The sequence below is a fragment of the Pleurodeles waltl genome, unplaced genomic scaffold, assembly GCF_031143425.1.
Source record: "Pleurodeles waltl isolate 20211129_DDA unplaced genomic scaffold, aPleWal1.hap1.20221129 scaffold_39, whole genome shotgun sequence".
In the NCBI taxonomy this organism is placed as follows: domain Eukaryota; kingdom Metazoa; phylum Chordata; class Amphibia; order Caudata; family Salamandridae; genus Pleurodeles; species Pleurodeles waltl.
In genome coordinates, this window is record NW_027150097.1 from 906,575 (window position 1) to 1,193,290 (window position 286,716).

Below are 286,716 nucleotides of genomic sequence, written 5' to 3' on the forward strand. Positions count from 1 at the left end.
ACAACTGTAGGATGCACAGTGTGGACCTGACTCCACTTGGCCTTCACACCGGATAACTTACAAGGAGAGAGAAACTTACGGAAATGTACGGTGTGAAAGAACGACTTTACCAAAGTGTTAATGTATGAAATTGCCCTTTGCTTTTTTTTTGTGAGTTGCAAATGGTAACCTTTGACTAAAGCAAGTACCCAAAAATAAACAGTTTTCAGCTGGACTCATATAACTTGCATTTGCAGTGGAAGATCTGCCTGGAGCAGTATATGAGTGTGAAAAGGTCTCTAGTTTTGTCATGAAATACCAGAGACTTCGGCGCTCTCTAACAGACACCTTCGACATCACATCCTGATGCTGAACAGTATTAGTACATAAATGAATAAAAAACTGGCTGACGTGTACATGCACATGTGTGCATATGTACCACGGTGCTATAGTCTGATGACATATATGTGCCAGTCTGTGGGGTCAAAGGGCAGAAAGAAGTTACTGGGCCACAGTTGTATCAATGAGGACTGTGTACTTCCTGTGCCCTGGGGCATTCGTACTCTGGTCCCTCAAACTAGGGTGGAAGCCCCCCTTTAGTACATGACTCTCAGAATAACAAGTCAGAAAAGACATTAGTGTAACTGGGTACTCACACTTGTGAAAGGCACAAGTGCAAGTAGTGAACTGCAACCTGACCTCACAGCATACACTTTAGACATCCTTTGTAAACACACACACATATTTTCAGTCTAACTTGTTTACATTTTACATCAATAAATATGGTAATATTTGTACTTGAAATGTTTAATTTGACTACCTTTGGCGCATATTCCTAGTACCTTATATTTTAACTTTTCTCCATTCGGGTGTATACAATTGGTATAATGTCAGAAAGGGAGAAGACGACCGAGAATGCCTAAGAATGTGCGCTTACATGCTTTTAAGAACATATGTCTGGTGTTGTGACAAAACAGCAGTGACCACTTCAGCTCAGCACTTGCTTCTTCCTCTGCTGTCCCAAAATATTGTGGAATTACTAGTCTCTGAGCCTCTGACAAGGCTGCTGACATCCAATTGATGATTTGTAGCCTTGTGGGCTGTGAGTGCTTTGGCTGTGCTGCCCCCTGGCAGTCACTCTGTGAAGATGCAGGTACCTGGGAACAACCCAGACTACTTCTGAGCTGTTTCTTCTCTGTGTGAACCAATCCAGTGTCAGGACTGGAGTCGGTGCTGTTAGTAGATAGAGAAGGAGTATAACTCGAGCCCCAGGAGGGCAGCCTGGAGCCTGTGACAGGTGCAGGGGAGTGTCGTCAAGGAAGCAGCTGGAAGATAACTGGAGAGGGGTCTGTGGGGCCATCAGTCTGGTGAGGAAACCCAGGAGTGTCCTACGGGAGGGGCGTGGCTTTGTCTGGCTCAAGGGGAGGGGTTAGTAATAGTGAATGCAGGGACTGCTGCTGTCCTCCGTGTCCTGGGCTCTGTGTATGTGTAGAAGCTCTAAGGTTGTAAATAATGAGACCTGACAGGTTGTGGCAGAAATGATGACTTCTGGTCATTCCTTCTCTTTTGTCAGAAGTGAGGTGTCTGTTACCCCAATTGATTGTGTACTACTGAGAAGAACAATATAACTCTCAGTGTACGGAATGCAGTGTGACCTTGGGAGACACCTCACATACACTAACCTGTATAAAAAGTTCACAGTTCCCATATGGTCTAGCGGTTAGGATTCCTGGTTTTCACCCAGGCGGCCTGGGTTCGACTCTCGGTATGGGAAATCCTTATTTTTTTTTTTCACTACTCAGACATTTTAATCTTTCTCAGTTTTTTTCTATAAACCTAAATGCACCTAAAGTCTTAATAAATGTCACTTGCTTTGTCTTCTGCTTCCATCTAATGCCGTCAGAGGTTTTCACCGACCCCCAAATCTACTGCCCTCTCTCCCCAGCCCTTGACCTGTACATTAATACTATGAAGGTTTATTCCTTGTTTTTCTTTTATTGCACAACAAAAAGTACAGATTATATAAAGAGACCGGGGCACAGAGAAGAAGGCAGCAATTGACTGTGGTCCCACCATGGGAAATTCGCATTTTATTACCTGCCCCGTCCATACTGTGGGTTCATCATTTGTTTTATGACATGATTCCCCTGCTGTGTTGTTTCTAGTATAAGACTTGAGTACTTTATGTGTTTTATATCATCTGTGATATTGCAGCTGTTGTTTGCAGTGTCCACATTTTGCAACCAGTGTGCTTTGTACCCTCACTGCTGCTCTCTCAGAGAGGGTAGGCTGAACACTACCGGTAGTATCAGACACAAGAGATGCCTCCTGTACCTGGAATAAAACTCTGCTTCTTTGTAAGAAATACAGGGGTGAAGATCTGCTGCATTCACAGTGACCCACTGACCCTTTTACAAAGGTTCCCAGCCGTGCAAAGACTCTTGGTGGTTAGTTAAGGGGCCATGCTAAATGGAGATTTCGAAGCATCAGACGAGACGTTTTCTTTGTTTCTGCATCAGCAAAAGTATATTTCTGTTTTTATGTTATTACTTGTGAAATACACATTTTAGTTGTGCTGTTGGATTTGTCATGTTTGATTTACAGTGTGAACGAATTCAAGCGATAGACAGTAGGTGGCGACTGACACTGCTTCAGGACTCCTAGGGTTGAGGATCGTGGACGTTGGTTCCATCGTGTAATGATTAGCACTCTGGACTCTGAATCCAGCAATCTGAGTTCCAATATCGGTAGGACCTGGAATGATTGTAATAATACTTTTGTTTTAATTTATTGCAGGTCTTGAGCAGGAAACCATTTGTACCTCTGACATAACCCGTCTCTTCCTCTTTTCATTCCCCTCGTGGTTTCTGCGGTTTGGGGGCATCTATACATTATTCTATAGGCGTTGCTGGGGACACTTGATGCTACACACAGGTGTTGTCTACGTCCTGTGTCTGTGTGGACACCTCTCTACTCTGGCTACACAACTGTAAGATGCACAGTGTGGACCTGACTCCACTTGGCCTTCACACCGGATAACTTACAAGGAGAGAGAAACTTACGGAAATGTACGGTGTGAAAGAACGACTTTACCAAAGTGTTAATGTATGAAATTGCCCTTTGCTTTTTTTTTGTGAGTTGCAAATGGTAACCTTTGACTAAAGCAAGTACCCAAAAATAAACAGTTTTCAGCTGGACTCATATAACTTGCATTTGCAGTGGAAGATCTGCCTGGAGCAGTATATGAGTGTGAAAAGGTCTCTAGTTTTGTCTTGAAATACCAGAGACTTCGGCGCTCTCCACCAGTCTCCTTCGACATCACATCCTGATGCTGAACAGTATTAGCACATAAATGAATAAAAAACTGGCTGACGTGTACATGCACATGTGTGCATATGTACCACGGTGCTATAGTCTGATGACATATATGTGCCAGTCTGTGGGGTCAAAGGGCAGTCAGAAGTTACTGGGCCACAGTTGTATCAATGAGGACTGTGTACTTCCTGTGCCCTGGGCATTCGTACTCTGGTCCCTCAAACTAGGGTGGAAGCCCCCCTTTAGCACATGACTCTCAGAATAACAAGTCAAAGCAGACATTAGTGTAACTGGGTACTCACACTTGTGAAAGGCACAAGTGCAAGTAGTGAACTGCAACCTGACCTCACAGCATACACTTTAGACATCCTTTGTAAACACACACACATATTTTCGGTGTAACTTGTTTACATTTTACATCAATAAATATGGTAATATTTGTACTTGAAATGTTTAATTTGCCTACCTTTGGCGCATATTCCTAGTACCTTATATTTTAACTTTTCTCCATTCGGGTGTATACAATTGGTATAATGTCAGAAAGGGAGAAGACGACCGAGAATGCCTAAGAATGTGCGCTTACATGCTTTTAAGAACATATGTCTGGTGTTGTGACAAAACAGCAGTGACCACTTCAGCTCAGCACTTGCTTCTTCCTCTGCTGAACCCAAAATATTGTGGAATTACTAGTCTCTGTGCCTCTGACATGGCTGCTGACATCCAATTGATGATTTATAGCCTTGTGGGCTGTGAGTGCTTTGGCTGTGCTGCCCCCTGGCAGTCACTCTGTGAAGATGCAGGTACCTGGGAACAACCCAGACTACTTCTGAGCTGTTTCTTCTCTGTGTGAACCAATCCAGTGTCAGGACTGGAGTCGGTGCTGTTAGTAGATAGAGAAGGAGTATAACTCGAGCCCCAGGAGGGCAGCCTGGAGCCTGTGACAGGTGCAGGGGAGTGTCGTCAAGGAAGCAGCTGGAAGATAACTGGAGAGGGGGCTGTGGGGCCATCAGTCTGGTGAGGAAACCCAGGAGTGTCCTACGGGAGGGGCGTGGCTTTGTCTGGCTCAAGGGGAGGGGTCAGTAATAGTGAATGCAGGGACTGCTGCTGTGCTCCGTGTCCTGGGCTCTGTGTATGTGTAGAAGCTCTAAGGTTGTAAATAATGAGACCTGACAGGTTGTGGCAGAAATGATGACTTCTGTCCTTTCCTTCTCTTTTGTCAGAAGTGAGGTGTCTGTTACCCCAATTGATTGTGTACTACTGAGAAGAAGAATATAACTCTCAGTGTACGGAATGCAGTGTGACCTTGGGAGACACCTCACATACACTAAGCTTTATAAAAGTTCACAGTTCCCATATGGTCTAGCGGTTAGGATTCCTGGTTTTCACCCAGGCGGCCCGGGTTCGACTCCTGGTATGGGAAATCCATATTTTTTTTTTCACTACTCAGACATTTTAATCTTTCTCAGTTTTTTTCTATAAACCTAAATGCACCTAAAGTCTTAATAAATGTCACTTGCTTTGTCTTCTGCTTCCATCTAATGCCGTCAGAGGTTTACACCGACCCCCAAATCTACAGCCCTCTCTCCCCAGCCCTTGACCTGTACTTTAATACTATGAAGGGTTATTCCTTGTTTTTCTATTATTGCACAACAAAAAGTACAGATTATATAAAGAGACCGGGGCACAGAGAAGAAGGCAGCAATTGACTCTGGTCTCACCATGGGAAATTCGCATTTTATTACCTGCCCCATCCATACTGTGGGTTCATCATTTGTTTTATGACATGATTCCCCTGCTGTGTTGTTTCTAGTATAAGACTTGAGTACTTTATGTGTTTTATATCATCTGTGATATTGCAGCTGTTGTTTGCAGTGTCCACATTTTGCAACCAGTGTGCTTTGTACCCTCACTGCTGCTCTCTCAGAGAGGGTAGGCTGAACACTACCGGTAGTATCAGACACCAGAGATGCCTCCTGTACCTGGAATAAAACTCTGCTTCTTTGTAAGAAAAACAGGGGTGAAGAGCTGCTGCATTCACAGTGACCCACTGACCCTTTTACGAAGGTTCCCAGCCGTGCAAAGACTCTTGGTGGTTAGTTAAGGGGCCATGCTAAATGGAGATTTCAAAGCATCAGACGAGACGTTTTCTTTGTTTCTGCATCAGCAAAAGTATATTTCTGTTTTTATGTTATTACTTGTGAAATACACATTTTAGTTGTGCTGTTGGATTTGTCATGTTTGATTTACAGTGTGAACGAATTCAAGCGATAGACAGTAGGTGGCGACTGACACTGCTTCAGGACTCCTAGGGTTGAGGATCGTGGACGTTGGTTCCATCGTGTAATGATTAGCACTCTGGACTCTGAATCCAGCAATCTGAGTTCCAATATCGGTAGGACCTGGAATGTTTGTAATAATACTTTTGTTTTAATTTATTGCAGGTCTTGAGCAGGAAACCATTTGTATCTCTGACATAACCCGTCTCTTCCTCTTTTCATTCCCCTCGTGGTTTCTGCGGTTTGGGGGCATCTATACATTATTCTGTAGGCGTTGCTGGGGACACTTGATGCTACACACAGGTGTTGTCTACGTCCTGTGTCTGTGTGGACACCTCTCTACTCTGGCTACACAACTGTAAGATGCACAGTGTGGACCTGACTCCACTTGGCCTTCACACCGGATAACTTACAAGGAGAGAGAAACTTACGGAAATGTACGGTGTGAAAGAACGACTTTACCAAAGTGTTAATGTATGAAATTGCCCTTTGCTTTTTTTTTGTGAGTTGCAAATGGTAACCTTTGACTAAAGCAAGTACTCAATAATAAACAGTTTTCAGCTGGACTCATATAACTTGCATTTGCAGTGGAAGATCTGCCTGGAGCAGTATATGAGTGTGAAAAGGTCTCTAGTTTTGTCTTGAAATACCAGAGACTTCGGCGCTCTCCACCAGTCTCCTTCGACATCACATCCTGATGCTGAACAGTATTAGCACATAAATGAATAAAAAACTGGCTGACGTGTACATGCACATGTGTGCATATGTACCACGGTGCTATAGTCTGATGACATATATGTGCCAGTCTGTTGTGTCAAAGGGCAGTCAGAAGTTACTGGGCCACAGTTGTATCAATGAGGACTGTGTACTTCCTGTGCCCTGGGGCATTCGTACTCTGGTCCCTCAAACTAGGGTGGAAGCCCCCCTTTAGCACATGACTCTCAGAATAACAAGTCAGAGCAGACATTAGTGTAACTGGGTACTCACACTTGTGAAAGGCACAAGTGCAAGTAGTGAACTGCAACCTGACCTCACAGCATACACTTTAGACATCCTTTGTAAACACACACACATATTTTCAGTCTAACTTGTTTACATTTTACATCAATAAATATGGTAATATTTGTACTTGAAATGTTTAATTTGCCTACCTTTGGCGCATATTCCTAGTACCTTATATTTTAACTTTTCTCCATTCGGGTGTATACAATTGGTATAATGTCAGAAAGGGAGAAGACGACCGAGAATGCCTAAGAATGTGCGCTTACATGCTTTTAAGAACATATGTCTGGTGTTGTGACAAAACAGCAGTGACCACTTCAGCTCAGCACTTGCTTCTTCCTCTGCTGTCCCAAAATATTGTGGAATTACTAGTCTCTGCGCCTCTGACAAGGCTGCTGATATCCAATTGATGATTTGTAGCCTTGTGGGCTGTGAGTGCTTTGGCTGTGCTGCCCCCTGGCAGTCACTCTGTGAAGATGCAGGTACCTGGGAACAACCCAGACTACTTCTGAGCTGTTTCTTCTCTGTGTGAACCAATCCAGTGTCAGGACTGGAGTCGGTGCTGTTAGTAGATAGAGAAGGAGTATAACTCGAGCCCCAGGAGGGCAGCCTGGAGCCTGTGACAGGTGCAGGGGAGTGTCGTCAAGGAAGCAGCTGGAAGAAAACTGGAGAGGGGTCTGTGGGGCCATCAGTCTGGTGAGGAAACCCAGGAGTGTCCTACGGGAGGGGCGTGGCTTTGTCTGGCTCAAGGGGAGGGGTTAGTAATAGTGAATGCAGGGACTGCTGCTGTGCTCCGTGTCCTGGGCTCTGTGTATGTGTAGAAGCTCTAAGGTTGTAAATAATGAGACCTGACAGGTTGTGGCAGAAATGATGACTTCTGTCCTTTCCTTCTCTTTTGTCAGAAGTGAGGTGTCTGTTACCCCAATTGATTGTGTACTACTGAGAAGAAGAATATAACTCTCAGTGTACGGAATGCAGTGTGACCTTGGGAGACACCTCACATAAACTAAGCTTTATAAAAGTTCACAGTTCCCATATGGTCTAGCGGTTAGGATTCCTGGTTTTCACCCAGGCGGCCCGGGTTCGACTCCCGGTATGGGAAATCCATATTTTTTTTGTTCACTACTCAGACATTTTAATCTTTCTCAGTTTTTTTCTATAAACCTAAATGCACCTAAAGTCTTAATAAATGTCACTTGCTTTGTCTTCTGCTTCCATCTAATGCCGTCAGAGGTTTACACCGACCCCCAAATCTACTGCCCTCTCTCCCCAGCCCTTGACCTGTACATTAATACTATGAAGGGTTATTCCTTGTTTTTCTTTTATTGCACAACAAAAAGTACAGATTATATAAAGAGACCGGGGCACAGAGAAGAAGGCAGCAATTGACTGTGGTGCCACGATGGGAAATTCGCATTTTATTACCTGCCCCGTCCATACTGTGGGTTCATCATTTGTTTTATGACATGATTCCCCTGCTGTGTTGTTTCTAGTATAAGACTTGAGTACTTTATGTGTTTTATATCATCTGTGATATTGCAGCTGTTGCTTACAGTGTCCACATTTTGCAACCAGTGTGCTTTGTACCCTCACTGCTGCTCTCTCAGAGAGGGTAGGCTGAACACTACCGGTAGTATCAGACACCAGAGATGCCTCCTGTACCTGGAATAAAACTCTGCTTCTTTGTAAGAAATACAGTGGTGAAGATCTGCTGCATTCACAGTGACCCACTGACCCTTTTACAAAGGTTCCCAGCCGTGCAAAGACTCTTGGTGGTTAGTTAAGGGGCCATGCTAAATGGAGATTTCGAAGCATCAGACGAGACGTTTTCTTTGTTTCTGCATCAGCAAAAGTATATTTCTGTTTTTATGTTATTACTTGTGAAATACACATTTTAGTTGTGCTCTTGGATTTGTCATGTTTGATTTACAGTGTGAACGAATTCAAGCGATAGACAGTAGGTGGCGACTGACACTGCTTCAGGACTCCTAGGGTTGAGGATCGTGGACGTTGGTTCCATTGTGTAATGATTAGCACTCTGGACTCTGAATCCAGCAATCTGAGTTCCAATATCGGTAGGACCTGGAATGTTTGTAATAATACTTTTGTTTTAATTTATTGCAGGTCTTGAGCAGGAAACCATTTGTATCTCTGACATAACCCGTCTCTACCTCTTTTCATTCCCCTTGTGGTTTCTGCGGTTTGGGGGCATCTATACATTATTCTATAGGCGTTGCTGGGGACACTTGATGCTACACACAGGTGTTGTCTATGTCCTGTGTCTGTGTGGACACCTCTCTACTCTGGCTACACAACTGTAGGATGCACAGTGTGGACCTGACTCCACTTGGCCTTCACACCGGATAACTTACAAGGAGAGAGAAACTTACGGAAATGTACGGTGTGAAAGAACGACTTTACCAAAGTGTTAATGTATGAAATTGCCCTTTGCTTTTTTTTTGTGAGTTGCAAATGGTAACCTTTGACTAAAGCAAGTACCCAAAAATAAACAGTTTTCAGCTGGACTCATATAACTTGCATTTGCAGTGGAAGATCTGCCTGGAGCAGTATATGAGTGTGAAAAGGTCTCTAGTTTTGTCTTGAAATACCAGAGACTTCGGCGCTCTCTAACAGTCTCCTTCGACATCACATCCTGATGCTGAACAGTATTAGTACATAAATGAATAAAAAACTGGCTGACGTGTACATGCACATGTGTGCATATGTACCACGGTGCTATAGTCTGATGACATATATGTGCCAGTCTGTGGGGTCAAAGGGCAGTCAGAATTTACTGGGCCACAGTTGTATCAATGAGGACTGTGTACTTCCTGTGCCCTGGGGCATTCGTACTCTGGTCCCTCAAACTAGGGTGGAAGCCCCCCTTTAGCACATGACTCTCAGAATAACAAGTCAGAGCAGACATTAGTGTAACTGGGTACTCACACTTGTGAAAGGCACAAGTGCAAGTAGTGAACTGCAACCTGACCTCACAGCATACACTTTAGACATCCTTTGTAAACACACACACATATTTTCAGTCTAACTTGTTTACATTTTACATCAATAAATATGGTAATATTTGTACTTGAAATGTTTAATTTGCCTACCTTTGGCGCATATTCCTAGTACCTTATATTTTAACTTTTCTCCATTCGGGTGTATACAATTGGTATAATGTCAGAAAGGAAGAAGACGACCGAGAATTCCTAAGAATGTGTGCTTACATGCTTTTAAGAACATATGTCTGGTGTTGTGACAAAACAGCAGTGACCACTTCAGCTCAGCACTTGCTTCTTTCTCTGCTGTCCCAAAATATTGTGGAATTACTAGTCTCTGCGCCTCTGACAAGGCTGCTGACATCCAATTGATGATTTGGAGCCTTGTGGGCTGTGAGTGCTTTGGCTGTGCTGCCCCCTGGCAGTCACTCTGTGAAGATGCAGGTACCTGGGAACAACCCAGACTACTTCTGAGCTGTTTCTTCTCTGTGTGAACCAATCCAGTGTCAGGACTGGAGTCGGTGCTGTTAGTAGATAGAGAAGGAGTATAACTCGAGCCCCAGGAGGGCAGCCTGGAGCCTGTGACAGGTGCAGGGGAGTGTCGTCAAGGAAGCAGCTGGAAGATAACTGGAGAGGGGTCTGTGGGGCCATCAGTCTGGTGAGGAAACCCAGGAGTGTCCTACGGGATGGGGCGTGGCTTTGTCTGGCTCAAGGGGAGGGGTTAGTAATAGTGAATGCAGGGACTGCTGCTGTCCTCCGTGTCCTGGGCTCTGTGTATGTGTAGAAGCTCTAAGGTTATAAATAATGAGACCTGACAGGTTGTGGCAGAAATGATGACTTCTGGTCATTCCTTCTCTTTTGTCAGAAGTGAGGTGTCTGTTACCCCAATTGATTGTGTACTACTGAGAAGAAGAATATAACTCTCAGTGTACGGAATGCAGTGGACCTTGGGAGACACCTCACATACACTAAGCTGTATAAAAAGTTCACAGTTCCCATATGGTCTAGCGGTTAGGATTCCTGGTTTTCACCCAGGCAGCCTGGGTTTGACTCCCGGTATGGGAAATCCATATTTTTTTTTTTCACTACTCAGACATTTTAATATTTCTCAGTTTGTTTCTATAAACCTAAATGCACCTAAAGTCTTAATAAATGTCACTTGCTTTGTCTTCTGCTTCCATCTAATGCCGTCAGAGGTTTACACCGACCCCCAAATCTACTGCCCTCTCTCCCCAGCCCTTGACCTGTACATTCATACTATGAAGGGTTATTCCTTGTTTTTCTTTTATTGCACAACAAAAAGTACAGATTATATAAAGAGACCGGGGCACAGAGAAGAAGGCAGCAATTGACTGTGGTGCCACCATGGGAAATTCGCATTTTATTACCTGCCCCGTCCATACTGTGGGTTCATCATTTGTTTTATGACATGATTCCCCTGCTGTGTTGTTTCTAGTATAAGACTTGAGTACTTTATGTGTTTTATATCATCTGTGATATTGCAGCTGTTGTTTGCAGTGTCCACATTTTGCAACCAGTGTGCTTTGTACCCTCACTGCTGCTCTCTCAGAGAGGGTAGGCTGAACACTACCGGTAGTATCAGACACAAGAGATGCCTCCTGTACCTGGAATAAAACTCTGCTTCTTTGTAAGAAATACAGGGGTGAAGATCTGCTGCATTCACAGTGACCCACTGACCCTTTTACAAAGGTTCCCAGCCGTGCAAAGACTCTTGGTGGTTAGTTAAGGGGCCATGCTAAATGGAGATTTCGAAGCATCAGACGAGACGTTTTCTTTGTTTCTGCATCAGCAAAAGTATATTTCTGTTTTTATGTTATTACTTGTGAAATACACATTTTAGTTGTGCTGTTGGATTTGTCATGTTTGATTTACAGTGTGAACGAATTCAAGCGATAGACAGTAGGTGGCGACTGACACTGCTTCAGGACTCCTAGGGTTGAGGATCGTGGACGTTGGTTCCATCGTGTAATGATTAGCACTCTGGACTCTGAATCCAGCAATCTGAGTTCCAATATCGGTAGGACCTGGAATGTTTGTAATAATACTTTTGTTTTAATTTATTGCAGGTCTTGAGCAGGAAACCATTTGTATCTCTGACATAACCCGTCTCTTCCTCTTTTCATTCCCCTCGTGGTTTCTGCGGTTTGGGGGCATCTATACATTATTCTATAGGCGTTGCTGGGGACACTTGATGCTACACACAGGTGTTGTCTACGTCCTGTGTCTGTGTGGACACCTCTCTACTCTGGCTACACAACTGTAAGATGCACAGTGTGGACCTGACTCCACTTGGCCTTCACACCGGATAACTTACAAGGAGAGAGAAACTTACAGAAATGTACGGTGTGAAAGAACGACTTTACCAAAGTGTTAATGTATGAAATTGCCCTTTGCTTTTTTTTTGTGAGTTGCAAATGGTAACCTTTGACTAAAGCAAGTACCCAAAAATAAACAGTTTTCAGCTGGACTCATATAACTTGCATTTGCAGTGGAAGATCTGCCTGGAGCAGTATATGAGTGTGAAAAGGTCTCTAGTTTTGTCTTGAAATACCAGAGACTTCGGCGCTCTCTAACAGTCTCCTTCGACATCACATCCTGATGCTGAACAGTATTAGTACATAAATGAATAAAAAACTGGCTGACGTGTACATGCACATGTGTGCATATGTACCACGGTGCTATAGTCTGATGACATATATGTGCCAGTCTGTGGGGTCAAAGGGCAGTCAGAAGTTACTGGGCCACAGTTGTATCAATGAGGACTGTGTACTTCCTGTGCCCTGGGGCATTCGTACTCTGGTCCCTCAAACTAGGGTGGAAGCCCCCCTTTAGTACATGACTCTCAGAATAACAAGTCAGAGAAGACATTAGTGTAACTGGGTACTCACACTTGTGAAAGGCACAAGTGCAAGTAGTGAACTGCAACCTGACCTCACAGCATACACTTTAGACATCCTTTGTAAACACACACACATATTTTCAGTCTAACTTGTTTACATTTTACATCAATAAATATGGTAATATTTGTACTTGAAATGTTTAATTTGCCTACCTTTGGCGCATATTCCTAGTACCTTATATTTTAACTTTTCTCCATTCGGGTGTATACAATTGGTATAATGTCAGAAAGGGAGAAGACGACCGAGAATGCCTAAGAATGTGCGCTTACATGCTTTTAAGAACATATGTCTGGTGTTGTGACAAAAGAGCAGTGACCACTTCAGCTCAGCACTTGCTTCTTCCTCTGCTGTCCCAAAATATTGTGGAATTACTAGTCTCTGTGCCTCTGACAAGGCTGCTGACATCCAATTGATGATTTGTAGCCTTGTGGGCTGTGAGTGCTTTGGCTGTGCTGCCCCCTGGCAGTCACTCTGTGAAGATGCAGGTACCTGGGAACAAGCCAGACTACTTCTGAGCTGTTTCTTCTCTGTGTGAACCAATCCAGTGTCAGGACTGGAGTCGGTGCTGTTAGTAGATAGAGAAGGAGTATAACTCGAGCCCCAGGAGGGCAGCCTGGAGCCTGTGACAGGTGCAGGGGAGTGTTGTCAAGGAAGCAGCTGGAAGATAACTGGAGAGCTGTCTGTGGGGCCATCAGTCTGGTGAGGAAACCCAGGAGTGTCCTACGGGAGGGGCGTGGCTTTGTCTGGCTCAAGGGGAGGGGTTAGTAATAGTGAATGCAGGGACTGCTGCTGTCCTCTGTGTCCTGGGCTCTGTGTATGTGTAGAAGCTCTAAGGTTGTAAATAATGAGACCTGACAGGTTGTAGCAGAAATGATGACTTCTGGTCATTCTTTCTCTTTTGTCAGAAGTGAGGTGTCTGTTACCCCAATTGATTGTGTACTACTGAGAAGAACAATATAACTCTCAGTGTACGGAATGCAGTGTGACCTTGGGAGACACCTCACATACACTAAGCTGTCAAAAAAGTTCACAGTTCCTATATGGTCTTGCGGTTAGGATTCCTGGTTTTCACCCAGGTGGCCTGGGTTCGACTCCCGGTATGGGAAATCCATATTTTTTTTTTTCACTACTCAGACATTTTAATCTTTCTCAGTTTTTTTCTATAAACCTAAATGCACCTAAAGTCTTAATAAATGTCACTTGCTTTGTCTTCTGCTTCCATCTAATGCCGTCAGAGGTTTACACCGACCCCCAAATCTACTGCCCTCTCTCCCCAGCCCTTGACCTGTACATTAATACTATGAAGGGTTATTCCTTGTTTTTCTTTTATTGCACAACAAAAAGTACAGATTATATAAAGAGACCGGGGCACAGAGAAGAAGGCAGCAATTGACTGTGGTGCCACCATGGGAAATTCGCATTTTATTACCTGCCCCGTCCATACTGTGGGTTCATCATTTGTTTTATGACATGATTCCCCTGCTGTGTTGTTTCTAGTATAAGACTTGAGTACTTTATGTGTTTTATATCATCTGTGATATTGCAGCTGTTGTTTGCAGTGTCCACATTTTGCAACCAGTGTGCTTTGTACCCTCACTGCTGCTCTCTCAGAGAGGGTAGGCTGAACACTACCGGTAGTATCAGACACCAGAGATGCCTCCTGTACCTGGAATAAAACTCTGCTTCTTTGTAAGAAATACAGGGGTGAAGATCTGCTGCATTCACAGTGACCCACTGACCCTTTTACAAAGGTTCCCAGCCGTGCAAAGACTCTTGGTGGTTAGTTAAGGGGCCATGCTAAATGGAGATTTCGAAGCATCAGACGAGACGTTTTCTTTGTTTCTGCATCAGCAAAAGTATATTTCTGTTTTTATGTTATTACTTGTGAAATACACATTTTAGTTGTGCTGTTGGATTTGTCATGTTTGATTTACAGTGTGAACGAATTCAGGCGATAGACAGTAGGTGGCGACTGACACTGCTTCAGGACTCCTACGGTTGAGGATCGTGGACGTTGGTTCCATCGTGTAATGATTAGCACTCTGGACTCTGAATCCAGCAATCTGAGTTCCAATTTCGGTAGGACCTGGAATGTTTGTAATAATACTTTTGTTTTAATTTATTGCAGGTCTTGAGCAGGAAACCATTTGTATCTCTGACATAACCCGTCTCTTCCTCTTTTCATTCCCCTCGTGGTTTCTGCGGTTTGGGGGCATCTATACATTATTCTATAGGCGTTGCTGGGGACACTTGATGCTACACACAGGTGTTGTCTACGTCCTGTGTCTGTGTGGACACCTCTCTACTCTGGCTACACAACTGTAAGATGCACAGTGTGGACCTGACTCCACTTGGCCTTCACACCGGATAACTTACAAGGAGAGAGAAACTTACGGAAATGTACGGTGTGAAAGAACGACTTTACCAAAGTGTTAATGTATGAAATTGCCCTTTGCTTTTTTTTTGTGATTTGCAAATGGTAACCTTTGACTAAAGCAAGTACCCAAAAATAAACAGTTTTCAGCTGGACTCATATAACTTGCATTTGCAGTGGAAGATCTGCCTGGAGCAGTATATGAGTGTGAAAAGGTCTCTAGTTTTGTCTTGAAATACCAGAGACTTCAGCGCTCTCCACCAGTCTCCTTCGACATCACATCCTGATGCTGAACAGTATTAGCACATAAATGAATAAAAAACTGGCTGACGTGTACATGCACATGTGTGCATATGTACCACAGTGCTATAGTCTGATGACATATATGTGCCAGTCTGTGGGGTCAAAGGGCAGTCAGAAGTTACTGGGCCACAGTTGTATCAATGAGGACTGTGTACTTCCTGTGCCCTGGGGCATTCGTACTCTGGTCCCTCAAACTAGGGGGGAAGCCCCCCTTTAGCACATGACTCTCAGAATAACAAGTCAGAGCAGACATTAGTGTAACTGGGTACTCACACTTGTGAAAGGCACAAGTGCAAGTAGTGAACTGCAACCTGACCTCACAGCATACACTTTAGACATCCTTTGTAAACACACACACATATTTTCAGTCTAACTTGTTTACATTTTACATCAATAAATATGGTAATATTTGTACTTGAAATGTTTAATTTGCCTACCTTTGGCGCATATTCCTAGTACCTTATATTTTAATTTTTCTCCATTCGGGTGTATACAATTGGTATAATGTCAGAAAGGGAGAAGACGACCGAGAATGCCTAAGAATGTGCGCTTACATGCTTTTAAGAACATATGTCTGGTGTTGTGACAAAACAGCAGTGACCACTTCAGCTAAGCACTTGCTTCTTCCTCTGCTGTCCCAAAATACTGTGGAATTACTAGTATCTGCGCCTCTGACAAGGCTGCTGACATCCAATTGATGATTTGTAGCCTTGTGGGCTGTGAGTGCTTTGGCTGTGCTGCCCCCTGGCGGTCACTGTGTGAAGATGCAGGTACCTGGGAACAACCCAGACTACTTCTGAGCTGTTTCTTCTCTGTGTGAACCAATCCAGTGTCAGGACTGGAGTCGGTGCTGTTAGTAGATAGAGAAGGAGTATAACTCGAGCCCCAGGAGGGCAGCCTGGAGCCTGTGACAGGTGCAGGGGAGTGTCGTCAAGGAAGCAGCTGGAAGATAACTGGAGAGGGGTCTGTGGGGCCATCAGTCTGGTGAGGAAACCCAGGAGTGTCCTACGGGAGGGGCGTGGCTTTGTCTGGCTCAAGGGGAGGGGTTAGTAATAGTGAATGCAGGGACTGCTGCTGTCCTCCGTGTCCTGGGCTCTGTGTATGTGTAGAAGCTCTAAGGTTGTAAATAATGAGACCTGACAGGTTGTGGCAGAAATGATGACTTCTGGTCATTCCTTCTCTTTTGTCAGAAGTGAGGTGTCTGTTACCCCAATTGATTGTGTACTACTGAAAAGAACAATATAATTCTCAGTGTACGGAATGCAGTGTGACCTTGGGAGACACCTCACATACACTAAGCTGTAAAAAAAGTTCACAGTTCCCATATGGTCTAGCGGTTAGGATTCCTGGTTTTCACCCAGGCGGCCTGGGTTCGACTCCCGGTATGGGAAATCCATATTTTTTTTTTTCACTACTCAGACATTTTAATCTTTCTCAGTTTTTTTCTATAAACCTAAATGCACCTAAAGTCTTAATAAATGTCACTTGCTTTGTCTTCTGCTTCCATCTAATGCCGTCAGAGGTTTACACCGACCCCCAAATATACTGCCCTCTCTCCTCAGCCCTTGACCTGTACATTAATACTATGAAGGGTTATTCCTTGTTTTTCTTTTATTGCACAACAAAAAGTACAGATTATATAAAGAGACCGGGGCACAGAGAAGAAGGCAGCAATTGACTGTGGTGCCACCATGGGAAATTCACATTTTATTACCTGCCCCGTCCATACTGTGGGTTCATCATTTGTTTTATGACATGATTCCCCTGCTGTGTTGTTTCTAGTATAAGACTTGAGTACTTTATGTGTTTTATATCAACTGTGATATTGCAGCTGTTGTTTGCAGTGTCCACATTTTGCAACCAGTGTGCTTTGTACCCTCACTGCTGCTCTCTCAGAGGGGGTAGGCTGAACACTACCGGTAGTATCAGACACCAGAGATGCCTCCTGTACCTGGAATAAAACTCTGCTTCTTTGTAAGAAATACAGGGGTGAAGATCTGCTGCATTCACAGTGACCCACTGACCCTTTTACAAAGGTTCCCAGCCGTGCAAAGACTCTTGGTGGTTAGTTAAGGGGCCATGCTAAATGGAGATTTCGAAGCATCAGACGAGACGTTTTCTTTGTTTCTGCATCAGCAAAAGTATATTTCTGTTTTTATGTTATTACTTGTGAAATACACATTTTAGTTGTGCTGTTGGATTTGTCATGTTTGATTTACAGTGTGAACGAATTCAAGCGATAGACAGTAGGTGGCGACTGACACTGCTTCAGGACTCCTAGGGTTGAGGATCGTGGACGTTGGTTCCATCGTGTAATGATTAGCACTCTGGACTCTGAATCCAGCAATCTGAGTTCCAATATCGGTAGGACCTGGAATGTTTGTAATAATACTTTTGTTTTAATTTATTGCAGGTCTTGAGCAGGAAACCATTTGTATCTCTGACATAACCCGTCTCTTCCTCTTTTCATTCCCCTCGTGGTTTCTGCGGTTTGGGGGCATCTATACATTATTCTATAGGCGTTGCTGGGGACACTTGATGCTACACACAGGTGTTGTCTACGTCCTGTGTCTGTGTGGACACCTCTCTACTCTGGCTACACAACTGTAAGATGCACAGTGTGGACCTGACTCCACTTGGCCTTCACACCGGATAACTTACAAGGAGAGAGAAACTTACGGAAATGTACGGTGTGAAAGAACGACTTTACCAAACTGTTAATGTATGAAATTGCCCTTTGCTTTTTTTTTGTGAGTTGCAAATGGTAACCTTTGACTAAAGCAAGTACCCAAAAATAAACAGTTTTCAGCTGGACTCATATAACTTGCATTTGCAGTGGAAGATCTGCCTGGAGCAGTATATGAGTGTGAAAAGGTCTATAGTTTTGTCTTGAAATACCAGAGACTTCGGCGCTCTCCACCAGTCTCCTTCGATATCACATCCTGATGCTGAACAGTATTAGCACATAAATGAATAAAAAACTGGCTGACGTGTACATGCACATGTGTGCATATGTACCACGGTGCTATAGTCTGATGACATATATGTGCCAGTCTGTGGGGTCAAAGGGCAGTCAGAAGTTACTGGGCCACAGTTGTATCAATGAGGACTGTGTACTTCCTGTGCCCTGGGGCATTCGTACTCTGGTCCCTCAAACTAGGGTGGAAGCCCCCCTTTAGCACATGACTCTCAGAATAACAAGTCAGAGCAGACATTAGTGTTACTGGGTACTCACACTTGTGAAAGGCACAAGTGCAAGTAGTGAACTGCAACCTGACCTCACAGCATACACTTTAGACATCCTTTGTAAACACACACACATATTTTCAGTCTAACTTGTTTACATTTTACATCAATAAATATGGTAATATTTGTACTTGAAATGTTTAATTTGCCTACCTTTGGCGCATATTCCTAGTACCTTATATTTTAACTTTTCTCCATTCGGGTGTATACAATTGGTATAATGTCAGAAAGGGAGAAGACGACCAAGAATTCCTAAGAATGTGTGCTTACATGCTTTTAAGAACATATGTCTGGTGTTGTGACAAAACAGCAGTGACCACTTCAGCTCAGCACTTGCTTCTTCCTCTGCTGTCCCAAAATATTGTGGAATTACTAGTCTCTGCGCCTCTGACAAGGCTGCTGACATCCAATTGATGATTTGTAGCCTTGTGGGCTGTGAGTGCTTTGGCTGTGCTGCCCCCTGGCAGTCACTCTGTGAAGATGCAGGTACCTGGGAACAACCCAGACTACTTCTGAGCTGTTTCTTCTCTGTGTGAACCAATCCAGTGTCAGGACTGGAGTCGGTGCTGTTAGTAGATAGAGAAGGAGTATAACTCGAGCCCCAGGAGGGCAGCCTGGAGCCTGTGACAGGTGCAGGGGAGTGTCGTCAAGGAAGCAGCTGGAAGATAACTGGAGAGGGGTCTGTGGGGCCATCAGTCTGGTGAGGAAACCCAGGAGTGTCCTACGGGAGGGGCGTGGCTTTGTCTGGCTCAAGGGGAGTGGTTAGTAATAGTGAATGCAGGGACTGCTGCTGTCCTCCGTGTCCTGGGCTCTGTGTATGTGTAGAAGCTCTAAGGTTGTAAATAATGAGACCTGACAGGTTGTGGCAGAAATGATGACTTCTGGTCATTCCTTCTCTTTTGTCAGAAGTGAGGTGTCTGTTACCCCAATTGATTGTGTACTACTGAGAAGAACAATATAACTCTCAGTGTACGGAATGCAATGTCACCTTGGGAGACACCTCACATACACTAAGCTGTATAAAAAGTTCACAGTTCCCATATGGTCTAGCAGTTAGGATTCCTGGTTTTCACCCAGGCGGCCTGGGTTCAACTCCCGGTATGGGAAATCCATTTTTTTTTTTTTTCACTACTCAGACATTTTAATCTTTCTCAGTTTTTTTCTATAAACCTAAATGCACCTAAAGTCTTAATAAATGTCACTTGCTTTGTCTTCTGCTTCCATCTAATGCCGTCAGAGGTTTACACCGACCCCCAAATCTACAGCCCTCTCTCCCCAGCCCTTGACCTGTACATTAATACTATGAAGGGTTATTCCTTGTTTTTCTATTACTGCACAACAAAAAGTACAGATTATATAAAGAGACCAGGGCACAGAGAAGAAGGCAGCAATTGACTGTGGTCCCACCATGGGAAATTCGCATTTTATTACCTGCCCCGTACATACTGTGGGTTCATAATTTGTTTTATGACATGATTCCCCTGCTGTTTTGTTTCTAGTATAAGACTTGAGTACTTTATGTGTTTTATATCATCTGTGATATTGCAGCTGTTGTTTGCAGTGTCCACATTTTGCAACCAGTGTGCTTTGTACCCTCACTGCTGCTCTCTCAGAGAGGGTAGGCTGAACACTACCGGTAGTATCAGACACCAGAGATGCCTCCTGTACCAGGAATAAAACTCTGCTTCTTTGTAAGAAATACAGGGGTGAAGATCTGCTGCATTCACAGTGACCCACTGACCCTTTTACGAAGGTTCCCAGCCGTGCAAAGACTCTTGGTGGTTAGTTAAGGGGCCATGCTAAATGGAGATTTCAAAGCATCAGACGAGACGTTTTCTTTGTTTCTGCATCAGCAAAAGTATATTTCTGTTTTTATGTTATTACTTGTGAAATACACATTTTAGTTGTGCTGTTGGATTTGTCATGTTTGATTTACAGTGTGAACGAATTGAAGCGATAGACAGTAGGTGGCGACTGACACTGCTTCAGGACTCCTAGGGTTGAGGATCGTGGACGTTGGTTCCATCGTGTAATGATTAGCACTCTGGACTCTGAATCCAGCAATCTGAGTTCCAATTTCGGTAGGACCTGGAATGTTTGTAATAATACTTTTGTTTTAATTTATTGCAGGTCTTGAGCAGGAAACCATTTGTATCTCTGACATAACCCGTCTCTTCCTCTTTTCATTCCCCTCGTGGTTTCTGCGGTTTGGGGGCATCTATACATTATTCTATAGGCGTTGCTGGGGACACTTGATGCTACACACAGGTGTTGTCTACGTCCTGTGTCTGTGTGGACACCTCTCTACTCTGGCTACACAACTGTAAGATGCACAGTGTGGACCTGACTCCACTTGGCCTTCACACCGGATAACTTACAAGGAGAGAGAAACTTACGGAAATGTACGGTGTGAAAGAACGACTTTACCAAAGTGTTAATGTATGAAATTGCCCTTTGCTTTTTTTTTGTGATTTGCAAATGGTAACCTTTGACTAAAGCAAGTACCCAAAAATAAACAGTTTTCAGCTGGACTCATATAACTTGCATTTGCAGTGGAAGATCTGCCTGGAGCAGTATATGAGTGTGAAAAGGTCTCTAGTTTTGTCTTGAAATACCAGAGACTTCAGCGCTCTCCACCAGTCTCCTTCGACATCACATCCTGATGCTGAACAGTATTAGCACATAAATGAATAAATAACTGGCTGACGTGTACATGCACATGTGTGCATATGTACCACAGTGCTATAGTCTGATGACATATATGTGCCAGTCTGTGGGGTCAAAGGGCAGTCAGAAGTTACTGGGCCACAGTTGTATCAATGAGGACTGTGTACTTCCTGTGCCCTGGGGCATTCGTACTCTGGTCCCTCAAACTAGGGGGGAAGCCCCCCTTTAGCACATGACTCTCAGAATAACAAGTCAGAGCAGACATTAGTGTAACTGGGTACTCACACTTGTGAAAGGCACAAGTGCAAGTAGTGAACTGCAACCTGACCTCACAGCATACACTTTAGACATCCTTTGTAAACACACACACATATTTTCAGTCTAACTTGTTTACATTTTACATCAATAAATATGGTAATATTTGTACTTGAAATGTTTAATTTGCCTACCTTTGGCGCATATTCCTAGTACCTTATATTTTAATTTTTCTCCATTCGGGTGTATACAATTGGTATAATGTCAGAAAGGGAGAAGATGACCGAGAATGCCTAAGAATGTGCGCTTACATGCTTTTAAGAACATATGTCTGGTGTTGTGACAAAACAGCAGTGACCACTTCAGCTAAGCACTTGCTTCTTCCTCTGCTGTCCCAAAATACTGTGGAATTACTAGTATCTGCGCCTCTGACAAGGCTGCTGACATCCAATTGATGATTTGTAGCCTTGTGGGCTGTGAGTGCTTTGGCTGTGCTGCCCCCTGGCGGTCACTGTGTGAAGATGCAGGTACCTGGGAACAACCCAGACTACTTCTGAGCTGTTTCTTCTCTGTGTGAACCAATCCAGTGTCAGGACTGGAGTCGGTGCTGTTAGTAGATAGAGAAGGAGTATAACTCGAGCCCCAGGAGGGCAGCCTGGAGCCTGTGACAGGTGCAGGGGAGTGTCGTCAAGGAAGCAGCTGGAAGATAACTGGAGAGGGGTCTGTGGGGCCATCAGTCTGGTGAGGAAACCCAGGAGTGTCCTACGGGAGGGGCGTGGCTTTGTCTGGCTCAAGGGGAGGGGTTAGTAATAGTGAATGCAGGGACTGCTGCTGTCCTCCGTGTCCTGGGCTCTGTGTATGTGTAGAAGCTCTAAGGTTGTAAATAATGAGACCTGACAGGTTGTGGCAGAAATGATGACTTCTGGTCATTCCTTCTCTTTTGTCAGAAGTGAGGTGTCTGTTACCCCAATTGATTGTGTACTACTGAGAAGAACAATATAATTCTCAGTGTACGGAATGCAGTGTGACCTTGGGAGACACCTCACATACACTAAGCTGTAAAAAAAGTTCGCAGTTCCCATATGGTCTAGCGGTTAGGATTCCTGGTTTTCACCCAGGCGGCCTGGGTTCGACTCCCGGTATGGGAAATCCATATTTTTTTTTTTCACTACTCAGACATTTTTATCTTTCTCAGTTTTTTTCTATAAACCTAAATGCACCTAAAGTCTTAATAAATGTCACTTGCTTTGTCTTCTGCTTCCATCTAATGCCGTCAGAGGTTTACACCGACCCCCAAATCTACTGCCCTCTCTCCTCAGCCCTTGACCTGTACATTAATACTATGAAGGGTTATTCCTTGTTTTTCTTTTATTGCACAACAAAAAGTACAGATTATATAAAGAGACCGGGGCACAGAGAAGAAGGCAGCAATTGACTGTGGTGCCACCATGGGAAATTCGCATTTTATTACCTGCCCCGTCCATACTGTGGGTTCATCATTTGTTTTATGACATGATTCCCCTGCTGTGTTGTTTCTAGTATAAGACTTGAGTACTTTATGTGTTTTATATCATCTGTGATATTGCAGCTGTTGTTTGCAGTGTCCACATTTTGCAACCAGTGTGCTTTGTACCCTCACTGCTGCTCTCTCAGAGAGGGTAGGCTGAACACTACCGGTAGTATCAGACACCAGAGATGCCTCCTGTACCTGGAATAAAACTCTGCTTCTTTGTAAGAAATACAGGGGTGAAGATCTGCTGCATTCACAGTGACCCACTGACCCTTTTACAAAGGTTCCCAGCCGTGCAAAGACTCTTGGTGGTTAGTTAAGGGGCCATGCTAAATGGAGATTTCGAAGCATCAGACGAGACGTTTTCTTTGTTTCTGCATCAGCAAAAGTATATTTCTGTTTTTATGTTATTACTTGTGAAATACACATTTTAGTTGTGCTGTTGGATTTGTCATGTTTGATTTACAGTGTGAACGAATTCAAGCGATAGACAGTAGGTGGCGACTGACACTGCTTCAGGACTCCTAGGGTTGAGGATCGTGGACGTTGGTTCCATCGTGTAATGATTAGCACTCTGGACTCTGAATCCAGCAATCTGAGTTCCAATATCGGTAGGACCTGGAATGTTTGTAATAATACTTTTGTTTTAATTTATTGCAGGTCTTGAGCAGGAAACCATTTGTATCTCTGACATAACCCGTCTCTTCCTCTTTTCATTCCCCTCGTGGTTTCTGCGGTTTGGGGGCATCTATACATTATTCTATAGGCGTTGCTGGGGACACTTGATGCTACACACAGGTGTTGTCTACGTCCTGTGTCTGTGTGGACACCTCTCTACTCTGGCTACACAACTGTAAGATGCACAGTGTGGACCTGACTCCACTTGGCCTTCACACCGGATAACTTACAAGGAGAGAGAAACTTACGGAAATGTACGGTGTGAAAGAACGACTTTACCAAAGTGTTAATGTATGAAATTGCCCTTTGCTTTTTTTTTGTGAGTTGCAAATGGTAACCTTTGACTAAAGCAAGTACCCAAAAATAAACAGTTTTCAGCTGGACTCATATAACTTGCATTTGCAGTGGAAGATCTGCCTGGAGCAGTATATGAGTGTGAAAAGGTCTCTAGTTTTGTCTTGAAATACCAGAGACTTCGGCGCTCTCCACCAGTCTCCTTCGACATCACATCCTGATGCTGAACAGTATTAGCACATAAATGAATAAAAAACTGGCTGACGTGTACATGCACATGTGTGCATATGTACCACGGTGCTATAGTCTGATGACATATATGTGCCAGTCTGTGGGGTCAAAGGGCAGTCAGAAGTTACTGGGCCACAGTTGTATCAATGAGGACTGTGTACTTCCTGTGCCCTGGGGCATTCGTACTCTGGTCCCTCAAACTAGGGTGGAAGCCCCCCTTTAGCACATGACTCTCAGAATAACAAGTCAGAGCAGACATTAGTGTTACTGGGTACTCACACTTGTGAAAGGCACAAGTGCAAGTAGTGAACTGCAACCTGACCTCACAGCATACACTTTAGACATCCTTTGTAAACACACACACATATTTTCAGTCTAACTTGTTTACATTTTACATCAATAAATATGGTAATATTTGTACTTGAAATGTTTAATTTGCCTACCTTTGGCGCATATTCCTAGTACCTTATATTTTAACTTTTCTCCATTCGGGTGTATACAATTGGTATAATGTCAGAAAGGGAGAAGACGACCAAGAATTCCTAAGAATGTGTGCTTACATGCTTTTAAGAACATATGTCTGGTGTTGTGACAAAACAGCAGTGACCACTTCAGCTCAGCACTTGCTTCTTCCTCTGCTGTCCCAAAATATTGTGGAATTACTAGTCTCTGCGCCTCTGACAAGGCTGCTGACATCCAATTGATGATTTGTAGCCTTGTGGGCTGTGAGTGCTTTGGCTGTGCTGCCCCCTGGCAGTCACTCTGTGAAGATGCAGGTACCTGGGAACAACCCAGACTACTTCTGAGCTGTTTCTTCTCTGTGTGAACCAATCCAGTGTCAGGACTGGAGTCGGTGCTGTTAGTAGATAGAGAAGGAGTATAACTCGAGCCCCAGGAGGGCAGCCTGGAGCCTGTGACAGGTGCAGGGGAGTGTCGTCAAGGAAGCAGCTGGAAGATAACTGGAGAGGGGTCTGTGGGGCCATCAGTCTGGTGAGGAAACCCAGGAGTGTCCTACGGGAGGTGCGTGGCTTTGTCTGGCTCAAGGTGAGGGGTTAGTAATAGTGAATGCAGGGACTGCTGCTGTCCTCCGTGTCCTGGGCTCTGTGTATGTGTAGAAGCTCTAAGGTTGTAAATAATGAGACCTGACAGGTTGTGGCAGAAATGATGACTTCTGGTCATTCCTTCTCTTTTGTCAGAAGTGAGGTGTCTGTTACCCCAATTGAGTGTGTACTACTGAGAAGAACAATATAACTCTCAGTGTACGGAATGCAGTGTGACCTTGGGGGACACCTCACATACACTAAGCTGTAGAAAAAGTTCACAGTTCCCATATGGTCTAGCGGTTAGGATTCCTGGTTTTCACCCAGGGGGCCTGGGTTTGACTCCCGGTATGGGAAATCCATATTTGTTTTTTTCACTACTCAGACATTTTAATCTTTCTCAGTTTTTTTCTATAAACCTAAATGCACCTAAAGTCTTAATAAATGTCACTTGCTTTGTCTTCTGCTTCCATCTAATGCCGTCAGAGGTTTACACCGACCCCCAAATCTACTGCCCTCTCTCCCCAGCCCTTGACCTGTACATTAATACTATGAAGGGTTATTCCTTGTTTTTCTTTTCTTGCACAACAAAAAGTACAGATTATATAAAGAGAACGGGGCACAGAGAAGAAGGCAGCAATTGACTGTGGTGCCACCATGGGAAATTCACATTTTATTACCTGCCCGTCCATACTGTGGGTTCATCATTTGTTTTATGACATGATTCCCCTGCTGTGTTGTTTCTAGTATAAGACTTGAGTACTTTATGTGTTTTATATCATCTGTGATATTGCAGCTGTTGTTTGCAGTGTCCACATTTTGCAACCAGTGTGCTTTGTACCCTCACTGCTGCTCTCTCAGAGAGGGTAGGCTGAACACTACCGGTAGTATCAGACACCAGAGATGCCTCCTGTACCTGGAATAAAACTCTGCTTCTTTGTAAGAAATACAGGGGTGAAGATCTGCTGCATTCACAGTGACCCACTGACCCTTTTACAAAGGTTCCCAGCTGTGCAAAGACTCTTGGTGGTTAGTTAAGGGGCCATGCTAAATGGAGATTTCGAAGCATCAGACGAGACGTTTTCTTTGTTTCTGCATCAGCAAAAGTATATTTCTGTTTTTATGTTATTACTTGTGAAATACACATTTTAGTTGTGCTGTTGGATTTGTCATGTTTGATTTACAGTGTGAACGAATTCAGGCGATAGACAGTAGGTGGCGACTGACACTGCTTCAGGACTCCTAGGGTTGAGGATCGTGGACGTTGGTTCCATCGTGTAATGATTAGCACTCTGGACTCTGAATCCAGCAATCTGAGTTCCAATATCGGTAGGACCTGGAATGTTTGTAATAATACTTTTGTTTTAATTTATTGCAGGTCTTGAGCAGGAAACCATTTGTATCTCTGACATAACCCGTCTCTTCCTCTTTTCATTCCCCTCGTGGTTTCTGCGGTTTGGGGGCATCTATACATTATTCTATAGGCGTTGCTGGGGACACTTGATGCTACACACAGGTGTTGTCTACGTCCTGTGTCTGTGTGGACACCTCTCTACTCTGGCTACACAACTGTAAGATGCACAGTGTGGACCTGACTCCACTTGGCCTTCACACCGGATAACTTACAAGGAGAGAGAAACTTACGGAAATGTACGGTGTGAAAGAACGACTTTACCAAAGTGTTAATGTATGAAATTGCCCTTTGCTTTTTTTTTGTGAGTTGCAAATGGTAACCTTTGACTAAAGGAAGTACCCAAAAATAAACAGTTTTCAGCTGGACTCATGTAACTTGCATTTGCAGTGGAAGATCTGCCTGGAGCAGTATATGAGTGTGAAAAGGTCTCTAGTTTTGTCTTGAAATACCAGAGACTTCGGCGCTCTCCACCAGTCTCCTTCGACATCACATCCTGATGCTGAACAGTATTAGCACATAAATGAATAAAAAACTGGCTGACGTGTACATGCACATGTGTGCATATGTACCACGGTGCTATAGTCTGATGACATATATGTGCCAGTCTGTGGGGTCAAAGGGCAGTCAGAAGTTACTGGGCCACAGTTGTATCAATGAGGACTGTGTACTTCCTGTGCCCTAGGGCATTCGTACTCTGGTCCCTCAAACTAGGGTGGAAGCCCCCCTTTAGCACATGACTCTCAGATTAACAAGTCAGAGCAGACATTAGTGTTACTGGGTACTCACACTTGTGAAATGCACAAGTGCAAGTAGTGAACTGCAACCTGACCTCACAGCATACACTTTAGACATCCTTTGTAAACACACACACATATTTTCAGTCTAACTTGTTTACATTTTACATCAATAAATATGGTAATATTTGTACTTGAAATGTTTAATTTGCCTACCTTTGGCGCATATTCCTAGTACCTTATATTTTAACTTTTCTCCATTCGGGTGTATACAATTGGTATTATGTCAGAAAGGGAGAAGACGACCGAGAATGCCTAAGAATGTGCGCTTACATGCTTTTAAGAACATATGTCTGGTGTTGTGACAAAACAGCAGTTACCACTTCAGCTCAGCACTTGTTTCTTCCTCTGCTGTCCCAAAATATTGTGGAATTACTAGTCTCTGTGCCTCTGACAAGGCTGCTGACATCCAATTGATGATTTGTAGCCTTGTGGGCTGTGAGTGCTTTGGCTGTGCTGCCCCCTGGCAGTCACTCTGTGAAGATGCAGGTACCTGGGAACAAGCCAGACTACTTCTGAGCTGTTTCTTCTCTGTGTGAACCAATCCAGTGTCAGGACTGGAGTCGGTGCTGTTAGTAGATAGAGAAGGAGTATAACTCGAGCCCCAGGAGGGCAGCCTGGAGCCTGTGACAGGTGCAGGGGAGTGTCGTCAAGGAAGCAGCTGGAAGATAACTGGAGAGGGGTCTGTGGGGCCATCAGTCTGGTGAGGAAACCCAGGAGTGTCCTACGGGAGGGGCGTGGCTTTGTCTGGCTCAAGGGGAGGGGTTAGTAATAGTGAATGCAGGGACTGCTGCTGTCCTCCGTGTCCTGGGCTCTGTGTATGTGTAGAAGCTCTAAGGTTGTAAATAATGAGACCTGACAGGTTGTGGCAGAAATGATGACTTCTGGTCATTCCTTCTCTTTTGTCAGAAGTGAGGTGTCTGTTACCCCAATTGATTGTGTACTACTGAGAAGAACAATACAACTCTCAGTGTACGGAATGCACTGTGACCTTGGGGGACACCTCACATACACTAAGCTGTAGAAAAAGTTCACAGTTCCCATATGGTCTAGCGGTTAGGATTCCTGGTTTTCACCCAGGCGGCCTGGGTTCGACTCCCGGTATGGGAAATCCATATTTGTTTTTTTCACTACTCAGACATTTTAATCTTTCTCAGTTTTTTTCTATAAACCTAAATGCACCTAAAGTCTTAATAAATGTCACTTGCTTTGTCTTCTGCTTCCATCTAATGCCGTCAGAGGTTTACACCGACCCCCAAATCTACTGCCCTCTCTCCCCAGCCCTTGACCTGTACATTAATACTATGAAGGGTTATTCCTTGTTTTTCTTTTCTTGCACAACAAAAAGTACAGATTATATAAAGAGACCGGGGCACAGAGAAGAAGGCAGCAATTGACTGTGGTGCCACCATGGGAAATTCGCATTTTATTACCTGCCCGTCCATACTGTGGGTTCATCATTTGTTTTATGACATGATTCCCCTGCTGTGTTGTTTCTAGTATAAGACTTGAGTACTTTATGTGTTTTATATCATCTGTGATATTGCAGCTGTTGTTTGCAGTGTCCACATTTTGCAACCAGTGTGCTTTGTACCCTCACTGCTGCTCTCTCAGAGAGGGTAGGCTGAACACTACCGGTAGTATCAGACACCAGAGATGCCTCCTGTACCTGGAATAAAACTCTGCTTCTTTGTAAGAAATACAGGGGTGAAGATCTGCTGCATTCACAGTGACCCACTGACCCTTTTACAAAGGTTCCCAGCTGTGCAAAGACTCTTGGTGGTTAGTTAAGGGGCCATGCTAAATGGAGATTTCGAAGCATCAGACGAGACGTTTTCTTTGTTTCTGCATCAGCAAAAGTATATTTCTGTTTTTATGTTATTACTTGTGAAATACACATTTTAGTTGTGCTGTTGGATTTGTCATGTTTGATTTACAGTGTGAACGAATTCAGGCGATAGACAGTAGGTGGCGACTGACACTGCTTCAGGACTCCTAGGGTTGAGGATCGTGGACGTTGGTTCCATCGTGTAATGATTAGCACTCTGGACTCTGAATCCAGCAATCTGAGTTCCAATATCGGTAGGACCTGGAATGTTTGTAATAATACTTTTGTTTTAATTTATTGCAGGTCTTGAGCAGGAAACCATTTGTATCTCTGACATAACCCGTCTCTTCCTCTTTTCATTCCCCTCGTGGTTTCTGCGGTTTGGGGGCATCTATACATTATTCTATAGGCGTTGCTGGGGACACTTGATGCTACACACAGGTGTTGTCTACGTCCTGTGTCTGTGTGGACACCTCTCTACTCTGGCTACACAACTGTAAGATGCACAGTGTGGACCTGACTCCACTTGGCCTTCACACCGGATAACTTACAAGGAGAGAGAAACTTACGGAAATGTACGGTGTGAAAGAACGACTTTACCAAAGTGTTAATGTATGAAATTGCCCTTTGCTTTTTTTTTGTGAGTTGCAAATGGTAACCTTTGACTAAAGCAAGTACCCAAAAATAAACAGTTTTCAGCTGGACTCATGTAACTTGCATTTGCAGTGGAAGATCTGCCTGGAGCAGTATATGAGTGTGAAAAGGTCTCTAGTTTTGTCTTGAAATACCAGAGACTTCGGCGCTCTCCACCAGTCTCCTTCGACATCACATCCTGATGCTGAACAGTATTAGCACATAAATGAATAAAAAACTGGCTGACGTGTACATGCACATGTGTGCATATGTACCACGGTGCTATAGTCTGATGACATATATGTGCCAGTCTGTGGGGTCAAAGGGCAGTGAGAAGTTACTGGGCCACAGTTGTATCAATGAGGACTGTGTACTTCCTGTGCCCTAGGGCATTCGTACTCTGGTCCCTCAAACTAGGGTGGAAGCCCCCCTTTAGCACATGACTCTCAGATTAACAAGTCAGAGCAGACATTAGTGTTACTGGGTACTCACACTTGTGAAAGGCACAAGTGCAAGTAGTGAACTGCAACCTGACCTCACAGCATACACTTTAGACATCCTTTGTAAACACACACACATATTTTCAGTCTAACTTGTTTACATTTTACATCAATAAATATGGTAATATTTGTACTTGAAATGTTTAATTTGCCTACCTTTGGCGCATATTCCTAGTACCTTATATTTTAACTTTTCTCCATTCGGGTGCATACAATTGGTATTATGTCAGAAAGGGAGAAGACGACCGAGAATGCCTAAGAATGTGCGCTTACATGCTTTTAAGAACATATGTCTGGTGTTGTGACAAAACAGCAGTTACCACTTCAGCTCAGCACTTGTTTCTTCCTCTGCTGTCCCAAAATATTGTGGAATTACTAGTCTCTGTGCCTCTGACAAGGCTGCTGACATCCAATTGATGATTTGTAGCCTTGTGGGCTGTGAGTGCTTTGGCTGTGCTGCCCCCTGGCAGTCACTCTGTGAAGATGCAGGTACCTGGGAACAAGCCAGACTACTTCTGAGCTGTTTCTTCTCTGTGTGAACCAATCCAGTGTCAGGACTGGAGTCGGTGCTGTTAGTAGATAGAGAAGGAGTATAACTCGAGCCCCAGGAGGGCAGCCTGGAGCCTGTGACAGGTGCAGGGGAGTGTCGTCAAGGAAGCAGCTGGAAGATAACTGGAGAGGGGTCTGTGGGGCCATCAGTCTGGTGAGGAAACCCAGGAGTGTCCTACGGGAGGGGCGTGGCTTTGTCTGGCTCAAGGGGAGGGGTTAGTAATAGTGAATGCAGGGACTGCTGCTGTCCTCCGTGTCCTGGGCTCTGTGTATGTGTAGAAGCTCTAAGGTTCTAAATAATGAGACCTGACAGGTTGTGGCAGAAATGATGACTTCTGGTCATTCTTTCTCTTTTGTCAGAAGTGAGGTGTCTGCTACCCCAATTGATTGTGTACTACTGAGAAGAACAATATAACTCTCAGTGTACGGAATGCAGTGTGACCTTGGGAGACACCTCACATACACTAAGCTGTAGAAAAAGTTCACAGTTCCCATATGGTCTAGCGGTTTGGATTCCTGGTTTTCACCCAGGCGGCCTGGGTTTGACTCCCGGTATGGGAAATCCATATTTTTTTTTTTCACTACTCAGACATTTTAATCTTTCTCAGTTTTTTTCTATAAACCTAAATGCACCTAAAGTCTTAATAAATGTCACTTGCTTTGTCTTCTGCTTCCATCTAATGCCGTCAGAGGTTTACACCGACCCCCAAATCTACTGCCCTCTCTCCCCAGCCCTTGACCTGTACATTAATACTATGAAGGGTTATTCCTTGTTTTTCTTTTATTGCACAACAAAAAGTACAGATTATATAAAGAGACCGGGGCACAGAGAAGAAGGCAGCAATTGACTGTGGTGCCACCATGGGAAATTCGCATTTTATTACCTGCCCCGTCCATACTGTGGGTTCATCATTTGTTTTATGACATGATTCCCCTGCTGTGTTGTTTCTAGTATAAGACTTGAGTACTTTATGTGTTTTATATCATCTGTGATATTGCAGCTGTTGTTTGCAGTGTCCACATTTTGCAACCAGTGTGCTTTGTACCCTCACTGCTGCTCTCTCAGAGAGGGTAGGCTGAACACTACCGGTAGTATCAGACACCAGAGATGCCTCCTGTACCTGGAATAAAACTCTGCTTCTTTGTAAGAAATACAGGGGTGAAGATCTGCTGCATTCACAGTGACCCACTGACCCTTTTACAAAGGTTCCCAGCCGTACAAAGACTCTTGGTGGTTAGTTAAGGGGCCATGCTAAATGGAGATTTCGAAGCATCAGACGAGACGTTTTCTTTGTTTCTGCATCAGCAAAAGTATATTTCTGTTTTTATGTTATTACTTGTGAAATACACATTTTAGTTGTGCTGTTGGATTTGTCATGTTTGATTTACAGTGTGAACGAATTCAAGCGATAGACAGTAGGTGGCGACTGACACTGCTTCAGGACTCCTAGGGTTGAGGATCGTGGACGTTGGTTCCATCGTGTAATGATTAGCACTCTGGACTCTGAATCCAGCAATCTGAGTTCCAATATCGGTAGGACCTGGAATGTTTGTAATAATACTTTTGTTTTAATTTATTGCAGGTCTTGAGCAGGAAACCATTTGTATCTCTGACATAACCCGTCTCTTCCTCTTTTCATTCCCCTCGTGGTTTCTGCGGTTTGGGGGCATCTATACATTATTCTATACGCGTTGCTGGGGACACTTGATGCTACACACAGGTGTTGTCTACGTCCTGTGTCTGTGTGGACACCTCTCTACTCTGGCTACAGAATTGTAAGATGCACAGTGTGGACCTGACTCCACTTGGCCTTCACACCGGATAACTTACAAGGAGAGAGAAACTTACGGAAATGTACGGTGTGAAAGAACGACTTTACCAAAGTGTTAATGTATGAAATTGCCCTTTGCTTTTTTTTTGTGAGTTGCAAATGGTAACCTTTGACTAAAGCAAGTACCCAAAAATAAACAGTTTTCAGCTGGACTCATATAACTTGCATTTGCAGTGGAAGATCTGCCTGGAGCAGTATATGAGTGTGAAAAGGTCTCTAGTTTTGTCTTGAAATACCAGAGACTTCGGCGCTCTCTAACAGTCTCCTTCGACATCACATCCTGATGCTGAACAGTATTAGTACATAAATGAATAAAAAACTGGCTGACGTGTACATGCACATGTGTGCATATGTACCACGGTGCTATAGTCTGATGACATATATGTGCCAGTCTGTGGGGTCAAAGGGCAGTCAGAAGTTACTGGGCCACAGTTGTATCAATGAGGACTGTGTACTTCCTGTGCCCTGGGGCATTCGTACTCTGGTCCCTCAAACTAGGGTGGAAGCCCCCCTTTAGTACATGACTCTCAGAATAACAAGTCAGAGAAGACATTAGTGTAACTGGGTACTCACACTTGTGAAAGGCACAAGTGCAAGTAGTGAACTGCAACCTGACCTCACAGCATACACTTTAGACATCCTTTGTAAACACACACACATATTTTCAGTCTAACTTGTTTACATTTTACATCAATAAATATGGTAATATTTGTACTTGAAATGTTTAATTTGCCTACCTTTGGCGCATATTCCTAGTACCTTATATTTTAACTTTTCTCCATTCGGGTGTATACAATTGGTATAATGTCAGAAAGGGAGAAGACGACCGAGAATGCCTAAGAATGTGCGCTTACATGCTTTTAAGAACATATGTCTGGTGTTGTGACAAAACAGCAGTGACCACTTCAGCTCAGCACTTGCTTCTTCCTCTGCTGTCCCAAAATATTGTGGAATTACTAGTCTCTGTGCCTCTGACAAGGCTGCTGACATCCAATTGATGATTTGTAGCCTTGTGGGCTGTGAGTGCTTTGGCTGTGCTGCCCCCTGGCAGTCACTCTGTGAAGATGCAGGTACCTGGGAACAACCCAGACTACTTCTGAGCTGTTTCTTCTCTGTGTGAACCAATCCAGTGTCAGGACTGGAGTCGGTGCTGTTAGTAGATAGAGAAGGAGTATAACTCGAGCCCCAGGAGAGCAGCCTGGAGCCTGTGACAGGTGCAGGGGAGTGTCGTCAAGGAAGCAGCTGGAAGATAACTGGAGAGGGGTCTGTGGGGCCATCAGTCTGGTGAGGAAACCCAGGAGTGTCCTACGCGAGGGGCGTGGCTTTGTCTGGCTCAAGGGGAGGGGTTAGTAATAGTGAATGCAGGGACTGCTGCTGTCCTCCGTGTCCTGGGCTCTGTGTATGTGTAGAAGCTCTAAGGTTGTAAATAATGAGACCTGACAGGTTGTGGCAGAAATGATGACTTCTGGTCATTCTTTCTCTTTTGTCAGAAGTGAGGTGTCTGTTACCCCAATTGATTGTGTACTACTGAGAAGAACAATATAACTCTCAGTGTACGGAATGCAGTGTGACCTTGGGAGACACCTCACATACACTAAGCTGTAGAAAAATTTCACAGTTCCCATATGGTCTAGCGGTTAGGATTCCTGGTTTTCACCCAGGCGGCCTGGGTTCGACTCCCGGTATGGGAAATCCATATTTATTTTTTTCACTACTCAGACATTTTAATCTTTCTCAGTTTTTTTCTATAAACCTAAATGCACCTAAAGTCTTAATAAATGTCACTTGCTTTGTCTTCTGCTTCCATCTAATGCCGTCAGAGGTTTACACCGACCCCCAAATCTACTGACCTCTCTCCACAGCCCTTGACCTGTACATTAATACTATGAAGGGTTATTCCTTGTTTTTCTTTTATTGCACAACAAAAAGTACAGATTATATAAAGAGACCGGGGCACAGAGAAGAAGGCAGCAATTGACTGTGGTGCCACCATGGGAAATTCGCATTTTATTACCTGCCCCGTCCATACAGTGGGTTCATCATTTGTTTTATGACATGATTCCCCTGCTGTGTTGTTTCTAGTATAAGACTTGAGTACTTTATGTATTTTATATCATCTGTGATATTGCAGCTGTTGTTTGCAGTGTCCACATTTTGCAACCAGTGTGCTTTGTACCCTCACTGCTGCTCTCTCAGAGAGGGTAGGCTGAACACTACCGGTAGTATCAGACACCAGAGATGCCTCCTGTACCTGGAATAAAACTCTGCTTCTTTGTAAGAAATACAGGGGTGAAGATCTGCTGCATTCACAGTGACCCACTGACCCTTTTACAAAGGTTCCCAGCCGTACAAAGACTCTTGGTGGTTAGTTAAGGGGCCATGCTAAATGGAGATTTCGAAGCATCAGACGAGACGTTTTCTTTGTTTCTGCATCAGCAAAAGTATATTTCTGTTTTTATGTTATTACTTGTGAAATACACATTTTAGTTGTGCTGTTGGATTTGTCATGTTTGATTTACAGTGTGAACGAATTCAAGCGATAGACAGTAGGTGGCGACTGACACTGCTTCAGGACTCCTAGGGTTGAGGATCGTGGACGTTGGTTCCATCGTGTAATGATTAGCACTCTGGACTCTGAATCCAGCAATCTGAGTTCCAATATCGGTAGGACCTGGAATGTTTGTAATAATACTTTTGTTTTAATTTATTGCAGGTCTTGAGCAGGAAACCATTTGTATCTCTGACATAACCCGTCTCTTCCTCTTTTCATTCCCCTCATGGTTTCTGCGGTTTGGGGGCATCTATACATTATTCTATAGGCGTTGCTGGGGACACTTGATGCTACACACAGGTGTTGTCTACGTCCTGTGTCTGTGTGGACACCTCTCTACTCTGGCTACACAACTGTAAGATGCACAGTGTGGACCTGACTCCACTTGGCCTTCACACCGGATAACTTACAAGGAGAGAGAAACTTACGGAAATGTACGGTGTGAAAGAACGACTTTACCAAAGTGTTAATGTATGAAATTGCCCTTTGCTTTTTTTTTGTGAGTTGCAAATGGTAACCTTTGACTAAAGGAAGTACCCAAAAATAAACAGTTTTAGGCTGGACTCATATAACTTGCATTTGCAGTGGAAGATCTGCCTGGAGCAGTATATGAGTGTGAAAAGGTCTCTAGTTTTGTCTTGAAATACCAGAGACTTCGGCGCTCTCCACCAGTCTCCTTCGACATCACATCCTGATGCTGAACAGTATTAGCACATAAATGAATAAAAAACTGGCTGACGTGTACATGCACATGTGTGCATATGTACCACGGTGCTATAGTCTGATGACATATGTGTGCCAGTCTGTGGGGTCAAAGGGCAGTCAGAAGTTACTGGGCCACAGTTGTATCAATGAGGACTGTGTATTTCCTGTGCCCTGGGGCATTCGTACTCTGGTCCCTCAAACTAGGGTGGAAGCCCCCCTTTAGCACATGACTCTCAGATTAACAAGTCAGAGCAGACATTAGTGTTACTGGGTACTCACACTTGTGAAAGGCACAAGTGCAAATAGTGAACTGCAACCTGACCTCACAGCATACACTTTAGACATCCTTTGTAAACACACACACATATTTTCAGTCTAACTTGTTTACATTTTACATCAATAAATATGGTAATATTTGTACTTGAAATGTTTAATTTGCCTACCTTTGGCGCATATTCCTAGTACCTTATATTTTAACTTTTCTCCATTCGGGTGTATACAATTGGTATAATGTCAGAAAGGGAGAAGACGACCGAGAATGCCTAAGAATGTGCACTTACATGCTTTTAAGAACATATGTCTGGTGTTGTGACAAAACAGCAGTTACCACTTCAGCTCAGCACTTGCTTCTTCCTCTGCTGTCCCAAAATATTGTGGAATTACTAGTCTCTGTGCCTCTGACAAGGCTGCTGACATCCAATTGATGATTTGTAGCCTTGTGGGCTGTGAGTGCTTTGGCTGTGCTGCCCCCTGGCAGTCACTCTGTGAAGATGCAGGTACCTGGGAACAACCCAGACTACTTCTGAGCTGTTTCTTCTCTGTGTGAACCAATCCAGTGTCAGGACTGGAGTCGGTGCTGTTAGTAGATAGAGAAGGAGTATAACTCGAGCCCCAGGAGGGCAGCCTGGAGTCTGTGACTGGTGCAGGGGAGTGTCGTCAAGGAAGCAGCTGGAAGATAACTGGAGAGGGGTCTGTGGGGCCACCAGTCTGGTGAGGAAACCCAGGAGTGTCCTACGGGAGGGGCGTGGCTTTGTCTGGCTCAAGGGGAGGGTTTAGTAATAGTGAATGCAGGGACTGCTGCTGTCCTCCGTGTCCTGGGCTCTGTGTATGTGTAGAAGCTCTAAGGTTCTAAATAATGAGACCTGACAGGTTGTGGCAGAAATGATGACTTCTGGTCATTCTTTCTCTTTTGTCAGAAGTGAGGTGTCTGCTACCCCAATTGATTGTGTACTACTGAGAAGAACAATATAACTCTCAGTGTACGGAATGCAGTGTGACCTTGGGAGACACCTCACATACACTAAGCTGTAGAAAAAGTTCAAAGTTCCCATATGGTCTAGCGGTTTGGATTCCTGGTTTTCACCCAGGCGGCCTGGGTTTGACTCCCGGTATGGGAAATCCATATTTTTTTTTTTCACTACTCAGACATTTTAATCTTTCTCAGTTTTTTTCTATAAACCTAAATGCACCTAAAGTCTTAATAAATGTCACTTGCTTTGTCTTCTGCTTCCATCTAATGCCGTCAGAGGTTTACACCGACCCCCAAATCTACTGACCTCTCTCCACAGCCCTTGACCTGTACATTAATACTATGAAGGGTTATTCCTTGTTTTTCTTTTATTGCACAACAAAAAGTACAGATTATATAAAGAGACCGGGGCACAGAGAAGAAGGCAGCAATTGACTGTGGTGCCACCATGGGAAATTCGCATTTTATTACCTGCCCCGTCCATACTGTGGGTTCATCATTTGTTTTATGACATGATTCCCCTGCTGTGTTGTTTCTAGTATAAGACTTGAGTACTTTATGTATTTTATATCATCTGTGATATTGCAGCTGTTGTTTGCAGTGTCCACATTTTGCAACCAGTGTGCTTTGTACCCTCACTGCTGCTCTCTCAGAGAGGGTAGGCTGAACACTACCGGTAGTATCAGACACCAGAGATGCCTCCTGTACCTGGAATAAAACTCTGCTTCTTTGTAAGAAATACAGGGGTGAAGATCTGCTGCATTCACAGTGACCCACTGACCCTTTTACAAAGGTTCCCAGCCGTACAAAGACTCTTGGTGGTTAGTTAAGGGGCCATGCTAAATGGAGATTTCGAAGCATCAGACGAGACGTTTTCTTTGTTTCTGCATCAGCAAAAGTATATTTCTGTTTTTATGTTATTACTTGTGAAATACACATTTTAGTTGTGCTGTTGGATTTGTCATGTTTGATTTACAGTGTGAACGAATTCAAGCGATAGACAGTAGGTGGCGACTGACACTGCTTCAGGACTCCTAGGGTTGAGGATCGTGGACGTTGGTTCCATCGTGTAATGATTAGCACTCTGGACTCTGAATCCAGCAATCTGAGTTCCAATATCGGTAGGACCTGGAATGTTTGTAATAATACTTTTGTTTTAATTTATTGCAGGTCTTGAGCAGGAAACCATTTGTATCTCTGACATAACCCGTCTCTTCCTCTTTTCATTCCCCTCGTGGTTTCTGCGGTTTGGGGGCATCTATACATTATTCTATACGCGTTGCTGGGGACACTTGATGCTACACACAGGTGTTGTCTACGTCCTGTGTCTGTGTGGACACCTCTCTACTCTGGCTACACAACTGTAAGATGCACAGTGTGGACCTGACTCCACTTGGCCTTCACACCGGATAACTTACAAGGAGAGAGAAACTTACGGAAATGTACGGTGTGAAAGAACGACTTTACCAAAGTGTTAATGTATGAAATTGCCCTTTGCTTTTTTTTTGTGAGTTGCAAATGGTAACCTTTGACTAAAGCAAGTACCCAAAAATAAACAGTTTTCAGCTGGACTCATATAACTTGCATTTGCAGTGGAAGATCTGCCTGGAGCAGTATATGAGTGTGAAAAGGTCTCTAGTTTTGTCTTGAAATACCAGAGACTTCGGCGCTCTCCACCAGTCTCCTTCGACATCACATCCTGATGCTGAACAGTATTAGCACATAAATGAATAAAAAACTGGCTGACGTGTACATGCACATGTGTGCATATGTACCACGGTGCTATAGTCTGATGACATATATGTGCCAGTCTGTGGGGTCAAAGGGCAGTCAGAAGTTACTGGGCCACAGTTGTATCAATGAGGACTGTGTACTTCCTGTGCCCTGGGGCATTCGTACTCTGGTCCCTCAAACTAGGGTGGAAGCCCCCCTTTAGCACATGACTCTCAGATTAACAAGTCAGAGCAGACATTAGTGTTACTGGGTACTCACACTTGTGAAAGGCACAAGTGCAAATAGTGAACTGCAACCTGACCTCACAGCATACACTTTAGACATCCTTTGTAAACACACACACATATTTTCAGTCTAACTTGTTTACATTTTACATCAATAAATATGGTAATATTTGTACTTGAAATGTTTAATTTGCCTACCTTTGGCGCATATTCCTAGTACCTTATATTTTAACTTTTCTCCATTCGGGTGTATACAATTGGTATAATGTCAGAAAGGGAGAAGACGACCGAGAATGCCTAAGAATGTGCGCTTACATGCTTTTAAGAACATATGTCTGGTGTTGTGACAAAACAGCAGTTACCACTTCAGCTCAGCACTTGCTTCTTCCTCTGCTGTCCCAAAATATTGTGGAATTACTAGTCTCTGTGCCTCTGACAAGGCTGCTGACATCCAATTGATGATTTGTAGCCTTGTGGGCTGTGAGTGCTTGGGCTGTGCTGCCCCCTGGCAGTCACTCTGTGAAGATGCAGGTACCTGGGAACAACCCAGACTACTTCTGAGCTGTTTCTTCTCTGTGTGAACCAATCCAGTGTCAGGACTGGAGTCGGTGCTGTTAGTAGATAGAGAAGGAGTATAACTCGAGCCCCAGGAGGGCAGCCTGGAGTCTGTGACAGGTGCAGGGGAGTGTCGTCAAGGAAGCAGCTGGAAGATAACTGGAGAGGGGTCTGTGGGGCCATCAGTCTGGTGAGGAAACCCAGGAGTGTCCTACGGGAGGGGCGTGGCTTTGTCTGGCTCAAGGGGAGGGGTTAGTAATAGTGAATGCAGGGACTGCTGCTGTCCTCCGTGTCCTGGGCTCTGTGTATGTGTAGAAGCTCTAAGGTTCTAAATAATGAGACCTGACAGGTTGTGGCAGAAATGATGACTTCTGGTCATTCTTTCTCTTTTGTCAGAAGTGAGGTGTCTGCTACCCCAATTGATTGTGTACTACTGAGAAGAACAATATAACTCTCAGTGTACGGAATGCAGTGTGACCTTGGGAGACACCTCACATACACTAAGCTGTAGAAAAAGTTCACAGTTCCCTTATGGTCTAGCGGTTTGGATTCCTGGTTTTCACCCAGGCGGCCTGGGTTTGACTCCCGGTATGGGAAATCCATCTTTATTTTTTTCACTACTCAGACATTTTAATCTTTCTCAGTTTTTTTCTATAAACCTAAATGCACCTAAAGTCTTAATAAATGTCACTTGCTTTGTCTTCTGCTTCCATCTAATGCCGTCAGAGGTTTACACCGACCCCCAAATCTACTGCCCTCTCTCCCCAGCCCTTGACCTGTACATTAATACTATGAAGGGTTATTCCTTGTTTTTCTTTTATTGCACAACAAAAAGTACAGATTATATAAAGAGACCGGGGCACAGAGAAGAAGGCAGCAATTGACTGTGGTGCCAACATGGGAAATTCGCATTTTATTACCTGCCCCGTCCATACTGTGGGTTCATCATTTGTTTTATGACATGATTCCCCTGCTGTGTTGTTTCTAGTATAAGACTTGAGTACTTTATGTATTTTATATCATCTGTGATATTGCAGCTGTTGTTTGCAGTGTCCACATTTTGCAACCAGTGCTTTGTACCCTCACTGCTGCTCTCTCAGAGAGGGTAGGCTGAACACTACCGGTAGTATCAGACACCAGAGATGCCTCCTGTACCTGGAATAAAACTCTGCTTCTTTGTAAGAAATACAGGGGTGAAGATCTGCTGCATTCACAGTGACCCACTGACCCTTTTACAAAGGTTCCCAGCCGTGCAAAGACTCTTGGTGGTTAGTTAAGGGGCCATGCTAAATGGAGATTTCGAAGCATCAGACGAGACGTTTTCTTTGTTTCTGCATCAGCAAAAGTATATTTCTGTTTTTATGTTATTACTTGTGAAATACACATTTTAGTTGTGCTGTTGGATTTGTCATGTTTGATTTACAGTGTGAACGAATTCAAGCGATAGACAGTAGGTGGCGACTGACACTGCTTCAGGACTCCTAGGGTTGAGGATCGTGGACGTTGGTTCCATCGTGTAATGATTAGCACTCTGGACTCTGAATCCAGCAATCTGAGTTCCAATATCGGTAGGACCTGGAATGTTTGTAATAATACTTTTGTTTTAATTTATTGCAGGTCTTGAGCAGGAAACCATTTGTATCTCTGACATAACCCGTCTCTTCCTCTTTTCATTCCCCTCGTGGTTTCTGCGGTTTGGGGGCATCTATACATTATTCTATACGCGTTGCTGGGGACACTTGATGCTACACACAGGTGTTGTCTACGTCCTGTGTCTGTGTGGACACCTCTCTACTCTGGCTACACAACTGTAAGATGCACAGTGTGGACCTGACTCCACTTGGCCTTCACACCGGATAACTTACAAGGAGAGAGAAACTTACGGAAATGTACGGTGTGAAAGAACGACTTTACCAAAGTGTTAATGTATGAAATTGCCCTTTGCTTTTTTTTTGTGAGTTGCAAATGGTAACCTTTGACTAAAGCAAGTACCCAAAAATAAACAGTTTTCAGCTGGACTCATATAACTTGCATTTGCAGTGGAAGATCTGCCTGGAGCAGTATATGAGTGTGAAAAGGTCTCTAGTTTTGTCTTGAAATACCAGAGACTTCGGCGCTCTCTAACAGTCTCCTTCGACATCACATCCTGATGCTGAACAGTATTAGTACATAAATGAATAAAAAACTGGCTGACGTGTACATGCACATGTGTGCATATGTACCACGGTGCTATAGTCTGATGACATATATGTGCCAGTCTGTGGGGTCAAAGGGCAGTCAGAAGTTACTGGGCCACAGTTGTATCAATGAGGACTGTGTACTTCCTGTGCCCTGGGGCATTCGTACTCTGGTCCCTCAAACTAGGGTGGAAGCCCCCCTTTAGTACATGACTCTCAGAATAACAAGTCAGAGAAGACATTAGTGTAACTGGGTACTCACACTTGTGAAAGGCACAAGTGCAAGTAGTGAACTGCAACCTGACCTCACAGCATACACTTTAGACATCCTTTGTAAACACACACACATATTTTCAGTCTAACTTGTTTACATTTTACATCAATAAATATGGTAATATTTGTACTTGAAATGTTTAATTTGCCTACCTTTGGCGCATATTCCTAGTACCTTATATTTTAACTTTTCTCCATTCGGGTGTATACAATTGGTATAATGTCAGAAAGGGAGAAGACGACCGAGAATGCCTAAGAATGTGCGCTTACATGCTTTTAAGAACATATGTCTGGTGTTGTGACAAAACAGCAGTGACCACTTCAGCTCAGCACTTGCTTCTTCCTCTGCTGTCCCAAAATATTGTGGAATTACTAGTCTCTGTGCCTCTGACAAGGCTGCTGACATCCAATTGATGATTTGTAGCCTTGTGCGCTGTGAGTACTTTGGCTGTGCTGCCCCCTGGCAGTCACTCTGTGAAGATGCAGGTACCTGGGAACAACCCAGACTACTTCTGAGCTGTTTCTTCCCTGTGTGAACCAATCCAGTGTCAGGACTGGAGTCGTTGCTGTTAGTAGATAGAGAAGGAGTATAACTCGAGCCCCAGGAGAGCAGCCTGGAGCCTGTGACAGGTGCAGGGGAGTGTCGTCAAGGAAGCAGCTGGAAGATAACTGGAGAGGGGTCTGTGGGGCCATCAGTCTGGTGAGGAAACCCAGGAGTGTCCTACGGGAGGGGCGTGGCTTTGTCTGGCTCAAGGGGAGGGGTTAGTAATAGTGAATGCAGGGACTGCTGCTGTCCTCCGTGTCCTGGGCTCTGTGTATGTGTAGAAGCTCTAAGGTTCTAAATAATGAGACCTGACAGGTTGTGGCAGAAATGATGACTTCTGGTCATTCTTTCTCTTTTGTCAGAAGTGAGGTGTCTGTTACCCCAATTGATTGTGTACTACTGAGAAGAACAGTATAACTCTCAGTGTACGGAATGCAGTGTGACCTTGGGAGACACCTCACATACACTAAGCTGTAGAAAAATTTCACAGTTCCCATATGGTCTAGCGGTTAGGATTCCTGGTTTTCACCCAGGCGGCCTGGGTTCGACTCCCGGTATGGGAAATCCATATTTATTTTTTTCACTACTCAGACATTTTAATCTTTCTCAGTTTTTTTCTATAAACCTAAATGCACCTAAAGTCTTAATAAATGTCACTTGCTTTGTCTTCTGCTTCCATCTAATGCCGTCAGAGGTTTACAGCGACCCCCAAATCTACTGACCTCTCTCCACAGCCCTTGACCTGTACATTAATACTACAGTATGAAGGGTTATTCCTTGTTTTTCTTTTATTGCACAACAAAAAGTACAGATTATATAAAGAAACCGGGGCACAGAGAAGAAGGCAGCAATTGACTGTGGTGCCACCATGGGAAATTCGCATTTTATTACCTGCCCCGTCCATACTGTGGGTTCATCATTTGTTTTATGACATGATTCCCCTGCTGTGTTGTTTCTAGTATAAGACTTGAGTACTTTATGTGTTTTATATCATCTGTGATATTGCAGCTGTTGTTTGCAGTGTCCACATTTTGCAACCAGTGTGCTTTGTACCCTCACTGCTGCTCTCTCAGAGAGGGTAGGCTGGACACTACCGGTAGTATCAGACACCAGAGATGCCTCCTGTACCTGGAATAAAACTCTGCTTCTTTGTAAGAAATATAGGGGTGAAGATCTGCTGCATTCACAGTGACCCACTGACCCTTTTACAAAGGTTCCCAGCCGTGCAAAGATTCTTGGTGGTTAGTTAAGGGGTCATGCTAAATGGAGATTTCGAAGCATCAGACGAGACGTTTTCTTTGTTTCTGCATCAGCAAAAGTATATTTCTGTTTTTATGTTATTACTTGTGAAATACACATTTTAGTTGTGCTGTTGGATTTGTCATGTTTGATTTACAGTGTGAACGAATTCAAGCGATAGACAGTAGGTGGCGACTGACACTGCTTCAGGACTCCTAGGGTTGAGGATCGTGGACGTTGGTTCCATCGTGTAATGATTAGCACTCTGGACTCTGAATCCAGCAATCTGAGTTCCAATATCGGTAGGACCTGGAATGTTTGTAATAATACTTTTGTTTTAATTTATTGCAGGTCTTGAGCAGGAAACCATTTGTATCTCTGACATAACCCGTCTCTTCCTCTTTTCATTCCCCTCATGGTTTCTGCGGTTTGGGGGCATCTATACATTATTCTATAGGCGTTGCTGGGGACACTTGATGCTACACACAGGTGTTGTCTACGTCCTGTGTCTGTGTGGACACCTCTCTACTCTGGCTACACAACTGTAAGATGCACAGTGTGGACCTGACTCCACTTGGCCTTCACACCGGATAACTTACAAGGAGAGAGAAACTTACGGAAATGTACGGTGTGAAAGAACGACTTTACCAAAGTGTTAATGTATGAAATTGCCCTTTGCTTTTTTTTTGTGAGTTGCAAATGGTAACATTTGACTAAAGGAAGTACCCAAAAATAAACAGTTTTCAGCTGGACTCATATAACTTGCATTTGCAGTGGAAGATCTGCCTGGAGCAGTATATGAGTGTGAAAAGGTCTCTAGTTTTGTCTTGAAATACCAGAGACTTCGGCGCTCTCCACCAGTCTCCTTCGACATCACATCCTGATGCTGAACAGTATTAGCACATAAATGAATAAAAAACTGGCTGACGTGTACATGCACATGTGTGCATATGTACCACAGTGCTATAGTCTGATGACATATATGTGCCAGTCTGTGGGGTCAAAGGGCAGTCAGAAGTTACTGGGCCACAGTTGTATCAATGAGGACTGTGTACTTCCTGTACCCTGGGGCATTCGTACTCTGGTCCCTCAAACTAGGGTGGAAGCCCCCCTTTAGCACATGACTCTCAGATTAACAAGTCAGAGCAGACATTAGTGTTACTGGGTACTCACACTTGTGAAAGGCACAAGTGCAAATAGTGAACTGCAACCTGACCTCACAGCATACACTTTAGACATCCTTTGTAAACACACACACATATTTTCAGTCTAACTTGTTTACATTTTACATCAATAAATATGGTAATATTTGTACTTGAAATGTTTAATTTGCCTACCTTTGGCGCATATTCCTAGTACCTTATATTTTAACTTTTCTCCATTCGGGTGTATACAATTGGTATAATGTCAGAAAGGGAGAAGACGACCGAGAATGCCTAAGAATGTGCGCTTACATGCTTTTAAGAACATATGTCTGGTGTTGTGACAAAACAGCAGTTACCACTTCAGCTCAGCACTTGCTTCTTCCTCTGCTGTCCCAAAATATTTTGCTTAATTACTAGTCTCTGTGCCTCTGACAAGGCTGCTGACATCCAATTGATGATTTGTAGCCTTGTGGGCTGTGAGTGCTTTGGCTGTGCTGCCCCCTGGCAGTCACTCTGTGAAGATGCAGGTACCTGGGAACAACCCAGACTACTTCTGAGCTGTTTCTTCTCTGTGTGAACCAATCCAGTGTCAGGACTGGAGTCGGTGCTGTTAGTAGATAGAGAAGGAGTATAACTCGAGCCCCAGGAGGGCAGCCTGGAGTCTGTGACAGGTGCAGGGGAGTGTCGTCAAGGAAGCAGCTGGAAGATAACTGGAGAGGGGTCTGTGGGGCCATCAGTCTGGTGAGGAAACCCAGGAGTGTCCTACGGGAGGGGCGTGGCTTTGTCTGGCTCAAGGGGAGGGGTTAGTAATAGTGAATGCAGGGACTGCTGCTGTCCTCCGTGTCCTGGGCTCGGTGTATGTGTAGAAGCTCTAAGGTTCTAAATAATGAGACCTGACAGGTTGTGGCAGAAATGATGACTTCTGGTCATTCTTTCTCTTTTGTCAGAAGTGAGGTGTCTGCTACCCCAATTGATTGTGTACTACTGAGAAGAACAATATAACTCTCAGTGTACGGAATGCAGTGTGACCTTGGGAGACACCTCACATACACTAAGCTGTAGCAAAAGTTCACAGTTCCCATATGATCTAGCGGTTTGGATTCCTGGTTTTCACCCAGGCGGCCTGGGTTTGACTCCCGGTATGGGAAATCCATCTTTATTTTTTTCACTACTCAGACATTTTAATCTTTCTCAGTTTTTTTCTATAAACCTAAATGCACCTAAAATGCACATAAATGTCACTTGCTTTGTCTTCTGCTTCCATCTAATGCTGTCAGAGGTTTACACCGACCCCCAAATCTACTGCCCTCTCTCCCCAGCCCTTGACCTGTACATTAATACTATGAAGGGTTATTCCTTGTTTTTCTTTTATTGCACAACAAAAAGTACAGATTATATAAAGAGACCGGGGCACAGAGAAGAAGTCAGCAATTGACTGTGGTGCCACCATGGGAAATTCGCATTTTATTACCTGCCCCGTCCATACTGTGGGTTCATCATTTGTTTTATGACATGATTCCCCTGCTGTGTTGTTTCTAGTATAAGACTTGAGTACTTTATGTATTTTATATCATCTGTGATATTGCAGCTGTTGTTTGCAGTGTCCACATTTTGCAACCAGTGTGCTTTGTACCCTCACTGCTGCTCTCTCAGAGAGGGTAGGCTGAACACTACCGGTAGTATCAGACACCAGAGATGCCTCCTGTACCTGGAATAAAACTCTGCTTCTTTGTAAGAAATACAGGGGTGAAGATCTGCTGCATTCACAGTGACCCACTGACCCTTTTACAAAGGTTCCCAGCCGTACAAAGACTCTTGGTGGTTAGTTAAGGGGCCATGCTAAATGGAGATTTCGAAGCATCAGACGAGACGTTTTCTTTGTTTCTGCATCAGCAAAAGTATATTTCTGTTTTTATGTTATTACTTGTGAAATACACATTTTAGTTGTGCCGTTGGATTTGTCATGTTTGATTTACAGTGTGAACGAATTCAAGCGATAGACAGTAGGTGGCGACTGACACTGCTTCAGGACTCCTAGGGTTGAGGATCGTGGACGTTGGTTCCATCGTGTAATGATTAGCACTCTGGACTCTGAATCCAGCAATCTGAGTTCCAATATCGGTAGGACCTGGAATGTTTGTAATAATACTTTTGTTTTAATTTATTGCAGGTCTTGAGCAGGAAACCATTTGTATCTCTGACATAACCCGTCTCTTCCTCTTTTCATTCCCCTCGTGGTTTCTGCGGTTTGGGGGCATCTATACATTATTCTATACGCGTTGCTGGGGACACTTGATGCTACACACAGGTGTTGTCTACGTCCTGTGTCTGTGTGTACACCTCTCTACTCTGGCTACACAACTGTAAGATGCACAGTGTGGACCTGACTCCACTTGGCCTTCACACCGGATAACTTACAAGGAGAGAGAAACTTACGGAAATGTACGGTGTGAAAGAACGACTTTACCAAAGTGTTAATGTATGAAATTGCCCTTTGCTTTTTTTTTGTGAGTTGCAAATGGTAACCTTTGACTAAAGCAAGTACCCAAAAATAAACAGTTTTCAGCTGGACTCATATAACTTGCATTTGCAGTGGAAGATCTGCCTGGAGCAGTATATGAGTGTGAAAAGGTCTCTAGTTTTGTCTTGAAATACCAGAGACTTCGGCGCTCTCTAACAGTCTCCTTCGACATCACATCCTGATGCTGAACAGTATTAGTACATAAATGAATAAAAAACTGGCTGACGTGTACATGCACATGTGTGCATATGTACCACGGTGCTATAGTCTGATGACATATATGTGCCAGTCTGTGGGGTCAAAGGGCAGTCAGAAGTTACTGGGCCACAGTTGTATCAATGAGGACTGTGTACTTCCTGTGCCCTGGGGCATTCGTACTCTGGTCCCTCAAACTAGGGTGGAAGCCCCCCTTTAGTACATGACTCTCAGAATAACAAGTCAGAGAAGACATTAGTGTAACTGGGTACTCACACTTGTGAAAGGCACAAGTGCAAGTAGTGAACTGCAACCTGACCTCACAGCATACACTTTAGACATCCTTTGTAAACACACACACATATTTTCAGTCTAACTTGTTTACATTTTACATCAATAAATATGGTAATATTTGTACTTGAAATGTTTAATTTGACTACCTTTGGCGCATATTCCTAGTACCTTATATTTTAACTTTTCTCCATTCGGGTGTATACAATTGGTATAATGTCAGAAAGGGAGAAGACGACCGAGAATGCCTAAGAATGTGCGCTTACATGCTTTTAAGAACATATGTCTGGTGTTGTGACAAAACAGCAGTGACCACTTCAGCTCAGCACTTGCTTCTTCCTCTGCTGTCCCAAAATATTGTGGAATTACTAGTCTCTGTGCCTCTGACAAGGCTGCTGACATCCAATTGATGATTTGTAGCCTTGTGGGCTGTGAGTACTTTGGCTGTGCTGCCCCCTGGCAGTCACTCTGTGAAGATGCAGGTACCTGGGAACAACCCAGACTACTTCTGAGCTGTTTCTTCTCTGTGTGAACCAATCCAGTGTCAGGACTGGAGTCGTTGCTGTTAGTAGATAGAGAAAGAGTATAACTCGAGCCCCAGGAGGGCATCCTGGAGCCTGTGACAGGTGCAGGGGAGTGTCGTCAAGGAAGCAGCTGGAAGATAACTGGAGAGGGGTCTGTGGGGCCATCAGTCTGGTGAGGAAACCCAGGAGTGTCCTACGGGAGGGGCGTGGCTTTGTCTGGCTCAAGGGGAGGGGTTAGTAATAGTGAATGCAGGGACTGCTGCTGTCCTCCGTGTCCTGGGCTCTGTGTATGTGTAGAAGCTCTAAGGTTGTAAATAATGAGACCTGACAGGTTGTGGCAGAAATGATGACTTCTGGTCATTCTTTCTCTTTTGGCAGAAGTGAGGTGTCTGTTACCCCAATTGATTGTGTACTACTGAGAAGAACAATATAACTCTCAGTGTACGGAATGCAGTGTGACCTTGGGAGACACCTCACATACACTAAGCTGTAGAAAAATTTCACAGTTCACATATGGTCTAGCGGTTAGGATTCCTGGTTTTCACCCAGGCGGCCTGGGTTCGACTCCCGGTATGAGAAATCCATATTTATTTTTTTCACTACTCAGACATTTTAATCTTTCTCAGTTTTTTTCTATAAACCTAAATGCACCTAAAGTCTTAATAAATGTCACTTGCTTTGTCTTCTGCTTCCATCTAATGCCGTCAGAGGTTTACACCGACCCCCAAATCTACTGACCTCTCTCCACAGCCCTTGACCTGTACATTAATACTATGAAGGGTTATTCCTTGTTTTTCTTTTATTGCACAACAAAAAGTACAGATTATATAAAGAGACCGGGGCACAGAGAAGAAGGCAGCAATTGACTGTGTTGCCACCATGGGAAATTCGCATTTTATTACCTGCCCCGTCCATACTGTGGGTTCATCATTTGTTTTATGACATGATTCCCCTGCTGTGTTGTTTCTAGTATAAGACTTGAGTACTTTATGTGTTTTATATCATCTGTGATATTGCAGCTGTTGTTTGCAGTGTCCACATTTTGCAACCAGTGTGCTTTGTACCCTCACTGCTGCTCTCTCAGAGAGGGTAGGCTGGACACTACCGGTAGTATCAGACACCAGAGATGCCTCCTGTACCTGGAATAAAACTCTGCTTCTTTGTAAGAAATACAGGGGTGAAGTTCTGCTGCATTCACAGTGACCCACTGACCCTTTTACAAAGGTTCCCAGCCGTGCAAAGATTCTTGGTGGTTAGTTAAGGGGCCATGCTAAATGGAGATTTCGAAGCATCAGACGAGACGTTTTCTTTGTTTCTGCATCAGCAAAAGTATATTTCTGTTTTTATGTTATTACTTGTGAAATACACATTTTAGTTGTGCTGTTGGATTTGTCATGTTTGATTTACAGTGTGAACGAATTCAAGCGATAGACAGTAGGTGGCGACTGACACTGCTTCAGGACTCCTAGGGTTGAGGATCGTGGACGTTGGTTCCATCGTGTAATGATTAGCACTCTGGACTCTGAATCAAGCAATCTGAGTTCCAATATCGGTAGGACCTGGAATGTTTGTAATAATACTTTTGTTTTAATTTATTGCAGGTCTTGAGCAGGAAACCATTTGTATCTCTGACATAACCCGTCTCTTCCTCTTTTCATTCCCCTCGTGGTTTCTGCGGTTTGGGGGCATCTATACATTATTCTATACGCGTTGCTGGGGACACTTGATGCTACACACAGGTGTTGTCTACGTCCTGTGTCTGTGTGGACACCTCTCTACTCTGGCTACACAACTGTAAGATGCACAGTGTGGACCTGACTCCACTTGGCCTTCACACCGGATAACTTACAAGGAGAGAGAAACTTACGGAAATGTACGGTGTGAAAGAACGACTTTACCAAAGTGTTAATGTATGAAATTGCCCTTTGCTTTTTTTTTGTGAGTTGCAAATGGTAACCTTTGACTAAAGCAAGTACCCAAAAATAAACAGTTTTCAGCTGGACTCATATAACTTGCATTTGCAGTGGAAGATCTGCCTGGAGCAGTATATGAGTGTGAAAAGGTCTCTAGATTTGTCTTGAAATACCAGAGACTTCGGCGCTCTCTTACAGTCTCCTTCGACATCACATCCTGATGCTGAACAGTATTAGTACATAAATGAATAAAAAACTGGCTGACGTGTACATGCACATGTGTGCATATGTACCACGGTGCTATAGTCTGATGACATATATGTGCCAGTCTGTGGGGTCAAAGGGCAGTCAGAAGTTACTGGGCCACAGTTGTATCAATGAGGACTGTGTACTTCCTGTGCCCTGGGGCATTCATACTCTGGTCCCTCAAACTAGGGTGGAAGCCCCCCTTTAGTACATGACTCTCAGAATAACAAGTCAGAGAAGACATTAGTGTAACTGGGTACTCACACTTGTGAAAGGCACAAGTGCAAGTAGTGAACTGCAACCTGACCTCACAGCATACACTTTAGACATCCTTTGTAAACACACACACATATTTTCAGTCTAACTTGTTTACATTTTACATCAATAAATATGGTAATATTTGTACTTGAAATGTTTAATTTGCCTACCTTTGGCGCATATTCCTAGTACCTTATATTTTAACTTTTCTCCATTCGGGTGTATACAATTGGTATAATGTCAGAAAGGGAGAAGACGACCGAGAATGCCTAAGAATGTGCGCTTACATGCTTTTAAGAACATATGTCTGGTGTTGTGACAAAACAGCAGTGACCACTTCAGCTCAGCACTTGCTTCTTCCTCTGCTGTCCCAAAATATTGTGGAATTACTAGTCTCTGTGCCTCTGACAAGGCTGCTGACATCCAATTGATGATTTGTAGCCTTGTGGGCTGTGAGTACTTTGGCTGTGCTGCCCCCTGGCAGTCACTCTGTGAAGATGCAGGTACCTGGGAACAACCCAGACTACTTCTGAGCTGTTTCTTCTCTGTGTGAACCAATCCAGTGTCAGGACTGGAGTCGTTGCTGTTAGTAGATAGAGAAGGAGTATAACTCGAGCCCCAGGAGAGCAGCCTGGAGCCTGTGACAGGTGCAGGGGAGTGTCGTCAAGGAAGCAGCTGGAAGATAACTGGAGAGGGGTCTGTGGGGCCATCAGTCTGGTGAGGAAACCCAGGAGTGTCCTACGGGAGGGGCGTGGCTTTGTCTGGCTCAAGGGGAGGGGTTAGTAAAAGTGAATGCAGGGACTGCTGCTGTCCTCCGTGTCCTGGGCTCTGTGTATGTGTAGAAGCTCTAAGGTTCTAAATAATGAGACCTGACAGGTTGTGGCAGAAATGATGACTTCTGGTCATTCTTTCTCTTTTGTCAGAAGTGAGGTGTCTGTTACCCCAATTGATTGTGTACTACTGAGAAGAACAATATAACTCTCAGTGTACGGAATGCAGTGTGACCTTGGGAGACACCTCACATACACTAAGCTGTAGAAAAATTTCACAGTTCACATATGGTCTAGCTGTTAGGATTCCTGGTTTTCACCCAGGCGGCCTGGGTTCGACTCCCGGTATGGGAAATCCATATTTATTTTTTTCACTACTCAGACATTTTAATCTTTCTCAGTTTTTTTCTATAAACCTAAATGCACCTAAAGTCTTAATAAATGTCACTTGCTTTGTCTTCTGCTTCCATCTAATGCCGTCAGAGGTTTACACCGACCCCCAAAACTACTGACCTCTCTCCACAGCCCTTGACCTGTACATTAATACTATGAAGGGTTATTCCTTGTTTTTCTTTTATTGCACAACAAAAAGTACAGATTATATAAAGAGACCGGGGCACAGAGAAGAAGGCAGCAATTGACTGTGGTGCCACCATGGGAAATTCGCATTTTATTACCTGCCCCGTCCATACTGTGGGTTCATCATTTGTTTTATGACATGATTCCCCTGCTGTGTTGTTTCTAGTATAAGACTTGAGTACTTTATGTGTTTTATATCATCTGTGATATTGCAGCTGTTGTTTGCAGTGTCCACATTTTGCAACCAGTGTGCTTTGTACCCTCACTGCTGCTCTCTCAGAGAGGGTAGGCTGGACACTACCGGTAGTATCAGACACCAGAGATGCCTCCTGTACCTGGAATAAAACTCTGCTTCTTTGTAAGAAATACAGGGGTGAAGTTCTGCTGCATTCACAGTGACCCACTGACCCTTTTACAAAGGTTCCCAGCCGTGCAAAGATTCTTGGTGGTTAGTTAAGGGGCCATGCTAAATGGAGATTTCGAAGCATCAGACGAGACGTTTTCTTTGTTTCTGCATCAGCAAAAGTATATTTCTGTTTTTATGTTATTACTTGTGAAATACACATTTTAGTTGTGCTGTTGGATTTGTCATGTTTGATTTACAGTGTGAACGAATTCAAGCGATAGACAGTAGGTGGCGACTGACGCTGCTTCAGGACTCCTAGGGTTGAGGATCGTGGACGTTGGTTCCATCGTGTAATGATTAGCACTCTGGACTCTGAATCCAGCAATCTGAGTTCCAATATCGGTAGGACCTGGAATGTTTGTAATAATACTTTTGTTTTAATTTATTGCAGGTCTTGAGCAGGAAACCATTTGTATCTCTGACATAACCCGTCTCTTCCTCTTTTCATTCCCCTCGTGGTTTCTGCGGTTTGGGGGCATCTATACATTATTCTATAGGCGTTGCTGGGGACACTTGATGCTACACACAGGTGTTGTCTACGTCCTGTGTCTGTGTGGACACCTCTCTACTCTGGCTACACAACTGTAAGATGCACAGTGTGGACCTGACTCCACTTGGCCTTCACACCGGATAACTTACAAGGAGAGAGAAACTTACGGAAATGTACGGTGTGAAAGAACGACTTTACCAAAGTGTTAATGTATGAAATTGCCCTTTGCTTTTTTTTTGTGAGTTGCAAATGGTAACCTTTGACTAAAGGAAGTACCCAAAAATAAACAGTTTTCAGCTGGACTCATATAACTTGCATTTGCAGTGGAAGATCTGCCTGGAGCAGTATATGAGTGTGAAAAGGTCTCTAGTTTTGTCTTGAAATACCAGAGACTTCGGCGCTCTCCACCAGTCTCCTTCGACATCACATCCTGATGCTGAACAGTATTAGCACATAAATGAATAAAAAACTGGCTGACGTGTACATGCACATGTGTGCATATGTACCACGGTGCTATAGTCTGGTGACATATATGTGCCAGTCTGTGGGGTCAAAGGGCAGTCAGAAGTTACTGGGCCACAGTTGTATCAATGAGGACTGTGTACTTCCTGTGCCCTGGGGCATTCGTACTCTGGTCCCTCAAACTAGGGTGGAAGCCCCCCTTTAGCACATGACTCTCAGATTAACAAGTCAGAGCAGACATTAGTGTTACTGGGTACTCACACTTGTGAAAGGCACAAGTGCAAGTAGTGAACTGCAACCTGACCTCACAGCATACACTTTAGACATCCTTTGTAAACACACACACATATTTTCAGTCTAACTTGTTTACATTTTACATCAATAAATATGGTAATATTTGTACTTGAAATGTTTAATTTGCCTACCTTTGGCGCATATTCCTAGTACCTTATATTTTAACTTTTCTCCATTCGGGTGTATACAATTGGTATAATGTCAGAAAGGGAGAAGACGACCGAGAATGCCTAAGAATGTGCGCTTACATGCTTTTAAGAACATATGTCTGGTGTTGTGACAAAACAGCAGTTACCACTTCAGCTCAGCACTTGCTTCTTCCTCTGCTGTCCCAAAATATTGTGGAATTACTAGTCTCTGTGCCTCTGACAAGGCTGCTGACATCCAATTGATGATTTGTAGCCTTGTGGGCTGTGAGTGCTTTGGCTGTGCTGCCCCCTGGCAGTCACTCTGTGAAGATGCAGGTACCTGGGAACAACCCAGACTACTTCTGAGCTGTTTCTTCTCTGTGTGAACCAATCCAGTGTCAGGACTGGAGTCGGTGCTGTTAGTAGATAGAGAAGGAGTATAACTCGAGCCCCAGGAGGGCAGCCTGGAGTCTGTGACAGGTGCAGGGGAGTGTCGTCAAGGAAGCAGCTGGAAGATAACTGGAGAGGGGTCTGTGGGGCCATCAGTCTGGTGAGGAAACCCAGGAGTGTCCTACGGGAGGGGCGTGGCTTTGTCTGGCTCAAGGGGAGGGGTTAGTAATAGTGAATGCAGGGACTGCTGCTGTCCTCCGTGTCCTGGGCTCTGTGTATGTGTAGAAGCTCTAAGGTTCTAAATAATGAGACCTGACAGGTTGTGGCAGAAATGATGACTTCTGGTCATTCTTTCTCTTTTGTCAGAAGTGAGGTGTCTGCTACCCCAATTGATTGTGTACTACTGAGAAGAACAATATAACTCTCAGTGTACGGAATGCAGTGTGACCTAGGAGACACCTCACATACACTGAGCTGTATGATGAGTTCACAGTTCTCATATGGTCTAGTGGTTAGGATTCCTGGTTTTCACCCAGGCGGCCCGGGTTCAACTCCCGGTATGGGAACTCCACTTTTTTTTTTCACTACTCAGACATTTTAATCTTTCTCAGTTTTTTTCTATAAACCTAAATGCACCTAAAATGCACATAAATGTCACTTGCTTTGTCTTCTGCTTCCATCTAATGCCGTCAGAGGTTTACACCGACCCCCAAATCTACAGCCCTCTCTCCCCAGCCCTTGACCTGTACATTAATACTATGAAGGGTTATTCCTTGTTTTTCTTTTATTGCACAACAAAAAGTACAGATTATATAAAGAGACCGGGGCACAGAGAAGAAGGCAGCAATTGACTGTGGTCCCACCATGGGAAATTCGCATTTTATTACCTGCCCCGTCCATACTGTGGGTTCATCATTTGTTTTATGACATGATTCCCCTGCTGTGTTGTTTCTAGTATAAGACTTGAGTACTTTATGTGTTTTATATCATCTGTGATATTGCAGCTGTTGTTTGCAGTGTCCACATTTTGCAACCAGTGTGCTTTGTACCCTCACTGCTGCTCTCTCAGAGAGGGTAGGCTGAACACTACCGGTAGAATCAGACACCAGAGATGCCTCCTGTACCTGGAATAAAACTCTGCTTCTTTGTAAGAAATACAGGGGTGAAGATCTGCTGCATTCACAGTGACCCACTGACCCTTTTACAAAGGTTCCCAGCCGTGCAAAGACTCTTGGTGGTTAGTTAAGGGGCCATGCTAAATGGAGATTTCGAAGCATCAGACGAGACGTTTTCTTTGTTTCTGCATCAGCAAAAGTATATTTCTGTTTTTATGTTATTACTTGTGAAATACACATTTTAGTTGTGCTGTTGGATTTGTCATGTTTGATTTACAGTGTGAACGAATTCAAGCGATAGACAGTAGGTGGCGACTGACACTGCTTCAGGACTCCTAGGGTTGAGGATCGTGGATGTTGGTTCCATCGTGTAATGATTAGCACTCTGGACTCTGAATCCAGCAATCTGAGTTCCAATATCGGTAGGACCTGGAATGTTTGTAATAATACTTTTGTTTTAATTTATTGCAGGTCTTGAGCAGGAAACCATTTGTATCTCTGACATAACCCGTCTCTTCCTCTTTTCATTCCCCTCGTGGTTTCTGCGGTTTGGGGGCATCTATACATTATTCTATAGGCGTTGCTGGGGACACTTGATGCTACACACAGGTGTTGTCTACGTCCTGTGTCTGTGTGGACACCTCTCTACTCTGGCGACACAACTGTAAGATGCACAGTGTGGACCTGACTCCACTTGGCCTTCACACCGGATAACTTACAAGGAGAGAGAAACTTACGGAAATGTACGGTGTGAAAGAACGACTTTACCAAAGTGTTAATGTATGAAATTGCCCTTTGCTTTTTTTTTGTGAGTTGCAAATGGTAACCTTTGACTAAAGCAAGTACCCAAAAATAAACAGTTTTCAGCTGGACTCATATAACTTGCATTTGCAGTGGAAGATCTGCCTGGAGCAGTATATGAGTGTGAAAAGGTCTCTAGTTTTGTCTTGAAATACCAGAGACTTCGGCGCTCTCCACCAGTCTCCTTCGACATCACATCCTGATGCTGAACAGTATTAGCACATAAATGAATAAAAAACTGGCTGACGTGTACATGCACATGTGTGCATATGTACCACGGTGCTATAGTCTGATGACATATATGTGCCAGTCTGTGGGGTCAAAGGGCAGTCAGAAGTTACTGGGCCACAGTTGTATCAATGAGGACTGTGTACTTCCTGTGCCCTGGGGCATTCATACTCTGGTCCCTCAAACTAGGGTGGAAGCCCCCCTTTAGCACATGACTCTCAGAATAACAAGTCAGAGCAGACATTAGTGTAACTGGGTACTCACATTTGTGAAAGGCACAAGTGCAAGTAGTGAACTGCAACCTGACCTCACAGCATACACTTTAGACATCCTTTGTAATCACACACACATATTTTCAGTCTAACTTGTTTACATTTTACATCAATAAATATGGTAATATTTGTACTTGAAATGTTTAATTTGCCTACCTTTGGCGCATATTCCTAGTACCTTATATTTTAACTTTTCTCCATTCGGGTGTATACAATTGGTATAATGTCAGAAAGGGAGAAGACGACCGAGAATTCCTAAGAATGTGTGCTTACATGCTTTTAAGAACATATGTCTGGTGTTGTGACAAAACAGCAGTGACCACTTCAGCTCAGCACTTGCTTCTTCCTCTGCTGTCCCAAAATATTGTGGAATTACTAGGCTCTGCGCCTCTGACAAGGCTGCTGACATCCAATTGATGATTTGTAGCCTTGTGGGCTGTGAGTGCTTTGGCTGTGCTGCCCCCTGGCAGTCACTCTGTGAAGATGCAGGTACCTGGGAACAACCCAGACTGCTTCTGAGCTGTTTCTTCTCTGTGTGAACCAATCCAGTGTCAGGACTGGAGTCGGTGCTGTTAGTAGATAGAGAAGGAGTATAACTCGAGCCCCAGGAGGGCAGCCTGGAGCCTGTGACAGGTGCAGGGGAGTGTCGTCAAGGAAGCAGCTGGAAGATAACTGGAGAGGGGTCTGTGGGGCCATCAGTCTGGTGAGGAAACCCAGGAGTGTCCTACGGGAGGGGCGTGGCTTTGTCTGGCTCAAGGGGAGGGGTTAGTAATAGTGAATGCAGGGACTGCTGCTGTCCTCCGTGTCCTGGGCTCTGTGTATGTATAGAAGCTCTAAGGTTGTAAATAATGAGACCTGACAGGTTGTGGCATAAATTATGACTTCTGGTCATTCCTTCTCTTTTGTCAGAAGTGAGGTGTCTGTTACCCCAATTGATTGTGTACTACTGAGAAGAACAATATAACTCTCAGTGTACGGAATGCAGTGTGACCTTGGGAGACACCTCACATACACTAAGCTGTATAAAAAGTTCACAGTTCCCATGTGGTCTAGCGGTTAGGATTCCTGGTTTTCACCCAGGCGGCCCGGGTTCGAATCCCGGTATGGGAAATCCATATTTTTTTTTTTCACTACTCAGACATTTTAATCTTTCTCAGTTTTTTTCTATAAACCTAAATGCACCTAAAGTCTTAATAAATGTCACTTGCTTTGTCTTCTGCTTCCATCTAATGCCGTCAGAGGTTTACACCGACCCCCAAATCTACAGCCCTCTCTCCCCAGCCCTTGACCTGTACATTAATACTATGAAGGGTTATTCCTTGTTTTTCTTTTATTGCACAACAAAAAGTACAGATTATATAAAGAGACCGGGGCACAGAGAAGAAGGCAGCAATTGACTGTGGTCCCACCATGGGAAATTTGCATTTTATTACCTGCCCCGTCCATACTGTGGGTTCATCATTTGTTTTATGACATGATTCCCCTGCTGTGTTGTTTCTAGTATAAGACTTGAGTACTTTATGTGTTTTATATCATCTGTGATATTGCAGCTGTTGTTTGAGGTGTCCACATTTTGCAACCAGTGTGCTTTGTACCCTCACTGCTGCTCTCTCAGAGAGGGTAGGCTGAACACTACCGGTAGAATCAGACACCAGAGATGCCTCCTGTACCTGGAATAAAACTCTGCTTCTTTGTAAGAAATACAGGGGTGAAGATCTGCTGCATTCACAGTGACCCACTGACCCTTTTACAAAGGTTCCCAGCCGTGCAAAGACTCTTGGTGGTTAGTTAAGGGGCCATGCTAAATGGAGATTTCGAAGCATCAGACGAGACGTTTTCTTTGTTTCTGCATCAGCAAAAGTATATTTCTGTTTTTATGTTATTACTTGTGAAATACACATTTTAGTTGTGCTGTTGGATTTGTCATGTTTGATTTACAGTGTGAATGAATTCAAGCGATAGACAGTAGGTGGCGACTGACATTGCTTCAGGACTCCTAGGGTTGAGGATCGTGGACGTTGGTTCCATCGTGTAATGATTAGCACTCTGGACTCTGAATCCAGCAATCTGAGTTCCAATATCGGTAGGACCTGGAATGTTTGTAATAATACTTTTGTTTTAATTTATTGCAGGTCTTGAGCAGGAAACGATTTGTATCTCTGACATAACCCGTCTCTTCCTCTTTTCATTCCCCTCGTGGTTTCTGCGGTTTGGGGGCATCTATACATTATTCTATAGGTGTTGCTGGGGACACTTGATGCTACACACAGGTGTTGTCTACGTCCTGTGTCTGTGTGGACACCTCTCTACTCTGGCTACATAACTGTAAGATGCACAGTGTGGACCTGACTCCACTTGGCCTTCACACCGGATAACTTACAAGGAGAGAGAAACTTACGGAAATGTACGGTGTGAAAGAACGACTTTACCAAAGTGTTAATGTATGAAATTGCCCTTTGCTTTTTTTTTGTGAGTTGCAAATGGTAACCTTTGACTAAAGCAAGTACCCAAAAATAAACAGTTTTCAGCTGGACTCATATAACTTGCATTTGCAGTGGAAGATCTGCCTGGAGCAGTATATGAGTGTGAAAAGGTCTCTAGTTTTGTCTTGAAATACCAGAGACTTCGGCGCTCTCTAACAGTCTCCTTCGACATCACATCCTGATGCTGAACAGTATTAGCACATAAATGAATAAAAAACTGGCTGACGTGTACATGCACATGTGTGCATATGTACCACGGTGCTATAGTCTGATGACATACATGTGCCAGTCTGTGGGGTCAAAGGGCAGTCAGAAGTTACTGGGCCACAGTTGTATCAATGAGGACTGTGTACTTCCTGTGCCCTGGGGCATTCGTACTCTGGTCCCTCAAACTAGGGTGGAAGCCCCCCTTTAGCACATGACTCTCAGAATAACAAGTCAGAGCAGACATTAGTGTAACTGGGTACTCACGCTTGTGAAAGGCACAAGTGCAAGTAGTGAACTGCAACCTGACCTCACAGCATACACTTTAGACATGCTTTGTAAACACACACACATATTTTCAGTCTAACTTGTTTACATCAATAAATATGGTAATATTTGTACTTGAAATGTTTAATTTGCCTACCTTTGGCGCATATTCCTAGTACCTTATATTTTAACTTTTCTCCATTCGGGTGTATACAATTGGTATAATGTCAGAAAGGGAGAAGACTACCGAGAATTCTTAAGAATGTGTGCTTACATGCTTTTAAGAACATATGTCTGGTGTTGTGACAAAACAGCAGTGACCACTTCAGCTCAGCACTTGCTTCTTCCTCTGCTGTCCCAAAATATTGTGGAATTACTAGTCTCTGCGCCTCTGACAAGGCTGCTGACATCCAATTGATGATTTGTAGCCTTGTGGGCTGTGAGTGCTTTGGCTGTGCTGCCCCCTGGCAGTCACTCTGTGAAGATGCAGGTACCTGGGAACAACCCAGACTACTTCTGAGCTGTTTCTTCTCTGTGTGAACCAATCCAGTGTCAGGACTGGAGTCGGTGCTGTTAGTAGATAGAGAAGGAGTATAACTCGAGCCCCAGGAGGGCAGCCTGGAGCCTGTGACAGGTGCAGGGGAGTGTAGTCAAGGAAGCAGCTGGAAGATAACTGGAGAGGGTTCTGTGGGGCCATCAGTCTGGTGAGGAAACCCAGGAGTGTCCTACGGGAGGGGCGTGGCTTTGTCTGGCTCAAGGGGAGGGGTTAGTAAAAGTGAATGCAGGGACTGCTGCTGTCCTCCGTGTCCTGGGCTCTGTGTATGTGTAGAAGCTCTAAGGTTGTAAATAATGAGACCTGACAGGTTGTGGCAGAAATGATGACTTCTGGTCATTCCTTCTCTTTTGTCAGAAGTGAGGTGTCTGTTACCCCAATTGATTGTGTACTACTGAGAAGAACAATATAACTCTCAGTGTACGGAATGCAGTGTGACCTTGGGAGACACCTCACATACACTAAGCTGTATAAAAAGTTCACAGTTCCCATATGGTCTAGCGGTTAGGATTCCTGGTTTTCACCCAGGCGGCCCGAGTTCGACTCCTGGTATGGAAAATCCATATTTTTTTTTTCACTACTCAGACATTTTAATCTTTCTCAGTTTTTTTTTATAAACCTAAATGCACCTAAAGTCTTAATAAATGTCACTTGCTTTGTCTTCTGCTTCCATCTAATGCCGTCAGAGGTTTACACCGACCCCCAAATCTACAGCCCTCTCTCCCCAGCCCTTGACCTGTACATTAATACTATGAAGGGTTATTCCTTGTTTTTCTTTTATTGCACAACAAAAAGTACAGATTATATAAAGAGACCGGGGCACAGAGAAGAAGGCAGCAATTGACTGTGGTCCCACCATGGGAAATTCGCATTTTATTACCTGCCCCGTCCATACTGTGGGTTCATCATTTGTTTTATGACATGATTCCCCTGCTGTGTTGTTTCTAGTATAAGACTTGAGTACTTTATGTGTTTTATATCATCTGTGATATTGCAGCTGTTGTTTGCAGTGTCCACATTTTGCAACCAGTGTGCTTTGTACCCTCACTGCTGCTCTCTCAGAGAGGGTAGGCTGAACACTACCGGTAGTATCAGACACCAGAGATGCCTCCTGTACCTGGAATAAAACTCTGCTTCTTTGTAAGAAATACAGGGGTGAAGATCTGCTGCATTCACAGTGACCCACTGACCCTTTTACAAAGGTTCCCAGCCGTGCAAAGACTCTTGGTGGTTAGTTAAGGGGCCATGCTAAATGGAGATTTCAAAGCATCAGACGAGACGTTTTCTTTGTTTCTGCATCAGCAAAAGTATATTTCTGTTTTTATGTTATTACTTGTGAAATACACATTTTAGTTGTGCTGTTGGATTTGTCATGTTTGATTTACAGTGTGAACGAATTCAAGCGATAGACAGTAGGTGGCGACTGACACTGCTTCAGGACTCCTAGGGTTGAGGATCGTGGACGTTGGTTCCATCGTGTAATGATTAGCACTCTGGACTCTGAATCCAGCAATCTGAGTTCCAATATCGGTAGGACCTGGAATGTTTGTAATAATACTTTTGTTTTAATTTATTGCAGGTCTTGAGCAGGAAACCATTTGTATCTCTGACATAACCCGTCTCTTCCTCTTTTCATTCCCCTCGTGGTTTCTGCGGTTTGGGGGCATCTATACATTATTCTATAGGCGTTGCTGGGGACACTTGATGCTACACACAGGTGTTGTCTACGTCCTGTGTCTGTGTGGACACCTCTCTACTCTGGCGACACAACTGTAAGATGCACAGTGTGGACCTGACTCCACTTGGCCTTCACACCGGATAACTTACAAGGAGAGAGAAACTTACGGAAATGTACGGTGTGAAAGAACGACTTTACCAAAGTGTTAATGTATGAAATTGCCCTTTGCTTTTTTTTTGTGAGTTGCAAATGGTAACCTTTGACTAAAGCAAGTACCCAAAAATAAACAGTTTTCAGCTGGACTCATATAACTTGCATTTGCAGTGGAAGATCTGCCTGGAGCAGTATATGAGTGTGAAAAGGTCTCTAGTTTTGTCTTGAAATACCAGAGACTTCGGCGCTCTCCACCAGTCTCCTTCGACATCACATCCTGATGCTGAACAGTATTAGCACATAAATGAATAAAAAACTGGCTGACGTGTACATGCACATGTGTGCATATGTACCACGGTGCTATAGTCTGATGACATATATGTGCCAGTCTGTGGGGTCAAAGGGCAGTCAGAAGTTACTGGGCCACAGTTGTATCAATGAGGACTGTGTACTTCCTGTGCCCTGGGGCATTCATACTCTGGTCCCTCAAACTAGGGTGGAAGCCCCCCTTTAGCACATGACTCTCAGAATAACAAGTCAGAGCAGACATTAGTGTAACTGGGTACTCACATTTGTGAAAGGCACAAGTGAAAGTAGTGAACTGCAACCTGACCTCACAGCATACACTTTAGACATCCTTTGTAATCACACACACATATTTTCAGTCTAACTTGTTTACATTTTACATCAATAAATATGGTAATATTTGTACTTGAAATGTTTAATTTGCCTACCTTTGGCGCATATTCCTAGTACCTTATATTTTAACTTTTCTCCATTCGGGTGTATACAATTGGTATAATGTCAGAAAGGGAGAAGACGACCGAGAATTCCTAAGAATGTGTGCTTACATGCTTTTAAGAACATATGTCTGGTGTTGTGACAAAACAGCAGTGACCACTTCAGCTCAGCACTTGCTTCTTCCTCTGCTGTCCCAAAATATTGTGGAATTACTAGGCTCTGCGCCTCTGACAAGGCTGCTGACATCCAATTGATGATTTGTAGCCTTGTGGGCTGTGAGTGCTTTGGCTGTGCTGCCCCCTGGCAGTCACTCTGTGAAGATGCAGGTACCTGGGAACAACCCAGACTGCTTCTGAGCTGTTTCTTCTCTGTGTGAACCAATCCAGTGTCAGGACTGGAGTCGGTGCTGTTAGTAGATAGAGAAGGAGTATAACTCGAGCCCCAGGAGGGCAGCCTGGAGCCTGTGACAGGTGCAGGGGAGTGTCGTCAAGGAAGCAGCTGGAAGATAACTGGAGAGGGGTCTGTGGGGCCATCAGTCTGGTGAGGAAACCCAGGAGTGTCCTACGGGAGGGGCGTGGCTTTGTCTGGCTCAAGGGGAGGGGTTAGTAATAGTGAATGCAGGGACTGCTGCTGTCCTCCGTGTCCTGGGCTCTGTGTATGTATAGAAGCTCTAAGGTTGTAAATAATGAGACCTGACAGGTTGTGGCATAAATTATGACTTCTGGTCATTCCTTCTCTTTTGTCAGAAGTGAGGTGTCTGTTACCCCAATTGATTGTGTACTACTGAGAAGAACAATATAACTCTCAGTGTACGGAATGCAGTGTGACCTTGGGAGACACCTCACATACACTAAGCTGTATAAAAAGTTCACAGTTCCCATGTGGTCTAGCGGTTAGGATTCCTGGTTTTCACCCAGGCGGCCCGGGTTCGACTCCCGGTATGGGAAATCCATATTTTTTTTTTTCACTACTCAGACATTTTAATCTTTCTCAGTTTTTTTCTATAAACCTAAATGCACCTAAAGTCTTAATAAATGTCACTTGCTTTGTCTTCTGCTTCCATCTAATGCCGTCAGAGGTTTACACCGACCCCCAAATCTACAGCCCTCTCTCCCCAGCCCTTGACCTGTACATTAATACTATGAAGGGTTATTCCTTGTTTTTCTTTTATTGCACAACAAAAAGTACAGATTATATAAAGAGACCGGGGCACAGAGAAGAAGGCAGCAATTGACTGTGGTCCCACCATGGGAAATTCGCATTTTATTACCTGCCCCGTCCATACTGTGGGTTCATCATTTGTTTTATGACATGATTCCCCTGCTGTGTTGTTTCTAGTATAAGACTTGAGTACTTTATGTGTTTTATATCATCTGTGATATTGCAGCTGTTGTTTGAGGTGTCCACATTTTGCAACCAGTGTGCTTTGTACCCTCACTGCTGCTCTCTCAGAGAGGGTAGGCTGAACACTACCGGTAGAATCAGACACCAGAGATGCCTCCTGTACCTGGAATAAAACTCTGCTTCTTTGTAAGAAATACAGGGGTGAAGATCTGCTGCATTCACAGTGACCCACTGACCCTTTTACAAAGGTTCCCAGCCGTGCAAAGACTCTTGGTGGTTAGTTAAGGGGCCATGCTAAATGGAGATTTCGAAGCATCAGACAAGACGTTTTCTTTGTTTCTGCATCAGCAAAAGTATATTTCTGTTTTTATGTTATTACTTGTGAAATACACATTTTAGTTGTGCTGTTGGATTTGTCATGTTTGATTTACAGTGTGAATGAATTCAAGCGATAGACAGTAGGTGGCGACTGACATTGCTTCAGGACTCCTAGGGTTGAGGATCGTGGACGTTGGTTCCATCGTGTAATGATTAGCACTCTGGACTCTGAATCCAGCAATCTGAGTTCCAATATCGGTAGGACCTGGAATGTTTGTAATAATACTTTTGTTTTAATTTATTGCAGGTCTTGAGCAGGAAACCATTTGTATCTCTGACATAACCCGTCTCTTCCTCTTTTCATTCCCCTGGTGGTTTCTGCGGTTTGGGGGCATCTATACATTATTCTATAGGTGTTGCTGGGGACACTTGATGCTACACACAGGTGTTGTCTACGTCCTGTGTCTGTGTGGACACCTCTCTACTCTGGCTACATAACTGTAAGATGCACAGTGTGGACCTGACTCCACTTGGCCTTCACACCGGATAACTTACAAGGAGAGAGAAACTTACGGAAATGTACGGTGTGAAAGAACGACTTTACCAAAGTGTTAATGTATGAAATTGCCCTTTGCTTTTTTTTTGTGAGTTGCAAATGGTAACCTTTGACTAAAGCAAGTACCCAAAAATAAACAGTTTTCAGCTGGACTCATATAACTTGCATTTGCAGTGGAAGATCTGCCTGGAGCAGTATATGAGTGTGAAAAGGTCTCTAGTTTTGTCTTGAAATACCAGAGACTTCGGCGCTCTCTAACAGTCTCCTTCGACATCACATCCTGATGCTGAACAGTATTAGCACATAAATGAATAAAAAACTGGCTGACGTGTACATGCACATGTGTGCATATGTACCACGGTGCTATAGTCTGATGACATACATGTGCCAGTCTGTGGGGTCAAAGGGCAGTCAGAAGTTACTGGGCCACAGTTGTATCAATGAGGACTGTGTACTTCCTGTGCCCTGGGGCATTCGTACTCTGGTCCCTCAAACTAGGGTGGAAGCCCCCCTTTAGCACATGACTCTCAGAATAACAAGTCAGAGCAGACATTAGTGTAACTGGGTACTCACGCTTGTGAAAGGCACAAGTGCAAGTAGTGAACTGCAACCTGACCTCACAGCATACACTTTAGACATGCTTTGTAAACACACACACATATTTTCAGTCTAACTTGTTTACATCAATAAATATGGTAATATTTGTACTTGAAATGTTTAATTTGCCTACCTTTGGCGCATATTCCTAGTACCTTATATTTTAACTTTTCTCCATTCGGGTGTATACAATTGGTATAATGTCAGAAAGGGAGAAGACTACCGAGAATTCTTAAGAATGTGTGCTTACATGCTTTTAAGAACATATGTCTGGTGTTGTGACAAAACAGCAGTGACCACTTCAGCTCAGCACTTGCTTCTTCCTCTGCTGTCCCAAAATATTGTGGAATTACTAGTCTCTGCGCCTCTGACAAGGCTGCTGACATCCAATTGATGATTTGTAGCCTTGTGGGCTGTGAGTGCTTTGGCTGTGCTGCCCCCTGGCAGTCACTCTGTGAAGATGCAGGTACCTGGGAACAACCCAGACTACTTCTGAGCTGTTTCTTCTCTGTGTGAACCAATCCAGTGTCAGGACTGGAGTCGGTGCTGTTAGTAGATAGAGAAGGAGTATAACTCGAGCCCCAGGAGGGCAGCCTGGAGCCTGTGACAGGTGCAGGGGAGTGTCGTCAAGGAAGCAGCTGGAAGATAACTGGAGAGGGTTCTGTGGGGCCATCAGTCTGGTGAGGAAACCCAGGAGTGTCCTACGGGAGGGGCGTGGCTTTGTCTGGCTCAAGGGGAGGGGTTAGTAAAAGTGAATGCAGGGACTGCTGCTGTCCTCCGTGTCCTGGGCTCTGTGTATGTGTAGAAGCTCTAAGGTTGTAAATAATGAGACCTGACAGGTTGTGGCAGAAATGATGACTTCTGGTCATTCCTTCTCTTTTGTCAGAAGTGAGGTGTCTGTTACCCCAATTGATTGTGTACTACTGAGAAGAACAATATAACTCTCAGTGTACGGAATGCAGTGTGACCTTGGGAGACACCTCACATACACTAAGCTGTATAAAAAGTTCACAGTTCGCATATGGTCTAGCGGTTAGGATTCCTGGTTTTCACCCAGGCGGCCCGAGTTCGACTCCTGGTATGGAAAATCCATATTTTTTTTTTCACTACTCAGACATTTTAATCTTTCTCAGTTTTTTTTTATAAACCTAAATGCACCTAAAGTCTTAATAAATGTCACTTGCTTTGTCTTCTGCTTCCATCTAATGCCGTCAGAGGTTTACACCGACCCCCAAATCTACAGCCCTCTCTCCCCAGCCCTTGACCTGTACATTAATACTATGAAGGGTTATTCCTTGTTTTTCTTTTATTGCACAACAAAAAGTACAGATTATATAAAGAGACCGGGGCACAGAGAAGAAGGCAGCAATTGACTGTGGTCCCACCATGGGAAATTCGCATTTTATTACCTGCCCCGTCCATACTGTGGGTTCATCATTTGTTTTATGACATGATTCCCCTGCTGTGTTGTTTCTAGTATAAGACTTGAGTACTTTATGTGTTTTATATCATCTGTGATATTGCAGCTGTTGTTTGCAGTGTCCACATTTTGCAACCAGTGTGCTTTGTACCCTCACTGCTGCTCTCTCAGAGAGGGTAGGCTGAACACTACCGGTAGTATCAGACACCAGAGATGCCTCCTGTACCTGGAATAAAACTCTGCTTCTTTGTAAGAAATACAGGGGTGAAGATCTGCTGCATTCACAGTGACCCACTGACCCTTTTACAAAGGTTCCCAGCCGTGCAAAGACTCTTGGTGGTTAGTTAAGGGGCCATGCTAAATGGAGATTTCGAAGCATCAGACGAGACGTTTTCTTTGTTTCTGCATCAGCAAAAGTATATTTCTGTTTTTATGTTATTACTTGTGAAATACACATTTTAGTTGTGCTGTTGGATTTGTCATGTTTGATTTACAGTGTGAACGAATTCAAGCGATAGACAGTAGGTGGCGACTGACACTGCTTCAGGACTCCTAGGGTTGAGGATCGTGGACGTTGGTTCCATCGTGTAATGATTAGCACTCTGGACTCTGAATCCAGCAATCTGAGTTCCAATATCGGTAGGACGTGGAATGTTTGTAATAATACTTTTGTTTTAATTTATTGCAGGTCTTGAGCAGGAAACCATTTGTATCTCTGACATAACCCGTCTCTTCCTCTTTTCATTCCCCTCGTGGTTTCTGCGGTTTGGGGGCATCTATACATTATTCTATAGGCGTTGCTGGGGACACTTGATGCTACACACAGGTGTTGTCTACGTCCTGTGTCTGTGTGGACACCTCTCTACTCTGGCTACACAACTGTAAGATGCACAGTGTGGACCTGACTCCACTTGGCCTTCACACCGGATAACTTACAAGGAGAGAGAAACTTACGGAAATGTACGGTGTGAAAGAACGACTTTACCAAAGTGTTAATGTATGAAATTGCCCTTTGCTTTTTTTTTGTGAGTTGCAAATGGTAACCTTCGACTAAAGCAAGTACCCAAAAATAAACAGTTTTCAGCTGGACTCATATAACTTGCATTTGCAGTGGAAGATCTGCCTGGAGCAGTATATGAGTGTGAAAAGGTCTCTAGTTTTGTCTTGAAATACCAGAGACTTCGGCGTTCTCCACCAGTCTCCTTCGACATCACATCCTGATGCTGAACAGTATTAGCACATAAATGAATAAAAAACTGGCTGACGTGTACATGCACATGTGTGCATATGTACCACGGTGCTATAGTCTGATGACATATATGTGCCAGTCTGTGGGGTCAAAGGGCAGTCAGAAGTTACTGGGCCACAGTTGTATCAATGAGGACTGTGTACTTCCTGTGCACTGGGGCATTCATACTCTGGTCCCTCAAACTAGGGTGGAAGCCCCCCTTTAGCACATGACTCTCAGAATAACAAGTCAGAGCAGACATTAGTGTAACTGGGTACTCACACTTGTGAAAGGCACAAGTGCAAGTAGTGAACTGCAACCTGACCTCACAGCATACACTTTAGACATCCTTTGTAAACACACACACATATTTTCAGTCTAACTTGTTTACATTTTACATCAATAAATATGGTAATATTTGTACTTGAAATGTTTAATTTGCCTACCTTTGGCGCATATTCCTAGTACCTTATATTTTAACTTTTCTCCATTCGGGTGTATACAATTGGTATAATGTCAGAAAGGGAGAAGACGACCGAGAATTCCTAAGAATGTGTGCTTACATGCTTTTAAGAACATATGTCTGGTGTTGTGACAAAACAGCAGTGACCACTTCAGCTCAGCACTTGCTTCTTCCTCTGCTGTCCCAAAATATTGTGGAATTACTAGTCTCTGCGCCTCTGACAAGGCTGCTGACATCCAATTGATGATTTGTAGCCTTGTGGGCTGTGAGTGCCTTGGCTGTGCTGCCCCCTGGCAGTCACTCTGTGAAGATGCAGGTACCTGGGAACAACCCAGACTGCTTCTGAGCTGTTTCTTCTCTGTGTGAACCAATCCAGTGTCAGGACTGGAGTCGGTGCTGTTAGTAGATAGAGAAGGAGTATAACTCGAGCCCCAGGAGGGCAGCCTGGAGCCTGTGACAGGTGCAGGGGAGTGTCGTCAAGGAAGCAGCTGGAAGATAACTGGAGAGGGGTCTGTGGGGCCATCAGTCTGGTGAGGAAACCCAGGAGTGTCCTACGGGAGGGGCATGGCTTTGTCTGGCTCAAGGGGAGGGGTTAGTAATAGTGAATGCAGGGACTGCTGCTGTCCTCCGTGTCCTGGCCTCTGTGTATGTGTAGAAGCTCTAAGGTTGTAAATAATGAGACCTGACAGGTTGTGGCAGAAATTATGACTTCTGGTCATTCCTTCTCTTTTGTCAGAAGTGAGGTGTCTGTTACCCCAATTGATTGTGTACTACTGAGAAGAACAATATAACTCTCAGTGTACGGAATGCAGTGTGACCTTGGGAGACACCTCACATACACTAAGCTGTATAAAAAGTTCACAGTTCCCATATGGTCTAGCGGTTAGGATTCCTGGTTTTCACCCAGGTGGCCCGGGTTCGACTCCTGGTATGGGAAATGCATATTTTTTTTTTTCACTACTCAGACATTTTAATCTTTCTCAGTTTTTTTCTATAAACCTAAATGCACCTAAAGTCTTTATAAATATCACTTGCTTTGTCTTCTGCTTCCATCTTATGCCGTCAGAGGTTTACACCGACCCCCAAATCTACAGCCCTCTCTCCCCAGCCCTTGACCTGTACATTAATACTATGAAGGGTTATTCCTTGTTTTTCTTTTATTGCACAACAAAAAGTACAGATTATATAAAGAGACCGGGGCACAGAGAAGAAGGCAGCAATTGACTGTGGTCCCACCATGGGAAATTCGCATTTTATTACCTGCCCCGTCCATACTGTGGGTTCATCATTTGTTTTATGACATGATTCCCCTGCATTGTTGTTTCTAGTATAAGACTTGAGTACTTTATGTGTTTTATATCATCTGTGATATTGCAGCTGTTGTTTGCAGTGTCCACATTTTGCAACCAGTGTGCTTTGTACCCTCACTGCTGCTCTCTCAGAGAGGGTAGGCTGAACACTACCGGTAGTATCAGACACCAGAGATGCCTCCTGTACCTGGAATAAAACTCTGCTTCTTTGTAAGAAATACAGGGGTGAAGATCTGCTGCATTCACAGTGACCCACTGACCCTTTTACAAAGGTTCCCAGGCGTGCAAAGACTCTTGGTGGTTAGTTAAGGGGCCATGCTAAATGGAGATTTCGAAGCATCAGACGAGACGTTTTCTTTGTTTCTGCATCAGCAAAAGTATATTTCTGTTTTTATGTTATTACTTGTGAAATACACATTTTAGTTGTGCTGTTGGATTTGTCATGTTTGATTTACATTGTGAACGAATTCAAGCGATAGACAGTAGGTGGCGACTGACACTGCTTCAGGACTCCTAGGGTTGAGGATCGTGGACGTTGGTTCCATCGTGTAATGATTAGCACTCTGGACTCTGAATCCAGCAATCTGAGTTCCAATATCGGTAGGACCTGGAATGTTTGTAATAATACTTTTGTTTTAATTTATTGCAGGTCTTGAGCAGGAAACCATTTGTATCTCTGACATAACCCGTCTCTTCCTCTTTTCATTCCCCTCGTGGTTTCTGCGGTTTGGGGGCATCTATACATTATTCTATAGGCGTTGCTGGGGACACTTGATGCTACACACAGGTGTTGTCTACGTCCTGTGTCTGTGTGGACACCTCTCTACTCTGGCTACACAACTGTAAGATGCACAGTGTGGACCTGACTCCACTTGGCCTTCACACCGGATAACTTACAAGGAGAGAGAAACTTACGGAAATGTACGGTGTGAATGAACGACTTTACCAAAGTGTTAATGTATGAAATTGCCCTTTGCTTTTTTTTTGTGAGTTGCAAATGGTAACCTTTGACTAAAGCAAGTACCCAAAAATAAACAGTTTTCAGCTGGACTCATATAACTTGCATTTGCAGTGGAAGATCTGCCTGGAGCAGTATATGAGTGTGAAAAGGTCTCTAGTTTTGTCTTGAAATACCAGAGACTTCGGCGCTCTCTAACAGTCTCCTTCGACATCACATCCTGATGCTGAACAGTATTAGCACATAAATGAATAAAAAACTGGCTGACGTGTACATGCACATGTGTGCATATGTACCACGGTGCTATAGTCTGATGACATACATGTGCCAGTCTGTGGGGTCAAAGGGCAGTCAGAAGTTACTGGGCCACAGTTGTATCAATGAGGACTGTGTACTTCCTGTGCCCTGCGGCATTCGTACTCTGGTCCCTCAAACTAGGGTGGAAGCCCCCCTTTAGTACATGACTCTCAGAATAACAAGTCAGAGAAGACATTAGTGTAACTGGGTACTCACACTTGTGAAAGGCACAAGTGCAAGTAGTGAACTGCAACCTGACCTCACAGCATACACTTTAGACATCCTTTGTAAACACACACACATATTTTCAGTCTAACTTGTTTACATTTTACATCAATAAATATGGTAATATTTGTACTTGAAATGTTTAATTTGCCTACCTTTGGCGCATATTCCTAGTACCTTATATTTTAACTTTTCTCCATTCGGGTGTATACAATTGGTATAATGTCAGAAAGGGAGAAGACTACCGAGAATTCTTAAGAATGTGTGCTTACATGCTTTTAAGAACATATGTCTGGTGTTGTGACAAAACAGCAGTGACCACTTCAGCTCAGCACTTGCTTCTTCCTCTGCTGTCCCAAAATATTGTGGAATTACTAGTCTCTGCGCCTCTGACAAGGCTGCTGACATCCAATTGATGATTTGTAGCCTTGTGGGCTGTGAGTGCTTTGGCTGTGCTGCCCCCTGACAGTCACTCTGTGAAGATGCAGGTACCTGGGAACAACCCAGACTACTTCTGAGCTGTTTCTTCTCTGTGTGAACCAATCCAGTGTCAGGACTGGAGTCGGTGCTGTTAGTAGATAGAGAAGGAGTATAACTCGAGCCCCAGGAGGGCAGCCTGGAGCCTGTGACAGGTGCAGGGGAGTGTCGTCAAGGAAGCAGCTGGAAGATAACTGGAGAGGGGTCTGTGGGGCCATCAGTCTGGTGAGGAAACCCAGGAGTGTCCTACGGGAGGGGCGTGGCTTTGTCTGGCTCAAGGGGAGGGGTTAGTAATAGTGAATGCAGGGACTGCTGCTGTCCTCCGTGTCCTGGGCTCTGTGTATGTGTAGAAGCTCTAAGGTTGTAAATAATGAGACCTGACAGGTTGTGGCAGAAATGATGACTTCTGGTCATTCCTTCTCTTTTGTCAGAAGTGAGGTGTCTGTTACCCCAATTGATTGTGTACTACTGAGAAGAACAATATAACTCTCAGTGTACGGAATGCAGTGTGACCTTGGGAGACACCTCACATACACTAAGCTGTATAAAAACTTCACAGTTCCCATGTGTTCTAGCGGTTAGGATTCCTGGTTTTCACCCAGGCGGCCTGGGTTCGACTCCCGGTATGGGAAATCCATATTTTTTTTTTTCACTACTCAGACATTTTAATCTTTCTCAGTTTTTTTCTATAAACCTAAATGCACCTAAAGTCTTAATAAATGTCACTTGCTTTGTCTTCTGCTTCCATCTAATGCCGTCAGAGGTTTACACCGACGCCCAAATGTACAGCCCTCTCTCCCCAGCCCTTGACCTGTACATTAATACTATGAAGGGTTATTCCTTGTTTTTATTTTATTGCACAACAAAAAGTACAGATTATATAAAGAGACCGGGGCACAGAGAAGAAGGCAGCAATTGACTGTGGTCCCACCATGGGAAATTCGCATTTTATTACCTGCCCCGTCCATACTGTGGGTTCATCATTTGTTTTATGACATGATTCCCCTGCTGTGTTGTTTCTAGTATAAGACTTGAGTACTTTATGTGTTTTATATCATCTGTGATATTGCAGCTGTTGTTTGCAGTGTCCACATTTTGCAACCAGTGTGCTTTGTACCCTCACTGCTGCTCTCTCAGAGAGGGTAGGCTGAACACTACCAGTAGTATCAGACACCAGAGATGCCTCCTGTACCTTGAATAAAACTCTGCTTCTTTGTAAGAAATACAGGGGGGAAGATCTGCTGCATTCACAGTGACCCACGGACCCTTTTACAAAGGTTCCCAGCCGTGCAAAGACTCTTGGTGGTTAGTTAAGGGGCCATGCTAAATGGAGACTTTGAAGCATCAGACGAGACGTTTTCTTTGTTTCTGCATCAGTAAAAGTATATTTCTGTTTTTATGTTATTACTTGTGAAATACACATTTTAGTTGTGCTGTTGGATTTGTCATGTTTGATTTACAGTGTGAACGAATTCAAGCGATAGACAGTAGGTGGCGACTGACACTGCTTCAGGACTCATAGGGTTGAGGATCGTGGACGTTGGTTCCACCGTGTAATGATTAGCACTCTGGACTCTGAATCCAGCAATCTGAGTTCCAATATCGGTAGGACCTGGAATGTTTGTAATAATACTTTTGTTTTAATTTATTGCAGGTCTTGAGCAGGACACCATTTGTATCTCTGACATAACCCGTCTCTTCCTCTTTTCATTCCCCTCGTGGTTTCTGTGGTTTGGGGGCATCTATACATTATTCTATAGGCGTTGCTGGGGACACTTGATGCTACACACAGGTGTTGTCTACGTCCTGTGTCTGTGTGGACACCTCTCTACTCTGGCTACACAACTGTAAGATGCACAGTGTGGACCTGACTCCACTTGGCCTTCACACCGGATAACTTACAAGGAGAGAGAAACTTACGGAAATGTACGGTGTGAAAGAACTACTTTACCAAAGTGTTAATGTATGAAATTGCCCTTTGCTTTTTTTTTGTGAGTTGCAAATGGTAACCTTTGACTAAAGCAAGTACCCAAAAATAAACAGTTTTCAGCTGGACTCATATAACTTGCATTTGCAGTGGAAGATCTGCCTGGAGCAGTATATGAGTGTGAAAAGGTCTCTAGTTTTGTCTTAAAATACCTGAGACTTCGGCGCTCTCCACCAGTCTCTTTCGACATCACATCCTGATGCTGAACAGAATTAGCACATAAATGAATAAAAAACTGGCTGACGTGTACATGCACATATGTGCATATGTACCACAGTGCTATAGTCTGATGTCATATATGTGCCAGTCTGTGGGGTCAAAGGGCAGTCAGAAGTTACTGGGCCACAGTTGTATCAATGAGGACTGTGTACTTCCTGTGCCCTGGGGCATTCGTACTCTGGTCCCTCAAACTAGGGTGGAAGCCCCCCTTTAGCACATGACTCTCAGAATAACAAGTCAGAGCAGACATTAGTGTAACTGGGTACTCACACTTGTGAAAGGCACAAGTGCAAGTAGTGAACTGCAACCTGACCTCACAGCATACACTTTAGACATCCTTTGTAAACACACACACATATTTTCAGTCTAACTTGTTTACATTTTACATCAATAAATATGGTAATATTTGTACTTGAAATGTTTAATTTGCCTACCTTTGGCGCATATTCCTAGTACCTTATATTTTAACTTTTCTCCATTCGGGTGTATACAATTGGTATAATGTCAGAAAGGGAGAAGACGACCGAGAATTCCTAAGAATATGTGCTTACATGGTTTTAAGAACATATGTCTGGTGTTGTGACAAAACAGCAGTGACCACTTCAGCTCAGCACTTGCTTCTTCCTCTGCTGTCCCAAAATATTGTGGAATTACTAGTCTCTGCGCCTCTGACAAGGCTGCTGACATCCAATTGATGATTTGTAGCCTTGTGGGCTGTGAGTGCTTTGGCTGTGCTGCCCCCTGGCGGTCACTCTGTGAAGATGCAGGTACCTGGGAACAACCCAGACTACTTCTGAGCTGTTTCTTCTCTGTGTGAACCAATCCAGTGTCAGGACTGGAGTCGGTGCTGTTAGTAGATAGAGAAGGAGTGTAACTCGAGCCCCAGGAGGGCAGCCTGGAGCCTGTGACAGGTGCAGGGGAGTGTCGTCAAGGAAGCAGCTGGAAGATAACTGGAGAGGGGTCTGTGGGGCCATCAGTCTGGTGAGGAAACCCAAGAGTGTCCTACGGGAGGGGCGTGGCTTTGTCTGGCTCAAGGGGAGGGGTTAGTAATAGTGAATGCAGGGACTGCTGCTGTCCTCCGTGTCCTGGGCTCTGTGTATGTGTAGAAGCTCTAAGGTTGTAAATAATGAGACCTGACAGGTTGTGGCATAAATGATGACTTCTGGTCATTCCTTCTCTTTTGTCAGAAGTGAGGTGTCTGTTACCCCAATTGATTGTGTACTACTGAGAAGAACAATATAACTCTCAGTGTACGGAATGCAGTGTGACCTTCGGAGACACCTCACATACACTAAGCTGTATAAAAAGTTCACATTTCCCATATGGTCTAGCCGTTAGGATTCCTGGTTTTCATCCAGGTGGCCTGGGTTCGACTCCCGGTATGAGAAATCCATATTTTTTTTTTTCACTACTCAGACATTTTAATCTTTCTCAGTTTTTTTCTATAAACCTAAATGCACCTAAAGTCTTAATAAATGTCACTTGCTTTGTCTTCTGCTTCCATCTAATGCCGTCAGAGGTTTACACTGACCCCCAAATCTACTGCCCTCTCTCCCCAGCCCTTGACCTGTACATTAATACTATGAAGGGTTATTCCTTGTTTTTCTTTTATTGCACAACAAAAAGTACAGATTATATAAAGAGACCGGGGCACAGAGAAGAAGGCAGCAATTGACTGTGGTCCCACCATGGGAAATTCGCATTTTATTACCTGCCCCGTCCATACTGTGGGTTCATCATTTGTTTTATGACATGATTCCCCTGCTGTGTTGTTTCTAGTATAAGACTTGAGTACTTTATGTGTTTTATATCAACTGTGATATTGCAGCTGTTGTTTGCAGTGTCCACATTTTGCAACCAGTGTGCTTTGTACCCTCACTGCTGCTCTCTCAGAGAGGGTAGGCTGAACACTACTGGTAGTATCAGACACCAGAGATGCCTCCTGTACCTGGAATAAAACTCTGCTTCTTTGTAAGAAATACAGGGGTGAAGATCTGCTGCATTCACAGTGACCCACTGACCCTTTTACAAAGGTTCCCAGCCTTGCAAAGACTCTTGGTGGTTAGTTAAGGGGCCATGCTAAATGGAGATTTCGAAGCATCAGACGAGACGTTTTCTTTGTTTCTGCATCAGCAAAAGTATATTTCTGTTTTTATGTTATTACTTGTGAAATACACATTTTAGTTGTGCTGTTGGATTTGTCATGTTTGATTTACAGTGTGAACGAATTCAAGCGATAGACAGTAGGTGGCGACTGACACTGCTTCAGGACTCATAGGGTTGAGGATCGTGGACGTTGGTTCCATCGTGTAATGATTAGCACTCTGGACTCTCAATCCAGCAATATGAGTTCCAATATCGGTAGGACCAGGAATGTTTGTAATAATACTTTTGTTTTCATTTATTGCAGGTCTTGAGCGGGAAACCATTTGTATCTCTGACATACCCCGTCTCTTCCTCTTTTCATTCCCCTCGTGGTTTCTGCGGTTTGGGGGCATCTATACATTATTCTATAGGCGTTGCTGGGGACACTTGATACTACACACAGGTGTTGTCTACGTCCTGTGTCTGTGTGGACACCTCTCTACTCTGGCTACACAACTGTAAGATGCACAGTGTGGACCTGACTCCAATTGGCCTTCACACCGGATAACTTACAAGGAGAGAGAAACTTACGGAAATGTACGGTGTGAAAGAACGACTTTACCAAAGTGTTAATGTATGAGATTGCCCTTTGCTTTTTTTTTGTGAGTTGCAAATGGTAACCTTTGACTAAAGCAAGTACCCAAAAATAAACAGTTTTCAGCTGGACTCATACAACTTGCATTTGCAGTGGAAGATCTGCCTGGAGCAGTATATGAGTGTGAAAAGGTCTCTAGTTTTGTCTTGAAATACCAGAGACTTCGGCGCTCTCCACCAGTCTCCTTCGACATCACATCCTGATGCTGAACAGTATTAGCACATAAATGAATAAAAAACTGGCTGACGTGTACATGCACATGTGTGCATATGTACCACGGTGCTATAGTCTGATGAAATATATGTGCCAGTCTGTGGGGTCAAAGGGCAGTCAGAAGTTACTGGGCCACAGTTGTATCAATGAGGACCGTGTACTTCCTGTGCCCTGGGGCATTCGTACTCTGGTCCCTCAAACTAGGGTGGAAGCCCCCCTTTAGCACATGACTCTCAGAATAACAAGTCAGAGAAGACATTAGTGTAACTGGGTACTCAAACTTGTGAAAGGCACAAGTGCAAGTAGTGAACTGCAACCTGACCTCACAGCATACACTTTAGACATCCTTTGTAAACACACACACATATTTTCAGTCTAACTTGTTTACATTTTACATCAATAAATATGGTAATATTTGTACTTGAAATGTTTAATTTGCCTACCTTTGGCGCATCTTCCTAGTACCTTATATTTTAACTTTTCTAAATTCGGGTGTATACAATTGGTATAATGTCAGAAAGGGAGAAGACGACCGAGAATGCCTAAGAATGTGCGCTTACATGCTTTTAAGAACATATGTCTGGTGTTGTGACAAAACAGCAGTGACCACTTCAGCTCAGCACTTGCTTCTTCCTCTGCTGTCGCAAAATATTGTGGAAGTACTAGTCTCTGTGCCTCTGACAAGGCTGCTGACATCCAATTGATGATTTGTAGCCTTGTGTGCTGTGAGTGCTTTGGCTGTGCTGCCCCCTGGCAGTCACTCTGTGAAGATGCAGGTACCTGGGAACAACCCAGACTACTTCTGAGCTGTTTCTTCTCTGTGTGAACCAATCCAGTGTCAGGACTGGAGTCGGTGCTGTTAGTAGATAGAGAAGGAGTATAACTCGAGCCCCAGGGGGGCAGCCTGGAGCCTGTGACAGGTGCAGGGGAGTGTCGTCAAGGAAGCAGCTGGAAGATAACTGGAGAGGGGTCTGTGGGGCCATCAGTCTGGTGAGGAAACCCAGGAGTGTCCTACGGGAGGGGCGTGGCTTTGTCTGGCTCAAGGGGAGGGGTTAGTAATAGTGAATGCAGGGACTGCTGCTGTCCTCCGTGTCCTGGGCTCTGTGTATGTGTAGAAGCTCTAAGGTTGTAAATAATGAGACCTGACAGGTTGTGGCAGAAATGATGACTTCTGGTCATTCCTTCTCTTTTGTCAGAAGTGAGGTGTCTGTTTCCCCAATTGATTGTGTACTACTGAGAAGAACAATATAACTCTCAGTGTACGGAATGCAGTGTGACCTTGGGAGACACCTCACATACACTAAGCTGTATAAAATTTCACAGTTCCTATATGGTCTAGCGGTAAGGATTCCTGGTTTTCATCCAGGTGGCCCGGGTTCAACTCCGGGTATGGGAAATCCATTTTTTTTATTTTCACTACTCAGACATTTTAATCTTTCTCAGTTTTTTTCTATAAACCTAAATGCACCTAAAGTCTTAATAAATGTCACTTGCTTTGTCTTCTGCTTCCATCTAATGCCGTCAGAGGTTTACACCGACCCCCAAATCTACAGCCCTCTCTCCCCAGCCCTTGACCTGTACATTAATACTATGAAGGGTTATTCCTTGTTTTTCTATTATTGCACAACAAAAAGTACAGATTATATAAAGAGACCGGGGCACAGAGAAGAAGGCAGCAATTGACTGTGGTCCCACCATGGGAAATTCGTATTTTATTACCTGCCCCGTCCATACTGTGGGTTCATAATTTGTTTTATGACATGATTCCCCTGCTGTGTTGTTTCTAGTATAAGACTTGAGTACTTTATGTGTTTTATATCATCTGTGATATTGCTGCTGTTGTTTGCAGTGTCCACATTTTGCAACCAGTGTGCTTTGTACCCTCACTGCTGCTCTCTCAGAGAGGGTAGGCTGAACACTACCGGTAGTTTCAGACACCAGAGATGCCTCCTGTACCTGGAATAAAACTCTGCTTCTTTGTAAGAAAAACAGGGGTGAAGATCTGCTGCATTCACAGTGACCCACTGACCCTTTTACGAAGGTTCCCAGCCGTGCAAAGACTCTTGGTGGTTAGTTAAGGGGCCATGCTAAATGGAGATTTCAAAGCATCAGACGAGACGTTTTCTTTGTTTCTGCATCAGCAAAAGTATATTTCTGTTTTTATGTTATTACTTGTGAAATACACATTTTAGTTGTGCTGTTGGATTTGTCATGTTTGATTTACAGTGTGAACGAATTCAAGCGATAGACAGTAGGTGGCGACTGACACTGCTTCAGGACTCCTAGGGTTGAGGATCGTGGACGTTGGTTCCATCGTGTAATGATTAGCACTCTGGACTCTGAATCCAGCAATCTGAGTTCCAATATCGGTAGGACCTGGAATGTTTGTAATAATACTTTTGTTTTAATTTATTGCAGGTCTTGAGCAGGAAACCATTTGTATCTCTGACATAACCCGTCTCTTCCTCTTTTCATTCCCCTCGTGGTTTCTGCGGTTTGGGGGCATCTATACATTATTCTATAGGCGTTGCTGGGCACACTTGATGCTACACACAGGTGTTGTCTACGTCCTGTGTCTGTGTGGACACCTCTCTACTCTGGCTACACAACTGTAAGATGCACAGTGTGGACCTGACTCCACTTGGCCTTCACACCGGATAACTTACAAGGAGAGAGAAACTTACGGAAATGTACGGTGTGAAAGAACGACTTTACCAAAGTGTTAATGTATGAAATTGCCCTTTGCTTTTTTTTTATGAGTTGCAAATGGTAACCTTTGACTAAAGCAAGTACCCAAAAATAAACAGTTTTCAGCTGGACTCATATAACTTGCATTTGCAGTGGAAGATCTGCCTGGAGCAGTATATGAGTGTGAAAAGGTCTCTAGTTTTGTCTTAAAATACCAGAGACTTCGGCGCTCTCCACCAGTCTCTTTCGACATCACATCCTGATGCTGAACAGAATTAGCACATAAATGAATAAAAAACTGGCTGACGTGTACATGCACATATGTGCATATGTACCACAGTGCTATAGTCTGATGTCATATATGTGCCAGTCTGTGGGGTCAAAGGGCAGTCAGAAGTTACTGGGCCACAGTTGTATCAATGAGGACTGTGTACTTCCTGTGCCCTGGGGCATTCGTACTCTGGTCCCTCAAACTAGGGTGGAAGCCCCCCTTTAGCACATGACTCTCAGAATAACAAGTCAGAGCAGACATTAGTGTAACTGGGTACTCACACTTGTGAACTGCAACCTGACCTCACAGCATACACTTTAGACATCCTTTGTAAACACACACACATATTTTCAGTCTAACTTGTTTACATTTTACATCAATAAATATGGTAATATTTGTACTTGAAATGTTTAATTTGCCTACCTTTGGCGCATATTCCTAGTACCTTATATTTTAACTTTTCTCCATTCGGGTGTATACAATTGGTATAATGTCAGAAAGGGAGAAGACGACCGAGAATTCCTAAGAATGTGTGCTTACATGCTTTTAAGAACATATGTCTGGTGTTGTGACAAAACAGCAGTGACCACTTCAGCTCAGCACTTGCTTCTTCCTCTGCTGTCCCAAAATATTGTGGAATTACTAGTCTCTGCGCCTCTGACAAGGCTGCTGACATCCAATTGATGATTTGTAGCCTTGTGGGCTGTGAGTGCTTTGGCTGTGCTGCCCCCTGGCGGTCACTCTGTGAAGATGCAGGTACCTGGGAACAACCCAGACTACTTCTGAGCTGTTTCTTCTCTGTGTGAACCAATCCAGTGTCAGGACTGGAGTCGGTGCTGTTAGTAGATAGAGAAGGAGTGTAACTCGAGCCCCAGGAGGGCAGCCTGGAGCCTGTGACAGGTGCAGGGGAGTGTCGTCAAGGAAGCAGCTGGAAGATAACTGGAGAGGGGTCTGTGGGGCCATCAGTCTGGTGAGGAAACCCAAGAGTGTCCTACGGGAGGGGCGTGGCTTTGTCTGGCTCAAGGGGAGGGGTTAGTAATAGTGAATGCAGGGACTGCTGCTGTCCTCCGTGTCCTGGGCTCTGTGTATGTGTAGAAGCTCTAAGGTTGTAAATAATGAGACCTGACAGGTTGTGGCATAAATGATGACTTCTGGTCATTCCTTCTCTTTTGTCAGAAGTGAGGTGTCTGTTACCCCAATTGATTGTGTACTACTGAGAAGAACAATATAACTCTCAGTGTACGGAATGCAGTGTGACCTTCGGAGACACCTCACATACACTAAGCTGTATAAAAAGTTCACATTTCCCATATGGTCTAGCCGTTAGGATTCCTGGTTTTCATCCAGGTGGCCTGGGTTCGACTCCCGGTATGAGAAATCCATATTTTTTTTTTTCACTACTCAGACATTTTAATCTTTCTCAGTTTTTTTCTATAAACCTAAATGCACCTAAAGTCTTAATAAATGTCACTTGCTTTGTCTTCTGCTTCCATCTAATGCCGTCAGAGGTTTACACTGACCCCCAAATCTACTGCCCTCTCTCCCCAGCCCTTGACCTGTACATTAATACTATGAAGGGTTATTCCTTGTTTTTCTTTTATTGCACAACAAAAAGTACAGATTATATAAAGAGACCGGGGCACAGAGAAGAAGGCAGCAATTGACTGTGGTCCCACCATGGGAAATTCGCATTTTATTACCTGCCCCGTCCATACTGTGGGTTCATCATTTGTTTTATGACATGATTCCCCTGCTGTGTTGTTTCTAGTATAAGACTTGAGTACTTTATGTGTTTTATATCAACTGTGATATTGCAGCTGTTGTTTGCAGTGTCCACATTTTGCAACCAGTGTGCTTTGTACCCTCACTGCTGCTCTCTCAGAGAGGGTAGGCTGAACACTACTGGTAGTATCAGACACCAGAGATGCCTCCTGTACCTGGAATAAAACTCTGCTTCTTTGTAAGAAATACAGGGGTGAAGATCTGCTGCATTCACAGTGACCCACTGACCCTTTTACAAAGGTTCCCAGCCTTGCAAAGACTCTTGGTGGTTAGTTAAGGGGCCATGCTAAATGGAGATTTCGAAGCATCAGACGAGACGTTTTCTTTGTTTCTGCATCAGCAAAAGTATATTTCTGTTTTTATGTTATTACTTGTGAAATACACATTTTAGTTGTGCTGTTGGATTTGTCATGTTTGATTTACAGTGTGAACGAATTCAAGCGATAGACAGTAGGTGGCGACTGACACTGCTTCAGGACTCCTAGGGTTGAGGATCGTGGACGTTGGTTCCATCGTGTAATGATTAGCACTCTGGACTCTCAATCCAGCAATATGAGTTCCAATATCGGTAGGACCAGGAATGTTTGTAATAATACTTTTGTTTTCATTTATTGCAGGTCTTGAGCGGGAAACCATTTGTATCTCTGACATACCCCGTCTCTTCCTCTTTTCATTCCCCTCGTGGTTTCTGCGGTTTGGGGGCATCTATACATTATTCTATAGGCGTTGCTGGGGACACTTGATACTACACACAGGTGTTGTCTACGTCCTGTGTCTGTGTGGACACCTCTCTACTCTGGCTACACAACTGTAAGATGCACAGTGTGGACCTGACTCCAATTGGCCTTCACACCGGATAACTTACAAGGAGAGAGAAACTTACGGAAATGTACGGTGTGAAAGAACGACTTTACCAAAGTGTTAATGTATGAGATTGCCCTTTGCTTTTTTTTTGTGAGTTGCAAATGGTAACCTTTGACTAAAGCAAGTACCCAAAAATAAACAGTTTTCAGCTGGACTCATACAACTTGCATTTGCAGTGGAAGATCTGCCTGGAGCAGTATATGAGTGTGAAAAGGTCTCTAGTTTTGTCTTGAAATACCAGAGACTTCGGCGCTCTCCACCAGTCTCCTTCGACATCACATCCTGATGCTGAACAGTATTAGCACATAAATGAATAAAAAACTGGCTGACGTGTACATGCACATGTGTGCATATGTACCACGGTGCTATAGTCTGATGAAATATATGTGCCAGTCTGTGGGGTCAAAGGGCAGTCAGAAGTTACTGGGCCACAGTTGTATCAATGAGGACCGTGTACTTCCTGTGCCCTGGGGCATTCGTACTCTGGTCCCTCAAACTAGGGTGGAAGCCCCCCTTTAGCACATGACTCTCAGAATAACAAGTCAGAGAAGACATTAGTGTAACTGGGTACTCAAACTTGTGAAAGGCACAAGTGCAAGTAGTGAACTGCAACCTGACCTCACAGCATACACTTTAGACATCCTTTGTAAACACACACACATATTTTCAGTCTAACTTGTTTACATTTTACATCAATAAATATGGTAATATTTGTACTTGAAATGTTTAATTTGCCTACCTTTGGCGCATCTTCCTAGTACCTTATATTTTAACTTTTCTAAATTCGGGTGTATACAATTGGTATAATGTCAGAAAGGGAGAAGACGACCGAGAATGCCTAAGAATGTGCGCTTACATGCTTTTAAGAACATATGTCTGGTGTTGTGACAAAACAGCAGTGACCACTTCAGCTCAGCACTTGCTTCTTCCTCTGCTGTCGCAAAATATTGTGGAAGTACTAGTCTCTGTGCCTCTGACAAGGCTGCTGACATCCAATTGATGATTTGTAGCCTTGTGTGCTGTGAGTGCTTTGGCTGTGCTGCCCCCTGGCAGTCACTCTGTGAAGATGCAGGTACCTGGGAACAACCCAGACTACTTCTGAGCTGTTTCTTCTCTGTGTGAACCAATCCAGTGTCAGGACTGGAGTCGGTGCTGTTAGTAGATAGAGAAGGAGTATAACTCGAGCCCCAGGGGGGCAGCCTGGAGCCTGTGACAGGTGCAGGGGAGTGTCGTCAAGGAAGCAGCTGGAAGATAACTGGAGAGGGGTCTGTGGGGCCATCAGTCTGGTGAGGAAACCCAGGAGTGTCCTACGGGAGGGGCGTGGCTTTGTCTGGCTCAAGGGGAGGGGTTAGTAATAGTGAATGCAGGGACTGCTGCTGTCCTCCGTGTCCTGGGCTCTGTGTATGTGTAGAAGCTCTAAGGTTGTAAATAATGAGACCTGACAGGTTGTGGCAGAAATGATGACTTCTGGTCATTCCTTCTCTTTTGTCAGAAGTGAGGTGTCTGTTTCCCCAATTGATTGTGTACTACTGAGAAGAACAATATAACTCTCAGTGTACGGAATGCAGTGTGACCTTGGGAGACACCTCACATACACTAAGCTGTATAAAATTTCACAGTTCCTATATGGTCTAGCGGTAAGGATTCCTGGTTTTCATCCAGGTGGCCCGGGTTCAACTCCGGGTATGGGAAATCCATTTTTTTTATTTTCACTACTCAGACATTTTAATCTTTCTCAGTTTTTTTCTATAAACCTAAATGCACCTAAAGTCTTAATAAATGTCACTTGCTTTGTCTTCTGCTTCCATCTAATGCCGTCAGAGGTTTACACCGACCCCCAAATCTACAGCCCTCTCTCCCCAGCCCTTGACCTGTACATTAATACTATGAAGGGTTATTCCTTGTTTTTCTATTATTGCACAACAAAAAGTACAGATTATATAAAGAGACCGGGGCACAGAGAAGAAGGCAGCAATTGACTGTGGTCCCACCATGGGAAATTCGTATTTTATTACCTGCCCCGTCCATACTGTGGGTTCATAATTTGTTTTATGACATGATTCCCCTGCTGTGTTGTTTCTAGTATAAGACTTGAGTACTTTATGTGTTTTATATCATCTGTGATATTGCTGCTGTTGTTTGCAGTGTCCACATTTTGCAACCAGTGTGCTTTGTACCCTCACTGCTGCTCTCTCAGAGAGGGTAGGCTGAACACTACCGGTAGTTTCAGACACCAGAGATGCCTCCTGTACCTGGAATAAAACTCTGCTTCTTTGTAAGAAAAACAGGGGTGAAGATCTGCTGCATTCACAGTGACCCACTGACCCTTTTACGAAGGTTCCCAGCCGTGCAAAGACTCTTGGTGGTTAGTTAAGGGGCCATGCTAAATGGAGATTTCAAAGCATCAGACGAGACGTTTTCTTTGTTTCTGCATCAGCAAAAGTATATTTCTGTTTTTATGTTATTACTTGTGAAATACACATTTTAGTTGTGCTGTTGGATTTGTCATGTTTGATTTACAGTGTGAACGAATTCAAGCGATAGACAGTAGGTGGCGACTGACACTGCTTCAGGACTCCTAGGGTTGAGGATCGTGGACGTTGGTTCCATCGTGTAATGATTAGCACTCTGGACTCTGAATCCAGCAATCTGAGTTCCAATATCGGTAGGACCTGGAATGTTTGTAATAATACTTTTGTTTTAATTTATTGCAGGTCTTGAGCAGGAAACCATTTGTATCTCTGACATAACCCGTCTCTTCCTCTTTTCATTCCCCTCGTGGTTTCTGCGGTTTGGGGGCATCTATACATTATTCTATAGGCGTTGCTGGGCACACTTGATGCTACACACAGGTGTTGTCTACGTCCTGTGTCTGTGTGGACACCTCTCTACTCTGGCTACACAACTGTAAGATGCACAGTGTGGACCTGACTCCACTTGGCCTTCACACCGGATAACTTACAAGGAGAGAGAAACTTACGGAAATGTACGGTGTGAAAGAACGACTTTACCAAAGTGTTAATGTATGAAATTGCCCTTTGCTTTTTTTTTGTGAGTTGCAAATGGTAACCTTTGACTAAAGCAAGTACCCAAAAATAAACAGTTTTCAGCTGGACTCATATAACTTGCATTTGCAGTGGAAGATCTGCCTGGAGCAGTATATGAGTGTGAAAAGGTCTCTAGTTTTGTCTTAAAATACCAGAGACTTCGGCGCTCTCCACCAGTCTCTTTCGACATCACATCCTGATGCTGAACAGAATTAGCACATAAATGAATAAAAAACTGGCTGACGTGTACATGCACATATGTGCATATGTACCACAGTGCTATAGTCTGATGTCATATATGTGCCAGTCTGTGGGGTCAAAGGGCAGTCAGAAGTTACTGGGCCACAGTTGTATCAATGAGGACTGTGTACTTCCTGTGCCCTGGGGCATTCGTACTCTGGTCCCTCAAACTAGGGTGGAAGCCCCCCTTTAGCACATGACTCTCAGAATAACAAGTCAGAGCAGACATTAGTGTAACTGGGTACTCACACTTGTGAAAGGCACAAGTGCAAGTAGTGAACTGCAACCTGACCTCACAGCATACACTTTAGACATCCTTTGTAAACACACACACATATTTTCAGTCTAACTTGTTTACATTTTACATCAATAAATATGGTAATATTTGTACTTGAAATGTTTAATTTGCCTACCTTTGGCGCATATTCCTAGTACCTTATATTTTAACTTTTCTCCATTCGGGTGTATACAATTGGTATAATGTCAGAAAGGGAGAAGACGACCGAGAATTCCTAAGAATGTGTGCTTACATGCTTTTAAGAACATATGTCTGGTGTTGTGACAAAACAGCAGTGACCACTTCAGCTCAGCACTTGCTTCTTCCTCTGCTGTCCCAAAATATTGTGGAATTACTAGTCTCTGCGCCTCTGACAAGGCTGCTGACATCCAATTGATGATTTGTAGCCTTGTGGGCTGTGAGTGCTTTGGCTGTGCTGCCCCCTGGCGGTCACTCTGTGAAGATGCAGGTACCTGGGAACAACCCAGACTACTTCTGAGCTGTTTCTTCTCTGTGTGAACCAATCCAGTGTCAGGACTGGAGTCGGTGCTGTTAGTAGATAGAGAAGGAGTGTAACTCGAGCCCCAGGAGGGCAGCCTGGAGCCTGTGACAGGTGCAGGGGAGTGTCGTCAAGGAAGCAGCTGGAAGATAACTGGAGAGGGGTCTGTGGGGCCATCAGTCTGGTGAGGAAACCCAAGAGTGTCCTACGGGAGGGGCGTGGCTTTGTCTGGCTCAAGGGGAGGGGTTAGTAATAGTGAATGCAGGGACTGCTGCTGTCCTCCGTGTCCTGGGCTCTGTGTATGTGTAGAAGCTCTAAGGTTGTAAATAATGAGACCTGACAGGTTGTGGCATAAATGATGACTTCTGGTCATTCCTTCTCTTTTGTCAGAAGTGAGGTGTCTGTTACCCCAATTGATTGTGTACTACTGAGAAGAACAATATAACTCTCAGTGTACGGAATGCAGTGTGACCTTCGGAGACACCTCACATACACTAAGCTGTATAAAAAGTTCACATTTCCCATATGGTCTAGCCGTTAGGATTCCTGGTTTTCATCCAGGTGGCCTGGGTTCGACTCCCGGTATGAGAAATCCATATTTTTTTTTTTCACTACTCAGACATTTTAATCTTTCTCAGTTTTTTTCTATAAACCTAAATGCACCTAAAGTCTTAATAAATGTCACTTGCTTTGTCTTCTGCTTCCATCTAATGCCGTCAGAGGTTTACACTGACCCCCAAATCTACTGCCCTCTCTCCCCAGCCCTTGACCTGTACATTAATACTATGAAGGGTTATTCCTTGTTTTTCTTTTATTGCACAACAAAAAGTACAGATTATATAAAGAGACCGGGGCACAGAGAAGAAGGCAGCAATTGACTGTGGTCCCACCATGGGAAATTCGCATTTTATTACCTGCCCCGTCCATACTGTGGGTTCATCATTTGTTTTATGACATGATTCCCCTGCTGTGTTGTTTCTAGTATAAGACTTGAGTACTTTATGTGTTTTATATCAACTGTGATATTGCAGCTGTTGTTTGCAGTGTCCACATTTTGCAACCAGTGTGCTTTGTACCCTCACTGCTGCTCTCTCAGAGAGGGTAGGCTGAACACCACTGGTAGTATCAGACACCAGAGATGCCTCCTGTACCTGGAATAAAACTCTGCTTCTTTGTAAGATATACAGGGGTGAAGATCTGCTGCATTCACAGTGACCCACTGACCCTTTTACAAAGGTTCCCAGCCTTGCAAAGACTCTTGGTGGTTAGTTAAGGGGCCATGCTAAATGGAGATTTCGAAGCATCAGACGAGACGTTTTCTTTGTTTCTGCATCAGCAAAAGTATATTTCTGTTTTTATGTTATTACTTGTGAAATACACATTTTAGTTGTGCTGTTGGATTTGTCATGTTTGATTTACAGTGTGAACGAATTCAAGCGATAGACAGTAGGTAGCGACTGACACTGCTTCAGGACTCCTAGGGTTAAGGATCGTGGACGTTGGTTCCATCGTGTAATGATTAGCACTCTGGACTCTCAATCCAGCAATATGAGTTCCAATATCGGTAGGACCAGGAATGTTTGTAATAATACTTTTGTTTTCATTTATTGCAGGTCTTGAGCGGGAAACCATTTGTATCTCTGACATACCCCGTCTCTTCCTCTTTTCATTCCCCTCGTGGTTTCTGCGGTTTGGGGGCATCTATACATTATTCTATAGGCGTTGCTGGGGACACTTGATACTACACACAGGTGTTGTCTACGTCCTGTGTCTGTGTGGACACCTCTCTACTCTGGCTACACAACTGTAAGATGCACAGTGTGGACCTGACTCCAATTGGCCTTCACACCGGATAACTTACAAGGAGAGAGAAACTTACGGAAATGTACGGTGTGAAAGAACGACTTTACCAAAGTGTTAATGTATGAGATTGCCCTTTGCTTTTTTTTTGTGAGTTGCAAATGGTAACCTTTGACTAAAGCAAGTACCCAAAAATAAACAGTTTTCAGCTGGACTCATACAACTTGCATTTGCAGTGGAAGATCTGCCTGGAGCAGTATATGAGTGTGAAAAGGTCTCTAGTTTTGTCTTGAAATACCAGAGACTTCGGCGCTCTCCACCAGTCTCCTTCGACATCACATCCTGATGCTGAACAGTATTAGCACATAAATGAATAAAAAACTGGCTGACGTGTACATGCACATGTGTGCATATGTACCACGGTGCTATAGTCTGATGAAATATATGTGCCAGTCTGTGGGGTCAAAGGGCAGTCAGAAGTTACTGGGCCACAGTTGTATCAATGAGGACCGTGTACTTCCTGTGCCCTGGGGCATTCGTACTCTGGTCCCTCAAACTAGGGTGGAAGCCCCCCTTTAGCACATGACTCTCAGAATAACAAGTCAGAGAAGACATTAGTGTAACTGGGTACTCAAACTTGTGAAAGGCACAAGTGCAAGTAGTGAACTGCAACCTGACCTCACAGCATACACTTTAGACATCCTTTGTAAACACACACACATATTTTCAGTCTAACTTGTTTACATTTTACATCAATAAATATGGTAATATTTGTACTTGAAATGTTTAATTTGCCTACCTTTGGCGCATCTTCCTAGTACCTTATATTTTAACTTTTCTAAATTCGGGTGTATACAATTGGTATAATGTCAGAAAGGGAGAAGACGACCGAGAATGCCTAAGAATGTGCGCTTACATGCTTTTAAGAACATATGTCTGGTATTGTGACAAAACAGCAGTGACCACTTCAGCTCAGCACTTGCTTCTTCCTCTGCTGTCGCAAAATATTGTGGAATTACTAGTCTCTGTGCCTCTGACAAGGCTGCTGACATCCAATTGATGATTTGTAGCCTTGTGTGCTGTGAGTGCTTTGGCTGTGCTGCCCCCTGGCAGTCACTCTGTGAAGATGCAGGTACCTGGGAACAACCCAGACTACTTCTGAGCTGTTTCTTCTCTGTGTGAACCAATCCAGTGTCAGGACTGGAGTCGGTGCTGTTAGTAGATAGAGAAGGAGTATAACTCGAGCCCCAGGGGGGCAGCCTGGAGCCTGTGACAGGTGCAGGGGAGTGTCGTCAAGGAAGCAGCTGGAAGATAACTGGAGAGGGGTCTGTGGGGCCATCAGTCTGGTGAGGAAACCCAGGAGTGTCCTACGGGAGGGGCGTGGCTTTGTCTGGCTCAAGGGGAGGGGTTAGTAATAGTGAATGCAGGGACTGCTGCTGTCCTCCGTGTCCTGGGCTCTGTGTATGTGTAGAAGCTCTAAGGTTGTAAATAATGAGACCTGACAGGTTGTGGCAGAAATGATGACTCAGGTCATTCCTTCTCTTTTGTCAGAAGTGAGGTGTCTGTTTCCCCAATTGATTGTGTACTACTGAGAAGAACAATATAACTCTCAGTGTACGGAATGCAGTGTGACCTTGGGAGACACCTCACATACACTAAGCTGTATAAAATTTCACAGTTCCTATATGGTCTAGCGGTAAGGATTCCTGGTTTTCATCCAGGTGGCCCGGGTTCAACTCCGGGTATGGGAAATCCATTTTTTTTATTTTCACTACTCAGACATTTTAATCTTTCTCAGTTTTTTTCTATAAACCTAAATGCACCTAAAGTCTTAATAAATGTCACTTGCTTTGTCTTCTGCTTCCATCTAATGCCGTCAGAGGTTTACACCGACCCCCAAATCTACAGCCCTCTCTCCCCAGCCCTTGACCTGTACATTAATACTATGAAGGGTTATTCCTTGTTTTTCTATTATTGCACAACAAAAAGTACAGATTATATAAAGAGACCGGGGCACAGAGAAGAAGGCAGCAATTGACTGTGGTCCCACCATGGGAAATTCGTATTTTATTACCTGCCCCGTCCATACTGTGGGTTCATAATTTGTTTTATGACATGATTCCCCTGCTGTGTTGTTTCTAGTATAAGACTTGAGTACTTTATGTGTTTTATATCATCTGTGATATTGCTGCTGTTGTTTGCAGTGTCCACATTTTGCAACCAGTGTGCTTTGTACCCTCACTGCTGCTCTCTCAGAGAGGGTAGGCTGAACACTACCGGTAGTTTCAGACACCAGAGATGCCTCCTGTACCTGGAATAAAACTCTGCTTCTTTGTAAGAAAAACAGGGGTGAAGATCTGCTGCATTCACAGTGACCCACTGACCCTTTTACGAAGGTTCCCAGCCGTGCAAAGACTCTTGGTGGTTAGTTAAGGGGCCATGCTAAATGGAGATTTCAAAGCATCAGACGAGACGTTTTCTTTGTTTCTGCATCAGCAAAAGTATATTTCTGTTTTTATGTTATTACTTGTGAAATACACATTTTAGTTGTGCTGTTGGATTTGTCATGTTTGATTTACAGTGTGAACGAATTCAAGCGATAGACAGTAGGTGGCGACTGACACTGCTTCAGGACTCCTAGGGTTGAGGATCGTGGACGTTGGTTCCATCGTGTAATGATTAGCACTCTGGACTCTGAATCCAGCAATCTGAGTTCCAATATCGGTAGGACCTGGAATGTTTGTAATAATACTTTTGTTTTAATTTATTGCAGGTCTTGAGCAGGAAACCATTTGTATCTCTGACATAACCCGTCTCTTCCTCTTTTCATTCCCCTCGTGGTTTCTGCGGTTTGGGGGCATCTATACATTATTCTTTAGGCGTTGCTGGGCACACTTGATGCTACACACAGGTGTTGTCTACGTCCTGTGTCTGTGTGGACACCTCTCTACTCTGGCTACACAACTGTAAGATGCACAGTGTGGACCTGACTCCACTTGGCCTTCACACCGGATAACTTACAAGGAGAGAGAAACTTACGGAAATGTACGGTGTGAAAGAACGACTTTACCAAAGTGTTAATGTATGAAATTGCCCTTTGTTTTTTTTTTGTGAGTTGCAAATGGTAACCTTTGACTAAAGCAAGTACCCAAAAATAAACAGTTTTCAGCTGGACTCATATAACTTGCATTTGCAGTGGAAGATCTGCCTGGAGCAGTATATGAGTGTGAAAAGGTCTCTAGTTTTGTCTTAAAATACCAGAGACTTCGGCGCTCTCCACCAGTCTCTTTCGACATCACATCCTGATGCTGAACAGAATTAGCACATAAATGAATAAAAAACTGGCTGACGTGTACATGCACATATGTGCATATGTACCACAGTGCTATAGTCTGATGTCATATATGTGCCAGTCTGTGGGGTCAAAGGGCAGTCAGAAGTTACTGGGCCACAGTTGTATCAATGAGGACTGTGTACTTCCTGTGCCCTGGGGCATTCGTACTCTGGTCCCTCAAACTAGGGTGGAAGCCCCCCTTTAGCACATGACTCTCAGAATAACAAGTCAGAGCAGACATTAGTGTAACTGGGTACTCACACTTGTGAAAGGCACAAGTGCAAGTAGTGAACTGCAACCTGACCTCACAGCATACACTTTAGACATCCTTTGTAAACACACACACATATTTTCAGTCTAACTTGTTTACATTTTACATCAATAAATATGGTAATATTTGTACTTGAAATGTTTAATTTGCCTACATTTGGCGCATATTCCTAGTACCTTATATTTTAACTTTTCTCCATTCGGGTGTATACAATTGGTATAATGTCAGAAAGGGAGAAGACGACCGAGAATTCCTAAGAATGTGTGCTTACATGCTTTTAAGAACATATGTCTGGTGTTGTGACAAAACAGCAGTGACCACTTCAGCTCAGCACTTGCTTCTTCCTCTGCTGTCCCAAAATATTGTGGAATTACTAGTCTCTGCGCCTCTGACAAGGCTGCTGACATCCAATTGATGATTTGTAGCCTTGTGGGCTGTGAGTGCTTTGGCTGTGCTGCCCCCTGGCGGTCACTCTGTGAAGATGCAGGTACCTGGGAACAACCCAGACTACTTCTGAGCTGTTTCTTCTCTGTGTGAACCAATCCAGTGTCAGGACTGGAGTCGGTGCTGTTAGTAGATAGAGAAGGAGTGTAACTCGAGCCCCAGGAGGGCAGCCTGGAGCCTGTGACAGGTGCAGGGGAGTGTCGTCAAGGAAGCAGCTGGAAGATAACTGGAGAGGGGTCTGTGGGGCCATCAGTCTGGTGAGGAAACCCAAGAGTGTCCTACGGGAGGGGCGTGGCTTTGTCTGGCTCAAGGGGAGGGGTTAGTAATAGTGAATGCAGGGACTGCTGCTGTCCTCCGTGTCCTGGGCTCTGTGTATGTGTAGAAGCTCTAAGGTTGTAAATAATGAGACCTGACAGGTTGTGGCATAAATGATGACTTCTGGTCATTCCTTCTCTTTTGTCAGAAGTGAGGTGTCTGTTACCCCAATTGATTGTGTACTACTGAGAAGAACAATATAACTCTCAGTGTACGGAATGCAGTGTGACCTTCGGAGACACCTCACATACACTAAGCTGTATAAAAAGTTCACATTTCCCATATGGTCTAGCCGTTAGGATTCCTGGTTTTCATCCAGGTGGCCTGGGTTCGACTCCCGGTATGAGAAATCCATATTTTTTTTTTTCACTACTCAGACATTTTAATCTTTCTCAGTTTTTTTCTATAAACCTAAATGCACCTAAAGTCTTAATAAATGTCACTTGCTTTGTCTTCTGCTTCCATCTAATGCCGTCAGAGGTTTACACTGACCCCCAAATCTACTGCCCTCTCTCCCCAGCCCTTGACCTGTACATTAATACTATGAAGGGTTATTCCTTGTTTTTCTTTTATTGCACAACAAAAAGTACAGATTATATAAAGAGACCGGGGCACAGAGAAGAAGGCAGCAATTGACTGTGGTCCCACCATGGGAAATTCGCATTTTATTACCTGCCCCGTCCATACTGTGGGTTCATCATTTGTTTTATGACATGATTCCCCTGCTGTGTTGTTTCTAGTATAAGACTTGAGTACTTTATGTGTTTTATATCAACTGTGATATTGCAGCTGTTGTTTGCAGTGTCCACATTTTGCAACCAGTGTGCTTTGTACCCTCACTGCTGCTCTCTCAGAGAGGGTAGGCTGAACACTACCGGTAGTATCAGACACCAGAGATGCCTCCTGTACCTGGAATAAAACTCTGCTTCTTTGTAAGAAATACAGGGGTGAAGATTTGCTGCATTCACAGTGACCCACTGACCCTTTTACAAAGGTTCCCAGCCTTGCAAAGACTCTTGGTGGTTAGTTAAGGGGCCATGCTAAATGGAGATTTCGAAGCATCAGACGAGACGTTTTCTTTGTTTCTGCATCAGCAAAAGTATATTTCTGTTTTTATGTTATTACTTGTGAAATACACATTTTAGTTGTGCTGTTGGATTTGTCATGTTTGATTTACAGTGTGAACGAATTCAAGCGATAGACAGTAGGTGGCGACTGACACTGCTTCAGGACTCCTAGGGTTGAGGATCGTGGACGTTGGTTCCATCGTGTAATGATTAGCACTCTGGACTCTGAATCCAGCAATCTGAGTTCCAATATCGGTAGGACCTGGAATGTTTGTAATAATACTTTTGTTTTCATTTATTGCAGGTCTTGAGCGGGAAACCATTTGTATCTCTGACATACCCCGTCTCTTCCTCTTTTCATTCCCCTCGTGGTTTCTGCGGTTTGGGGGCATCTATACATTATTCTATAGGCGTTGCTGGGGACACTTGATACTACACACAGGTGTTGTCTACGTCCTGTGTCTGTGTGGACACCTCTCTACTCTGGCTACACAACTGTAAGATGCACAGTGTGGACCTGACTCCAATTGGCCTTCACACCGGATAACTTACAAGGAGAGAGAAACTTACGGAAATGTACGGTGTGAAAGAACGACTTTACCAAAGTGTTAATGTATGAGATTGCCCTTTGCTTTTTTTTTGTGAGTTGCAAATGGTAACCTTTGACTAAAGCAAGTACCCAAAAATAAACAGTTTTCAGCTGGACTCATACAACTTGCATTTGCAGTGGAAGATCTGCCTGGAGCAGTATATGAGTGTGAAAAGGTCTCTAGTTTTGTCTTGAAATACCAGAGACTTCGGCGCTCTCCACCAGTCTCCTTCGACATCACATCCTGATGCTGAACAGTATTAGCACATAAATGAATAAAAAACTGGCTGACGTGTACATGCACATGTGTGCATATGTACCACGGTGCTATAGTCTGATGAAATATATGTGCCAGTCTGTGGGGTCAAAGGGCAGTCAGAAGTTACTGGGCCACAGTTGTATCAATGAGGACCGTGTACTTCCTGTGCCCTGGGGCATTCGTACTCTGGTCCCTCAAACTAGGGTGGAAGCCCCCCTTTAGCACATGACTCTCAGAATAACAAGTCAGAGAAGACATTAGTGTAACTGGGTACTCAAACTTGTGAAAGGCACAAGTGCAAGTAGTGAACTGCAACCTGACCTCACAGCATACACTTTAGACATCCTTTGTAAACACACACACATATTTTCAGTCTAACTTGTTTACATTTTACATCAATAAATATGGTAATATTTGTACTTGAAATGTTTAATTTGCCTACCTTTGGCGCATCTTCCTAGTACCTTATATTTTTACTTTTCTAAATTCGGGTGTATACAATTGGTATAATGTCAGAAAGGGAGAAGACGACCGAGAATGCCTAAGAATGTGCGCTTACATGCTTTTAAGAACATATGTCTGGTGTTGTGACAAAACAGCAGTGACCACTTCAGCTCAGCACTTGCTTCTTCCTCTGCTGTCCCAAAATATTGTGGAATTACTAGTCTCTGTGCCTCTGACAAGGCTGCTGACATCCAATTGATGATTTGTAGCCTTGTGTGCTGTGAGTGCTTTGGCTGTGCTGCCCCCTGGCAGTCACTCTGTGAAGATGCAGGTACCTGGGAACAACCCAGACTACTTCTGAGCTGTTTCTTCTCTGTGTGAACCAATCCAGTGTCAGGACTGGAGTCGGTGCTGTTAGTAGATAGAGAAGGAGTATAACTCGAGCCCCAGGAGGGCAGCCTGGAGCCTGTGACAGGTGCAGGGGAGTGTCGTCAAGGAAGCAGCTGGAAGATAACTGGAGAGGGGTCTGTGGGGCCATCAGTCTGGTGAGGAAACCCAGGAGTGTCCTACGGGAGGGGCGTGGCTTTGTCTGGCTCAAGGGGAGGGGTTAGTTATAGTGAATGCAGGGACTGCTGCTGTCCTCCGTGTCCTGGGCTCTGTGTATGTGTAGAAGCTCTAAGGTTGTAAATAATGAGACCTGACAGGTTGTGGCAGAAATGATGACTTCTGGTCATTCCTTCTCTTTTGTCAGAAGTGAGGTGTCTGTTACCCCAATTGATTGTGTACTACTGAGAAGAACAATATAACTCTCAGTGTACGGAATGCAGTGTGACCTTGGGAGACACCTCACATACACTAGGCTGTAGAAAACGTTCACAGTTCCAATATGGTCTAGCGGTTAGGATTTCTGGTTTTCACCCAGGGGGCCTGGGTTCGACTCCCGGTATGGGAAATCCATATTTTTTTTTTTCACTACTCAGACATTTTAATCTTTCTCAGTTTTTTTCTATAAACCTAAATGCACCTAAAGTCTTAATAAATGTCACTTGCTTTGTCTTCTGCTTCCATCTAATGCCGTCAGAGGTTTACACCGACCCCCAAATCTACTGCCCTCTCTCCCCAGCCCTTGACCTGTACATTAATACTATGAAGGGTTATTCCTTGTTTTTCTTTTATTGCACAACAAAAAGTACAGATTATATAAAGAGACCGGGGCACAGAGAAGAAGGCAGCAATTGACTGTGGTGCCACCATGGGAAATTCGCATTTTATTACCTGCCCCGTCCATACTGTGGGTTCATCATTTGTTTTATGACATGATTCCCCTGCTGTGTTGTTTCTAGTATAAGACTTGAGTACTTTATGTGTTTTATATCATCTGTGATATTGCAGCTGTTGTTTGCAGTGTCCACATTTTGCAACCAGTGTGCTTTGTACCCTCACTGCTGCTCTCTCAGAGAGGGTAGGCTGAACACTACCGGTAGTATCAGACACAAGAGATGCCTCCTGTACCTGGAATAAAACTCTGCTTCTTTGTAAGAAATACAGGGGTGAAGATCTGCTGCATTCACAGTGACCCACTGACCCTTTTACAAAGGTTCCCAGCCGTGCAAAGACTCTTGGTGGTTAGTTAAGGGGCCATGCTAAATGGAGATTTCGAAGCATCAGACGAGACGTTTTCTTTGTTTCTGCATCAGCAAAAGTATATTTCTGTTTTTATGTTATTACTTGTGAAATACACATTTTAGTTGTGCTGTTGGATTTGTCATGTTTGATTTACAGTGTGAACGAATTCAAGCGATAGACAGTAGGTGGCGACTGACACTGCTTCAGGACTCCTAGGGTTGAGGATCGTGGACGTTGGTTCCATCGTGTAATGATTAGCACTCTGGACTCTGAATCCAGCAATCTGAGTTCCAATATCGGTAGGACCTGGAATGTTTGTCATAATACTTTTGTTTTAATTTATTGCAGGTCTTGAGCAGGAAACCATTTGTATCTCTGACATAACCCGTCTCTTCCTCTTTTCATTCCCCTCGTGGTTTCTGCGGTTTGGGGGCATCTATACATTATTCTATAGGCGTTGCTGGGGACACTTGATGCTACACACAGGTGTTGTCTACGTCCTGTGTCTGTGTGGACACCTCTCTACTCTGGCTACACAACTGTAAGATGCACAGTGTGGACCTGACTCCACTTGGCCTTCACACCGGATAACTTACAAGGAGAGAGAAACGTACAGAAATGTACGGTGTGAAAGAACGACTTTACCAAAGTGTTAATGTATGAAATTGCCCTTTGCTTTTTTTTTGTGAGCTGCAAATGGTAACCTTTGACTAAAGCAAGTACCCAAAAATAAACAGTTTTCAGCTGGACTCATATAACTTGCATTTGCAGTGGAAGATCTGCCTGGAGCAGTATATGAGTGTGAAAAGGTCTCTAGTTTTGTCTTGAAATACCAGAGACTTCGGCGCTCTCCACCAGTCTCCTTCGACATCACATCCTGATGCTGAACAGTATTAGCACATAAATGAATAAAAAACTGGCTGACGTGTACATGCACATGTGTGCATATGTACCACGGTGCTATAGTCTGATGACATATATGTGCCAGTCTGTGGGGTCAAAGGGCAGTCAGAAGTTACTGGGCCACAGTTGTATCAATGAGGACTGTGTACTTCCTGTGCCCTGGGGCATTCGTACTCTGGTCCCTCAAACTAGGGTGGAAGCCCCCCTTTAGCACATGACTCTCAGAATAACAAGTCAGAGCAGACATTAGTGTAACTGGGTACTCACACTTGTGAAAGGCACAAGTGCAAGTAGTGAACTGCAACCTGACCTCACAGCATACACTTTAGACATCCTTTGTAAACACACACAGATATTTTCAGTCTAACTTGTTTACATTTTACATCAATAAATATGGTAATATTTGTACTTGAAATGTTTAATTTGCCTACCTTTGGCGCATATTCCTAGTACCTTATATTTTAACTTTTCTCCTTCCGGGTGTATACAATTGGTATAATGTCAGAAAGGGAGAAGACGACCGAGAATGCCTAAGAATGTGCGCTTACATGCTTTTAAGAACATATGTCTGGTGTTGTGACAAAACAGCAGTGACCACTTCAGCTCAGCACTTGCTTCTTCCTCTGCTGTCCCAAAATATTGTGGAATTACTAGTCTCTGTGCCTCTGACAAGGCTGCTGACATCCAATTGATGATTTGTAGCCTTGTGGGCTGTGAGTGCTTTGGCTGTGCTGCCCCCTGGCAGTCACTCTGTGAAGATGCAGGTACCTGGGAACAACCCAGACTACTTCTGAGCTGTTTCTTCTCTGTGTGAACCAATCCAGTGTCAGGACTGGAGTCGGTGCTGTTAGTAGATAGAGAAGGAGTATAACTCGAGCCCCAGGAGGGCAGCCTGGAGCCTGTGACAGGTGCAGGGGAGTGTCGTCAAGGAAGCAGCTGGAAGATAACTGGAGAGGGGTCTGTGGGGCCATCAGTCTGGTGAGGAAACCCAGGAGTGTCCTACGGGAGGGGCGTGGCTTTGTCTGGCTCAAGGGGAGGGGTTAGTAATAGTGAATGCAGGGACTGCTGCTGTCCTCCGTGTCCTGGGCTCTGTGTATGTGTAGAAGCTCTAAGGTTGTAAATAATGAGACCTGACAGGTTGTGGCAGAAATTATGACTTCTGGTCATTCCTTCTCTTTTGTCAGAAGTGAGGTGTCTGTTACCCCAATTGATTGTGTACTACTGAGAAGAACAATATAACTCTCAGTCTACGGAATGCAGTGTGACCTTGGGAGACACCTCACATACACTAAGCTGTCAAAATAGTTCACAGTTCCCATATGGTCTAGCGGTTAGGATTCCTTGTTTTCACCCAGACAGCCTGGGTTCGACTCCCGGTATGGGAAAACCATATTTTTTTTTTTCAATACTCAGACATTTTAATCTTTCTCAGTTTTTTTCTAAAAACCTAACTGCACCTAAAGTCTTAATAAATGTCACTTGCTTTGTCTTCTGCTTCCATCTAATGCCGTCAGAGGTTCACACCGACCCCCAAATCTACTGCCCTCTCTCCCCAGCCCTTGACCTGTACATTAATACTATGAAGGGTTATTCCTTGTTTTTCTTTTATTGCACAACAAAAAGTACAGATTATATAAAGAGACCGGGGCACAGAGAAGAAGGCAGCAATTGACTGTGGTGCCACCATGGGAAATTCGCATTTTACTACCAGCCCCGTCCATACTGTGGGTTCATCATTTGTTTTATGACATGATTCCCCTGCTGTGTTGTTTCTAGTATAAGACTTGAGTACTTTATGTGTTTTATATCATCTGTGATATTGCAGCTGTTGTTTGCAGTGTCTACATTTTGCAACCAGTGTGCTTTGTACCCTCACTGCTGCTCTCTCAGAGAGGGTAGGCTGAACACTACCGGTAGTATCAGACACCAGAGATGCCTCCTGTACCTGGAATAAAACTCTGCTTCTTTGTAAGAAATACAGGGGTGAAGATCTGCTGCATTCACAGTGACCCACTGACCCTTTTACAAAGGTTCCCAGCCGTGCAAAGACTCTTGGTGGTTAGTTAAGGGGCCATGCTAAATGGAGATTTCGAAGCATCAGACGAGACGTTTTCTTTGTTTCTGCATCAGCAAAAGTATATTTCTGTTTTTATGTTATTACTTGTGAAATACACATTTTAGTTGTGCTGTTGGATTTTTCAATGTTTGATTTACAGTGTGAACGAATTCAGGCGATAGACAGTAGGTGGCGACTGACACTGCTTCAGCACTCCTAGGGTTGAGGATCGTGGACGTTGGTTCCATCATGTAATGATTAGCATTCTGGACTCTGAATCCAGCAATCTGAGTTCCAATATCGGTAGGACCTGGAATGTTTGTAATAATACTTTTTTTTAAATTTATTGCAGGTCTTGAGCAGGAAACCATTTGTATCTCTGACATAACCCGTCTCTTCCTCTTTTCATTCCCCTCGTGGTTTCTGCGGTTTGGGGGCATCTATACATTATTCTATAGGCGTTGCTGGGGACACTTGATGCTACACACAGGTGTTGTCTACGTCCTGTGTCTGTGTGGACACCTCTCTACTCTGGCTACACAACTGTAAGATGCACAGTGTGGACCTGACTCCACTTGGCCTTCACACCGGATAACTTACAAGGAGAGAGAAACTTACGGAAATGTACGGTGTGAAAGAACGACTTTACCAAAGTGTTAATGTATGAAATTGCCCTTTGCTTTTTTTTTGTGAGTTGCAAATGGTAACCTTTGACTAAAGCAAGTACCCAAAAATAAACAGTTTTCAGCTGGACTCATATAACTTGCATTTGCAGTGGAAGATCTGCCTGGAGCAGTATATGAGTGTGAAAAGGTCTCTAGTTTTGTCTTGAAATACCAGAGACTTCGGCGCTCTCTAACAGTCTCCTTCGACATCACATCCTGATGCTGAACAGTATTAGTACATAAATGAATAAAAAACTTGCTGACGTGTACATGCACATGTGTGCATATGTACCACGGTGCTATAGTCTGATGACATATATGTGCCAGTCTGTGGGGTCAAAGGGCAGTCAGAAGTTACTGGGCCACAGTTGTATCAATGAGGACTGTGTACTTCCTGTGCCCTGGGGCATTCGTACTCTGGTCCCTCAAACTAGGGTGGAAGCCCCCCTTTAGTACATGACTCTCAGAATAACAAGTCAGAGAAGACATTAGTGTAACTGGGTACTCACACTTGTGAAAGGCACAAGTGCAAGTAGTGAACTGCAACCTGACCTCACAGCATACACTTTAGACATCCTTTGTAAACACACACACATATTTTCAGTCTAACTTGTTTACATTTTACATCAATAAATATGGTAATATTTGTACTTGAAATGTTTAATTTGCCTACCTTTGGCGCATATTCCTAGTACCTTATATTTTAACTTTTCTCCATTCGGGTGTATACAATTGGTATAATGTCAGAAAGGGAGAAGACGACCGAGAATGCCTAAGAATGTGCGCTTACATGCTTTTAAGAACATATGTCTGGTGTTGTGACAAAACAGCAGTGACCACTTCAGCTCAGCACTTGCTTCTTCCTCTGCTGTCCCAAAATATTGTGGAATTACTAGTCTCTGTGCCTCTGACAAGGCTGCTGACATCCAATTGATGATTTGTAGCCTTGTGGGCTGTGAGTGCTTTGGCTGTGCTGCCCCCTGGCAGTCACTCTGTGAAGATGCAGGTACCTGGGAACAACCCAGACTACTTCTGAGCTGTTTCTTCTCTGTGTGAACCAATCCAGTGTCAGGACTGGAGTCGGTGCTGTTAGTAGATAGAGAAGGAGTATAACTCGAGCCCCAGGAGGGCAGCCTGGAGCCTGTGACAGGTGCAGGGGAGTGTTGTCAAGGAAGCAGCTGGAAGATAACTGGAGAGCTGTCTGTGGGGCCATCAGTCTGGTGAGGAAACCCAGGAGTGTCCTACGGGAGGGGCGTGGCTTTGTCTGGCTCAAGGGGAGGGGTTAGTAATAGTGAATGCAGGGACTGCTGCTGTCCTCTGTGTCCTGGGCTCTGTGTATGTGTAGAAGCTCTAAGGTTGTAAATAATGAGACCTGACAGGTTGTGGCAGAAATGATGACTTCTGGTCATTCTTTCTCTTTTGTCAGAAGTGAGGTGTCTGTTACCCCAATTGATTGTGTACTACTGAGAAGAACAATATAACTCTCAGTGTACGGAATGCAGTGTGACCTTGGGAGACACCTCACATACACTAAGGTGTCAAAAAAGTTCACAGTTCCTATATGGTCTTGCGGTTAGGATTCCTGGTTTTCACCCAGGCGGCCTGGGTTCGACTCCCGGTATGGGAAATCAATTTTTTTTTTTTTCACTACTCAGACATTTTAATCTTTCTCAGTTTTTTTCTATAAACCTAAATGCACCTAAAGTCTTAATAAATGTCACTTGCTTTGTCTTCTGCTTCCATCTAATGCCGTCAGAGGTTTACACCGACCCCCAAATCTACTGCCCTCTCTCCCCAGCCCTTGACCTGTACATTAATACTATGAAGGGTTATTCCTTGTTTTTCTTTTATTGCACAACAAAAAGTACAGATTATATAAAGAGACCGGGGCACAGAGAAGAAGGCAGCAATTGACTGTGGTGCCACCATGGGAAATTCGCATTTTATTACCTGCCCCGTCCATACTGTGGGTTCATCATTTGTTTTATGACATGATTCCCCTGCTGTGTTGTTTCTAGTATAAGACTTGAGTACTTTATGTGTTTTATATCATCTGTGATATTGCAGCTGTTGTTTGCAGTGTCCACATTTTGCAACCAGAGTGCTTTGTACCCTCACTGCTGCTCTCTCAGAGAGGGTAGGCTGAACACTACCGGTAGTATCAGACACCAGAGATGCCTCCTGTACCTGGAATAAAAATCTGCTTCTTTGTAAGAAATACAGGGGTGAAGATCTGCTGCATTCACAGTGACCCACTGACCCTTTTACAAAGGTTCCCAGCCGTGCAAAGACTCTTGGTGGTTAGTTAAGGGGCCATGCTAAATGGAGATTTCGAAGCATCAGACGAGACGTTTTCTTTGTTTCTGCATCAGCAAAAGTATATTTCTGTTTTTATGTTATTACTTGTGAAATACACATTTTAGTTGTGCTGTTGGATTTGTCATGTTTGATTTACAGTGTGAACGAATTCAGGTGATAGACAGTAGGTGGCGACTGACACTGCTTCAGGACTCCTAGGGTTGAGGATCGTGGACGTTGGTTCCATCGTGTAATGATTAGCACTCTGGACTCTGAATCCAGCAATCTGAGTTCCAATATCGGTAGGACCTGGAATGTTTGTAATAATACTTTTTTTTAAATTTATTGCAGGTCTTGAGCAGGAAACCATTTGTATCTCTGACATAACCCGTCTCTTCCTCTTTTCATTCCCCTCGTGGTTTCTGCGGTTTGGGGGCATCTATACATTATTCTATAGGCCTTGCTGGGGACACTTGATGCTACACACAGGTGTTGTCTACGTCCTGTGTCTGTGTGGACACCTCTCTACTCTGGCTACACAACTGTAAGATGCACAGTGTGGACCTGACTCCACTTGGCCTTCACACAGGATAACTTACAAGGAGAGAGAAACTTACGGAAATGTACGGTGTGAAAGAACGACTTTACCAAAGTGTTAATGTATGAAATTGCCCTTTGCTTTTTTTTTGTGAGTTGCAAATGGTAACCTTTGACTAAAGCAAGTACCCAAAAATAAACAGTTTTCAGCTGGACTCATATAACTTGCATTTGCAGTGGAAGATCTGCCTGGAGCAGTATATGAGTGTGAAAAGGTCTCTAGTTTTGTCTTGAAATACCAGAGACTTCGGCGCTCTCCACCAGTCTCCTTCGACATCACATCCTGATGCTGAACAGTATTAGCACATAAATGAATAAAAAACTGGCTGATGTGTACATGCACATGTGTGCATATGTACCACGGTGCTATAGTCTGATGACATATATGTGCCAGTCTGTGGGGTCAAAGGGCAGTCAGAAGTTACTGGGCCACAGTTGTATCACTGAGGACTGTGTACTTCCTGTGCCCTGGGGCATCCGTACTCTGGTCCCTCAAACTAGGGTGGAAGCCCCCCTTTAGTACATGACTCTCAGAATAACAAGTCAGAGAAGACATTAGTGTAACTGGGTACTCACACTTGTGAAAGGCACAAGTGCAAGTAGTGAACTGCAACCTGACCTCACAGCATACACTTTAGACATCCTTTGTAAACACACACAGATATTTTCAGTCTAACTTGTTTACATTTTACATCAATAAATATGGTAATATTTGTACTTGAAATGTTTAATTTGCCTACCTTTGGCGCATATTCCTAGTACCTTATATTTTAACTTTTCTCCTTCCGGGTGTATACAATTGGTATAATGTCAGAAAGGGAGAAGACGACGAGAATGCCTAAGAATGTGCGCTTACATGCTTTTAAGAACATATGTCTGGTGTTGTGACAAAACAGCAGTGACCACTTCAGCTCAGCACTTGCTTCTTCCTCTGCTGTCCCAAAATATTGTGGAATTACTAGTCTCTGTGCCTCTGACAAGGCTGCTGACATCCAATTGATGATTTGTAGCCTTGTGGGCTGTGAGTGCTTTGGCTGTGCTGCCCCCTGGCAGTCACTCTGTGAAGATGCAGGTACCTGGGAACAACCCAGACTACTTCTGAGCTGTTTCTTCTCTGTGTGAACCAATCCAGTGTCAGGACTGGAGTCGGTGCTGTTAGTAGATAGAGAAGGAGTATAACTCGAGCCCCAGGAGGGCAGCCTGGAGCCTGTGACAGGTGCAGGGGAGTGTCGTCAAGGAAGCAGCTGGAAGATAACTGGAGAGGGGTCTGTGGGGCCATCAGTCTGGTGAGGAAACCCAGGAGTGTCCTACGGGAGGGGCGTGGCTTTGTCTGGCTCAAGGGGAGGGGTTAGTAATAGTGAATGCAGGGACTGCTGCTGTCCTCCGTGTCCTGGGCTCTGTGTATGTGTAGAAGCTCTAAGGTTGTAAATAATGAGACCTGACAGGTTGTGGCAGAAATGATGACTTCTGGTCATTCCTTCTCTTTTGTCAGAAGTGAGGTGTCTGTTACCCCAATTGATTGTGTACTACTGAGAAGAACAATATAACTCTCAGTGTACGGAATGCAGTGTGACCTTGGGAGACACCTCACATACACTAAGCTGTCGAAATAGTTCACAGTTCCCATATGGTCTAGCGGTTATGATTCCTGGTTTTCACCCAGGCAGCCTGGGTTCGACTCCCGGTATGGGAAAACCATATTTTTTTTTTTCACTACTCAGACATTTTAATCTTTCTCAGTTTTTTTCTATAAACCTAAATGCACCTAAAGTCTTAATAAATGTCACTTGCTTTGTCTTCTGCTTCCATCTAATGCCGTCAGAGGTTCACACCGACCCCCAAATCTACTGCCCTCTCTCCCCAGCCCTTGACCTGTACATTAATACTATGAAGGGTTATTCCTTGTTTTTCTTTTATTGCACAACAAAAAGTACAGATTATATAAAGAGACCGGGGCACAGAGAAGAAGGCAGCAATTGACTGTGGTGCCACCATGGGAAATTCGCATTTTACTACCAGCCCCGTCCATACTGTGGGTTCATCATTTGTTTTATGACATGATTCCCCTGCTGTGTTGTTTCTAGTATAAGACTTGAGTACTTTATGTGTTTTATATCATCTGTGATATTGCAGCTGTTGTTTGCAGTGTCTACATTTTGCAACCAGTGTGCTTTGTACCCTCACTGCTGCTCTCTCAGAGAGGGTAGGCTGAACACTACCGGTAGTATCAGACACCAGAGATGCCTCCTGTACCTGGAATAAAACTCTGCTTCTTTGTAAGAAATACAGGGGTGAAGATCTGCTGCATTCACAGTGACCCACTGACCCTTTTACAAAGGTTCCCAGCCGTGCAAAGACTCTTGGTGGTTAGTTAAGGGGCCATGCTAAATGGAGATTTCGAAGCATCAGACGAGACGTTTTCTTTGTTTCTGCATCAGCAAAAGTATATTTCTGTTTTTATGTTATTACTTGTGAAATACACATTTTAGTTGTGCTGTTGGATTTTTCAATGTTTGATTTACAGTGTGAACGAATTCAGGCGATAGACAGTAGGTGGCGACTGACACTGCTTCAGCACTCCTAGGGTTGAGGATCGTGGACGTTGGTTCCATCATGTAATGATTAGCATTCTGGACTCTGAATCCAGCAATCTGAGTTCCAATATCGGTAGGACCTGGAATGTTTGTAATAATACTTTTTTTTTAATTTATTGCAGGTCTTGAGCAGGAAACCATTTGTATCTCTGACATAACCCGTCTCTTCCTCTTTTCATTCCCCTCGTGGTTTCTGCGGTTTGGGGGCATCTATACATTATTCTATAGGCGTTGCTGGGGACACTTGATGCTACACACAGGTGTTGTCTACGTCCTGTGTCTGTGTGGACACCTCTCTACTCTGGCTACACAACTGTAAGATGCACAGTGTGGACCTGACTCCACTTGGCCTTCACACCGGATAACTTACAAGGAGAGAGAAACTTACGGAAATGTACGGTGTGAAAGAACGACTTTACCAAAGTGTTAATGTATGAAATTGCCCTTTGCTTTTTTTTTGTGAGTTGCAAATGGTAACCTTTGACTAAAGCAAGTACCCAAAAATAAACAGTTTTCAGCTGGACTCATATAACTTGCATTTGCAGTGGAAGATCTGCCTGGAGCAGTATATGAGTGTGAAAAGGTCTCTAGTTTTGTCTTGAAATACCAGAGACTTCGGCGCTCTCTAACAGTCTCCTTCGACATCACATCCTGATGCTGAACAGTATTAGTACATAAATGAATAAAAAACTTGCTGACGTGTACATGCACATGTGTGCATATGTACCACGGTGCTATAGTCTGATGACATATATGTGCCAGTCTGTGGGGTCAAAGGGCAGTCAGAAGTTACTGGGCCACAGTTGTATCAATGAGGACTGTGTACTTCCTGTGCCCTGGGGCATTCGTACTCTGGTCCCTCAAACTAGGGTGGAAGCCCCCCTTTAGTACATGACTCTCAGAATAACAAGTCAGAGAAGACATTAGTGTAACTGGGTACTCACACTTGTGAAAGGCACAAGTGCAAGTAGTGAACTGCAACCTGACCTCACAGCATACACTTTAGACATCCTTTGTAAACACACACACATATTTTCAGTCTAACTTGTTTACATTTTACATCAATAAATATGGTAATATTTGTACTTGAAATGTTTAATTTGCCTACCTTTGGCGCATATTCCTAGTACCTTATATTTTAACTTTTCTCCATTCGGGTGTATACAATTGGTATAATGTCAGAAAGGGAGAAGACGACCGAGAATGCCTAAGAATGTGCGCTTACATGCTTTTAAGAACATATGTCTGGTGTTGTGACAAAACAGCAGTGACCACTTCAGCTCAGCACTTGCTTCTTCCTCTGCTGTCCCAAAATATTGTGGAATTACTAGTCTCTGTGCCTCTGACAAGGCTGCTGACATCCAATTGATGATTTGTAGCCTTGTGGGCTGTGAGTGCTTTGGCTGTGCTGCCCCCTGGCAGTCACTCTGTGAAGATGCAGGTACCTGGGAACAACCCAGACTACTTCTGAGCTGTTTCTTCTCTGTGTGAACCAATCCAGTGTCAGGACTGGAGTCGGTGCTGTTAGTAGATAGAGAAGGAGTATAACTCGAGCCCCAGGAGGGCAGCCTGGAGCCTGTGACAGGTGCAGGGGAGTGTTGTCAAGGAAGCAGCTGGAAGATAACTGGAGAGCTGTCTGTGGGGCCATCAGTCTGGTGAGGAAACCCAGGAGTGTCCTACGGGAGGGGCGTGGCTTTGTCTGGCTCAAGGGGAGGGGTTAGTAATAGTGAATGCAGGGACTGCTGCTGTCCTCTGTGTCCTGGGCTCTGTGTATGTGTAGAAGCTCTAAGGTTGTAAATAATGAGACCTGACAGGTTGTGGCAGAAATGATGACTTCTGGTCATTCTTTCTCTTTTGTCAGAAGTGAGGTGTCTGTTACCCCAATTGATTGTGTACTACTGAGAAGAACAATATAACTCTCAGTGTACGGAATGCAGTGTGACCTTGGGAGACACCTCACATACACTAAGGTGTCAAAAAAGTTCACAGTTCCTATATGGTCTTGCGGTTAGGATTCCTGGTTTTCACCCAGGCTGCCTGGGTTCGACTCCCGGTATGGGAAATCCATTTTTTTTTTTTCACTACTCAGACATTTTAATCTTTCTCAGTTTTTTTCTATAAACCTAAATGCACCTAAAGTCTTAATAAATGTCACTTGCTTTGTCTTCTGCTTCCATCTAATGCCGTCAGAGCTTTACACCGACCCCCAAATCTACTGCCCTCTCTCCCCAGCCCTTGACCTGTACATTAATACTATGAAGGGTTATTCCTTGTTTTTCTTTTATTGCACAACAAAAAGTACAGATTATATAAAGAGACCGGGGCACAGAGAAGAAGGCAGCAATTGACTGTGGTGCCACCATGGGAAATTCGCATTTTATTACCTGCCCCGTCCATACTGTGGGTTCATCATTTGTTTTATGAAATGATTCCCCTGCTGTGTTGTTTCTAGTATAAGACTTGAGTACTTTATGTGTTTTATATCATCTGTGATATTGCAGCTGTTGTTTGCAGTGTCCACATTTTGCAACCAGAGTGCTTTGTACCCTCACTGCTGCTCTCTCAGAGAGGGTAGGCTGAACACTACCGGTAGTATCAGACACCAGAGATGCCTCCTGTACCTGGAATAAAAATCTGCTTCTTTGTAAGAAATACAGGGGTGAAGATCTGCTGCATTCACAGTGACCCACTGACCCTTTTACAAAGGTTCCCAGCCGTGCAAAGACTCTTGGTGGTTAGTTAAGGGGCCATGCTAAATGGAGATTTCGAAGCATCAGACGAGACGTTTTCTTTGTTTCTGCATCAGCAAAAGTATATTTCTGTTTTTATGTTATTACTTGTGAAATACACATTTTAGTTGTGCTGTTGGATTTGTCATGTTTGATTTACAGTGTGAACGAATTCAGGCGATAGACAGTAGGTGGCGACTGACACTGCTTCAGGACTCCTAGGGTTGAGGATCGTGGACGTTGGTTCCATCGTGTAATGATTAGCACTCTGGACTCTGAATCCAGCAATCTGAGTTCCAATATCGGTAGGACCTGGAATGTTTGTAATAATACTTTTTTTTTAATTTATTGCAGGTCTTGAGCAGGAAACCATTTGTATCTCTGACATAACCCGTCTCTTCCTCTTTTCATTCCCCTCGTGGTTTCTGCGGTTTGGGGGCATCTATACATTATTCTATAGGCGTTGCTGGGGACACTTGATGCTACACACAGGTGTTGTCTACGTCCTGTGTCTGTGTGGACACCTCTCTACTCTGGCTACACAACTGTAAGATGCACAGTGTGGACCTGACTCCACTTGGCCTTCACACAGGATAACTTACAAGGAGAGAGAAACTTACGGAAATGTACGGTGTGAAAGAACGACTTTACCAAAGTGTTAATGTATGAAATTGCCCTTTGCTTTTTTTTTGTGAGTTGCAAATGGTAACCTTTGACTAAAGCAAGTACCCAAAAATAAACAGTTTTCAGCTGGACTCATATAACTTGCATTTGCAGTGGAAGATCTGCCTGGAGCAGTATATGAGTGTGAAAAGGTCTCTAGTTTTGTCTTGAAATACCAGAGACTTCGGCGCTCTCCACCAGTCTCCTTTCGACATCACATCCTGATGCTGAACAGTATTAGCACATAAATGAATAAAAAACTGGCTGACGTGTACATGCACATGTGTGCATATGTACCACGGTGCTATAGTCTGATGACATATATGTGCCAGTCTGTGGGGTCAAAGGGCAGTCAGAAGTTACTGGGCCACAGTTGTATCAATGAGGACTGTGTACTTCCTGTGCCCTGGGGCATTCGTACTCTGGTCCCTCAAACTAGGGTGGAAGCCCCCCTTTAGCACATGACTCTCAGAATAACAAGTCAGAGCAGACATTAGTGTAACTGGGTACTCACACTTGTGAAAGGCACAAGTGCAAGTAGTGAACTGCAACCTGACCTCACAGCATACACTTTAGACATCCTTTGTAAACACACACACATATTTTCAGTCTAACTTGTTTACATTTTACATCAATAAATATGGTAATATTTGTACTTGAAATGTTTAATTTGCCTACCTTTGGCGCATATTCCTAGTACCTTATATTTTAACTTTTCTCCATTTGGGTGTATACAATTGGTATAATGTCAGAAAGGGAGAAGACGACCGAGAATGCCTAAGAATGTGCGCTTACATGCTTTTAAGAACATATGTCTGGTGTTGTGACAAAACAGCAGTGACCACTTCAGCTCAGCACTTGCTTCTTCCTCTGCTGTCCCAAAATATTGTGGAATTACTAGTCTCTGTGCCTCTGACAAGGCTGCTGACATCCAATTGATGATTTGTAGCCTTGTGGGCTGTGAGTGCTTTGGCTGTGCTTCCCCCTGGCAGTCACTCTGTGAAGATGCAGGTACCTGGGAACAACCCAGACTACTTCTGAGCTGTTTCTTCTCTGTGTGAACCAATCCAGTGTCAGGACTGGAGTCGGTGCTGTTAGTAGATAGAGAAGGAGTATAACTCGAGCCCCAGGAGGGCAGCCTGGAGCCTGTGACAGGTGCAGGGGAGTGTCGTCAAGGAAGCAGCTGGAAGATAACTGGAGAGGGGTCTGTGGGGCCATCAGTCTGGTGAGGAAACCCAGGAGTGTCCTACGGGAGGGGCGTGGCTTTGTCTGGCTCAAGGGGAGTGGTTAGTAATAGTGAATGCAGGGACTGCTGCTGTCCTCCGTGTCCTGGGCTCTGTGTATGTGTAGAAGCTCTAAGGTTGTAAATAATGAGACCTGACAGGTTGTGGCAGAAATGATGACTTCTGGTCATTCCTTCTCTTTTGTCAGAAGTGAGGTGTCTGTTACCCCAATTGATTGTGTACTACTGAGAAGAACAATATAACTCTCAGTGTACGGAATGCAGTGTGACCTTGGGAGACACCTCACATACACTAAGCTGTATAAAAATTCACTGTTCCCATATGGTCTAGCGGTTAGGATTCCTGGTTTTCACCCAGGCGGCCTGGGTTCAACTCCCGGTATGGGAAATCCATTTTTTTTTTTTTCACTACTCAGACATTTTAATCTTTCCCAGTTTTTTTCTATAAACCTAAATGCACCTAAAGTCTTAATAAATGTCACTTGCTTTGTCTTCTGCTTCCATCTAATGCCGTCAGAGGTTTACACTGACCCCCAAATCTACAGCCCTCTCTCCCCAGCCCTTGACCTGTACATTAATACTATGAAGGGTTATTCCTTGTTTTTCTATTATTGCACAACAAAAAGTACAGATTATATAAAGAGACCGGGGCACAGAGAAGAAGGCAGCAATTGACTGTGGTCCCACCATGGGAAATTCGCATTTTATTACCTGCCCCGTACATACTGTGGGTTCATAATTTGTTTTATGACATGATTTACCTGCTGTGTTGTTTCTAGTATAAGACTTGAGTACTTTATGTGTTTTATATCATCTGTGATATTGCAGCTGTTGTTTGCAGTGTCCACATTTTGCAACCAGTGTGCTTTGTACCCTCACTGCTGCTCTCTCAGAGAGGGTAGGCTGAACACTACCGGTAGTATCAGACACCAGAGATGCCTCCTGTACCAGGAATAAAACTCTGCTTCTTTGTAAGAAATACAGGGGTGAAGATCTGCTGCATTCACAGTGACCCACTGACCCTTTTACGAAGGTTCCCAGCCGTGCAAAGACTCTTGGTGGTTAGTTAAGGGGCCATGCTAAATGGAGATTTCAAAGCATCAGACGAGACGTTTTCTTTGTTTCTGCATCAGCAAAAGTATATTTCTGTTTTTATGTTATTACTTGTGAAATACACATTTTAGTTGTGCTGTTGGATTTGTCATGTTTGATTTACAGTGTGAACGAATTGAAGCGATAGACAGTAGGTGGCGACTGACACTGCTTCAGGACTCCTAGGGTTGAGGATCGTGGACGTTGGTTCCATCGTGTAATGATTAGCACTCTGGACTCTGAATCCAGCAATCTGAGTTCCAATTTCGGTAGGACCTGGAATGTTTGTAATAATACTTTTGTTTTAATTTATTGCAGGTCTTGAGCAGGAAACCATTTGTATCTCTGACATAACCCGTCTCTTCCTCTTTTCATTCCCCTCGTGGTTTCTGCGGTTTGGGGGCATCTATACATTATTCTATAGGCGTTGCTGGGGACACTTGATGCTACACACAGGTGTTGTCTACGTCCTGTGTCTGTGTGGACACCTCTCTACTCTGGCTACACAACTGTAAGATGCACAGTGTGGACCTGACTCCACTTGGTCTTCACACCGGATAACTTACAAGGAGAGAGAAACTTACGGAAATGTACGGTGTGAAAGAACGACTTTACCAAAGTGTTAATGTATGAAATTGCCCTTTGCTTTTTTTTTGTGATTTGCAAATGGTAACCTTTGACTAAAGCAAGTACCCAAAAATAAACAGTTTTCAGCTGGACTCATATAACTTGCATTTGCAGTGGAAGATCTGCCTGGAGCAGTATATGAGTGTGAAAAGGTCTCTAGTTTTGTCTTGAAATACCAGAGACTTCAGCGCTCTCCACCAGTCTCCTTCGACATCACATCCTGATGCTGAACAGTATTAGCACATAAATGAATAAAAAACTGGCTGACGTGTACATGCACATGTGTGCATATGTACCACGGTGCTATAGTCTGATGACATATATGTGCCAGTCTGTGGGGTCAAAGGGCAGTCAGAAGTTACTGGGCCACAGTTGTATCAATGAGGACTGTGTACTTCCTGTGCCCTGGGGCATTCGTACTCTGGTCCCTCAAACTAGGGGGGAAGCCCCCCTTTAGCACATGACTCTCAGAATAACAAGTCAGAGCAGACATTAGTGTAACTGGGTACTCACACTTGTGAAAGGCACAAGTGCAAGTAGTGAACTGCAACCTGACCTCACAGCATACACTTTAGACATCCTTTGTAAACACACACACATATTTTCAGTCTAACTTGTTTACATTTTACATCAATAAATATGGTAATATTTGTACTTGAAATGTTTAATTTGCCTACCTTTGGCGCATATTCCTAGTACCTTATATTTTAATTTTTCTCCATTCGGGTGTATACAATTGGTATAATGTCAGAAAGGGAGAAGACGACCGAGAATGCCTAAGAATGTGCGCTTACATGCTTTTAAGAACATATGTCTGGTGTGACAAAACAGCAGTGACCACTTCAGCTAAGCACTTGCTTCTTCCTCTGCTGTCCCAAAATACTGTGGAATTACTAGTATCTGCGCCTCTGACAAGGATGCTGACATCCAATTGATGATTTGTAGCCTTGTGGGCTGTGAGTGCTTTGGCTGTGCTGCCCCCTGGCGGTCACTCTGTGAAGATGCAGGTACCTGGGAACAACCCAGACTACTTCTGAGCTGTTTCTTCTCTGTGTGAACCAATCCAGTGTCAGGACTGGAGTCGGTGCTGTTAGTAGATAGAGAAGGAGTATAACTCGAGCCCCAGGAGGGCAGCCTGGAGCCTGTGACAGGTGCAGGGGAGTGTCGTCAAGGAAGCAGCTGGAAGATAACTGGAGAGGGGTCTGTGGGGCCATCAGTCTGGTGAGGAAACCCAGGAGTGTCCTACGGGAGGGGCGTGGCTTTGTCTGGCTCAAGGGGAGGGGTTAGTAATAGTGAATGCAGGGACTGCTGCTGTCCTCCGTGTCCTGGGCTCTGTGTATGTGTAGAAGCTCTAAGGTTGTAAATAATGAGACCTGACAGGTTGTGGCAGAAATGATGACTTCTGGTCATTCCTTCTCTTTTGTCAGAAGTGAGGTGTCTGTTACCCCAATTGATTGTGTACTACTGAGAAGAACAATATAACTCTCAGTGTACGGAATGCATTGTGACCTTGGGAGACACCTCACATACACTAAGCTGTAAAAAAAGTTCACAGTTCCCATATGGTCTAGTGGTTAGGATTCCTGGTTTTCACCCAGGCGGCCTGGGTTCGACTCCCGGTATGGGAAATCCATATTTTTTTTTTTCACTACTCAGACATTTTAATCTTTCTCAGTTTTTTTCTATAAACCTAAATGCACCTAAAGTCTTAATAAATGTCACTTGCTTTGTCTTCTGCTTCCATCTAATGCCGTCAGAGGTTTACACCGACCCCCAAATCTACTGCCCTCTCTCCCCAGCCCTTGACCTGTACATTAATACTATGAAGGGTTATTCCTTGTTTTTCTTTTATTGCACAACAAAAAGTACAGATTATATAAAGAGACCGGGGCACAGAGAAGAAGGCAGCAATTGACTGTGGTGCCACCATGGGAAATTCGCATTTTATTACCTGCCCCGTCCATACTGTGGGTTCATCATTTGTTTTATGACATGATTCCCCTGCTGTGTTGTTTCTAGTATAAGACTTGAGTACTTTATGTGTTTTATATCATCTGTGATATTGCAGCTGTTGTTTGCAGTGTCCACATTTTGCAACCAGTGTGCTTTGTACCCTCACTGCTGCTCTCTCAGAGAGGGTAGGCTGAACACTACCGGTAGTATCAGACACCAGAGATGCCTCCTGTACCTGGAATAAAACTCTGCTTCTTTGTAAGAAATACAGGGGTGAAGATCTGCTGCATTCACAGTGACCCACTGACCCTTTTACAAAGGTTCCCAGCCGTGCAAAGACTCTTGGTGGTTAGTTAAGGGGCCATGCTAAATGGAGATTTCGAAGCATCAGACGAGACGTTTTCTTTGTTTCTGCATCAGCAAAAGTATATTTCTGTTTTTATGTTATTACTTGTGAAATACACATTTTAGTTGTGCTGTTGGATTTGTCATGTTTGATTTACAGTGTGAACGAATTCAAGCGATAGACAGTAGGTGGCGACTGACACTGCTTCAGGACTCCTAGGGTTGAGGATCGTGGACGTTGGTTCCATCGTGTAATGATTAGCACTCTGGACTCTGAATCCAGCAATCTGAGTTCCAATATCGGTAGGACCTGGAATGTTTGTAATAATACTTTTGTTTTAATTTATTGCAGGTCTTGAGCAGGAAACCATTTGTATCTCTGACATAACCCGTCTCTTCCTCTTTTCATTCCCCTCGTGGTTTCTGCGGTTTGGGGGCATCTATACATTATTCTATAGGCGTTGCTGGGGACACTTGATGCTACACACAGGTGTTGTCTACGTCCTGTGTCTGTGTGGACACCTCTCTACTCTGGCTACACAACTGTAAGATGCACAGTGTGGACCTGACTCCACTTGGCCTTCACACCGGATAACTTACAAGGAGAGAGAAACTTACGGAAATGTACGGTGTGAAAGAACGACTTTACCAAAGTGTTAATGTATGAAATTGCCCTTTGCTTTTTTTTTGTGAGTTGCAAATGGTAACCTTTGACTAAAGCAAGTACCCAAAAATAAACAGTTTTCAGCTGGACTCATATAACTTGCATTTGCAGTGGAAGATCTGCCTGGAGCAGTATATGAGTGTGAAAAGGTCTCTAGTTTTGTCTTGAAATACCAGAGACTTCGGCGCTCTCCTCCAGTCTCCTTCGACATCACATCCTGATGCTGAACAGTATTAGCACATAAATGAATAAAAACTGGCTGACGTGTACATGCACATGTGTGCATATGTACCACGGTGCTATAGTCTGATGACATATATGTGCCAGTCTGTGGGGTCAAAGGGCAGTCAGAAGTTACAGGGCCACAGTTGTATCAATGAGGACTTTGTACTTCCTGTGCCCTGGGGCATTCGTACTCTGGTCCCTCAAACTAGGGTGGAAGCCCCCCTTTAGCACATGACTCTCAGAATAACAAGTCAGAGCAGACATTAGTGTTACTGGGTACTCACACTTGTGAAAGGCACAAGTGCAAGTAGTGAACTGCAACCTGACCTCACAGCATACACTTTAGACATCCTTTGTAAACACACACACATATTTTCAGTCTAACTTGTTTACATTTTACATCAATAAATATGGTAATATTTGTACTTGAAATGTTTAATTTGCCTACCTTTGGCGCATATTCCTAGTACCTTATATTTTAACTTTTCTCCATTCGGGTGTATACAATTGGTATAATGTCAGAAAGGGAGAAGACGACCAAGAATTCCTAAGAATGTGTGCTTACATGCTTTTAAGAACATATGTCTGGTGTTGTGACAAAACAGCAGTGACCACTTCAGCTCAGCACTTGCTTCTTCCTCTGCTGTCCCAAAATATTGTGGAATTACTAGTCTCTGCGCCTCTGACAAGGCTGCTGACATCCAATTGATGATTTGTAGCCTTGTGGGCTGTGAGTGCTTTGGCTGTGCTGCCCCCTGGCAGTCACTCTGTGAAGATGCAGGTACCTGGGAACAACCCAGACTACTTCTGAGCTGTTTCTTCTCTGTGTGAACCAATCCAGTGTCAGGACTGGAGTCGGTGCTGTTAGTAGATAGAGAAGGAGTATAACTCGAGCCCCAGGAGGGCAGCCTGGAGCCTGTGACAGGTGCAGGGGAGTGTCGTCAAGGAAGCAGCTGGAAGATAACTGGAGAGGGGTCTGTGGGGCCATCAGTCTGGTGAGGAAACTCAGGAGTGTCCTACGGGAGGGGCGTGGCTTTGTCTGGCTCAAGGGGAGGGGTTAGTAATAGTGAATGCAGGGACTGCTGCTGTCCTCCGTGTCCTGGGCTCTGTGTATGTGTAGAAGCTCTAAGGTTGTAAATAATGAGACCTGACAGGTTGTGGCAGAAATGATGACTTCTGGTCATTCCTTCTCTTTTGTCAGAAGTGAGGTGTCTGTTACCCCAATTGATTGTGTACTACTGAGAAGAACAATATAACTCTCAGTGTACGGAATGCAGTGTGACCTCGGGGGACACCTCACATACACTAAGCTGTAGAAAAAGTTCACAGTTCCCATATGGTCTAGCGGTTAGGATTCCTGGTTTTCACCCAGGCGGCCTGGGTTTGACTCCCGGTATGGGAAATCCATATTTGTATTTTTCACTACTCAGACATTTTAATCTTTCTCAGTTTTTTTCTATAAACCTAAATGCACCTAAAGTCTTAATAAATGTCACTTGCTTTGTCTTCTGCTTCCATCTAATGCCGTCAGAGCTTTACACCGACCCCCAAATCTACTGCCCTCTCTCCCCAGCCCTTGACCTGTACATTAATACTATGAAGGGTTATTCCTTGTTTTTCTTTTCTTGCACAACAAAAAGTACACATTATATAAAGAGACCGGGGCACAGAGAAGAAGGCAGCAATTGACTGTGGTGCCACCATGGGAAATTCGCATTTTATTACCTGCCCGTCCATACTGTGGGTTCATCATTTGTTTTATGACATGATTCCCCTGCTGTGTTGTTTCTAGTATAAGACTTGAGTACTTTATGTGTTTTATATCATCTGTGATATTGCAGCTGTTGTTTGCAGTGTCCACATTTTGCAACCAGTGTGCTTTGTACCCTCACTGCTGCTCTCTCAGAGAGGGTAGGCTGAACACTACCGGTAGTATCAGACACCAGAGATGCCTCCTGTGCCTGGAATAAAACTCTGCTTCTTTGTAAGAAATACAGGGGTGAAGATCTGCTGCATTCACAGTGACCCACTGACCCTTTTACAAAGGTTCCCAGCCGTGCAAAGACTCTTGGTGGTTAGTTAAGGGGCCATGCTAAATGGAGATTTCGAAGCATCAGACGAGACGTTTTCTTTGTTTCTGCATCAGCAAAAGTATATTTCTGTTTTTATGTTATTACTTGTGAAATACACATTTTAGTTGTGCTGTTGGATTTGTCATGTTTGATTTACAGTGTGAACGAATTCAAGCGATAGACAGTAGGTGGCGACTGACACTGCTTCAGGACTCCTAGGGTTGAGGATCGTGGACGTTGGTTCCATCGTGTAATGATTAGCACTCTGGACTCTGAATCCAGCAATCTGAGTTCCAATATCGGTAGGACCTGGAATGTTTGTAATAATACTTTTGTTTTAATTTATTGCAGGTCTTGAGCAGGAAACCATTTGTATCTCTGACATAACCCGTCTCTTCCTCTTTTCATTCCCCTCGTGGTTTCTGCGGTTTGGGGGCATCTATACATTATTCTATAGGCGTTGCTGGGGACACTTGATGCTACACACAGGTGTTGTCTACGTCCTGTGTCTGTGTGGACACCTCTCTACTCTGGCTACACAACTGTAAGATGCACAGTGTGGACCTGACTCCACTTGGCCTTCACACCGGATAACTTACAAGGAGAGAGAAACTTACGGAAATGTACGGTGTGAAAGAACGACTTTACCAAAGTGTTAATGTATGAAATTGCCCTTTGCTTTTTTTTTTTGAGTTGCAAATGGTAACCTTTGACTAAAGGAAGTACCCAAAAATAAACAGTTTTCAGCTGGACTCATATAACTTGCATTTGCAGTGGAAGATCTGCCTGGAGCAGTATATGAGTGTGAAAAGGTCTCTAGTTTTGTCTTGAAATACCAGAGACTTCGGCGCTCTCCACCAGTCTCCTTCGACATCACATCCTGATGCTGAACAGTATTAGCACATAAATGAATAAAAAACTGGCTGACGTGTACATGCACATGTGTGCATATGTACCACGGTGCTATAGTCTGATGACATATATGTGCCAGTCTGTGGGGTCAAAGGGCAGTCAGAAGTTACTGGGCCACAGTTGTATCAATGAGGACTGTGTACTTCCTGTGCCCTGGGGCATTCGTACTCTGGTCCCTCAAACTAGGGTGGAAGCCCCCCTTTAGCACATGACTCTCAGATTAACAAGTCAGAGCAGACATTAGTGTTACTGGGTACTCACACTTTTGAACGGCACAAGTGCAAGTAGTGAACTGCAACCTGACCTCACAGCATACACTTTAGACATCCTTTGTAAACACACACACATATTTTCAGTCTAACTTGTTTACATTTTACATCAATAAATATGGTAATATTTGTACTTGAAATGTTTAATTTGCCTACCTTTGGCGCATATTCCTAGTACCTTATATTTTAACTTTTCTCCATTCGGGTGTATACAATTGGTATAATGTCAGAAAGGGAGAAGACGACCGAGAATGCCTAAGAATGTGCGCTTACATGCTTTTAAGAACATATGTCTGGTGTTGTGACAAAACAGCAGTTACCACTTCAGCTCAGCACTTGCTTCTTCCTCTGCTGTCCCAAAATATTGTGGAATTACTAGTCTCTGTGCCTCTGACAAGGCTGCTGACATCCAATTGATGATTTGTAGCCTTGTGGGCTGTGAGTGCTTTGGCTGTGCTGCCCCCTGGCAGTCACTCTGTGAAGATGCAGGTACCTGGGAACAACCCAGACTACTTCTGAGCTGTTTCTTCTCTGTGTGAACCAATCCAGTGTCAGGACTGGAGTCGGTGCTGTTAGTAGATAGAGAAGGAGTATAACTCGAGCCCCAGGAGGGCAGCCTGGAGCCTGTGACAGGTGCAGGGGAGTGTTGTCAAGGAAGCAGCTGGAAGATAACTGGAGAGGGGTCTGTGGGGCCATCAGTCTGGTGAGGAAACCCAGGAGTGTCCTACGGGAGGGGCGTGGCTTTGTCTGGCTCAAGGGGAGGGGTTAGTAATAGTGAATGCAGGGACTGCTGCTGTCCTCCGTGTCCTGGGCTCTGTGTATGTGTAGAAGCTCTAAGGTTCTAAATAATGAGACCTGACAGGTTGTGGCAGAAATGATGACTTCTGGTCATTCTTTCTCTTTTGTCAGAAGTGAGGTGTCTGGTACCTTAATTGATTGTGTACTACTGAGAAGAACAATATAACTCTCAGTGTACGGAATGCAGTGTGACCTTGGGAGACACCTCACATACACTAAGCTGTAGAAAATGTTTACAGTTCCCATATGGTCTAGCGGTTTGGATTCCTGGTTTTCACCCAGGCGGCCTGGGTTTGACTCCCGGTATGGGAAATCCATATTTTTTTTTTTCACTACTCAGACATTTTAATCTTTCTCAGTTTTTTTCTATAAACCTAAATGCACCTAAAGTCTTAATAAATGTCACTTGCTTTGTCTTCTGCTTCCATCTAATGCCGTCAGAGGTTTACACCGACCCCCAAATCTACTGCCCTCTCTCCCCAGCCCTTGACCTGTACATTAATACTATGAAGGGTTATTCCTTGTTTTTCTTTTATTGCACAACAAAAAGTACAGATTATATAAAGAGACCGGGGCACAGAGAAGAAGGCAGCAATTGACTGTGGTGCCACCATGGGAAATTCGCATTTTATTACCTGCCCCGTCCATACTGTGGGTTCATCATTTGTTTTATGACATGATTCCCCTGCTGTGTTGTTTCTAGTATAAGACTTGAGTACTTTATGTGTTTTATATCATCTGTGATATTGCAGCTGTTGTTTGCAGTGTCCACATTTTGCAACCAGTGTGCTTTGTACCCTCACTGCTGCTCTCTCAGAGAGGGTAGGCTGAACACTACCGGTAGTATCAGACACCAGAGATGCCTCCTGTACCTGGAATAAAACTCTGCTTCTTTGTAAGAAATACAGGGGTGAAGATCTGCTGCATTCACAGTGACCCACTGACCCTTTTACAAAGGTTCCCAGCCGTACAAAGACTCTTGGTGGTTAGTTAAGGGGCCATGCTAAATGGAGATTTCGAAGCATCAGACGAGACGTTTTCTTTGTTTCTGCATCAGCAAAAGTATATTTCTGTTTTTATGTTATTACTTGTGAAATACACATTTTAGTTGTGCTGTTGGATTTGTCATGTTTGATTTACAGCGTGAACGAATTCAAGCGATAGACAGTAGGTGGCGACTGACACTGCTTCAGGACTCCTAGGGTTGAGGATCGTGGACGTTGGTTCCATCGTGTAATGATTAGCACTCTGGACTCTGAATCCAGCAATCTGAGTTCCAATATCGGTAGGACCTGGAATGTTTGTAATAATACTTTTGTTTTAATTTATTGCAGGTCTTGAGCAGGAAACCATTTGTATCTCTGACATAACCCGTCTCTTCCTCTTTTCATTCCCCTCGTGGTTTCTGAGGTTTGGGGGCATCTATACATTATTCTATACGCGTTGCTGGGGACACTTGATGCTACACACAGGTGTTGTCTACGTCCTGTGTCTGTGTGGACACCTCTCTACTCTGGCTACACAACTGTAAGATGCACAGTGTGGACCTGACTCCACTTGGCCTTCACACCGGATAACTTACAAGGAGAGAGAAACTTACGGAAATGTACGGTGTGAAAGAACGACTTTACCAAAGTGTTAATGTATGAAATTGCCCATTGCTTTTTTTTTGTGAGTTGCAAATGGTAACCTTTGACTAAAGCAAGTACCCAAAAATAAACAGTTTTCAGCTGGACTCATATAACTTGCATTTGCAGTGGAAGATCTGCCTGGAGCAGTATATGAGTGTGAAAAGGTCTCTAGTTTTGTCTTGAAATACCAGAGACTTCGGCGCTCTCTAACAGTCTCCTTCGACATCACATCCTGATGCTGAACAGTATTATTACATAAATGAATAAAAAACTGGCTGACGTGTACATGCACATGTGTGCATATGTACCACGGTGCTATAGTCTGATGACATATATGTGCCAGTCTGTGGGGTCAAAGGGCAGTCAGAAGTTACTGGGCCACAGTTGTATCAATGAGGACTGTGTACTTCCTGTGCCCTGGGGCATTCGTACTCTGGTCCCTCAAACTAGGGTGGAAGCCCCCCTTTAGTACATGACTCTCAGAATAACAAGTCAGAGAAGACATTAGTGTAACTGGGTACTCACACTTGTGAAAGGCACAAGTGCAAGTAGTGAACTGCAACCTGACCTCACAGCATACACTTTAGACATCCTTTGTAAACACACACACATATTTTCAGTCTAACTTGTTTACATTTTACATCAATAAATATGGTAATATTTGTACTTGAAATGTTTAATTTGCCTACCTTTGGCGCATATTCCTAGTACCTTATATTTTAACTTTTCTCCATTCGGGTGTATACAATTGGTATAATGTCAGAAAGGGAGAAGACGACCGAGAATGCCTAAGAATGTGCGCTTACATGCTTTTAAGAACATATGTCTGGTGTTGTGACAAAACAGCAGTGACCACTTCAGCTCAGCACTTGCTTCTTCCTCTGCTGTCCCAAAATATTGTGGAATTACTAGTCTCTGTGCCTCTGACAAGGCTGCTGACATCCAATTGATGATTTGTAGCCTTGTGGGCTGTGAGTACTTTGGCTGTGCTGCCCCCTGGCAGTCACTCTGTGAAGATGCAGGTACCTGGGAACAACCCAGACTACTTCTGAGCTGTTTCTTCTCTGTGTGAACCAATCCAGTGTCAGGACTGGAGTCGGTGCTGTTAGTAGATAGAGAAGGAGTATAACTCGAGCCCCAGGAGAGCAGCCTGGAGCCTGTGACAGGTGCAGGGGAGTGTCGTCAAGGAAGCAGCTGGAAGATAACTGGAGAGGGGTCTGTGGGGCCATCAGTCTGGTGAGGAAACCCAGGAGTGTCCTACGGGAGGGGCGTGGCTTTGTCTGGCTCAAGGGGAGGGGTTAGTAATAGTGAATGCAGGGACTGCTGCTGTCCTCCGTGTCCTGGGCTCTGTGTATGTGTAGAAGCTCTAAGGTTGTAAATAATGAGACCTGACAGGTTGTGGCAGAAATGATGACTTCTGGTCCTTCTTTCTCTTTTGTCAGAAGTGAGGTGTCTGTTACCCCAATTGATTGTGTACTACTGAGAAGAACAATATAACTCTCAGTGACGGAATGCAGTGTGTCCTTGGGAGACACCTCACATACACTAAGCTGTAGAAAAATTTCACAGTTCCCATATGGTCTAGCGGTTAGGATTCCTGGTTTTCACCCAGGCGGCCTGGGTTCGACTCCTGGTATGGGAAATCCATATTTATTTTTTTCACTACTCAGACATTTTAATCTTTCTCAGTTTTTTTCTATAAAACTAAATGCAACTAAAGTCTTAATAAATGTCACTTGCTTTGTCTTCTCCTTCCATCTAATGCCGTCAGAGGTTTACACCGACCCCCAAATCTACTGACCTCTCTCCACAGCCCTTGACCTGTACATTAATACTATGAAGGGTTATTCCTTGTTTTTCTTTTATTGCACAACAAAAAGTACAGATTATATAAAGAGACCGGGGCACAGAGAAGAAGGCAGCAATTGACTGTGGTGCCACCATGGGAAATTCACATTTTATTACCTGCCCCGTCCATACTGTGGGTTCATCATTTGTTTTATGACATGATTCCCCTGCTGTGTTGTTTCTAGTATAAGACTTGAGTACTTTATGTGTTTTATATCATCTGTGATATTGCAGCTGTTGTTTGCAGTGTCCACATTTTGCAACCAGTGTGCTTTGTTCCCTCACTGCTGCTCTCTCAGAGAGGGTAGGCTGGACACTACCGGTAGTATCAGACACCAGAGATGCCTCCTGTACCTGGAATAAAACTCTGCTTCTTTGTAAGAAATACAGGGGTGAAGATCTGCTGCATTCACAGTGACCCACTGACCGTTTTACAAAGGTTCCCAGCCGTGCAAAGATTCTTGGTGGTTAGTTAAGGGACCATGCTAAATGGAGATTTCGAAGCATCAGACGAGACGTTTTCTTTGTTTCTGCATCAGCAAAAGTATATTTCTGTTTTTATGTTATTACTTGTGAAATACACATTTTAGTTGTGCTGTTGGATTTGTCATGTTTGATTTACAGTGTGAACGAATTCAAGCGATAGACAGTAGGTGGCGACTGACACTGCTTCAGGACTCCTAGGGTTGAGGATCGTGGACGTTGGTTCCATCGTGTAATGATTAGCACTCTGGACTCTGAATCCAGCAATCTGAGTTCCAATATCGGTAGGACCTGGAATGTTTGGAATAATACTTTTGTTTTAATTTATTGCAGGTCTTGAGCAGGAAACCATTTGTATCTCTGACATAACCCGTCTCTTCCTCTTTTCATTCCCCTCGTGGTTTCTGCGGTTTGGGGGCATCTATACATTATTCTATAGGCGTTGCTGGGGACACTTGATGCTACACACAGGTGTTGTCTACGTCCTGTGTCTGTGTGGACACCTCTCTACTCTGGCTACACAACTGTAAGATGCACAGTGTGGACCTGACTCCACTTGGCCTTCACACCGGATAACTTACAAGGAGAGAGAAACTTACGGAAATGTACGGTGTGAAAGAACGACTTTACCAAAGTGTTAATGTATGAAATTGCCCTTTGCTTTTTTTTTGTGAGTTGCAAATGGTAACCTTTGACTAAAGCAAGTACCCAAAAATAAACAGTTTTCAGCTGGACTCATATAACTTGCATTTGCAGTGGAAGATCTGCCTGGAGCAGTATATGAGTGTGAAAAGGTCTCTAGTTTTGTCTTGAAATACCAGAGACTTCGGCGCTCTCCACCAGTCTCCTTCGACATCACATCCTGATGCTGAACAGTATTAGCACATAAATGAATAAAAAACTGGCTGACGTGTACATGCACATGTGTGCATATGTACCACGGTGCTATAGTCTGATGACATATATGTGCCAGTCTGTGGGGTCAAAGGGCAGTCAGAAGTTACTGGGCCACAGTTGTATCAATGAGGACTGTGTACTTCCTGTGCCCTGGGGCATTCGTACTCTGGTCCCTCAAACTAGGGTGGAAGCCCCCCTTTAGCACATGACTCTCAGATTAACAAGTCAGAGCAGACATTAGTGTTACTGGGTACTCACACTTTTGAAAGGCACAAGTGCAAGTAGTGAACTGCAACCTGACCTCACAGCATACACTTTAGACATCCTTTGTAAACACACACACATATTTTCAGTCTAACTTGTTTACATTTTACATCAATAAATATGGTAATATTTGTACTTGAAATGTTTAATTTGCCTACCTTTGGCGCATATTCCTAGTACCTTATATTTTAACTTTTCTCCATTCGGGTGTATACAATTGGTATAATGTCAGAAAGGGAGAAGACGACCGAGAATGCCTAAGAATGTGCGCTTACATGCTTTTAAGAACATATGTCTGGTGTTGTGACAAAACAGCAGTTACCACTTCAGCTCAGCACTTGCTTCTTCCTCTGCTGTCCCAAAATATTGTGGAATTACTAGTCTCTGTGCCTCTGACAAGGCTGCTGACATCCAATTGATGATTTGTAGCCTTGTGGGCTGTGAGTGCTTTGGCTGTGCTGCCCCCTGGCAGTCACTCTGTGAAGATGCAGGTACCTGGGAACAACCCAGACTACTTCTGAGCTGTTTCTTCTCTGTGTGAACCAATCCAGTGTCAGGACTGGAGTCGGTGCTGTTAGTAGATAGAGAAGGAGTATAACTCGAGCCCCAGGAGGGCAGCCTGGAGCCTGTGACAGGTGCAGGGGAGTGTTGTCAAGGAAGCAGCTGGAAGATAACTGGAGAGGGGTCTGTGGGGCCATCAGTCTGGTGAGGAAACCCAGGAGTGTCCTACGGGAGGGGCGTGGCTTTGTCTGGCTCAAGGGGAGGGGTTAGTAATAGTGAATGCAGGGACTGCTGCTGTCCTCCGTGTCCTGGGCTCTGTGTATGTGTAGAAGCTCTAAGGTTCTAAATAATGAGACCTGACAGGTTGTGGCAGAAATGATGACTTCTGGTCATTCTTTCTCTTTTGTCAGAAGTGAGGTGTCTGGTACCTTAATTGATTGTGTACTACTGAGAAGAACAATATAACTCTCAGTGTACGGAATGCAGTGTGACCTTGGGAGACACCTCACATACACTAAGCTGTAGAAAATGTTCACAGTTCCCATATGGTCTAGCGGTTTGGATTCCTGGTTTTCACCCAGGCGGCCTGGGTTTGACTCCCGGTATGGGAAATCCATATTTTTTTTTTTCACTACTCAGACATTTTAATCTTTCTCAGTTTTTTTCTATAAACCTAAATGCACCTAAAGTCTTAATAAATGTCACTTGCTTTGTCTTCTGCTTCCATCTAATGCCGTCAGAGGTTTACACCGACCCCCAAATCTACTGCCCTCTCTCCCCAGCCCTTGACCTGTACATTAATACTATGAAGGGTTATTCCTTGTTTTTCTTTTATTGCACAACAAAAAGTACAGATTATATAAAGAGACCGGGGCACAGAGAAGAAGGCAGCAATTGACTGTGGTGCCACCATGGGAAATTCGCATTTTATTACCTGCCCCGTCCATACTGTGGGTTCATCATTTGTTTTATGACATGATTCCCCTGCTGTGTTGTTTCTAGTATAAGACTTGAGTACTTTATGTGTTTTATATCATCTGTGATATTGCAGCTGTTGTTTGCAGTGTCCACATTTTGCAACCAGTGTGCTTTGTACCCTCACTGCTGCTCTCTCAGAGAGGGTAGGCTGAACACTACCGGTAGTATCAGACACCAGAGATGCCTCCTGTACCTGGAATAAAACTCTGCTTCTTTGTAAGAAATACAGGGGTGAAGATCTGCTGCATTCACAGTGACCCACTGACCCTTTTACAAAGGTTCCCAGCCGTACAAAGACTCTTGGTGGTTAGTTAAGGGGCCATGCTAAATGGAGATTTCGAAGCATCAGACGAGACGTTTTCTTTGTTTCTGCATCAGCAAAAGTATATTTCTGTTTTTATGTTATTACTTGTGAAATACACATTTTAGTTGTGCTGTTGGATTTGTCATGTTTGATTTACAGCGTGAACGAATTCAAGCGATAGACAGTAGGTGGCGACTGACACTGCTTCAGGACTCCTAGGGTTGAGGATCGTGGACGTTGGTTCCATCGTGTAATGATTAGCACTCTGGACTCTGAATCCAGCAATCTGAGTTCCAATATCGGTAGGACCTGGAATGTTTGTAATAATACTTTTGTTTTAATTTATTGCAGGTCTTGAGCAGGAAACCATTTGTATCTCTGACATAACCCGTCTCTTCCTCTTTTCATTCCCCTCGTGGTTTCTGAGGTTTGGGGGCATCTATACATTATTCTATACGCGTTGCTGGGGACACTTGATGCTACACACAGGTGTTGTCTACGTCCTGTGTCTGTGTGGACACCTCTCTACTCTGGCTACACAACTGTAAGATGCACAGTGTGGACCTGACTCCACTTGGCCTTCACACCGGATAACTTACAAGGAGAGAGAAACTTACGGAAATGTACGGTGTGAAAGAACGACTTTACCAAAGTGTTAATGTATGAAATTGCCCATTGCTTTTTTTTTGTGAGTTGCAAATGGTAACCTTTGACTAAAGCAAGTACCCAAAAATAAACAGTTTTCAGCTGGACTCATATAACTTGCATTTGCAGTGGAAGATCTGCCTGGAGCAGTATATGAGTGTGAAAAGGTCTCTAGTTTTGTCTTGAAATACCAGAGACTTCGGCGCTCTCTAACAGTCTCCTTCGACATCACATCCTGATGCTGAACAGTATTATTACATAAATGAATAAAAAACTGGCTGACGTGTACATGCACATGTGTGCATATGTACCACGGTGCTATAGTCTGATGACATATATGTGCCAGTCTGTGGGGTCAAAGGGCAGTCAGAAGTTACTGGGCCACAGTTGTATCAATGAGGACTGTGTACTTCCTGTGCCCTGGGGCATTCGTACTCTGGTCCCTCAAACTAGGGTGGAAGCCCCCCTTTAGTACATGACTCTCAGAATAACAAGTCAGAGAAGACATTAGTGTAACTGGGTACTCACACTTGTGAAAGGCACAAGTGCAAGTAGTGAACTGCAACCTGACCTCACAGCATACACTTTAGACATCCTTTGTAAACACACACACATATTTTCAGTCTAACTTGTTTACATTTTACATCAATAAATATGGTAATATTTGTACTTGAAATGTTTAATTTGCCTACCTTTGGCGCATATTCCTAGTACCTTATATTTTAACTTTTCTCCATTCGGGTGTATACAATTGGTATAATGTCAGAAAGGGAGAAGACGACCGAGAATGCCTAAGAATGTGCGCTTACATGCTTTTAAGAACATATGTCTGGTGTTGTGACAAAACAGCAGTGACCACTTCAGCTCAGCACTTGCTTCTTCCTCTGCTGTCCCAAAATATTGTGGAATTACTAGTCTCTGTGCCTCTGACAAGGCTGCTGACATCCAATTGATGATTTGTAGCCTTGTGGGCTGTGAGTACTTTGGCTGTGCTGCCCCCTGGCAGTCACTCTGTGAAGATGCAGGTACCTGGGAACAACCCAGACTACTTCTGAGCTGTTTCTTCTCTGTGTGAACCAATCCAGTGTCAGGACTGGAGTCGGTGCTGTTAGTAGATAGAGAAGGAGTATAACTCGAGCCCCAGGAGAGCAGCCTGGAGCCTGTGACAGGTGCAGGGGAGTGTCGTCAAGGAAGCAGCTGGAAGATAACTGGAGAGGGGTCTGTGGGGCCATCAGTCTGGTGAGGAAACCCAGGAGTGTCCTACGGGAGGGGCGTGGCTTTGTCTGGCTCAAGGGGAGGGGTTAGTAATAGTGAATGCAGGGACTGCTGCTGTCCTCCGTGTCCTGGGCTCTGTGTATGTGTAGAAGCTCTAAGGTTGTAAATAATGAGACCTGACAGGTTGTGGCAGAAATGATGACTTCTGGTCCTTCTTTCTCTTTTGTCAGAAGTGAGGTGTCTGTTACCCCAATTGATTGTGTACTACTGAGAAGAACAATATAACTCTCAGTGACGGAATGCAGTGTGTCCTTGGGAGACACCTCACATACACTAAGCTGTAGAAAAATTTCACAGTTCCCATATGGTCTAGCGGTTAGGATTCCTGGTTTTCACCCAGGCGGCCTGGGTTCGACTCCTGGTATGGGAAATCCATATTTATTTTTTTCACTACTCAGACATTTTAATCTTTCTCAGTTTTTTTCTATAAAACTAAATGCAACTAAAGTCTTAATAAATGTCACTTGCTTTGTCTTCTCCTTCCATCTAATGCCGTCAGAGGTTTACACCGACCCCCAAATCTACTGACCTCTCTCCACAGCCCTTGACCTGTACATTAATACTATGAAGGGTTATTCCTTGTTTTTCTTTTATTGCACAACAAAAAGTACAGATTATATAAAGAGACCGGGGCACAGAGAAGAAGGCAGCAATTGACTGTGGTGCCACCATGGGAAATTCACATTTTATTACCTGCCCCGTCCATACTGTGGGTTCATCATTTGTTTTATGACATGATTCCCCTGCTGTGTTGTTTCTAGTATAAGACTTGAGTACTTTATGTGTTTTATATCATCTGTGATATTGCAGCTGTTGTTTGCAGTGTCCACATTTTGCAACCAGTGTGCTTTGTTCCCTCACTGCTGCTCTCTCAGAGAGGGTAGGCTGGACACTACCGGTAGTATCAGACACCAGAGATGCCTCCTGTACCTGGAATAAAACTCTGCTTCTTTGTAAGAAATACAGGGGTGAAGATCTGCTGCATTCACAGTGACCCACTGACCGTTTTACAAAGGTTCCCAGCCGTGCAAAGATTCTTGGTGGTTAGTTAAGGGACCATGCTAAATGGAGATTTCGAAGCATCAGACGAGACGTTTTCTTTGTTTCTGCATCAGCAAAAGTATATTTCTGTTTTTATGTTATTACTTGTGAAATACACATTTTAGTTGTGCTGTTGGATTTGTCATGTTTGATTTACAGTGTGAACGAATTCAAGCGATAGACAGTAGGTGGCGACTGACACTGCTTCAGGACTCCTAGGGTTGAGGATCGTGGACGTTGGTTCCATCGTGTAATGATTAGCACTCTGGACTCTGAATCCAGCAATCTGAGTTCCAATATCGGTAGGACCTGGAATGTTTGTAATAATACTTTTGTTTTAATTTATTGCAGGTCTTGAGCAGGAAACCATTTGTATCTCTGACATAACCCGTCTCTTCCTCTTTTCATTCCCCTCGTGGTTTCTGCGGTTTGGGGGCATCTATACATTATTCTATAGGCGTTGCTGGGGACACTTGATGCTACACACAGGTGTTGTCTACGTCCTGTGTCTGTGTGGACACCTCTCTACTCTGGCTACACAACTGTAAGATGCACAGTGTGGACCTGACTCCACTTGGCCTTCACACCGGATAACTTACAAGGAGAGAGAAACTTACGGAAATGTACGGTGTGAAAGAACGACTTTACCAAAGTGTTAATGTATGAAATTGCCCTTTGCTTTTTTTTTGTGAGTTGCAAATGGTAACCTTTGACTAAAGCAAGTACCCAAAAATAAACAGTTTTCAGCTGGACTCATATAACTTGCATTTGCAGTGGAAGATCTGCCTGGAGCAGTATATGAGTGTGAAAAGGTCTCTAGTTTTGTCTTGAAATACCAGAGACTTCGGCGCTCTCCACCAGTCTCCTTCGACATCACATCCTGATGCTGAACAGTATTAGCACATAAATGAATAAAAAACTGGCTGACGTGTACATGCACATGTGTGCATATGTACCACGGTGCTATAGTCTGATGACATATATGTGCCAGTCTGTGGGGTCAAAGGGCAGTCAGAAGTTACTGGGCCACAGTTGTATCAATGAGGACTGTGTACTTCCTGTGCCCTGGGGCATTCGTACTCTGGTCCCTCAAACTAGGGTGGAAGCCCCCCTTTAGCACATGACTCTCAGATTAACAAGTCAGAGCAGACATTAGTGTTACTGGGTACTCACACTTTTGAAAGGCACAAGTGCAAGTAGTGAACTGCAACCTGACCTCACAGCATACACTTTAGACATCCTTTGTAAACACACACACATATTTTCAGTCTAACTTGTTTACATTTTACATCAATAAATATGGTAATATTTGTACTTGAAATGTTTAATTTGCCTACCTTTGGCGCATATTCCTAGTACCTTATATTTTAACTTTTCTCCATTCGGGTGTATACAATTGGTATAATGTCAGAAAGGGAGAAGACGACCGAGAATGCCTAAGAATGTGCGCTTACATGCTTTTAAGAACATATGTCTGGTGTTGTGACAAAACAGCAGTTACCACTTCAGCTCAGCACTTGCTTCTTCCTCTGCTGTCCCAAAATATTGTGGAATTACTAGTCTCTGTGCCTCTGACAAGGCTGCTGACATCCAATTGATGATTTGTAGCCTTGTGGGCTGTGAGTGCTTTGGCTGTGCTGCCCCCTGGCAGTCACTCTGTGAAGATGCAGGTACCTGGGAACAACCCAGACTACATCTGAGCTGTTTCTTCTCTGTGTGAACCAATCCAGTGTCAGGACTGGAGTCGGTGCTGTTAGTAGATAGAGAAGGAGTATAACTCGAGCCCCAGGAGGGCAGCCTGGAGCCTGTGACAGGTGCAGGGGAGTGTTGTCAAGGAAGCAGCTGGAAGATAACTGGAGAGGGGTCTGTGGGGCCATCAGTCTGGTGAGGAAACCCAGGAGTGTCCTACGGGAGGGGCGTGGCTTTGTCTGGCTCAAGGGGAGGGGTTAGTAATAGTGAATGCAGGGACTGCTGCTGTCCTCCGTGTCCTGGGCTCTGTGTATGTGTAGAAGCTCTAAGGTTCTAAATAATGAGACCTGACAGGTTGTGGCAGAAATGATGACTTCTGGTCATTCTTTCTCTTTTGTCAGAAGTGAGGTGTCTGGTACCTTAATTGATTGTGTACTACTGAGAAGAACAATATAACTCTCAGTGTACGGAATGCAGTGTGACCTTGGGAGACACCTCACATACACTAAGCTGTAGAAAATGTTCACAGTTCCCATATGGTCTAGCGGTTTGGATTCCTGGTTTTCACCCAGGCGGCCTGGGTTTGACTCCCGGTATGGGAAATCCATATTTTTTTTTTTCACTACTCAGACATTTTAATCTTTCTCAGTTTTTTTCTATAAACCTAAATGCACCTAAAGTCTTAATAAATGTCACTTGCTTTGTCTTCTGCTTCCATCTAATGCCGTCAGAGGTTTACACCGACCCCCAAATCTACTGCCCTCTCTCCCCAGCCCTTGACCTGTACATTAATACTATGAAGGGTTATTCCTTGTTTTTCTTTTATTGCACAACAAAAAGTACAGATTATATAAAGAGACCGGGGCACAGAGAAGAAGGCAGCAATTGACTGTGGTGCCACCATGGGAAATTCGCATTTTATTACCTGCCCCGTCCATACTGTGGGTTCATCATTTGTTTTATGACATGATTCCCCTGCTGTGTTGTTTCTAGTATAAGACTTGAGTACTTTATGTGTTTTATATCATCTGTGATATTGCAGCTGTTGTTTGCAGTGTCCACATTTTGCAACCAGTGTGCTTTGTACCCTCACTGCTGCTCTCTCAGAGAGGGTAGGCTGAATACTACCGGTAGTATCAGACACCAGAGATGCCTCCTGTACCTGGAATAAAACTCTGCTTCTTTGTAAGAAATACAGGGGTGAAGATCTGCTGCATTCACAGTGACCCACTGACCCTTTTACAAAGGTTCCCAGCCGTACAAAGACTCTTGGTGGTTAGTTAAGGGGCCATGCTAAATGGAGATTTCGAAGCATCAGACGAGACGTTTTCTTTGTTTCTGCATCAGCAAAAGTATATTTCTGTTTTTATGTTATTACTTGTGAAATACACATTTTAGTTGTGCTGTTGGATTTGTCATGTTTGATTTACAGCGTGAACGAATTCAAGCGATAGACAGTAGGTGGCGACTGACACTGCTTCAGGACTCCTAGGGTTGAGGATCGTGGACGTTGGTTCCATCGTGTAATGATTAGCACTCTGGACTCTGAATCCAGCAATCTGAGTTCCAATATCGGTAGGACCTGGAATGTTTGTAATAATACTTTTGTTTTAATTTATTGCAGGTCTTGAGCAGGAAACCATTTGTATCTCTGACATAACCCGTCTCTTCCTCTTTTCATTCCCCTCGTGGTTTCTGAGGTTTGGGGGCATCTATACATTATTCTATACGCGTTGCTGGGGACACTTGATGCTACACACAGGTGTTGTCTACGTCCTGTGTCTGTGTGGACACCTCTCTACTCTGGCTACACAACTGTAAGATGCACAGTGTGGACCTGACTCCACTTGGCCTTCACACCGGATAACTTACAAGGAGAGAGAAACTTACGGAAATGTACGGTGTGAAAGAACGACTTTACCAAAGTGTTAATGTATGAAATTGCCCTTTGCTTTTTTTTTGTGAGTTGCAAATGGTAACCTTTGACTAAAGCAAGTACCCAAAAATAAACAGTTTTCAGCTGGACTCATATAACTTGCATTTGCAGTGGAAGATCTGCCTGGAGCAGTATATGAGTGTGAAAAGGTCTCTAGTTTTGTCTTGAAATACCAGAGACTTCGGCGCTCTCTAACAGTCTCCTTCGACATCACATCCTGATGCTGAACAGTATTATTACATAAATGAATAAAAAACTGGCTGACGTGTACATGCACATGTGTGCATATGTACCACGGTGCTATAGTCTGATGACATATATGTGCCAGTCTGTGGGGTCAAAGGGCAGTCAGAAGTTACTGGGCCACAGTTGTATCAATGAGGACTGTGTACTTCCTGTGCCCTGGGGCATTCGTACTCTGGTCCCTCAAACTAGGGTGGAAGCCCCCCTTTAGTACATGACTCTCAGAATAACAAGTCAGAGAAGACATTAGTGTAACTGGGTACTCACACTTGTGAAAGGCACAAGTGCAAGTAGTGAACTGCAACCTGACCTCACAGCATACACTTTAGACATCCTTTGTAAACACACACACATATTTTCAGTCTAACTTGTTTACATTTTACATCAATAAATATGGTAATATTTGTACTTGAAATGTTTAATTTGCCTACCTTTGGCGCATATTCCTAGTACCTTATATTTTAACTTTTCTCCATTCGGGTGTATACAATTGGTATAATGTCAGAAAGGGAGAAGACGACCGAGAATGCCTAAGAATGTGCGCTTACATGCTTTTAAGAACATATGTCTGGTGTTGTGACAAAACAGCAGTGACCACTTCAGCTCAGCACTTGCTTCTTCCTCTGCTGTCCCAAAATATTGTGGAATTACTAGTCTCTGTGCCTCTGACAAGGCTGCTGACATCCAATTGATGATTTGTAGCCTTGTGGGCTGTGAGTACTTTGGCTGTGCTGCCCCCTGGCAGTCACTCTGTGAAGATGCAGGTACCTGGGAACAACCCAGACTACTTCTGAGCTGTTTCTTCTCTGTGTGAACCAATCCAGTGTCAGGACTGGAGTCGGTGCTGTTAGTAGATAGAGAAGGAGTATAACTCGAGCCCCAGGAGAGCAGCCTGGAGCCTGTGACAGGTGCAGGGGAGTGTCGTCAAGGAAGCAGCTGGAAGATAACTGGAGAGGGGTCTGTGGGGCCATCAGTCTGGTGAGGAAACCCAGGAGTGTCCTACGGGAGGGGCGTGGCTTTGTCTGGCTCAAGGGGAGGGGTTAGTAATAGTGAATGCAGGGACTGCTGCTGTCCTCCGTGTCCTGGGCTCTGTGTATGTGTAGAAGCTCTAAGGTTGTAAATAATGAGACCTGACAGGTTGTGGCAGAAATGATGACTTCTGGTCCTTCTTTCTCTTTTGTCAGAAGTGAGGTGTCTGTTACCCCAATTGATTGTGTACTACTGAGAAGAACAATATAACTCTCAGTGACGGAATGCAGTGTGTCCTTGGGAGACACCTCACATACACTAAGCTGTAGAAAAATTTCACAGTTCCCATATGGTCTAGCGGTTAGGATTCCTGGTTTTCACCCAGGCGGCCTGGGTTCGACTCCTGGTATGGGAAATCCATATTTATTTTTTTCACTACTCAGACATTTTAATCTTTCTCAGTTTTTTTCTATAAAACTAAATGCAACTAAAGTCTTAATAAATGTCATTTTGCTTTGTCTTCTCCTTCCATCTAATGCCGTCAGAGGTTTACACCGACCCCCAAATCTACTGACCTCTCTCCACAGCCCTTGACCTGTACATTAATACTATGAAGGGTTATTCCTTGTTTTTCTTTTATTGCACAACAAAAAGTACAGATTATATAAAGAGACCGGGGCACAGAGAAGAAGGCAGCAATTGACTGTGGTGCCACCATGGGAAATTCACATTTTATTACCTGCCCCGTCCATACTGTGGGTTCATCATTTGTTTTATGACATGATTCCCCTGCTGTGTTGTTTCTAGTATAAGACTTGAGTACTTTATGTGTTTTATATCATCTGTGATATTGCAGCTGTTGTTTGCAGTGTCCACATTTTGCAACCAGTGTGCTTTGTTCCCTCACTGCTGCTCTCTCAGAGAGGGTAGGCTGGACACTACCGGTAGTATCAGACACCAGAGATGCCTCCTGTACCTGGAATAAAACTCTGCTTCTTTGTAAGAAATACAGGGGTGAAGATCTGCTGCATTCACAGTGACCCACTGACCGTTTTACAAAGGTTCCCAGCCGTGCAAAGATTCTTGGTGGTTAGTTAAGGGGCCATGCTAAATGGAGATTTCGAAGCATCAGACGAGACGTTTTCTTTGTTTCTGCATCAGCAAAAAGTATATTTCGGTTTTTATGTTATTACTTGTGAAATACACATTTTAGTTGTGCTGTTGGATTTGTCATGTTTGATTTACAGTGTGAACGAATTCAAGCGATAGACAGTAGGTGGCGACTGACACTGCTTCAGGACTCCTAGGGTTGAGGATCGTGGACGTTGGTTCCATCGTGTAATGATTAGCACTCTGGACTCTGAATCCAGCAATCTGAGTTCCAATATCGGTAGGACCTGGAATGTTTGTAATAATACTTTTGTTTTAATTTATTGCAGGTCTTGAGCAGGAAACCATTTGTATCTCTGACATAACCCGTCTCTTCCTCTTTTCATTCCCCTCGTGGTTTCTGCGGTTTGGGGGCATCTATACATTATTCTATAGGCGTTGCTGGGGACACTTGATGCTACACACAGGTGTTGTCTACGTCCTGTGTCTGTGTGGACACCTCTCTACTCTGGCTACACAACTGTAAGATGCACAGTGTGGACCTGACTCCACTTGGCCTTCACACCGGATAACTTACAAGGAGAGAGAAACTTACGGAAATGTACGGTGTGAAAGAACGACTTTACCAAAGTGTTAATGTATGAAATTGCCCTTTGCTTTTTTTTTGTGAGTTGCAAATGGTAACCTTTGACTAAAGCAAGTACCCAAAAATAAACAGTTTTCAGCTGGACTCATATAACTTGCATTTGCAGTGGAAGATCTGCCTGGAGCAGTATATGAGTGTGAAAAGGTCTCTAGTTTTGTCTTGAAATACCAGAGACTTCGGCGCTCTCCACCAGTCTCCTTCGACATCACATCCTGATGCTGAACAGTATTAGCACATAAATGAATAAAAAACTGGCTGACGTGTACATGCACATGTGTGCATATGTACCACGGTGCTATAGTCTGATGACATATATGTGCCAGTCTGTGGGGTCAAAGGGCAGTCAGAAGTTACTGGGCCACAGTTGAAACAATGAGGACTGTGTACTTCCTGTGCCCTGGGGCATTCGTACTCTGGTCCCTCAAACTAGGGTGGAAGCCCCCCTTTAGCACATGACTCTCAGAATAACAAGTCAGAGCAGACATTAGTGTAACTGGGTACTCACACTTGTGAAAGGCACAAGTGCAAGTAGTGAACTGCAACCTGACCTCACAGCATACACTTTAGACATCCTTTGTAAACACACACACATATTTTCAGTCTAACTTGTTTACATTTTACATCAATAACTATGGTAATATTTGTACTTGAAATGTTTAATTTGCCTACCTTTGGCGCATATTCCTAGTACCTTATATTTTAACTTTTCTCCATTCGGGTGTATACAATTGGTATAATGTCAGAAAGGGAGAAGACGACCGAGAATTCCTAAGAATGTGTGCTTACATGCTTTTAAGAACATATGTCTGGTGTTGTGACAAAACAGCAGTGACCACTTCAGCTCAGCACTTGCTTCTTCCTCTGCTGTCCCAAAATATTGTGGAATTACTAGTCTCTGCGCCTCTGACAAGGCTGCTGACATCCAATTGATGATTTGTAGCCTTGTGGGCTGTGAGTGCTTTGGCTGTGCTGCCCCCTGGCAGTCACTCTGTGAAGATGCAGGTACCTGGGAACAACCCAGACTACTTCTGAGCTGTTTCTTCTCTGTGTGAACCAATTCAGTGTCAGGACTGGAGTCGGTGCTGTTAGTAGATAGAGAAGGAGTATAACTCGAGCCCCAGGAGGGCAGCCTGGAGCCTGTGACAGGTGCAGGGGAGTGTCGTCAAGGAAGCAGCTGGAAGATAACTGGAGAGGGGTCTGTGGGGCCATCAGTCTGGTGAGGAAACCCAGGGGTGTCCTACGGGAGGGGCGTGGCTTTGTCTGGCTCAAGGGGAGGGGTTAGTAATAGTGAATGCAAGGACTGCTGCTGTCCTCCGTGTCCTGGGCTCTGTGTATGTGTAGAAGCTCTAAGGTTGTAAATAATGAGACCTGACAGGTTGTGGCAGAAATGATGACTTCTGGTCATTCCTTCTCTTTTGTCAGAAGTGAGGTGTCTGTTACCCCAATTGATTGTGTACTACTGAGAAGAACAATATAACTCTCAGTGTACGGATTGCAGTGTGACCTTGGGAGACACCTCACATTCACTAAGCTGTAGAAAAAGTTCACAGTTCCCATATGGTCTAGCGGTTAGGATTCCTGGTTTTCACCCAGGCGGCCTGGGTTCGACTCCAGGTATGGGATATCCATTTTTTTTTTTTTCACTACTCAGACATTTTAATCTTTCTCAGTTTTTTTCTATAAACCTAAATGCACCTAAAGTCTTAATAAATGTCACTTGCTTTGTCTTCTGCTTCCATCTAATGCCGTCAGAGGTTTACACCGACCCCCAAATCTACTGCCCTCTCTCCCCAGCCCTTGACCTGTACATTAATACTATGAAGGGTTATTCCTTGTTTTTCTTTTATTGCACAACAAAAAGTACAGATTATATAAAGAGACCGGGGCACAGAGAAGAAGGCAGCAATTGACTGTGGTGCCACCATGGGAAATTCACATTTTATTACCTGCCCGTCCATACTGTGGGTTCATCATTTGTTTTATGACATGATTCCCCTGCTGTGTTGTTTCTAGTATAAGACTTGAGTACTTTATGTGTTTTATATCATCTGTGATATTGCAGCTGTTGTTTGCAGTGTCCACATTTTGCAACCAGTGTGCTTTGTACCCTCACTGCTGCTCTCTCAGAGAGGGTAGGCTGAACACTACCGGTAGTATCAGACACCAGAGATGCCTCCTGTACCTGGAATAAAACTCTGCTTCTTTGTAAGAAATACAGGGGTGAAGATCTGCTGCATTCACAGTGACCCACTGACCCTTTTACAAAGGTTCCCAGCCGTGCAAAGACTCTTGGTGGTTAGTTAAGGGGCCATGCTAAATGGAGATGTCGAAGCATCAGACGAGACGTTTTCTTTGTTTCTGCATCAGCAAAAGTATATTTCTGTTTTCATGTTATTACTTGTGAAATACACATTTTAGTTGTGCTGTTGGATTTGTCATGTTTGATTTACAGTGTGAACGAATTCAGGCGATAGACAGTAGGTGGCGACTGACACTGCTTCAGGACTTCTAGGGTTGAGGATCGTGGACGTTGGTTCCATCGTGTAATGATTAGCACTCTGGACTCTGAATCCAGCAATCTGAGTTCCAATATCGGTAGGACCTGGAATGTTTGTAATAATACTTTTGTTTTAATTTATTGCAGGTCTTGAGCAGGAAACCATTTGTATCTCTGACATAACCCGTCTCTTCCTCTTTTCATTCCCCTTGTGGTTTCTGCGGTTTGGGGGCATCTATACATTATTCTATAGGCGTTGCTGGGGACACTTGATGCTACACACAGGTGTTGTCTACGTCCTGTGTCTGTGTGGACACCTCTCTACTCTGGCTACACAACTGTAAGATGCACAGTGTGGACCTGACTCCACTTGGCCTTCACACCGGATAACTTACAAGGAGAGAGAAACTTACGGAAATGTACGGTGTGAAAGAACGACTTTACCAAAGTGTTAATGTATGAAATTGCCCTTTGCTTTTTTTTTGTGAGTTGCAAATGGTAACCTTTGACTAAAGCAAGTACCCAAAAATAAACAGTTTTCAGCTGGACTCATATAACTTGCATTTGCAGTGGAAGATCTGCCTGGAGCAGTATATGAGTGTGAAAAGGTCTCTAGTTTTGTCTTGAAATACCAGAGACTTCGGCGCTCTCTAACAGTCTCCTTCGACATCACATCCTGATGCTGAACAGTATTAGTACATGAATAAAAAACTGGCTGACGTGTACATGCACATGTGTGCATATGTACCACGGTGCTATAGTCTGATGACATATATGTGCCAGTCTGTGGGGTCAAAGGGCAGTCAGAAGTTACTGGGCCACAGTTGTATCACTGAGGACTGTGTACTTCCTGTGCCCTGGGGCATCCGTACTCTGGTCCCTCAAACTAGGGTGGAAGCCCCCCTTTAGTACATGACTCTCAGAATAACAAGTCAGAGAAGACATTAGTGTAACTGGGTACTCACACTTGTGAAAGGCACAAGTGCAAGTAGTGAACTGCAACCTGACCTCACAGCATACACTTTAGACATCCTTTGTAAACACACACACATATTTTCAGTCTAACTTGTTTACATTTTACATCAATAAATATGGTAATATTTGTACTTGAAATGTTTAATTTGCCTACCTTTGGCGCATATTCCTAGTACCTTATATTTTTACTTTTCTCCATTCGGGTGTATACAATTGGTATAATGTCAGAAAGGGAGAAGACGACCGAGAATGCCTAAGAATGTGCGCTTACATGCTTTTAAGAACATATGTCTGGTGTTGTGACAAAACAGCAGTGACCACTTCAGCTCAGCACTTGCTTCTTCCTCTGCTGTCCCAAAATATTGTGGAATTACTAGTCTCTGTGCCTCTGACAAGGCTGCTGACATCCAATTGATGATTTGTAGCCTTGTGGGCTGTGAGTGCTTTGGCTGTGCTGCCCCCTGGCAGTCACTCTGTGAAGATGCAGGTACCTGGGAACAACCCAGACTACTTCTGAGCTGTTTCTTCTCTGTGTGAACCAATCCAGTGTCAGGACTGGAGTCGGTGCTGTTAGTAGATAGAGAAGGAGTATAACTCGAGCCCCAGGAGGGCAGCCTGGAGCCTGTGACAGGTGCAGGGGAGTGTCGTCAAGGAAGCAGCTGGAAGATAACTGGAGAGGGGTCTGTGGGGCCATCAGTCTGGTGAGGAAACCCAGGAGTGTCCTACGGGAGGGGCGTGGCTTTGTCTGGCTCAAGGGGAGGGGTTTGTAATAGTGAATGCAGGGACTGCTGCTGTCCTCTGTGTCCTGGGCTCTGTGTATGTGTAGAAGCTCTAAGGTTGTAAATAATGAGACCTGACAGGTTGTGGCAGAAATGATGACTTCTGGTCATTCCTTCTCTTTTGTCAGAAGTGAGGTGTCTGTTACCCCAATTGATTGTGTACTACTGAGAAGAACAATATAACTCTCAGTGTACGGAATGCAGTGTGACCTTGGGAGACACCTCACATACACTAAGCTGTACAAAAAGTTCACAGTTCCCATATGGTCTAGTGGTTAGTATTCCTGGTTTTCACCCAGGTGGCCTGGTTTTGACTCCCGGTATGGGAAATCCATATTTTTTTTTTCACTACTCAGACATTTTAATCTTTCTCAGTTTTTTTCTATAAACCTAAATGCACCTAAAGTCATAATAAATGTCACTTGCTTTGTCTTCTGCTTCCATCTAATGCCGTCAGAGGTTTACACCGACCCCCAAATCTACTGCCCTCTCTCCCCAGCCCTTGACATGTACATTAATACTATGAAGGGTTATTCCTTGTTTTTCTTTTATTGCACAACAAAAAGTACAGATTATATAAAGAGACCGGGGCACAGAGAAGAAGGCAGCAATTGACTGTGGTGCCACCATGGGAAATTCGCATTTTATTACCTGCCCCGTCCATACTGTGGGTTCATCATTTGTTTTATGACATGATTCCCCTGCTGTGTTGTTTCTAGTATAAGACTTGAGTACTTTATGTGTTTTATATCATCTGTGATATTGCAGCTGTTGTTTGCAGTGTCCACATTTTGCAACCAGTGTGCTTTGTACCCTCACTGCTACTCTCTCAGAGAGGGTAGGCTGAACACTACCGGTAGTATCAGACACCAGAGATGCCTCCTGTACCTGGAATAAAACTCTGCTTCTTTGTAAGAAAAACAGGGGTGAAGATCTGCTGCATTCACAGTGACCCACTGACACTTTTACGAAGGTTCCCAGCCGTGCAAAGACTCTTGGTGGTTAGTTAAGGGGCCATGCTAAATGGAGATTTCAAATCATCAGACGAGACGTTTTCTTTGTTTCTGCATCAGCAAAAGTATATTTCTGTTTTTATGTTATTACTTGTGAAATACACATTTTAGTTGTGCTGTTGGATTTGTCATGTTTGATTTACAGTGTGAACAAATTCAAGCAATAGACAGTAGGTGGCAACTGACACTGCTTCAGGACTACTAGGGTTGAGGATCGTGGACGTTGGTTCCATCGTGTAATGATTAGCACTCTGGACTCTGAATCCAGCAATCTGAGTTCCAATATCGGTAGGACCTGGAATGTTTGTAATAATACTTTTGTTTTAATTTATTGCAGGTCTTGAGCAGGAAACCATTTGTATCTCTGACATAACCCGTCTCTTCCTCTTTTCATTCCCCTCGTGGTTTTTGCGGTTTGGGGGCATCTATACATTATTCTATAGGCGTTGCTGGGGACACTTGATGCTACACACAGGTGTTGTCTACGTCCTGTGTCTGTGTGGACACCTCTCTACTCTGGCTACACAACTGTAAGATGCACAGTGTGGACCTGACTCCACTTGGCCTTCACACCGGATAACTTACAAGGAGAGAGAAACTTACGGAAATGTACGGTGTGAAAGAACGACTTTACCAAAGTGTTAATGTATGAAATTGCCCTTTGCTTTTTTTTTGTGAGTTGCAAATGGTAACCTTTGACTAAAGCAAGTACCCAAAAATAAACAGTTTTCAGCTGGACTCATATAACTTGCATTTGCAGTGGAAGATCTGCCTGGAGCAGTATATGAGTGTGAAAAGGTCTCTAGTTTTGTCTTGAAATACCAGAGACTTCGGCGCTCTCTAACAGTCTCCTTCGACATCACATCCTGATGCTGAACAGTATTAGTACATGAATAAAAAACTGGCTGACGTGTACATGCACATGTGTGCATATGTACCACGGTGCTATAGTCTGATGACATATATGTGCCAGTCTGTGGGGTCAAAGGGCAGTCAGAAGTTACTGGGCCACAGTTGTATCACTGAGGACTGTGTACTTCCTGTGCCCTGGGGCATCCGTACTCTGGTCCCTCAAACTAGGGTGGAAGCCCCCCTTTAGTACATGACTCTCAGAATAACAAGTCAGAGAAGACATTAGTGTAACTGGGTACTCACACTTGTGAAAGGCACAAGTGCAAGTAGTGAACTGCAACCTGACCTCACAGCATACACTTTAGACATCCTTTGTAAACACACACACATATTTTCAGTCTAACTTGTTTACATTTTACATCAATAAATATGGTAATATTTGTACTTGAAATGTTTAATTTGCCTACCTTTGGCGCATATTCCTAGTACCTTATATTTTTACTTTTCTCCATTCGGGTGTATACAATTGGTATAATGTCAGAAAGGGAGAAGACGACCGAGAATGCCTAAGAATGTGCGCTTACATGCTTTTAAGAACATATGTCTGGTGTTGTGACAAAACAGCAGTGACCACTTCAGCTCAGCACTTGCTTCTTCCTCTGCTGTCCCAAAATATTGTGGAATTACTAGTCTCTGTGCCTCTGACAAGGCTGCTGACATCCAATTGATGATTTGTAGCCTTGTGGGCTGTGGGTGCTTTGGCTGTGCTGCCCCCTGGCAGTCACTCTGTGAAGATGCAGGTACCTGGGAACAACCCAGACTACTTCTGAGCTGTTTCTTCTCTGTGTGAACCAATCCAGTGTCAGGACTGGAGTCGGTGCTGTTAGTAGATAGAGAAGGAGTATAACTCGAGCCCCAGGAGGGCAGCCTGGAGCCTGTGACAGGTGCAGGGGAGTGTCGTCAAGGAAGCAGCTGGAAGATAACTGGAGAGGGGTCTGTGGGGCCATCAGTCTGGTGAGGAAACCCAGGAGTGTCCTACGGGAGGGGCGTGGCTTTGTCTGGCTCAAGGGGAGGGGTTAGTAATAGTGAATGCAGGGACTGCTGCTGTCCTCCGTGTCCTGGGCTCTGTGTATGTGTAGAAGCTCTAAGGTTGTAAATAATGAGACCTGACAGGTTGTGGCAGAAATGATGACTTCTGGTCATTCCTTCTCTTTTGTCAGAAGTGAGGTGTCTGTTACCCCAATTGATTGTGTACTACTGAGAAGAACAATATAACTCTCAGTGTACGGAATGCAGTGTGACCTTGGGAGACACCTCACATACACTAAGCTGTAGAAAAAGTTCACAGTTCCCATATGGTCTAGTGGTTAGTATTCCTGGTTTTCACCCAGGTGGCCTGGTTTTGACTCCCGGTATGGGAAATCCATATTTTTTTTTTCACTACTCAGACATTTTAATCTTTCTCAGTTTTTTTCTATAAACCTAAATGCACCTAAAGTCATAATAAATGTCACTTGCTTTGTCTTCTGCTTCCATCTAATGCCGTCAGAGGTTTACACCGACCCCCAAATCTACTGCCCTCTCTCCCCAGCCCTTGACATGTACATTAATACTATGAAGGGTTATTCCTTGTTTTTCTTTTATTGCACAACAAAAAGTACAGATTATATAAAGAGACCGGGGCACAGAGAAGAAGGCAGCAATTGACTGTGGTGCCACCATGGGAAATTCGCATTTTATTACCTGCCCCGTCCATACTGTGGGTTCATCATTTGTTTTATGACATGATTCCCCTGCTGTGTTGTTTCTAGTATAAGACTTGAGTACTTTATGTGTTTTATATCATCTGTGATATTGCAGCTGTTGTTTGCAGTGTCCACATTTTGCAACCAGTGTGCTTTGTACCCTCACTGCTACTCTCTCAGAGAGGGTAGGCTGAACACTACCGGTAGTATCAGACACCAGAGATGCCTCCTGTACCTGGAATAAAACTCTGCTTCTTTGTAAGAAAAACAGGGGTGAAGATCTGCTGCATTCACAGTGACCCACTGACCCTTTTACGAAGGTTCCCAGCCGTGCAAAGACTCTTGGTGGTTAGTTAAGGGGCCATGCTAAATGGAGATTTCAAATCATCAGACGAGACGTTTTCTTTGTTTCTGCATCAGCAAAAGTATATTTCTGTTTTTATGTTATTACTTGTGAAATACACATTTTAGTTGTGCTGTTGGATTTGTCATGTTTGATTTACAGTGTGAACAAATTCAAGCGATAGACAGTAGGTGGCAACTGACACTGCTTCAGGACTACTAGGGTTGAGGATCGTGGACGTTGGTTCCATCGTGTAATGATTAGCACTCTGGACTCTGAATCCAGCAATCTGAGTTCCAATATCGGTAGGACCTGGAATGTTTGTAATAATACTTTTGTTTTAATTTATTGCAGGTCTTGAGCAGGAAACCATTTGTATCTCTGACATAACCCGTCTCTTCCTCTTTTCATTCCCCTCGTGGTTTTTGCGGTTTGGGGGCATCTATACATTATTCTATAGGCGTTACTGGGGACACTTTATGCTACACACAGGTGTTGTCTACGTCCTGTGTCTGTGTGGACACCTCTCTACTCTGGCTACACAACTGTAAGATGCACAGTGTGGACCTGACTCCACTTGGCCTTCACACCGGATAACTTACAAGGAGAGAGAAACTTACGGAAATGTACGGTGTGAAAGAACGACTTTACCAAAGTGTTAATGTATGAAATTGCCCTTTGCTTTTTTTTTGTGAGTTGCAAATGGTAACCTTTGACTAAAGCAAGTACCCAAAAATAAACAGTTTTCAGCTGGACTCATATAACTTGCATTTGCAGTGGAAGATCTGCCTGGAGCAGTATATGAGTGTGAAAAGGTCTCTAGTTTTGTCTTGAAATACCAGAGACTTCGGCGCTCTCTAACAGTCTCCTTCGACATCACATCCTGATGCTGAACAGTATTAGTACATGAATAAAAAACTGGCTGACGTGTACATGCACATGTGTGCATATGTACCACGGTGCTATAGTCTGATGACATATATGTGCCAGTCTGTGGGGTCAAAGGGCAGTCAGAAGTTACTGGGCCACAGTTGTATCACTGAGGACTGTGTACTTCCTGTGCCCTGGGGCATTCGTACTCTGGTCCCTCAAACTAGGGTGGAAGCCCCCCTTTAGTACATGACTCTCAGAATAACAAGTCAGAGAAGACATTAGTGTAACTGGGTACTCACACTTGTGAAAGGCACAAGTGCAAGTAGTGAACTGCAACCTGACCTCACAGCATACACTTTAGACATCCTTTGTAAACACACACACATATTTTCAGTCTAACTTGTTTACATTTTACATCAATAAATATGGTAATATTTGTACTTGAAATGTTTAATTTGCCTACCTTTGGCGCATATTCCTAGTACCTTATATTTTTACTTTTCTCCATTCGGGTGTATACAATTGGTATAATGTCAGAAAGGGAGAAGACGACCGAGAATGCCTAAGAATGTGCGCTTACATGCTTTTAAGAACATATGTCTGGTGTTGTGACAAAACAGCAGTGACCACTTCAGCTCAGCACTTGCTTCTTCCTCTGCTGTCCCAAAATATTGTGGAATTACTAGTCTCTGTGCCTCTGACAAGGCTGCTGACATCCAATTTATGATTTGTAGCCTTGTGGGCTGTGAGTGCTTTGGCTGTGCTGCCCCCTGGCAGTCACTCTGTGAAGATGCAGGTACCTGGGAACAACCCAGACTACTTCTGAGCTGTTTCTTCTCTGTGTGAACCAATCCAGTGTCAGGACTGGAGTCGGTGCTGTTAGTAGATAGAGAAGGAGTATAACTCGAGCCCCAGGAGGGCAGCCTGGAGCCTGAGACAGGTGCAGGGGAGTGTCGTCAAGGAAGCAGCTGGAAGATAACTGGAGAGGGGTCTGTGGGGCCATCAGTCTGGTGAGGAAACCCAGGAGTGTCCTACGGGAGGGGCGTGGCTTTGTCTGGCTCAAGGGGAGGGGTTAGTAATAGTGAATGCAGGGACTGCTGCTGTCCTCCGTGTCCTGGGCTCTCTGTATGTGTAGAAGCTCTAAGGTTGTAAATAATGAGACCTGACAGGTTGTGGCAGAAATGATGACTTCTGGTCATTCCTTCTCTTTTGTCAGAAGTGAGGTGTCTGTTACCCCAATTGATTGTGTACTACTGAAAAGAACAATATAACTCTCAGTGTACGGAATGCAGTGTGACCTTGGGAGACACCTCACATACACTAAGCTGTATAAAAAGTTCTCAGTTCCCATATGGTCTAGTGGTTAGTATTCCTGGTTTTCACCCAGGTGGCCTGGGTTTGACTCCCGGTATGGGAAATCCATATTTTTTTTTTCACTACTCAGACATTTTAATCTTTCTTAGTTTTTTTCTATAAACCTAAATGCACCTAAAGTCATAATAAATGTCACTTGCTTTGTCTTCTGCTTCCATCTAATGCCGTCAGAGGTTTACACCGACCCCCAAATCTACTGCCCTCTCTCCCCAGCCCTTGACATGTACATTAATACTATGAAGGGTTATTCCTTGTTTTTCTTTTATTGCACAACAAAAAGTACAGATTATATAAAGAGACCGGGGCACAGAGAAGAAGGCAGCAATTGACTGTGGTGCCACCATGGGAAATTCGCATTTTATTACCTGCCCCGTCCATACTGTGGGTTCATCATTTGTTTTATGACATGATTCCCCTGCTGTGTTGTTTCTAGTATAAGACTTGAGTACTTTATGTGTTTTATATCATCTGTGATATTGCAGCTGTTGTTTGCAGTGTCCACATTTTGCAACCAGTGTGCTTTGTACCCTCACTGCTACTCTCTCAGAGAGGGTAGGCTGAACACTACCGGTAGTATCAGACACCAGAGATGCCTCCTGTACCTGGAATAAAACTCTGCTTCTTTGTAAGAAAAACAGGGGTGAAGATCTGCTGCATTCACAGTGACCCACTGACCCTTTTACGAAGGTTCCCAGCCGTGCAAAGACTCTTGGTGGTTAGTTAAGGGGCCATGCTAAATGGAGATTTCAAATCATCAGACGAGACGTTTTCTTTGTTTCTGCATCAGCAAAAGTATATTTCTGTTTTTATGTTATTACTTGTGAAATACACATTTTAGTTGTGCTGTTGGATTTGTCATGTTTGATTTACAGTGTGAACAAATTCAAGCGATAGACAGTAGGTGGCAACTGACACTGCTTCAGGACTACTAGGGTTGAGGATCGTGGACGTTGGTTCCATCGTGTAATGATTAGCACTCTGGACTCTGAATCCAGCAATCTGAGTTCCAATATCGGTAGGACCTGGAATGTTTGTAATAATACTTTTGTTTTAATTTATTGCAGGTCTTGAGCAGGAAACTATTTGTATCTCTGACATAACCCGTCTCTTCCTCTTTTCATTCCCCTCGTGGTTTTTGCGGTTTGGGGGCATCTATACATTATTCTATAGGCGTTGCTGGGGACACTTGATGCTACACACAGGTGTTGTCTACGTCCTGTGTCTGTGTGGACACCTCTCTACTCTGGCTACACAACTGTAAGATGCACAGTGTGGACCTGACTCCACTTGGCCTTCACACCGGATAACTTACAAGGAGAGAGAAACTTACGGAAATGTACGGTGTGAAAGAACGACTTTACCAAAGTGTTAATGTATGAAATTACTCTTTGCTTTTTTTTTGTGAGTTGCAAATGGTAACCTTTGACTAAAGCAAGTACCCAAAAATAAACAGTTTTCAGCTGGACTCATAACTTGCATTTGCAGTGGAAGATCTGCCTGGAGCAGTATATGAGTGTGAAAAGGTCTCTAGTTTTGTCTTGAAATACCAGAGACTTCGGCGCTCTCCACCAGTCTCCTTCGACATCACATCCTGATGCTGAACAGTATTAGCACATAAATGAATAAAAAACTGGCTGACGTGTACATGCACATGTGTGCATATGTACCACGGTGCTATAGTCTGATGACATATATGTGCCAGTCTGTGGGGTCAAAGGGCAGTCAGAAGTTACTGGGCCACAGTTGTATCAATGAGGACTGTGTACTTCCTGTGCCCTGGGGCATTCGTACTCTGGTCCCTCAAACTAGGGTGGAAGCCCCCCTTTAGCACATGACTCTCAAAATAACAAGTCAGAGCAGACATTAGTGTAACTGGGTACTCACACTTGTGAAAGGCACAAGTGCAAGTAGTGAACTGCAATCTGACCTCACAGCATACACTTTAGACATCCTTTGTAAACACACACACATATTTTCGGTCTAACTTGTTTACATTTTACATCAATAAATATGGTAATATTTGTACTTCAAATGTTTAATTTGCCTACCTTTGGCGCATATTCCTTGTACCTTATATTTTAACTTTTCTCTATTCGGGTGTATACAATTGGTATAATGTCAGAAAGGGAGAAGACGACCGAGAATGCCTAAGAATGTGTGCTTACATGCTTTTAAGAACATATGTCTGGTGTTGTGACAAAACAGCAGTGACCACTTCAGCTCAGCACTTGCTTCTTCCTCTGCTGTCCCAAAATATTGTGGAATTACTAGTCTCTGTGCCTCTGACAAGGCTGCTGACATCCAATTGATGATTTGTAGCCTTGTGGGCTGTGAGTGCTTTGGCTGTGCTGCCCCCTGGCAGTCACTCTGTGAAGATGCAGGTACCTGGGAACAACCCAGACTACTTCTGAGCTGTTTCTTCTCTGTGTGAACCAATCCAGTGTCAGGACTGGAGTCGGTGCTGTTAGTAGATAGAGAAGGAGTATAACTCGAGCCCCAGGAGGGCAGCCTGGAGCCTGTGACAGGTGCAGGGGAGTGTCGTCAAGGAAGCCGCTGGAAGATAACTGGAGAGGGGTCTGTGGGGCCATCAGTCTGGTGAGAAAACCCAGGAGTGTCCTACGGGAGGGGCGTGGCTTTGTCTGGCTCAAGGGGAGGGGTTAGTAATAGTGAATGCAGGGACTGCTGCTGTCCTCCGTGTCCTGGGCTCTGTGTATGTGTAGAAGCTCTAAGGATGTAAATAATGAGACCTGACAGGTTGTGGCAGAAATGATGACTTCTGGTCATTCCTTCTCTTTTGTCAGAAGTGAGGTGTCTGTTACCCCAATTGATTGTGTACTACTGAGAAGAAGAATATAACTCTCAGTGTACGGAATGCACTGTGACCTTGGGAGACACCTCACATACACTAAGCTGTATAAAAAGTTAACAGTTCCCATATGGTCTAGCGGTTAGGATTCCTGGTTTTCACCCAGGCGGCCCGGGTTCAACTCCAGGTATGGGAAATACATTTTTTTTTTTTTCACTTCTCAGACATTTTAATCTTTCTCAGTTTTTTTCTATAAACCTAAATGCACCTAAAGTCTTAATAAATGTCACTTGCTTTGTCTTCTGCTTCCATCTAATGCCGTCAGAGGTTTACACCGACCCCCAAATCTACAGCCCTCTCTCCCCAGCCCTTGACCTGTACATTAATACTATGAACGGTTATTCCTTGTTTTTCTATTATTGCACAACAAAAAGTACAGATTATATAAAGAGACCGGGGCACAGAGAAGAAGGCAGCAATTGACTGTGGTCCCACCATGGGAAATTCGCATTTTATTACCTGCCCGTCCATACTGTGGGTTCATAATTTGTTTTATGACATGATTCCCCTGCTGTGTTGTTTCTAGTATAAGACTTGAGTACTTTATGTGTTTTATATCATCTGTGATATTACAGCTGTTGTTTGCAGTGTTCACATTTTGCAACCAGTGTGCTTTGTTCCCTCACTGCTGCTCTCTCAGAGAGGGTAGGCTGAACACTACCGGTAGTATCAGACACCAGAGATGCCTCCTGTACCTGGAATAAAACTCTGCTTCTTTGTAAGAAATACAGGGGTGAAGATCTGCTGCATTCACAGTGACCCACTGACCCTTTTACAAAGGTTCCCAGCCGTGCAAAGACTCTTGGTGGTTAGTTAAGGGGCCATGCTAAATGGAGATTTTGAAGCATCAGACGAGACGTTTTCTTTGTTTCTGCATCAGCAAAAGTATATTTCTGTTTTTATGTTATTACTTGTGAAATACACATTTTAGTTGTGCTGTTGGATTTGTCATGTTTGATTTACAGTGTGAACGAATTCAAGCGATAGACAGTGTTTGGCGACTGACACTGCTTCAGGACTCCTAGGGTTGAGGATCGTGGATGTTGGTTCCATCATGTAATGATTAGCACTCTGGACTCTGAATCCATCAATCTGAGTTCCAATATCGGTAGGACCTGGAATGTTTGTAATAATACTTTTGTTTTAATTTATTGCAGGTCTTGAGCAGGAAACCATTTGTATCTCTGACATAACCCGTCTCTTCCTCTTTTCATTCCCCTCGTGGTTTCTGCGGTTTGGGGGCATCTATACATTATTCTATACGCGTTGCTGGGGACACTTGATGCTACACACAGGTGTTGTCTACGTCCTGTGTCTGTGTGGACACCTCTCTACTCTGGCTACACAACTGTAAGATGCACAGTGTGGACCTGACTCCACTTGGCCTTCACACCGGATAACTTAAAATGAGAGAGAAACTTACGGAAATGTACGGTGTGAAAGAACGACTTTACCAAAGTGTTAATGTATGAAATTGCCCTTTGCTTTTTTTTTGTGAGTTGCAAATGGTAACCTTTGACTAAAGCAAGTACCCAAAAATAAACAGTTTTCAGCTGGACTCATATAACTTGCATTTGCAGTGGAAGATCTGCCTGGAGCAGTAAATGAGTGTGGAAAGGTCTCTAGTTTTGTCTTGAAATACCAGAGACTTCGGCGCTCTCCACCAGTCTCCTTCGACATCACATCCTGATGCTGAACAGTATTAGCACATAAATGAATAAAAAACTGGCTGATGTGTACATGCACATGTGTGCATATGTACCACGGTGCTATAGTCTGATGACATATATGTGCCAGTCTGTGGGGTCAAAGGGCAGTCAGAAGTTACTGGGCCACAGTTGTATCAATGAGGACTGTGTACTTCCTGTGCCCTGGGGCATTCGTACTCTGGTCCCTCAAACTAGGGTGGAAGCCCCCCTTTAGCACATGACTCTCAGAATAACAAGTCAGAGCAGACATTAGTGTAACTGGGTACTCACACTTGTGAAAGGCACAAGTGCAAGTAGTGAACTGCAACCTGACCTCACAGCATACACTTTAGACATCCTTTGTAAACACACACACATATTTTCAGTCTAACTTGTTTACATTTTACATCAATAAATATGTTAATATTTGTACTTGAAATGTTTAATTTGCCTACCTTTGGCGCATATTCCTAGTACCTTATATTTTAACTTTTTTCCATTCGGGTGTATACAATTGGTATAATGTCAGAAAGGGAGAAGACGACCGAGAATGTCTAAGAATGTGCACTTACATGCTTTTAAGAACATATGTCTGGTGTTGTGACAAAACAGCAGTGACCACTTCAGCTCAGCACTTGCTTCTTCCTCTGCTGTCCCAAAATATTGTGGAATTACTAGTCTCTGTGCCTCTGACAAGGCTGCTGACATCCAATTGATGATTTGTAGCCTTGTGGGCTGTGAGTGCTTTGGCTGTGCTGCCCCCTGGCAGTCACTCTGTGAAGATGCAGGTACCTGGGAACAACCCAGACTACTTCTGAGCTGTTTCTTCTCTGTGTGAACCAATCCAGTGTCAGGACTGGAGTCGGTGCTGTTAGTAGATAGAGAAGGAGTATAACTCGAGCCCCAGGAGGGCAGCCTGGAGCCTGTGACAGGTGCAGGGGAGTGTCGTCAAGGAAGCAGCTGGAAGATAACTGGAGAGGGGTCTGTGGGGCCATCAGTCTGGTGAGAAAACCCAGGAGTGTCCTACGGGAGGGGCGTGGCTTTGTCTGGCTCAAGGGGAGGGGTTAGTAATAGTGAATGCAGGGACTGCTGCTGTCCTCCGTGTCCTGGGCTCTGTGTATGTGTAAAAGCTCTAAGGTTGTAAATAATGAGACCTGACAGGTTGTGGCAGAAATGATGACTTCTGGTCATTCCTTCTCTTTTGTCAGAAGTGAGGTGTCTGTTACCCCAATTGATTGTGTACTACTGAGAAGAACAATATAACTCTCAGTGTACGGAATGCAGTGTGACCTTGGGAGACACCTCACATACACTAAGCTGTATAAAAAGTTCACAGTTCCCATATGGCCTAGTGGTTAGGATTCCTGGTTTTCACCCAAGCGGCCTGGGTTCGACTCCCGGTATGGGAAATCCATATTTTTTTTTTTCACTACTCAGACATTTTAATCTTTCTCAGTTTTTTTCTATAAACCTAAATGCACCTAAACTCTTAATAAATGTCACTTGCTTTGTCTTCTGCTTCCATCTAATGCCGTCAGAGGTTTACACCGACCCCCAAATCTACTGCCCTCTCTCCCCAGCCCTTGACCTGTACATTAATACTATGAAGCGTTATTCCTTGTTTTTCTTTTATTGCACAACAAAAAGTACAGATTATATAAAGAGACCGGGGCACAGAGAAGAAGGCAGCAATTGACTGTGGTCCCACCATGGGAAATTCGCATTTTATTACCTGCCCCGTCCATACTGTGGGTTCATCATTTGTTTTATGACATGATTCCCCTGCTGTGTTGTTTCTAGTATAAGACTTGAGTACTTTATGTGTTTTATATCATCTGTGATATTGCAGCTGTTGTTTGCAGTGTCCACATTTTGCAACCAGTGTGCTTTGTACCCTCACTGCTGCTCTCTCAGAGAGGGTAGGCTGAACACTACCGGTAGTATCAGACACCAGAGATGCCTCCTGTACCTGGAATAAAACTCTGCTTCTTTGTAAGAAATACAGGGGTGAAGATCTGCTGCATTCACAGTGACCCACTGACCCTTTTACAAAGGTTCCCAGCCGTGCAAAGACTCTTGGTGGTTAGTTAAGGGGCCATGCTAAATGGAGATTTCGAAGCAGCAGACAAGACGTTTTCTTTGTTTCTGCATCAGCAAAAGTATATTTCTGTTTTTATGTTATTACTTGTGAAATACACATTTTAGTTGTGCTGTTGGATTTGTCATGTTTGATTTACAGTGTGAACGAATTCAAGCGATAGACAGTAGGTGGCGACTGACACTGCTTCAGGACTCCTAGGGTTGAGGATCGTGGACGTTGGTTCCATTGTGTAATGATTAGCACTCTGGACTCTGAATCCAGCAATCTGAGTTCCAATATCAGTAGGACCTGGAATGTTTGTAATAATACTTTTGTTTTAATTTATTGCAGGTCTTGAGCAGGAAACCATTTGTATCTCTGACATAACCCGTCTCTTCCTCTTTTCATTCCCCTCGTTGTTTCTGCGGTTTGGGGGCATCTATACATTATTCTATAGGCGTTGCTGGGGACACTTGATGCTACACACAGGTGTTGTCTACGTCCTGTGTCTGTGTGGACACCTCTCTACTCTGGCTACACAACTGTAAGATGCACAGTGTGGACCTGACTCCACTTGGCCTTCACACCGGATAACTTACAAGGAGAGAGAAACTTACGGAAATGTACGGTGTGAAAGAACGACTTTACCAAAGTGTTAATGTATGAAATTGCCCTTTGCTTTTTTTTTGTGAGTTGCAAATGGTAACCTTTGACTAAAGCCAGTACCCAAAAATAAACAGTTTTCAGCTGGACTCATATAACTTGCATTTGCAGTGGAAGATCTGCCTGGAGCAGTATATGAGTGTGGAAAGGTCTCTAGTTTTGTATTGAAATACCAGAGACTTCGGCGCTCTCCACCAGTCTCCTTCGACATCACATCCTGATGCTGAACAGTATTAGCACATAAATGAATAAAAAACTGGCTGACGTGTACATGCACATGTGTGCATATGTAACACAGTGCTATAGTCTGATGACATATATGTGCCAGTCTGTGGGGTCAAAGGGCAGTCAGAAGTTACTGGGCCACAGTTGTATCAATGAGGACTGTGTACTTCCTGTGCCCTGGGGCATTCGTACTCTGGTCCCTCAAACTAGGGTGGAAGCCCCCCTTTAGCACATGACTCTCAGAATAACAAGTCAGAGCAGACATTAGTGTAACTGGGTACTTACACTTGTGAAAGGCACAAGTGCAAGTAGTGAACTGCAACCTGACCTCACAGCATACACTTTAGACATCCTTTGTAAACACACACACATATTTTCAGTCTAACTTGTTTACATTTTACATCAATAAATATGGTAATATTTGTACTTTAAATGTTTAATTTGCCTACCTTTGGCGCATATTCCTAGTACCTTATATTTTAACTTTTCTCCATTCGGGTGTATACGATTGGTATAATGTCAGAAAGGGAGAAGACGACCGAGAATTCCTAAGAATGTGTGCTTACATGCTTTTAAGAACATATGTCTGGTGTTGTGACAAAACAGCAGTGACCACTTCAGCTCAGCACTTGCTTCTTCCTCTGCTGTCCCAAAATATGGTGGAATTACTAGGCTCTGCGCCTCTGACAAGGCTGCTGACATCCAATTGATGATTTGTAGCCTTGTGGGCTGTGAGTGCTTTGGCTGTGCTGCCCCCTGGCAGTCACTCTGTGAAGATGCAGGTACCTGGGAACAACCCAGACTGCTTCTGAGCTGTTTCTTCTCTGTGTGAACCAATCCAGTGTCAGGACTGGAGTCGGTGCTGTTAGTAGATAGAGAAGGAGTATAACTCGAGCCCCAGGAGGGCAGCCTGGAGCCTGTGACAGGTGCAGGGGAGTGTCGTCAAGGAAGCAGCTGGAAGATAACTGGAGAGGGGTCTGTGGGGCCATCAGTCTGGTGAGAAAACCCAGGAGTGTCCTACGGGAGGGGCGTGGCTTTGTCTGGCTCAAGGGGAGGGGTTAGTAATAGTGAATGCAGGGACTGCTGCTGTCCTCCGTGTCCTGGGCTCTGTGTATGTGTAGAAGCTCTAAGGTTGTAAATAATGAGACCTGACAGGTTGTGGCAGAAATGATGACTTCTGGTCATTCCTTCTCTTTTGTCAGAAGTGAAGTGTCTGTTACCCCAATTGATTGTGTACTACTGAGAAGAACAATATAACTCTCAAAGTACGGAATGCAGTGTGACCTTGGGAGACACCTCACATACACTAAGCTGTATAAACAGTTCACAGTTCCCATATGGTCTAGCGATTAGGATTCCTGGTTTTCACCCAGGTGGCCTCGGTTCGACTCCTGGTATGGGAAATCCATATATTTTTTTTTCACTACTCAGACATTTTAATCTTTCTCAGTTTTTTTCTATAAACCTAAATGCACCTAAAGTTTTAATAAATGTCACTTGCTTTGTCTTCTGCTTCCATCTAATGCCGTCAGAGGTTTACACCGACCCCCAAATCTACTGCCCTCTGTCCCCAGCCCTTGACCTGTACATTAATACTATGAAGGGTTATTCCTTGTTTTTCTTTTATTGCACAACAAAAAGTACAGATTATATAAAGAGACCGGGGCACAGAGAAGAAGGCAGCAATTGACTTTAGTCCCACCATGGGAAATTCGCATTTTATTACCTGCCTCGTCCATACTGTGGGTTCATCATTTGTTTTATGACATGATTCCCCTGCTGTGTTGTTTCTAGTATAAGACTTGAGTACTTTATGTGTTTTATATCATCTGTGATATTGCAGCTGTTGTTTGCAGTGTCCACATTTTGCAACCAGTGTGCTTTGTACCCTCACTGCTGCTCTCTCAGAGAGGGTAGGCTGAACACTACCGGTAGTATCAGACACCAGAGATGCCTCCTGTACCTGGAATAAAACTCTGCTTCTTTGTAAGAAATACAGGGGTGAAGATCTGCTGCATTCACAGTGACCCACTGACCCTTTTACAAAGGTTCCCAGCCGTGCAAAGACTCTTGGTGGTTAGTTAAGGGGCCATGCTAAATGGAGATTTCGAAGCATCAGACGAGACGTTTTCTTTGTTTCTGCATCAGCAAAAGTATATTTCTGTTTTTATGTTATTACTTGTGAAATACACATTTTAGTTGTGCTGTTGGATTTGTCATGTTTGATTTACAGTGTGAACGAATTCAAGCGATAGACAGTAGGTGGCGACTGACACTGCTTCAGGACTCCTAGGGTTGAGGATCGGGGACGTTGGTTCCATCGTGTAATGATTAGCACTCTGGACTCTGAATCCAGCAATCTGAGTTCCAATATCGGTAGGACCTGGAATGTTTGTAATAATACTTTTGTTTTAATTTATTGCAGGTCTTGAGCAGGAAACCATTTGTATCTCTGACATAACCCGTCTCTTCCTCTTTTCATTCCCCTCGTGGTTTCTGCGGTTTGGGGGCATCTATACATTATTCTATAGGCGTTGCTGGGGACACTTGATGCTACTCACAGGTGTTGTCTACGTCCTGTGTCTGTGTGGACACCTCTCTACTCTGGCTACACAACTGTAAGATGCACAGTGTGGACCTGACTCCACTTGGCCTTCACACCGGATAACTTACAAGGAGAGAGAAACTTACGGAAATGTACGGTGTGAAAGAACGACTTTACCAAAGTGTTAATGTATGAAATTGCCTTTTGCTTTTTTTTTGTGAGTTGCAAATGGTAACCTTTGACTAAAGCAAGTACCCAAAAATAAACAGTTTTCAGCTGGACTCATATAACTTGCATTTGCAGTGGAAGATCTGCCTGGAGCAGTATATGAGTGTGAAAAGGTCTCTAGTTTTGTCTTGAAATACCAGAGACTTCGGCGCTCTCTAACAGTCCCCTTCGACATCACATCCTGATGCTGAACAGTATTAGTACATAAATGAATAAAAAACTGGCTGACGTGTACATGCACATGTATGCATATGTACCACGGTGCTATAGTCTGATGACATATATGTGCCAGTCTGTGGGGTCAAAGGGCAGTCAGAAGTTACTGGGCCACAGTTGTATGAATGAGGACTGTGTACTTCCTGTGCCCTGGGGCATTCGTACTCTGGTCCCTCAAACTATGGTGGAAGCCCCCCTTTAGTACATGACTCTCAGAATAACAAGTCAGAGAAGACATTAGTGTAACTGGGTACTCACACTTGTGAAAGGCACAAGTGCAAGTAGTGAACTGCAACCTGACCTCACAGCATACACTTTAGACATCCTTTGTAAACACACACACATATTTTCAGTCTAACTTGTTTACATTTTACATCAATAAATATGTTAATATTTGTACTTGAAATGTTTAATTTGCCTACCTTTGGCGCATATTCCTAGTACCTTATATTTTAACTTTTCTCCATTCGTGTGTATACAATTGGTATAATGTCAGAAAGGGAGAAGACGACCGAGAATGCCTAAGAATGTGCGCTTACATGCTTTTATGAACATATGTCTGGTGTTGTGACAAAACAGCAGTGACCACTTCAGCTCAGCACTTGCTTCTTCCTCTGCTGTCCCAAAATATTGTGGAATTACTAGTCTCTGTGCCTCTGACAAGGCTGCTGACATCCAATTGATGATTTGTAGCCTTGTGGGCTGTGAGTGCTTTGGCTGTGCTGCCCCCTGGCAGTCACTCTGTGAAGATGCAGGTACCTGGGAACAACCCAGACTACTTCTGAGCTGTTTCTTCTCTGTGTGAACCAAGCTAGTGTCAGGACTGGAGTCGGTGCTGTTAGTAGATAGAGAAGGAGTATAACTCGAGCCCCAGGAGGGCAGCCTGGAGCCTGTGACAGGTGCAGGGGAGTGTCGTCAAGGAAGCAGCTGGAAGATAACTGGAGAGGGGTCTGTGGGGCCATCAGTCTGGTGAGGAAACCCAGGAGTGTCCTACGGGAGGGGCGTGGCTTTGTCTGGCTCAAGGGGAGGGGTTAGTAATAGTGAATGCAGGGACTGCTGCTGTCCTCCGTGTCCTGGGCTCTGTGTATGTGTAGAAGCTCTAAGGTTGTAAATAATGAGACCTGACAGGTTGTGGCAGAAATGATGACTTCTGGTCATTCCTTCTCTTTTGTCAGAAGTGAGGTGTCTGTTACCCCAATTGATTGTGTACTTCTAAGAAGAGCAATATAACTCTCAGTGTACGGAATGCAGTGTGACCTTGGGTGACACCTCACACACACTAAGCTGTATAAAATGTTCATAGTTCCCATATGGTCTAGCGGTTAGGATTCCTGGTTTTCACCCATGCGGCCCGGGTTCGACTCCCGGTATGGGAAATCCATATTTTTTTTTTTCACTACTCAGACATTTTAATCTTTCTCAGTTTTTTTCTATAAACCTAAATGCACCTAAAGTCTTAATAAATGTCACTTGCTTTGTCTTCTGCTTCCATCTAATGCCGTCAGAGGTTTACACCGACCCCCAAATCTACTGCCCTCTCTCCCCAGCCCTTGACCTGTACATCAATACTATGAAGGGTTATTCCTTGTTTTTCTTTTATTGCACAACAAAAAGTACAGATTATATAAAGAGACCGGGGCACAGAGAAGAAGGCAGCAATTGACTGTGGTCCCACCATGGGAAATTCGCATTTTATTACCTGCCCCGTCCATACTGTGGGTTCATCATTTGTTTTATGACATGATTCCCCTGCTGTGTTGTTTCTAGTATAAGACTTGAGTACTTTATGTGTTTTATATCATCTGTGATATTGCAGCTGTTGTATGCAGTGTCCACATTTTGCAACCAGTGTGCTTTGTACCCTCACTGCTGCTCTCTCAGAGAGGGTAGGCTGAACACTACCGGTAGTATCAGACACCAGAGATGCCTCCTGTACCTGGAATAAAACTCTGCTTCTTTGTAAGAAATACAGGGGTGAAGATCTGCTGCATTCACAGTGACCCACTGACCCTTTTACAAAGGTTCCCAGCCGTGCAAAGACTCTTGGTGGTTAGTTAAGGGGCCATGCTAAATGGAGATTTCGAAGCAGCAGACTAGACGTTTTCTTTCTTTCTGCATCAGCAAAAGTATATTTCTGTTTTTATGTTATTACTTGTGAAATACACATTTTAGTTGTGCTGTTGGATTTGTCATGTTTGATTTACAGTGTGAACGAATTCAAGCAATAGACAGTAGGTGGCGACTGGCACTGCTTCAGGACTCCTAGGGTTGAGGATCGGGGACGTTGGTTCCATCGTGTAATGATTAGCACTCTGGACTCTGAATCCAGCAATCTGAGTTCCAATATCGGTAGGACCTGGAATGTTTGTAATAATACTTTTGTTTTAATTTATTGCAGGTCTTGAGCAGGAAACCATTTGTATCTCTGACATAACCCGTCTCTTCCTCTTTTCATTCCCCTCGTGGTTTCTGCGGTTTGGGGGCATCTATACATTATTCTATAGGCGTTGCTGGGGACACTTGATGCTACTCACAGGTGTTGTCTACGTCCTGTGTCTGTGTGGACACCTCTCTACTCTGGCTACACAACTGTAAGATGCACAGTGTGGACCTGACTCCACTTGGCCTTCACACCGGATAACTTACAAGGAGAGAGAAACTTACGGAAATGTACGGTGTGAAAGAACGACTTTACCAAAGTGTTAATGTATGAAATTGCCTTTTGCTTTTTTTTTGTGAGTTGCAAATGGTAACCTTTGACTAAAGCAAGTACCCAAAAATAAACAGTTTTCAGCTGGACTCATATAACTTGCATTTGCAGTGGAATATCTGCCTGGAGCAGTATATGAGTGTGAAAAGGTCTCTAGTTTTGTCTTGAAATACCAGAGACTTCGGCGCACTCTAACAGTCTCCTTCGACATCACATCCTGATGCTGAACAGTATTAGTACATAAATGAATAAAAAACTGGCTGACGTGTACATGCACATGTATGCATATGTACCACGGTGCTATAGTCTGATGACATATATGTGCCAGTCTGTGGGGTCAAAGGGCAGTCAGAAGTTACTGGGCCACAGTTGTATCAATGAGGACTGTGTACTTCCTGTGCCCTGGGGCATTCGTACTCTGGTCCCTCAAACTATGGTGGAAGCCCCCCTTTAGTACATGACTCTCAGAATAACAAGTCAGAGAAGACATTAGTGTAACTGGGTACTCACACTTGTGAAAGGCACAAGTGCAAGTAGTGAACTGCAACCTGACCTCACAGCATACACTTTAGACATCCTTTGTAAACACACACACATATTTTCAGTCTAACTTGTTTACATTTTACATCAATAAATATGGTAATATTTGTACTTGAAATGTTTAATTTGCCTACCTTTGGCGCATATTCCTAGTACCTTATATTTTAACTTTTCTCCATTCTGGTGTATACAATTGGTATAATGTCAGAAAGGGAGAAGACGACCGAGAATGCCTAAGAATGTGCGCTTACATGCTTTTATGAACATATGTCTGGTGTTGTGACAAAACAGCAGTGACCACTTCAGCTCAGCACTTGCTTCTTCCTCTGCTGTCCCAAAATATTGTGGAATTACTAGTCTCTGTGCCTCTGACAAGGCTGCTGACATCCAATTGATGATTTGTAGCCTTGTGGGCTGTGAGTGCTTTGGCTGTGCTGCCCCCTGGCAGTCACTCTGTGAAGATGCAGGTACCTGGGAACAACCCAGACTACTTCTGAGCTGTTTCTTCTCTGTGTGAACCAATCCAGTGTCAGGACTGGAGTCGGTGCTGTTAGTAGATAGAGAAGGAGTATAACTCGAGCCCCAGGAGGGCAGCCTGGAGCCTGTGACAGGTGCAGGGGAGTGTCGTCAAGGAAGCAGCTGGAAGATAACTGGAGAGGGGTCTGTGGGGCCATCAGTCTGGTGAGGAAACCCAGGAGTGTCCTACGGGAGGGGCGTGGCTTTGTGTGGCTCAAGGGGAGGGGTTAGTAATAGTGAATGCAGGGACTGCTGCTGTCCTCCGTGTCCTGGGCTCTGTGTATGTGTAGAAGCTCTAAGGTTGTAAATAATGAGACCTGACAGGTTGTGGCAGAAATGATGACTTCTGGTCATTCCTTCTCTTTTGTCAGAAGTGAGGTGTCTGTTACCCCAATTGATTGTGTACTACTAAGAAGAACAATATAACTCTCAGTGTACGGAATGCAGTGTGACCTTGGGAGACACCTCACATACACTAAGCTGTATAAAATGTTTACAGTTCCCATATGGTCTAGCGGTTAGGATTCCTGGTTTTCACCCATGCGGCCCGGGTTCGACTCCCGGTATGGGAAATCCATTTTTTTTTTTTTCACTACTCAGACATTTTAATCTTTCTCAGTTTTTTTCTATAAACCTAAATGCACCTAAAGTCTTAATAAATGTCACTTGCTTTGTCTTCTGCTTCCATCTAATGCCGTCAGAGGTTTACACCGACCCCCAAATCTTCTGCCCTCTCTCCCCAGCCCTTGACCTGTACATCAATACTATGAAGGGTTATTTCTTTTTTTTTCTTTTATTGCACAACAAAAAGTACAGATTATATAAAGAGACCGGGGCACAGAGAAGAAGGCAGCAATTGACTGTGGTCCCACCATGGGAAATTCACATTTTATTACCTGCCCCGTCCATACTGTGGGTTCATCATTTGTTTTATGACATGATTCCCCTGCTGTGTTGTTTCTAGTATAAGACTTGAGTACTTTATGTGTTTTATATCATCTGTGATATTGCAGCTGTTGTATGCAGTGTCCACATTTTGCAACCAGTGTGCTTTGTACCCTCACTGCTGCTCTCTCAGAGAGGGTAGGCTGAACACTACCGGTAGTATCAGACACCAGAGATGCCTCCTGTACCTGGAATAAAACTCTGCTTCTTTGTAAGAAATACAGGGGTGAAGATCTGCTGCATTCACAGTGACCCACTGACCCTTTTACAAAGGTTCCCAGCCGTGCAAAGACTCTTGGTGGTTAGTTAAGGGGCCATGCTAAATGGAGATTTCGAAGCATCAGACGAGACGTTTTCTTTGTTTCAGCATCAGCAAAAGTATATTTCTGTTTTTATGTTATTACTTGTGAAATACACATTTTAGTTGTGCTGTTGGATTTGTCATGTTTGATTTACAGTGTGAACGAATTCAACTGATAGACAGTAGGTGGCGACTGACACTGCTTCAGGACTCCTAGGGTTGAGGATCGTGGACGTTGGTTCCATCGTGTAATGATTAGCACTCTGGACTCTGAATCCAGCAATCTGAGTTCCAATATCGGTAGGACCTGGAATGTTTGTAATAATACTTTTGTTTTAATTTATTGCAGGTCTTGAGCAGGAAACCATTTGTATCTCTGACATAACCCGTCTCTTCCTCTTTTCATTCCCCTCGAGGTTTCTGCGGTTTGGGGGCATCTATACATTATTCTATAGGCGTTGCTGGGGACACTTGATGCTACACACAGGTGTTGTCTACGTCCTGTGTCTGTGTGGACACCTCTCTACTCTGGCTACACAACTGTAAGATGCACAGTGTGGACCTGACTCCACTTGGCCTTCACACCGGATAACTTACAAGGAGAGAGAAACTTACGGAAATGTACGGTGTGAAAGAACGACTTTACCAAAGTGTTAATGTATGAAATTGCCCTTTGCTTTTTTTTTGTGAGTTGCAAATGGTAACCTTTGACTAAAGCAAGTACCCAAAAATAAACAGTTTTCAGCTGGACTCATATAACTTGCATTTGCAGTAAAAGATCTGCCTGGAGCAGTATATGAGTGTGGAAAGGTCTCTAGTTTTGTCTTGAAATACCAGAGACTTCGGCGCTCTCCACCAGTCTCCTTCGACATCACATCCTGATGCTGAACAGTATTAGCACATAAATGAATAAAAAACTGGCTGACGTGTACATGCACATGTGTGCATATGTACCACGGTGCTATAGTCTGATGACATATATGTGCCAGTCTGTGGGGTCAAAGGGCAGTCAGAAGTTACTGGGCCACAGTTGTATCAATGAGGACTGTGTACTTCCTGTGCCCTGGGGCATTCGTACTCTGGTCCCTCAAACTAGGGTGGAAGCCCCCCTTTAGTACATGACTCTCAGAATAACAAGTCAGAGAAGACATTAGTGTAACTGGGTACTCACACTTGTGAAAGGCACAAGTGCAAGTAGTGAACTGCAACCTGACCTCACAGCATACACTTTAGACATCCTTTGTAAACACACACACATATTTTCAGTCTAACTTGTTTACATTTTACATCAATAAATATGGTAATATTTGTACTTGAAATGTTTAATTTGCCTACCTTTGGCGCATATTCCTAGTACCTTATATTTTAACTTTTCTCCATTCGGGTGTATACAATTGGTATGATGTCAGAAAGGGAGAAGACGACCGAGAATGCCTAAGAATGTGCGCTTACATGCTCTTATGAACATATGTCTGGTGTTGTGACAAAACAGCAGTGACCACTTCAGCTCAGCACTTGCTTCTTCCTCTGCTGTCCCAAAATATTGTGGAATTACTAGTCTCTGTGCCTCTGACAAGGCTGCTGACATCCAATTGATGATTTGTAGCCTTGTGGGCTGTGAGTGCTTTGGCTGTGCTGCCCCCTGGCAGTCACTCTGTGAAGATGCAGGTACCTGGGAACAACCCAGACTACTTCTGAGCTGTTTCTTCTCTGTGTGAACCAAGCCAGTGTCAGGACTGGAGTTGGTGCTGTTAGTAGATAGAGAAGGAGTATAACTCGAGTCCCAGGAGGGCAGCCTGGAGCCTGTGACAGGTGCAGGGGAGTGTCGTCAAGGAAGCAGCTGGAAGATAACTGGAGAGGGGTCTGTGGGGCCATCAGTCTGGTGAGGAAACCCAGGAGTGTCCTATGGGAGGGGCGTGGCTTTGTCTGGCTCAAGGGGAGGGGTTAGTAATAGTGAATGCAGGGACTGCTGCTGTCCTCCGTGTCCTGGGCTCTGTGTATGTGTAGAAGCTCTAAGGTTGTAAATAATGAGACCTGACAGGTTGTGGCAGAAATGATGACTTCTGGTCATTCCTTCTCTTTTGTCAGAAGTGAGGTGTCTGTTACCCCAATTGATTGTGTACTACTAAGAAGAACAATATAACTCTCAGTGTACGGAATGCAGTGTGACCTTGGGAGACACCTCACATACACTAAGCTGTATAAAATGTTCACAGTTCCCATATGGTCTAGCGGTTAGGATTCCTGGTTTTCACCCATGCGGCCCGGGTTCGACTCCCGGTATGGGAAATCCATATTTTTTTTTTTCACTACTCAGACATTTTAATCTTTCTCAGTTTTTTTCTATAAACCTAAATGCACCTAAAGTCTTAATAAATGTCACTTGCTTTGTCTTCTGCTTCCATCTAATGCCGTCAGAGGTTTACACCGACCCCCAAATCTACTGCCCTCTCTCCCCAGCCCTTGACCTGTACATCAATACTATGAAGGGTTATTTCTTTTTTTCTCTTTTATTGCACAACAAAAAGTACAGATTATATAAAGAGACCGGGGCACAGAGAAGAAGGCAGCAATTGACTGTGGTCCCACCATGGGAAATTCACATTTTATTACCTGCCCCGTCCATACTGTGGGTTCATCATTTGTTTTATGACATGATTCCCCTGCTGTGTTGTTTCTAGTATAAGACTTGAGTACTTTATGTGTTTTATATCATCTGTGATATTGCAGCTGTTGTATGCAGTGTCCACATTTTGCAACCAGTGTGCTTTGTACCCTCACTGCTGCTCTCTCAGAGAGGGTAGGCTGAACACTACCGGTAGTATCAGACACCAGAGATGCCTCCTGTACCTGGAATAAAACTCTGCTTCTTTGTAAGAAATACAGGGGTGAAGATCTGCTGCATTCACAGTGACCCACTGACCCTTTTACAAAGGTTCCCAGCCGTGCAAAGACTCTTGGTGGTTAGTTAAGGGGCCATGCTAAATGGAGATTTCGAAGCATCAGACGAGACGTTTTCTTTGTTTCAGCATCAGCAAAAGTATATTTCTGTTTTTATGTTATTACTTGTGAAATACACATTTTAGTTGTGCTGTTGGATTTGTCATGTTTGATTTACAGTGTGAACGAATTCAAGCGATAGACAGTAGGTGGCGACTGACACTGCTTCAGGACTCCTAGGGTTGAGGATCGGGGACGTTGGTTCCATCGTGTAATGATTAGCACTCTGGACTCTGAATCCAGCAATCTGAGTTCCAATATCGGTAGGACCTGGAATGTTTGTAATAATACTTTTGTTTTAATTTATTGCAGGTCTTGAGCAGGAAACCATTTGTATCTCTGACATAACCCGTCTCTTCCTCTTTTCATTCCCCTCGAGGTTTCTGCGGTTTGGGGGCATCTATACATTATTCTATAGGCGTTGCTGGGGACACTTGATGCTACACACAGGTGTTGTCTACGTCCTGTGTCTGTGTGGACACCTCTCTACTCTGGCTACACAACTGTAAGATGCACAGTGTGGACCTGACTCCACTTGGCCTTCACACCGGATAACTTACAAGGAGAGAGAAACTTACGGAAATGTACGGTGTGAAAGAACGACTTTACCAAAGTGTTAATGTATGAAATTGCCCTTTGCTTTTTTTTTGTGAGTTGCAAATGGTAACCTTTGACTAAAGCAAGTACCCAAAAATAAACAGTTTTCAGCTGGACTCATATAACTTGCATTTGCAGTAAAAGATCTGCCTGGAGCAGTATATGAGTGTGGAAAGGTCTCTAGTTTTGTCTTGAAATACCAGAGACTTCGGCGCTCTCCACCAGTCTCCTTCGACATCACATCCTGATGCTGAACAGTATTAGCACATAAATGAATAAAAAACTGGCTGACGTGTACATGCACATGTGTGCATATGTACCACGGTGCTATAGTCTGATGACATATATGTGCCAGTCTGTGGGGTCAAAGGGCAGTCAGAAGTTACTGGGCCACAGTTGTATCAATGAGGACTGTGTACTTCCTGTGCCCTGGGGCATTCGTACTCTGGTCCCTCAAACTAGGGTGGAAGCCCCCCTTTAGTACATGACTCTCAGAATAACAAGTCAGAGAAGACATTAGTGTAACTGGGTACTCACACTTGTGAAAGGCACAAGTGCAAGTAGTGAACTGCAACCTGACCTCACAGCATACACTTTAGACATCCTTTGTAAACACACACACATATTTTCAGTCTAACTTGTTTACATTTTACATCAATAAATATGGTAATATTTGTACTTGAAATGTTTAATTTGCCTACCTTTGGCGCATATTCCTAGTACCTTATATTTTAACTTTTCTCCATTCGGGTGTATACAATTGGTATGATGTCAGAAAGGGAGAAGACGACCGAGAATGCCTAAGAATGTGCGCTTACATGCTTTTATGAACATATGTCTGGTGTTGTGACAAAACAGCAGTGACCACTTCAGCTCAGCACTTGCTTCTTCCTCTGCTGTCCCAAAATATTGTGGAATTACTAGTCTCTGTGCCTCTGACAAGGCTGCTGACATCCAATTGATGATTTGTAGCCTTGTGGGCTGTGAGTGCTTTGGCTGTGCTGCCCCCTGGCAGTCACTCTGTGAAGATGCAGGTACCTGGGAACAACCCAGACTACTTCTGAGCTGTTTCTTCTCTGTGTGAACCAAGCCAGTGTCAGGACTGGAGTTGGTGCTGTTAGTAGATAGAGAAGGAGTATAACTCGAGCCCCAGGTGGGCAGCCTGGAGCCTGTGACAGGTGCAGGGGAGTGTCGTCAAGGAAGCAGCTGGAAGATAACTGGAGAGGGGTCTGTGGGGCCATCAGTCTGGTGAGGAAACCCAGGAGTGTCCTATGGGAGGGGCGTGGCTTTGTCTGGCTCAAGGGGAGGGGTTAGTAATAGTGAATGCAGGGACTGCTGCTGTCCTCCGTGTCCTGGGCTCTGTGTATGTGTAGAAGCTCTAAGGTTGTAAATAATGAGACCTGACAGGTTGTGGCAGAAATGATGACTTCTGGTCATTCCTTCTCTTTTGTCAGAAGTGAGGTGTCTGTTACCCCAATTGATTGTGTACTACTAAGAAGAACAATATAACTCTCAGTGTACGGAATGCAGTGTGACCTTGGGAGACACCTCACATACACTAAGCTGTATAAAATGTTCACAGTTCCCATATGGTCTAGCGGTTAGGATTCCTGGTTTTCACCCATGCGGCCCGGGTTCGACTCCATATTTTTTTTTTTCACTACTCAGACATTTTAATCTTTCTCAGTTTTTTTCTATAAACCTAAATGCACCTAAAGTCTTAATAAATGTCACTTGCTTTGTCTTCTGCTTCCATCTAATGCCGTCAGAGGTTTACACCGACCCCCAAATCTACTGCCCTCTCTCCCCAGCCCTTGACCTGTACATCAATACTATGAAGGGTTATTCCTTGTTTTTCTTTTATTGCACAACAAAAAGTACAGATTATATAAAGAGACCGGGGCACAGAGAAGAAGGCAGCAATTGACTGTGGTCCCACCAAGGGAAATTCGCATTTTATTACCTGCCCCGTCCATACTGTGGGTTCATCATTTGTTTTATGACATGATTCCCCTGCTGTGTTGTTTCTAGTATAAGACTTGAGTACTTTATGTGTTTTATATCATCTGTGATATTGCAGCTGTTGTATGCAGTGTCCACATTTTGCAACCAGTGTGCTTTGTACCCTCACTGCTGCTCTCTCAGAGAGGGTAGGCTGAACACTACCGGTAGTATCAGACACCAGAGATGCCTCCTGTACCTGGAATAAAACTCTGCTTCTTTGTAAGAAATACAGGGGTGAAGATCTGCTGCATTCACAGTGACCCACTGACCCTTTTACAAAGGTTCCCAGCCGTGCAAAGACTCTTGGTGGTTAGTTAAGGGGCCATGCTAAATGGAGATTTCGAAGCATCAGATGAGACGTTTTCTTTGTTTCTGCATCAGCAAAAGTATATTTCTGTTTTTATGTTATTACTTGTGAAATACACATTTTAGTTGTGCTGTTGGATTTGTCATGTTTGATTTACAGTGTGAACAAATTCAAGCAATAGACAGTAGGTGGCGACTGACACTGCTTCAGGACTCCTAGGGTTGAGGATCGGGGACGTTGGTTCCATCGTGTAATGATTAGCACTCTGGACTCTGAATCCAGCAATCTGAGTTCCAATATCGGTAGGACCTGGAATGTTTGTAATAATACTTTTGTTTTAATTTATTGCAGGTCTTGAGCAGGAAACCATTTGTATCTCTGACATAACCCGTCTCCTCCTCTTTTCATTCCCCTCGTGGTTTCTGCGGTTTGGGGGCATCTATACATTATTCTATAGGCGTTGCTGGGGACACTTGATGCTACTCACAGGTGTTGTCTACGTCCTGTGTCTGTGTGGACACCTCTCTACTCTGGCTACACAACTGTAAGATGCACAGTGTGGACCTGACTCCACTTGGCCTTCACACCGGATAACTTACAAGGAGAGAGAAACTTACGGAAATGTACGGTGTGAAAGAACGACTTTACCAAAGTGTTAATGTATGAAATTGCCTTTTGCTTTTTTTTTGTGAGTTGCAAATGGTAACCTTTGACTAAAGCAAGTACCCAAAAATAAACAGTTTTCAGCTGAACTCATATAACTTGCATTTGCAGTGGAAGATCTGCCTGGAGCAGTATATGAGTGTGAAAAGGTCTCTAGTTTTGTCTTGAAATACCAGAGACTTCGGCGCTCTCTAACAGTCTCCTTCGACATCACATCCTGATGCTGAACAGTATTAGTACATAAATGAATAAAAAACTGGCTGACGTGTACATGCACATGTATGCATATGTACCACGGTGCTATAGTCTGATGACATATATGTGCCAGTCTGTGGGGTCAAAGGGCAGTCAGAAGTTACTGGGCCACAGTTGTATCAATGAGGACTGTGTACTTCCTGTGCCCTGGGGCATTCGTACTCTGGTCCCTCAAACTAGGGTGGAAGCCCCCCTTTAGTACATGACTCTCAGAATAACAAGTCAGAGAAGACATTAGTGTAACTGGGTACTCACACTTGTGAAAGGCACAAGTGCAAGTAGTGAACTGCAACCTGACCTCACAGCATACACTTTAGACATCCTTTGTAAACACACACACATATTTTCAGTCTAACTTGTTTACATTTTACATCAATAAATATGGTAATATTTGTACTTGAAATGTTTAATTTGCCTACGTTTGGCGCATATTCCTAGTACCTTATATTTTAACTTTTCTCCATTCTGGTGTATACAATTGGTATAATGTCAGAAAGGGAGAAGACGACCGAGAATGCCTAAGAATGTGCGCTTACATGCTTTTATGAACATATGTCTGGTGTTGTGACAAAACAGCAGTGACCACTTCAGCTCAGCACTTGCTTCTTCCTCTGCTGTCCCAAAATATTGTGGAATTACTAGTCTCTGTGCCTCTGACAAGGCTGCTGACATCCAATTGATGATTTGTAGCCTTGTGGGCTGTGAGTGCTTTGGCTGTGCTGCCCCCTGGCAGTCACTCTGTGAAGATGCAGGTACCTGGGAACAACCCAGACTACTTCTGAGCTGTTTCTTCTCTGTGTGAACCAATCCAGTGTCAGGACTGGAGTCGGTGCTGTTAGTAGATAGAGAAGGAGTATAACTCGAGCCCCAGGAGGGCAGCCTGGAGCCTGTGACAGGTGCAGGGGAGTGTCGTCAAGGAAGCAGCTGGAAGATAACTGGAGAGGGGTCTGTGGGGCCATCAGTCTGGTGAGGAAACCCAGGAGTGTCCTACGGGAGGGGCGTGGCTTTGTGTGGCTCAAGGGGAGGGGTTAGTAATAGTGAATGCAGGGACTGCTGCTGTCCTCCGTGTCCTGGGCTCTGTGTATGTGTAGAAGCTCTAAGGTTGTAAATAATGAGACCTGACAGGTTGTGGCAGAAATGATGACTTCTGGTCATTCCTTCTCTTTTGTCAGAAGTGAGGTGTCTGTTACCCCAATTGATTGTGTACTACTAAGAAGAACAATATAACTCTCAGTGTACGGAATGCAGTGTGACCTTGGGAGACACCTCACATACACTAAGCTGTATAAAATGTTCACAGTTCCCATATGGTCTAGCGGTTAGGATTCCTGGTTTTCACCCATGCGGCCCGGGTTCGACTCCCGGTATGGGAAATCCATTTTTTTTTTTTCACTACTCAGACATTTTAATCTTTCTCAGTTTTTTTCTATAAACCTAAATGCACCTAAAGTCTTAATAAATGTCACTTGCTTTGTCTTCTGCTTCCATCTAATGCCGTCAGAGGTTTACACCGACCCCCAAATCTTCTGCCCTCTCTCCCCAGCCCTTGACCTGTACATCAATACTATGAAGGGTTATTTCTTTTTTTTTCTTTTATTGCACAACAAAAAGTACAGATTATATAAAGAGACCGGGGCACAGAGAAGAAGGCAGCAATTGACTGTGGTCCCACCATGGGAAATTCACATTTTATTACCTGCCCCGTCCATACTGTGGGTTCATCATTTGTTTTATGACATGATTCCCCTGCTGTGTTGTTTCTAGTATAAGACTTGAGTACTTTATGTGTTTTATATCATCTGTGATATTGCAGCTGTTGTATGCAGTGTCCACATTTTGCAACCAGTGTGCTTTGTACCCTCACTGCTGCTCTCTCAGAGAGGGTAGGCTGAACACTACCGGTAGTATCAGACACCAGAGATGCCTCCTGTACCTGGAATAAAACTCTGCTTCTTTGTAAGAAATACAGGGGTGAAGATCTGCTGCATTCACAGTGACCCACTGACCCTTTTACAAAGGTTCCCAGCCGTGCAAAGACTCTTGGTGGTTAGTTAAGGGGCCATGCTAAATGGAGATTTCGAAGCATCAGACGAGACGTTTTCTTTGTTTCAGCATCAGCAAAAGTATATTTCTGTTTTTATGTTATTACTTGTGAAATACACATTTTAGTTGTGCTGTTGGATTTGTCATGTTTGATTTACAGTGTGAACGAATTCAAGCGATAGACAGTAGGTGGCGACTGACACTGCTTCAGGACTCCTAGGGTTGAGGATCGTGGACGTTGGTTCCATCGTGTAATGATTAGCACTCTGGACTCTGAATCCAGCAATCTGAGTTCCAATATCGGTAGGACCTGGAATGTTTGTAATAATACTTTTGTTTTAATTTATTGCAGGTCTTGAGCAGGAAACCATTTGTATCTCTGACATAACCCGTCTCTTCCTCTTTTCATTCCCCTCGAGGTTTCTGCGGTTTGGGGGCATCTATACATTATTCTATAGGCGTTGCTGGGGACACTTGATGCTACACACAGGTGTTGTCTACGTCCTGTGTCTGTGTGGACACCTCTCTACTCTGGCTACACAACTGTAAGATGCACAGTGTGGACCTGACTCCACTTGGCCTTCACACCGGATAACTTACAAGGAGAGAGAAACTTACGGAAATGTACGGTATGAAAGAACGACTTTACCAAAGTGTTAATGTATGAAATTGCCCTTTGATTTTTTTTTGTGAGTTGCAAATGGTAACCTTTGACTAAAGCAAGTACCCAAAAATAAACAGTTTTCAGCTGGACTCATATAACTTGCATTTGCAGTAAAAGATCTGCCTGGAGCAGTATATGAGTGTGGAAAGGTCTCTAGTTTTGTCTTGAAATACCAGAGACTTCGGCGCTCTCCACCAGTCTCCTTCGACATCACATCCTGATGCTGAACAGTATTAGCACATAAATGAATAAAAAACTGGCTGACGTGTACATGCACATGTGTGCATATGTACCACGGTGCTATAGTCTGATGACATATATGTGCCAGTCTGTGGGGTCAAAGGGCAGTCAGAAGTTACTGGGCCACAGTTGTATCAATGAGGACTGTGTACTTCCTGTGCCCTGGGGCATTCGTACTCTGGTCCCTCAAACTAGGGTGGAAGCCCCCCTTTAGTACATGACTCTCAGAATAACAAGTCAGAGAAGACATTAGTGTAACTGGGTACTCACACTTGTGAAAGGCACAAGTGCAAGTAGTGAACTGCAACCTGACCTCACAGCATACACTTTAGACATCCTTTGTAAACACACACACATATTTTCAGTCTAACTTGTTTACATTTTACATCAATAAATATGGTAATATTTGTACTTGAAATGTTTAATTTGCCTACCTTTGGCGCATATTCCTAGTACCTTATATTTTAACTTTTCTCCATTCGGGTGTATACAATTGGTATGATGTCAGAAAGGGAGAAGACGACCGAGAATGCCTAAGAATGTGCGCTTACATGCTTTTATGAACATATGTCTGGTGTTGTGACAAAACAGCAGTGACCACTTCAGCTCAGCACTTGCTTCTTCCTCTGCTGTCCCAAAATATTGTGGAATTACTAGTCTCTGTGCCTCTGACAAGGCTGCTGACATCCAATTGATGATTTGTAGCCTTGTGGGCTGTGAGTGCTTTGGCTGTGCTGCCCCCTGGCAGTCACTCTGTGAAGATGCAGGTACCTGGGAACAACCCAGACTACTTCTGAGCTGTTTCTTCTCTGTGTGAACCAAGCCAGTGTCAGGACTGGAGTTGGTGCTGTTAGTAGATAGAGAAGGAGTATAACTCGAGCCCCAGGTGGGCAGCCTGGAGCCTGTGACAGGTGCAGGGGAGTGTCGTCAAGGAAGCAGCTGGAAGATAACTGGAGAGGGGTCTGTGGGGCCATCAGTCTGGTGAGGAAACCCAGGAGTGTCCTATGGGAGGGGCGTGGCTTTGTCTGGCTCAAGGGGAGGGGTTAGTAATAGTGAATGCAGGGACTGCTGCTGTCCTCCGTGTCCTGGGCTCTGTGTATGTGTAGAAGCTCTAAGGTTGTAAATAATGAGACCTGACAGGTTGTGGCAGAAATGATGACTTCTGGTCATTCCTTCTCTTTTGTCAGAAGTGAGGTGTCTGTTACCCCAATTGATTGTGTACTACTAAGAAGAACAATATAACTCTCAGTGTACGGAATGCAGTGTGACCTTGGGAGACACCTCACATACACTAAGCTGTATAAAATGTTCACAGTTCCCATATGGTCTAGCGGTTAGGATTCCTGGTTTTCACCCATGTGGCCCGGGTTCGACTCCATATTTTTTTTTTTCACTACTCAGACATTTTAATCTTTCTCAGTTTTTTTCTATAAACCTAAATGCACCTAAAGTCTTAATAAATGTCACTTGCTTTGTCTTCTGCTTCCATCTAATGCCGTCAGAGGTTTACACCGACCCCCAAATCTACTGCCCTCTCTCCCCAGCCCTTGACCTGTACATCAATACTATGAAGGGTTATTCCTTGTTTTTCTTTTATTGCACAACAAAAAGTACAGATTATATAAAGAGACCGGGGCACAGAGAAGAAGGCAGCAATTGACTGTGGTCCCACCAAGGGAAATTCGCATTTTATTACCTGCCCCGTCCATACTGTGGGTTCATCATTTGTTTTATGACATGATTCCCCTGCTGTGTTGTTTCTAGTATAAGACTTGAGTACTTTATGTGTTTTATATCATCTGTGATATTGCAGCTGTTGTATGCAGTGTCCACATTTTGCAACCAGTGTGCTTTGTACCCTCACTGCTGCTCTCTCAGAGAGGGTAGGCTGAACACTACCGGTAGTATCAGACACCAGAGATGCCTCCTGTACCTGGAATAAAACTCTGCTTCTTTGTAAGAAATACAGGGGTGAAGATCTGCTGCATTCACAGTGACCCACTGACCCTTTTACAAAGGTTCCCAGCCGTGCAAAGACTCTTGGTGGTTAGTTAAGGGGCCATGCTAAATGGAGATTTCGAAGCATCAGATGAGACGTTTTCTTTGTTTCTGCATCAGCAAAAGTATATTTCTGTTTTTATGTTATTACTTGTGAAATACACATTTTAGTTGTGCTGTTGGATTTGTCATGTTTGATTTACAGTGTGAACGAATTCAAGCAATAGACAGTAGGTGGCGACTGACACTGCTTCAGGACTCCTAGGGTTGAGGATCGGGGACGTTGGTTCCATCGTGTAATGATTAGCACTCTGGACTCTGAATCCAGCAATCTGAGTTCCAATATCGGTAGGACCTGGAATGTTTGTAATAATACTTTTGTTTTAATTTATTGCAGGTCTTGAGCAGGAAACCATTTGTATCTCTGACATAACCCGTCTCCTCCTCTTTTCATTCCCCTCGTGGTTTCTGCGGTTTGGGGGCATCTATACATTATTCTATAGGCGTTGCTGGGGACACTTGATGCTACTCACAGGTGTTGTCTACGTCCTGTGTCTGTGTGGACACCTCTCTACTCTGGCTACACAACTGTAAGATGCACAGTGTGGACCTGACTCCACTTGGCCTTCACACCGGATAACTTACAAGGAGAGAGAAACTTACGGAAATGTACGGTGTGAAAGAACGACTTTACCAAAGTGTTAATGTATGAAATTGCCTTTTGCTTTTTTTTTGTGAGTTGCAAATGGTAACCTTTGACTAAAGCAAGTACCCAAAAATAAACAGTTTTCAGCTGGACTCATATAACTTGCATTTGCAGTGGAAGATCTGCCTGGAGCAGTATATGAGTGTGAAAAGGTCTCTAGTTTTGTCTTGAAATACCAGAGACTTCGGCGCTCTCTAACAGTCTCCTTCGACATCACATCCTGATGCTGAACAGTATTAGTACATAAATGAATAAAAAACTGGCTGACGTGTACATGCACATGTATGCATATGTACCACGGTGCTATAGTCTGATGACATATATGTGCCAGTCTGTGGGGTCAAAGGGCAGTCAGAAGTTACTGGGCCACAGTTGTATCAATGAGGACTGTGTACTTCCTGTGCCCTGGGGCATTCGTACTCTGGTCCCTCAAACTAGGGTGGAAGCCCCCCTTTAGTACATGACTCTCAGAATAACAAGTCAGAGAAGACATTAGTGTAACTGGGTACTCACACTTGTGAAAGGCACAAGTGCAAGTAGTGAACTGCAACCTGACCTCACAGCATACACTTTAGACATCCTTTGTAAACACACACACATATTTTCAGTCTAACTTGTTTACATTTTACATAAATAAATATGGTAATATTTGTACTTGAAATGTTTAATTTGCCTACCTTTGGTGCATATTCCTAGTACCTTATATTTTAACTTTTCTCCATTCGGGTGTATACAATTGGTATAATGTCAGAAAGGGAGAAGACGACCGAGAATGCCTAAGAATGTGGGCTTACATGCTTTTATGAACATATGTCTGGTGTTGTGACAAAACAGCAGTGACCACTTCAGCTCAGCACTTGCTTCTTCCCCTGCTGTCCCAAAATATTGTGGAATTACTAGTCTCTGTGCCTCTGACAAGGCTGCTGACATCCAATTGATGATTTGTAGCCTTGTGGGCTGTGAGTGCTTTGGCTGTGCTGCCCCCTGGCAGTCACTCTGTGAAGATGCAGGTACCTGGGAACAACCCAGACTACTTCTGAGCTGTTTCTTCTCTGTGTGAACCAAGCCAGTGTCAGGACTGGAGTCGGTGCTGTTAGTAGATAGAGAAGGAGTATAACTTGAGCCCCAGGAGGGCAGCCTGGAGCCTGTGACAGGTGCAGGGGAGTGTCGTCAAGGAAGCAGCTGGAAGATAACTGGAGAGGGGTCTGTGGGGCCATCAGTCTGGTGAGGAAACCCAGGAGTGTCCTACGGGAGGGGCGTGGCTTTGTCTGGCTCAAGGGGAGGGGTTAGTAATAGTGAATGCAGGGACTGCTGCTGTCCTCCGTGTCCTGGGCTCTGTGTATGTGTAGAAGCTCTAAGGTTGTAAATAATGAGACCTGACAGGTTGTGGCAGAAATGATGACTTCTGGTCATTCCTTCTCTTTTGTCAGAAGTGAGGTGTCTGTTACCCCAATTGATTGTGTACTACTAAGAAGAACAATATAACTCTCAGTGTACGGAATGCAGTGTGACCTTGGGAGACACCTCACATACACTGAGCTGTACAAAATGTTCACAGTTCCCATATGGTCTAGCGGTTAGGATTCCTGGTCTTTACCCGTGCGGCCCGGGTTCGACTCCCGGTATGGGAAATCCATATTTTTTTTTTTCACTACTCAGACATTTTAATCTTTCTCAGTTTTTTTCTATAAACCTAAATGCACCTAAAGTCTTAATAAATGTCACTTGCTTTGTCTTCTGCTTCCATCTAATGCCGTCAGAGGTTTACACCGACCCCCAAATCTAGTGCCCTCTCTCCCCAGCCCTTGACCTGTACATTAATACTATGAAGGGTTATTCCTTGTTTTTCTTTTATTGCACAACAAAAAGTACAGATTATATAAAGAGACCGGGGCACAGAGAAGAAGGCAGCAATTGACTGTGGTCCCACCATGGGAAATTCGCATTTTATTACCTGCCCCGTCCATACTGTGGGTTCATCATTTGTTTTATGACATGATTCCCCTGCTGTGTTGTTTCTAGTATAAGACTTGAGTACTTTATGTGTTTTATATCATCTGTGATATTGCAGCTGTTGTATGCAGTGTCCACATTTTGCAACCAGTGTGCTTTGTACCCTCACTGCTGCTCTCTCAGAGAGGGTAGGCTGAACACTACCGGTAGTATCAGACACCAGAGATGCCTCCTGTACCTGGAATAAAACTCTGCTTCTTTGTAAGAAATACAGGGGTGAAGATCTGCTGCATTCACAGTGACCCACTGACCCTTTTACAAAGGTTCCCAGCCGTGCAAAGACTCTTGGTGGTTAGTTAAGGGGCCATGCTAAATGGAGATTTCGAAGCATCAGACGAGACGTTTTCTTTGTTTCTGCATCAGCAAAAGTATATTTCTGTTTTTATGTTATTACTTGTGAAATACACATTTTAGTTGTGCTGTTGGATTTGTCATGTTTGATTTACAGTGTGAAAGAATTCAAGCGATAGACAGTAGGTGGCGACTGACACTGCTTCAGGACTCCTAGGGTTGAGGATCGTGGACGTTGGTTCCATCGTGTAATGATTAGCACTCTGGACTCTGAATCCAGCAATCTGAGTTCCAATATCGGTAGGACCTGGAATGTTTGTAATAATACTTTTGTTTTAATTTATTGCAGGTCTTGAGCAGGAAACCATTTGTCTCTCTGACATAACCCGTCTCTTCCTCTTTTCATTCCCCTCGTGGTTTCTGCGGTTTGGGGGCATCTATACATTATTCTATAGGCGTTGCTGGGGACACTTGATGCTACACACAGGTGTTGTCTACGTCCTGTGTCTGTGTGGACACCTCTCTACTCTGGCTACACAACTGTAAGATGCACAGTGTGGACCTGACTCCACTTGGCCTTCACACCGGATAACTTACAAGGAGAGAGAAACTTACGGAAATGTACGGTGTGAAAGAACGACTTTACCAAAGTGTTAATGTATGAAATTGCCCTTTGCTTTTTTTTTGTGAGTTGCAAATGGTAACCTTTGACTAAAGCAAGTACCCAAAAATAAACAGTTTTCAGCTGGACTCATATAACTTGCATTTGCAGTGGAAGATCTGCCTGGAGCAGTATATGAGTGTGAAAAGGTCTCTAGTTTTGTCTTGAAATACCAGAGACTTCGGCGCTCTCTACCAGTCTCCTTCGACATCACATCCTGATGCTGAACAGTATTAGTACATAAATGAATAAAAAACTGGCTGACGTGTACATGCACATGTGTGCATATGTACCACGGTGCTATAGTCTGATGACATATATGTGCCAGTCTGTGGGGTCAAAGGGCAGTCAGAAGTTAGTGGGCCACAGTTGTATCAATGAGGACTGTGTACTTCCTGTGCCCTGGGGCATTCGTACTCTGGTCCCTCAAACTAGGGTGGAAGCCCCCCTTTAGTACATGACTCTCAGAATAACAAGTCAGAGAAGACATTAGTGTAACTGGGTACTCACACTTGTGAAAGGCACAAGTGCAAGTAGTGAACTGCAACCTGACCTCACAGCATACACTTTAGACATCCTTTGTAAACACACACACATATTTTCAGTCTAACTTGTTTACATTTTACATCAATAAATATGGTAATATTTGTACTTGAAATGTTTAATTTGCCTACCTTTGGCGCATATTCCTAGTACCTTATATTTTAACTTTTCTCCATTCGGGTGTATACAATTGGTATAATGTCAGAAAGGGAGAAGACGACCGAGAATGCCTAAGAATGTGCGCTTACATGCTTTTAAGAACATATGTCTGTTGTTGTGACAAAACAGCAGTGACCACTTCAGCTCAGCACTTGCTTCTTCCTCTGCTGTCCCAAAATATTGTGGAATTACTAGTCTCTGTGCCTCTGACAAGGCTGCTGACATCCAATTGATGATTTGTAGCCTTATGGCCTGTGAGTGCTTTGGCTGTGCTGCCCCCTGGCAGTCACTCTGTGAAGATGCAGGTACCTGGGAACAACCCAGACTACTTCTGAGCTGTTTCTTCTCTGTGTGAACCAATCCAGTGTCAGGACTGGAGTCGGTGCTGTTAGTAGATAGAGAAGGAGTATAACTCGAGCCCCAGGAGGGCAGCCTGGAGCCTGTGACAGGTGCAGGGGAGTGTAGTCAAGGAAGCAGCTGGAAGATAACTGGAGAGGGGTCTGTGGGGCCATCAGTCTGGTGAGGTAACCCAGGAGTGTCCTACGGGAGGGGCGTGGCTTTGTCTGGCTCAAGGGGAGGGGTTAGTAATAGTGAATGCAGGGACTGCTGCTGTCCTCCGTGTCCTGGGCTCTGTGTATGTGTAGAAGCTCTAAGGTTGTAAATAATGAGACCTGACAGGTTGTGGCAGAAATGATGACTTCTGGTCATTCCTTCTCTTTTGTCAGAAGTGAGGTGTCTGTTACCCCAATTGATTGTGTACTACTGAGAAGAACAATATAACTCTCAGTGTACGGAATGCAGTGTGACCTTGGGAGACACCTCAAATACACTAAGCTGTATAAAAAGTTCACAGTTCCCATATTGTCTAGCGGTTAGGATTCCTGGTTTTCACCCAGGAGGCCCGGGTTCGACTCCCGGTATGGGAAATCCTTATTTATTTTTTTCACTACTCAGACATTTTAATCTTTCTCAGTTTTTTTCTATAAACCTAAATGCACCTAAAGTCTTAATAAATGTCACTTGCTTTGTCTTCTGCTTCCATCTAATGCCGTCAGAGGTTTACACCGACCCCCAAATCTACTGCCCTCTCTCCCCAGCCCTTGACCTGTACATTAATACTATGAAGGGTTATTCCTTGTTTTTCTTTTATTGCACAACAAAAAGTACAGATTATATAAAGAGACCGGGGCACAGAGAAGAAGGCAGCAATTGACTGTGGTCCCACCATGGGAAATTCGCATTTTATTACCTGCCCTGTCCATACTGTGGGTTCATTTGTTTTATGACATGATTCCCCTGCTGTGTTGTTTCTAGTATAAGACTTGAGTACTTTATGTGTTTTATATCATCTGTGATATTGCAGCTGTTGTTTGCAGTGTCCACATTTTGCAACCAGTGTGCTTTGTACCCTCACTGCTGCTCTCTCAGAGAGGGTAGGCTGAACACTACCGGTAGTATCAGACACCAGAGATGCCTCCTGTACCTGGAATAAAACTCTGCTTCTTTGTAAGAAATACAGGGGTGAAGATCTGCTGCATTCACAGTGACCCACTGACCCTTTTACAAAGGTTCCCAGCCGTGCAAAGACTCTTGGTGGTTAGTTAAGGGGCCATGCTAAATGGAGATTTCGAAGCATCAGACGAGACGTTTTCTTTGTTTCTGCATCAGCAAAAGTATATTTCTGTTTTTATGTTATTACTTGTGAAATACACATTTTAGTTGTGCTGTTGGATTTGTCATGTTTGATTTACAGTGTGAACGAATTCAAGCGATAGACAGTAGGTGGCGACTGACACTGCTTCAGGACTCCTAGGGTTGAGGATCGTGGACGTTGGTTCCATCGTGTAATGATTAACACTCTGGACTCTGAATCCAGCAATCTGAGTTCCAATATCGGTAGGACCTGGAATGTTTGTAATAATACTTTTGTTTTAATTTATTGCAGGTCTTGAGCAGGAAACCATTTGTATCTCTGACATAACCCGTCTCTTCCTCTTTTCATTCCCCTCGTGGTTTCTGCGGTTTGGGGGCATCTATACATTATTCTATAGGCGTTGCTGGGGACACTTGATGCTACACACAGGTGTTGTCTACGTCATGTGTCTGTGTGGACACCTCTCTACTCTGGCTACACAACTGTAAGATGCACAGTGTGGACCTGACTCCACTTGGCCTTCACACCGGATAACTTACAAGGAGAGAGAAACTTACGGAAATGTACGGTGTGAAAGAACGACTTTACCAAAGTGTTAATGTATGAAATTGCCCTTTGCTTTTTTTTTGTGAGTTGCAAATGGTAACCTTTGACTAAAGCAAGTACCCAAAAATAAACAGTTTTCAGCTGGACTCATATAACTTGCATTTGCAGTGGAAGATCTGCCTGGAGCAGTATATGAGTGTGGAAAGGTCTCTAGTTTTGTCTTGAAATACCAGAGACTTCGGCGCTCTCCACCAGTCTCCTTCGACATCACATCCTGATGCTGAACAGTATTAGCACATAAATGAATAAAAAACTGGCTCACGTGTACATGCACATGTGTGCATATGTACCACGGTGCTATAGTCTGATGACATATATGTGCCAGTCTGTGGGGTCAAAGGGCAGTCAGAAGTTACTGGGCCACAGTTGTATCAATGAGGACTGTGTACTTCCTGTGCCCTGGGGCATTCGTACTCTGGTCCCTCAAACTAGGGTGGAAGCCCCCCTTTAGCACATGACTCTCAGAATAACAAGTCAGAGCAGACATTAGTGTAACTGGGTACTCACACTTGTGAAAGGCACAAGTGCAAGTAGTGAACTGCAACCTGACCTCACAGCATACACTCTAGACATCCTTTGTAAACACACACACATATTTTCAGTCTAACTTGTTTACATTTTACATCAATAAATATGGTAAGATTTGTACTTGAAATGTTTAATTTGCCTACCTTTGGCGCATATTCCTAGTACCTTATATTTTAACTTTTCTCCATTCGGGTGTATACAATTGGTATAATGTCAGAAAGGGAGAAGACGACCGAGAATGCCTAAGAATGTGCGCTTACATGCTTTTAAGAACATATGTCTGGTGTTGTGACAAAACAGCAGTGACCACTTCAGCTCAGCACTTGCTTCTTCCTCTGCTGTCCCAAAATATTGTGGAATTACTAGTCTCTGTGCCTCTGACAAGGCTGCTGACATCCAATTGATGATTCGTAGCCTTGTGGGCTGTGAGTGCTTTGACTGTGCTGCCCCCTGGCAGTCACTCTGTGAAGATGCAGGTACCTGGGAACAACCCAGACTACTTCTGAGCTGTTTCTTCTCTGTGTGAACCAATCCAGTGTCAGGACTGGAGTCGGTGCTGTTAGTAGATAGAGAAGGAGTATAACTCGAGCCCCAGGAGGGCAGCCTGGAGCCTGTGACAGGTGCAGGGGAGTGTCGTCAAGGAAGCAGCTGGAAGATAACTGGAGAGGGGTCTGTGGGGCCATCAGTCTGGTGAGGAAACCCAGGAGTGTCCTACGGGAGGGGCGTGGCTTTGTCTGGGTCAAGGGGAGGGGTTAGTAATAGTGAATGCAGGGACTGCTGCTGTCCTCCGTGTCCTGGGCTCTGTGTATGTGTAGAAGCTCTAAGGTTGTAAATAATGAGACCTGACAGGTTGTGGCAGAAATGATGACTTCTGGTCATTCCTTCTCTTTTGTCAGAAGTGAGGTGTCTGTTACCCCAATTGATTGTGTACTACTGAGAAGAACAATATAACTCTCAGTGTACGGAATGCAGTGTGACCTTGGGAGACACCTCACATACACTAAGCTGTAGAAAAATTTCACAGTTCCCATATGGTCTAGCGGTTAGGATTCCTGTTTTCATCCAGGTGGCCCAGGTTCGACTCCCGGTATGGGAAATCCATTTTTTTTTTTTTCACTACTCAGACATTTTAATCTTTCTCAGTTTTTTTCTATAAACCTAAATGCACCTAAAGTCTTAATAAATGTCACTTGCTTTGTCTTCTGCTTCCATCTAATGCCGTCAGAAGTTTACACCGACCCCCAAATCTACAGCCCTCTCACCCCAGCCCTTGACCTGTACATTAATACTATGAAGGGTTATTCCTTGTTTTTCTATTATTGCACAACAAAAAGTACAGATTATATAAAGAGACCGGGGCACAGAGAAGAAGGCAGCAATTGACTGTGGTCCCACCATGGGAAATTCGCATTTTATTACCTGCCCCGTCCATACTGTGGGTTCATCATTTGTTTTATGACATGTATCCCCTGCTGTGTTGTTTCTAGTATAAGACTTGAGTACTTTATGTGTTTTATATCATCCGTGATATTGCAGCTGTTGTTTGCAGTGTCCACATTTTGCAACCAGTGTGCTTTGTACCCTCACTGCTGCTCTCTCAGAGAGGGTAGGCTGAATACTACCAGTAGTATCAGACACCAGAGATGCCTCCTGTACCTGGAATAAAACTCTGCTTCTTTGTAAGAAATACAGGGGTGAAGATCTGCTGCATTCGCAGTGACCCACTGACCCTTTTACGAAGGTTCCCAGCCGTGCAAAGACTCTTGGTGGTTAGTTAAGGGGCCATGCTAAATGGAGATTTCGAAGCATCAGACGAGACGTTTTCTTTGTTTCTGCATCAGCAAATGTATATTTCTGTTTTTATGTTATTACTTGTGAAATACACATTTTAGTTGTGCTGTTGGATTTGTCATGTTTGATTTACAGTGTGAACGAATTCAAGCGATAGACAGTAGGTGGCGACTGACACTGCTTCAGGACTCCTAGGGTTGAGGATCGTGGACGTTGGTTCCATCGTGTAATGATTAGCACTCTGGACTCTGAATCCAGCAATCTGAGTTCCAATATCGGTAGGACCTGGAATGTTTGTAATAATACTTTTGTTTTAATTTATTGCAGGTCTTGAGCAGGAAACCATTTGTATCTCTGACATAACCCATCTCTTCCTCTTTTCATTCCCCTCGTGGTTTCTGCGGTTTGGGGGCATCTATACATTATTCTATAGGCGTTGCTGGGGACACTTGATGCTACACACAGGTGCTGTTTACGTCCTGTGTCTGTGTGGACACCTCTCTACTCTGGCTACACAACTGTAAGATGCACAGTGTGGACCTGACTCCACTTGGCCTTCACACCGGATAACTTACAAGGAGAGAGAAACTTACGGAAATGTACGGTGTGAAAGAACGACTTTACCAAAGTGTTAATGTATGAAATTGCCCTTTGCTTTTTTTTTGTGAGTTGCAAATGGTAACCTTTGACTAAAGCAAGTACCCAAAAATAAACAGTTTTCAGCTGGACTCATATAACTTGCATTTGCAGTGGAAGATCAGCCTGGAGCAGTATATGAGTGTGAAAAGGTCTCTAGTTTTGTCTTGAAATACCAGAGACTTCGGCGCTCTCTACCAGTCTCCTTCGACATCACATCCTGATGCTGAACAGTATTAGTACATAAATGAATAAAAAACTGGCTGACGTGTACATGCACATGTGTGCATATGTACCACGGTGCTATAGTCTGATGACATATATGTGCCAGTCTGTGGGGTCAAAGGGCAGTCAGAAGTTACTGGGCACAGTTGTATCAATGAGGACTGTGTACTTCCTGTGCCCTGGGGCATTCGTACTCTGGTCCCTCAAACTAGGGTGGAAGCCCCCCTTTAGTACATGACTCTCAGAATAACAAGTCAGAGAAGACATTAGTGTAACTGGGTACTCACACTTGTGAAAGGCACAAGTGCAAGTAGTGAACTGCAACCTGACCTCACAGCATACACTTTAGACATCCTTTGTAAACACACACACATATTTTCAGTCTAACTTGTTTACATTTTACATCAATAAATATGGTAATATTTGTACTTGAAATGTTTAATTTGCCTACCTTTGGCGCATATTCCTAGTACCTTATATTTTAACTTTTCTCCATTCGGGTGTATACAATTGGTATAATGTCAGAAAGGGAGAAGACGACCGAGAATGCCTAAGAATGTGCGCTTACATGCTTTTAAGAACATATGTCTGGTGTTGTGACAAAACAGCAGTGACCACTTCAGCTCAGCACTTGCTTCTTCCTCTGCTGTCCCAAAATATTGTGGAATTACTAGTCTCTGTGCCTCTGACAAGGCTGCTGACATCCAATTGATGATTTGTAGCCTTATGGGCTGTGAGTGCTTTGGCTGTGCTGCCCCCTGGCAGTCACTCTGTGAAGATGCAGGTACCTGGGAACAACCCAGACTACTTCTGAGCTGTTTCTTCTCTGTGTGAACCAATCCAGTGTCAGGACTGGAGTCGGTGCTGTTAGTAGATAGAGAAGGAGTATAACTCGAGCCCCAGGAGGGCAGCCTGGAGCCTGTGACAGGTGCAGGGGAGTGTAGTCAAGGAAGCAGCTGGAAGATAACTGGAGAGGGGTCTGTGGGGCCATCAGTCTGGTGAGGAAACCCAGGAGTGTCCTACGGGAGGGGCGTGGCTTTGTCTGGCTCAAGGGGAGGGGTTAGTAATAGTGAATGCAGGGACTGCTGCTGTCCTCCGTGTCCTGGGCTCTGAGTATGTGTAGAAGCTCTAAGGTTGTAAATAATGAGACCTGACATGTTGTGGCAGAAATGATGACTTCTGGTCATTCCTTCTCTTTTGTCAGAAGTGAGGTGTCTGTTACCCCAACTGATTGTGTACTACTGAGAAGAACAATATAACTCTCACTGTACGGAATGCAGTGTGACCTTGGGAGACACCTCAAATACACTAAGCTGTATAAAAAGTTCACAGTTCCCATATTGTCTAGCGGTTGGGATTCCTGGTTTTCACCCAGGCGGCCCGGGTTCGACTCCCGGTATGGGAAATCCTTATTTATTTTTTTCACTACTCAGACATTTTAATCTTTCTCAGTTTTTTTCTATAAACCTAAATGCACCTAAAGTCTTAATAAATGTCACTTGCTTTGTCTTCTGCTTCCATCTAATGCCGTCAGAGGTTTACACCGACCCCCAAATCTACTGCCCTCTCTCCCCAGCCCTTGACCTGTACATTAATACTATGAAGTATTATTCCTTGTTTTTCTTTTATTGCACAACAAAAAGTACAGATTATATAAAGAGACCGGGGCACAGAGAAGAAGGCAGCAATTGACTGTGGTCCCACCATGGGAAATTCGCATTTTATTACCTGCCCCGTCCATACTGTGGGTTCATCATTTGTTTTATGACATGATTCCCCTGCTGTGTTGTTTCTAGTATAAGACTTGAGTACTTTATGTGTTTTATATCATCTGTGATATTGCAGCTGTTGTTTGCAGTGTCCACATTTTGCAACCAGTGTGCTTTGTACCCTCACTGCTGCTCTCTCAGAGAGGGTAGGCTGAACACTACCGGTAGTATCAGACACCAGAGATGCCTCCTGTACCTGGAATAAAACTCTGCTTCTTTGTAAGAAATACAGGGGTGAAGATCTGCTGCATTCACAGTGACCCACTGACCCTTTTACAAAGGTTCCCAGCCGTGCAAAGACTCTTGGTGGTTAGTTAAGGGGCCATGCTAAATGGAGATTTCGAAGCAGCAGACGAGACGTTTTCTTTGTTTCTGCATCAGCAAAAGTATATTTCTGTTTTTATGTTATTACTTGTGAAATACACATTTTAGTTGTGCTGTTGGATTTGTCATGTTTGATTTACAGTGTGAACGAATTCAAGCGATAGACAGTAGGTGGCGACTGACACTGCTTCAGGACTCCTAGGGTTGAGGATCGTGGACGTTGGTTCCATCGTGTAATGATTAGCACTCTGGACTCTGAATCCAGCAATCTGAGTTCCAATATCGGTAGGACCTGGAATGTTTGTAATAATACTTTTGTTTTAATTTATTGCAGGTCTTGATCAGGAAACCATTTGTATCTCTGACATAACCCGTCTCTTCCTCTTTTCATTCCCCTCGTGGTTTCTGCGGTTTGGGGGCATCTATACATTATTCTATAGGCGTTGCTGGGGACACTTGATGCTACACACAGGTGTTGTCTACGTCCTGTGTCTGTGTGGACACCTCTCTACTCTGGCTACACAACTGTAAGATGCACAGTGTGGACCTGACTCCACTTGGCCTTCACACCGGATAACTTACAAGGAGAGAGAAACTTACGGAAATGTACGGTGTGAAAGATCGACTTTAACAAAGTGTTAATGTATGAAATTGCCCTTTGCTTTTTTTTTGTGAGTTGCAAATGGTAACCTTTGACTAAAGCAAGTACCCAAAAATAAACAGTTTTCAGCTGGACTCATATAACTTGCATTTGCAGTGGAAGATCTGCCTGGAGCAGTATATGAGTGTGGAAAGGTCTCTAGTTTTGTCTTGAAATACCAGAGACTTCGGCGCTCTCCACCAGTCTCCTTCGACATCACATCCTGATGCTGAACAGTATTAGCACATAAATGAATAAAAAACTGGCTGACGTGTACATGCACATGTGTGCATATGTACCACGGTGCTATAGTCTGATGACATATATGTGCCAGTCTGTGGGGTCAAAGGGCAGTCAGAAGTTACTGGGCCACAGTTGTATCAATGAGGACTGTGTACTTCCTGTGCCCTGGGGCATTCGTACTCTGGTCCCTCAAACTAGGGTGGAAGCCCCCCTTTAGCACATGACTCTCAGAATAACAAGTCAGAGCAGACATTAGTGTAACTGGGTACTCACACTTGTGAAAGGCACAAGTGCAAGTAGTGAACTGCAACCTGACCTCACAGCATACACTCTAGACATCCTTTGTAAACACACACACATATTTTCAGTCTAACTTGTTTACATTTTACATCAATAAATATGGTAATATTTGTACTTGAAATGTTTAATTTGCCTACCTTTGGCGCATATTCCTAGTACCTTATATTTTAACTTTTCTCCATTCGGGTGTATACAATTGGTATAATGTCAGAAAGGGAGAAGACGACCGAGAATGCCTAAGAATGTGCGCTTACATGCTTTTAAGAACATATGTCTGGTGTTGTGACAAAACAGCAGTGACCACTTCAGCTCAGCACTTGCTTCTTCCTCTGCTGTCCCAAAATATTGTGGAATTACTAGTCTCTGTGCCTCTGACAAGGCTGCTGACATCCAATTGATGATTCGTAGCCTTGTGGGCTGTGAGTGCTTTGACTGTGCTGCCCCCTGGCAGTCACTCTTTGAAGATGCAGGTACCTGGGAACAACCCAGACTACTTCTGAGCTGTTTCTTCTCTGTGTGAACCAATCCAGTGTCAGGACTGGAGTCGGTGCTGTTAGTAGATAGAGAAGGAGTATAACTCGAGCCCCAGGAGGGCAGCCTGGAGCCTGTGACAGGTGCAGGGGAGTGTCGTCAAGGAAGCAGCTGGAAGATAACTGGAGAGGGGTCTGTGGGGCCATCAGTCTGGTGAGGAAACCCAGGAGTGTCCTACGGGAGGGGCGTGGCTTTGTCTGGCTCAAGGGGAGGGGTTAGTAATAGTGAATGCAGGGACTGCTGCTGTCCTCCGTGTCCTGGGCTCTGTGTATGTGTTGAAGCTCTAAGGTTGTAAATAATGAGACATGACAGGTTGTGGCAGAAATGATGACTTCTGGTCATTCCTTCTCTTTTGTCAGAAGTGAGGTGTCTGTTACCCCAATTGATTGTGTACTACTGAGAAGAACAATATAACTCTCAGTGTACGGAATGCAGTGTGACCTTGGGAGACACCTCACATACACTAAGCTGTAGAAAAATTTCACCGTTCCCATATGGTCTAGCGGTTAGGATTCCTGTTTTCATCCAGGTGGCCCAGGTTCGACTCCCGGTATGGGAAAACCATTTTTTTTTTTTTCACTACTCAGACATTTTAATCTTTCTCAGTTTTTTTCTATAAACCTAAATGCACCTAAAGTCTTAATAAATGTCACTTGCTTTGTCTTCTGCTTCCATCTAATGCCGTCAGAGGTTTACACCGACCCCCAAATCTACAGCCCTCTCTCCCCAGCCCTTGACCTGTACATTAATACTATGAAGGGTTATTCCTTGTTTTTCTATTATTGCACAACAAAAAGTACAGATTATATAAAGAGACCGGGGCACAGAGAAGAAGGCAGCAATTGACTGTGGTCCCACCGTGGGAAATTCGCATTTTATTACCTGCCCCGTCCATACTGTGGGTTCATCATTTGTTTTATGACATGTATCCCCTGCTGTGTTGTTTCTAGTATAAGACTTGAGTACTTTATGTGTTTTATATCATCCGTGATATTGCAGCTGTTGTTTGCAGTGTCCACATTTTGCAACCAGTGTGCTTTGTACCCTCACTGCTGCTCTCTCAGAGAGGGTAGGCTGAATACTACCGGTAGTATCAGACACCAGAGATGCCTCCTGTACCTGGAATAAAACTCTGCTTCTTTGTAAGAAATACAGGGGTGAAGATCTGCTGCATTCACAGTGACCCACTGACCCTTTTACGAAGGTTCCCAGCCGTGCAAAGACTCTTGGTGGTTAGTTAAGGGGCCATGCTAAATGGAGATTTCGAAGCATCAGACGAGACGTTTTCTTTGTTTCTGCATCAGCAAATGTATATTTCTGTTTTTATGTTATTACTTGTGAAATACACATTTTAGTTGTGCTGTTGGATTTGTCATGTTTGATTTACAGTGTGAACGAATTCAAGCGATAGACAGTAGGTGGCGACTGACACTGCTTCAGGACTCCTAGGGTTGAGGATCGTGGACGTTGGTTCCATCGTGTAATGATTAGCACTCTGGACTCTGAATCCAGCAATCTGAGTTCCAATATCGGTAGGACCTGGAATGTTTGTAATAATACTTTTGTTTTAATTTATTGCAGGTCTTGAGCAGGAAACCATTTGTATCTCTGACATAACCCGTCTCTTCCTCTTTTCATTCCCCTCGTGGTTTCTGCGGTTTGGGGGCATCTATACATTATTCTATAGGCGTTGCTGGGGACACTTGATGCTACACACAGGTGTTGTTTACGTCCTGTGTCTGTGTGGACACCTCTCTACTCTGGCTACACAACTGTAAGATGCACAGTGTGGACCTGACTCCACTTGGCCTTCACACCGGATAACTTACAAGGAGAGAGAAACTTTCGGAAATGTACGGTGTGAAAGAACGACTTTACCAAAGTGTTAATGTATGAAATTGCCCTTTGCTTTTTTTTTGTGAGTTGCAAATGGTAACCTTTGACTAAAGCAAGTACCCAAAAATAAACAGTTTTCAGCTGGACTCATATAACTTGCATTTGCAGTGGAAGATCAGCCTGGAGCAGTATATGAGTGTGAAAAGGTCTCTAGTTTTGTCTTGAAATACCAGAGACTTCGGCGCTCTCCACCAGTCTCCTTCGACATCACATCCTGATGCTGAACAGTATTAGTACATAAATGAATAAAAAACTGGCTGACGTGTACATGCACATGTGTGCATATGTACCACAGTGCTATAGTCTGATGACATATATGTGCCAGTCTGTGGGATCAAAGGGCAGTCAGAAGTTACTGGGCCACAGTTGTATCAATGAGGACTGTGTACTTCCTGTGCCCTGGGGCATTCGTACTCTGGTCCCTCAAACTAGGGTGGAAGCCCCCCTTTAGTACATGACTCTCAGAATAACAAGTCAGAGAAGACATTAGTGTAACTGGGTACTCACACTTGTGAAAGGCACAAGTGCAATTAGTGAACTGCAACCTGACCTCACAGCATACACTTTAGACATCCTTTGTAAACACACACACATATTTTCAGTCTAACTTGTTTACATTTTACATCAATAAATATGGTAATATTTGTACTTGAAATGTTTAATTTGCCTACCTTTGGCGCATATTCCTAGTACCTAATATTTTAACTTTTCTCCATTCGGGTGTATACAATTGGTATAATGTCAGAAAGGGAGAAGACGACAGAGAATGCCTAAGAATGTGTGCTTACATGCTTTTAAGAACATATGTCTGGTGTTGTGACAAAACAGCAGTGACCACTTCAGCTCAGCACTTGCTTCTTCCTCTGCTGTCCCAAAATATTGTGGAATTACTAGTCTCTGTGCCTCTGACAAGGCTGCTGACATCCAATTGATGATTTGTAGCCTTATGGGCTGTGAGTGCTTTGGCTGTGCTGCCCCCTGGCAGTCACTCTGTGAAGATGCAGGTACCTGGGAACAACCCAGACTACTTCTGAGCTGTTTCTTCTCTGTGTGAACCAATCCAGTGTCAGGACTGGAGTCGGTGCTGTTAGTAGATAGAGAAGGAGTATAACTCGAGCCCCAGGAGGGCAGCCTGGAGCCTGTGACAGGTGCAGGGGAGTGTAGTCAAGGAAGCAGCTGGAAGATAACTGGAGAGGGGTCTGTGGGGCCATCAGTCTGGTGAGGAAACCCAGGAGTGTCCTACGGGAGGGGCGTGGCTTTGTCTGGCTCAAGGGGAGGGGTTAGTAATAGTGAATGCAGGGACTGCTGCTGTCCTCTGTGTCCTGGGCTCTGTGTATGTGTAGAAGCTCTAAGGTAGTAAATAATGAGACCTGACAGGTTGTGGCAGAAATGATGACTTCTGGTCATTCCTTCTCTTTTGTCAGAAGTGAGGTGTCTGTTACCCCAATTGATTGTGTACTACTTAGAAGAACAATATAACTCTCAGTGTACGGAATGCATTGTGACCTTGGGAGACACCTCACATACACTAAGCTGTGTAAAAGGTTCACAGTTCCCATATGGTCTAGCGGTTAGGATTCCTGGTTTTCACCCAGGGGGCCCGGGTTCGACTCCCGGTATGGGAAATCCATTTTTTTTTTCCACTACTCAGACATTTGAATCTTTCTCAGTTTTTTTCTATAAACCTAAATGCACCTAAAGTCTTAATAAATGTCACTTGCTTTGTCTTCTGCTTCCATCTAATGCCGTCAGAGGTTTACACCGACCCCCAAATCTACTGCCCTCTCTCCCCAGCCCTTGACCTGTACATTAATACTATGAAGGGTTATTCCTTGTTTTTCTTTTATTGCACAACACAAAGTACAGATTATATAAAGAGACCGGGGCACAGAGAAGAAGGCAGCAATTGACTGTGGTCCCACCATGGGAAATTCACATTTTATTACCTGCCCCTTCCATACTGTGGGTTCATCATTTGTTTTATGACATGATTTCCCTGCTGTGTTGTATCTAGTATAAGACTTGAGTACTTTATGTGTTTTATATCATCTGTGATATTGCAGCTGTTGTTTGCAGTGTCCACATTTTGCAACCAGTGTGCTTTGTACCCTCACTGCTGCTCTCTCAGAGAGGGTAGGCTGAACACTACCGGTAGTATCAGACACCAGAGATGCCTCCTGTACCTGGAATAAAACTCTGCTTCTTTGTAAGAAATACAGGGGTGAAGATCTGCTTCATTCACAGTGACCCACTGACCCTTTTACAAAGGTTCCCAGCCGTGCAAAGACTCTTGGTGGTTAGTTAAGAGGCCATGCTAAATGGAGATTTCGAAGCATCAGACGAGACGTTTTCTTTGTTTCTGCATCAGCAAAAGTATATTTCTGTTTTTATGTTATTACTTGTGAAATACACATTTTAGTTGTGCTGTTGGATTTGTCATGTTTGATTTACAGTGTGAACGAATTCAAGCGATAGACAGTAGGTGGCGACTGACACTGCTTCAGGACTCCTAGGGTTGAGGATCGGGGACGTTGGTTCCATCGTGTAATGATTAGCACTCTGGACTCTGAATCCAGCAATCTGAGTTCCAATATCGGTAGGACCTGGAATGTTTGTAATAATACTTTTGTTTTAATTTATTGCAGGTCTTGAGCAGGAAACCATTTGTATCTCTGACATAACCCGTCTCTTCCTCTTTTCATTCCCCTCGTGGTTTCTGCGGTTTGGGGGCATCTATACATTATTCTATAGGCGTTGCTGGGGACACTTGATGCTACTCACAGGTGTTGTCTACGTCCTGTGTCTGTGTGGACACCTCTCTACTCTGGCTACACAACTGTAAGATGCACAGTGTGGACCTGACTCCACTTGGCCTTCACACCGGATAACTTACAAGGAGAGAGAAACTTACGGAAATGTACGGTGTGAAAGAACGACTTTACCAAAGTGTTAATGTATGAAATTGCCTTTTGCTTTTTTTTTGTGAGTTGCAAATGGTAATCTTTGACTAAAGCAAGTACCCAAAAATAAACAGTTTTCAGCTGGACTCATATAACTTGCATTTGCAGTGGAAGATCTGCCTGTAGCAGTATATGAGTGTGAAAAGGTCTCTAGTTTTGTCTTGAAATACCAGAGACTTCGGCGCTCTCTAACAGTCTCCTTCGACATCACATCCTGATGCTGAACAGTATTAGTACATAAATGAATAAAAAACTGGCTGACGTGTACATGCACATGTGTGCATATGTACCACGGTGCTATAGTCTGATGACATATATGTGCCAGTCTGTGGGGTCAAAGGGTAGTCAGAAGTTACTGGGCCACAGTTGTATCAATGAGGACTGTGTACTTCCTGTGCCCTGGGGCATTCGTACTCTGGTCCCTCAAACTAGGGTGGAAGCCCCCCTTTAGTACATGACTCTCAGAATAACAAGTCAGAGAAGACATTAGTGTAACTGGGTACTCACACTTGTGAAAGGCACAAGTGCAAGTAGTGAACTGCAACCTGACCTCACAGCATACACTTTAGACATCCTTTGTAAACACACACACATATTTTCAGTCTAACTTGTTTACATTTTACATCAATAAATATGGTAATATTTGTACTTGAAATGTTTAATTTGCCTACCTTTGGCGCATATTCCTAGTACCTTATATTTTAACTTTTCTCCATTCGGGTGTATACAATTGGTATAATGTCAGAAAGGGAGAAGACGACCGAGAATGCCTAAGAATGTGCGCTTACATTCTTTTAAGAACATATGTCTGGTGTTGTGACAAAACAGCAGTGACCACTTCAGCTCAGCACTTGCTTCTTCCTCTGCTGTCCCAAAATATTGTGGAATTAGTAGTCTCTGCGCCTCTGACAAGGCTGCTGACATCCAATTGATGATTTGTAGCCTTGTGGGCTGTGAGTGCTTTGGCTGTGCTGCCCCCTGGCAGTCACTCTGTGAAGATGCAGGTACCTGGGAACAACCCAGACTACTTCTGAGCTGTTTCTTCTCTGTGTGAACCAATCCAGTGTCAGGACTGGAGTCGGTGCTGTTAGTAGATAGAGAAGGAGTATAACTCGAGCCCCAGGAGGGCAGCCTGGAGCCTGTGACAGGTGCAGGGGAGTGTCGTCAAGGAAGCAGCTGGAAGATAACTGGAGAGGGGTCTGTGGGGCCATCAGTCTGGTGAGGAAACCCAGGAGTGTCCTACGGGAGGGGCGTGGCTTTGTCTGGCTCAAGGGGAGGGGTTAGTAATAGTGAATGCAGGGACTGCTGCTGTCCTCCGTGTCCTGGGCTCTGTGTATGTGTAGAAGCTCTAAGGTTGTAAATAATGAGACCTGACAGGTTGTGGCAGAAATGATGACTTCTGGTCATTCCTTCTCTTTTGTCAGAAGTGAGGTGTCTGTTACCCCAATTGATTGTGTACTACTGAGAAGAACAATATAACTCTCAGTGTACGGAATGCAGTGTGACCTTGGGAGACACCTCAAATACACTAAGCTGTATAAAAAGTTCACAGTTCCCATATTGTCTAGCGGTTAGGATCCCTGGTTTTCACCCAAGCGGCCCGGGATCAACTCCCGGTATGGGAAATCCTTATTTATTTTTTTCACTACTCAGACATTTTAATCTTTCTCAGTTTTTTTCTATAACCCTAAATGCACCTAAAGTCTTAATAAATGTCACTTGCTTTGTCTTCTGCTTCCACCTAATGCCGTCAGAGGTTTACACCGACCCCCAAATCTACAGCCCTCTCTCCCCGGCCCTTGACCTGTACATTAATACTATGAAGGGTTATTCCATGTTTTTCTATTATTGCACAACAAAAAGTACAGATTATATAAAGAGACCGGGGCACAGAGAAGAAGGCAGCAATTGACGGTGGTCCCACCATGGGAAATTCGCATTTTATTATCTGCCCCGTCCATACTGTGGGTTCATCATTTGTTTTATGACATGTATCCCCTGCTGTGTTGTTTCTAGTATAAGACTTGAGTACTTTATGTGTTTTATATCATCTGTGATATTGCAGCTGTTGTTTGCAGTGTCCACATTTTGCAACCAGTGTGCTTTGTACCCTCACTGCTGCTCTCTCAGAGAGGGTAGGCTGAATACTACCGGTAATATCAGACACCAGAGATGCCTCCTGTACCTGGAATAAAACTCTGCTTCTTTGTAAGAAATACAGGGGTGAAGATCTGCTGCATTCACAGTGACCCACTGACCCTTTTACGAAGGCTCCCAGCCGTGCAATGACTCTTGGTGGTTAGTTAAGGGGCCATGCTAAATGGAGATTTCGAAGCATCAGACGAGACGTTTTCTTTGTTTCTGCATCAGCAAAAGTATATTTCTGTTTTTATGTTATTACTTGTGAAATACACATTTTAGTTGTGCTGTTGGATTTGTCATGTTTGATTTACAGTGTGAACGAATTCAAGCGATAGACAGTAGGTGGCGACTGACACTGCTTCAGGACTCCTAGGGTTGAGGATCGTGGACGTTGGTTCCATCGTGTAATGATTAGCACTCTGGACTCTGAATCCAGCAATCTGAGTTCCAATATCGGTAGGACCTGGAATGTTTGTAATAATACTTTTGTTTTAATTTATTGCAGGTCTTGAGCAGGAAACCATTTGTATCTCTGACATAACACGTCTCTTCCTCTTTTCATTCCCCTCGTGGTTTCTGCGGTTTGGGGGCATCTATACATTATTCTATAGGCGTTGCTGGGGACACTTGATGCTACACACAGGTGTTGTTTACGTCCTGTGTCTGTGTGGACACCTCTCTACTCTGGCTACACAACTGTAAGATGCACAGTGTGGACCTGACTCCACTTGGCCTTCACACCGGATAACTTACAAGGAGAGAGAAACTTACGGAAATGTACGGTGTGAAAGAACGACTTTACCAAAGTGTTAATGTATGAAATTGCCCTTTGCTTTTTTTTTGTGAGTTGCAAATGGTAACCTTTGACTAAAGCAAGTACCCAAAAATAAACAGTTTTCAGCTGGACTCATATAACTTGCATTTGCAGTGGAAGATCTGCCTGGAGCAGTATATGAGTGTGAAAAGGTCTCTAGTTTTGTCTTGAAATACCAGAGACTTCGGCGCTCTCTACCAGTCTCCTTCGACATCACATCCTGATGCTGAACAGTATTAGTACATAAATGAATAAAAAACTGGCTGACGTGTACATGCACATGTGTGCATATGTACCACGGTGCTATAGTCTGATGACATATATGTGCCAGTCTGTGGGGTCAAAGGGCAGTCAGAAGTTACTGGGCCACAGTTGTATCAATGAGGACTGTGTACTTTCTGTGCCCTGGGGCATTCGTACTCTGGTCCCTCAAACTAGGGTGGAAGCCCCCCTTTAGTACATGACTCTCAGAATAACAAGTCAGAGAAGACATTAGTGTAACTGGGTACTCACACTTGTGAAAGGCACAAGTGCAAGTAGTGAACTGCAACCTGACCTCCCAGCATACACTTTAGACATCCTTTGTAAACACACACAGATATTTTCAGTCTAACTTGTTTACATTTTACATCAATAAATATGGTAATATTTGTACTTGAAATGTTTAATTTGCATACCTTTGGCGCATATTCCTAGTACCTTATATTTTAACTTTTCTCCATTCGGGTGTATACAATTGGTATAATGTCAGAAAGGGAGAAGACGACCGAGAATGCCTAAGAATGTGCGCTTACATGCTTTTAAGAACATATGTCTGGTGTTGTGACAAAACAGCAGTGACCACTTCAGCTCAGCACTTGCTTCTTCCTCTGCTGTCCCAAAATATTGTGGAATTACTAGTCTCTGTGCCTCTGACAAGGCTGCTGACATCCAATTGATGATTTGTAGCCTAATGGGCTGTGAGTGCTTTGGCTGTGCTGCCCCCTGGCAGTCACTCTGTGAAGATGCAGGTACCTGGGAACAACCCAGACTACTTCTGAGCTGTTTCTTCTCTGTGTGAACCAATCCAGTGTCAGGACTGGAGTCGGTGCTGTTAGTAGATAGAGAAGGAGTATAACTCGAGCCCCAGGAGGGCAGCCTGGAGCCTGTGACAGGTGCAGGGGAGTGTCGTCAAGGAAGCAGCTGGAAGATAACTGGAGAGGGGTCTGTGGGGCCATCAGTCTGGTGAGGAAACCCAGGAGTGTCCTACGGGAGGGGCGTGGCTTTGTCTGGCTCAAGGGGAGGGGTTAGTAATAGTGAATGCAGGGACTGCTGCTGTCCTCCGTGTCCTGGGCTCTGTGTATGTGTAGAAGCTCTAAGGTTGTAAATAATGAGACCTGACAGGTTGTGGCAGAAATGATGACTTCTGGTCATTCCTTCTCTTTTGTCAGAATTGAAGTGTCTGTTACCCCAATTGATTGTGTACTACTGAGAAGAACAATATAACTCTCAGTGTACGGAATGCAGTGTGACCTTGGGAGACACCTCAAATACACTAAGCTGTATAAAAAGTTCACAGTTCCCATATTGTCTAGCGGTTAGGATTCCTGGTTTTCACCCAGGCGGCCCGGGTTCGACTCCCGGTATGGGAAATCCTTATTTTTTTTTTCACTACTCAGACATTTTAATCTTTCTCAGTTTTTTTCTATAAACCTAAATGCACCTAAAGTCTTAATAAATGTCACTTGCTTTGTCTTCTGCTTCCATCTAATGCCGTCAGAGGTTTACACCGACCCCCAAATCTACTGCCCTCTCTCCCCAGCCCTTGACCTGTACATTAATACTATGAAGGGTTATTCCTTGTTTTTCTTTTATTGCACAACAAAAAGTACAGATTATATAAAGAGACCGGGGCACAGAGAAGAAGGCAGCAATTGACTGTGGTCCCACCATGGGAAATTCGCATTTTATTACCTGCCCCGTCCATACTGTGGGTTCATCATTTGTTTTATGACATGATTCCCCTGCTGTGTTGTTTCTAGTATAAGACTTGAGTACTTTATGTGTTTTATATCATCTGTGATATTGCAGCTGTTGTTTGCAGTGTCCACATTTTGCAACCAGTGTGCTTTGTACCCTCACTGCTGCTCTCTCAGAGAGGGTAGGCTGAACACTACTGGTAGTATCAGACACCAGAGATGCCTCCTGTACCTGGAATAAAACTCTGCTTGTTTGTAAGAAATACAGGGGTGAAGATCTGCTGCATTCACAGTGACCCACTGACCCTTTTACAAAGGTTCCCAGCCGTGCAAAGACTCTTGGTGGTTAGTTAAGGGGCCATGCTAAATGGAGATTTCGAAGCATCAGACGAGACGTTTTCTTTGTTTCTGCATCAGCAAAAGTATATTTCTGTTTTTATGTTATTACTTGTGAAATACACATTTTAGTTGTGCTGTTGGATTTGTCATGTTTGATTTACAGTGTGAACAAATTCAAGCGATAGACAGTAGGTGGTGACTGACACTGCTTCAGGACTCCTAGGGTTGAGGATCGTGGACGTTGGTTCCATCGTGTAATGATTAGCACTGTGGACTCTGAATCCAGCAATCTGAGTTCCAATATCGGTAGGACCTGGAATGTTTGTAATAATACTTTTGTTTTAATTTATTGCAGGTCTTGAGCAGGAAACCATTTGTATCTCTGACATAACCCGTCTCTTCCTCTTTTCATTCCCCTTGTGGTTTCTGCGGTTTGGGGGCATCTATACATTATTCTATAGGCGTTGATGGGGACACTTGATGCTACACACAGGTGTTGTCTACGTCCTGTGTCTGTGTGGACACCTCTCTACTCTGGCTACACAACTGTAAGATGCACAGTGTGGACCTGACTCCACTTGGCCTTCACACCGGATAACTTACAAGGAGAGAGAAACTTACGGAAATGTACGGTGTGAAAGAACGACTTTACCAAAGTGTTAATGTATGAAATTGCCCTTTGCTTTTTTTTTGTGAGTTGCAAATGGTAACCTTTGACTAAAGCAAGTACCCAAAAATAAACAGTTTTCAGCTGGACTCATATAACTTGCATTTGCAGTAAAAGATCTGCCTGGAGCAGTATATGAGTGTGAAAAGGTCTCTAGTTTTGTCTTGAAATACCAGAGGCTTCGGCGCTCTCCACCAGTCTCCTTCGACATCACATCCTGATGCTGAACAGTATTAGCACATAAAAGAATAAAAAACTGGCTGACGTGTACATGCACATGTGTGCATATGTACCACGGTGCTATAGTCTGATGACATATATGTGCCAGTCTGTGAGGTCAACGGGCAGTCAGAAGTTACTGGGCCACAGTTGTATCAATGAGGACTGTGTACTTCCTGTGCCCTGGGGCATTCGTACTCTGGTCCCTCAAACTAGGGTGGAAGCCCCCCTTTAGCACATGACTCTCAGAATAACAAGTCAGAGCAGACATTAGTGTAACTGGGTACTCACACTTGTGAAAGGCACAAGTGCAAGTAGTGAACTGCAACCTGACCTCACAGCATACACTTTAGACATCCTTTGTAAACACACACACATATTTTCAGTCTAACTTGTTTACATTTTACCTCAATAAATATGGTAATATTTGTACTTGAAATGTTTAATTTGCCTACCTTTGGCGCATATTCCTAGTACCTTATATTTTAACTTTTCTCCATTCGGGTGTATACAATTGGTATAATGTCAGAAAGGGAGAAGATGACCGAGAATGCCTAAGAATGTGCGCTTACATGCTTTTAAGAACATATGTCTGGTGTTGTGACAAAACAGCAGTGACCACTTCAGCTCAGCACTTGCTTCTTCCTCTGCTGTCCCAAAATATTGTGGAATTACTAGTCTCTGCGCCTCTGACAAGGTTGCTGACATCCAATTGATGATTTGTAGCCTTGTGGGCTGTGAGTGCTTTGGCTGTGCTGCCCCCTGGCAGTCATTCTGTGAAGATGCAGGTACCTGGGAACAACCCAGACTACTTCTGAGCTGTTTCTTCTCTGTGTGAACCAATCCAGTGTCAGGACTGGAGTCGGTGCTGTTAGTAGATAGAGAAGGAGTATAACTCGAGCCCCAGGAGGGCATCCTGGAGCCTGTGACAGGTGCAGGGGAGTGTCGTCAAGGAAGCAGCTGGAAGATAACTGGAGAGGGGTCTGTGGGGTCATCAGTCTGGTGAGGAAACCCAGGAGTGTCCTACGGGAGGGGCGTGGCTTTGTCTGGCTCAAGGGGAGGGGTTAGTAATAATGAATGCAGGGACTGCTGCTGTCCTCCGTGTCCTGGGCTCTGTGTATGTGTAGAAGCTCTAAGGTTGTAAATAATGAGACCTGACAGGTTGTGGCAGAAATGATGACTTCTGGTCATTCCTTCTCTTTTGTCAGAAGTGAGGTGTCTGTTACCCCAATTGATTGTGTACTACTGAGAAGAACAATATAACTGTCAGTGTACGGAATGCAGTGTGACCTTGGGAGACACCTCACATACACTAAGCTGTACAAAAAGTTCACAGTTCCCATATGGTCCAGCGGTTAGGATTCCTGGTTTTCACCCAGACGGCCGGGGTTCGACTCCTGGTATGGGAAATCCAAGTTTTTTTTTTTCACTACTCAGACATTTTAATCTTTCTCAGTTTTTTTCTATAAACCTAAATGCACCTAAAGTCTTAATAAATGTCACTTGCTTTGTCTTCTGCTTCCATCTAATGCCGTCAGAGGTTTACACCGACCCCCAAATCTACTGCCCTCTCTCCCCAGCCCTTGACCTGTACATTAATACTATGAAGGGTTATTCCTTGTTTTTCTTTTATTGCACAACAAAAAGTACAGATTATATAAAGAGACCGGGGCACAGAGAAGAAGGCAGCAATTGACTGTGGTCCCACCATGGGAAATTCGCATTTTATTACCTGCCCCGTCCATACTGTGGGTTCATCATTTGTTTTATGACATGATTCCCCTGCTGTGTTGTTTCTAGTATAAGACTTGAGTACTTTATGTGTTTTATATCATCTGTGATATTGCAGCTGTTGTTTGCAGTGTCCACATTTTGCAACCAGTGTGCTTTGTACCCTGACTGCTGCTCTCTCAGAGAGGGTAGGCTGAACACTACCGGTAGTATCAGACACCAGAGATGCCTCCTGTACCTGGAATAAAACTCTGCTTCTTTGTAAGAAATACAGGTGTGAAGACCTGCTGCATTCACAGTGACCCACTGACCCTTTTACAAAGGTTCCCAGCCGTGCAAAGACTCTTGGTGGTTAGTTAAGGGGCCATGCTAAATGGAGATTTCGAAGCATCAGACAAGACGTTTTCTTTGTTTCTGCATCAGCAAATGTATATTTCTGTTTTTATGTTATTACTTGTGAAATACACATTTTAGTTGTGCTGTTGGATTTGTCATGTTTGATTTACAGTGTGAACGAATTCAAGCGATAGACAGTAGGTGGCGACTGACACTGCTTCAGGACTCCTAGGGTTGAGGATCGTGGACGTTGGTTCCATCGTGTAATGATTAGCACTCTGGACTCTGAATCCAGCAATCTGAGTTCCAATATCGGTAGGACCTGGGATGTTTGTAATAATACTTTTGTTTTAATTTATTGCAGGTCTTGAGCAGGAAACCATTTGTATCTCTGACATAACCCGTCTCTTCCTCTTTTCATTCTCCTCGTGGTTTCTGCGGTTTGGGGGCATCTATACATTATTCTATAGGCGTTGCTGGGACACTTGATGCTACACACAGGTGTTGTCTACGTCCTGTGTCTGTGTGGACACCTCTCTACTCTGGCTACACAACTGTAAGATGCACAGTGTGGACCTGACTCCACTTGCCCTTCACACCGGATAACTTACAAGGAGAGAGAAACTTACGGAAATGTACGGTGTGAAAGAACGACTTTACCAAAGTGTTAATGTATGAAATTGCCCTTTGCTTTTTTTTTGTGAGTTGCAAATGGTAACCTTTGACTAAAGCAAGTACCCAAAAATAAACAGTTTTCAGCTGGACACACATAACTTGCATTTGCAGTGGAAGATCTGCCTGGAGCAGTATATGAGTGTGAAAAGGTCTCTAGTTTTGTCTTGAAATACCAGAGACTTCGGCGCTCTCCACCAGTCTCCTTCGACATCACATCCTGATGCTGAACAGTATTAGCACATAAATGAATAAAAAACTGGCTGACGTGTACATGCACATGTGTGCATATGTACCACGGTGCTATAGTCTGATGACATATATGTGCCAGTCTGTGGGGCCAAAGGGCAGTCAGAAGTTACTGGGCCACAGTTGTATCAATGAGGACTGTGTACTTCCTGTGCCCTGGGGCATTCGTACTCTGGTCCCTCAAACTAGGGTGGAAGCCCCCCTTTAGCACATGACTCTCAGAATAACAAGTCAGAGCAGACATTAGTGTAACTGGGTACTCACACTTGTGAAAGGCACAAGTGCAAGTAGTGAACTGCAACCTGACCTCACAGCATACACTTTAGACATCCTTTGTAAACACACACACATATTTTCAGTCTAACTTGTTTACATTTTACATCAATAAATATGGTAATATTTGTACTTGAAATGTTTAATTTGCCTACCTTTGGCGCATATTCCTAGTACCTTATATTTTAAATTTTCTCCATTCGGGTGTATACAATTGGTATAATGTCAGAAAGGGAGAAGACGACCGAGAATTCCTAAGAATGTGCGCTTACATGCTTTTAAGAACATATGTCTGGTGTTGTGACAAAACAGCAGTGACCACTTCAGCTCAGCACTTGCTTCTTCCTCTGCTGTCCCAAAATATTGTGGAATTACTAGTCTCTGCGCCTCTGACAAGGCTGCTGACATCCAATTGATGATTTGTAGCCTTGTGGGCTGTGAGTGCTTTGGCTGTGCTGCCCCCTGGCAGTCACTCTGTGAAGATGCAGGTACCTGGGAACAACCCAGACTACTTCTGAGCTGTTTCTTCTCTGTGTGAACCAATCCAGTGTCAGGACTGGAGTCGGTGCTGTTAGTAGATAGAGAAGGAGTATAACTCGAGCCCCAGGAGGGCAGCCTGGAGCCTGTGACAGGTGCAGGGGAGTGTCGTCAAGGAAGCAGCTGGAAGATAACTGGCGAGGGGTCTGTGGGGCCATCAGTCTGGTGAGGAAACCCAGGAGTGTCCTACGGGAGGGGCGTGGCTTTGTCTGGCTCAAGGGGAGGGGTCAGTAATAGTGAATGCAGGGACTGCTGCTGTCCTCCGTGTCCGGGGCTCTGTGTATGTGTAGAAGCTCTAAGGTTGTAAATAATGAGACCTGACAGGTTGTGGCAGAAATGATGACTTCTGGTCATTCCTTCTCTTTTGTCAGAAGTGAGGTGTCTTTTACCCCAATTGATTGTGTACTACTGAGAAGAACAATATCTCTCTCAGTGTACGGAATGCAGTGGGCCTTGGGAGACACCTCACATACACTAAGCTGTATAAAAAGTTCACAGTTCCCATATAGTCTAGAGCTTAGGATTCCTGGTTTTCACCCAGGTGTCCCGGGTTCGACTCCTGGTATGGGAAATCCATATTTTTTTTTTCACTACTCAGACATTTTAATCTTTCTCAGTTTTTTTCTATAAACCTAAATGCACCTAAAGTCTTAATAAATGTCACTTGCTTTGTCTTCTGCTTCCATCTAATGCCGTCAGAGGTTTACACCGACCCCCAAATCTACTGCCCTCTCTCCCCAGCCCTTGACCTGTACATTAATACTATGAAGGGTTATTCCTTGTTTTTCTTTTATTGCACAACAAAAAGTACAGATTATATAAAGAGACCGGGGCACAGAGAAGAAGGCAGCAATTGACTGTGGTCCCACCATGGGAAATTCGCAATTTATTACCTGCCCCGTCCATATTGTGGGTTCATCATTTGTTTTATGACATGATTCCCCTGCTGTGTTGTTTCTAGTATAAGACTTGAGTACTTTATGGGTTTTATATCATCTGTGATATTGCAACTGTTGTTTGCAGTGTCCACATTTTGCAACCAGTGTGCTTTGTACCCTCACTGCTGCTCTCTCAGAGAGGGTAGGCTGAACACTACCGGTAGTATCAGACACCAGAGATGCCTCCTGTACCTGGAATAAAACATTGCTTCTTTGTAAGAAATACAGGGGTGAAGATCTGCTGCATTCACAGTGACCCACTGACCCTTTTACGAAGGTTCCCAGCCGTGCAAAGACTCTTGGTGGTTAGTTAAGGGGCCATACTAAATGGAGATTTCAAAGCATCAGACGAGACGTTTTCTTTGTTTCTGCATCAGCAAAAGTATATTTCTGTTTTTATGTTATTACTTGTGAAATACACATTTTAGTTGTGCTGTTGGATTTGTCAAGTTTGATTTACAGTGTGAACGAATTCAAGCGATAGACAGTAGGTTGCGACTGACACTGCTTCAGGACTCCTAGGGTTGAGGATCGTGGACGTTGGTTCCATCGTGTAATGATTAGCACTCTGGACTCTGAATCTAGCAATCTGAGTTCCAATATCGGTAGGACCTGGAATGTTTGTAATAATACTTTTGTTTTAATTTATTGCAGGTCTTGAGCAGGAAACCATTTGTATCTCTGACATAACCCGTCTCTTCCTCTTTTCATTCCCCTCGTGGTTTCTGCGGTTTGGGGGCATCTATACATTATTCTATAGGCGTTGATGGGGACACTTGATGCTACACACAGGTGTTGTCTACGTCCTGTGTCTGTGTGGACACCTCTCTACTCTGGCTACACTACTGTAAGATGCACAGTGTGGACCTGCCTCCACTTGGCCTTCACACCGCATAACTTACAAGGAGAGAGAAACTTACGGAAATGTACGGTGTGAAAGAACGACTTTACCAAAGTGTTAATGTATGAAATTGCCCTTTGCTTTTTTTTTGTGAGTTGCAAATGGTAACCTTTGACTAAAGCAAGTACCCAAAAATAAACAGTTTTCAGCTGGACTCATATAACTTGCATTTGCAGTGGAAGATCTGCCTGGAGCAGTATATGAGTGTGAAAAGGTCTCTAGTTTTGTCTTGAAATACCAGAGACTTCGGCGCTCTCCACCAGTCTCCTTCGACATCACATCCTGATGCTGAACAGTATTAGCAGATAAATGAATAAAAAACTGGCTGACGTGTACATGCACATGTGTGCATATGTACCACGGTGCTATAGTCTGATGACATATATGTGCCAGTCTGTGGGGTCAAAGGGCAGTCAGAAGTTACTGGGCCACAGTTGTATCAATGAGGACTGTGTACTTCCTGTGCCCTGGGGCATTCGTACTCTGGTCCCTCAAACTAGGGTGGAAGCCCCCCTTTAGCACATGACTCTCAGAATAACAAGTCAGAGCAGACATTAGTGTAACTGGGTACTCACACTTGTGAAAGGCACAAGTGCAAGTAGTGAACTGCAACCTGACCTCACAGCATACACTCTAGACATCCTTTGTAAACACACACACATATTTTCAGTCTAACTTGTTTACATTTTACATCAATAAATATGGTAATATTTGTACTTGAAATGTTTAATTTGCCAACCTTTGGCGCATATTCCTAGTACCTTATATTTTAACTTTTCTCCATTCGGGTGTATACAATTGGTATAATGTCAGAAAGGGAGAAGACGACCGAGAATTCCTAAGAATGTGCGCTTACCTGCTTTTAAGAACATATGTCTGGTGCTGTGACAAAACAGCAGTGACCACTTCAGCTCAGCACTTGCTTCTTCCTCTGCTGTCCCAAAATATTGTGGAATTACTAGTCTCTGCGCCTCTGACAAGGCTGCTGACATCCAATTGATGATTTGTAGCCTTGTGGGCTGTGAGTGCTTTGGCTGTGCTGCCCCTTGGCAGTCACTCTGTGAAGATGCAGGTACCTGGGAACAACCCAGACTACTTCTGAGCTGTTTCTTCTCTGTGTGAACCAATCCAGTGTCAGGACTGGAGTCGGTGCTGTTAGTAGATAGAGAAGGAGTATAACTCGAGCCCCAGGAGGGCAGCCTGGAGCCTGTGACAGGTGCAGGGGAGTGTCGTCAAGGAAGCAGCTGGAAGATAACTGGAGAGGGGTCTGTGGGGCCATCAGTCTGGTGAGGAAACCCAGGAGTGTCCTACGGGAGGGACGTGGCTTTGTCTGGCTCAAGGGGAGGGGTTAGTAATAGTGAATGCAGGGACTGCTGCTGTCCTCCGTGTCCTGGGCTCTGTGTATGTGTAGAAGCTCTAAGGTTGTAAATAATGAGACCTGACAGGTTGTGGCAGAAATGATGACTTCTGGTCATTCCTTCTCTTTTGTCAGAAGTGAAGTGTCTGTTACCCCAATTGATTGAGTACTACTGAGAAGAACAATATAACTCTCAGTGTACGGAATGCAGTGTGACCTTGGGAGACACCTCAAATACACTAAGCTGTATAAAAAGTTCACAGTTCCCATATTGTCTAGCGGTTAGGATTCCTGGTTTTCACCCAGGCGGCCCGGGTTCGACTCCCGGTATGGGAAATCCTTATTTTTTTTTTTCACTACTCAGACATTTTAATCTTTCTCAGTTTTTTTCTATAAACCTAAATGCACCTAAAGTCTTAATAAATGTCACTTGCTTTGTCTTCTGCTTCCATCTAATGCCGTCAGAGGTTTACACCGACCCCCAAATCTACTGCCCTCTCTCCCCAGCCCTTGACCTGTACATTAATACTATGAAGGGTTATTCCTTGTTTTTCTTTTATTGCACAACAAAAAGTACAGATTATATAAAGAGACCGGGGCACAGAGAAGAAGGCAGCAATTGACTGTGGTCCCACCATGGGAAATTCGCATTTTATTACCTGCCCCGTCCATACTGTGGGTTCATCATTTGTTTTATGACATGATTCCCCTGCTGTGTTGTTTCTAGTATAAGACTTGAGTACTTTATGTGTTTTATATCATCTGTGATATTGCAGCTGTTGTTTGCAGTGTCCACATTTTGCAACCAGTGTGCTTTGTACCCTCACTGCTGCTCTCTCAGAGAGGGTAGGCTGAACACTACTGGTAGTATCAGACACCAGAGATGCCTCCTGTACCTGGAATAAAACTCTGCTTGTTTGTAAGAAATACAGGGGTGAAGATCTGCTGCATTCACAGTGACCCACTGACCCTTTTACAAAGGTTCCCAGCCGTGCAAAGACTCTTGGTGGTTAGTTAAGGGGCCATGCTAAATGGAGATTTCGAAGCATCAGACGAGACGTTTTCTTTGTTTCTGCATCAGCAAAAGTATATTTCTGTTTTTATGTTATTACTTGTGAAATACACATTTTAGTTGTGCTGTTGGATTTGTCATGTTTGATTTACAGTGTGAACAAATTCAAGCGATAGACAGTAGGTGGTGACTGACACTGCTTCAGGACTCCTAGGGTTGAGGATCGTGGACGTTGGTTCCATCGTGTAATGATTAGCACTGTGGACTCTGAATCCAGCAATCTGAGTTCCAATATCGGTAGGACCTGGAATGTTTGTAATAATACTTTTGTTTTAATTTATTGCAGGTCTTGAGCAGGAAACCATTTGTATCTCTGACATAACCCGTCTCTTCCTCTTTTCATTCCCCTCGTGGTTTCTGCGGTTTGGGGGCATCTATACATTATTCTATAGGCGTTGATGGGGACACTTGATGCTACACACAGGTGTTGTCTACGTCCTGTGTCTGTGTGGACACCTCTCTACTCTGGCTACACAACTGTAAGATGCACAGTGTGGACCTGACTCCACTTGGCCTTCACACCGGATAACTTACAAGGAGAGAGAAACTTACGGAAATGTACGGTGTGAAAGAACGACTTTACCAAAGTGTTAATGTATGAAATTGCCCTTTGCTTTTTTTTTGTGAGTTGCAAATGGTAACCTTTGACTAAAGCAAGTACCCAAAAATAAACAGTTTTCAGCTGGACTCATATAACTTGCATTTGCAGTAAAAGATCTGCCTGGAGCAGTATATGAGTGTGAAAAGGTCTCTAGTTTTGTCTTGAAATACCAGAGGCTTCGGCGCTCTCCACCAGTCTCCTTCGACATCACATCCTGATGCTGAACAGTATTAGCACATAAAAGAATAAAAAACTGGCTGACGTGTACATGCACATGTGTGCATATGTACCACGGTGCTATAGTCTGATGACATATATGTGCCAGTCTGTGAGGTCAACGGGCAGTCAGAAGTTACTGGGCCACAGTTGTATCAATGAGGACTGTGTACTTCCTGTGCCCTGGGGCATTCGTACTCTGGTCCCTCAAACTAGGGTGGAAGCCCCCCTTTAGCACATGACTCTCAGAATAATAAGTCAGAGCAGACATTAGTGTAACTGGGTACTCACACTTGTGAAAGGCACAAGTGCAAGTAGTGAACTGCAACCTGACCTCACAGCATACACTTTAGACATCCTTTGTAAACACACACACATATTTTCAGTCTAACTTGTTTACATTTTACATCAATAAATATGGTAATATTTGTACTTGAAATGTTTAATTTGCCTACCTTTGGCGCATATTCCTAGTACCTTATATTTTAACTTTTCTCCATTCGGGTGTATACAATTGGTATAATGTCAGAAAGGGAGAAGATGACCGAGAATGCCTAAGAATGTGCGCTTACATGCTTTTAAGAACATATGTCTGGTGTTGTGACAAAACAGCAGTGACCACTTCAGCTCAGCACTTGCTTCTTCCTCTGCTGTCCCAAAATATTGTGGAATTACTAGTCTCTGCGCCTCTGACAAGGCTGCTGACATCCAATTGATGATTTGTAGCCTTGTGGGCTGTGAGTGCTTTGGCTGTGCTGCCCCCTGGCAGTCACTCTGTGAAGATGCAGGTACCTGGGAACAACCCAGACTACTTCTGAGCTGTTTCTTCTCTGTGTGAACCAATCCAGTGTCAGGACTGGAGTCGGTGCTGTTAGTAGATAGAGAAGGAGTATAACTCGAGCCCCAGGAGGGCAGCCTGGAGCCTGTGACAGGTGCAGGGGAGTGTCGTCAAGGAAGCAGCTGGAAGATAACTGGCGAGGGGTCTGTGGGGCCATCAGTCTGGTGAGGAAACCCAGGAGTGTCCTACGGGAGGGGCGTGGCTTTGTCTGGCTCAAGGGGAGGGGTCAGTAATAGTGAATGCAGGGACTGCTGCTGTCCTCCGTGTCCGGGGCTCTGTGTATGTGTAGAAGCTCTAAGGTTGTAAATAATGAGACCTGACAGGTTGTGGCAGAAATTATGACTTCTGGTCATTCCTTCTCTTTTGTCAGAAGTGAGGTGTCTTTTACCCCAATTGATTGTGTACTACTGAGAAGAACAATATCACTCTCAGTGTACGGAATGCAGTGGGCCTTGGGAGACACCTCACATACACTAAGCTGTATAAAAAGTTCACAGTTCCCATATAGTCTAGCGCTTAGGATTCCTGGTTTTCACCCAGGTGTCCCGGGTTCGACTCCTGGTATGGGAAATCCATATTTTTTTTTTCACTACTCAGACATTTTAATCTTTCTCAGTTTTTTTCTATAAACCTAAATGCACCTAAAGTCTTAATAAATGTCACTTGCTTTGTCTTCTGCTTCCATCTAATGCCGTCAGAGGTTTACACCGACCCCCAAATCTACTGCCCTCTCTCCCCAGCCCTTGACCTGTACATTAATACTATGAAGGGTTATTCCTTGTTTTTCTTTTATTGCACAACAAAAAGTACAGATTATATAAAGAGACCGGGGCACAGAGAAGAAGGCAGCAATTGACTGTGGTCCCACCATGGGAAATTCGCATTTTATTACCTGCCCCGTCCATACTGTGGGTTCATCATTTGTTTTATGACATGATTCCCCTGCTGTGTTGTTTCTAGTATAAGACTTGAGTACTTTATGTGTTTTATATCATCTGTGATATTGCAGCTGTTGTTTGCAGTGTCCACATTTTGCAACCAGTGTGCTTTGTACCCTGACTGCTGCTCTCTCAGAGAGGGTAGGCTGAACACTACCGGTAGTATCAGACACCAGAGATGCCTCCTGTACCTGGAATAAAACTCTGCTTCTTTGTAAGAAATACAGGGGTGAAGACCTGCTGCATTCACAGTGACCCACTGACCCTTTTACAAAGGTTCCCAGCCGTGCAAAGACTCTTGGTGGTTAGTTAAGGGGCCATGCTAAATGGAGATTTCGAAGCATCAGACGAGACATTTTCTTTGTTTCTGCATCAGCAAAAGTATATTTCTGTTTTTATGTTATTACTTGTAAAATACACATTTTAGTTGTGCTGTTGGATTTGTCATGTTTGATTTACAGTGTGAACGAATTCAAGCGATAGACAGTAGGTGGCGACTGACACTGCTTCAGGACTCCTAGGGTTGAGGATCGTGGACGTTGGTTCCATCGTGTAATGATTAGCACTCTGGACTCTGAATCCAGCAATCTGAGTTCCAATATCGGTAGGACCTGGGATGTTTGTAATAATACTTTTGTTTTAATTTATTGCAGGTCTTGAGCAGGAAACCATTTGTATCTCTGACATAACCCGTCTCTTCCTCTTTTCATTCTCCTCGTGGTTTCTGCGGTTTGGGGGCATCTATACATTATTCTATAGGCGTTGCTGGGACACTTGATGCTACACACAGGTGTTGTCTACGTCCTGTGTCTGTGTGGACACCTCTCTACTCTGGCTACACAACTGTAAGATGCACAGTGTGGACCTGACTCCACTTGCCCTTCACACCGGATAACTTACAAGGAGAGAGAAACTTACGGAAATGTACGGTGTGAAAGAACGACTTTACCAAAGTGTTAATGTATGAAATTGCCCTTTGCTTTTTTTTTGTGAGTTGCAAATGGTAACCTTTGACTAAAGCAAGTACCCAAAAATAAACAGTTTTCAGCTGGACACACATAACTTGCATTTGCAGTGGAAGATCTGCCTGGAGCAGTATATGAGTGTGAAAAGGTCTCTAGTTTTGTCTTGAAATACCAGAGACTTCGGCGCTCTCCACCAGTCTCCTTCGACATCACATCCTGATGCTGAACAGTATTAGCACATAAATGAATAAAAAACTGGCTGACGTGTACATGCACATGTGTGCATATGTACCACGGTGCTATAGTCTGATGACATATATGTGCCAGTCTGTGGGGCCAAAGGGCAGTCAGAAGTTACTGGGCCACAGTTGTATCAATGAGGACTGTGTACTTCCTGTGCCCTGGGGCATTCGTACTCTGGTCCCTCAAACTAGGGTGGAAGCCCCCCTTTAGCACATGACTCTCAGAATAACAAGTCAGAGCAGACATTAGTGTAACTGGGTACTCACACTTGTGAAAGGCATAAGTGCAAGTAGTGAACTGCAACCTGACCTCACAGCATACACTTTAGACATCCTTTGTAAACACACACACATATTTTCAGTCTAACTTGTTTACATTTTACATCAATAAATATGGTAATATTTGTACTTGAAATGTTTAATTTGCCTACCTTTGGCGCATATTCCTAGTACCTTATATTTTAAATTTTCTCCATTCGGGTGTATACAATTGGTATAATGTCAGAAAGGGAGAAGACGACCGAGAATTCCTAAGAATGTGCGCTTACATGCTTTTAAGAACATATGTCTGGTGTTGTGACAAAACAGCAGTGACCACTTCAGCTCAGCACTTGCTTCTTCCTCTGCTGTCCCAAAATATTGTGGAATTACTAGTCTCTGCGCCTCTGACAAGGCTGCTGACATCCAATTGATGATTTGTAGCCTTGTGGGCTGTGAGTGCTTTGGCTGTGCTGACCCCTGGCAGTCACTCTGTGAAGATGCAGGTACCTGGGAACAACCCAGACTACTTCTGAGCTGTTTCTTCTCTGTGTGAACCAATCCAGTGTCAGGACTGGAGTCGGTGCTGTTAGTAGATAGAGAAGGAGTATAACTCGAGCCCCAGGAGGGCAGCCTGGAGCCTGTGACAGGTGCAGGGGAGTGTCGTCAAGGAAGCAGCTGGAAGATAACTGGCGAGGGGTCTGTGGGGCCATCAGTCTGGTGAGGAAACCCAGGAGTGTCCTACGGGAGGGGCGTGGCTTTGTCTGGCTCAAGGGGAGGGGTCAGTAATAGTGAATGCAGGGACTGCTGCTGTCCTCCGTGTCCGAGCTCTGTGTATCTGTAGAAGCTCTAAGGTTGTAAATAATGAAACCTGACAGGTTGTGGCAGAAATGATGACTTCTGGTCATTCCTTCTCTTTTGTCAGAAGTGAGGTGTCTTTTACCCCAATTGATTGTGTACTACTGAGAAGAACAATATCACTCTCAGTGTACGGAATGCAGTGGGCCTTGGGAGACACCTCACATACACTAAGCTGTATAAAAAGTTCACAGTTCCCATATAGTCTAGCGCTTAGGATTCCTGGTTTTCACCCAGGTGTCCCGGGTTCGACTCCTGGTATGGGAAATCCATATTTTTTTTTTAACTACTCAGACATTTTAATCTTTCTCAGTTTTTTTCTATAAACCTAAATGCACCTAAAGTCTTAATAAATGTCACTTGCTTTGTCTTCTGCTTCCATCTAATGCTGTCAGAGGTTTACACCGACCCCCAAATCTACTGCCCTCTCTCCCCAGCCCTTGACCTGTACATTAATACTATGAAGGGTTATTCCTTGTTTTTCTTTTATTGCACAACAAAAAGTACAGATTATATAAAGAGACCGGGGCACAGAGAAGAAGGCAGCAATTGACTGTGGTCCCACCATGGGAAATTCGCAATTTATTACCTGCCCCGTCCATATTGTGGGTTCATCATTTGTTTTATGACATGATTCCCCTGCTGTGTTGTTTCTAGTATAAGACTTGAGTACTTTATGGGTTTTATATCATCTGTGATATTGCAACTGTTGTTTGCAGTGTCCACATTTTGCAACCAGTGTGCTTTGTACCCTCACTGCTGCTCTCTCAGAGAGGGTAGGCTGAACACTACCGGTAGTATCAGACACCAGAGATGCCTCCTGTACCTGGAATAAAACATTGCTTCTTTGTAAGAAATACAGGGGTGAAGATCTGCTGCATTCACAGTGACCCACTGACCCTTTTACGAAGGTTCCCAGCCGTGCAAAGACTCTTGGTGGTTAGTTAAGGGGCCATACTAAATGGAGATTTCAAAGCATCAGACGAGACGTTTTCTTTGTTTCTGCATCAGCAAAAGAATATTTCTGTTTTTATGTTATTACTTGTGAAATACACATTTTAGTTGTGCTGTTGGATTTGTCATGTTTGATTTACAGTGTGAACGAATTCAAGCGATAGACAGTAGGTGGCGACTGACACTGCTTCAGGACTCCTAGGGTTGAGGATCGTGGACGTTGGTTCCATCGTGTAATGATTAGCACTCTGGACTCTGAATCTAGCAATCTGAGTTCCAATATCGGTAGGACCTGGAATGTTTGTAATAATACTTTTGTTTTAATTTATTGCAGGTCTTGAGCAGGAAACCATTTGTATCTCTGACTTAACCCGTCTCTTCCTCTTTTCATTCCCCTCGTGGTTTCTGCGGTTTGGGGGCATCTATACATTATTCTATAGGCGTTGATGGGGACACTTGATGCTACACACAGGTGTTGTCTACGTCCTGTGTCTGTGTGGACACCTCTCTACTCTGGCTACACTACTGTAAGATGCACAGTGTGGACCTGCCTCCACTTGGCCTTCACACCGCATAACTTACAAGGAGAGAGAAACTTACGGAAATGTACGGTGTGAAAGAACGACTTTACCAAAGTGTTAATGTATGAAATTGCCCTTTGCTTTTTTTTTGTGAGTTGCAAATGGTAACCTTTGACTAAAGCAAGTACCCAAAAATAAACAGTTTTCAGCTGGACTCATATAACTTGCATTTGCAGTGGAAGATCTGCCTGGAGCAGTATATGAGTGTGAAAAGGTCTCTAGTTTTGTCTTGAAATACCAGAGACTTCGGCGCTCTCCACCAGTCTCCTTCGACATCACATCCTGATGCTGAACAGTATTAGCAGATAAATGAATAAAAAACTGGCTGACGTGTACATGCACATGTGTGCATATGTACCACGGTGCTATAGTCTGATGACATATATGTGCCAGTCTGTGGGGTCAAAGGGCAGTCAGAAGTTACTGGGCCACAGTTGTATCAATGAGGACTGTGTACTTCCTGTGCCCTGGGGCATTCGTACTCTGGTCCCTCAAACTAGGGTGGAAGCCCCCCTTTAGCACATGACTCTCAGAATAACAAGTCAGAGCAGACATTAGTGTAACTGGGTACTCACACTTGTGAAAGGCACAAGTGCAAGTAGTGAACTGCAACCTGACCTCACAGCATACACTCTAGACATCCTTTGTAAACACACACACATATTTTCAGTCTAACTTGTTTACATTTTACATCAATAAATATGGTAATATTTGTACTTGAAATGTTTAATTTGCCAACCTTTGGCGCATATTCCTAGTACCTTATATTTTAACTTTTCTCCATTCGGGTGTATACAATTGGTATAATGTCAGAAAGGGAGAAGACGACCGAGAATTCCTAAGAATGTGTGCTTACCTGCTTTTAAGAACATATGTCTGGTGCTGTGACAAAACAGCAGTGACCACTTCAGCTCAGCACTTGCTTCTTCCTCTGCTGTCCCAAAATATTGTGGAATTACTAGTCTCTGCGCCTCTGACAAGGCTGCTGACATCCAATTGATGATTTGAAGCCTTGTGGGCTGTGAGTGCTTTGGCTGTGCTGCCCCCTGGCAGTCACTCTGTGAAGATGCAGGTACCTGGGAACAACCCAGACTACTTCTGAGCTGTTTCTTCTCTGTGTGAACCAATCCAGTGTCAGGACTGGAGTCGGTGCTGTTAGTAGATAGAGAAGGAGTATAACTCGAGCCCCAGGAGGGCAGCCTGGAGCCTGTGACAGGTGCAGGGGAGTGTCGTCAAGGAAGCAGCTGGAAGATAACTGGAGAGGGGTCTGTGGGGCCATCAGTCTGGTGAGGAAACCCAGGAGTGTCCTACGGGAGGGGCGTGGCTTTGTCTGGCTCAAGGGGAGGGGTTAGTAACAGTGAATGCAGGGACTGCTGCTGTCCTCCGTGTCCTGGGCTCTGTGTATGTGTAGAAGCTCTAAGGTTGTAAATAATGAGACCTGACAGGTTGTGGCAGAAATGATGACTTCTGGTCATTCCTTCTCTTTTGTCAGAAGTGAAGTGTCTGTTACCCCAATTGATTGTGTACTACTGAGAAGAACAATATAACTCTCAGTGTACGGAATGCAGTGTGACCTTGGGAGACACCTCAAATACACTAAGCTGTATAAAAAGTTCACAGTTCCCATATTGTCTAGCGGTTAGGATTCCTGGTTTTCACCCAGGCGGCCCGGGTTCGACTCCCGGTATGGGAAATCCTTATTTTTTTTTTTCACTACTCAGACATTTTAATCTTTCTCAGTTTTTTTCTATAAACCTAAATGCACCTAAAGTCTTAATAAATGTCACTTGCTTTGTCTTCTGCTTCCATCTAATGCCGTCAGAGGTTTACACCGACCCCCAAATCTACTGCCCTCTCTCCCCAGCCCTTGACCTGTACATTAATACTATGAAGGGTTATTCCTTGTTTTTCTTTTATTGCACAACAAAAAGTACAGATTATATAAAGAGACCGGGGCACAGAGAAGAAGGCAGCAATTGACTGTGGTCCCACCATGGGAAATTCGCATTTTATTACCTGCCCGTCCATACTGTGGGTTCATCATTTGTTTTATGACATGATTCCCCTGCTGTGTTGTTTCTAGTATAAGACTTGAGTACTTTATGTGTTTTATATCATCTGTGATATTGCAGCTGTTGTTTGCAGTGTCCACATTTTGCAACCAGTGTGCTTTGTACCCTCACTGCTGCTCTCTCAGAGAGGGTAGGCTGAACACTACTGGTAGTATCAGACACCAGAGATGCCTCCTGTACCTGGAATAAAACTCTGCTTGTTTGTAAGAAATACAGGGGTGAAGATCTGCTGCATTCACAGTGACCCACTGACCCTTTTACAAAGGTTCCCAGCCGTGCAAAGACTCTTGGTGGTTAGTTAAGGGGCCATGCTAAATGGAGATTTCGAAGCATCAGACGAGACGTTTTCTTTGTTTCTGCATCAGCAAAAGTATATTTCTGTTTTTATGTTATTACTTGTGAAATACACATTTTAGTTGTGCTGTTGGATTTGTCATGTTTGATTTACAGTGTGAACAAATTCAAGCGATAGACAGTAGGTGGTGACTGACACTGCTTCAGGACTCCTAGGGTTGAGGATCGTGGACGTTGGTTCCATCGTGTAATGATTAGCACTGTGGACTCTGAATCCAGCAATCTGAGTTCCAATATCGGTAGGACCTGGAATGTTTGTAATAATACTTTTGTTTTAATTTATTGCAGGTCTTGAGCAGGAAACCATTTGTATCTCTGACATAACCCGTCTCTTCCTCTTTTCATTCCCCTCGTGGTTTCTGCGGTTTGGGGGCATCTATACATTATTCTATAGGCGTTGATGGGGACACTTGATGCTACACACAGGTGTTGTCTACGTCCTGTGTCTGTGTGGACACCTCTCTACTCTGGCTACACAACTGTAAGATGCACAGTGTGGACCTGACTCCACTTGGCCTTCACACCGGATAACTTACAAGGAGAGAGAAACTTACGGAAATGTACGGTGTGAAAGAACGACTTTACCAAAGTGTTAATGTATGAAATTGCCCTTTGCTTTTTTTTTGTGAGTTGCAAATGGTAACCTTTGACTAAAGCAAGTACCCAAAAATAAACAGTTTTCAGCTGGACTCATATAACTTGCATTTGCAGTAAAAGATCTGCCTGGAGCAGTATATGAGTGTGAAAAGGTCTCTAGTTTTGTCTTGAAATACCAGAGGCTTCGGCGCTCTCCACCAGTCTCCTTCGACATCACATCCTGATGAAGAACAGTATTAGCACATAAAAGAATAAAAAACTGGCTGACGTGTACATGCACATGTGTGCATATGTACCACGGTGCTATAGTCTGATGACATATATGTGCCAGTCTGTGAGGTCAACGGGCAGTCAGAAGTTACTGGGCCACAGTTGTATCAATGAGGACTGTGTACTTCCTGTGCCCTGGGGCATTCGTACTCTGGTCCCTCAAACTAGGGTGGAAGCCCCCCTTTAGCACATGACTCTCAGAATAACAAGTCAGAGCAGACATTAGTGTAACTGGGTACTCACACTTGTGAAAGGCACAAGTGCAAGTAGTGAACTGCAACCTGACCTCACAGCATACACTTTAGACATCCTTTGTAAACACACACACATATTTTCAGTCTAACTTGTTTACATTTTACATCAATAAATATGGTAATATTTGTACTTGAAATGTTTAATTTGCCTACCTTTGGCGCATATTCCTAGTACCTTATATTTTAACTTTTCTCCATTCGGGTGTATTCAATTGGTATAATGTCAGAAAGGGAGAAGATGACCGAGAATGCCTAAGAATGTGCGCTTACATGCTTTTAAGAACATATGTCTGGTGTTGTGACAAAACAGCAGTGACCACTTCAGCTCAGCACTTGCTTCTTCCTCTGCTGTCCCAAAATATTGTGGAATTACTAGTCTCTGCGCCTCTGACAAGGCTGCTGACATCCAATTGATGATTTGTAGCCTTGTGGGCTGTGAGTGCTTTGGCTGTGCTGCCCCCTGGCAGTCATTCTGTGAAGATGCAGGTACCTGGGAACAACCCAGACTACTTCTGAGCTGTTTCTTCTCTGTGTGAACCAATCCAGTGTCAGGACTGGAGTCGGTGCTGTTAGTAGATAGAGAAGGAGTATAACTCGAGCCCCAGGAGGGCATCCTGGAGCCTGTGACAGGTGCAGGGGAGTGTCGTCAAGGAAGCAGCTGGAAGATAACTGGAGAGGGGTCTGTGGGGCCATCAGTCTGGTGAGGAAACCCAGGAGTGTCCTACGGGAGGGGCGTGGCTTTGTCTGGCTCCAGGGGAGGGGTTAGTAATAATGAATGCAGGGACTGCTGCTGTCCTCCGTGTCCTGGGCTCTGTGTATGTGTAGAAGCTCTAAGGTTGTAAATAATGAGACCTGACAGGTTGTGGCAGAAATGATGACTTCTGGTCATTCCTTCTCTTTTGTCAGAAGTGAGGTGTCTGTTACCCCAATTGATTGTGTACTACTGAGAAGAACAATATAACTGTCAGTGTACGGAATGCAGTGTGACCTTGGGAGACACCTCACATACACTAAGCTGTATAAAAAGTTCACAGTTCCCATATGGTCCAGCGGTTAGGATTCCTGGTTTTCACCCAGGCGGCCGGGGTTCGACTCCCGGTATGGGAAATCCATGTTTTTTTTTTTCACTACTCAGACATTTTAATCTTTCTCAGTTTTTTTCTATAAACCTAAATGCACCTAAAGTCTTAATAAATGTCACTTGCTTTGTCTTCTGCTTCCATCTAATGCCGTCAGAGGTTTACACCGACCCCCAAATCTACTGCCCTCTCTCCCCAGCCCTTGACCTGTACATTAATACTATGAAGGGTTATTCCTTGTTTTTCTTTTATTGCACAACAAAAAGTACAGATTATATAAAGAGACCGGGGCACAGAGAAGAAGGCAGCAATTGACTGTGGTCCCACCATGGGAAATTCGCATTTTATTACCTGCCCCGTCCATACTGTGGGTTCATCATTTGTTTTATGTCATGATTCCCCTGCTGTGTTGTTTCTAGTATAAGACTTGAGTACTTTATGTGTTTTATATCATCTGTGATATTGCAGCTGTTGTTTGCAGTGTCCACATTTTGCAACCAGTGTGCTTTGTACCCTGACTGCTGCTCTCTCAGAGAGGGTAGGCTGAACACTACCGGTAGTATCAGACACCAGAGATGCCTCCTGTACCTGGAATAAAACTCTGCTTCTTTGTAAGAAATACAGGGGTGAAGACCTGCTGCATTCACAGTGACCCACTGACCCTTTTACAAAGGTTCCCAGCCGTGCAAAGACTCTTGGTGGTTAGTTAAGGGGCCATGCTAAATGGAGATTTCGAAGCATCAGACGAGACATTTTCTTTGTTTCTGCATCAGCAAAAGTATATTTCTGTTTTTATGTTATTACTTGTAAAATACACATTTTAGTTGTGCTGTTGGATTTGTCATGTTTGATTTACAGTGTGAACGAATTCAAGCGATAGACAGTAGGTGGCGACTGACACTGCTTCAGGACTCCTAGGGTTGAGGATCGTGGACGTTGGTTCCATCGTGTAATGATTAGCACTCTGGACTCTGAATCCAGCAATCTGAGTTCCAATATCGGTAGGACCTGGGATGTTTGTAATAATACTTTTGTTTTAATTTATTGCAGGTCTTGAGCAGGAAACCATTTGTATCTCTGACATAACCCGTCTCTTCCTCTTTTCATTCTCCTCGTGGTTTCTGCGGTTTGGGGGCATCTATACATTATTCTATAGGCGTTGCTGGGACACTTGATGCTACACACAGGTGTTGTCTACGTCCTGTGTCTGTGTGGACACCTCTCTACTCTGGCTACACAACTGTAAGATGCACAGTGTGGACCTGACTCCACTTGCCCTTCACACCGGATAACTTACAAGGAGAGAGAAACTTACGGAAATGTACGGTGTGAAAGAACGACTTTACCAAAGTGTTAATGTATGAAATTGCCCTTTGCTTTTTTTTGTGAGTTGCAAATGGTAACCTTTGACTAAAGCAAGTACCCAAAAATAAACAGTTTTCAGCTGGACACATATAACTTGCATTTGCAGTGGAAGATCTGCCTGGAGCAGTATATGAGTGTGAAAAGGTCTCTAGTTTTGTCTTGAAATACCAGAGACTTCGGCGCTCTCCACCAGTCTCCTTCGACATCACATCCTGATGCTGAACAGTATTAGCACATAAATGAATAAAAAACTGGCTGACGTGTACATGCACATGTGTGCATATGTACCACGGTGCTATAGTCTGATGACATATATGTGCCAGTCTGTGGGGCCAAAGGGCAGTCAGAAGTTACTGGGCCACAGTTGTATCAATGAGGACTGTGTACTTCCTGTGCCCTGGGGCATTCGTACTCTGGTCCCTCAAACTAGGGTGGAAGCCCCCCTTTAGCACATGACTCTCAGAATAACAAGTCAGAGCAGACATTAGTGTAACTGGGTACTCACACTTGTGAAAGGCACAAGTGCAAGTAGTGAACTGCAACCTGACCTCACAGCATACACTTTAGACATCCTTTGTAAACACACACACATATTTTCAGTCTAACTTGTTTACATTTTACATCAATAAATATGGTAATATTTGTACTTGAAATGTTTAATTTGCCTACCTTTGGCGCATATTCCTAGTACCTTATATTTTAAATTTTCTCCATTCGGTTGTATACAATTGGTATAATGTCAGAAAGGGAGAAGACGACCGAGAATTCCTAAGAATGTGCGCTTACATGCTTTTAAGAACATATGTCTGGTGTTGTGACAAAACAGCAGTGACCACTTCAGCTCAGCACTTGCTTCTTCCTCTGCTGTCCCAAAATATTGTGGAATTACTAGTCTCTGCGCCTCTGACAAGGCTGCTGACATCCAATTGATGATTTGTAGCCTTGTGGGCTGTGAGTGCTTTGGCTGTGCTGCCCCCTGGCAGTCACTCTGTGAAGATGCAGGTACCTGGGAACAACCCAGACTACTTCTGAGCTGTTTCTTCTCTGTGTGAACCAATCCAGTGTCAGGACTGGAGTCGGTGCTGTTAGTAGATAGAGAAGGAGTATAACTCGAGCCCCAGGAGGGCAGCCTGGAGCCTGTGACAGGTGCAGGGGAGTGTCGTCAAGGAAGCAGCTGGAAGATAACTGGCGAGGGGTCTGTGGGGCCATCAGTCTGGTGAGGAAACCCAGGAGTGTCCTACGGGAGGGGCGTGGCTTTGTCTGGCTCAAGGGGAGGGGTTAGTAATAGTGAATGCAGGGACTGCTGCTGTCCTCCGTGTCCGGGGCTCTGTGTATCTGTAGAAGCTCTAAGGTTGTAAATAATGAAACCTGACAGGTTGTGGCAGAAATGATGACTTCTGGTCATTCCTTCTCTTTTGTCAGAAGTGAGGTGTCTTTTACCCCAATTGATTGTGTACTACTGAGAAGAACAATATCACTCTCAGTGTACGGAATGCAGTGGGCCTTGGGAGACACCTCACATACACTAAGCTGTATAAAAAGTTCACAGTTCCCATATAGTCTAGCGCTTAGGATTCCTGGTTTTCACCCAGGTGTCCCGGGTTCGACTCCTGGTATGGGAAATCCATATTTTTTTTTTCACTACTCAGACATTTTAATCTTTCTCAGTTTTTTTCTATAAACCTAAATGCACCTAAAGTCTTAATAAATGTCACTTGCTTTGTCTTCTGCTTCCATCTAATGCCGTCAGAGGTTTACACCGACCCCCAAATCTACTGCCCTCTCTCCCCAGCCCTTGACCTGTACATTAATACAATGAAGGGTTATTCCTTGTTTTTCTTTTATTGCACAACAAAAAGTACAGATTATATAAAGAGACCGGGGCACAGAGAAGAAGGCAGCAATTGACTGTGGTCCCACCATGGGAAATTCGCAATTTATTACCTGCCCCGTCCATATTGTGGGTTCATCATTTGTTTTATGACATGATTCCCCTGCTGTGTTGTTTCTAGTATAAGACTTGAGTACTTTATGGGTTTTATATCATCTGTGATATTGCAACTGTTGTTTGCAGTGTCCACATTTTGCAACCAGTGTGCTTTGTACCCTCACTGCTGCTCTCTCAGAGAGGGTAGGCTGAACACTACCGGTAGTATCAGACACCAGAGATGCCTCCTGTACCTTTAATAAAACATTGCTTCTTTGTAAGAAATACAGGGGTGAAGATCTGCTGCATTCACAGTGACCCACTGACCCTTTTACGAAGGTTCCCAGCCGTGCAAAGACTCTTGGTGGTTAGTTAAGGGGCCATACTAAATGGAGATTTCAAAGCATCAGACGAGACGTTTTCTTTGTTTCTGCATCAGCAAAAGTATATTTCTGTTTTTATGTTATTACTTGTGAAATACACATTTTAGTTGTGCTGTTGGATTTGTCATGTTTGATTTACAGTGTGAACGAATTCAAGCGATAGACAGTAGGTGGCGACTGACACTGCTTCAGGACTCCTAGGGTTGAGGATCGTGGACGTTGGTTCCATCGTGTAATGATTAGCACTCTGGACTCTGAATCTAGCAATCTGAGTTCCAATATCGGTAGGACCTGGAATGTTTGTAATAATACTTTTGTTTTAATTTATTGCAGGTCTTGAGCAGGAAACCATTTGTATCTCTGACATAACCCGTCTCTTCCTCTTTTCATTCCCCTCGTGGTTTCTGCGGTTTGGGGGCATCTATACATTATTCTATAGGCGTTGATGGGGACACTTGATGCTACACACAGGTGTTGTCTACGTCCTGTGTCTGTGTGGACACCTCTCTACTCTGGCTACACTACTGTAAGATGCACAGTGTGGACCTGCCTCCACTTGGCCTTCACACCGCATAACTTACAAGGAGAGAGAAACTTACGGAAATGTACGGTGTGAAAGAACGACTTTACCAAAGTGTTAATGTATGAAATTGCCCTTTGCTTTTTTTTTGTGAGTTGCAAATGGTAACCTTTGACTAAAGCAAGTACCCAAAAATAAACAGTTTTCAGCTGGACTCATATAACTTGCATTTGCAGTGGAAGATCTGCCTGGAGCAGTATATGAGTGTGAAAAGGTCTCTAGTTTTGTCTTGAAATACCAGAGACTTCGGCGCTCTCCACCAGTCTCCTTCGACATCACATCCTGATGCTGAACAGTATTAGCAGATAAATGAATAAAAAACTGGCTGACGTGTACATGCACATGTGTGCATATGTACCACGGTGCTATAGTCTGATGACATATATGTGCCAGTCTGTGGGGTCAAAGGGCAGTCAGAAGTTACTGGGCCACAGTTGTATCAATGAGGACTGTGTACTTCCTGTGCCCTGGGGCATTCGTACTCTGGTCCCTCAAACTAGGGTGGAAGCCCCCCTTTAGCACATGACTCTCAGAATAACAAGTCAGAGCAGACATTAGTGTAACTGGGTACTCACACTTGTGAAAGGCACAAGTGCAAGTAGTGAACTGCAACCTGACCTCACAGCATACACTCTAGACATCCTTTGTAAACACACACACATATTTTCAGTCTAACTTGTTTACATTTTACATCAATAAATATGGTAATATTTGTACTTGAAATGTTTAATTTGCCTACCTTTGGCGCATATTCCTAGTACCTTATATTTTAACTTTTCTCCATTCGGGTGTATACAATTGGTATAATGTCAGAAAGGGAGAAGACGACCGAGAATTCCTAAGAATGTGTGCTTACCTGCTTTTAAGAACATATGTCTGGTGCTTTGACAAAACAGCAGTGACCACTTCAGCTCAGCACTTGCTTCTTCCTCTGCTGTCCCAAAATATTGTGGAATTACTAGTCTCTGCGCCTCTGACAAGGCTGCTGACATCCAATTGATGATTTGTAGCCTTGTGGGCTGTGAGTGCTTTGGCTGTGCTGCCCCCTGGCAGTCACTCTGTGAAGATGCAGGTACCTGGGAACAACCCAGACTACTTCTGAGCTGTTTCTTCTCTGTGTGAACCAATCCAGTGTCAGGACTGGAGTCGGTGCTGTTAGTAGATAGAGAAGGAGTATAACTCGAGCCCCAGGAGGGCAGCCTGGAGCCTGTGACAGGTGCAGGGGAGTGTCGTCAAGGAAGCAGCTGGAAGATAACTGGAGAGGGGTCTGTGGGGCCATCAGTCTGGTGAGGAAACCCAGGAGTGTCCTACGGGAGGGGCGTGGCTTTGTCTGGCTCAAGGGGAGGGGTTAGTAATAGTGAATGCAGGGACTGCTGCTGTCCTCCGTGTCTTGGGCTCTGTGTATGTGTAGAAGCTCTAAGGTTGTAAATAATGAGACCTGACAGGTTGTGGCAGAAATGATGACTTCTGGTGATTCCTTCTCTTTTGTCAGAAGTGAGGTGTCTGTTACCCCAATTGATTGTGTACTACTGAGAAGAACAATATAACTCTCAGTGTACAGAATGCAGTGTGACCTTGGGAGACACCTCACATACACTAAGCTGTATAAAAAGTTCACAGTTCCCATATGGTCTAGCGGTTAGAATTCCTTGTTTTCACCCAGGCGCCCTGGGTTCGACTCCTGGTATGGGACATCCATATTTTTTTTTTTTCACTACTCAGACATTTTAATCTTTCTCAGTTTTTTTCTATAAACCTAAATGCACCTAAAGTCTTAATAAATGTCACTTGCTTTGTCTTCTGCTTCCATCTAATGCCGTCAGAGGTTTACACCGACCCCCAAATCTACTGCCCTCTCTCCCCAGCCCTTGACCTGTACATTAATACTATGAAGGGTTATTCCTTGTTTTTCTTTTATTGCACAACAAAAAGTACACATTATATAAAGAGACCGGGGCACAGAGAAGAAGGCAGCAATTGACTGTGGTCCCACCATGGGAAATTCGCATTTTATTACCTGCCCAGTCCATACTGTGGGTTCATCATTTGTTTTATGACATGATTCCCCTGCTGTGTTGTTTCTAGTATAAGACTTGAGTACTTTATGTGTTTTATATCATCTGTGATATTGCAGCTGTTGTTTGCAGTGTCCACATTTTGCAACCAGTGTGCTTTGTACCCTCACTGCTGCTCTCTCAGAGAGGGTAGGCTGAACACTACCGGTAGTATCAGACACCAGAGATGCCTCCTGTACCTGGAATAAAACTCTGCTTGTTTGTAAGAAATACAGGGGTGAAGATCTGCTGCATTCACAGTGACCCACTGACCCTTTTACAAAGGTTCCCAGCCATGCAAAGACTCTTGGTGGTTAGTTAAGGGGCCATGCTAAATGGAGATTTCGAAGCATCAGACGAGACGTTTTCTTTGTTTCTGCATCAGCAAAAGTATATTTCTGTTTTTATGTTATTACTTGTGAAATACACATTTTAGTTGTGCTGTTGGATTTGTCATGTTTGATTTACAGTGTGAACGAATTCAAGCGATAGACAGTAGGTGGCGACTGACAGTGCTTCAGGACTCCTAGGGTTGAGGATCGTGGACGTTGGTTCCATCGTGTAATGATTAGCACTCTGGACTCTGAATCCAGCAATCTGAGTTCCAATATCGGTAGGACCTGGAATGCTTGTAATAATACTTTTGTTTTAATTTATTGCAGGTCTTGAGCAGGAAACCATTTGTATCTCTGACATAACCCGTCTCTTCCTCTTTTCATTCCCCTCGTGGTTTCTGCGGTTTGGGGGCATCTATACATTATTCTATAGGCGTTGCTGGGGACACTTGATGCTACACACAGGTGTTGTCTACGTCCTGTGTCTGTGTGGACACCTCTCTACTCTGGCTACACAACTGTAAGATGCACAGTGTGGACCTGACTCCACTTGGCCTTCACACCGGATAACTTACAAGGAGAGAGAAACTTACGGAAATGTACGGTGTGAAAGAACGACTTTACCAAAGTGTTAATGTATGAAATTGCCCTTTGCTTTTTTTTTGTGAGTTGCAAATGGTAACCTTTGACTAAAGCAAGTACCCAAAAATAAACAGTTTTCAGCTGGACTCATATAACTTGCATTTGCAGTGGAAGATCTGCCTGGAGCAGTATATGAGTGTGAAAAGGTCTCTAGTTTTGTCTTGAAATACCAGAGACTTCGGCGCTCTCCACCAGTCTCCTTCGACATCACATCCTGATGCTGAACAGTATTAGCACATAAATGAATAAAAAACTGGCTGACGTGTACATGCACATGTGTGCATATGTACCACGGTGCTATAGTCTGATGACATATATGTGCCAGTCTGTGGGGTCAAAGGGCAGTCAGAAGTTACTGGGCCACAGTTGTATCAATGAGGACTGTGTACTTCCTGTGCCCTGGGGCATTCGTACTCTGGTCCCTCAAACTAGGGTGGAAGCCCCCCTTTAGCACATGACTCTCAGAATAACAAGTCAGAGCAGACATTAGTGTAACTGGGTACTCACACTTGTGAAAGGCACAAGTGCAAGTAGTGAACTGCAACCTGACCTCACAGCATACACTTTAGACATCCTTTGTAAACACACACACATATTTTCAGTCTAACTTGTTTACATTTTACATCAATAAATATGGTAATATTTGTACTTGAAATGTTTAATTTGCCTACCTTTGGCGCATATTCCTAGTACCTTATATTTTAACTTTTCTCCATTCGGGTGTATACAATTGGTATAATGTCAGAAAGGGAGAAGACGACCGAGAATTCCTAAGAATGTGCGCTTACGTGGTTTTAAGAACATATGTCTGGTGTTGTGACAAAACAGCAGTGACCACTTCAGCTCAGCACTTGCTTCTTCCTCTGCTGTCCCAAAATATTGTGGAATTACTAGTCTCTGCGCCTCTGACAAGGCTGCTGACGTCCAATTGATGATTTGTAGCCTTGTGGGCTGTGAGTGCTTTGGCTGTGCTGCCCCCTGGCAGTCACTCTGTGAAGATGCAGGTACCTGGGAACAACCCAGACTACTTCTGAGCTGTTTCTTCTCTGTGTGAACCAATCCAGTGTCAGGACTGGAGTCGGTGCTGTTAGTAGATAGAGAAGGAGTATAACTCGAGCCCCAGGAGGGCAGCCTGGAGCCTGTGACAGGTGCAGGGGAGTGTCGTCAAGGAAGCAGCTGGAAGATAACTGGAGAGGGGTCTGTGGGGCCATCAGTCTGGTGAGGAAACCCAGGAGTGTCCTACGGGAGGGGCGTGGCTTTGTCTGGCTCAAGGGGAGGGGTTAGTAATAGTGAATGCAGGGACTGCTGCTGTTCTCCGTGTCCTGGGCTCTGTGTATGTGTAGAAGCTCTAAGGTTGTAAATAATGAGACCTGACAGGTTGTGGCAGAAATGATGACTTCTGGTCATTCCTTCTCTTTTGTCAGAAGTGAAGTGTCTGTTACCCCAATTGATTGTGTACTACTGAGAAGAACAATATAACTCTCAGTGTACGGAATGCAGTGTGACCTTGGGAGACACCTCAAATACACTAAGCTGTATAAAAAGTTCACAGTTCCCATATTGTCTAGCGGTTAGGATTCCTGGTTTTCACCCAGGCGGCCCGGGTTCGACTCCCGGTATGGGAAATCCTTATTTTTTTTTTTCACTACTCAGACATTTTAATCTTTCTCAGTTTTTTTCTATAAACCTAAATGCACCTAAAGTCTTAATAAATGTCACTTGCTTTGTCTTCTGCTTCCATCTAATGCCGTCAGAGGTTTACACCGACCCCCAAATCTACTGCCCTCTCTCCCCAGCCCTTGACCTGTACATTAATACTATGAAGGGTTATTCCTTGTTTTTCTTTTATTGCACAACAAAAAGTACAGATTATATAAAGAGACCGGGGCACAGAGAAGAAGGCAGCAATTGACTGTGGTCCCACCATGGGAAATTCGCATTTTATTACCTGCCCGTCCATACTGTGGGTTCATCATTTGTTTTATGACATGATTCCCCTGCTGTGTTGTTTCTAGTATAAGACTTGAGTACTTTATGTGTTTTATATCATCTGTGATATTGCAGCTGTTGTTTGCAGTGTCCACATTTTGCAACCAGTGTGCTTTGTACCCTCACTGCTGCTCTCTCAGAGAGGGTAGGCTGAACACTACTGGTAGTATCAGACACCAGAGATGCCTCCTGTACCTGGAATAAAACTCTGCTTGTTTGTAAGAAATACAGGGGTGAAGATCTGCTGCATTCACAGTGACCCACTGACCCTTTTACAAAGGTTCCCAGCCGTGCAAAGACTCTTGGTGGTTAGTTAAGGGGCCATGCTAAATGGAGATTTCGAAGCATCAGACGAGACGTTTTCTTTGTTTCTGCATCAGCAAAAGTATATTTCTGTTTTTATGTTATTACTTGTGAAATACACATTTTAGTTGTGCTGTTGGATTTGTCATGTTTGATTTACAGTGTGAACAAATTCAAGCGATAGACAGTAGGTGGTGACTGACACTGCTTCAGGACTCCTAGGGTTGAGGATCGTGGACGTTGGTTCCATCGTGTAATGATTAGCACTGTGGACTCTGAATCCAGCAATCTGAGTTCCAATATCGGTAGGACCTGGAATGTTTGTAATAATACTTTTGTTTTAATTTATTGCAGGTCTTGAGCAGGAAACCATTTGTATCTCTGACATAACCCGTCTCTTCCTCTTTTCATTCCCCTCGTGGTTTCTGCGGTTTGGGGGCATCTATACATTATTCTATAGGCGTTGATGGGGACACTTGATGCTACACACAGGTGTTGTCTACGTCCTGTGTCTGTGTGGACACCTCTCTACTCTGGCTACACAACTGTAAGATGCACAGTGTGGACCTGACTCCACTTGGCCTTCACACCGGATAACTTACAAGGAGAGAGAAACTTACGGAAATGTACGGTGTGAAAGAACGACTTTACCAAAGTGTTAATGTATGAAATTGCCCTTTGCTTTTTTTTTGTGAGTTGCAAATGGTAACCTTTGACTAAAGCAAGTACCCAAAAATAAACAGTTTTCAGCTGGACTCATATAACTTGCATTTGCAGTAAAAGATCTGCCTGGAGCAGTATATGAGTGTGAAAAGGTCTCTAGTTTTGTCTTGAAATACCAGAGGCTTCGGCGCTCTCCACCAGTCTCCTTCGACATCACATCCTGATGCTGAACAGTATTAGCACATAAAAGAATAAAAAACTGGCTGACGTGTACATGCACATGTGTGCATATGTACCACGGTGCTATAGTCTGATGACATATATGTGCCAGTCTGTGAGGTCAACGGGCAGTCAGAAGTTACTGGGCCACAGTTGTATCAATAAGGACTGTGTACTTCCTGTGCCCTGGGGCATTCGTACTCTGGTCCCTCAAACTAGGGTGGAAGCCCCCCTTTAGCACATGACTCTCAGAATAACAAGTCAGAGCAGACATTAGTGTAACTGGGTACTCACACTTGTGAAAGGCACAAGTGCAAGTAGTGAACTGCAACCTGACCTCACAGCATACACTTTAGACATCCTTTGTAAACACACACACATATTTTCAGTCTAACTTGTTTACATTTTACATCAATAAATATGGTAATATTTGTACTTGAAATGTTTAATTTGCCTACCTTTGGCGCATATTCCTAGTACCTTATATTTTAACTTTTCTCCATTCGGGTGTATACAATTGGTATAATGTCAGAAAGGGAGAAGATGACCGAGAATGCCTAAGAATGTGCGCTTACATGCTTTTAAGAACATATGTCTGGTGTTGTGACAAAACAGCAGTGACCACTTCAGCTCAGCACTTGCTTCTTCCTCTGCTGTCCCAAAATATTGTGGAATTACTAGTCTCTGCGCCTCTGACAAGGCTGCTGACATCCAATTGATGATTTGTAGCCTTGTGGGCTGTGAGTGCTTTGGCTGTGCTGCCCCCTGGCAGTCATTCTGTGAAGATGCAGGTACCTGGGAACAACCCAGACTACTTCTGAGCTGTTTCTTCTCTGTGTGAACCAATCCAGTGTCAGGACTGGAGTCGGTGCTGTTAGTAGATAGAGAAGGAGTATAACTCGAGCCCCAGGAGGGCATCCTGGAGCCTGTGACAGGTGCAGGGGAGTGTCGTCAAGGAAGCAGCTGGAAGATAACTGGAGAGGGGTCTGTGGGGCCATCAGTCTGGTGAGGAAACCCAGGAGTGTCCTACGGGAGGGGCGTGGCTTTGTCTGGCTCAAGGGGAGGGGTTAGTAATAATGAATGCAGGGACTGCTGCTGTCCTCCGTGTCCTGGGCTCTGTGTATGTGTAGAAGCTCTAAGGTTGTAAATAATGAGACCTGACAGGTTGTGGCAGAAATGATGACTTCTGGTCATTCCTTCTCTTTTGTCAGAAGTGAGGTGTCTGTTACCCCAATTGATTGTGTACTACTGAGAAGAACAATATAACTGTCAGTGTACGGAATGCAGTGTGACCTTGGGAGACACCTCACATACACTAAGCTGTATAAAAAGTTCACAGTTCCCATATGGTCCAGCGGTTAGGATTCCTGGTTTTCACCCAGGCGGCCGGGGTTCGACTCCCGGTATGGGAAATCCATGGTTTTTTTTTTCACTACTCAGACATTTTAATCTTTCTCAGTTTTTTTCTATAAACCTAAATGCACCTAAAGTCTTAATAAATGTCACTTGCTTTGTCTTCTGCTTCCATCTAATGCCGTCAGAGGTTCACACCGACCCCCAAATCTACTGCCCTCTCTCCCCAGCCCTTGACCTGTACATTAATACTATGAAGGGTTATTCCTTGTTTTTCTTTTATTGCACAACAAAAAGTACAGATTATATAAAGAGACCGGGGCACAGAGAAGAAGGCAGCAATTGACTGTGGTCCCACCATGGGAAATTCGCATTTTATTACCTGCCCCGTCCATACTGTGGGTTCATCATTTGTTTTATGACATGATTCCCCTGCTGTGTTGTTTCTAGTATAAGACTTGAGTACTTTATGTGTTTTATATCATCTGTGATATTGCAGCTGTTGTTTGCAGTGTCCACATTTTGCAACCAGTGTGCTTTGTACCCTGACTGCTGCTCTCTCAGAGAGGGTAGGCTGAACACTACCGGTAGTATCAGACACCAGAGATGCCTCCTGTACCTGGAATAAAACTCTGCTTCTTTGTAAGAAATACAGGGGTGAAGACCTGCTGCATTCACAGTGACCCACTGACCCTTTTACAAAGGTTCCCAGCCGTGCAAAGACTCTTGGTGGTTAGTTAAGGGGCCATGCTAAATGGAGATTTCGAAGCATCAGACGAGACATTTTCTTTGTTTCTGCATCAGCAAAAGTATATTTCTGTTTTTATGTTATTACTTGTAAAATACACATTTTAGTTGTGCTGTTGGATTTGTCATGTTTGATTTACAGTGTGAACGAATTCAAGCGATAGACAGTAGGTGGCGACTGACACTGCTTCAGGACTCCTAGGGTTGAGGATCGTGGACGTTGGTTCCATCGTGTAATGATTAGCACTCTGGACTCTGAATCCAGCAATCTGAGTTCCAATATCGGTAGGACCTGGGATGTTTGTAATAATACTTTTGTTTTAATTTATTGCAGGTCTTGAGCAGGAAACCATTTGTATCTCTGACATAACCCGTCTCTTCCTCTTTTCATTCTCCTCGTGGTTTCTGCGGTTTGGGGGCATCTATACATTATTCTATAGGCGTTGCTGGGACACTTGATGCTACACACAGGTGTTGTCTACGTCCTGTGTCTGTGTGGACACCTCTCTACTCTGGCTACACAACTGTAAGATGCACAGTGTGGACCTGACTCCACTTGCCCTTCACACCGGATAACTTACAAGGAGAGAGAAACTTACGGAAATGTACGGTGTGAAAGAACGACTTTACCAAAGTGTTAATGTATGAAATTGCCCTTTGCTTTTTTTTGTGAGTTGCAAATGGTAACCTTTGACTAAAGCAAGTACCCAAAAATAAACAGTTTTCAGCTGGACACATATAACTTGCATTTGCAGTGGAAGATCTGCCTGGAGCAGTATATGAGTGTGAAAAGGTCTCTAGTTTTGTCTTGAAATACCAGAGACTTCGGCGCTCTCCACCAGTCTCCTTCGACATCACATCCTGATGCTGAACAGTATTAGCACATAAATGAATAAAAAACTGGCTGACGTGTACATGCACATGTGTGCATATGTACCACGGTGCTATAGTCTGATGACATATATGTGCCAGTCTGTGGGGCCAAAGGGCAGTCAGAAGTTACTGGGCCACAGTTGTATCAATGAGGACTGTGTACTTCCTGTGCCCTGGGGCATTCGTACTCTGGTCCCTCAAACTAGGGTGGAAGCCCCCCTTTAGCACATGACTCTCAGAATAACAAGTCAGAGCAGACATTAGTGTAACTGGGTACTCACACTTGTGAAAGGCACAAGTGCAAGTAGTGAACTGCAACCTGACCTCACAGCATACACTTTAGACATCCTTTGTAAACACACACACATATTTTCAGTCTAACTTGTTTACATTTTACATCAATAAATATGGTAATATTTGTACTTGAAATGTTTAATTTGCCTACCTTTGGCGCATATTCCTAGTACCTTATATTTTAACTTTTCTCCATTCGGGTGTATACAATTGGTATAATGTCAGAAAGGGAGAAGATGACCGAGAATGCCTAAGAATGTGCGCTTACATGCTTTTAAGAACATATGTCTGGTGTTGTGACAAAACAGCAGTGACCACTTCAGCTCAGCACTTGCTTCTTCCTCTGCTGTCCCAAAATATTGTGGAATTACTAGTCTCTGCGCCTCTGACAAGGCTGCTGACATCCAATTGATGATTTGTAGCCTTGTGGGCTGTGAGTGCTTTGGCTGTGCTGCCCCCTGGCAGTCATTCTGTGAAGATGCAGGTACCTGGGAACAACCCAGACTACTTCTGAGCTGTTTCTTCTCTGTGTGAACCAATCCAGTGTCAGGACTGGAGTCGGTGCTGTTAGTAGATAGAGAAGGAGTATAACTCGAGCCCCAGGAGGGCATCCTGGAGCCTGTGACAGGTGCAGGGGAGTGTCGTCAAGGAAGCAGCTGGAAGATAACTGGAGAGGGGTCTGTGGGGCCATCAGTCTGGTGAGGAAACCCAGGAGTGTCCTACGGGAGGGGCGTGGCTTTGTCTGGCTCAAGGGGAGGGGTTAGTAATAATGAATGCAGGGACTGCTGCTGTCCTCCGTGTCCTGGGCTCTGTGTATGTGTAGAAGCTCTAAGGTTGTAAATAATGAGACCTGACAGGTTGTGGCAGAAATGATGACTTCTGGTCATTCCTTCTCTTTTGTCAGAAGTGAGGTGTCTGTTACCCCAATTGATTGTGTACTACTGAGAAGAACAATATAACTGTCAGTGTACGGAATGCAGTGTGACCTTGGGAGACACCTCACATACACTAAGCTGTATAAAAAGTTCACAGTTCCCATATGGTCCAGCGGTTAGGATTCCTGGTTTTCACCCAGGCGGCCGGGGTTCGACTCCCGGTATGGGAAATCCATGGTTTTTTTTTTCACTACTCAGACATTTTAATCTTTCTCAGTTTTTTTCTATAAACCTAAATGCACCTAAAGTCTTAATAAATGTCACTTGCTTTGTCTTCTGCTTCCATCTAATGCCGTCAGAGGTTCACACCGACCCCCAAATCTACTGCCCTCTCTCCCCAGCCCTTGACCTGTACATTAATACTATGAAGGGTTATTCCTTGTTTTTCTTTTATTGCACAACAAAAAGTACAGATTATATAAAGAGACCGGGGCACAGAGAAGAAGGCAGCAATTGACTGTGGTCCCACCATGGGAAATTCGCATTTTATTACCTGCCCCGTCCATACTGTGGGTTCATCATTTGTTTTATGACATGATTCCCCTGCTGTGTTGTTTCTAGTATAAGACTTGAGTACTTTATGTGTTTTATATCATCTGTGATATTGCAGCTGTTGTTTGCAGTGTCCACATTTTGCAACCAGTGTGCTTTGTACCCTGACTGCTGCTCTCTCAGAGAGGGTAGGCTGAACACTACCGGTAGTATCAGACACCAGAGATGCCTCCTGTACCTGGAATAAAACTCTGCTTCTTTGTAAGAAATACAGGGGTGAAGACCTGCTGCATTCACAGTGACCCACTGACCCTTTTACAAAGGTTCCCAGCCGTGCAAAGACTCTTGGTGGTTAGTTAAGGGGCCATGCTAAATGGAGATTTCGAAGCATCAGACGAGACATTTTCTTTGTTTCTGCATCAGCAAAAGTATATTTCTGTTTTTATGTTATTACTTGTAAAATACACATTTTAGTTGTGCTGTTGGATTTGTCATGTTTGATTTACAGTGTGAACGAATTCAAGCGATAGACAGTAGGTGGCGACTGACACTGCTTCAGGACTCCTAGGGTTGAGGATCGTGGACGTTGGTTCCATCGTGTAATGATTAGCACTCTGGACTCTGAATCCAGCAATCTGAGTTCCAATATCGGTAGGACCTGGGATGTTTGTAATAATACTTTTGTTTTAATTTATTGCAGGTCTTGAGCAGGAAACCATTTGTATCTCTGACATAACCCGTCTCTTCCTCTTTTCATTCTCCTCGTGGTTTCTGCGGTTTGGGGGCATCTATACATTATTCTATAGGCGTTGCTGGGACACTTGATGCTACACACAGGTGTTGTCTACGTCCTGTGTCTGTGTGGACACCTCTCTACTCTGGCTACACAACTGTAAGATGCACAGTGTGGACCTGACTCCACTTGCCCTTCACACCGGATAACTTACAAGGAGAGAGAAACTTACGGAAATGTACGGTGTGAAAGAACGACTTTACCAAAGTGTTAATGTATGAAATTGCCCTTTGCTTTTTTTTGTGAGTTGCAAATGGTAACCTTTGACTAAAGCAAGTACCCAAAAATAAACAGTTTTCAGCTGGACACATATAACTTGCATTTGCAGTGGAAGATCTGCCTGGAGCAGTATATGAGTGTGAAAAGGTCTCTAGTTTTGTCTTGAAATACCAGAGACTTCGGCGCTCTCCACCAGTCTCCTTCGACATCACATCCTGATGCTGAACAGTATTAGCACATAAATGAATAAAAAACTGGCTGACGTGTACATGCACATGTGTGCATATGTACCACGGTGCTATAGTCTGATGACATATATGTGCCAGTCTGTGGGGCCAAAGGGCAGTCAGAAGTTACTGGGCCACAGTTGTATCAATGAGGACTGTGTACTTCCTGTGCCCTGGGGCATTCGTACTCTGGTCCCTCAAACTAGGGTGGAACCCCCCCTTTAGCACATGACTCTCAGAATAACAAGTCAGAGCAGACATTAGTGTAACTGGGTACTCACACTTGTGAAAGGCACAAGTGCAAGTAGTGAACTGCAACCTGACCTCACAGCATACACTTTAGACATCCTTTGTAAACACACACACATATTTTCAGTCTAACTTGTTTACATTTTACATCAATAAATATGGTAATATTTGTACTTGAAATGTTTAATTTGCCTACCTTTGGCGCATATTCCTAGTACCTTATATTTTAAATTTTCTCCATTCGGGTGTATACAATTGGTATAATGTCAGAAAGGGAGAAGACGACCGAGAATTCCTAAGAATGTGCGCTTACATGCTTTTAAGAACATATGTCTGGTGTTGTGACAAAACAGCAGTGACCACTTCAGCTCAGCACTTGCTTCTTCCTCTGCTGTCCCAAAATATTGTGGAATTACTAGTCTCTGCGCCTCTGACAAGGCTGCTGACATCCAATTGATGATTTGTAGCCTTGTGGGCTGTGAGTGCTTTGGCTGTGCTGCCCCCTGGCAGTCACTCTGTGAAGATGCAGGTACCTGGGAACAACCCAGACTACTTCTGAGCTGTTTCTTCTCTGTGTGAACCAATCCAGTGTCAGGAATGGAGTCGGTGCTGTTAGTAGATAGAGAAGGAGTATAACTCGAGCCCCAGGAGGGCAGCCTGGAGCCTGTGACAGGTGCAGGGGAGTGTCGTCAAGGAAGCAGCTGGAAGATAACTGGCGAGGGGTCTGTGGGGCCATCAGTCTGGTGAGGAAACCCAGGAGTGTCCTACGGGAGGGGCGTGGCTTTGTCTGGCTCAAGGGGAGGGGTTAGTAATAGTGAATGCAGGGACTGCTGCTGTCCTCCGTGTCCGGGGCTCTGTGTATCTGTAGAAGCTCTAAGGTTGTAAATAATGAAACCTGACAGGTTGTGGCAGAAATGATGACTTCTGGTCATTCCTTCTCTTTTGTCAGAAGTGAGGTGTCTTTTACCCCAATTGATTGTGTACTACTGAGAAGAACAATATCACTCTCAGTGTACGGAATGCAGTGGGCCTTGGGAGACACCTCACATACACTAAGCTGTATAAAAAGTTCACAGTTCCCATATAGTCTAGCGCTTAGGATTCCTGGTTTTCACCCAGGTGTCCCGGGTTCGACTCCTGGTATGGGAAATCCATATTTTTTTTTTCACTACTCAGACATTTTAATCTTTCTCAGTTTTTTTCTATAAACCTAAATGCACCTAAAGTCTTAATAAATGTCACTTGCTTTGTCTTCTGCTTCCATCTAATGCCGTCAGAGGTTTACACCGACCCCCAAATCTACTGCCCTCTCTCCCCAGCCCTTGACCTGTACATTAATACAATGAAGGGTTATTCCTTGTTTTTCTTTTATTGCACAACAAAAAGTACAGATTATATAAAGAGACCGGGGCACAGAGAAGAAGGCAGCAATTGACTGTGGTCCCACCATGGGAAATTCGCAATTTATTACCTGCCCCGTCCATATTGTGGGTTCATCATTTGTTTTATGACATGATTCCCCTGCTGTGTTGTTTCTAGTATAAGACTTGAGTACTTTATGGGTTTTATATCATCTGTGATATTGCAACTGTTGTTTGCAGTGTCCACATTTTGCAACCAGTGTGCTTTGTACCCTCACTGCTGCTCTCTCAGAGAGGGTAGGCTGAACACTACCGGTAGTATCAGACACCAGAGATGCCTCCTGTACCTGGAATAAAACATTGCTTCTTTGTAAGAAATACAGGGGTGAAGATCTGCTGCATTCACAGTGACCCACTGACCCTTTTACGAAGGTTCCCAGCCGTGCAAAGACTCTTGGTGGTTAGTTAAGGGGCCATACTAAATGGAGATTTCAAAGCATCAGACGAGACGTTTTCTTTGTTTCTGCATCAGCAAAAGTATATTTCTGTTTTTATGTTATTACTTGTGAAATACACATTTTAGTTGTGCTGTTGGATTTGTCATGTTTGATTTACAGTGTGAACGAATTCAAGCGATAGACAGTAGGTGGCGACTGACACTGCTTCAGGACTCCTAGGGTTGAGGATCGTGGACGTTGGTTCCATCGTGTAATGATTAGCACTCTGGACTCTGAATCTAGCAATCTGAGTTCCAATATCGGTAGGACCTGGAATGTTTGTAATAATACTTTTGTTTTAATTTATTGCAGGTCTTGAGCAGGAAACCATTTGTATCTCTGACATAACCCGTCTCTTCCTCTTTTCATTCCCCTCGTGGTTTCTGCGGTTTGGGGGCATCTATACATTATTCTATAGGCGTTGATGGGGACACTTGATGCTACACACAGGTGTTGTCTACGTCCTGTGTCTGTGTGGACACCTCTCTACTCTGGCTACACTACTGTAAGATGCACAGTGTGGACCTGCCTCCACTTGGCCTTCACACCGCATAACTTACAAGGAGAGAGAAACTTACGGAAATGTACGGTGTGAAAGAACGACTTTACCAAAGTGTTAATGTATGAAATTGCCCTTTGCTTTTTTTTTGTGAGTTGCAAATGGTAACCTTTGACTAAAGCAAGTACCCAAAAATAAACAGTTTTCAGCTGGACTCATATAACTTGCATTTGCAGTGGAAGATCTGCCTGGAGCAGTATATGAGTGTGAAAAGGTCTCTAGTTTTGTCTTGAAATACCAGAGACTTCGGCGCTCTCCACCAGTCTCCTTCGACATCACATCCTGATGCTGAACAGTATTAGCAGATAAATGAATAAAAAACTGGCTGACGTGTACATGCACATGTGTGCATATGTACCACGGTGCTATAGTCTGATGACATATATGTGCCAGTCTGTGGGGTCAAAGGGCAGTCAGAAGTTACTGGGCCACAGTTGTATCAATGAGGACTGTGTACTTCCTGTGCCCTGGGGCATTCGTACTCTGGTCCCTCAAACTAGGGTGGAAGCCCCCCTTTAGCACATGACTCTCAGAATAACAAGTCAGAGCAGACATTAGTGTAACTGGGTACTCACACTTGTGAAAGGCACAAGTGCAAGTAGTGAACTGCAACCTGACCTCACAGCATACACTCTAGACATCCTTTGTAAACACACACACATATTTTCAGTCTAACTTGTTTACATTTTACATCAATAAATATGGTAATATTTGTACTTGAAATGTTTAATTTGCCTACCTTTGGCGCATATTCCTAGTACCTTATATTTTAACTTTTCTCCATTCGGGTGTATACAATTGGTATAATGTCAGAAAGGGAGAAGACGACCGAGAATTCCTAAGAATGTGTGCTTACCTGCTTTTAAGAACATATGTCTGGTGCTTTGACAAAACAGCAGTGACCACTTCAGCTCAGCACTTGCTTCTTCCTCTGCTGTCCCAAAATATTGTGGAATTACTAGTCTCTGCGCCTCTGACAAGGCTGCTGACATCCAATTGATGATTTGTAGCCTTGTGGGCTGTGAGTGCTTTGGCTGTGCTGCCCCCTGGCAGTCACTCTGTGAAGATGCAGGTACCTGGGAACAACCCAGACTACTTCTGAGCTGTTTCTTCTCTGTGTGAACCAATCCAGTGTCAGGACTGGAGTCGGTGCTGTTAGTAGATAGAGAAGGAGTATAACTCGAGCCACAGGAGGGCAGCCTGGAGCCTGTGACAGGTGCAGGGGAGTGTCGTCAAGGAAGCAGCTGGAAGATAACTGGAGAGGGGTCTGTGGGGCCATCAGTCTGGTGAGGAAACCCAGGAGTGTCCTACGGGAGGGGCGTGGCTTTGTCTGGCTCAAGGGGAGGGGTTAGTAATAGTGAATGCAGGGACTGCTGCTGTCCTCCGTGTCCTGGGCTCTGTGTATGTGTAGAAGCTCTAAGGTTGTAAATAATGAGACCTGACAGGTTTTGGCAGAAATGATGACTTCTGGTCATTCCTTCTCTTTTGTCAGAAGTGAGGTGTCTGTTACCCCAATTGATTGTGTACTACTGAGAAGAACAATATAACTGTCAGTGTACGGAATTCAGTGTGACCTTGGGAGACACCTCACATACACTAAGCTGTATAAAAAGTTCTCAGTTCCCATATGGTCTAGCGGTTAGGATTCCTGGTTTTCACCCAGGTGGCCCGGGTTTGACTCCCGGTATGGGAAATCCACATTTTTTTTTTTCACTACTCAGACATTTTAATCTTTCTCAGTTTTTTTCTATAAACCTAAATGCACCTAAAGTCTTAATAAATGTCACTTGCTTTGTCTTCTGCTTCCATCTAATGCCGTCAGAGGTTTACACCGACCCCCAAATCTACTGCCCTCTCTCCCCAGCCCTTGACCTGTACATTAATACAATGAAGGGTTATTCCTTGTTTTTCTTTTATTGCACAACAAAAAGTACAGATTATATAAAGAGACCGGGGCACAGAGAAGAAGGCAGCAATTGACTGTGGTCCCACCATGGGAAATTCGCAATTTATTACCTGCCCCGTCCATATTGTGGGTTCATCATTTGTTTTATGACATGATTCCCCTGCTGTGTTGTTTCTAGTATAAGACTTGAGTACTTTATGGGTTTTATATCATCTGTGATATTGCAACTGTTGTTTGCAGTGTCCACATTTTGCAACCAGTGTGCTTTGTACCCTCACTGCTGCTCTCTCAGAGAGGGTAGGCTGAACACTACCGGTAGTATCAGACACCAGAGATGCCTCCTGTACCTGGAATAAAACATTGCTTCTTTGTAAGAAATACAGGGGTGAAGATCTGCTGCATTCACAGTGACCCACTGACCCTTTTACGAAGGTTCCCAGCCGTGCAAAGACTCTTGGTGGTTAGTTAAGGGGCCATACTAAATGGAGATTTCAAAGCATCAGACGAGACGTTTTCTTTGTTTCTGCATCAGCAAAAGTATATTTCTGTTTTTATGTTATTACTTGTGAAATACACATTTTAGTTGTGCTGTTGGATTTGTCATGTTTGATTTACAGTGTGAACGAATTCAAGCGATAGACAGTAGGTGGCGACTGACACTGCTTCAGGACTCCTAGGGTTGAGGATCGTGGACGTTGGTTCCATCGTGTAATGATTAGCACTCTGGACTCTGAATCTAGCAATCTGAGTTCCAATATCGGTAGGACCTGGAATGTTTGTAATAATACTTTTGTTTTAATTTATTGCAGGTCTTGAGCAGGAAACCATTTGTATCTCTGACATAACCCGTCTCTTCCTCTTTTCATTCCCCTCGTGGTTTCTGCGGTTTGGGGGCATCTATACATTATTCTATAGGCGTTGATGGGGACACTTGATGCTACACACAGGTGTTGTCTACGTCCTGTGTCTGTGTGGACACCTCTCTACTCTGGCTACACTACTGTAAGATGCACAGTGTGGACCTGCCTCCACTTGGCCTTCACACCGCATAACTTACAAGGAGAGAGAAACTTACGGAAATGTACGGTGTGAAAGAACGACTTTACCAAAGTGTTAATGTATGAAATTGCCCTTTGCTTTTTTTTTGTGAGTTGCAAATGGTAACCTTTGACTAAAGCAAGTACCCAAAAATAAACAGTTTTCAGCTGGACTCATATAACTTGCATTTGCAGTGGAAGATCTGCCTGGAGCAGTATATGAGTGTGAAAAGGTCTCTAGTTTTGTCTTGAAATACCAGAGACTTCGGCGCTCTCCACCAGTCTCCTTCGACATCACATCCTGATGCTGAACAGTATTAGCAGATAAATGAATAAAAAACTGGCTGACGTGTACATGCACATGTGTGCATATGTACCACGGTGCTATAGTCTGATGACATATATGTGCCAGTCTGTGGGGTCAAAGGGCAGTCAGAAGTTACTGGGCCACAGTTGTATCAATGAGGACTGTGTACTTCCTGTGCCCTGGGGCATTCGTACTCTGGTCCCTCAAACTAGGGTGGAAGCCCCCCTTTAGCACATGACTCTCAGAATAACAAGTCAGAGCAGACATTAGTGTAACTGGGTACTCACACTTGTGAAAGGCACAAGTGCAAGTAGTGAACTGCAACCTGACCTCACAGCATACACTCTAGACATCCTTTGTAAACACACACACATATTTTCAGTCTAACTTGTTTACATTTTACATCAATAAATATGGTAATATTTGTACTTGAAATGTTTAATTTGCCTACCTTTGGCGCATATTCCTAGTACCTTATATTTTAACTTTTCTCCATTCGGGTGTATACAATTGGTATAATGTCAGAAAGGGAGAAGACGACCGAGAATTCCTAAGAATGTGTGCTTACCTGCTTTTAAGAACATATGTCTGGTGCTTTGACAAAACAGCAGTGACCACTTCAGCTCAGCACTTGCTTCTTCCTCTGCTGTCCCAAAATATTGTGGAATTACTAGTCTCTGCGCCTCTGACAAGGCTGCTGACATCCAATTGATGATTTGTAGCCTTGTGGGCTGTGAGTGCTTTGGCTGTGCTGCCCCCTGGCAGTCACTCTGTGAAGATGCAGGTACCTGGGAACAACCCAGACTACTTCTGAGCTGTTTCTTCTCTGTGTGAACCAATCCAGTGTCAGGACTGGAGTCGGTGCTGTTAGTAGATAGAGAAGGAGTATAACTCGAGCCACAGGAGGGCAGCCTGGAGCCTGTGACAGGTGCAGGGGAGTGTCGTCAAGGAAGCAGCTGGAAGATAACTGGAGAGGGGTCTGTGGGGCCATCAGTCTGGTGAGGAAACCCAGGAGTGTCCTACGGGAGGGGCGTGGCTTTGTCTGGCTCAAGGGGAGGGGTTAGTAATAGTGAATGCAGGGACTGCTGCTGTCCTCCGTGTCCTGGGCTCTGTGTATGTGTAGAAGCTCTAAGGTTGTAAATAATGAGACCTGACAGGTTTTGGCAGAAATGATGACTTCTGGTCATTCCTTCTCTTTTGTCAGAAGTGAGGTGTCTGTTACCCCAATTGATTGTGTACTACTGAGAAGAACAATATAACTGTCAGTGTACGGAATTCAGTGTGACCTTGGGAGACACCTCACATACACTAAGCTGTATAAAAAGTTCTCAGTTCCCATATGGTCTAGCGGTTAGGATTCCTGGTTTTCACCCAGGTGGCCCGGGTTTGACTCCCGGTATGGGAAATCCACATTTTTTTTTTTCACTACTCAGACATTTTAATCTTTCTCAGTTTTTTTCTATAAACCTAAATGCACCTAAAGTCTTAATAAATGTCACTTGCTTTGTCTTCTGCTTCCATCTAATGCCGTCAGAGGTTTACACCGACCCCCAAATCTACTGCCCTCTCTCCCCAGCCCTTGACCTGTACATTAATACTATGAAGGGTTATTCCTTGTTTTTCTTTTATTGCACAACAAAAAGTACAGATTATATAAAGAGACCGGGGCACAGAGAAGAAGGCAGCAATTGACTGTGGTCCCACCATGGGAAATTCGCAATTTATTACCTGCCCCGTCCATATTGTGGGTTCATCATTTGTTTTATGACATGATTCCCCTGCTGTGTTGTTTCTAGTATAAGACTTGAGTACTTTATGTGTTTTATATCATCTGTGATATTGCAGCTGTTGTTTGCAGTGTCCACATTTTGCAACCAGTGTGCTTTGTACCCTCACTGCTGCTCTCTCAGAGAGGGTAGGCTGAACACTACCGGTAGTATCAGACACCAGAGATGCCTCCTGTACCTGGAATAAAACTCTGCTTCTTTGTAAGAAATACAGGGGTGAAGATCTGCTGCATTCACAGTGACCCACTGACCCTTTTACAAAGGTTCCCAGCCGTGCAAAGACTCTTGGTGGTTAGTTAAGGGGCCATGTTAAATGGAGATTTCAAAGCATCAGACAAGACGTTTTCTTTGTTTCTGCATCAGCAAAAGTATATTTCTGTTTTTATGTTATTACTTGTGAAATACACATTTTAGTTGTGCTGTTGGATTTGTCATGTTTGATTTACAGTGTGAACGAATTCAAGCGATAGACAGTAGGTGGCGACTGACACTGCTTCAGGACTCCTAGGGTTGAGGATCGTGGACGTTGGTTCCATCGTGTAATGATTAGCACTCTGGACTCTGAATCCAGCAATCTGAGTTCCAATATCGGTAGGACCTGGAATGTTTGTAATAATACTTTTGTTTTAATTTATTGCAGGTCTTGAGCAGGAAACCATTTGTATCTCTGACATAACCCGTCTCTTCCTCTTTTCATTCCCCTCGTGGTTTCTGTGGTTTGGGGGCATCTATACATTATTCTATAGGCGTTGCTGGGGACACTTGATGCTACACACAGGTGTTGTCTACGTTCTGTGTCTGTGTGGACACCTCTCTACTCTGGCTACACAACTGTAAGATGCACAGTGTGGACCTGACTCCACTTGGCCTTCACACCGGATAACTTACAAGGAGAGAGAAACTTACGGAAATGTACGGTGTGAAAGAACGACTTTACCAAAGTGTTAATGTATGAAATTGCCCTTTACTTTTTTTTTGTGAGTTGCAAATGGTAACTTTTGACTAAAGAAAGTACCCAAAAATAAACAGTTTTCAGCTGGACTCATATAACTTGCATTTGCAGTAAAAGATCTGCCTGGAGCAGTATATGAGTGTGAAAAGGTCTCTAGTTTTGTCTTGAAATACCAGAGACTTCGGCGCTCTCCACCAGTCTCCTTCGACATCACATCCTGATGCTGAACAGTATTAGCACATAAATGAATAAAAAACTGGCTGACGTGTACATGCACATGTGTGCATATGTACCACGGTGCTATAGTCTGATGACATATATGTGCCAGTCTGTGGGGTCAAAGGGCAGTCAGAAGTTACTGGGCCACAGTTGTATCAATGAGGACTGTGTACTTCCTGTGCCCTGGGGCATTCGTACTCTGGTCCCTCAAACTAGGGTGGAAGCCCCCCTTTAGCACATGACTCTCAGAATAACAAGTCAGAGCAGACATTAGTGTAACTGGGTACTCACACTTGTGAAAGGCACAAGTGCAAGTAGTGAGCTGCAACCTGACCTCACAGCATACACTTTAGACATCCTTTGTAAACACACACACATATTTTCAGTCTAACTTGTTTACATTTTACATCAATAAATATGGTAATATTTGTACTTGAAATGTTTAATTTGCCTTCCTTTGGCGCATATTCCTAGTACCTTATATTTTAACTTTTCTCCATTCGGGTGTATACAATTGGTATAATGTCAGAAAGGGAGAAGACGACCGAGAATTCCTAAGAATGTGCGCTTACGTGCTTTTAAGAACATATGTCTGGTGTTGTGACAAAACAGCAGTGACCACTTCAGCTCAGCACTTGCTTCTTCCTCTGCTGTCCCAAAATATTGTGGAATTACTAGTCTCTGCGCCTCTGACAAGGCTGCTGACATCCAATTGATGATTTGTAGCCTTGTGGGCTGTGAGTGCTTTGGCTGTGCTGCCCCCTGGCAGTCACTCTGTGAAGATGCAGGTACCTGGGAACAACCCAGACTACTTCTGAGCTGTTTCTTCTCTGTGTGAACCAATCCAGTGTCAGGACTGGAGTCGGTGCTGTTAGTAGATAGAGAAGGAGTATAACTCGAGCCCCAGGAGGGCAGCCTGGAGCCTGTGACAGGTGCAGGGGAGTGTCGTCAAGGAAGCAGCTGGAAGATAACTGGAGAGGGGTCTGTGGGGCCATCAGTCTGGTGAGGAAACCCAGGAGTGTCCTACGGGAGGGGCGTGGCTTTGTCTGGCTCAAGGGGAGGGGTTAGTAATAGTGAATGCAGGGACTGCTGCTGTCCTCCGTGTCCTGGGCTCTGTGTATGTGTAGAAGCTCTAAGGTTGTAAATAATGAGACCTGACAGGTTGTGGCAGAAATGATGACTTCTGGTCATTCCTTCTCTTTTGTCAGAAGTGAAGTGTCTGTTACCCCAATTGATTGTGTACTACTGAGAAGAACAATATAACTCTCAGTGTACGGAATGCAGTGTGACCTTGGGAGACACCTCAAATACACTAAGCTGTATAAAAAGTTCACAGTTCCCATATTGTCTAGCGGTTAGGATTCCTGGTTTTCACCCAGGCGGCCCGGGTTCGACTCCCGGTATGGGAAATCCTTATTTTTTTTTTTCACTACTCAGACATTTTAATCTTTCTCAGTTTTTTTCTATAAACCTAAATGCACCTAAAGTCTTAATAAATGTCACTTGCTTTGTCTTCTGCTTCCATCTAATGCCGTCAGAGGTTTACACCGACCCCCAAATCTACTGCCCTCTCTCCCCAGCCCTTGACCTGTACATTAATACTATGAAGGGTTATTCCTTGTTTTTCTTTTATTGCACAACAAAAAGTACAGATTATATAAAGAGACCGGGGCACAGAGAAGAAGGCAGCAATTGACTGTGGTCCCACCATGGGAAATTCGCATTTTATTACCTGCCCGTCCATACTGTGGGTTCATCATTTGTTTTATGACATGATTCCCCTGCTGTGTTGTTTCTAGTATAAGACTTGAGTACTTTATGTGTTTTATATCATCTGTGATATTGCAGCTGTTGTTTGCAGTGTCCACATTTTGCAACCAGTGTGCTTTGTACCCTCACTGCTGCTCTCTCAGAGAGGGTAGGCTGAACACTACTGGTAGTATCAGACACCAGAGATGCCTCCTGTACCTGGAATAAAACTCTGCTTGTTTGTAAGAAATACAGGGGTGAAGATCTGCTGCATTCACAGTGACCCACTGACCCTTTTACAAAGGTTCCCAGCCGTGCAAAGACTCTTGGTGGTTAGTTAAGGGGCCATGCTAAATGGAGATTTCGAAGCATCAGACGAGACGTTTTCTTTGTTTCTGCATCAGCAAAAGTATATTTCTGTTTTTATGTTATTACTTGTGAAATACACATTTTAGTTGTGCTGTTGGATTTGTCATGTTTGATTTACAGTGTGAACAAATTCAAGCGATAGACAGTAGGTGGTGACTGACACTGCTTCAGGACTCCTAGGGTTGAGGATCGTGGACGTTGGTTCCATCGTGTAATGATTAGCACTGTGGACTCTGAATCCAGCAATCTGAGTTCCAATATCGGTAGGACCTGGAATGTTTGTAATAATACTTTTGTTTTAATTTATTGCAGTTCTTGAGCAGGAAACCATTTGTATCTCTGACATAACCCGTCTCTTCCTCTTTTCATTCCCCTCGTGGTTTCTGCGGTTTGGGGGCATCTATACATTATTCTATAGGCGTTGATGGGGACACTTGATGCTACACACAGGTGTTGTCTACGTCCTGTGTCTGTGTGGACACCTCTCTACTCTGGCTACACAACTGTAAGATGCACAGTGTGGACCTGACTCCACTTGGCCTTCACACCGGATAACTTACAAGGAGAGAGAAACTTACGGAAATGTACGGTGTGAAAGAACGACTTTACCAAAGTGTTAATGTATGAAATTGCCCTTTGCTTTTTTTTTGTGAGTTGCAAATGGTAACCTTTGACTAAAGCAAGTACCCAAAAATAAACAGTTTTCAGCTGGACTCATATAACTTGCATTTGCAGTAAAAGATCTGCCTGGAGCAGTATATGAGTGTGAAAAGGTCTCTAGTTTTGTCTTGAAATACCAGAGGCTTCGGCGCTCTCCACCAGTCTCCTTCGACATCACATCCTGATGCTGAACAGTATTAGCACATAAAAGAATAAAAAACTGGCTGACGTGTACATGCACATGTGTGCATATGTACCACGGTGCTATAGTCTGATGACATATATGTGCCAGTCTGTGAGGTCAACGGGCAGTCAGAAGTTACTGGGCCACAGTTGTATCAATGAGGACTGTGTACTTCCTGTGCCCTGGGGCATTCGTACTCTGGTCCCTCAAACTAGGGTGGAAGCCCCCCTTTAGCACATGACTCTCAGAATAACAAGTCAGAGCAGACATTAGTGTAACTGGGTACTCACACTTGTGAAAGGCACAAGTGCAAGTAGTGAACTGCAACCTGACCTCACAGCATACACTTTAGACATCCTTTGTAAACACACACACATATTTTCAGTCTAACTTGTTTACATTTTACATCAATAAATATGGTAATATTTGTACTTGAAATGTTTAATTTGCCTACCTTTGGCGCATATTCCTAGTACCTTATATTTTAACTTTTCTCCATTCGGGTGTATACAATTGGTATAATGTCAGAAAGGGAGAAGATGACCGAGAATGCCTAAGAATGTGCGCTTACATGCTTTTAAGAACATATGTCTGGTGTTGTGACAAAACAGCAGTGACCACTTCAGCTCAGCACTTGCTTCTTCCTCTGCTGTCCCAAAATATTGTGGAATTACTAGTCTCTGCGCCTCTGACAAGGCTGCTGACATCCAATTGATGATTTGTAGCCTTGTGGGCTGTGAGTGCTTTGGCTGTGCTGCCCCCTGGCAGTCATTCTGTGAAGATGCAGGTACCTGGGAACAACCCAGACTACTTCTGAGCTGTTTCTTCTCTGTGTGAACCAATCCAGTGTCAGGACTGGAGTCGGTGCTGTTAGTAGATAGAGAAGGAGTATAACTCGAGCCCCAGGAGGGCATCCTGGAGCCTGTGACAGGTGCAGGGGAGTGTCGTCAAGGAAGCAGCTGGAAGATAACTGGAGAGGGGTCTGTGGGGCCATCAGTCTGGTGAGGAAACCCAGGAGTGTCCTACGGGAGGGGCGTGGCTTTGTCTGGCTCAAGGGGAGGGGTTAGTAATAATGAATGCAGGGACTGCTGCTGTCCTCCGTGTCCTGGGCTCTGTGTATGTGTAGAAGCTCTAAGGTTGTAAATAATGAGACCTGACAGGTTGTGGCAGAAATGATGACTTCTGGTCATTCCTTCTCTTTTGTCAGAAGTGAGGTGTCTGTTACCCCAATTGATTGTGTACTACTGAGAAGAACAATATAACTGTCAGTGTACGGAATGCAGTGTGACCTTGGGAGACACCTCACATACACTAAGCTGTATAAAAAGTTCACAGTTCCCATATGGTCCAGCGGTTAGGATTCCTGGTTTTCACCCAGGCGGCCGGGGTTCGACTCCCGGTATGGGAAATCCATGGTTTTTTTTTTCACTACTCAGACATTTTAATCTTTCTCAGTTTTTTTCTATAAACCTAAATGCACCTAAAGTCTTAATAAATGTCACTTGCTTTGTCTTCTGCTTCCATCTAATGCCGTCAGAGGTTTACACCGACCCCCAAATCTACTGCCCTCTCTCCCCAGCCCTTGACCTGTACATTAATACTATGAAGGGTTATTCCTTGTTTTTCTTTTATTGCACAACAAAAAGTACAGATTATATAAAGAGACCGGGGCACAGAGAAGAAGGCAGCAATTGACTGTGGTCCCACCATGGGAAATTCGCATTTTATTACCTGCCCCGTCCATACTGTGGGTTCATCATTTGTTTTATGACATGATTCCCCTGCTGTGTTGTTTCTAGTATAAGACTTGAGTACTTTATGTGTTTTATATCATCTGTGATATTGCAGCTGTTGTTTGCAGTGTCCACATTTTGCAACCAGTGTGCTTTGTACCCTGACTGCTGCTCTCTCAGAGAGGGTAGGCTGAACACTACCGGTAGTATCAGACACCAGAGATGCCTCCTGTACCTGGAATAAAACTCTGCTTCTTTGTAAGAAATACAGGGGTGAAGACCTGCTGCATTCACAGTGACCCACTGACCCTTTTACAAAGGTTCCCAGCCGTGCAAAGACTCTTGGTGGTTAGTTAAGGGGCCATGCTAAATGGAGATTTCGAAGCATCAGACGAGACATTTTCTTTGTTTCTGCATCAGCAAAAGTATATTTCTGTTTTTATGTTATTACTTGTAAAATACACATTTTAGTTGTGCTGTTGGATTTGTCATGTTTGATTTACAGTGTGAACGAATTCAAGCGATAGACAGTAGGTGGCGACTGACACTGCTTCAGGACTCCTAGGGTTGAGGATCGTGGACGTTGGTTCCATCGTGTAATGATTAGCACTCTGGAATCTGAATCCAGCAATCTGAGTTCCAATATCGGTAGGACCTGGGATGTTTGTAATATTACTTTTGTTTTAATTTATTGCAGGTCTTGAGCAGGAAACCATTTGTATCTCTGACATAACCCGTCTCTTCCTCTTTTCATTCTCCTCGTGGTTTCTGCGGTTTGGGGGCATCTATACATTATTCTATAGGCGTTGCTGGGACACTTGATGCTACACACAGGTGTTGTCTACGTCCTGTGTCTGTGTGGACACCTCTCTACTCTGGCTACACAACTGTAAGATGCACAGTGTGGACCTGACTCCACTTGCCCTTCACACCGGATAACTTACAAGGAGAGAGAAACTTACGGAAATGTACGGTGTGAAAGAACGACTTTACCAAAGTGTTAATGTATGAAATTGCCCTTTGCTTTTTTTTGTGAGTTGCAAATGGTAACCTTTGACTAAAGCAAGTACCCAAAAATAAACAGTTTTCAGCTGGACACATATAACTTGCATTTGCAGTGGAAGATCTGCCTGGAGCAGTATATGAGTGTGAAAAGGTCTCTAGTTTTGTCTTGAAATACCAGAGACTTCGGCGCTCTCCACCAGTCTCCTTCGACATCACATCCTGATGCTGAACAGTATTAGCACATAAATGAATAAAAAACTGGCTGACGTGTACATGCACATGTGTGCATATGTACCACGGTGCTATAGTCTGATGACATATATGTGCCAGTCTGTGGGGCCAAAGGGCAGTCAGAAGTTACTGGGCCACAGTTGTATCAATGAGGACTGTGTACTTCCTGTGCCCTGGGGCATTCGTACTCTGGTCCCTCAAACTAGGGTGGAAGCCCCCCTTTAGCACATGACTCTCAGAATAACAAGTCAGAGCAGACATTAGTGTAACTGGGTACTCACACTTGTGAAAGGCACAAGTGCAAGTAGTGAACTGCAACCTGACCTCACAGCATACACTTTAGACATCCTTTGTAAACACACACACATATTTTCAGTCTAACTTGTTTACATTTTACATCAATAAATATGGTAATATTTGTACTTGAAATGTTTAATTTGCCTACCTTTGGCGCATATTCCTAGTACCTTATATTTTAAATTTTCTCCATTCGGGTGTATACAATTGGTATAATGTCAGAAAGGGAGAAGACGACCGAGAATTCCTAAGAATGTGCGCTTACATGCTTTTAAGAACATATGTCTGGTGTTGTGACAAAACAGCAGTGACCACTTCAGCTCAGCACTTGCTTCTTCCTCTGCTGTCCCAAAATATTGTGGAATTACTAGTCTCTGCGCCTCTGACAAGGCTGCTGACATCCAATTGATGATTTGTAGCCTTGTGGGCTGTGAGTGCTTTGGCTGTGCTGCCCCCTGGCAGTCACTCTGTGAAGATGCAGGTACCTGGGAACAACCCAGACTACTTCTGAGCTGTTTCTTCTCTGTGTGAACCAATCCAGTGTCAGGACTGGAGTCGGTGCTGTTAGTAGATAGAGAAGGAGTATAACTCGAGCCCCAGGAGGGCAGCCTGGAGCCTGTGACAGGTGCAGGGGAGTGTCGTCAAGGAAGCAGCTGGAAGATAACTGGCGAGGGGTCTGTGGGGCCATCAGTCTGGTGAGGAAACCCAGGAGTGTCCTACGGGAGGGGCGTGGCTTTGTCTGGCTCAAGGGGAGGGGTTAGTAATAGTGAATGCAGGGACTGCTGCTGTCCTCTGTGTCCTGGGCTCTGTGTATGTGTAGAAGTTCTAAGGTTGTAAATAATGAGACCTGACAGGTTGTGGCAGAAATTATGACTTCTGGTCATTCCTTCTCTTTTGTCTGAAGTGAGGTGTCTGTTACCCCAATTGATTGTGTACTACTGAGAAGAACAATATAACTCTCAGTGTACAGAATGCAGTGTGACCTTGGGAGACACCTCACATACACTGAGATGTGTGATGCATTCACAGTTCCCATATGGTCTAGTGGTTAAGAATCCTGGTTTTTCACCCAGGCGGCCTGGGTTCGACTCCTGGTATGGGAAATCCATTTTTTTTTTTTCACTACTCAGACATTTTAATCTTTCTCAGTTTTTTTCTATAAACCTAAATGCACCTAAAGTCTTAATAAATGTCACTTGCTTTGTCTTCTGCTTCCATCTAATGCCGTCAGAGGTTTACACCGACCCCCAAATCTACTTCCCTCTCTCCCCAGCCCTTGACCTGTACATTAATACTATGAAGGGTTATTCCTTGTTTTTCTTTTATTGCACAACAAAAAGTACACATTATATAAAGAGACCGGGGCACAGAGAAGAAGGCAGCAATTGACTGTGGTCCCACCATGGGAAATTCTCATTTTATTACCTGCCCCGTCCATACTGTGGGTTCATCATTTGTTTTATGACATGATTTCCCTGCTGTGTTGTATCTAGTATAAGACTTGAGTACTTTATGTGTTTTATATCATCTGTGATATTGCAGCTGCTGTTTGCAGTGTCCACATTTTGCAACCAGTGTGCTTTGTACCCTCACTGCTGCTCTCCCAGAGAGGGTAAGCTGAACACTACTGGTAGGATCAGACACCAGAGATGCCTCCTGTACCTGGAATAAAACTCTGCTCTTTGTAAGAAATACAGGGGTGAAGATCTGCTACATTCACAGTGACCCACTGACTCTTTTACAATGGTTCCCAGCCGTGCAAAGACTCTTGGTGGTTAGTAAAGGGGCAATGCTAAATGGAGATTTCGAAGCATCAGACGAGAAGTTTTCTTTGTTTCTGCATCAGCAAAAGTATATTTCTGTTTTTATGTTATTACTTGTGAAATACACATTTTAGTTGTCCTGTTGAATTTGTCATGTTTGATTTACAGTGTGAACGAATTCAAGCGATAGACAGTAGGTGGCGACTGACACTGCTTCAGGACTCCTAGGGTTGAGGATCGTGGACGTTGGTTCCATTGTGTAATGATTAGCAGTCTGGACTCTGAATCCAGCAATCTGAGTTCCAATATCGGTAGGACCTGGAATGTTTGTAATAATACTTTTGTTTTAATTTATTGCAGGTCTTGAGCAGGAAACCATTTGTATCTCTGACATAACCCGTCTCTTCCTCTTTTCATTCCCCTCGTGGTTTCTGCGGTTTGGGGGCATCTATACATTATTCTATAGGCGTTGCTGGGGGCACGTGATGCTACACACAGGTGTTGTCTACGTCCTGTGTCTGTGTGGACACCTCTCTACTCTGGCTACACAACAGTAAAATGCACAGTGTGGACCTGACTCCACTTGGCCTTCACACCGGATAACTTACAAGGAGAGAGAAACTTACGGAAATGTACGGTGTGAAAGAACGACTTTACCAAAGTGTTAATGTATGAAATTGCCCTTTGCTTTTTTTTTGTGAGTTGCAAATGGTAACCTTTGACTAAAGCAAGTACCCAAAAATAAACAGTTTTCAGCTGGACTCATATAACTTGCATTTGTAATGGAAGATCTGCCTGGAGCAGTATATGAGTGTGAAAAGGTCTCTAGTTTTGTCTTGAAATACCAGAGACTTCGGCGCTCTCCACCAGTCTCCTTCGACATCACATCCTGATGCTGAACAGTATTAGCACATAAATGAATAAAAAACTGGCTGACGTGTACATGCACATGTGTGCATATGTACCACGGTGCTATAGTCTGATGACATATATGTGCCAGTATGTGGGGTCAAAGGGCAGTCAGAAGTTACTGGGCCACAGTTGTATCAATGAGGACTGTGTACTTCCTGTGCCCTGGGGCATTCGTACTCTGGTCCCTCAAACTAGGGTGGAAGCCCCCCTTTAGCACATGACTCTCAGAATAACAAGTCAGAGCAGACATTAGTGTAACTGGGTACTCACACTTGTGAAAGGCACAAGTGCAAGTAGTGAACTGCAACCTGACCTCACAGCATACACTTTAGACATCCTTTGTAAACACACACACATATTTTCAGTCTAACTTGTTTACATTTTACATCAAATAAATATGGTAATATTTGTACTTGAAATGTTTAATTTGCCTACCTTTGGCGCATATTCCTAGTACCTTAAAATTTAACTTTTCTCCATTCGGGTGTATACAATTGGTATAATGTCAGAAAGGGAGAAGACGACCGAGAATGCCTAAGAATGTGCGCTTACATGCTTTTAAGAACATATGTCTGGTGTTGTGACAAAACAGCAGTGACCACTTTAGCTCAGCACTTGCTTCTTCCTCTGCTGTCCCACAATTTTGTGGAATTACTAGTCTCTGCGCCTCTGACAAGGCTGCTGACATCCAATTGATGATTCGTAGCCTTGTGGGCTGTGAGTGCTTTGGCTGTGCTGCCCCCTGGCGGTCACTCTGTGAAGATGCAGGTACCTGGGAACAACCCAGACTACTTCTGAGCTGTTTCTTCTCTGTGTGAACCAATCCAGTGTCAGGACTGGAGTCGGTGCTGTTAGTAGATAGAGAAGGAGTATAACTCGAGCCCCAGGAGGGCAGCCTGGAACCTGTGACAGATGCAGAGGAGTGTCGTCAAGGAAGCAGCTGGAAGATAACTGGATAGGGGTCTGTGGGGCCATCAGTCTAGTGAGGAAACCCAGGAGTGTCCTACGGGAGGGGCGTGGCTTTGTCTGGTTCAAGGGGAGGGGTTAGTAATAGTGAATGCAGGGACTGCTGCTGTCCTCCGTGTCCTGGACTCTGTGTATGTGTAGAAGTTCTAAGGTTGTAAATAATGAGACCTGACAGGTTGTGGCAGAAATTATGACTTCTGGTCATTCCTTCTCTTTTGTCAGAAGTGAGGTGTCTGTTACTCCAATTGATTGTGTACTACTGAGAAGAACAATATAACTCTCAGTGTACAGAATGCAGTGTGACCTTGGGAGACACCTCACATACACTGAGCTGTATGATGAGTTTACATTTCTCATATGGTCTAGCGGTTAGGATTCCTGGTTTTCACCCGGGTTCGACTCCCGGTATGGGAAATCTATATATTTTTTTTCACTACTCAGACATTTTAATCTTTCTCAGTTTTTTTCTATAAACACAAATGCACCTAAAGTCTTAATAAATGTCACTTGCTTTGTCTTCTGCTTCCATCTAATGCCGTCAGAGGTTTACACCGACCCCCAAATCTACTGCCCTCTCTCCCCAGCCCTTGACCTGTACATTAATACTATGAAGGGTTATTCCTTGTTTTTCTTTTATTGCACAACAAAAAGTACAGATTATATAAAGAGACCGGGGCACAGAGAAGAAGGCAGCAATTGACTGTGGTCCCACCATGGGAAATTTGCATTTTATTACCTGCCCCGTCCATACTGTGGGTTCATCATTTGTTTTATGACATGATTTCCCTGCTGTGTTGTATCTAGTATAAGACTTGAGTACTTTATGTGTTTTATATCATCTGTGATATTGCAGCTGCTGTTTGCAGTGTCCACATTTTGCAACCAGTGTGCTTTGTACCCTCACTGCTGCTCTCTCAGAGAGGGTAGGCTGAACACTACCGGTAGTATCAGACACCAGAGATGCCTCCTGTACCTGGAATAAAACTCTGCTTGTTTGTAAGAAATACAGGGGTGAAGATCTGCTGCATTCACAGTGACCCACTGACTCTTTTACAAAGGTTCCCAGCCGTGCAAAGACTCTTGGTGGTTAGTTAAGGGGCCATGCTAAATGGAGATTTCGAAGCATCATACGAGACGTTTTCATTGTTTCTGCATCAGCAAAAGTATATTTCTGTTTTTATGTTATTACTTGTGAAATAGACATTTTAGTTGTGCTGTTGGATTTGTCATGTTAGATTTACAGTGTGAACGAATTCAAGCGATAGACAGTAGGTGGCGACTGACACTGCTTCAGGACTCCTAGGGTTGAGGATCGTGGACGTTGGTTCCATTGTGTAATGATTAGCACTCTGGACTCTGAATCCAGCAATCTGAGTTCCAATATCGGTAGGACCTGGAATGTTTGTAATAATACTTTTGTTTTAATTTATTGCAGGTCTTGAGCAGGAAACCATTTGTATCTCTGACATAACCCGTCTCTTCCTCTTTTCATTCCCCTTGTGGTTTCTGCGGTTTGGGGGCATCTATACATTATTCTATAGGTGTTGCTGGGGGCACGTGATGCTACACACAGGTGTTGTCTACGTCCTGTGTCTGTGTGGACACCTCTCTACTCTGGCTACACAACAGTAAGATGCACAGTGTGGACCTGACTCCACTTGGCCTTCACACCTGAAAACTTACAAGGAGAGAGAAACTTACGGAAATGTACGGTGTGAAAGAACGACTTTACCAAAGTGTTAATGTATGAAATTGCCCTTTGCTTTTTTTTTGTGAGTTGCAAATGGTAACCTTTGACTAAAGCAAGTACCCAAAAATAAACAGTTTTCAGCTGGACTCATATAACTTGCATTTGCAGTGGAAGATCTGCCTGGAGCAGTATATGAGTGTGAAAAGGTCTCTAGTTTTGTATTGAAATACCAGAGACTTCGGCGCTCTCCACCAGTCTCCTTCGACATCACATCCTGATGCTGAACAATAGTAGCACATAAATGAATAAAAAACTGGCTGACGTGTACATGCACATGTGTGCATATGTACCACGGTGCTATAGTCTGATGACATATATGTGCCAGTCTGTGGGGTCAAAGGGCAGTCAGAAGTTACTGGACCACAGTTGTATCAATGAGGACTGTGTACTTCCTGTGCCCTGGGGCATTCGTACTCTGGTCCCTCAAACTAGGGTGGAAGCCCCCCTTTAGCACATGACTCTCAGAATAACAAGTCAGAGCAGACATTAGTGTAACTGGGTACTCACACTTGTGAAAGGCACAAGTGCAAGTAGTGAACTGCAACCTGACCTCACAGCATACACTTCAGACATCCTTTGTAAACACACACACATATTTTCAGTCTAACTTGTTTACATTTTACATCAATAAATATGGTAATATTTGTACATGAAATGTTTAATTTGCCTACCTTTGGCGCATATTCCTAGTACCTTATATTTTAACTTTTCTCCATTCGGGTGTATACAATTGGTATAATGTCAGAAAGAGAGAAGACGACCAAGAATGCCTAGAAATGTGCGCTTACATGCTTTTAAGAACATATGTCTGGTGTTGTGACAAAACTGCAGTTACCACTTCAGCTCAGCACTTGCTTCTTCCTCTGCTGTCCCAAAATAGTGTGGAATTACTAGTCTCTGCGCCTCTGACAAGGCTGCTGACATCCAATTGATGATTCGTAGCCTTGTGGGCTGTGAGTGCTTTGGCTGTGCTGCCCCCTGGCAGTCACTCTGTGAAGATGCAGGTACCTGGGAACAACCCAAACTACTTCTGAGCTGCTTCTTCTCTGTGTGAACCAATCCAGTGTCAGGACTGGAGTCGGTGCTGTTAGAAGATAGAGAGGGAGTGTAACTGGAGCCCCAGGAGGGCAGCCTGGAGCCTGTGAGAGCTGCAGGGGAGTGCCGTCAAGGAAGCAGCTGGAAGATAACTGGAGAGGGGTTTGTGGGGCCATCAGCCTGGTGAGGAAACCCAGGAGTCAAGGGGTGTCCTGGGGGAGGGGCGTGGCTTTGTCTGGCTCAAGGGGAGGGGTCAGTAATAGTCAATGCAGGGACTGCTGCTGTCCTCCTTGTCCTGGGCTCTGTGTATGTGTAGAAGTTCTAAGGTTGTAAATAATGAGACCTGAGCAGGTTGTGGCAGAAATCATGAGTTCTGGTCATTCCTTCTGGTTTGTCAGAAGTGATGTGTCCGTTACCCCAGTGTGAAAAATGGAGTCTGACAGGACAGACACCTCACATACACTGAGCTGTGCAGCATTGAGACAGCCTCCAATGTGGTCTAGCAATTAGGATTCCTGGGTTTGACTTCCGGTATGGGAAGATCTTTTTTTTTCTTACTTCTACCACCTGAACACCTGCCATGCGTCCCGTGAACCGGACATCTGCCAGTGAGAGGAGGCCAGACCATTTGTACCATTTACCCTTGGGGTTGCACAAGATTTGGAAGTGGCCCTGTTGGGTTCAAATGGTTCAGTGCAACTCCTTTGGCGCAGCCTACGTTGGCCTGCACAGCCCGCGCAGTTGTGTGGCAATCCAGGGTCAAGGTCCTCTTGGAAATTCCTGTGAGAGAGAAATCCCGCCACGAGAGATGAGTCTGAGACAGCTCCACGACAGGCATCAGGAAGCACGGAGGTCACATACAGAGACTGGTCACCCAAAGACTACTGTACTATGGCCAGAGCACCTGACTCCTGATGGCCCGAGCATGCTGACCCTCTGACAACCACCTTGTGGCTCCAAGCGTGATTAGGATGTGGTCCTGTAGGCCGTTCCTCAGCTACGCTTTCGCTTGGCCTGCAATAGGCCCGACACAGTCCACACAGTCCTGTGGCAGCCAGCCAAAGGGCCTCGAGGAGACCCCTGCTCGATGGAGTCCTGGCACGAGAGGGAAGCCTGCCGCTGCTCTGCCGTTGGACAACCAGTAGCACCCAGCCTTCATGTCCTCCGCAGTCTTCGGAGGTGTACTACCCCCAGAGCCGGAATGCCTTCCAGAACTGTGTACAGTGGACTCCCCACTGCTCCAGATGCACCCGCATCGAACGTTGTATATATGACTTTGTCAACGTGAGCCCAAGAGGGATCAAACCGACAATCACCAGCGAACTGTGAGGTCGTGGACAGGTGACTGAAGTATCTGGACGTCACCTGCACTGCTGTTTGTGTCCAGCGCCGTCTGGTTAAACAACGGTGGCGTGCCGTGATGCTGAGTGCCCAGCTGTGCCAGTTCCATACCACCTGTCAGGCGGACCGCCTGAATAGACTGAGGGATTGTTTATAGTTTAAGTTTTCTCGCCCACAGGTTGGACTTGATTGTTTGTTCCTCAATAAAGTTTGGGAGGGGTGTAGTGTCCTGCTGGACATGTTCTAATGTTCCCAAAAGGCATTCTGCTGAGGGCTGGCTCCCACACTCACCCCACACCCATCGATCACAGGTGTCACCAGTCAGCTGACCCTGCTAGTAAAAAGGGCCGCATGCACGTGCCCTGAGGCCAGATACTAGAACCTACAACTATGTATCCGTGTCACCTCATTTAGTAGCATGAGGGCCTAGGTCCCCCAACACTACAGGGGACATCAGCCTGGTGAGGAGACATGTAGGAGTCAAGGGGTGTCCTGGGAGGAGGGGCGCAACGTTGTCTGGCTCCAGGGGGGTTAGTAAGGAGCAGTGCTGGGACTGCTGCTGTCCTCAGGGTCCTGGGTTCGGTCTATGTGGAGAAGTTCTAAGTTTGTAAATAATGAGACCTGAGCAGGTTGATGCAGAAATCATGGATTCTGGTCATTCCTTCTGGTTTTTCAGAAGTGAGGTGTCTGTTATCCAGTGATTGTCAGATATTGAGAGCGGCAATGTGACTCGAAGTGTTCAGAATGGAGTATAACAAGGCAGACACCTCACATAGGCCGCGGTGTGAAAGGCTTCCTACATGGTCAAGTGGTAGGGATTCTTGATTTTTACTCAGGCGGCCTGGGTTCGACTCCCGGTATGGGAAATTCTTATAGTTTTACTTTTCCAGGATTTTAAACTCTCTTTTTTTCTACAAACCTAAATGCAGGTAAAGTCCGAATGAGTCTCACTTTCTTTCGCTCCGCTTCCATTTAATGCCCTTTGAGGTTTACAAAGACCCCAGTTTCTGCCCCAGCCCTTGCTGCACAGCTGTAATATTAATTACATAAATCATATTAATACTATGAAGGGTTATTCCTTGTTTGTCTTTTATTACATAACAAAGAGTACAGATGACAAAAGTAACTCGGGGTGTTAAAACGAAAGCGCCAGTTTACTGTGGCCTGACAGCCCGTGCTTGTATGGTGCAGTTTCAGTGTGTGTTTTAGTACAATAATCACCTGCTGTCTTGCTTGCTACAAGTTTAGGACTTACCAAGTTTGTGTTTTATCTCATTAGTAGGATGCAGCTGCTGTTTGCTGTGTCCACAGTTTCTCATTATTGCACCATTTCTTGAGCCTAGTTAAAGAAATGTGCTAAAGGGACATTTTAAAGCATCAAATGTCGTAGGTTCATTGTGTGTTCAAAAAACTTTATTTATAAAGTACATCTCTCTATTTGTGCTGTGTTCGGTGCTTTAAATGAGCTGGTACTGTCTTGTACCGAGTACCGGCACTTCTTCATTTTGAGAGGGAGAGCACCGGCACATCTCAGACACAAGCAGGCACTCTGGCACAGAGCACCTGCACTTTCTTTTTTTAATTTCAAGCACTGGCTGTGTTTACTGTGTGTTATAAAATACACTGACAAGAAAAAAAAAGATGTGTCTACATACACTGCATCATACGCCTTACAAGATGAGAGAGCATCTAAGACTAGGTCTGATGGTCCCATGGTGTTATGATTAGCACTGTGATTCCAGCGATCCGAATTCAAATCTCGGTAGGACATCTACTTAATGATATGTTTTAAGTTATTCTGGTCATTGAGCAGTGAAGCCATTTATATCTCTCAGATGACCGGTCTCTTCTTGTGGTCTCTGAGGCCCGGGGAAATCTATACATTATTCTATAGGAGGTGCTGGGGGCACGTGATGCTACACACAGGTGTTGTATACTTCCTGTGTCTGTCCAGACACCTCTCTGTAACATGCAGAGTGTGGATGGACCTGACTCCACGTGGATAATTCACAAGGAGACAAAACTGACAGAAAAGTATTGTGTCAAAGAAAGCCTTTAATAAAGTGTTAATGGAGAAAAAATAAAAACATGTATTTGTTTTATTTCTGTACTTTGTTGGTAACTACCCAACACATGAATGGTGATGACAAAACCGTTTGCCACAAAAAATTGAAATGTAACCTGCTCCTCATGTAAAGCGCTATAATGTCAGGGGGCTAACTTAAGTGGGAGATTTTTAAAACAATAATCGAGGCAAAGTATGTCCCTTATTGACATCCATTGAAGCAGAAACAATTTCAGGTGGGAGACTGACAAAATAAAGCCATTTTTGGCTTCAAAAACTGTGTCTCCCGCTTGAATCGGGGTCATTGGCATGCATGGCCTGGCTGCAAAAAAAAAAAGCCGCACAAAAAAGTGGCCGCTCCACATCCATTGAGAGCGGAAGATGCGGCTGAAGCGGTGTCTGGTGCCTAAAGTTGCTCCCAGTTCCAGTTTTGAAACACTGAGGGCCGGTTTCCATCTTGTATGAGGAAGCTTCCAAGTACTGAAATCCATGACTGAATTCACACCCTCCCAGGATGTGCACGGAGAAGGCTTCAGTGCAGAAGCTTTCAGGGGCATATTTATGAGAGGCTTGCTCTGCGGAGCTGCACATTTTTGGACGCTGCGGTTGCACGAGCCTCTCAAACATATCTATGAAGCCACGCACACCCGCTTTGCTTGGCCTCATAGATATGAAGTAAGACAAAGTAATGCAGGATGAACCAGGGAGGCGTTCCATGGGCGTTGCAGTGGGTTTTCCCATGCAACACTCATGGATTTTGACGCCAAAATATAAAACCGGGTGGCGCTAAAATCTTACACCTCCGCAGAGCATTCGTAATGTGCAGAAATATTTTCATTTCTCCTTGTTTTTTCCTCTTTTTCTGGACTGTTTTTGTGCAGGAAGGTGCCCCTTCCTGCACAAAACAATCCTGCATGCAATGCAGACACCCTTGTGCCATGGTGCAACGGTGTCTGTGCTGGCACTAGGCAGCCAATTGTGTGCCACAGCAGTGGGAAAGGACAGGAATGCACCAGATTTCATAAATATGATGCATTCCTGCCCTTTCACATTGGTGCAGGGCAGCACAGCAAGAAGACTTGCGGCGCTGCCGTACGCCGACACCCATAAAAAAGGGCCTACTGTTTTTGGCCCAGATATGAGTGGACACTCCTTTCCCAGTGTGGTGGCACAGTGAGCACGGGACCCACGTCTGGGCATACCCTTGCCACTTAGAGGGCAAGGTATGGTGTCGGAATGAGGGCATCAACCAAACAAAAGGTGCTTTCCTCAGCTCCCATCAGTGGGTGTCACACCTCTGCAGGAATGTAAGGAGGGTGAAGAAGCCAAAACTGTGCAGTCCTTGGTGTTTATAACTGATACTTGTAGGAAGTAATGTAAATGCTTCATTTATGTATAAAGTTATTCATAACAGCCTCATTGTCAGAACTCTGTGGCTTTCATTACAAATATCGGTTGGAGTTTCACAGGATTACCGGGCCCGGAAGTACTAGTTCCAGACAGCAAATCTACCCCACTCTGTGCTCTTACTGTCTGGGGGATGGAACTGGGACTGGCACGGCCAGGCCTTTACAGCACGTGTAGAGCTGAGTCTGGGCTCAGACCCCACAGACACTGCTGTCTCCAGCAGAAGGAATGTCTGTAGGAGGCAGAAGAGGAGACTGAAGGGGACACTCTGCACTCTGAACCTGTCGAAGAGGAACCCGCTCCATCCAGTTTGTATTCCAGTCTTGATTTTTTTCTTTTGGATCTAAGAATTAATATAGATGGGGATAATGCGATAATGTGATTTATTAAGGACCAAACAATGCAACCATATGGTTGTGTGAATGTTCTTTATTCTAAACAATGCCCCCATCTCCCTTCTTTTTGTTTTCTCCGGACAAATGTGTGTTCTCACTTGCACATCAGAGGTCTTCACAGATCCTGCTGCCTATAAACCGTAAGAAATGCAGCAGAGATGAAAGGATTATGGTCTATGTTAGAAATGGTCTCTCCAATTGACATAGGTATACACCCTTGTCCAAATAGGGACCACAATCCTAGTCAGGGTAAATCGCACACAGTGCAAATTATCCTGTGCTCACCCTCCGGTACCTCGGCACTGGGCAGTCAGGCTTAACTTAGAAGGCAATGTGTAAAGTATTTGTTCAGAACTTATCCAATAACACAGTGAAAACACCACAAAAATACACCACACAGGTTTCGAAAAATAGACAATATTTATCTGAATAAAATACTTCTGAAACTATGAAAATCCAATACATACCAGCAAAGTTATGACGTTTTACAGAATAAATACAACTAAAGTGCTTAGAAACACAATAGCTCCAACTGGGGCTATCATGGCATCGTTTACTGAGTCGCTCACAATAATCTGATGCCACAGGTGCCGGTCATGGAATCACATTGACCCCCAGGTAGAGTACCTTTTGAAAACAAACAAACAAAGACGTTGCATGGAGTTGGGGAGTTGAGGTGTTGCTGGGGCCGCTGCAGTGTCAGTCCTTTAAGGCATCCGGGGAGATGAGGCATTGGTTCCGCACTGCGAGGCAGCTGGAGGCTAGGTGTCGGTTCCACAGGAGGAAGGGGGAGGTGGTGCAGCGTCAGTGGCGATGTGTTGAATCCTTGTGACCCGGCGGGGTTGGTGAATCCAGTTGGTCAAGAAGTGAAGTGTTGACTTCGTAGTGTGGCGATGACCTTGAGTGATGTCAGCGGTGTCTCAGAAACATCAGACTTGCGTTGAAGGCCGCAGTTGTTGCATGCAGCGATGTCCATGGAGTGGGAGTAGGCTACGGCATTGGTGCTGGTGTCGCTGAAGTCGTTCCAGGCGTCGCTGAAGTTGGAAAGCTAGCTAAAAGCCAGTAGATGATGTCTTTGCTGTCCTTGAGACTTCAGAACAGAAGGCAAGCTTAATCAAAGCCCTTAGAGAGCACTTTTGCGGAAGGCAGAGTCCTTCCAGAACAGTCAGAGGTCAGCAGGCAGCAGGGCAGCAGTCCTTCTCAGCAAATCAGTCCAAATGAGTCCTTTGGGCAGTCAGGCAGGTTTTCTGACAGAGTTCAGGAGTAGATCCAGAAGTGTCTTGTTTGGTGGGGTCAGAGACCCAGTTTATATACCCAAACATGCCTTTGAAGTGGGGGAAACTGCAAAGAGTGGTGATGAATTACACAAATTCCCCTTTCAGCCCATTCTTGTCTGCCAGGGTCCCTTGGGGGGGGGGGGGTGGTTGTCAGTCCTTTGTGTGAGGGCAGGCCACTGGCCTTTGAAATTAAAGTGTGATCCCCTCCACCCTTCGTGCCCAGGAAGACCAATTTAGTATGCAGATGAATGAAGATGTGACTGAGTGTCCTGTGTTTGTGGTTGTCTGGGTGGAATGCACAGGGGGAGCTGTCACCCAGCACAGACCAGACATGGATTGGGGACAGGCGGTAAGGCACAGGTGGCAGTACGTGCAGAGAAATCCCCACTTCCTAAAAGTGCCATTTCCAAAATAGTAAAATTAAATCCAACCTCACTAGTAAGCAGGATTTTCTATTACCATTCTGGCCATACAAATATGACCTGGCCACTCCTTCCAGATTAGAATCTACCACTGAAAAGTATATGAGGGCAGTTCTAATGCTTCTCTGTGAGAGGAGTAAGCCTCACAATAGTGGAAAACGGCTTTGCGAGTTCTCCCCTATCAGGACATGTAAAACACATAGGTACATGTCCTGCTTTTTACTTGCATAACAACCTGTTTATGGGTTAGCAAGCACCTACCTTAAGGGTGACTTATATGTAGAAAAAGGGGGGTTTAAGGCTTGGCAAGTAGTTTTAAATGCCAAGTCAAAGTGACAGTAAAACTGCACACACAGACCTTGAAATGGCCGGCCTGAGACATGGTTAAGGGGCTACTTATGTGGGTGGCAGAAGCAGTGCGGCATGCCCTCTAGTAGCCTTTAATTTACAGGCCCTAAGCACATGTAGGGCACTTTACTAGGGCCTTACAAGTAAATTAAATATGCCAATTGAGTAGGAAGTAATGTTACCATGTTTAGGGGAGAGAGCACATGCACTTTAGCTCTAGTTACCAGTGGTAAAGTGTGCAGAGTCCTAAAGCCAGCAAAAACAGTGTCAGAAAAGTGGAGGGAGGCAGGCAAAAAGATGGGGGATAGCCACCCTAAGGCTGTCAGGTCTAACAAATGTCCCCCAAGCTGAAAGTGGGGAGAGCTACCCAACCCCTTGGGAGATCTCATCACTAAGGCAGAAGAATCTGGAGAGACCATCAGCATTGGTGTGGTCAGTCCCCGGGTGATGCTCCACCGTAAAGTTCATTCCCTGTAGGGAGATAGACCACCTCAAGCATTTAGGATTTTCACCCCCTATCTGCATGAGCCATTTCAGGGGCCTGTGGTCTGTCTGAACCCGGAAGTGAGTCCCAGGCAGGTATTGTTTCAGCTTCTTCAGTGCCCAGACCACAGCAAATGCTTTTCTTTCAATGGCACTCCACCTCTGTAACAAAGGAAGTAACCTCCTACTAATTAAGGCTAGTGGTTGGTCTAGGCCCTCCCCATTCAGCTGTGCTAAAACTGACCCTATGCCATGCTCTGAAGCATCCATCTGCACTATGAATTCCTTGGAGTAATCAGGGGCCATGAGCACAGGTACTGTGGACATGGCTTCCTTCAGAGAATCAAAGGCTTTCTGACAAGCTCTGTCCAGATCGCCAACCTGGACTGCTTTTTGGAAGTCAGCTCAGTTAAGGAGGCCACACGGTGCTATATCCCTTAACAAAGTTGTGGTAGTAACCAGTGAGAACTAGGAAGGCCCTCACTTCAGTTGAGTTTTAGGTGGTTGTCAGGCCAAAATTGTATCAATCTTGAGCTGGAGGGGCTGCACCTTGCAACCATCTACAAGGTGCCCCAAGTAAACCATGGAACCCTGCCGAATCTGGTACTTACTGGGCTTAATTGTCAGTCCTGCCTGTTGCAGGGCTTGGAGCACCTCTTGGAGGTGAAGCAGGTGTTCCTCCCAGCTGGCACTGTAGACAGCAATGTCATCAAGGTAAGCGGCACATAATGCTTCCTTATCAGCCAGGACCCTGTTGACCAACTGTTGGAAGATAGCAGGGGCATTCTTTAAGCCAAAGTGCATCACCCAGAATAGGTAATGTCCCTCAGGGGTTGAGAATGGTGACCTCTCTTTTGCCCCTCAGTCAAGGTGATCTGCCAGTACCCTGATGTTAAATCAAATGTACTGAGGAATTTGACAGCACCTAGCCTGTCAATAAGCTCATCAGCTCTGGGGATGGGATGTGCATCAGTCTTAGTGACGGAGTTGAGACCTCAGTAGTCAACACAGAACTAAAGTTCTGGTTTGGTGCCCGATCTGTTAGCCTTAGGTACCAGCACCACGGAGCTGGGCTACAGATTATTAGAGGTTTCAATCATCCCTAAGGCTAGCATCTTGGCAACTTCCTCCTTGATGCTGGCTTTCAACTTGTCTGAAAATCTGTAAATATTGTTCTTTACAGTGGTACTGTCTCCTGTGTCAACATCATGGAAACATAGATGGGTGAGTCCAGGGGTGAGAGAAAACAGAGAGGAGAACTGTTCCAGTAATTGGTAAACAGTCACCCCGCTGGTCTAGGGTTAGGGAGTCAGAGAGGTTGACACCCTCCACTGACCTATCACTTTCTTGTGCAGAGAGGAGGTCAGGGAGTTCACTCTCCTCCTGCACACCCTCATCTGTCACAAGGAGGCTGCTGACTTCAGACCTCTCAAAGTGAGCCTTTAGTCTGTTTACATGGAACACCCTTAGGGGGCTTCTAGGGGTCTGGAGGTCCACTAGGTAAGTGGCCTTCCCCCTTATGCTCCTTTACTTTGTATGGGCCAGTCCAGCGATCCTGGAGAGTCCTGGGCTCTACTGGTTCCATGACCCATATCTTGTCACCAGGTTTAAACTCCACCAGAGTGGCCTTCTGGTCATATCAGCATTTCATTACCACTTGACTGGCCTCAAGGTTGCTTTTGCCTTTTTCCAGAAGCAGTTCATCTGGTTGTGGAAGGCCAACATGTAACTCCACCCCCTGGGGGGGGGGTTTCCTGGGAGCTTTCTCCCACCCCTCCCTGACAATGCTTAGGGGCCCACTAACAGGGTAGCCATAGAGAACTTCAAAGGGACTGAACCCCACCCCTTTCTGGGGCACCTCTTTGTAAACAAAGAGAAAGCATGGCAAGAGGACATCCCACTTGTGCCTCATGGCCTCAGGTAGTCCTGTAATCATGCCCTTCAAGGTCTTGTTGAATCTCTCAACTAGATCATTGGATTGAGGTTGATAATGTGTGGTGAACTTATAAGTTACACCACACGCATCCCACATGGTCTTCATGTATGCAGACATGAAGTTAGTGCCTTTGTCAGACACATACAGTATCTCTTTGGGGAACCCTACACGGGTAAAGGTCCCCATCAAAGCTCTGGTCACCAAAGGTGCAGTCACTATCCTCAGAGAAATTCCCTCTGGGTAGTGTGTGGCATGGTCCACCAAGACCAGGAAGAACCTGTTACCTAGGCTGTCTTGGGGTCCAATGGACCAATGACATTGATGCCCACCCTTTCAAAGGGAGTGCGAACTAAAGAAAGTGGGATAGGGGGGCCTTCAGCTTTTTCCCTGACTTCCCACTGGCCTGGCAGGTGGGACAGGACCTACATAATGTATCTGAGGCTGTCTTAATTCAGGGCCAATAAAAGTGGGTGACAAGACTGGCAAAGGTCTTGTCTTGCCCTAGATGTCCTACCAGGGGTATATCTTGAACCAAACTAAGTAGAAATGCCTGGTAACACTGGGGAACCAGCAGCACATGTACTGCCTAGTACCCAGAGCCTTAGGCTCACTATATAGGAGATCTTTCTTCCAATATATTAGGTGAGCCCCAAAGGCTTCACCTGCTGCATGGCTAAGGGCTGTCGCCTCAATCCCTCAAGAGTGGGACACTCCTTTGGCGTTTTGCTGAATTTCTCCCTGGTGGGCCCACCCTCAACTTGCCAACCAGCAAGCTCAGGCAAGTCACCAAGGGTGGCAATGTTTCCCCCAGCTGGCTGAGGGGCCTCTTCCTCAGGGACCCCATAAACATCACTGTGGGAACCTCAGGGGCTGGTTTCCCATGCCCCCTGACCCTCTCCTTTGCAGCTGTCTGGGCCATTCTTCTAGGCTCCAGACACCTTTGACTCCCTTCCCAGGCAGCCATGGACTGTGTGGTCATGCAGAACCACTCAGGCAATCCCATCATCTCCAAGTGAGACTTGAGTTCTACGTCCCTCCAGGCAGTGTACTCTAGGTCATTGCCTAACAGACAATCTACAGGCAAGGCAGGACTTACAGCTACTTTCCGAGTACCAGTGACCCCCACCACTGAAAGGGAACCAGAGCTACCTGTGGATGGCTCTCGCGATTGATGGCGACTTTGACTTAGTGGAATTTTTTCAGTAGGATCTGCTCTGCTGACAGCAGCTGACCCCTGACAGTGGTCATGCTGGCTCCTGTGTCATGCAGAGCTTCCACCTGCTGGCCATTAATGGTGACCCACTGACTATACTTAGGAGTATTGGCAGGCATGTGGGCATTTGGCACTATTTCTGTATCTCCTAGGGACACTAGGGCTACCTCTGCCTGCTCCCCAAAGCTAACTGGGACTACCTCCTCCCTGGGCGCTACACTAACCAACCCATGTGTCTGCCCACCATTGGGGGCTGTGCCCTCTTTGTACATTTAGAGTCACCCTTTGAGTGGACATACTTGGAGCCCCCTGCACATTGGGGTACCCACCTCCCTGTCTTATGATCAAAGAACCCTTTCTTCTTAGGATCAGACTGGGACTGGTTACCACTATTGCCTTGGTAATTATTTCGGGGGCCTTTAGAGAACTCCTTATTTTTAAGTTTTTTTCCCCCTCTTGCTTCTGTTGGGAACCCTGACCACCTTTGTGGGTGCACCCACCCCGACACCTTTTTGGACACTCTGGTGCTAGCTTAGAGATCCGCCTCCCCAGAAAGCTTCCTGTGATCAGTCAGTTTCCACAGGCCCACCCACCAGTGCTCTTCAGGAACCCATGTGCCCTCAGTGCAACTTCATAAACAAAAAAACACTTATCAATGTCATCTCCCTCCACATTTCAGCCAAGGCTCTTTCAGCCTCAGCTCTCCTCTCCTTTGCATCTAATTTTAATCTCGCTAGAATGCTCTCTACTCCCTTCTTTCCTCTGCGCTCGGGCCATGACTGGAGACACTGCTTCCTGGTCTCATAGGAACCAATGTTACTATGTGTGGGGGAGAGAGCACATACACGTATGCACTGGTTAGCAGTGGTAAAGTGCACAGAGTCCTAAAGCCAGCAAAAACAGTGTCAGAAAAAGGGAGGGAGGCAGGCAAAAAGTTGGGGGGTGACCACCCCTAAGGCTGTTAGGTATAACAGTCTAGACCTGCAACATAGCAAACCTTTTAAAAGGGGGAAACCCACACTACAGCGATGGGCTGTCCTTGTCTCGCCTTTGTGTGTGCTTTATATGCAATCCAAGGTGAATACAGTTGATTTAAATTAAGGCTGTTTTCACAAGACTCTGCCATTAACAAATAACTTATGTTGTGTGTGTTTTAGACAATACAAGGGCTGCCTCTTCCTCTCCATGGTTATGGCCCTGGTCCCAGCTGATAAGTAGAGCTATGACGCACAGTGACATCACCAAGATGCTGGAGGCTCTTCTAAACCCTGCAGCTCATTTATGTTGTCCTTGACTAATAAATGTATCTTATACAATTTGCATCAAATTGCAGTCAGCATCCAGACGTGGTCGGAGAACAAATAGTGAAGTTACTCAGGGGTGTAGATTAAAGGATGATGTTTTGGGTGTTACACCAGTCTAATAAATTTCTTTTCTGATAAATAGTTGGGTGCAGGTGCCTTCAGTCGAGTGTAGTGAGGATTTCACCAGGAATTTTACACACACACAATCACGCTGTTCCTCTTCTTTAAATGTATTGAAAAATGTTGGTTATTTTACAAAATACTGTGGGCCTCATTTACAAAGTTTTGGCACAGGGCAGCGTCGCAAGCATTTTGCTGTGCTGTCCTGCATCACAACAAAAGGGCAGGAATGCGTTGTATCTACAAGATATAGCGCATTCCTGTCCTTGTCGACAGAGCTGGCGCACAAATTGCTGCCATGCGCCAACGCAGCATCCTCGCACCATGGTGCAAGGGTACCTGCATTGTGGGATGATTGTTTTTCTGCAGGAGTGGACACCTTCCTGCACAAAAACAATCATGTGAGACATTTTCCTTCATTCAATGTGTGCTTCAGGATGCAGCACACATAGAAAGAGGAAGAAACAGGGTGAAATAATGTTATTTCTCCCCGTTGCACCACCCTTATGCCAACCCTGAGGTGGCGTAGGATTCTGATGCATTCTCAGACTTGCAAATCTGGGAACGCGTCAGATTCCATTGGTGTTGCATGGGAACACCCGCAGCAACACCCATGGAGCGCTCCTTTCACGTAGAGTAATGCGTGAAAGGGGCCCGTATCTACAAGGCCATGTAAAGCCATGCAAAGTGGCTTTGCACGGCCTTGAAGATATGACCCTGCAGCCTGGCCTGCCAGTGAATCAAAAAACATGACGCACAGGTGGCGCAGGCCACTTGTGAATGACGCCCTGTGTTTTTGCTCACTTAGGGACTCATTGACAAGAAAGTGGTGCAGTGCGTCTGTGCACCAAAATTGGCAGCACTGCACCACTTCAGAAACGCAGGGATGAGACATATTTACGAAAATGCGGGCACTCCTGTGGTTCCCCTAGTGTGGTGCTAAAAGTTGCTGCCTATCGCCAACGCACGCATGCTTGCAACAGAGGGTAAGGGCGCCTGCGTTGCAGGGAATGATGGTTTATGTGCAGAAAGGTGTCCCTTCCTGCACATAAACAATCACTGATGGCATTTTGCTCTATGTGTGCCGCAGAATCCAGCACACAAAGGACAAGCAAAAATGAGGAGAAATACAAGTATTTCTTCATGTTGCGCCATTCTAACGCCATCCCTGGGGTGGGGTTAGTTTTTGGCGCTGCGTCAGTTTTAAGATTTCTGGTAAATCTGTGCAGCGTCAAAATGCAATGGGTCTTGGTGTAGAAAATCCACAGCAACACCTTTTTCACGCCCCTTTCACGCTGTGATGTGTGAAGGATCCATATTTACAAAGCGGCGGTAACCACAAAAAGGCGTCTTATCACCGTCGTGTGAGTACGGCGCAGGTCACTGAATTGAAGTGTTTTGTGTTCAGAAAGATTGTCAGCGGGTTTGTGACTCCTCCCTGCAGAGGATGTATCAGTAGTGAATATCTTCACTGCTGTTGTGGGAGCTGGTGAAGGTGTCTGGGGCCTTCTTCTAATGCACAGATCATCTCTTCTGTGTCTCTGCGATTATAAAATAGGAGAAGGGAACGTGGGCACTTTAATTCACCATCCTGTTAATAACTGTGACAAATTATTACAGTTTGTAAAGTGGGCAAAACTTTCAGGTCCCACCGAGATTTGAACTCAGATGGTTGGATTCAGAGTCCAGAGTGCTAACCATTACACCATGGAACCGGATGACACTGCGAGTGACAAGACTGGGGGTGGGTGGGGTGAGCTGTAGCGACCTATTTGTTTTTTCTTTCACTACAAGTCCTTCTACTTTTACATTTAATACAAATCTCGAGGTATATGTAAAAAGTGATCTTTAACAAGGAAATACACAAACTCCCAGAGCTGCAGCCTGGATTGTTGTTAAAGGGCGCATAGAAGTCACGTTCGCTGACTCAGATCCTTTAATTTGCCCCACACTTCTAGCGCTTAGAAGCCTTATGAAGCGTCTTGTGAAAGGAATGAAACGGGCCCTTTCCTTCACAAGCTTCAGTAAAACCCCCGCTCTCTCCCCATGTGGAGCGAGCAGAACATGTAATGTGCACATTTTACAGGAGAATAAAGCGCGGGTTTGAACAGAATCGTCCGGTTCCTCTTGTGAAGTTACTCAGAAGCCCCGCAGCGAGGGGCAGGTGAGACCTGGAGGGGTCGGTGAACTCCTCTCGGTGAAGAGACGGAAGAAGCAGGAGAAATATGTGACCTCTGCACGAGCTGCGGTGGAATTAAGGAGGAAGAAAATGTCCGGATACAATAAAAATGTGTCCTTCCCATACCGGGAGTCGAACCCGGGCCGCCTGGGTGAAAACCAGGAATCCTAACCGCTAGACCACGAGCGCTGTAGAATCAGGAGATAATAGTGTTTCAGAGGTTTGCAAACCACCCGGATGTAAAATCAAATAGCAAAATGTCCACTGCATCCGGCCAGAAGCCGACATTGACCCTTTGACCTGATGGAACTGGCAGGACTGACAGGTAGCTCGGAGGGGCCGGGCCAGTGCTGCAGAAGCATTTGTCCCTAAATCCTGACACTCTCCGTCCAGGGGTGACCTGTGACCCCCCTGTAGAGTCGGCCTGAGACTGGTGTGCGGACAACAGGAAAGCTCGCTTTATTCAAACTCCTCTATGCTGCCACTACCTGGCTCCCGCTCTTTCTTTCATATTTGTCCCTTCTGCCCACCTCACTCCGGCTCAACCATTAGGTCCCGGGGGGGGGGTGACTATAAATCCCCCTTTCTCTGGGGACCGCACAGTAGGTTCACCCGACTCAGGCAAACACTACACAGCCCCCTCCTTGACTGAGACACTTATTGGTGCACAAGAGCAGGAGAGGGTCTTGATCCTGGGATATCTGTTTATCGGCTGAAGTGTGAAATCATCCAAGGAAACCAATTTTTGCCTTTACTCGTCACAACAGTCAGAACACTAGAAGTACAGGCACCCAAGGGGACAAAACTTCTCCTGCGGGGAGCGGGGCTCCAGCATCTGCCGACGGTGAATGTTCCAGCGGAGTCGGCCGCCGAGTTGTTCCGCTGTCCTCTAGCGTGGGTCCCCCTCGGATCGAGGACTCCGGTGAAAAAACAGCAATCTCAGGGTCACTGTGAGAGCCATCGCTCAGAGAGCTATCCCTTCCATCACCAGAGGGTGAGGAAGAAGAGAAACACTTCAACTGGGACACATTCCTTGTAACGCTATCACCCCTCTCCCGGCTGTTATCATGGTCCCTTTGACAGCGGTCACAGTCCATTTCAACCTCGAGGGGTAGCCGGAATTAGCCCCCTAGGTGATGGTATTTGACCAGCACAGTGTCTCCCACACGGATGGTGTTATTCTGGTTCCTCCACTTCAGCGAAGCATAGTCATTGTTGCGGGACCTCCATTCCACAGATCTGTTCTAGGGGTTCACCTGGGTGGTCCCCAGAGGGTGGTGTGGGATGGCATCAGTTACCACTCTCCCAAAACACAGCTGACTTGGGGTGACTCTGGTGGTGGTATGGGGCGTAACCCTGTATTCATGGAGAAAAGTGTATAAGGCCATCTCCACATTTTGCGTCCCCGCTATGGGGATGCAGGTCATTTTTGACAGTGTCTTCACAAATCTGTCCGCTTCCCCATTCGCCTGGGGCCACCTGGGTATGATCCAACGGTGCTTGGTGTTCCTGGATATGAGGAAATCAGACCACTCACAACTGTTAAAGGGGGATCCGTTCTCTGTGAGGATCTCACCAAAGAGGCCGCGGGTGGCCATCATTTTCTCAATCTTTGGGATGACCACTGATGCCGACGTAGTTGGCATGAGCTCCACCTCAGGGTATCCGGAGTAGTCATCTACCACTATTAGCAATTAAGAGCCGTTGGGAAAGACTCCCAAAGTCGGTGCTGCCCCTCTGCCAAGAGGCTGTGGAGCCATCCTCGGTGATGACTGGCCCTGGGGGGTCAGGCACGCTTCTGTCTTACAGACAATACACTCTTTAACCACATCGTCCACTTGTTGGTCCAGTCTGGGGAATCAGACTTTACTCCAGAGCCGGTTCTTTCATTTCACAATACCCTGGTGGGCTCCATGCACTAGGAGGACCGCCCGTGGTCTCAAACAGGCAGGCAGCACAGGCGGAAGCCTCGCAGTAGGCACCCTTCTTCACTCACCGAGAGTTCATAGAGGACGTGAAAGAAGGCTTGTAGCGTGGTTTTGCCTTCCGTGGTAAGGAACGTCGCGGGGTGTTGCAGAGGGCACCAGTCACCGGATCGAATGGCTTCCATGGCCATCTGTAAGCAGTCATCTTGACTAGTGACTTCCACTACTTCTGCAAGAGGTATGGGTAATGGTCTGGCCCGGTCCACCACAAGCCTGACGTACTCTTCTTAAAGTTCGTGGGGGCACCTCTGCTAGTGCAGGGGTGCCCTAACACAGGTACTTTGCACCCTGCCCTAGGGGTGACTTATAAGTAACCTTGTGTAGTGAAAATAGCAGTGAAAGTATGCTTGCACCTTTTCACGCAGGCTGCAATGGCAGTCCTGCAGAAGCTTTTGCATGGTCTCCCTATTGGGTGGCAAAATATATACTGCAGCCCTTAGGGATCCCCTGGAACCCCAACGCCCTGGGTATCTAAGTACTAGATACTAGGGACTTATAAGGGGGCACCAGTATGCCAATTGTGGGTGAAATACTGTGCTGACAGTAACCAACAACCACATTTGAGGGAGAGAGCATAACTACTGGGGTCCTGGCTATCAAGATCCCAGTAGACACAGTCAAACACACTGACAAACAGGCCAAAAGTAGGGGTAACCAAGCTAAAAAGAGGCTACTTTCCTACACCTGGGGGGTAGCTGAATGTGCATGGCGTGATAGGAAGTCAGGAGGGTTCTGGGTGCCTGGTTGATACTTTGCAACAAAGTTGAACTCTTGTAGTTGTAGTTTCCACTTTTTGATCCTTGGCGGGGGCTTGGACAACAACCCTTTGAAGAGAGTCACCACCGTGAATGCCTTGCCATACAGATAGAGGTGAAAGTGCCGACACCCCTAGTAGATGGCAATGGCCTCCCGATCTATCTGGGAGTACGCTGCCCAGTAGGTGTCAGCATTCGGCTGGCAAATGCAATGGGGGCCCCTTCCCCACAGTTTTGTCTCTGGGCTAGTACCGCACCCAGGCCAGGGGGCTGGAATCAACGGCTAGCTGGGATTCACATTGAGGAACGAAATATGCCAGAGTTGTATCGGCTGACAGGGAAATTTTTGTGTTTTTTTGTGTTTGCGAAAGCACAATCTTGTTTGTTACCCCACACCTAGGGGTGGTTGGTCATGGTCAGATCCCGCAGTGGGCCGGTGACCTCCAATAAGCACCTCATGAAATGGCCACAGTACGTAACCATACCCAGGAAGTTTCTAACCCCAGAAGTCGAGGTCAGGGTGGTTGCCTCTTGAATGTCTTCCACTTTGGCATGGTCTGGGCCGATACCTTGCTCCGAGAACTTGTACCCAAAAAAACAAATGTCCCTCTTCAAGAACTCGCACTTCATGTGGTGTAAAGTCAGTCCGTGCTCCTGCTGCCTCACGAACAGTGGTGCAATATTTAAAACATTTTTAGCTCAGTTAATTTCCTGTTTAGCACTGCTAAATTAATGGTAGTGTTTGTTTTCTTGGGCATGTACCAGTATTTTTTCTACTTCTATTTGAATTTTAAATTTCATTGTGGTGGGTGGCCTGGAGTTTCAATTAGGGCCTAGATATTGTTTTGCATTTAATTTTCACCTTTTGTTAAGGAAAACATTTGCACAGTTTACTACTTTTTCTCTGTGCTTGCTACATTTGCAATATTTGTGTATTTTACCATCCAGCCAATAGGCCCAGTAATAGTCATCAGTGCATGAAAGAACTGTACATTGTTTTAATTAAAAAATCATTTAGGGCAGGGATCGCATTGAATCAAATTAAAAATGTTGGTTATTGTTTGAATTTCATGTTTGTTTCTGCAAAAATTGTATATGTGGTGCAATATTTAAAACATTTTTAGCTCAGTTAATTTTCCTGTTTAGCACTGCTAAATTAATGGTAGTGTTTTCTTCAGTGTTAGCATGCCTCCTTTTTCTGGCTAGTGTGTGAGTGAGTGTGTTTGCCATAGGCCACCATTTGTCTTTGTTTTTCAACAGGAGCCATTTTGTGTACTCAGTTAGTGTGCTTTTGCCATAGGGTTGCAAGTGTTGTTTACTCTCCATTTGCCCTTGCTTGCTGTTGTTGGTTTGACCATGTGCCCAGAGGCCATTTTGTGTACTCAGCCAGTGTGATTTTGCCATGTGCTTGCATGTGGTTCTCAATACCTCCTTGCTCGCTGTTGTTTGACCATATGGCTGGCATGTGCTTTTGCTGTAGGCTTGCATGAGTTCTTTGTTCTCCATGTCTTCTTGGTCGCTGTTGTTGTTTGAACATGTGCCTGACTGCCATTTTGTGTAGTCACTCAGTGTGCTCCTGCTTATATGCTTATATGTAAACTTTGTTCTACATGCCTCCTTGCTTGTTGTTGTTATTTGACCATGTGACTGGCAGCCGTTTTGTGCAGTCAGCAAGTGTGCTTTTTCAATAGGATTGCATGTGTTCTCTGTTCTCCATGCCTCTGATGCAGAAGAGATAAGGCTACTAGTGGTCTAAGAGTGGTCACACTTTCATTTGTAATATATTAATGTAATTTCATTTATAATGTATTAATGTCTAACAGTTTCACTGTAAAGTGGTGCACTGAAAAGCCTATATTGGTATACATTCACTGTGAACCTGATGCGGTACAGCAACTTTAATTTTAGTATAATAATTTGCTTTGATTCTATATGATATTTTAAGATGTTAAGAAACAGATTTTACTAAAACGATAATGAATTTATTGCAATTTATGATGAATGGTATATGCTAATGATTGATTAACGCAGTTCTTGGTTACCCTTACTGTTATGATTTAACACGTTATTTTTCTGTGCTAAACAACAGTAATATGAATCATGAGTGAGAATTATTAATGAGAAGAGTGTAAGTTTTATGTTTATGTGTTTTAATTGAATTTAAATAAAGTGTGCCATTTAACTCTGTTTGTTTAGCTTACTTATAGTGATTTGCTAGGTCTCTGACTTTGCAGAAACATGAGAAAGATGTCTTTCTTTTGCTAGCATGTCATTTCTTTCAGAATCCATTCCCACGAAATTGTTAGCTTCGATATAGATGTTCTATTGTCTGTACACATTTAGAGCCTGAGAAATTAACCTTAAACCCAGAACATGGAGAAACTGTGGACATTGGATATCTATAATTGTTTCGAATTTGGAGAGGAAGATGGATGCCTTTGCCATGTAGGTAACGTTGCCGATGCGCAACAAGTGATGAACTTTGATTGGATAATGGGATCTTTCAGTTACCTGGCTATGGACTATTTGATAAATCAGAAATTGTTGCAGACTTTAATTTACCATTAACTGATAGATTTGAGTCAGTCCCACTTTTGACTTTTTCATGCACCTTCCGTTTCCTGCTTGACCAGAAACTTTGCTGAGCCTCTTGCCCCTTGTTACTATTGTTGGTGACTTCTGCTTGGAATTTCTAATTTCGATGCCCTTACTCCTCACATTTCTTAATATGTTGTTAGAGAAGATTTCGATTTTTGACCCTGATTGAGAAGACTCTTGATCAAGCTTCTAAATGCTGACCCTTTCTAGATCTACTTACTTTTTTCCAGCCTTAGTTAGCCTCTATTTGGCCCAGATATCACTTTCCCAAATTCTTTTTGTTCTATTTTTCCTTTTTACATTTTGTCCTCAAATTTGTTAGCCCAGCATATGTCAGTTAGTGGCTTGTCCTTGTAGGAATTTCCAGTGGTTATTTTTATTAACCTTGATGTACTTTGTCTACATGATAAGGTGTCTGGACAGTGGTTGTTTTCTGACCATCAAGTAGCTCTTTAGTTATTTTGTGTGACACTAATATAGTGCTTAGTATGTTTAGTTTAATGTTGATTAAGCTTAGCTTTTTTCTTTGCCTGGTACTCCCAATGGTGATTTTGTATCTTTATAGTTTGGCCTTCAAACTTGTTTACATTAACCTATGCATTAGTTTGCAATAAAACCCTTTAACTTTATTTTGGCTTGGGTTTTTTTGTGTGGCCACATAGGTTATACTGTTAATGCTAAATGTTTTATTGATTGTGATGCCCTTATCTCTTAGCTCCAGCAGGGTGAAAAGGTTAGTCCACCCTGTTCAAAGCATACCGTTTAAGGGAAATTCTCCATCACCTCCTTGCTCGCTGTTGTTGTTTGCCCATGTGGCTGTTGGCCATTTTGTGCAGCCAGCCAGTGTGCTTTTGCCATAGACTTGCATGTATTCTTAGTTCTCCATGCCTCCATGCTCGCTGTTGTTGTTTGACCATGTGGCTGGCGGCCATTTTGGGCGGTTAGCCAGTGTGAATTGCAAAAAGAACAAGTGATGGAGGGAATGCTGAACAATGTCAAACATTCTCCCCCAGTACAGAGATCTGGGCCTAAATCAATTGTTTTTTGCTACCCATACCATTCCAGTTTTGGACCCATTCATATACAAATCAGTCTTGACCCTGTACCCCATGGAAGCAGTCCAGCCACGAACTGCCAGGTCAGGTCATCCCTGGACTGTAAACAAGCACCCTAGGACTGGTTTCAGGGTATCACCCTCATCAGACAGACTAGCTTGACTCTAGTCGCATGAGGAGCCTGGGACCCACATCTAGGCATATCCATCCCACATAAGGCAACAAATGCAAAAAAGCACAAGTGATGGACGAAATGTTGAACAATGTCAAACATTCACCTCCAGAACATAGATCTGGGCCTAAATCCATTGTTTGTTTGCTACCCATGCCATTCTAGTTTGGACTTAGCCATATACAAATCAGCCTTGACCCTGCTCCCCTTGGGAACAGTCCAGTCTGAACTGCCGGGTCAGGTTCTTCCTGGACTGGAAACAAGCATCCTGGGACTGGTTTCAGGGTATCACCCCTAATATCTTGACACAAGTGTGCTTTTGCCATAGGTTTAATGTGTTCTTTGTTCAGATCAGATAAGAGACATCACCCACAGTACTGCCAAATTGAAGGCCTGTCCAAAACACGTGACTACATTGCACAACACAATGTTAGTCCTCCTATCTCTTCTGCTTGTGCAGCTCAGTGCCACTTCCAGCTGACAGCTTTAAGATTGCCCCAAAGAAGGGTGCTGCCCAGAAAGTGCCCTGTGAGAAGAAGCAGCTTTCCACCACTGATGTGCCGACCACAATCTTTTTGAGAAGACGTGTGCCTGCCACACTGGCCTCCGGGGAGGAACCTGTGAGCAGCATCTACTACACCACCTTAACCTAAGCCCAAGACAATGCCTGTCAGCAAGACAGCCACTGCAATCATGGCAACACAGATGAGCAGTGATGTTTAATTAGATTTGTCCCTTTCTCAAAGTAGAACCCAATTGTTTCAGGAAACAAAGCAAAGTGGACAGCAGCCACAGTCAGCAATAGTAGGCCTTCCTGAAGATGAACCAGAACAGCAGCAAGGGCGTCCTGCCGAACAAGAGCCTTCCTTTTATATAGTCCTAGGCTCCCATATCTCCAGCAAGAAAAACAAAGGGTATCCCATTATGTTTCTTCAAGCACCACTTCTGATGATGATGATCTCAGCATTGATTGGACCTTGGCAGAGCCCAGGAGACACCAGGAGAGGCAAGGGACTGCAGAGGTAAGGGAAAAGAAAAGTTCCTGAACACCTTAGAATTATGGGAGGGGATGAGGAGGAGGATGACAACCAGTCAGTGATTGTTATTTAAGCTGGCACAGAGTCTGACATTATTCCTCCTATTCAACCTGCTCCAAGGGATGTGGCACAGGTTCCACACTGCCCCAGCTGAGACCTGCACTAACCCCTACCTCAGTAGAAGTATGCACCTCAGTGAGGCAATCAACGACACACCCACCTACCTCCAGTTCTTCTTCAGGCAGTGGCACTGGCACGCTGAGAAAATACTCCTCCCTAGTTTTGGACTTTTTTACGCTTATCAAACAGGAGGAGATAATTGCAATACACTCTATTTGCCACACAAGTGTCCGTAGAGGTATGCCTGGTTCACACTGTGGTAATGGAGGCCAAATTACCCATATGAAAAAACATCCTGCAATCTGGTGAGAAGAGCACCTTAAACATTGCTCAACATGGTGGTGGCAAAGGGGAGGAGAGCCGGGAAACAACAGCTCCATTCACTGAGGAAGGTCATGAGTAACAAGAAGGTGACATCTGTACACAAAGCAGCCCTCTCCCCTGCAGTGCATCAGCATCACCAAACTCAGTTACCTCAAAATGGCACAAGACTCAGAGTCAGATGGAGACACCACGGATACAGTGACTACCCCAAGACACACATTGAATCGACCACCTCTTACTTCTCAGAAATTGCCTAGGTCAGTAGTCCCAGAAAAGAAGAATATCCAGGCTACTATTATGGGATTGTTAAGGCAGGAGGGGCCATATGACTGGAACCACCCAATGGCCCGTTTCAACAATGGGAAGTTGGCTATTATGTTAGCGCTGGACATCCTCTCTTTTTCTTTTGTGAAAGGAGTGGTATTTCTAGCAAATTGCTGTTCACACTATCCACTTGTCCACTTGACGACAGACATATAGACTAGTTGTCAAGCAACTGATTACCTGTGTATAATTGCACACTGTATTTCTTTTACGGGGTTTAGGCAACAGATATCTAAAGGTCTCAGTGCTGAAAATGCTTTGAAGGGCAATCGGTGGCATGCAACAGTAGCCATGTTCGCCATGGAGAAAACCCATACAGATGACACATTTAATAGCTTGGTTTTTGAATGGCTGGAACCCAGAGATCTCAGTATGGATTTGTTGCCACAGACATTGGCAATAATATAGTGAAGGCCATGTTAGATGGTGGCTATTTCAGTATCCTGTGCGCGTTGCATCAATCTGATTGTGTAGGAGTTTCTCAAAAAAATAAACATAGTCAGCAACACACTGACCACCTGCAGAAGAATCTGCACTTATTTCAGCTATTCTTTTAAAGCCTGGAAACAGCTGAGGATTATTCGGCATGCTGATACAGTACCAGTTAAAGCCCTCATAAAGGAGGTGCCAACACGTTGGAACTTGACCTGTTACATGTTGTAACATCTGTTTGAGCAGCACAGACACATCAATGGCTATGACATTCAAAGACAAGGGGATACAATTGGGAAAGCTATGACTAAGGATGCGGACAAATGGGGGTAGTCAAATGCATGACAGATGCTACTTCTTTTTGAGGTTTTCACACGGGAAGTCAGCAAGGAGGATAGTACAATGGGCCAAGCTATCCCATTGTGCATCTGCTACAGGACCAGCTAAAGAAGTTGTCTGAAAGGTTGGCAGTCACAGGTGTGAACGAAAATACAGAATTGCGTGCCTTGGATGAGAGCCTAATCCTTCACCTTCAATGAGTTGGGTTCACTGTGGACCTCCAACCCTAGGGACTGCCACCTCCCTTTAGCAAACAATCCGTTTTTTTGCAGGGGGGCATACAGCCCCCCACAGGCTGCAGTGGGACTAGGCGGCCCCCCGCACTCATAATTTCAATGGCCTCAGGAAGATGGTGGTCCCCAGGGCTGCGGGAGGCTGCATGGCCCCCAACTTACAATTTGCTTAGAGCCCCAGAGAGGTGGTAGTCCCCAGGGCTGAGGTTGGGCTAGGTGCCCCCCCCCACACTCATAATTTCAATGGCCTTGGGTATGTGGCAGTCCCAGTGGCTGCTGGGGAGGGGCAGGTGCCCCCCCAACTTTCAATTTTTTTAAAGCCCCGGGGAGGTGGCAGCCGTGGGGCTGCAGAGGGGCCGGATGCCCACACCCACATTTAAAATGTCATTGCCCCCGGGACCTGACCCACCTGCATTCAAAATGTCAGTGCCCCCAGGACCTAACCAACCCTGCATTTAAACAAGCGTAGTGAGGGACAAAGCAGGAACCAGGGCCATCGGTGGCTCCTCAAGAGGGGGCCGCATGGCTCCCCTCCAATAAAAAGAGCCCCAGGGAGTTGGTGCCTTCCAGGGCTGCAGGAGGGCAAACCAGCGATCTTTCTATTTTTTAGTGTGGTGGTGGTCCCTGGGTAGCCCCCCGCAATAGTTCTGTTTAAAGTCCTGTGAAGATGGCCGCCCCAGACTGCCCCCCTTTTAATTGATGAAAGACCCAGGGAAGTGGTGGTCCCCAGGGCTGCAGGAGGGCCACGTGGCATTAAAATTAAAAATGCCACTGGGACTTGGCCCACCCGCAGGAGCCCACACTTTGTTTAAAAAACAAATGTCGCCAGATACCTGGATCTGCTGCAAATCACGGGCGAAATTTAAAAAAATAGCTTTTTAACCCTGGGAGGGTCCCTCTGGGACCCGACCACTAGTGCTAAGGGGTCAGGGTGTCCATACCATGGCCCCTTTCCATTACTTTCATCCTTTTTTCTGGGACTCAGTTTAAGCAGAGTCCCAACATGGCTGCCAATGCTTCCTTGTAGAAGTGTTGGCAGCCAATGAGATCTCAGCATAAGATCGGAAGGGGTTGCAAATCCTTTGCAGCCCTATATATACAAATTTGGATTTTCTTTAACTTCTCTAAAACTACCGAACGGATTTACACCAAAAACCAAAAGGGCTTCTTTTTGGACTGTGAGCTACCTTTCTGCCAAATTTGGTGTAATTCCGTCCAGCGGTTTTGGCCCTATCGCTGTTCAAAATCCCTATGGAACAATTAATGGGGAAAACGTGTTTTGGGACACCCCTTTTTCTTGGCCCTTGCTTGACGGATCACCCTGAAACTTTCCAGACAGCAACTGACTTGTTCACCATTGTTTTTTTTAAAAATTTGGTGAAGACTCATCTAATGGCATGAAAGTTATTAGCAAAACAAAAAATGCTTTTTCTATAGAAACTAGGTCCTAACTATAACTACCTAGTGGCGACTGCCACTAGGCAAAATGTATATATATAAAAGTAATGGAGCCTTATGTTTTTGTCTGATTTATGTTTCCCCACCACTTTTAGTCACACTTATGACCACATTGGAGTTGGACTAGTGTGCAGTGAAGACGCCTCCACATTCCCTTGAGGGCATTGGAGACAATGCCTTCCTCCTCATGACGTTTATATTCCTCTGTCCTTCTCCAGGCTATAAGAAGAGACAGCAGTGCAAAGTAAAACACCAAGATAAAGAGGCATAAAAAACAAATCAACCCGTCCCCAACCAATGTCCAAACAAAGTTTAAAGGCCCTCATTACAACCCTGGTGGTTGGTGATAAAGCGGCGGTAATACCGCCAACAGGCCGGCGGTAACAAAAATGGAATTATCACCATGGCGGACACCAGTCACACAGACAGCCACTTTAACACACCTACCACCACGGTGGTAGCAACAAGCACCACAGCAGTAACCGCCAACAGCCAGGCGGAAGACAATCTACTGCCCACACTATTACAACAGGCCTATCTGCCACCTTTTCCGAGGCGGTACCAACAACATCAAAAGCACGGTAGAAACAGTACACAGAAGGAAAACGACTCACCCCTGGAGACACAAGGAAGAACCACGCCGCCATGGACCCCGAGTTGCAGGTGTTCCCCATGATCGTCTATCTCCTTCTTCACAATGAGCACCAACGCCGGCGAAGATGACTGCATGAGTACTGCCGCCTAGCACACATGGGAGGAGGGAGGAAAAAGAGAGTTACACACACACGCAACACACAACACCCCCACCCCCAATACCATACACATAAACTGATGCAGCAATAAAACATATTTACCCCGTGCCCTTCAGGAATAAAGGAAAGGATTAAAGTGAGTGTAATAAGATAAAAATGTTTAACATTGTGCTTCAAAATCAAAACAGTATATACATATATAGAAATGGAGGAACACAGCCCAGTCCACAATGTCCGTGGCCCGCAGGGCCACATCACATAGACCAAGGCTCCACTTGACTCCTGCAACAACACGGAGAGAACACCGCAGGGGCATCAGGTCGAAAATACACAGGCACCTCAGGGGGACAGGGAACAGGGGCACCTCAGCCGGAAGATGGTACAACACCACTGGTTCTGGAGGGGGCAACATGCCCATCAATCTGTCCTGGGGAGTGCAAGGCCACAGTCTCTCAAGTGGGTGGTCTGCCCACTGCTTGGTGCTAGGAAGTGCAAAGCCGCAGTCTCTCTAGTGGGTGGTCTGTCCACTGCTTGATCCTGGGGAGTGCAAAGCCACAGTCTCTCTAGTGGGTGGTCTTCTCACTGCTTGGTCCTGTGGAGTGCAAAGCCACAGTCTCTCTAGTGGGTGGTCTGCCCACTGCTTGGTCCTGGGGAGTGCAAAGCCACAGTCTCTCTATTGGGTGGTCTGCCCACTGCTTGGTCCTGGGGAGTGCAAAGCCACAGTCTCTCAAGGGGGTGGTCTGCCCGCTGCTTGGTCCTGGGGAGTGCAAAGCCACAGTCTCTCTAGTGGGTGGTCTGCTCGCTGCTTTGTCCTGGGGAGTGCAAAGCCACAGTCTCTCTGGTAGATAGCTTCTTCCACTGGTTCTGGAGGGGGCTTTATGCCCAGTGTGCTTCATCCTGGCAAGGATGCGGTGAGTGGATGGCTTCTTCCACTGGTTCTGGAGGGGGCTTTGTGCCCAGTGTGCTTCGTCCTAGCAAGGAGGGGGTGAGTGGATGGCTTCTTCCACTGGTTCTGGAGGGGGCTTTGTGCCCTGTGATGCAGTACTTGGGGAGTGCAAGGTCACAGTCTCTCACCTGGGTGTCACACCCACAGGATTTGCAGGGTCCAGGATACAGTCCATGGATGCAGGACTACACTCTGCTTGCCGGCGGTGACGGCCGCTCAGTGGTGGCAGTGGTGGGGCTGGTGTTGGTGCTGGCAGTGGTGGGAGGAGGCTCTAGCCCGTCCCCTGCAGCCTCGGATGGCTGCCCACTGGTGCTGCTGGCGGTGCTGGCAGTGGTGGGGGGAGGCTCCAGCCCTTCCCCTGCAGCCTCGGATGGCTGCCCACTGTGGCTGCTGCTGCAGGCAATGGTGCTGGTGGCGGTGCTGGTGGCAGTGCTGTTGTTGGGAATGCCAGTGGTTGGGGGAGGCTCCAGCCCTTCCCCTGCAGCCTCGAACGGCTGAACCGCCATGGTTGGTGTTGAGGGCTCAGAATCAGTCCCAGCACCAGGCCTCCTGTCCTTCCTGCCTGCAGGGGCAGGGCCCTTGCCCTTCCCAGCTGGTGGTGCCTCCTTGCCCTTCACCTTGGCAGCTGGTGGTGCCTCCTTGCCCTTCCCTTTGGCATCTGGTGCAGGTACACTGTCAGTGCTGATGGCAGGTTCCCTGGAACCTCTCCCACCTGCAGTAGCTGCTGACACTACTATGGCTGTGGACTGGGTGGCTGAGGTGCTCGCCTGGGTTCTGCTCACCCTGGCCCGATGTGAAGGACGGGGCAGAGGGGTAGGGAAGAGGTCAACGGCAGAGAGGAAAAGCTTCTTAGGGACATTGGGGCAGGAAGAGGGTGAAGCTTTGGGAGTGGAGGAAGAGGGAGTAGTTGTAGGAGGTGTCAGTCTGCTGTGTTTGGGTGCAGGTGCATGGGCTGGATGCTGTTGTGAGGTGGATGGCTGTTGGGTGTCTGAGTGCCTGCGTTTGGGTACTTTGGGAGGAGGGGGCACAGACACAGTGGGAGAGGATACAGGGGTCGTGTGCATGGATGTGGGGATGGTGACTGCCAGAGAGGGGTGTGTAGTGGTAGGCGTGATGGTGATGGCAGTAGTGGATGAGGATGTAGTGCATGCAGGTGTGAGTGGAGACGCTACTGGGAGGGTGGTGGATGACGAGGAGGAGGGGGACAAAGTGAAGGCAGTGGATGTTGGTGTATCTGCATCTGGATGGTGTTTGTGTGAGTGCCAGTGAGATGATGTGTGGTGCTTGTGTTTGCCTGAGCCACTCCTGTGTGTTGTCTTGGGTGCATGCTGGTCTGAATGTGTGCTTGGGATAGCTTGGGGTTGAAGGGAATTGGGCTGGGGGTAGATGTAGTTGAAGGGGGGAGGCTAGAGACAGGGACAATGGCTGCCATCAGGGAGGAGGCCAGAGCCTGGATTGATCTCTGTTGGGCTGCTATGCCTGAGTGAATGCCCTCCAGGAATGCATTTGTTTGTTGCAAATGGGCTGCCAGCCCCTGGATGGCATTCAAAATGGTTGACTGCCCAACAGGGATGGATTTCAGGAGGTCAATAGCCTCCTCACTCAGGGCCCCAGGGCTAACTGGGGCAGGGCCTGAGGTACCTGGGACGAAGGAGATGCCCAACCTCCTAGGTGAGCGGGCATGGAAGCTCGCTGAGGGGCTGCTGGGAGGGCGGTGCTGGTATGCGGGTGGCGGCTGTACCTGTAGTTGGGGTGGGCACAGAGGGGAGCTTCCATCGGAGGAGGTATCACTGTCCGAACTGTCCCCTCCTGTCTCCGCCGTGGTGCTCCCCTCGCCTTCGGTATACTGGTGCCCTCACTGTTGGTGGGTTCGGCCTCATGGGCCATGTGGAATGCAGCTCCCTCCGTCGCTGGTGCCTCTGCTCCTCTGCCAGATGATGCTAATGCACAGAAGGACAGGGTGACAAAACAAAAAGGGGGGGGAGACTTGGTCAATGGCTGCACCAACACCACTGTTGGCGTACACAGCATCCTCACACAGGGAACAGGCCTATGCACTATGCAGTGCACTACCAGTCACAATGCTAGTCACCAGCCCAAGGACAGGAATACCTAACGCCAATAGAAGCATACCTAACACCCACATACCCTTGCCCAGTAGTTGATGCCTACTAGCTTTGTAGGAGGTGGTGTTCATCAGCCCCTGCCCAACATGGAACCTACCCTGCAATGTCTGGCCTGGCCTAGGGGCACCCACAGGTCCACATTCCCCCACCCGGAGACCACCTTACCACGCGCAAGTAATAGATTTGCAAACTGTACTCGCCCACTTGTGGCTTCTGTGATACCCTCAAGTGCCCATCCAGCTCCGGATAGGCCACCACCAGTTTGCGGAACATCAGAGGGGTCAGGGTTTGATGGGCATCCCTTCCTCACTGAGAGGCCATCCCCAGCTGGGCCTCCGCCATCTTCCGTACCCAGCGTCTCAGGTCCTCCCACTGTTTGCGACAGTGGGTGCTCTGCCTGCCGTAGACCCCCAGGGTCCGCACGTCCTTGGCGATGGGACACCATATACCCTTTTTCTGATGGGCGCTGACCTGCAGACAAATAAACATAGAAAAAAGTATCAGCCATACCGTCCGGCCTGTTACACTCATGGCCCACCATAGCCCTCACATCCCCTTACGGACAGACATTGCCCACCATACATGCAGCACGCTGCCCAGGAACATTCCACCAACCCCCCCATTACACAAGGCCCTCACACACAGCACTCCATGCATTCATGCCCCATGCATTGTGCTCACAGTGTACTCACCTGTTGGTCTGGAGGCCCATACAACATTCGATACTGGGGTAGGACCCCATCCACCAGTCTCTTCAACTCCGCAGCCATGAAGGCAGGGGCCCTTTCCCCAGTGACTTGAGCCCTGGTCGGTTCCAGACACAGGTCACAGCAGCACTTGCAGTTTAGGTCCTCTCCTGTTGAAGGTCAGGTAGCAAGTGAGAAAACGGATAGAAAATGGCAGTCACTTCCACGGCGGTGCGTACCGTCCCTGCCGGCGTACATCACCATTGGCCAATGTAACCCATAGGGCCCAATGACAACCAATGAGGAGTTGCACAGCGGTACTCGACCACCTCCCGCAACTGCGCCCAAAGTCAGCGGAATTACCTCATTTTCACATGTCCATCCACACAGGACAGGAGGACGCCATTTCAGGGTGGGGCAGGCCATGTCACCTAACTGCGTCACGGTACACATAGGCACCATTTGGACCTATCCAACAACATACTGTTTCAGTCACAACATGAATGCAGTGTACAGTTTGGAAATGTGGAATACTGACCAGCTGCTCCCCGTTTTGCCACCTAGATTACAACCGCTGCAGATGAATAGGAGATGGAGACATCCCCCGTGTACAGACCCCTGGTGGACTTGGCAACAATGGAGGACAGGCACAGACTTGACAGGGCCACAATCACAGAGCTGTGTGCCCAATCAGAGCCAGACCTGATATCTGGTATCCATCACCCCACTGGGATCCCCCCTCTTGTGCAGGTGCTATCTGTGCTCCATTTCTTGGCAACTGGTGCTTTCCAAGTGACAGTGGGCTTGGCAGCAGGAATGTCTCAGCCGATGTTCTCAATAGTGCTGACCATAGTGTTATCTGCCCTGACGAAACACAAGTACAGCTACATTGTTTTCCCCCAGGTTGAGGATTTGGTCAAGGTGAAAGCTGACTTCTATGCAATGGGACATACCGTCAACATTATTGGGGCTATTGATGGTACACATATTGCATTTGTCCCCCACACCCCCGGAGAAATGAACAGGTGTTCAGAAATCGAAAGAGCTTTCACTCAATGAATGTGCAGATAGTGTGCCTGGCAGACCAGTACATCTCCCATGTCAATGCAAAGTATCCTGGGTCTGTGC

The 286,716-nt window shown here is 44.5% G+C and overlaps 59 non-coding genes across 59 annotated transcripts; 58 read left to right on the top strand and 1 right to left on the bottom strand.

Moving 5' to 3' along the window:
• Positions 1–1,681: 1,681 nt before the first annotated feature.
• On the top strand, positions 1,682–1,753 carry TRNAE-UUC (transfer RNA glutamic acid (anticodon UUC)). Its single transcript has one exon. It is a non-coding gene; the product is annotated as a tRNA-Glu (tRNA).
• Positions 1,754–4,642: 2,889 nt separating this feature from the next.
• Positions 4,643–4,714, top strand: TRNAE-UUC (transfer RNA glutamic acid (anticodon UUC)). The gene has a single exon. It is a non-coding gene; the product is annotated as a tRNA-Glu (tRNA).
• A 2,888-nt stretch (positions 4,715–7,602) lies between these two features.
• Positions 7,603–7,674, top strand: TRNAE-UUC (transfer RNA glutamic acid (anticodon UUC)). Its single transcript has one exon. It is a non-coding gene; the product is annotated as a tRNA-Glu (tRNA).
• Positions 7,675–10,564: 2,890 nt separating this feature from the next.
• Positions 10,565–10,636, top strand: TRNAE-UUC (transfer RNA glutamic acid (anticodon UUC)). Its single transcript has one exon. It is a non-coding gene; the product is annotated as a tRNA-Glu (tRNA).
• Positions 10,637–13,526: 2,890 nt separating this feature from the next.
• Positions 13,527–13,598, top strand: TRNAE-UUC (transfer RNA glutamic acid (anticodon UUC)). Its single transcript has one exon. It is a non-coding gene; the product is annotated as a tRNA-Glu (tRNA).
• Positions 13,599–16,488: 2,890 nt separating this feature from the next.
• Positions 16,489–16,560, top strand: TRNAE-UUC (transfer RNA glutamic acid (anticodon UUC)). The gene has a single exon. It is a non-coding gene; the product is annotated as a tRNA-Glu (tRNA).
• A 2,890-nt stretch (positions 16,561–19,450) lies between these two features.
• TRNAE-UUC (transfer RNA glutamic acid (anticodon UUC)) lies at positions 19,451–19,522 on the top strand. The gene has a single exon. It is a non-coding gene; the product is annotated as a tRNA-Glu (tRNA).
• A 2,891-nt stretch (positions 19,523–22,413) lies between these two features.
• On the top strand, positions 22,414–22,485 carry TRNAE-UUC (transfer RNA glutamic acid (anticodon UUC)). The gene has a single exon. It is a non-coding gene; the product is annotated as a tRNA-Glu (tRNA).
• Positions 22,486–25,375: 2,890 nt separating this feature from the next.
• Positions 25,376–25,447, top strand: TRNAE-UUC (transfer RNA glutamic acid (anticodon UUC)). Its single transcript has one exon. It is a non-coding gene; the product is annotated as a tRNA-Glu (tRNA).
• Positions 25,448–28,336: 2,889 nt separating this feature from the next.
• Positions 28,337–28,408, top strand: TRNAE-UUC (transfer RNA glutamic acid (anticodon UUC)). The gene has a single exon. It is a non-coding gene; the product is annotated as a tRNA-Glu (tRNA).
• Positions 28,409–31,297: 2,889 nt separating this feature from the next.
• TRNAE-UUC (transfer RNA glutamic acid (anticodon UUC)) lies at positions 31,298–31,369 on the top strand. Its single transcript has one exon. It is a non-coding gene; the product is annotated as a tRNA-Glu (tRNA).
• Positions 31,370–34,259: 2,890 nt separating this feature from the next.
• On the top strand, positions 34,260–34,331 carry TRNAE-UUC (transfer RNA glutamic acid (anticodon UUC)). The gene has a single exon. It is a non-coding gene; the product is annotated as a tRNA-Glu (tRNA).
• Positions 34,332–37,221: 2,890 nt separating this feature from the next.
• On the top strand, positions 37,222–37,293 carry TRNAE-UUC (transfer RNA glutamic acid (anticodon UUC)). Its single transcript has one exon. It is a non-coding gene; the product is annotated as a tRNA-Glu (tRNA).
• Positions 37,294–43,143: 5,850 nt separating this feature from the next.
• On the top strand, positions 43,144–43,215 carry TRNAE-UUC (transfer RNA glutamic acid (anticodon UUC)). Its single transcript has one exon. It is a non-coding gene; the product is annotated as a tRNA-Glu (tRNA).
• Positions 43,216–49,074: 5,859 nt separating this feature from the next.
• TRNAE-UUC (transfer RNA glutamic acid (anticodon UUC)) lies at positions 49,075–49,146 on the top strand. The gene has a single exon. It is a non-coding gene; the product is annotated as a tRNA-Glu (tRNA).
• A 5,851-nt stretch (positions 49,147–54,997) lies between these two features.
• Positions 54,998–55,069, top strand: TRNAE-UUC (transfer RNA glutamic acid (anticodon UUC)). The gene has a single exon. It is a non-coding gene; the product is annotated as a tRNA-Glu (tRNA).
• Positions 55,070–57,957: 2,888 nt separating this feature from the next.
• On the top strand, positions 57,958–58,029 carry TRNAE-UUC (transfer RNA glutamic acid (anticodon UUC)). Its single transcript has one exon. It is a non-coding gene; the product is annotated as a tRNA-Glu (tRNA).
• A 5,844-nt stretch (positions 58,030–63,873) lies between these two features.
• Positions 63,874–63,945, top strand: TRNAE-UUC (transfer RNA glutamic acid (anticodon UUC)). The gene has a single exon. It is a non-coding gene; the product is annotated as a tRNA-Glu (tRNA).
• A 5,844-nt stretch (positions 63,946–69,789) lies between these two features.
• On the top strand, positions 69,790–69,861 carry TRNAE-UUC (transfer RNA glutamic acid (anticodon UUC)). Its single transcript has one exon. It is a non-coding gene; the product is annotated as a tRNA-Glu (tRNA).
• A 2,890-nt stretch (positions 69,862–72,751) lies between these two features.
• TRNAE-UUC (transfer RNA glutamic acid (anticodon UUC)) lies at positions 72,752–72,823 on the top strand. Its single transcript has one exon. It is a non-coding gene; the product is annotated as a tRNA-Glu (tRNA).
• A 5,851-nt stretch (positions 72,824–78,674) lies between these two features.
• Positions 78,675–78,746, top strand: TRNAE-UUC (transfer RNA glutamic acid (anticodon UUC)). The gene has a single exon. It is a non-coding gene; the product is annotated as a tRNA-Glu (tRNA).
• A 5,829-nt stretch (positions 78,747–84,575) lies between these two features.
• Positions 84,576–84,647, top strand: TRNAE-UUC (transfer RNA glutamic acid (anticodon UUC)). Its single transcript has one exon. It is a non-coding gene; the product is annotated as a tRNA-Glu (tRNA).
• A 5,850-nt stretch (positions 84,648–90,497) lies between these two features.
• On the top strand, positions 90,498–90,569 carry TRNAE-UUC (transfer RNA glutamic acid (anticodon UUC)). Its single transcript has one exon. It is a non-coding gene; the product is annotated as a tRNA-Glu (tRNA).
• A 5,852-nt stretch (positions 90,570–96,421) lies between these two features.
• On the top strand, positions 96,422–96,493 carry TRNAE-UUC (transfer RNA glutamic acid (anticodon UUC)). The gene has a single exon. It is a non-coding gene; the product is annotated as a tRNA-Glu (tRNA).
• A 5,853-nt stretch (positions 96,494–102,346) lies between these two features.
• TRNAE-UUC (transfer RNA glutamic acid (anticodon UUC)) lies at positions 102,347–102,418 on the top strand. The gene has a single exon. It is a non-coding gene; the product is annotated as a tRNA-Glu (tRNA).
• Positions 102,419–105,307: 2,889 nt separating this feature from the next.
• TRNAE-UUC (transfer RNA glutamic acid (anticodon UUC)) lies at positions 105,308–105,379 on the top strand. Its single transcript has one exon. It is a non-coding gene; the product is annotated as a tRNA-Glu (tRNA).
• A 5,852-nt stretch (positions 105,380–111,231) lies between these two features.
• TRNAE-UUC (transfer RNA glutamic acid (anticodon UUC)) lies at positions 111,232–111,303 on the top strand. The gene has a single exon. It is a non-coding gene; the product is annotated as a tRNA-Glu (tRNA).
• A 2,887-nt stretch (positions 111,304–114,190) lies between these two features.
• Positions 114,191–114,262, top strand: TRNAE-UUC (transfer RNA glutamic acid (anticodon UUC)). The gene has a single exon. It is a non-coding gene; the product is annotated as a tRNA-Glu (tRNA).
• A 2,889-nt stretch (positions 114,263–117,151) lies between these two features.
• On the top strand, positions 117,152–117,223 carry TRNAE-UUC (transfer RNA glutamic acid (anticodon UUC)). The gene has a single exon. It is a non-coding gene; the product is annotated as a tRNA-Glu (tRNA).
• Positions 117,224–120,112: 2,889 nt separating this feature from the next.
• Positions 120,113–120,184, top strand: TRNAE-UUC (transfer RNA glutamic acid (anticodon UUC)). Its single transcript has one exon. It is a non-coding gene; the product is annotated as a tRNA-Glu (tRNA).
• A 2,889-nt stretch (positions 120,185–123,073) lies between these two features.
• Positions 123,074–123,145, top strand: TRNAE-UUC (transfer RNA glutamic acid (anticodon UUC)). The gene has a single exon. It is a non-coding gene; the product is annotated as a tRNA-Glu (tRNA).
• Positions 123,146–126,035: 2,890 nt separating this feature from the next.
• Positions 126,036–126,107, top strand: TRNAE-UUC (transfer RNA glutamic acid (anticodon UUC)). Its single transcript has one exon. It is a non-coding gene; the product is annotated as a tRNA-Glu (tRNA).
• A 2,889-nt stretch (positions 126,108–128,996) lies between these two features.
• On the top strand, positions 128,997–129,068 carry TRNAE-UUC (transfer RNA glutamic acid (anticodon UUC)). The gene has a single exon. It is a non-coding gene; the product is annotated as a tRNA-Glu (tRNA).
• A 2,890-nt stretch (positions 129,069–131,958) lies between these two features.
• On the top strand, positions 131,959–132,030 carry TRNAE-UUC (transfer RNA glutamic acid (anticodon UUC)). Its single transcript has one exon. It is a non-coding gene; the product is annotated as a tRNA-Glu (tRNA).
• Positions 132,031–134,919: 2,889 nt separating this feature from the next.
• On the top strand, positions 134,920–134,991 carry TRNAE-UUC (transfer RNA glutamic acid (anticodon UUC)). Its single transcript has one exon. It is a non-coding gene; the product is annotated as a tRNA-Glu (tRNA).
• A 2,892-nt stretch (positions 134,992–137,883) lies between these two features.
• Positions 137,884–137,955, top strand: TRNAE-UUC (transfer RNA glutamic acid (anticodon UUC)). The gene has a single exon. It is a non-coding gene; the product is annotated as a tRNA-Glu (tRNA).
• An 8,799-nt stretch (positions 137,956–146,754) lies between these two features.
• Positions 146,755–146,826, top strand: TRNAE-UUC (transfer RNA glutamic acid (anticodon UUC)). The gene has a single exon. It is a non-coding gene; the product is annotated as a tRNA-Glu (tRNA).
• Positions 146,827–149,713: 2,887 nt separating this feature from the next.
• On the top strand, positions 149,714–149,785 carry TRNAE-UUC (transfer RNA glutamic acid (anticodon UUC)). Its single transcript has one exon. It is a non-coding gene; the product is annotated as a tRNA-Glu (tRNA).
• Positions 149,786–152,674: 2,889 nt separating this feature from the next.
• TRNAE-UUC (transfer RNA glutamic acid (anticodon UUC)) lies at positions 152,675–152,746 on the top strand. Its single transcript has one exon. It is a non-coding gene; the product is annotated as a tRNA-Glu (tRNA).
• Positions 152,747–158,598: 5,852 nt separating this feature from the next.
• Positions 158,599–158,670, top strand: TRNAE-UUC (transfer RNA glutamic acid (anticodon UUC)). The gene has a single exon. It is a non-coding gene; the product is annotated as a tRNA-Glu (tRNA).
• A 2,890-nt stretch (positions 158,671–161,560) lies between these two features.
• Positions 161,561–161,632, top strand: TRNAE-UUC (transfer RNA glutamic acid (anticodon UUC)). Its single transcript has one exon. It is a non-coding gene; the product is annotated as a tRNA-Glu (tRNA).
• Positions 161,633–164,523: 2,891 nt separating this feature from the next.
• TRNAE-UUC (transfer RNA glutamic acid (anticodon UUC)) lies at positions 164,524–164,595 on the top strand. The gene has a single exon. It is a non-coding gene; the product is annotated as a tRNA-Glu (tRNA).
• Positions 164,596–170,433: 5,838 nt separating this feature from the next.
• On the top strand, positions 170,434–170,505 carry TRNAE-UUC (transfer RNA glutamic acid (anticodon UUC)). The gene has a single exon. It is a non-coding gene; the product is annotated as a tRNA-Glu (tRNA).
• A 5,837-nt stretch (positions 170,506–176,342) lies between these two features.
• Positions 176,343–176,414, top strand: TRNAK-UUU (transfer RNA lysine (anticodon UUU)). Its single transcript has one exon. It is a non-coding gene; the product is annotated as a tRNA-Lys (tRNA).
• A 2,890-nt stretch (positions 176,415–179,304) lies between these two features.
• On the top strand, positions 179,305–179,376 carry TRNAE-UUC (transfer RNA glutamic acid (anticodon UUC)). Its single transcript has one exon. It is a non-coding gene; the product is annotated as a tRNA-Glu (tRNA).
• Positions 179,377–185,223: 5,847 nt separating this feature from the next.
• On the top strand, positions 185,224–185,295 carry TRNAE-UUC (transfer RNA glutamic acid (anticodon UUC)). The gene has a single exon. It is a non-coding gene; the product is annotated as a tRNA-Glu (tRNA).
• Positions 185,296–191,146: 5,851 nt separating this feature from the next.
• On the top strand, positions 191,147–191,218 carry TRNAE-UUC (transfer RNA glutamic acid (anticodon UUC)). The gene has a single exon. It is a non-coding gene; the product is annotated as a tRNA-Glu (tRNA).
• Positions 191,219–197,068: 5,850 nt separating this feature from the next.
• Positions 197,069–197,140, top strand: TRNAE-UUC (transfer RNA glutamic acid (anticodon UUC)). Its single transcript has one exon. It is a non-coding gene; the product is annotated as a tRNA-Glu (tRNA).
• Positions 197,141–205,950: 8,810 nt separating this feature from the next.
• Positions 205,951–206,022, top strand: TRNAE-UUC (transfer RNA glutamic acid (anticodon UUC)). Its single transcript has one exon. It is a non-coding gene; the product is annotated as a tRNA-Glu (tRNA).
• Positions 206,023–214,830: 8,808 nt separating this feature from the next.
• TRNAE-UUC (transfer RNA glutamic acid (anticodon UUC)) lies at positions 214,831–214,902 on the top strand. The gene has a single exon. It is a non-coding gene; the product is annotated as a tRNA-Glu (tRNA).
• A 2,889-nt stretch (positions 214,903–217,791) lies between these two features.
• Positions 217,792–217,863, top strand: TRNAE-UUC (transfer RNA glutamic acid (anticodon UUC)). The gene has a single exon. It is a non-coding gene; the product is annotated as a tRNA-Glu (tRNA).
• Positions 217,864–226,674: 8,811 nt separating this feature from the next.
• TRNAE-UUC (transfer RNA glutamic acid (anticodon UUC)) lies at positions 226,675–226,746 on the top strand. The gene has a single exon. It is a non-coding gene; the product is annotated as a tRNA-Glu (tRNA).
• Positions 226,747–229,635: 2,889 nt separating this feature from the next.
• TRNAE-UUC (transfer RNA glutamic acid (anticodon UUC)) lies at positions 229,636–229,707 on the top strand. The gene has a single exon. It is a non-coding gene; the product is annotated as a tRNA-Glu (tRNA).
• A 2,888-nt stretch (positions 229,708–232,595) lies between these two features.
• TRNAE-UUC (transfer RNA glutamic acid (anticodon UUC)) lies at positions 232,596–232,667 on the top strand. Its single transcript has one exon. It is a non-coding gene; the product is annotated as a tRNA-Glu (tRNA).
• Positions 232,668–238,515: 5,848 nt separating this feature from the next.
• TRNAE-UUC (transfer RNA glutamic acid (anticodon UUC)) lies at positions 238,516–238,587 on the top strand. The gene has a single exon. It is a non-coding gene; the product is annotated as a tRNA-Glu (tRNA).
• Positions 238,588–241,477: 2,890 nt separating this feature from the next.
• On the top strand, positions 241,478–241,549 carry TRNAE-UUC (transfer RNA glutamic acid (anticodon UUC)). Its single transcript has one exon. It is a non-coding gene; the product is annotated as a tRNA-Glu (tRNA).
• A 2,890-nt stretch (positions 241,550–244,439) lies between these two features.
• On the top strand, positions 244,440–244,511 carry TRNAE-UUC (transfer RNA glutamic acid (anticodon UUC)). Its single transcript has one exon. It is a non-coding gene; the product is annotated as a tRNA-Glu (tRNA).
• Positions 244,512–247,400: 2,889 nt separating this feature from the next.
• On the top strand, positions 247,401–247,472 carry TRNAE-UUC (transfer RNA glutamic acid (anticodon UUC)). Its single transcript has one exon. It is a non-coding gene; the product is annotated as a tRNA-Glu (tRNA).
• Positions 247,473–269,710: 22,238 nt separating this feature from the next.
• TRNAQ-CUG (transfer RNA glutamine (anticodon CUG)) lies at positions 269,711–269,782 on the bottom strand. Its single transcript has one exon. It is a non-coding gene; the product is annotated as a tRNA-Gln (tRNA).
• Positions 269,783–286,716: the final 16,934 nt, after the last annotated feature.